Here is a 240,297-nt window from a genome sequence, read left to right on the forward strand (position 1 = left end):
TTGTGACCGCATAATGACATTATATTAATCTGAATGTTTATTTCGTGCTTATTATCACACCATATATGTTTTTTAAATCATGTTTTTCTTAATGTTCATTGTTTAACTTAATGTTCATTGTTTTCCTTTTTTGTTTAACTATCTAAGATAGTTCAAGGCGGGCGGTATGTTGGATTTTGTATTATGTTTATCTGTCACGCCACTGATCACATTTAATAATTTATTTGAGTACACCACTGTACACATTTTTTGACATAAGTCATTCTTGATAGGTTCTTGGTAGACGATAAAAGCACACGGTGACGAATTACCTTATATTTATAAAATCAGTGTAAATAGTGTTAGTTTGTAATACCCAAATAAATAATACAGTCCACTAGAAGAGAAGTTTAATTAGTACCATAACCAGCGCAAAAGATACAACAGCATATTTGGAATATGTACAGGGTGGGTCAAATTCGACGCTTTTAAATGGAAACACCCTTTTCTATAGGAGATAGACGAAAACTAATATCGGTGTCTGGAGCTCAATTTTCATCAAAAACATGATGGTGAAAACCGCACATCAATTCTGTTACCGTTTCGGAGTTACGGGGTGTTTTTCAAAAATATGCATTTTTAACAAATCGCTGTAACTTTTTTGCTATGGAAAATTATGTATTTTTATGAAAACATTTCCAAAGCACCTTTTTACGTAGAATTTAATGGTTTAAGTATAATTTTTTTAAAATTAATAATTTAAGAATTATCAACAGAAAATTTAATTTTTTATATGGGACACCCTGTATATTTTTAATCTATTGAAAATAATTTAAAATTACCTTTCCAAAAATATAGCATACTTGATATCTTGCTCGATTCCTCTTCCAGATATAGAGTATATAAAAATTCGCCCGCTTTAAATAAGTAGGCTTTGAAAGGCACCGGCTGTAATGCAAAAAAATTTTAGCTGTGAGCATCAATTAAAACGAATATTAAACGAAATAATATTTGCTATGAGAGATGCAGAATTTTATAACCATTTAAAATATATTTAACCAACATCAACACATTTAAACTATATCTAATAACAATAAAAATAAATAGCAAACCAAGACACGAGATTTTGCTACAGGTGTTCGACATATCGACCGTCTTCTGTTATGGACAGATGGGGCAGTTTTTGAGCATTTCTCGCGGAATTCTTTAACTCATTGGGGGTGAAAGATACCCTCTCATAACTGCTAAGTATTTCTAATTCTTGTCTAGATTATACGGAAGAATAAGGAACCTTTATTCTTCCGCAAATATATCCATAGGATTAGATCCATGGGCACTAAGTCAGGCGGCGTCGACGGCCAACGGCTGGGATCTTGGTTAGCTATTCAATTATTCTTGAAATTGGCTGCAAAAATTTGCTGATAACTGCAGCGTTCAGAGGCGGTGCGTCGTCTTGCTGGAAAAATATGTTTTCGAGTTCCATTAAGGGCATATCATCAATAAGAGGTCCAAAGCCTACTAGTTAACAGTGGCAAACTTTTAAAATTTCTGTATTTCGAAGGGGATTATAACAAAATATCAAGTGTGATATATTTTTGGAAAGGTAATTTTAAATTCTTTTCAGTTTATTAAAAATATAGAGGGTGTCCCAAATAAAATATCAATTTTTCTACTGATAACTCTTAAATTATTAATTTTAAAAAAATTATACTTACACCATTAAATTTTACGTAAAATGGTGCTTTGAAAATGTTTTCATAGATATACAAAATTTTCCATAGCAAAAAAGTTACAGCGATTTGTTAAAAATGCACATTTTGAAAAACACCCCGTAACACCGAAACGGTAACAGATATTGATGTGCGGTTTTTACCATCATGTTTTTGACGAAAATTGAGCTCCAGACACCGATATTAGTTTTCGTCTATCTCCTATAGAAAAGGGTGTTTCCATTTAAAAGCGTCGAATTTGACTCACCCCGTACCTTACCACAACGTCTTTCATGTTGAGTTCGTGTATGTTATCAAAAACAAAAAATGCACAGTATACTTCATTAAAGTATACCTTTGCTTAACATTTGGGACCGGTGGGCATCGGGTATTTTTTCAATTGCAGGTTTTTGCGCGCGTAGGCATTTTAAAACATACCCGATCGCAACATTCCACCACGTAGATGTAGAGGCTTTGGGTTGCAGATGGTTGCAGACCACAACGTTGACATTACGAACAGACAATCAATTATGATAAAATTCCGTAATATTTTGTTTGTAACTGATGCGGAAGAAGCGGTCAAATTGTATGACGAATTAACCAGTGACTAGTATGTTCAGAGAATATCAGCTCTCATGAATCATTTGAGTAATTTATGGAAACGACGGCATGAATGGTGCGTTTGTTATAGGTTGAATTTACTTACTCGAGGAAACAATACAAACAACATTACGGAAGCATCTATACGCATTCTTAAAGACTTGGTACTCCAGCGATGTAAAGCGTTTAATGCATGCGCGTTGGTAGATTTCATTACGTCCATTTTTGAAAATTATTTTCACAGGCTCTTATGCAAATACGCGAAAGACCAAAGACTCCAAATACACAATGTTCCTGAAGAGTTCTGTAAAAGTTAGGAATATTTCTAAAATTAAGGATTTTGAGTACAGTGTGGAATCAGTGACCAGTCCAAATACTTTTTACAGGGTCAGGATCGATGTAGCCATTTACGACTGTGAGGCTGGAAAATGTGAAAGATTTTGCAAACACCTATGTGGCATTGAACAAAAGTTCAGGGTAGTATTTCCCAATTCTCCTCGTCTATCTATATAGGATAGAATGTTACTAGCAAGAGTTGCAACGGGGGATGATATCAATGAAGCTTTTTTCATGAATATGAAATTAGATGAAACACAGGACAATGATTTGGGCACTCCACAGTGCTCTTTCATACAAGAACCATCGCTGCAGCAAATACAGCATGATACCAAGCCTTCGTCATGTTCACAAGAAATTACTATAAAATTTCCGGACCAATACAAAAATGTAGTTGCAGAGTTCAAAACTGAAATTCGACGCTTCACACACTTGTTTGAAATGAATCCCACTTTTCACAATCTAAGAGCTCTTACAATATTTACAAAAATAATTAAAAAAATAAATACATCAGAGCAAAGACAAAATGTTATTTTACAACAAATAAAAACAAGACATGGGCTAAGAAAAATTAAAGTTCAAAGCACAGCACTGAGCCGACGTAAAAACAGAGGGATAGTAAAAACCAAATCTAGGATTCAATGTGAGCGGCCATCTAACACAGAACGAAGAACTCTTGGAAAATCTACAAGTAAGAAACGGAAGCATAACCTAGGACAGAATATTGAAATGAATGTCCCTAATGCACGCTAAATTGAAATTAGGTTTTATTTAGGTTAAAACTTGTTTGTGTTCTTTTAGTTTTTATTTCATATTATAAAAATTTCTTTTGTAAAAACGCTTCTTTATTATCCTCATGTCAACTTTCTCTTTTTTCTCTTATCCTTATAATTTCTCGATCTACCTCTATAGCGTAATAGCAACTCTGAAGTCACAAGCGGGTGTATTATAGTAGTTCAGAATAATTGCACAATGCTCTGCTTGAAATTATACCCCACAAAAATGTTGCAATAAGGTATATTTTGAAAACCTATCCGCGGCATTGCATATTTTTATTGTATACACAAACTCAACACGAAGGGACGTTGTGGTAAGGTATATATTCCAAATATGCGACGATTATACTGACGCAAATTGATTAGTTAGTTATGGAGTCACTAAGAATCTTACGTCACTTTAGTTAGAAGATTAACCTTTTAATTTTTGCTAATCCAATCTTTTTTGAGCTCTGATCGGGACCGGCCCACCGGGAATTTTCCCGTTTTCCCATATGGCCCATCTACCCCTGCCGGAAGATTACAACAACTTTCTTATTTAAATGGTTACCCCTGTTTTTTAATACTCCAAAAAAAATCTTAAATTCTTCCTTAAATTCTCTGTAAAATTTTATGAATTTTGATATTAAACACTCTTGTAATGTATCAAACACCGTTTTTGAGAAAGAAATATTTAAAATTTTTGGACGAAAAAAACTGCCTGTGAAAGAAATTTATGTAGCCTAAACGTGAAATTTAATTTGTGTCACAGTCACCATAAAATAATAAATACAAGAAGAAGTGTCAAGTCAATGTTAAATTATGGAAACAGCGTGGCTGCCTGGGTAACTAATTTTCAGATATGGCGGCTGGGACATTTGACATGACATAGACATGACAATTTCAATTTTATGAAATTTATTTCCGTTTCCGGTTTTTAATGGCGGGCTGTTCAGGAGGTTTAAATGAGGGTTAATATACTTTTTACTCTTTCTAGTAGTAAATAATACAACAAAATTACTCAAAAATATTTATTTGGAATTTAGAACAATGTAAATATGCAAATCAACACAATTAAAGAGCTATAAACACATAAACAACTGTATCAATATCAAAATATTTAAATAACATCAGAGATGCTGTGTTAAAGTGAATTAGTAAAGTAACAGTGCACTGACTTACAGAAACTTGAAGATAAATAAATGTTTTCACAGCTTCACGGGCGTAAAACTAACTAACTGGAAGCAGGAAAAAGACAACAGGAACCCACGCAAAACCTGGAACCTAAAAAAATATGTAAAAAACATAAATATAGGTACATAAGACTTTTGTGAATTAAATCAAACAGGACTTGAATGAAAATAAAATGAATAAAAAATATGATACATAATACATCTAATACCTCATTTGTATTTTAAAAATAATCTACAAAAAAAAAATCTACATACATAGCATTATTGCTATGAAAATACATAATAGGTACCTATGTGATATGTAATTACGCATTTCTGTTCATCTTGTAGATAATTAATGTAGGCTAATAATATTTCAATAATCATAATTTACCTTGTGTAACTTGCTTTCAATTGGTCAAAATCTCCGATCAGTCTTTAAAGTAGAGATACGGCAAAATCCTTGGCAAAGAATATCCCAAGATCCTTGGATCTAAAGCTAAAAAAATATAAAAACAGTTAATATATTACCTATTTTTACATATAATATGGCCCATACCTACTACACGCAGAAACGTCGATTTCATCATTTTCTTCATGTAATTAATATCATATATACTTTATTAAAGCGTTAACAAGGAACTTTATATCAAAAAACATCTTTGTACTTATAAATTTCAGCCGAAATATCAGAAACAAACTTCCAATCAAATCTAAACGGCAAAAATTAAAATGGCGCCCGACCTTGCCAGAGGCCTCGGGAGCTGACGCTGACACACAGACAAAAGACAAAAGGAGAGGACGCCGACGTGCATAAAAATGTTCCGTAGCAAAAATTGACCGAAATCATATAGAAATATTCAGATTTTTGTCTAGGACAGTCTAGAAGGCCATGCTTTCTGCCTGGGTAGAACCGCGCCAGAACTGTTTTCCGGTTTACTGTCACCCCCCTGCCAAAACTTTTGAAAATTTCGGAGCGGTTCAGCTTTTTCCGGAATTATATCGCCAAATATTGTTTATTCAAATTTATTATTATTTGCTTTTAATTTTATAAATAAAATACAGTGTGTTGCATACAAGAAACTTTATTTTATATAAGGATATGTATGAAATACCTATGAAACATTGGAAACCGACGTTATGCCACGATCCACGATGGTTTTTGCAGTTCACAGTTCATAGCACAGCTTTTTAAGTTTTTAATGCCACTTTTTCACAATTATTACCGGTTGGAGTAAATAAAACTTGAATTAAACTCACAAGATAGCAATAACTACTTTGAAAATGGACGTTATAAACACTTTTCGGAATTTCTTTAATGAGAGCGGTTTAGATTTTGAAAGATTTTATGATTTTTGAAGATTCTGACTTTGACAAGAGAAAATTATTTCTGTTTTTGTTTGCCGTTGTTCTTAGCGACCGCTATAGCAGCGCCAGATCGCGCATAACGGTCGCGACCCAAAATAATTTCGCGACCCAAAATTTTTACGGGCTTTCCAATCTAAACTTGTTGCGTTTATCTATGGTTTTATCCAGAGAGAAACTAATAACTAACGTGAGAGGGCTTGTGGAATAGGGCATTTCGTAGACAAGTTTATTTTGTCACCGCGCATCCCAGACGCGCATAGCGTTTGGCGGTCACAAAAGGAAGTTTTCAACTTTGCAAGTTAAACATTTGACAGGATTAATTAGATTGTCAGTAGCTTTTTCTATTTCTTAGCTCTAGAAGGAGATAACTAAAATCTGTTGATAATCGGAGCAAATCGGAGTAATAAATTGTTTTTGACTGAATGTGCCTGTTCTTTTAGCTTGTCAGAAGAGATTATTGTCATTATTGATTATTTCAGATTCCACGATTATTCCGCATTTTGTAATTTTTGTTTTGTGGTTGAGAGCCAGACAAAACGTTTCCTTTAAAGGTAAGTTTTATCTCGGTAATTATTTTAACATACCTAATAGTAATAGTCAGTGCACATAATAATCGTACATTGCTAATTTAATTTTTTTAATTTAAAACATCACATTCTTTTCTGATATGTATGGAACGACTAGGTATTATACCTGGTATTATTTCCAGTAATACAAATTATTTTCTTCAACTGCTAGGTTCTTGTTATAGAATAAAGACCATCAAAAACATTGAATACCTACGGGATACCGACTGATACTCTGTGCGAGCTCCAAACCGTGCTTCCCTGTTCACTTCCAACCAAGTTAGATAAAAAAGATACTGAAGATTGCAGCCTTGAGTTGGAGTATGGCAAGGAGTCTGGAGTTAAATGAATTATTATGTTCCTACACAGTATTTTATTTATAGGTTTTAATGCTTTAAAGTCTAATAATAAATTTTCGTTGTCAAGAAAATAATCTAAAAAAACAACGAAGATTTCTTATTATAAACTTGAAAGATTAAGATTCGGTTCAAATATATAAATTTTAAATTTTTGGCGCCTGTATATAGGTATGAATGCAACCTACTATATCGATAATACGCTCATAGTTCGGGTTAGACGCCAAAGGCCGCGCCACTAACACAGTCTTCAAAAATTAACGTTGATCGGTCTCTCTCACTTTAGTTATTAGTGTTCTCTCTGGTTTTATCTATCCTTTGACATTAAGAGTCAAACAACAATGATATTATTAATAATATACTGTATGATCGAATAAGAAAACGGCGATTAGGTTAGGTTAGGTCAAAAAAGTGAGTTCTGTTTGAAAAAATTGGCACCGGGAGGCACGTATAGCCGCCCATACTAAAATATGTTAATAAAAAGTTGGTAGGCAGTTCGTTTAGTTTCAAAGTAAAGGAATTTTTCCAATTTTTTTATCTCAAAAACTGCGACATTGACTGATTTTGATGTTATTACAAACTTTGTTGCAAATATTATTCCTAATCTTAAATTGAAAACCGCGTTTCGCTAACTACTGTAATTTTGGAGTTATAATTTTTTTTAATTTTTAACCCCCTCCCATACCCCCTTACCGGCCCCCCACCCCCACCAAAAACTAATGGCCAGATTCTCGGGCAGGGGTGGATGGGCCATATGGGAAAACGGGAAAATTCCCGGTGGGCCCGTGGAAAGATGGGCCGGTGGGCCGGTCCCGATCAGAGCTCAAAAAAGATTGTATTAGCAATTGCTGTTAAATATAAACACCAATTTGTAAAATAACTATTGTAAAATGTCTTTCTCTGGGACACTTATAATTTTAATAATCATCCGTTGTTTGTTCGGTTTGAAAATTTTTATTATACAAGGTGAGTCTATAAGTGCAAATATTTTCAGGGCTGGTAGATCTTAATAAAATAAACATAATATATTCTCTTTATCGAGTTTCAAATAAGTCTAATCGAGTTATTAAAGTTTGGAAATTGAAAAAAATAGATTTATTTTTAAAAAAATTTGAGCCACCTCAGTTTTTCGGTATTTGCATCTCTTTTAGTGCCGTAATATCAGAGATTAAGAAACTACACCGTGGGGAAAATTTGCGGTGAACGGGAAGTTCTAAAAAGTTTTCTAAAATATACAGGAAAATTTAAAAAAAAATGCTCGATTTTTAACATCTTTTTTTGTAAAACGAGTTCCTGGGGCGCTATTCTGTAAAATCGTCGGTATCGGTAAGTTGCGACAGCTCTCGATACGTATTTGTATATAGTAAAAATGTGTTAATTGTTGTTATCATAGTTACCGATCGGTCCTATGGCAGATATCGCAAATTTGTACCGACGAAAATCGGTATCTCTACCGTGCCCTTGTTAACCTCACGGTAGAGATACCGAGAGTCGTCGGTACAAATTTACGATATCTGCCATAGGACCGATCGGTAACTATGACAACAACAATCAACACGACGCTCATTGGCCGTACGTACAGATAGCTGTCAGTAACTTACCGATACCGACGATTATACAGAATAGCGCCCCTGGGGTCGAAATATATACCACCCCTGAAAATATTTGCACTTACATATATGACTCACCCTGTATAGTTTTGCCAACTATTCTTTTATTAATATCTAGACTGGCAGCAAAAAAAAGAATGAATAGCATTAGTTAAATTTAAATAGTCTCGATCTAAATGTATACTAAGAATACGGTAACGTAGATTGACAACTGGGGGCCTCGGTGCAATATTTTTCGAGCTCCCCTTTGTAAAAATGTAGACGAATTTGACGCGAACTCTGCGGTTGACGGAGAAAACATATCTATACTTGGTTTGAATTGGGGATGGACTGGAAAGCCAAGTCTGAGAACTAAAAGCCAAGTCTAAATTGTTGTTTATAATGTTGCTAAAATTTTTAAAAAATTACTGAGACAGCAGAGAAGAGTTAAATAGGGTTTAAACTAGATTAGATAATAAAATATTAATATGTCTCGAAAATCCAAATATTCTTATTATGGACTGTAACATGGCATTACATGAGAACACATTTATATCCACTGGCTAGGTATTGCCTAGGTTTTTTTCGTTTGAGTCATGGCATTATCATACAAGATGCCAAATGTAGAAAAGTATAGAGGAAAAATTTCGTGATAATAACCTAAAAAATGCTGCAGTTTTAATGCCGACACCGCGGTTCATTCAGTTACAGTTCACAAGTGTACACGAGGAGGCTGCGGTTGTAGCAGAAAAGAGAGAATTTCTTTCTACAATGTGTAAGAAGTATATACCCGAAAAGCTAAATGTATTTCACAGAGGATTGGGTCAGCTGAACCGAATGAATCAGGAAGTCTTATAGTGTTTCAAAATCGTAGCTTATTCAAGAACCGTTATCGATAATGAATAATAAAATAAAGTAGTAGAATCCTGTAAAACTGAGCCATTTTGTAGTAAAAATTCAGATGTCCGACCCAATATTGGTCTTTACGAAAATTTTGATCAAGACAATTTAATTTTTTTTTTAAAAACCGGAGACGCCCTTACTTATATATTAATAAATAAAATATGTTTCTTCGTTATGGTCATTTTGTTTTTGTGGATTTGGGCCGGTTGCCTGTTTTACCCGAGCCGGTTTCCACTTCCCCATCCACCCCTGTTCTCGGGTGCCACAGTCAAACACACACCATGAAAATATTTTGTATTTAGGTCATTTATGACCCAAATAACTCATTTTGAGTGAAATTAAAAAAACTTTTTTGCCGATCTTAATAGCCTACCATACTTACCTATTGGTATGGTCGGCTAAAAATGATTTATGATAATCTCTCAATTCCATGACAGCTACGGCTAATATTATATGACATTCGAAGAATTTAATTTTTGAAATAGATAACCACATGTCTTCGCTGGCCTCACAGTGACTATGGTAATCACTAAATTTAACGTTTAGGCTATACCAAGGCTATACAAATTTTTTTGACAGGCAATTTTTTGCACATTTGATATTTTTCGTCCAAAAATTTTAAATATTTTTTTTCTCAAAAACGGTTAATGTTAGGGAGAGAGAGTTTAATATCAAAATTCATAAAACTTTACAGAGAATTTAAGTATGTAATAAAAAAAATCGGTAAAAAAACTTTTAAGTTAAACGGTTTTATCTTATGTGCACTGAAAACTAGAAAATAATAATAACAATTAGGTATTTTGAACTTTTAGTTCAGAAATATTTTAGTACTAGGCAGAATAGCTTTTAGGCATATTAGACTAAAATAAAAACGTGGGGCCCATTAACTATTGTTGTAATACTTTCTTCTATACTAAGTGTGGATTGCATCGACTTACTATAATCGTAACTGGAGATTTTGACAATCAATAACCAGCCGTGGCGGCTTCACCAGCGAACGCCGAGCTCATGATCTACCAAAGTATAAAGATATGCTTTGCCATAGGTTGGATTTCAGAGGGGCCCCACGTTTTTTTTTAGTCTAATATGCCTAAAAGCTATTCTGCCTAGTACTAAAATATTTCTGAACTAGAAGTTCAAAATACCTAATTGTTATTATTATTTTCTAGTTTTCAGTGCACATAAGATAAAACCGTTTAACTTAAAAGTTTTTTTACCGATTTTTTATTTTCTAGTTTTTAGTATTTAACGGAAATGCCTACCGAATATTCCTCATTCTATTTAATTCAGTTAGTGGTTATCATTATTACATGGTTTTTTACCTGATAATTTATTACAATCTAATTCCTCAATACATAGCCCTTCCAGAACAGACTTGACTTAGAGCCACGTATGCTTGCCCTTCCTCAAACAATTTTGAGCCCAAATACACTACTGCATGGTCGACTGTGCTGCCCTCCATTTTATGGACCCCCCCCAGAGGTTCAGTAGAGGGGCAAGGCTATAATATACAACAAGATGCGCCCAATCTTGAGGGGAAAACGCTTGCGACATTACATTTTTAGCCACCCTAATGCCATACAGTCCTCAGCACGTTTTAACCTATGACCTTAACTTGGGTGGTAAAGCTACCGCTAACTATGTAGGTACATCTAATCACCTATTTTTTTTTATCTGTCCTTCTAACGTCACACAATCTTGGACACAACTGTTCTGGACACGACTACTCATGCCCTCACCTAATACGCCATTTTGTAACGACGTCCATCTTGGATTTTGAATTTTGTCATAATCACAGTATTCTACTAGTGTAGCCCTTTCATTTGATACCCATATTGAGGGGGTTGTGGAAAAATATGAAATCCGCCATTTTGTACCGGCGGCTATCTTAGATTTACAATGTTATTGATATTACTATATTGTATTGTCATCGGAACTAAAGGTGTATACCAAATTTCAGATCAATCTGACAACAGGAAGGTACTTAAATTTCAATTTCTAATTTTGACCCAAACAAATAAATAAATACCGTACGGGTCGAGCTAAATAAAACCGTTTAAAAATGGGGATACATATTTCAAATACCTAATAGAGTTGCTGTCAACTTCCGGTATTTCTGGAAGTGCCCTCATATTAGAATATTTTTAATCGATAAATCTCAAATTTTTAATCGATAGATCACAAAAAAAAATGATGTACAAAAATTCTTCAATCTAGATATTGTCGTTTTTTATAACAAAAAAATTCATATGCGTAAAATAAAGAGCAATTAATTGAATTAATTAATTAATTAATTGAATTAGAAAATTAGAAATTGTAGTAAAGTATTTGTTTTTAGAGACGTATCTCTGATTTAGAAAAAAAATATTTAAAAGACATTATTTCCCACTAACTTTTTAATAAACAAAAATATTATTTATTGTAGTAATTACTATATGCTTATATTTGTTTATAAAATTTGATTTAATCTGTTCAAATCACAGTACCAAAGAATACAAAATCTTTGGGGCAATCAATCATTTTCAATGCTTATTTCATTTTTCTTTCAAACTTAAGAATATGATATTAATTAAACGCAAAAGATAAATTAATTTAAAATATAATTAAAAGAAAATACTATATTTTATTTTCTTTCTTATACGGACTTTCCATTTCAAATGATAAAAATGCCAGTGCAAACGCGAACATTTGATCTAGAATCCAGTGGACAAATAAACGACATAAAATAGAAAACACTCGTTGAACGTCGCAGATTTTAATACCCAGTAGAAAAGCTGGTTTGAAATAATTATAGCACTATTGTTGTTTTTTTCGATCAGCTACAAATAAAATTTGATTTACATTTCACTTTTGTAGGTCAACTAATATCTAGATAGTAGTGTGAAAGTAAAAAAAATCAAAAGAAGAGAAACACGAAGAAAATCGAATGGTTAGTGTTCTGCAAATTAGTTCTTCGCTTTAAAGAAATAACATGTTAGTAATACCCTTGTATATGGATTTTTAAAGTAGCTCAACCTAAGACGTTTATGGATGTAAAGCACCAGATGGTATTTCACGGTCTTTTACTACAGAAAAATATTTTTTGTTGCTCTGAATTTTGAAGCTACCAATAAAAACAGAGAAAATAAAAATCGATAATTTTCGGACTGTGCCAATTGGTTACTAATCGACCAGATACTTTTTGTCTATTAGATATGCTATAAAAGCTGGTAATTATACAATTCGACCATTGTAAATACCCGACAAATTCCGCAAGGCCGACGAGGCCGATGCTTTTCACTGATAAGAAAAAGAAATGTTTGTTTAGATAATTTTCGAGATATTTTTTCTTTCTGAATGCACATTTTTAAAGTATTTTATATTCTTTGTCCGCTTGATCTATTATACTGGTCGCACGTATCGAAGTTCTGTTTCTTCTAGTTTTAAAAAATGTTCTTATTTCTTTGTAGTGGTTGTAGTGTAAAATTAGATTAATTTTATTAAGTTTAATTATATTATTGTTTAGTGTAGAATACCACAAATAGTTTAGTAGTGTTTTTATAGTTTATTATTTTGTAGTTAAGTAGTAGGTGAAGGGATAATTTGGTTATTTTTTCTTTTTGTTTAATTAATTAGTAAGTTTGATAATTTTTTCAGTGTAGAATACAAGAAGTAGTTGTGTAGTGTTTTTATAAGAGATTATATTAGTTTATTTTGTAGATGAGTGGTAGGTGAAGGTATTTGGTATTATTTGGTATTATTTTTTTCTTTTTGTTTTTCTTCTAATTGTAGTAATTCTATTAAGTATTGTGATAGATACACTATATCTTCCTTCAATTTTGGTTTTCTGGTAGTAGAATATACGAAAAAAAAATCTGATCAAATTTATTTTAAATTAAATTAATCGAGTCTTATTAATCAAATTAATCTAGTCAAATAATAATAATAGTTAGTTTATAAATACTACACAGGGTGAGTTTCCTACGATGTTCTCTATGGGTATCTCGGAAACTACTGGAGACTGGAGATAGAGAGTCGGTTAAATGGGGAAAGAATTGCAGTTTTGTGGGGTCATAAATATGCGCCTTTCAGATTTTTCGGAGAAGTTCAAGGCTAACTAGATATTTCGAAAAAAACAAATTTTGGCTATTTTAAAACTTTTGTCTCTAATTCCATTATAATCTACCGTATGATCAAATAAAAACGGCGTCAACGATGTCTATGAAATGAAGATCGCTGTCATTTTATATGTAAAATTATATGGGAAATATCATCGATCATCATTTCATAGCTATCGCTGACGCCGTTTTTATTCGATCATACGGTATTTTAGACAAAAAGTTTTCACATAAAAGTTGTAGATAATTACATACCTAATGAGTTTGTGTTTTCTGTTTTTTTTCTTCTAAAGTCTGTCATTTTTGACATATATGACACAAACGTTATGTTTTTTTTTAATGGAAACCATAGTTGGCCATAACTTCATAAAAAGCGCCATTTTTAAGCTTTTCAGCGATATAGGTAGGTATAATATTTTTTTTTCGAAAAATTACAAGTTATAGCCAAGGCATTTCTTTCTTGGCTAATTTCCATACCAATAATACCATGCCAATTAGTTGGCATCAAGAATGTAAAAAGTTTTATGTTTTCAAAAAAATATCGTAAAATTCGTAAAGCACTCAATTTAGAATAAAATAATCTAAGAATGAAATGATTCTTTTATAAACCTGCATTAAATCAAATTAAAATAGGTATGTAACTTTTTTTAAATATTAATTAATAGCAATTAGCATTATCAGAAATTATTATAAATAATGTATCAACATATCGAAATAATAATTTCTTTGTTAATACGGTGTAGAATTCTTAAAATAACAGGCAAAAATAATCCACAATTTACAATAAAATAAAAGTTTTGTTTAAATTTCTTAATCAGCTGATCAGTATTAAAGTTCGCAGAAACCCGGGGCTATATTATTACATTACTTACTCTAAGGAAAATAACGAAAACAATCGATATTTTTGACTCCGCCCCGAAAGGTTCACGATTTGTCCTCCAGTTGGCAGCACATTTTGTCTAGTCGGTTGAACAACTTTAAGAATATATAAACAAGGGTAATACAAAAATCGTAAAGGGAAATATTTTAAACTAAGTATAATATTTAGTAATAGATAAAATAAAGCAAATTCAACCTTATTTTCGAGGATGTAAAAAATGTAGAAAACACTTTTCGTTAAAAACAAATTTTTAAATACACTACTCAAAACAATTATCGCATATTTTCTAAAAAAAATATTAATTTGAAAAACAAGACACTTTGAATTCCCTGACTTACGATTTTAAATAGCATGGATACTGTGAAGGGAAATTCGATACATTAATCCTACGCGCTAACCTGTAATTTTTAGTCGGCCGACTATTTAGTTGCAAAAGTACATACTTATGAAGTCGATCGGCCGACTATATGATTGCATGTGAGCCCAGCTTCATAAGGATATATTGAATTCAAATATGTAACTAAATAGTCGGCCTATTAAAAGTTGCCTGTCAGCGCATATCCTAAGTCCTACGCAATGTAATCAAATATTGTGCCGATCGGCTCCATAAGAATGTATTGTTTTCACTTTTGCAACTAAATAGTCGGACGACTAAAAGTTACATATCAGTGCGTACCCTAATTATCCTAAAAAACTCATAAGAGAAAGGCAGAAAAATGCATGCTTTATTTTAGCGATGGGAACTATCGAATGAATTAGACTATCGAATGGTTACTGAATGAATGATTTCAACTATCGAATGGTTTTATTCGAATAAAATCATTCATTCATTTGTATGCTAAAGCATATGTGACAACCTCGCCGTGCGACTAAATGGTTATCGTTGAGCCACGACTATCGAATGCTTTTGATAAATGAAATTTAGTATTCGTTTGATTTTTGTGTGCGTCAGTGCATTATTAGTTCTTCCAAATTTTTATAATTTCACCTTATAAATACTGTGCTATTTTTGCGTTTATTAAAATATTTAAAATACTAAAATAGTAGTTTTTTTAATTGACGATTGTGTGCGTGTGCAGGTGTCAAAATTTTTCCCAAAATTTGTGTGATTTTCCGTAGCCCGATCTTTCAATTATTTAATTTTATATGGTATATATGGTCTATTTTTTAATGGGAAATTTTGAGAAGTAGCAATTTTTAAGAGAGATGAGATGAACTTAGAATTAATTTTAAAAATAGATACATATTTGTATTTTAGATGTTTTAATAATATGAATTAGTTGAACTTAATAATCATATTTAAGTAATGTGGTTAAGTAAATGTGTGGTTATCGAACTCAAACTATGGGGTGTGAAAATTAAATTGAAAGTTTTACACGTGCCAATTTAAAAAAAAGTTAACGATGTTTGTATTTTGTTTATGCTAATTCTCTTACATGTAGTTTTTTGCGAAGAAATATTTCATTTATTTTTTAAAGTAAATGCCAGTAAAAGTAAATATTATTTTTAAATAGTAATATAAAGTACCTAATATAAATAATTTTGATTTCTAATTTTTTATTTATATTTTCCTTCCATTACACTGCATGCTTAGAAAATCAATAAATGTGTATATTTCATGATTTTAAAGTTTGTTGTTAGTATAACAAATTAGTTCTGTAATTATTATTATTTAATAAACCAACGTTGCCACAAAAAATTTAAAGACTATATTATTTTTAAATAGGATCTAATATAAATAATTTTGACATCTAATTTGTTGTTTATATTTTGCCACTACGTAAAAAAATGTTTATATTAAATTATTTTAAATTTTGTTGTTATAGGTATAACAAATTATTACGGTTATTATTATTTTTATTAAACCAGTCTTTGCTTAAAAAACATTAAAAATCATTTTCCTACATCCAAAATATTTTATTATCTAACCTAACCTAACCTAACAACAGAATATTAATAAAAAAAAATGCAAAATATTTATACATACTATCCCTAACTAACTAAAGCCAAACAATAATATTCTTTGATAATATCAACTAATACCAATATATGGCAACAGCGCCCTTCATAATGTATTTTCTGTCTAAATACTAGCACCTCAATAAAAAAAATAATGTGTTCTTATCTTTATATGACTCCGCAAAAAATCAAAGATGCCGGCTTCTTTCATAGCATTGCCACCGACCGCTGTCGGGTTTCTCGGAAAGAAACCTACGTCGCCGGGCGACAACTAAAATCCAGTTATATTTTATTATAATCGATCCTGACAAATAAATGAATTTCATAAATGAATGAATTTTATAAATGAATGGTTTTTGCTGCCGAATTACTAGAATACAATATTTCAAGGCAGATGACGCATCTATTCGATAATTTTTATTCGAATAGTTTTCAACGAATGTTTTTTTACTAGCTATCGAATTATTCGAATGAATTGCAACTATCGAATGTTTCGATAGTATTCATTCGATAGTTCCCACTACTACTTTATTTAGAAATATGGAATAATTATTTTTATTCAAATATGCGATAATTGTTTTGAGTAGTAGCTATATTTTACTTAGCATACATTTTATCTTTTTGATGGAAAATGTAAAATTATTTAATATTTAAAATATTTCAAAAATGTGTTGCCTAAAGGTGCATTCTATACAGAGCTCAAGAGCTCGAAAAAGCTCTACCGGGTGCGTCTCAAAAGTGTCTCACTCCTATTAGGCCAGTGCAAATAATTTTGAATTTGAAAAAATTTTTAGAAAGGTGCGACCATTGAAAATAGTTAGCATTAGTAACCCTTATTAACATACTAAAAGTCCCCATTTGTCGGGTGTAAAAAAAATCGGCCGCCATCTTGAATTTTGTTACTTTTTGGGAAAAAATGTTAATAACTCGAAATAGCGAAAAACTCCAAGAGATAAAAATTAAAGAGAATAAAAAACTCTACCAGAATCAATAAAAAATAGTTTATTATCCTAACGCAGTGACGTACAAAAAAAATTTGAAAATCGAGCAATTTTTAAAAGGAATCACCGAAATGCAGATTACTAAACTTTTAAGCTTATTAACAAATAACATGGATATTTAGCATCAATTCAACTAAAATACAATCCTTGTGACATTTTCAAGAAATATTTATTGGTGGTTTAATAATATTTCAAAATTAACAAAAATTGTAAAAGCTATTCTTTATTAAATACATGTGTACTAATAATGTACGAAAGCAGCCTCCACCTTGTCCCGGGCGGAGATTTGCACTTAAACCAAGGTCTCTTTGTTACCATTTTGTAAACAACTTGTTTTTAAAAATACATACAGTGAGAGTTTGCAAAGTTAGGCTACAGGTTGGAAGAAAAAATAAAATCTAAAGTACTTGCGAATGTCTTTTTGACATAAATATCATCTACGATCTTAACACTTTTTCATTATGATAAATACATTATAAATATACCCCTACATATCGAATAACAATAATTCAAATATGACCATTTTAATAACAATATGTTACCAACTTGTAACCTAACTTTTCAAACTGTCATCTCTAGAAAAAAAAAATGAAGTTTACAATTTTATTCGATTTGTTCTTCATCGACCGAGATTTCTTTGTTGTCGCAAGAAATACCACATTACAGTTACCACACAAGCTTGAACAGGGAATATTGGATTTTAAACATGTACATAGTTTATTACATCCAGATTTGCAATTACAGTAAATCATTTTCAATACAAATACTGATGCCACTGCGTTTGACGTTGTTTTTTTTTAGAACAAAGGTATCCGTTTTTTTAGTCCATCCCCATTCTGTTGCGTCTTTTCCGTTATTTAGCCAATACTGCATTTGTAAATGATATATAATAATGATTTTCAGCTGCGTTAGTTGTTGGAGGTAAGGTAGCTAAATCAAAATTTTTACTAAGTACCTGACGAGATGTAAGGGTTTTATATTTATAATACCTCAACTGATCTAAATCTTTTGCTAGCCTATGTCGACCATATAATGAAAATAAGAATGTATTTCCAGCTTCGACTAGCTCAGATTTTTGTGCTGCAGGATCTAAAAAAATGGATGTAATTTGTCGCAGATGAGGATCTTTTTGCAACGTTTCGAGAATCGCCAGTTTACCTTTTTTAAACAAGCACGAGGTTGTATCACACCCTCATATAGCATGTGCAAATAAGAGTGAATGCTTCATGTCACCAATCTTGTTCTGCATATTACCGATGTCAGTTACTCTGTGAGGTTTGGACGATTTTCCAGGCCGAAGCATAAAAATGAATTTTTTTGTCCGATAATGCAGTAATAAAACTAACAAATCATTCAGTCTAATCTGTAGTCTAATTTTTTCAAACTGTCACTGTATTTTTAAAAACAAGTTGTTTACAAAATGGTAACAAAAAGACCTTGGTTTATGCAAATAGCCCGATCGGGACCAGGTGGAGGCATCTTTCGCACATTATTAGTACACATGTATTTAGTAAAGGATACACTTTTACAATTTTTGTTAATTTTGAAATATTATTAAACCACCAATAAATATTTCTTGAAACATCACAAGGATTGTATTTTAGTTGAATTGATGCTAAATATCCATGTTATTTGTTAATAAGCTTAAAAAATTAGTAATTTGCATTGTGATTAGTTTTAAAATTGCTCGATTTTCAAAAAATTTTTGTACGTCACTGCGTTATGATAATAAACTATTTTTTATTGATTCTGGTAGAGTTTTTATTCTCTTTAATTTTGACCTCTTGAAGTTTTTCGCTATAATGCACGGTTTTCGATGCTAAATATCCATGTTATTTGTTAATAAGCTTAAAAAATTAGTAATTTGCATTGTGATTAGTTTTAAAAATTGCTCGATTTTCAAAAAATTTTTGTACGTCACTGCGTTATGATAATAAACTATTTTTTATTGATTCTGGTAGAGTTTTTTATTCTCTTTAATTTTTACCTCTTGATATTTTTCGCTATAACGCACGGTTTTCGAGTTATTTACATGTTTTTCCAAAAAGTATATAACTTATTTATTTTCTTAGATAAAGAAAAGAGATTTGATATGTTAGTATATGACATAAATTAGGATTGATTGAGGTATTCAATTGTTTTTGGTCACATCCTGTTTTACCGGAAATTACTACAACTATATATTTTTAAATGACACCCTCGATTTATTTCTACTTTATTCTATAGAAAATGAAACTCTAAATAAAACTAAAGGGTTGTCTGCTCACAAAAATTGCCCGACTGTGCAAACCCCTGGTTCAACTGGAGTGGGATCTTTTGGAGGAACCTAACAAACTCTGGAATGTCAAAAAGACATTCTTCTGTGGTTTCTCCACATCGAGTTATGATCGTCGCAAAGCCGTAGTAATTAACATACTCATGTTAGGACATTGTAGGTTTTCTCATCAATTTTTGCTTAAGGGCCAACCACACCGCCTCTATGTGATAAATGTAGTAATCCTTTAACTGTCAAACATATCCTTAAGGAATGTAGTCAGTTAATTAACCTAAGAGAGGCCTGCAATCTTTCGTCAGACATGTCAGTTATTTTTTCTACAAGTGAGTAACCAAAACTGTTTGATTTTCTGGAAAGATCGGTATATATATCTAAAATATAGGTATCTAAAAAGCTACATTTTACATAGTTTTACCTTTTGTACATAGTTTTACATTTTACCTATTGTACATAGTTTTACGTTTTATTGATTTATTCTATGTTGTCTGTACCATTTACTTTTTATTTTTAGAAAATCAATGTCTGTACTGTTAACATATACAATCTGTCTATATTATAAACGTGTTGTTTAGAAAAATTTCAAATATTGTACCGTACTAAAATAGCAGGTGATACGCCGCTAAATAGCCTTTGATGTTAATGCGGCTTGAAAGCTAAATTTCTTCTTCTTTCTTCTTCGGAATAAAATGACGTATCATATGTCAAGTTTTGACACTGGCTTAAAAAACCGTATTTTAAATTTCCATCTAGAGCGCCATGGCTGTGTTAAAAACACTAATTTTTAATCAAGAAACTTTGGAAAAATAGTTTTGACCGTTTAATGGTATCATATCTCAATTTCTTTGAATGGAACAAGGGTGGCTCATTAGCATATTTGGAAAAAATATTTATTACGAATAGTTTGGTACCACACACTTGGTATTTCGAGTCAAATTGTTATTATGAACCGCATCTTACAATTTCAAATAAACCATATGCGAAAATGTCAAAAGTTGACATATGATATACCTATGTTATTTTATTCAGAGAGTCATTTTCTATTAAATGCCTAGGGTGCCATTTAAAAATCAAAAGTTGTAGTCATTTCCGGTGAAACAGGAAGTATCCAAAAATTGAATTTCGGGTAACCACAATTGAATACGTCTATCAATCCCAGTTTATGGCGTATATTAAAATACCAAATCTCGTTATTGAGAAAAAATAGAAAAGTTAAGGGATGAGCCACTTTTGAGACGCACCCGGTGTATGCGGTTAAATGCTTGAAAGTTTCGCTGTAATATTTTAAAAATAAGCTGGTTTGGTTTGGTTTGGTTGGTTTGGAATGTTTACATGGTGATTCAAATATATTTTTTCACTACAGATAAAATTTTTAAAATGCAATTCTGTTTATTACCAGGTTTATTATTTCCTTCGGCAGATATGCCATTAAATCCTTATTCAAGAAAAATAACAATGTCATTTGATTTTAGACATAAAATTTCTGCATACTTAAATATACAGGCTGGTCCTAACTGCATTCCGGAAACTTCGGCAGCATATTTTGCACATAAAAATAAGTAAAAATGTTAATGTATAAATTTATATCCTAAAATGCTTCGTTTCGGAGATACAGGATGTCGAAGTTTTATTTTTATTTCAATTTTTTCCAAAGAATTTCTGAACTAAATTCGGTATTTGGATGAAAATTAGTATTTGTTTTTTTTTAACATGCGAAATGTTATTTCAATGTCAATATGAGTCCTACTTGTAGGGCGCACCACCTACATCTTTTTTAACTGTTTTGAAGAGTAATAACTTTTTGTCCGTCCCTGTATTACACTACCGAGTGAAAAAATATATATTTGTGCCCTTTTCCACGTACAAAATGTCTCTTGGTAAAAATCGCTGCGAGCAATCGTTTTCGAGATATTTGGATTTTTAATAATCAATAATAAATAATATAATAAATGCCTTTATTGTCAAAAAAATTTACAATTTGTAGGCAATGGTAAAGTAAACAAACAAACTAACAAAAGAGAATAAAAAACATTATACAAATAACATTATCAGTCTTATTGTTTAAAATCAACATTTATAAATATTTACAATGTCAAAGAACAAAAAAATAAAAATAAGATTCAAAAATATTTAGTAAGTTTATACTAAATATCAATGACCTCTAGATAAATTTACCTCGATGTCATTGGTAAATATAGTAATAGTAAACATTAGACCAGTGTTTACAAGATCAAATTCTATTATCAAAATATAAGTCATTTACGGCGTAGAAATCCTTGTCTAGTAAATAAGATATCAATGCTTTGCGAAATGAAGAAAATGATGTTATGGATTTGATTTCAAATGGCAGGTGATTGTGCATTTTTTTCGAGTTGTATAATATTGAACTTTTAACTAACTCTGAGCGTGGGGTAGGTAGATAAACATCATGCTCCGCGTTGAGTGGATAAGTGTGCGTTGGCCTTTCTTGAGAAGCTGATTTTTTACGTATTAGGCAAACGGATTCAAATATAAATAAGGAAGGAAGAGTCAATATTTTTAATTTTTTTAAAAAGTGAATATCGAACAGCTCTCTTCTGGAGCTTGAAAATGCGGTCAAATTGAGTCGCACAATACATGTCATCAATGACAAATAAAGATATAAAGATTTTTACTAGAAAGCTATTTGAAACGACTGAACCAAAACTGAATTAATAATTTTCGAGACTTTTTAGTATCATAACTGAAGTTGTTAAACCTATCTGTAAGTTTTCTAGAAATTTCGCGATTTTTGAAAAATTGTATTTAGGTTAAAACTAGCAATTTTTCTTGAATTGCGATTTCCAAATTAGGACGTTAAGGAATTTTCTATTAAGGAGGGTCCACATTTAGTAACATGTTATATAACATTGCTATTTAACAAGCTACATATCACATGTTAAAAAACCGGGAGCCGTCCACATTATAGTTTTCGTAATCATTAATCGTTTTGGTGAGAAAGAGGTTCAGCTCGCAGCAGCGGCGTGCGTAATTATTTTTGAACAAAGAGAAAGAAAGTCGAGAAAAACAGCAATTTTGAGTCCGCCATAACCTACCAGCAAGATTTAGATATAGTTGAACTCAATTAGCTTATCTTTTAAATACTTGCCTCGGCTGTTTCTCGTGGTGTTTCTGTCTTTTAAAAATATTAATAACTTTAAAGCAAACCATTTTGAATTATCCACTTCACCTAAACCAGTACCTGATTTCCATTTCTTTTGTTTCCTCTGGAACTGGCCTATTAGATAACGCATTTTTTTCTCAACTTTTTCTCTTTCCAAATACATACTATGAATATGAATGAAATGAAGATTGCTGCCATTTTATATGGAAAGTTATATGGGGAATGTCATCGATCGTCATGTCCATGCCAACTGGACGGGAGGCCGACTGGACGCATTTTTTTTCGATCATACGGTATTATTGACCAGTAAATAAACAACCCAATATCAGCTCACCACACTAAGATTATGTCGCGCACGTCCCTGAAAATATGAGCGGCTAAACTAGAAATTTAGCAAGTGTGGACGTGTTGTTTCATGTTACAATAGCAGTGTTGCACAACATCTTTTGATCTTTACCGACTACAAATGGATAACATCTAGCAAGTTATATAGCATCGAAATTTACTAAATATGACTAAAAAATATGTAACATATCATATAACTTTGCTATATAGCAGTGTTATATAGCAAGTGTAGACCGTCCTTTAGGGAATCTTCTCCCATACTCTTTTGAAGCTTCTTCAGTGTTTCTGTTGTAAAAACTCTAAATAAAATGAATATCGGCATACTCAAGTTTTGTGAAAATATTTGACATTTTTAAATAATAATTTAACAAATATAACATTTAACAATAAATAATTAATCAAATATCCAAATCAATAAAGACAAACAGTATTTATTAATACATTGACACAAACGTCAAATTTTCAAACGAAAAATATTTACACTAAATTTTCACCCGTATTCTTGATTTTTGTGAAATCAAAAAATGTTAAAAGACTTAGAAAACATCGACACCTAAAAACTTATTTAAATCGGAATAACGGTTCTTAAAATATCTAAAAAATGTGTTTATTTTTTTAAAGTTTGTTGCCCACTTGAATTTGAATGAACATATTTTGATTCCAAGAATACGTAGTAGTTCTATATCCACGGAATATTGGGGACCCTGTATATTACTTTAATAATTTTGTATTTTCTATATAGAAGAAAAAGACAGGAAATACATCTATTCCATCATTAATTTAATTATGTGTTGAATAATTATCTGGTATATTGTTAAGAATCGTTGAGGAATAAATTTAACATCTGAATTAACAACGAATTTAGTCGACCAGGCAGGCAGGGTGCGGTTATCATTAGCGATGGGAACTATCGAATGAATTAGACTATCGAATGGTTACTGAATGAATGATTTCAACTATCGAATGGTTTTATTCGAATAAAATCATTCATTCATTTGTATACTAAAGCATATGTGACAACCTCGCCGTGCAACTAAATGGTTATCGTTGAGCCACGACTATCGAATGCTTTTGATAAATAAAATTTAGTATTTGTTTGATTTTTATGTACGTCAGTGCATTCATGTACGTCAGTGCAGTTCCTCCAAATTTTTATAACTTCACCTTATAAATACTGTGCTATTTTTGCGTTTATTAAAATATTTAAAATACTAAGATAGTAGTTTTTTTTAATTGACGATTGTGTGCGTGTGCAGGTGTCATAATTTTTCCGAAAATTTGTGTGATTTTCCGTAGCCCGATCTTTCAATTATTTTATTTTATATGGTATATATGTTCTATTTTTTAATGGAAAATTTTGAGAAGTAGCAATTTTTAAGAGAGATGAGATGAACTTAGAATTAATTTTAAAAATACATATTTGTATTTTAGATGTTTTAATAATATGAATTAGTTGAAATTAATAATCATATTTAAGTAATGTGGTTAAGTAAATGGGGTTATCGAACTCAAACTATGGGGTGAGAAAATTAAATTAAAAGTTTTACACGTGCCAATTTAAAAAAAAAGTTAACGATGTTTGTATTTTGTTTATGCTAATTCTCTTACATGTAGTTTTTTGCGAAAAAATATTTCATTTATTTTTTAAAGTAAATGCCAGTAAAAGTAAATATTATTTTTAAATAGTAATATTATAAATATATAAATATATAAAATAGTATATATAAGTACCTAATATAAATAATTTTGATTTCTAATTTTTTATTTATATTTTCCTTCCATTACACTGCATGCTTAGAAAATTAATAAATGTTTATATTTCATGATTTTAAAGTTTGTTGTTAATATAACAAATTAGTTTTGTAATTATTATTAGTTAATAAACCAACGTTGCCAAAAAATTTAAAGACGTATATTATTTTTAAATAGGATCTAATATAAATAATTTTGACATCTAATTTGTTGTTTATATTTTGCTACTACGTAAAAAAATGTTTATATTAAATTATTTTAAATTTTGTTGTTAATAGGTATAACAAATTATTACTGTTATTATTATTTTCATTAAACCAGTCTTTGCTTAAAAACATTAAAAATCATTTTCCTACATCCAAAATAACAAGTATTATTGCAGTGTAACAACAGAACATTAATAAAAAAAATGTAAATATATAGACATACCATCTCTAACTAACTAAAGCCAAACAATAATATTCTTTGCTAATATCAACTAATACCAATATATGGCAACAGCGCCCTTCATAATGTATTTTTGTGTAAATACTAGCACATCAATAAAAAAAATAATGTGTCCTTATCTTTATATGACTCCGCAAAAAATCAAAGATGCCGGCTTCTTTCATAGCATTGCCACCGACCGCTGTCGGGTTTCTCGGAAAGAAACCTACGTCGCTGGGCGACAACTAAAATCCAGTTAATATTTTATTATAATCGATCCTGACGAATAAATGAATTTCATAAATGAATGAATTTAATAAATGAATGGTTTTTGCTGCCGAATTACTAGAATACAATATTTCAAGGCAGATGACGGATCTATTCGATAATTTTTATTCGAATAGTTTTCAACGAATGTTTTTTTACTAGCTATCGAATTATTCGAATGAATTGCAACTATCGAATGTTTCGATAGTATTCATTCGATAGTTCCCACTACTAGTTATCATTACAGTTAAAGGGTTAGGTATATCCTGTAGGGAACATTTACTGCTTTGATTGAGATTTTTCTTTGTATTTTTGAAATGCATATGTACGTATATTTGTATAATGCAGGGGCGGCTCGTAGCACTGGAAGATGGTGAGGCACATTAGAAGAGAATTTTTATTAGTATGTATATAGGGTGACCATGAGTACGAGGAAGTCCAATATCTTCGTAGTTGACAAATATATGAAAAAAAGTTCTATATAAAAAAAGTGCATATCCTAAAAAAATATTTTCTTTGAAATTGCAATCGCATTATCATTTTTCTGTACAGAATTGGGTTCAGCATAAAATTCAGCATACATCACACTATTGATTTATTTGAAGCATTATATATGCGGGATTTCCATGATAATTCATATTTGAAAAATTTCATTTTTTAAAAAGTGGTAAAGACCTGGAGTGAATTTAACTTATTGATATATTATTGCTTAAGTATGTATATAACGAGGTATGTAGGACAAAAGAAGAAATCCGAGAAAAATTAACATTATTTGCGATATTATAATGCTATGTCTCAATTTTTTTAAATGCAATACACACTGTATATTATTTTTAGTATTTTAGATACCTACAAACTTAAAAAGCGCACATTTTTGTATTTAAAATATTTCTAAATTTTTAGCAGTTGGGGAAATAGCCTTATGTACAGTTCGTCTGCTGGATCTGTGTCTATGAAAGGAATGCGGACAAAAAACATTTAAATAAACAGCAATATATTTTATACGTCGACTTGACGAGTACGTCACCGCAAATCGCTCCGCCCACTCATTTTATTGGCTACTTGCAAATTTGTCGAATTTTTATTGATGGGACGCGTCGTCTAATTTTTTACGAAAAACATCGAGAAAATATCGTTTCCCCTCTCACGGATACCCCGGAGCTACAGAACGGACAGACGTACTGTAATATAATTCGCAGTATTATACCGTATGATCGAATAAAAAGGACGTCAGCGATGGCTATGAAATGAAGATCGCTATCATTTTATATGTAAAATTATATGGGAAATGTCATCGAGATCGTCATTTTCAAGCCAACTGGACGCCGTTTTTTTCGATCATACGGTACCCATTACATAGGGCTATTGCAACAGTAAATTTTTATCAAAACAACCTCAGGATATTTTGTCTTATATTTTACTCTGTATGGTAAAATTTTGTTTTTCTACCCATCCTATAAAAATAAAACAAAATGAAATCTGTAACAGGTTGCTTTACTTTTTGACTATACGAGTACACAATTTATCTAGAAATGATTCGAATTCGAAAAACTTTACCTGGGGAGGTCCTCTGATGATGCATGTGGTCCCTCTAAATCATCATATCAATCAACAAGTCACTGCCCACTTTTTAGGTATTTACTTAATACGTTGTAATCAGTAAGACGAGTAATTAAACATGCAATTCACATTAAACACGTATATATTAATCAATTAGACACAAAACAGTGCAATAACCGGCAGAGTTAATTCAAACTCTGATTCAAACTATATATATATATATATATATATATATATAAATATATATATATTATATATTATATATATATATATAATATATATATATGATATATAAGTGATACATATATATAATATATATATATTTATAGGTATATATATATATATATATATATATTAATATATTCTTTTACCAAATAATACTTCTGCATTTTATCTCCTGTCAACTAAAAATTTCTCGGGCTTTGATCGGGAAGTCTGTAGATTTTTTAACGAACGGCTTTTAAGGTTTAAATTTACATTTGAGGCTCGCCTCAATACGGTCTTTTTACGCGCTACTACTCCATACATTTTATCTCTCTTCAACTAAAGATTTTGCCTATGCTTTTTCTTTTCATTCTGTAGATTTAAGGTTTCAGTGAACGCTGTCGCTCCGTCAATGCGATATACAACAATACGCTAGACAAGGAAAGGCGAGAGGCAAACCCAAATACGTTTAAAATAAAGTATACGGAGGGTACCGCTTAAATTCCTGTCCCGATATTGAAGGATGGCTATAGAATTTCAATGCATTTCCTACATAAGTCTATCCTTGGTTTGTAGGAGGTTTGACTAAACAAGGATGAACCTATGTCTTGAACATTCGACTCGATTTTCTGTCCTCCTTCAATACTGGGACGTAAATCCTCTCATTGCTCTTATGGGGAGGCCGTCGTATATTTTATTTAAACGTATTTGGGCAAACCTCTGCACATATACTTCTTAAAGAACAAATGAGATGGATATACATCGTCGAATTTTAAAGGAATACCATCGACGTAATTTATTGTAGAATGACGGATAAAAAATACAATTATTATTGATGCAAATAGGGAAAAAAATATAAAATTGTGATTAAAGATGTATCGATTAATACGTGTAATTCTTCAAATGTATTGGTGAGGCACTGCCTCATCTGCCTCATAGGACAAGCCGCCCCTGGTATAATGGCATTCTGAAAGTAAAATGTAGTTTTTAGAAGGCAATTTAAATAAACCATTTTGCTTTCCATCGTGTTATCTTAATAAAATGCACTGAAAATAAACTTATGCAGATTTTAAATAATACGCTGTCAATCAGACTTATTGATATTTTTAATGCACTTATGCAATAATTCTACACACAGAAACTAGCGTGGAATAGGCAATAACCAAAATTTGACGTTGAATAGATTATTCGATTGTTTTGATTATCTATTTAGAACCCACCACCAGAGGTGGATGGGCCATATGGGAAAACGGAAAAAATTCCCGGTGGGCCGGTTGAAAGATGGGCCGGTGGCCGGTCGCGATCAGAGCTCCAAAAAAGATTGGATTAGCAAAAATTAAATGGTTAATCATCTAACTAAAGTGACGTAAGATCCTATTAGTGACTCCATAACTAACTAATCAATTTGCATCAGTATAATCGTCAGTTGCTTTTAAACATAAACACCAATTTGTAAAATAACTTTTGTAAAAAATGTCTTTCCCTGGGACACTTATAATTTTAATAATTATCTGTTGTTTGTTCGGTTTGAAATTTTTTATTATACAAGGTGAATCTATAAGTGCAAATATTTTCAGGGCTGGTAGATCTCAATAAAATAAACATAATATATTCTCTTTATTATATAATCTAGTTAACTTTATAATCGAGTTATTAAAGTTTGGGAATTTAAAAAAATATATTTATTTAAAAAAAATGAGCCACCTCAGTTTTTCGGTATTTGCATCTCTTTTAGTGCCGTAATATCAGAGATTAAGAAACTATACCGTGGGAAAATCTGTGGTGAACAGAAAGTTCTAAAAAGTTTTCTGAAATATACAGAAAAATGTAAAAGAAAATGCTCGATTTTTAACATCTTTTTTTGCAAAAAAACATCATAGACGTGTTCTTGGGGTCGAAATATACCACCCCTGAAAATATTTGTACATATAAAACTCACCCTGTATAGTTTTACCCACTGTTCTTTTATTAATAACTAATTAATGGCTGACTGGCAGCAGAAAAAAGAATGAATAGCATTAAGTAAATTTAAATAGTCTCGATCTAAATGTATATACTAAGAACACGAATGCGTAGATTGACAACTGGGGGCCTCGGTGCAATATTTTTCGTGCTCCCCTTTGTAAAAAGGTAGACTAATTTGACGCGAACTCTGTTGTTGACGGAGAAAACATATTTATGATTGGTTTGAATTGGGGACGGACTAAAAGCCAAGTCTAAATTATTGTTTAAAATGTTGCTAAAATGAATTTGCTAAACACTACTGAGACAGCAGAAAAGAGTTAAATAAGGTTTAAACTAGATTGGCTAATAAAATATTAATAGGTATGTCTCGAAAATCCAAATATTCTTATTATGGACTGTAACATGGCATTAAATCAGAAAACATTTATATCCACTGCCTAGATATTGCCTAAGTTTTTTTCGTTTGAGTCATGGCCGCGGTCATGACATTATCATACAAGATGCCAAATGTAGAAAAGTATGGAGGAAAAGTTTCGTCATAAGAACTATATAATAACCTAAAAAATGCTGCAGTTTTAATGGCGACCGCTGTTCATTCGGTTAAAAACACGTATACACGACAATGCTGCTGTTGTAGCAGAAAAGATATAATTTCTTTCTACAATGTGTAAAAGTAATGTATTTCACAGAGGATTGGGTCAGCTGAACTGAATGAATCAGGAAGTCTCTCAAAATCGTTTCTCAAAATTGTGACTCAAAATCGTAGCTTATTCTTGAATAGGCTACGATTATCAAATTACCGTTATCGATTGGAAATAAAGCAGTAGAACCCTGTAAAACTGAGCCATTTTGTAGTAAAAATTCAGATGTCCGACCCAATATTGGTCTTTACGAAACTTTTGATCAAGACAATTTATTTTTTTTTTAAAAAACCGGAGGCAAAAGAGCTTTTTCGCACAAACGAAAAACGCCCTTACTTATATATTAATAAATAAAATATGTTTCTTCGTTATGGTCATTTTGTTTTTGTGGATTTGGGCCGGTTGTCTGTTTTTCCCGGCCCGGTTTCCACATTCACCCCTGCCCACCACCTACGTTAAAAAGTTAAATAATGCATTTTTTGCCTTGTTTATAAAAATTAGTGTACTCGTAATTATATTTTTCAAAAGCTCATAACAAAGCAAATAAAATAAAAATCTATACTAATATATAAAATCCTTAAGTGACTGACATATTGACTAATCACGATCCTGCTCAAACCACTCAACGTAAGAAGCTCAATTTTGGCATACATGATGGAAAATGTATACAGGGTGTTTCGAAAAATCTTGTCATTGATTAATCACGATCCTGCCTAAAGCGCTTGACGTAAAAAGCTGATTTTTGGAAAACAGATTGACTTTAGGGTGTAGAGGTTCGATAAGAAGGGATTTTTCGAAACTCGAATTCTAAGGGGGTGAAACTATCCTTCAAAAATTAAAATATTTTTTATTTATAAACCGGTGAGTTTTTCGGAAAAACTCTTAAACACGTATATTTTATTTTGTTGTTTTACATATTTTAAGATTTTTTATAAATTTATACAGGGTGTTTCATTAAATATGGCCATTGAGTAATCACGATTCTGCTTAAACTGCTTGACGTTTAAAGCTGATTTTTGGCAAACGGATTGACTGTGGGCTGTAGAGGTTCGATAAAGAGGGGTTTCTCGAATCTCAAATTCCAAGAGGGTGAAAACGCCCCTCAAATATTACAATATTTGTTATTTAAAAAACGGATAGTCTTTCGAGAAAACGCTTGGTTTTTTGGCATAATTTATTTGGTTTTTTACATATTTTGAATTCTATCAAAGATGGCTCTCAGACCGAACAGATACTAACTGGAGTCATTACAAGCAAAAAAATAGAGAGGTACGAGCCGCCATTAAGGTAGCAAAAACAGATATTTGGGAAAGAAGGTGCCAGCAAGTGGAAAGCCTAATAGGGGGCGCACGGAGTACTGGGATATGGAGAACAATCCGACAAATGAAAACCAATCAAACGGACAAGCTCTTGAATAGAATGGATATAGAAAAATGGCGCAACTACTATGCAGAATTACTGACAGAAAACCGACCAGAATTCCAAGCAGTAGAAGATGAGAACAACCTTGCAGGCACTTTAATGATAAGCAAAAGAGAAGTACATCAAAGTTTCAAAAGAATGAAAAATGGACGGTCACCAGGTCCTGGTAATATTGTAGCCGAATTGTTAAAGTGTGGAACCCAAAGACTACGCTGGCGTCTGGCAGAGCTATTTAACCAATGCTGCCTGCAAAGTAAACTACCCCGAGAATGGCGAGTGGCTCACATAGTGTCCATCTTTAAAAAGGGAAATCGTAACGACCCCACTTGTTATAGAGGCCTAAGCATTAACAGTTCGGTCAACAGACTTTTTGGAAAGGTGTTACAGGGTAGGCTCAGGGACAGTATTGGTGACAAAATCTCGGAAGGCCAAAGCGGATTCACACCGGGGAAATCTTGCACAGATAACCTTTTTGTCCTGCAGCAGGTGATGGAAAAAAAGATAGCAGTAGATCAAGAAGTCCATCTAGCATTTATTGATTTGGAGAAAGCGTACGACTCTATTCCCCGCAGCAAGATATGGGAAGTATTGAATATCTTAGAAATATCTTAGAAGTAGATTGGCTATCTAATCCAATTAACACCACAGAAGGGTTGCGACAAGGATGCAGCTTATCTCCTCTGATCTTCAACGCTTACGTCGAAGTAGCTTTTAGGGAATGGAAGACGAAATGTCAAGGTATGGGAATACCCATTGGGGACAACACACTATTTACCCTGAACTTTGCAGACGATCAGGTCGTGATTGCGCAGGACTCATACGATCTAGAGTTCATGACTAAGAGGCTTTATCAAGAATACAACAAATGGGGACTTCAGGTTAGTCTAAAGAGAAGACCGAATACTTAGCTGTCAATTCCAACGCTTGTTTTGAAGTCTTCGTTAATGATAACGTCCAGATTCAACAAGTAGACAAATTTAAATACCTGGGTGCTACTATCAACAACGAGGGTTTGGGGCAAAGAAGAAATACAAACCCGAATTCAGAAGAACAAAACAAGTATTGGATGTCTTAACAGCCTCTGGTGGGACCGAAACTTATCTGCAACAACTAAAAAGAGACTTGGAAGAACATTGGTGGAGTCAGTTCTTTGCTATGGTTCAGAGCTGTGGATTCTGAGTGCAGACGCGAAGCGCAAAATCCAAGTTGTTAAAATGGACTACCTTAGAAGAAGTGCAGGTATATCTAGGATGGAAAAAAAGACAAACATCGAGGTCAGGCGTATCATGAATGCATCGGAGGAGACAGTACTGGATCGAATCGAAAAATCCAGGAGTGTGAAACGCAGAACATGTCCAATGGTTTGGACATGTTCTGCGAATGCCGGAGAACAGGTGGCCAAAAAGAGTTTTTCAATGGGCTCCCCAGGGCAGAAGAAAGAGAGGTAGACCTAGAAAATCCTGGAACGGAACGGTTACGGAAGCAATGGAAGCTTGTAACCTAGAAGCTGATGACGCTCTAAATCGAGATGTGTGGCGTAGGGTAACGGGAAGGCAGCAATAGGCTGTAGTTGGAAATGAGTATTAAATACTTAAACCAAATCCCGTTTATATATATATATATATATATATATATATATATATATATATATATATATATATATATATATATATATATATATATATATATATATATATATATATATATATATATATATATATATATATATATATATATATATATATATATATATATATATATATATATATATATATATATATATATATATATATATATATATATATATATATATATATATATATATATATATCATACAGGGTGTTCCAAAAAGTTGGGTAATTTCTTAACCACGATTCTGCTTAAACTGCTTGATGTAAAAAGCTATTTTAGGCAAACGGATTTTTCGAAAGTCAAATTCCAACGAGATGAAACTACCCCTCTAATATTACCAAGTTATATAATAATATCGCCATATTGTTTTTTCTCATGCTGACATAAATGTGAGAAAATTTTATCCAATTTGTATGTTAATGGAAATTCTTGCTTTGCTTTATCATCACCATTACAAATGATTAATTCGACGCGAACGAAGTCGCTGGTACACGCTAGTATAATATATAATATAAGGTTATCCCATTAAAAAAAAAAGTTTGGATCACATTGCAAGAATGACAGCTCGCAGCAAAAATTCTAGTTACGTCACTGAATTCTACGTAAAAAAACTCTAAGAGGCTCAATTTTCCCCTTTTCGATAAGTTATAAGATAAGATTAGCGATATACGAAAGGGGTCGAAGACCGCAACATTTTCAATTTCGCCTTGTATTTCAGGAAGAAGGCTAGGACAAAAAATGTATGTGTAGCATCTTTAATTTCATAAAAAAGTAGCGAAATGATGAAGAAACCGCATCTTTGTACCTCTACTCATAAACAAGAAACCATGTAAAACACACGACAAGCATTTTAAAGGGAAATATCGTTTTCTATATGAGATAGACGAAAACTAATATCGGTGCCTGGAGCTCAATTTTTATCAAAAACATGATGGTGGAAACCGCCCATCGATATCTGTTACCGTTTCGGAGTTACAGGGTTACAGTTAAATCAAAAATGTGCATTTTTAACAAATCGCTGTAACTTTTTTGCTATGGATAATTTTGTACATTTCCAAAACACATTTCTACGTAGAATTTAATGGTTTAAGTATATATTTTTTTAAATTCATTATTTAAAAATTATTAACAGAAAATTTGATTTTTTATATGTGACGCTCTGTATATTTTTAGTTTATTGAAAAGAATTGAAAATAACCTTTCCAAAAATATAGCATATTTGATATTTTGCTCGATTCCTCTTCGAGATATAGGGTCTTTAAAAATTCGCCCGCTTTGAATAAGTATGCTTTGAACGGCGCCGGCGCCGGCGCGGCGCACAGTGGTGTGAAACTGATAATATAACGAAAAATCCCTATATTTCTTAAACCGTTAACCCAATCGCATTGGGACGGGTTTTATTCGATTCAGCTTAATAAAATACATCAAATAACATGGTTTAATAAATTTATTTAAAAGTAAACTGAACACGAATTGAAACGTAACGTGAAAATTTCTGCATCAAGTTGAACTTCTTGTATTTTCTGAACTATTGAAGGCGTTTTGAATTGCTAGCTAGATTCTGAAACACTTTTTTATCGAATTATTGGCCAATACCAACCAATACCCATAATACAGGGTATAACAAAAATGCGTGCATTTTTTACAAAATTTTAAGTGACCTCCATTTTGTGGGGGGGGGGGATGGAGGATTTCCATTATTTGTGGGTATTTTAAAAGAGCTGTTTTATACCTTGGGACGTTTTTGAGTTTTTTTGGGGTATCGCTCTCCATTGCGATGTTTTCCTTTTTTTATGATTTTCGGTAAGGTTTTAATTCTAATAAATTTATCTCATTATGAAATTAATATATTGTTTTTTTGAGTATTATGCGTATTAACTAATGATTATACTAAGTGATTATATTGTATCGTTAATGAAAAAGTGTTAAATGCTTCTTTTGTTATGCCAAGATATATTAATAAAACATGTTCATATAATTTAAATATACTAGCTAGATATTTTTTTAACGCCCTGTATAACTGTAACACTTTTTAGTTTTATTAAATTATTTGTTTGCTTTATTTAATTTTACATTAAAATGCATAATGCTTAAAAATACGATATCTTCATTTCACAATGAGATAAAATTATTAATATTAAAACTCTACCGACAATCATAAGAATATCGAAAACATCGTAACGGAGAGCGATAGCCAAAAAATCTCATAAACGTCCCGAGGTATAAAACACCTCCTTCAAACTATCCACAAAAAATGGATCTCCTCCATCCCTCCACAAAATGAGGCTCACTTAAAATTTGTTTTACCCTGTATTATGGTTCCTGACCAATAATTGAAAAAAACTGCAAAGAACGGTTCGATAGTCGATAAAACAATGTTTTAGAATCTGGCTGGCAAATTCAAAATTCCTGCAAAAGTTTAAAAAATACAAGAAGTTAAACTTAATGCAAAAATTTGCACTTTACGCTTCAATTGATGCTCAGTTTAGTTACACTGTGGTTCAAATTATTATAATTTATAACATTTAAATCTTATACAATATAATGATATTTATATAATTTTAAGTGGCAAAAAAAGTAAATTATATTAAATGAATTCATCGGCATCCGCAAAAATGAAGAATGTAGTTTTCATTTTTTTCCACACTGTTTATCTTTTATTTTAAATTTTTAACAAACGTGGTCGAATGTGGCGATAAAATTTATAGAATCACTACTTTAACAGTTGCTTTTTTTAGTCAAATTTATCCGAGACCAAAGCTCGCTAAAGCTTTTTTGTTCTAGTCTGATTAAAGTAAGAAGTAAAATAATTTTATTAGAAATAGATTCAAACTAAACTGCATCAAAGGCACGGTATATTTTGACAAAATGATTTTTACTTTTAATACCCATGGATAAACAAAATAGTTCCTGGGTAATACCGATTTTTAGGAATTAAAAGAAGGGCTGTAAAATATTACTTGCTTTCGCTTTATTTTTGCGCGTTTCGTATATTAAGAAAATTGTCAAAAAGGAGGTGTTGTAAATTCAAAACTAGTAATTAAATTAAAAAAGTAATATTATTATATTGTCTTTGAACTAACTCGATGTAAGATAGGATAATTTAAACCCGATTTAACACTTCCTTTTTTGTTTTTTTTCCATTGCCGAAACCACTGTGCGGCGCGGCGCCGGCAGTAATGCAAAAAAAATCTAGCTGTGAGCGATGCCGATGATAGAATGTGAGATGCAGAATTTTATAATAATTTAAACTATATTTAACAACATCAACACATCTAAACTATATCTAATAACAATAAAAATAAATAACAAACCAAGATATGAAATTTTGCTACAGGTGTTTGACAGTCTTCCGTTATGGACAGACGGGACCGTTTTTAAACATTTCTCGCAGAATTTATTAACTCAGTAGGGGTGAAAGATACTCTCGCATACCGCTAAGCACTTCTAATTCTTGTCTAGATTATACAGGCAATTTAAAAATAAGAATCTTTATTCTTCCGCAAAGATAAAAAACGGAAGGCGCTTCTGACGGCCTCGACGGGCAACGGCTGGAATCTTGGTTAGCTATTAAGTTTATTCTCGAAATTGGCTGCAAAAATTTGATGACAACTTCAGCGTTCTGAAACGGTTCCTTGTCTTGCTGGAAAAATATGTTTTCGAGTTCCATTACGGACCAGATCATCAATAAGGGGTCCGCAAAGATTACTAGTTAAAAGTGGCGAACTTTTAAAAATCGAAGGGAACTATAACAAAATATCAAGTATTTTTGAAAAGGCAATTTTAAGTTCTTTTCAATCAATTAAAAATATACAGGGTGTCTCTCCCAAATAAAAAATCAATTTTTCTGTTGATAACTCTTAAATTATTAATTCTTAAAAAATTATACTTAAACCATTATACATATTCTGCGTAAAAAGGTGCGTCGTTGGAAATGTTTTTATAGAAATAGAAAATTTTCCATAACAAAAAGTTAACAGCGATTTACTAAAAATGCACATTTTTGAAAAACACCCCATAACTCCGAAACGGTGTGCGGTTTTCAGTGTTTTCACCATCATGTGTTTGATAAAAACTGAGCTCCAGACACCGATATTAGTTTTCGTCTATACAGGGTTGTTCACCACATACGACACGGAGTATTCTAGCTAAACGATGAGATTTTTACAAATTGTAAGTTTTGGGTTCGATGAAGGACTATTAGAGGTACAATTTAAAAATAATTTTACAAGATACAGAGTGTCCCAAATACGTAAAAAATATCAAAGTTGTATTTTTTTAAATAGAACACCCTGTATATTATTACACTTTTATTTTCTACGATTAAAATAAAGGTAAATTTGATTATGGTTTATTTTCTTATACTTAAACCTTACCGTTTTTGAAATATTTTCAATTTTGTGAAATTGCAGTAAAAATTTTAAGGCTTCATTTCTCCAAGGGTATCATAGTTTTTAATACTAAATATTTACTGAAGTTTATTTACTGATCAGTTATTGTGTTGCAATAATAAAAATAATACTACCTTATACAGAGTGTCTAAAAATTTATTTTAAATAATTATTAGCTTCAAACGGCAATAACTTGTTTAATTTAAATGGAACACCCTCTATATTTTACGAGAATCAGATGCACAATTTAATTGTCTATCAAATTATATTATACCATTTTTTACCTATCTCTTTAAGTTTCCATAGAAAATGCATTTTCTTGTAATTTAGAACTTATTTATCAATATACCCATGGACTATTGACATTTTAGATTATTTTTAAAGATGTACCATGTGTTTCTGAGGGCTTATGATCAAGAAAAATCACAGATCTTCCTGGGTCTGAGTAAGAACAATCTTCGGATTGTCACGGGGTTTTTAACAGGACACTGTCTCCTCAATGAACACCTCAATAGATTGAAACTAAGAAGAAACGGCGAATGCAGATTCTGTGGGGAAGATGGGGAAACACCAGTACACCTCATCACTGAGTGCGCCGAGACGACAACCATTCGTGCCATGAATTTTGGTACGACTGATATTGGAGATGGAGAACTACCCTCTATAAATCCGTCCCAGATACTGGCTTTTGTCAAAGCCCTGGGACTGTATGATGAGTTATGATTCAAGAAAGGGGGACACAATGGATCTGTAAGGTCGAAGTGATTAACCCCCCTCCCACTCATTCTAAATTCTAAATTCTAAAAAATTCTAAAGATGTACCAAATTTTTAAAGAGTACAGATACTAATATTGTCGATATAATTCGTTTATTTCATTAAAAAATAAAAAAAAACTGTTTAAATATTTGTTAAAGGGGACCAATTAATATGATTCCAGTATTCAAACTAAATTAACTGACTGTTTGCGTTGATTAATAATAATTGCTCCAAATACTAAAAACTGAATTTTGTATGGGCATTAGACAGTGTGATAAAAAGTAACACCTTAAAAATGATATTTCATTTTTCATAAATACTTATTTATAACAACAGAGACTTTAATTTGATAACTTATTATTATATTGATTTCTGACTCAAATCCACATTTATTTATAATAATTTATTAACGAACACAATTAAGTATGTAATTAATTAGTATATGGGCGGAAATAATGGTGTTATATTTAATTAATGGTATACTCTTTGATAAAGATTTAAATAGTTTTCTTTTTGCATACAAATGGGCTAGTAATATTATCGTTTTGCTAAAAACGATAATATTACTAGTCTGTACATTTTGTACATTTGCTGCTTTAAAAACAATCTAAAATGTCAATATTCCATGGATATATTGATAAATGAAGTCTAAATTATAAGAAAATGCATTTTCTACGAAAACTTGAAGGGATAGATAAAAAATGGCATAATACAATTTGATAGACAATTTAATTGTGCATCTGATTCTCCTAAAATATACAGGGCATTCTATTTAAATTAAAGAAGTTGTTGCCGTTTGAAGTTAATAATTATTTAAAGTAAATTTTTAGACACTCTCTATAAAGTAGTATTATTTTTATTATTGCAACACAATAACTGATCAATAAATAAACTTCATTAAATATTTAGTATTAAAAACATTGATACCCTTGGAGAAATAAAGCTTTAAAATTTTTACTGCAATTTCACAAAATTGAAAATATTTCAAAAACGTAATGTTTAAGTATAATAAACCTTAATCAAATTTACCTTTATTTTAATCGTAGAAACTAAAAATGTAATAATATACAGGGTGTTCCATTTAAAAAAATACAACTTTGATATTTTTTATTTATTTGGGACACTCTGTATCTTGTAAAAATATTTTTAAATTGTACCTCTAATAGTCCTTCAACGAACCCCAAACTTACAATTTGTAAAAATATCATCGTTTAGCCACAATACTCCGTGTCGTATGTGGTGAACAACCCTGTATACAGGGTGGTCCGAACTGTATTCCGGAAACTTCGGCAGCATATTCTGCAGATAAAAATAATTAAAAAAGTTTATATAAATGTGTGTCCGAAAATGCTTAGTTTCGAAGTACCGTCAATATTTGGATGAAAATTAGCGCCTGGGAGTTTTTTGACATGAGAAATTTGATTTTAATGTCAATATGACTCCTATTTGTAGAGGGCGCCACCTACATGTGTTTTAACTGTTTTGGAGAGTAATAACTTTTCGTCTGTACCTGTATAAAACTACTGAGTGAAAAAATATACATTTCCGTGATTTTTTACGTACAAAATGCCTCTTGGCAAAATTCGCTACGAACAACCGTTCTCAAGATATTTAGAATGGAAATAGTCAATACATGCCATTATTGACAAAAAATAAGCATGTTGAGTAGACAGATATTTGACTGAAATGATAAATTTGGGAACTTTTTATTTTTTTTTAAATTAATCTTAAATTTTTCTGAGAAAAAATGATGATAAAGAACTTTTAGCACAAAAACATTTCAAATTTATGAGTTCAGCCCTTGTTCAGCCTAATAACTATTTAGTCAACATGCTTAATTTATTATGACAAAGATGTTAGGTTTTGATAATTTCAATTCCAAATAAAAGAGATATTTTTTACGTAAAAAACGTTGTAAATGCATATTTTTTTACTCAGTTCTCTTATACATGTAAGGACGAAAAGTTATTACTCTTCAAAACAGTTAAAAATATGTAGGTGGCGCCCTCTACAAGTAGAAGTCATATTGACATGAAAATCAAATTTGTCATGTCAAAAAACTCCCAGACACCAATTTTCATCCAAATATTTACGTTACTTCAGAAATTGTTTGGAAAAAATCGAAATAAAATTGTAACTTCTACCTACACCCTGTATCTCCAAAACTAAGTATTTTAGGACATACATTTATACGAACTTTCTTACTTATTTTGATCGGACCACCCCGTATATAGAAAAAGGAAAGCGTAAAATTTTAAAAGCGTCCAATTTGACTCACCCTGTACACCTTTTTTCTTCAATTATTGTTATTCGATTCCTTAATTTAAACTTTTAAATTTGTTTTATGTTACATCCTAAAATACCTATAATAACAAGGTTTGTAAAAAAATAGAATCGTATACGAACGTACAAGTTAGGTAGTTTTTTTAGGACAGATTATACAGGGTCCGGCAATAGTGCGTCGCACAGTGCTTCGAACATATGGCTCTAGAGGGCAAAAATGCAAAACTTCTCTTTTATAGTAGGCAATTTATTCAAACTAGGTTTATTTGACACAAATGATGAGTACTCTCATTGTACTAAATGATGATGTTCTTAGTCCCACGTTTATGAAAAAAATCTTATAAATAATATTGTGTTCCATCTATATAATATGTGTTCCATCTAAGCAAATAATAATTAATTTATAGTATGAAAACGGTGTAAGTATTAAATAAATCCCTGTGATAAAAAAGAATTGAAATAACATTAGAACATGATTCCTACAATATAAGTCTAATATAAAATAAAAATGTTTTTCTTTAATTAATTAAAGAAAAACATTTTTATTAAAGTAATATTTAATTAAAAAAAAACTTAAGATACTATAAATTTACTTTAGGACAACAAAATGCATAGATCGTAACTACTCTGATTCAGAAGAATCACTGCTGACAGAATCTTCCAAATTTATAGTATCCAAATCACAGGTAGACGATGTATCCTCACATATAAGATATTTCTGTACATCATTTTATAATATGTTACTTTTTCGCGTTGTTACTGTTCTTTTTGTTGGTATGAGGGGTTCAGATGTTAATAGTTACCTCTTTAATAGACCATATCCATATATTATTTTTTCCTTTTCTTGGGTATGTGGTTTTATAATAAACTGAAAGATGGAAACTTTTTTTATGCGACGTTTCGCTCCAACATAGTGGACTTTTTCAGGCACAAGTGGTGTCTCATTTGACTGGAGGGTTCATCAATATCTAATAAAGAACACATTTTTTGAAATACATATAATTTTGATTTCTTGTCCTTATGATCGAGCCAAGTATTAACCAGATCGGCATTGCTTATCAATTTTACTCCATCTGAAAAGTATTATAAAATAAAGTTCGTCGCAAGCAGACGTAGGTGAACTATACAAAAATTAAAAGTGTATGAATATGACAACAAAAATATTTAATAAATACGATATGTTTTGATGTTTTTTTTTAAATGCCTTTTTGAAGTTTGAAAACGTAAAATTTTTATACCCATTTAAGAATCATCTTAAAAAATAAATAAAAACTAAACAATCACGACCTTGTTTAGAAATAAATTTAAAGTACATACCTTGTTTAACAATATTCATAGTGGCTTTCAATTAAGTACGTACCGTTAACCCATAATATACAGAACTACTATGAATGTTATTCTTTTCACTGATAAGATAATGATCGCAAAATTTATTTTTAGTGAAAATATTTGCTAACAAAAAACGCTGTTTATGAAAAATAATATACAGGATGGTTGAACATTGCTATAAGTATATAATTACATATTCAGATATTAATAAATTTTAACTTTTTTTTTTCGATTTTTGTCCATGGGACGAAGCACTGTGCGTCGGGCATCTGTAGCTCCTAGAATAAAAAACTTGGAAATTTTGTTTAAGTGTAAACCTAAACTATGTACGAGGATGTATTTCAGAAAAATATTTTAACTTCTGTAGGGTGGCTCAAAAAAGTGTGAGTAGATCGCGATGATATTTTTTAAATGGAACACCCTGTATATTATTGTTTTTTTAGCTTCCTTTCAGGTCACTCTTCATAATTTTAAGATATGAGTAAATATTTTTCGATAGTTTCAGAGATATTAATAAATAAATAAAAAATATATATTTTTCAGCCTTTTTAAAAAAAAAATATTAAAAATACTAGAACTGTCCTGAAACCAAAACTATATTAGGTATTTCCTTTAGATAGTCTAAACTTACTTTGCTATAAATATCGCAATCTGAAATCATGCAGGATGTTCAAAATTCTACGCCAAACTTTCTAAAATGTAAAATAATTTTTCTTTGTTTTTTTAAATGGAACGCCCTGTATATTATTTTTTGAGTAGATGGAAAATTAAAAAATGAACATTTTTTGAATTTAAAGTATTTCAAAATTTTTAATGGTTTCGCATATACACGCAGTATCATTTTATATGGCTCTCTTAATGGTAAAATACGAGAGAAAAATTATTGGGTGGCTTTGATAAAAATTTACTACGGAAAATGCCATATGAAATATAAAACCGCAAATATCTGCGAAACCATTAAAAATTTTGAAATACTCTAAATACAAAAAATGTTCGTTTCTTAATTCTCCATCTATTGAAAAAATAATATACAGGGTGTTCCATTTAAAATAACGAAGAAAAATTATTTTATATTTTAGAAAGTTTGGCGTAGCATTTTGAACGTCTTGTATGATTTACGATTACTATATTTATAGCAAAGTAAGTACAGACCATCTAGACTAAATACCTAATGCAGTTTTGATTTCCGGATTGTTTTTGTATTTTTAATATTTTTTTTTTAAGAAAGGCAGGAAAATATATATTTTTTATTTATTTATTAATATCTCTGAAACTATCGAAATATATTTACTCATATCTTAGGATTATATAAAGTGATCTGAAAGGAAGCCAAAAATGGAGTATTATACAGGGTGTTCCATTTAAAAAAAATCATCCCAATCCATTCACACTTTTTTTTCCTGAAATACATCCTAGTACATACTTTAGGTTTGCACTTAAACAAAATTCTCATGTTTTTTATTCTAGGAGCTACAGATGCCCGACGCACTATTGCCGGACCCTGTATAATAGTATTTATAACCCTCTAACTTTTGTGCATCGAAATCATGATATTTCCGCGGTGGAGTTCTTCAAACGTAACGTTTTCTTTTCGAGTGATTCTAAAGCCGGGGGAAAACTTTTCAGTCACTGAACACAAACCAGCCAACTAAGAAAAGACAGGTGTGTCTAGGCCCGTAAAAGTTACAAACAGCGCTTATTCCGATTTTACGTTTGAACCGGATCGTCGAAAGTGCTTGCATTTAATTAAGATGTATTGAAAGAATACTACCAGTTTGCTATATAGGAATAATAGTTTGTGATTCATTACAAGTTATATTTCTGTTGTGTGCCCCAGAACAAAACGTCTAGTTTATTTGTGTTGTGTTAATTATAATGATATCTGATCGAGGGTAATGTCTATAAATTGTCGTATAGCGTTTTTTAAGTAAGTATATTATTTATATATTGTGTCACCGATATTGTTTAATTTATGATTCTTATATCGATACGTTGATTTTTTAATTTAGATATGCCGGGTGTTGTGACTCACCCCTATAACTATTTATTTATTCAGATAAAAAACTAAATTTGGTGTGTTAGTTTATGACATAAATCGGGATCGTGATTCACATTATTTTTAGTTTTAGTCACTTCCTGTTTCATCAGAACTAACTAAAATTTTTGATTTTTAAATGATACACTCGGTATTGTTTTACTTTATTTTATAAAAAAATGACATTCCGAATAGGTATATCATATGTCAACTTTTGACATTTTTAATGGCTGTCCTAAAAACATTAATTTTTAATCAAGGAGCTTTGGAAAAATAGATTTGATCAGGGGTGGATGGGCCATATGGGAAAACGGGAAAATTCCCGGTGGGCCGGTGGAAAAATGGGCCGGTGGGCCGGTCCCGATCAGAGCTCAAAAAAGATTGGATTAGCAAAAATTAAATGGTTAATCTTCTAACTAAAGTGACGTAAGATCCTTAGTGACTCCATAACTAACTAATCAATATTCATCGGTATAATCGTCAGTTGCTTTTAAACATAAACACCAATTTGTAAAATAACTATTGTAAAATATCTTTCTCTGGGACACTTATAATTTTAATAATCATCTTTTGTTTGTTCGGTTTGAAAATTTTTATTATACAAAGTGAGTCTATAAGGAACACATATTTTCAGGGCTGGTAGATCTCAATAAAATAAACATAATATATTTTCTTTATCGAGTTTCAAATAAGTCCAATCGAGTTATTAAAGTTTGTAAACTAAAAAAAAATAGATTTTTTTTTTAATTTGTGCCACCTCAATTTTTCGGTACTAACATCTTTTAGTGCCTTAATATCAGAGATTAAGAAACTATACCGTGGGGGGAAAATTTGCTGTGAACAGAAGTTCTAAAAAGTTTTCTAAAATATACAGAAACATTTAAAAGAAAATGCTCGATTTTTTAACATCTTTTTTTGCAAAAAAAAACTCATAGACGTGTTCCTGGGGTCGAAATATACGGCCCCTGAAAATATTTGCACTTATTTAACACTCACCCTGTATAGTTTTACCCAATATTCTTTTATTAATAACCAATAAATATGACTGGCTGGCAGCAAAAAAAAAGAATGAATAGCTTTAGGTAAATTTAAATAGTCTCGATCTAAAGGTATAGTAAGAATACGGTAGCGTAGATTGACAACTGGGGGCCTCGATGCAATACTTTTCGAGCTCCCCTTTGTAAGAAGGTAGACGAATTTGACGCGAATTCTGCGGTTGACGGAGAAAACATATCTATGCTTGGCTTGAATTGGGGACGGAAGACGTAACTAAAAGCCAAGTCTAAATTGTTGTTTAAAATGTTGCTAAAATGAATTTGCTAAAAATTACTGAGACAGCAGAGAAGAGTTAAGTAACGTGTAAACTAGATTAGATAATAAAATATTAATATGTCTCGAAAATCCAAATATTCTTATTATGGACTGTAACATAACATTACATCAGAACACATTTATATCCACTGCCTAGGTATTGCCTAGGTTCTTCTCGTTTGAGTCATGGCATTATCATACAAGATGCCAAATGTACAAAAGTATAGAGGAAAAGTTTCGTGATAAGAACTATATAATAACCTAAAAAATGCTGCAGTTTTAATGGCGACCGCGGTTCATTCAGTTAAAAACACGTGTACCCGAGGAAGCTGCTTCTGAAGCAGAAAAGAGAGAATTTCTTTCTATAATGTGTAAGAAAGTATATACCCGAAAAGCTAAAAGTAATGTATTTCACAGAGGATTGGGTCAGCTGAACTGAATGAATCAGGAAGTCTTAAAGTTTCTCAAAATCGTGACTCAGAATCATAGCCTATTCAAGATCAAATTACCGTTATCGATAATGGAAATAAAGCAGTAGAACCCTGCAAAACTGAGCCATTTTGTAGTAAAAATTCAGATGTCCGACCCAATATTGGTCTTTACGAAAATTTTGATCAAGACAATTTTTTTTTTAAACCGGAGGCAAAAGAGCTTTTTCGCACGAGCGAAAAACACCCTTACTTATATACAGGTTGTCCCAGAAATAAGTGCTAGTATTTTAAGGAGTGGTAGATCTCGATAAATGAAACATGTTTTCTCTTCATCGTTTTTCAAATAAGTCCAAAATAACGCTGTTATTTTACTTTGAAAATTTCCAAAAAAAAAATAATTTTTTGCTCAAATTTTGAGAATGGATCACTGGATCTTCTCTGGATTTTCTTTCTTGTAAATTTAATCTACTACCTATGTTGCCATATTATCAAGAAATTATTTTTTTTAACTAAAAACTAAAAAAAATCCAAAACAATTTTAAAATAATTCCGAATTTTCAAAAGTTTTTTTTTGCGAAAAAAACATCATAGGCGTGTTTCTGGGCTTCAACTATACTACCAGTTAAAATACTTGCACTTATTTCTGGGACACCTTGTATTAATAAATAAACTATATTTCTTCGATATGGTCATTTTGTTTTTGTGGATTTGGGCCGGTTGTCTGTTTTTCCCGGGCCGGTTTCCACTTCCCCATCCACCCCTGGATTTGATTGTCTAATGTTAATGTTTATATTAGTATGTCTTTTCATGACCGATTACTAGATGCCCATTTGGTATTATCATAAATCAGTTTTTTCAAATGGAACAAATGTGACTCATTAGCATTGTTTTTACGAATTTGGTACCACATACTTGGTATTTCGAGTTAAATGGTCTTTACATACAGGGTGGCGCACCTCATTCACCTCGGTTGTTTATACGAAAACAAAAAAATATAAAAACAAAATATTTTATGGGTATATGTAGGAAGACAATGTGCATAATTTAAAATTATTTTGAAATGTACAGGGTGTGTCAGAACTTTATTTCATTTTGGGATTCTTGGACATAAAATAAAGCAGTTATTATAAGGGTTTAATATGTTTAAAAGCTTTGGGTTTTGAGATATTAAAAGATATTTAAATATGCATGCTATATTAAAAAAGTTTATCAACACCTTGTACATTACTTTTCAGAATTAAATCTTGTGCTGACTTTCAAGCCAGAAAAATAAACTTTACTAAAAAATTTGATTGCTTCCATAAATGTATACAGGGATATCAAAACTTGCTGGTCTATTTTAAATATTTATTTTATATAAAAATTTCGTTATTTCAAATACAACACTATGTATTTTTTTAAATAAGTCGAAGCCGATTTAGATCCTCTTTCAAACTATATTAGGGTTTCCTATACCTATCTGGCTCAGATTTTGAATAAAAAGCGATTTTTCAATAAAATTGTAATCAAGATGGCTATATACAGGGTTGTTCACCACATACGACACGGAGTATTGTAGCTAAACGATTAGATTTTTACAAATTGTAAATTTTTGGGTTCGCTGAAGGACTATTAGAGTTACAATTTAAAAATATGTTTACAAGATACAGAGTGTCCCAAATAAATAAAAAATATCAAAGTTGTATTTTTTTAAATGGAACACCTTATATATTATTGCATTTTTAGTTTCTACGATTAAAATAAAGGTAAATTTGATTAAGGTTTATCATACTTAAACCTTACTGTTTTTGAAATATTTTCAATTTTGTGAAATTGCAGTAAAAATTTTAAGGCTTCATTTCTCCAAGGGTATCAAAGTTTTTAATATTAAATATTTACTGAAGTTTATTTATTGATCAGTTATTGTGTTGCAATAGTAAAAATAATACTACCTCATACAGAGTGTCTAAAACATTATTTTAAATTATTTCTAGCTTTAAACGCCAATAACTTCTTTAATTTAAATGGAACGCCCTGTATATTTCAGGAGAATCAGATGCACAATTTAATTGTCTATCAATTGTATTATACCATTTTTTACCTATCCCTTCAAGTTTTCGTAGAAAATGCATTTTCTTATAATTTAGATCGTAATTTATCAACATACCCATGGAATATTGACATTTTAGATTGTTTTTAAAGCAACAAATGAACAAAATGTACAGGCTATTAATAATCTCGTTTTTAGCAAAACGATAATATTACTAGCCCCATTTGTATACAAAAAGAAAACTATTTAAATCTTTGTAAAAGAGTATACCATTAATTAAATATAACACGAATATTTCCGCCCAAATACTAATTAATTACATACTTAATTGTGTTCGTTAAATAAATGTGGATTTGAATCAGAAATCAATATAATAATAAGTTATGAAAATGAACGTCTCTGTCAGGGCCTATTTTACCATAAGGCCCGGGCTTTGGACCCGGTGGTCTGGGGGGCCCGTTAAAGGTTGTAAAATATGCATAATTTCTTGAATTTTTGAGTTTTATTGGAAAAGAGGGCCCGAATTTTTGCTTGGGCCTTAGGGCCCGACCAGATGAAAAATAGGCCCTGGTCTCTGTTGTTATAAATAAGCATTTATTAAAAAATGAAATATCATTTTTAAGGTTTTACTTTTTACCACGCTGTCTAATACAAATACAAAACTCAGTTTTTTAGAATTTGGGGCAAACAGTCAGTTAATGTAGTTTGAATACTGGAATCATATTAATTCGTCCTCTTTAACAAATATTTAAACAGTTTTTTTTATTTTAATAAAATAAACGAATTATATCGGCAATATTATTATCTGTACTCTTTAAAAATTTTGTACATCATTAAAAATAATCTAAAAATGTCAGTATTCCATGGGTATATTGATAAATAAGTTCTAAATTACAAGAAAATGCATTTTCTACGGAAACTTAAAGATATAGGTAAAAATGGTATAATACAATTTGATAGACAATCAATTTCTGCATCTGGTTCTCATAAAATATACAGGGTGTTCCATTTAAATTAAACAAGTTATTGCCGTTTGAAGCTAATAATTATTTAAAATAAATTTTTAGAACACTCTCTGTATAAGGTAGTATTATTTTTATTATTGCAACGTAATAACTAATCAATAAATAAACTTCAGTAAATATTTAGTATTAAACACTTTGATACCCTTAGAGAAATGAAGGTAAGGTTTAAGTATGATAAACCTTAATCAAATTTACCTTTATTTCAATCGTAGAATCCAAAAATAGAATAATATACAGGGTGTTCCATTTAAAAAAATACAACTATAATATTTTTTACTTATTTGGGCCACTCTGTATCCTGTAAAATATTTTTAATTTGTAGCACTAATAGTCCTTCAACGAACCCAAAACTTACAATTTGTAAAAATCTCATCGTTTAGCTACAATACTCCGTGTCGTATGTGGTGAACAATCCTATATATCATTATCGCTCAACGAAGAATGTCCCCCAAAAAATGTCTCCTTTCAACGCAAGCTTTAGAGAACGAAAAACAGATGATCTCAATTACTGAAAGATCGTCAAGGTTTTATCTGTCACTCTTGTCAATAATTTATCGGTAGGGAAGATTCCTAGAAAATCGCATGTAGGCAAGTTTTGAACAATTGCCTGTTCTCACATAAGAAGTGTCATCCCCTGCTTTCCACTGTGCGCCTTCTCGTCAGAAAGCTTGAACTAATAGCACTTTCAGATGAAGCGGAGCGTCCGCGTGGACCGTCCGTCAGTTCCATGAATTTAAATGAACAATTTCACATGGGTCGCGTATGCTCCGTTCGGATGAACTATTTTGAAAAAACATCGACGCGGAGCGTCTGCGCGGACGGTCCGCTCCATCTGAAAGCGCTGTAAAAGGGAGGTGGACGTTGCAATGACGCGACGGCAACGTTACGGGTAGTGTGAATATGTTCATTGTTGGCTATTTACTGTTGTGGCGGCGACGGACGGCCCGACGTAACGATGGCGGTACGTTATAGTGAGAATCGCGCCTTATATAACCGGCATTAAAAAACTCATACAAGGAGGTGAAACAATTAAGTCAGCGTAAAGACCGTAATAGTTTGTAACATACTTATTTTATTTGACTTTTTTTAATAGCACAAATTACCTATAACAGATGCGAAAGAAAGCGACTGCATCGGAAACCGCTCGGCAAACCCGACACGCCTATTGAGTGGTGTAAATACACCAGTCGTTTAGTCCGGAAACCCATGCTGTGTCGTATTCGCTTGCTGAAATGACATAGTGCGTGGTTATATGTTTCTTTTTAAAAACGCGTGTAGGATTTTTGTTGAACTTTTGAACTGTTATTTCTAAGTTTTGGTAATTTGTATATCTTATTTAAAATGGGATGCAAATGTGTTTATTTATAAGGAAAAAAAAGATATTTATAGTATAAAAAATTAATTTATTTAACAAAATTTAATTAAAGATGTGACAAAATAGTTACCTTTCTATTGGTTCTATCGGACTCTTTTCGACTATATAAATCTTTATTTGTAAACTTTAATACATCAAATATTTTCAATCTAAAAAATCATTTAATGATGTAAATAAGAGGAAATTTCTCACATGGGTGGTCAAATTTTATAGTTTTCACTCGAGTTTTCATTATATCAAACAGCCTCTGAGAAATGTTTTCAACTCAAAATGCCTTTAATTATGTTTGACTACATCATTAAAAAGGGTCTTCAAATACATCAATGTGATATTTGTCTAAAATTTGCGAAAGAATCCGAATCTCTGGATAACTCGAAATTATTTACCCATTTAAAAGCCTTTGATCATGAAAATGGAAAAATTTGTTAATTTTATTTACAGGCTGGAAAAATTATTTATATTAAATTTTGATGAGTTTTGCACTGAAGAAAACATTCAGAGGCTGTTTGATATAATGAAAACTATAGAATTTGACCACCTATGTGAGAAATTTCCTCTTATTTATATCATTAAATTATTTATTAGATTGAAAATATTTTATGCATTAAAGTTTACAAAAAATAAAGATTTATATAGTCGAAAAAAGTCCGATAGAACTAATAGAAATGTAACTATTTTGTCACATCTTTAATTAAATTTTGTTAAATAAATTAATTTTTTATACTATAAATATCTTTTTTTTCCTAATCTCCGACGAGCTGATATAATATGACGAGCAATCTATTAAATTACTGTGAGATTATACAGAAAAGTCCACAGACTTCGAGGCATAGAAAAATCAAGTCCATTTAGCGTGTGTCCTAATTTTGACAAGTTTTCAAAAATGACAGTTTTGTTTAGACTGACGTTTAATTTCACCTGACTTCTCGGTGAATTATTTCTTTTTATGGGGGTACATAAAATCTAAAATTTACGGCCATGAAGAAATTCAAAACTTGGAGCAGTTAAGGCAGAAAATATTTAATGCCTTTGACACTGTCACCCCTGATATGTTATCCAATGTAAGGAGGGGATTTTATGATCGTTTGGGTTATTCTTTAATGTAAGAGGGAGGCACTTTTGAACAATTTTTGTAATTTTTTAAATTTCATTATCCTGTTTTTTTACCGTTTGCCCATTACCTACCTTGACGAACATGGGAAAACGAAGGTCCTTTTCAGGACCACAAATATTTTGATTGAGAAAATCTACCAATTTAAAAGTGTTTTAGTAGTTTTAATACACACTATGATATAAAATTTATTATTATTATAATGTACATTATTAATACTATTGTTCATTCGAAATGGCATTAAGGCCCAATTGCAACGATGATTTAAATTTTTCTTAAAGATAAGTAGAGCTTAGAATGAGCTGTATTTATATTTACTTTAATATTCACCTTAAATGCACTTAAAGGTGACTGATACAATTTTTGAATTTGAATTGTTTTTAATGATACTAACAATTTTAGTTCAATTTTTAATAAAATTTATTTAATATTAATAGAAATCCAAGAGATTTGAAACCTCTTTTAGCGATTTATAACATTCTCAAATGAATTACAGGTGCCCTTATTTTCTATGAAAATCACACAGCTTTTTTCATAGTCGCTGCAGTTGCTATAGCTATAAAAAACTAAAGTGTGAAAATTGCGACACACGCTAAATGGACTTGATTTTTCGTATGTCTCGAAGTCTGTGGACCTTTTTGTATGCCTCGATAACATATTGGTGCAGATTATTTTCACCCAAACAAATAATAACCCAAACTATACATTGATGCGGATTGTCTATGAACTCTTTCTGAAGGTCACAGAAACCTGAAGGCGTAATTCGGTGTCCTTTCGCATCTGTTATAGGTAATTTGTGGTTCTAGTGTGTAATATTTTTACACTAGCACTATGTTTTTTAACTTGTTAACATTAGGAAGCCATTTAAAATCCAGATCCGTCTTGATAATAACAAGAATAAGGTATTTCAACGTAACGTTCTTTTGTAAGGTTTGCGCTCCAGTTACTATATAAATTCAAGCGAATCGACCAGCTACAGTAGGCAGTACCGTGCTATACCGTAGTAAACTAATTTCCGGTATTGTATTAAGGGGATATACCAGTGATAATATCTAATTACTATAAGTTCTTACAAACTAATAAACATTTAATTATTAAGAAAATGTACGGCCGTGATGATCGCCAACCTCCGATGAGGAAAAGGCACAAGAAGAAAAGGAGATGTACACTATTTTAAACAAATAAAATTATTTCTAACAAACGATTAGAGTTACTGTGTGTTTAAGGTTGTTAACATCATTAAAATACTAAAAGGTCTCTTAAATTTGTTTGTAATATTTCGTAAGAATTGTTAAACAGTGAACGCTACAATTTTATAGTTTTCCGGATTTTAGAGATAATAAAGTACTTTAGAAGAGAAAATTGTAAGATGGTATCTACATGATTGTTATTACGAAACTGTTACTTTGTAGTTCTTTATCATATTTTCAGTTGGTATGATTAAAATAATAAATGAAAAATGACACAAATTTTAATTTCATCGTTATTAGAAAATATAGTGAAAGATTAAAAAAATACATATTGTGTTTCGAAATAGCACCATGTCAATATTATGTTTCCTTTTTGAGATTTTCACTACAATTCTTTTCACAAAACTTGCGGACAATGTACAGGGTGGGTCAAATTCGACGCTTTTAAAGGGAAACACCTTTTTCTATAGGAGATGGACGAAAACTAATATCGGTGTCTGGCTGGAGCTCAATTTTTATCAAAATCATGATGGTGAAAGCTGCACATCGATATCTGTTACCGTTCAGGAGTTACAGGGTGTTTTTCGAAAATATGCATTTTTAAAAAGTAGCGGTAACTTTTTTGCTATAGAAAATTTTGTATTTTTATGGAAACATTTCCAAAGCACCTTTTTACGTAGTTTAATGGTTTAAGTATATTTTTTTTAAATTAATAATTTAAGAGTTTCCAACAAAAAAATCAATTTTTTATATGGGACACTCTGTATATTTTTAATTTATTGAAAAGAACTTAAAATATAGCATACATGATATTTTGCTCGAGTTCTCTTCGAAATAGAGAATTTTTAAAAGTTCGCCCACTTGGAATAAGTAGGCTTTGGACGGTGCTACCATATAATGCAAAAAAACAAATGCTTACCGGTAGCTGTAAGCAGTAATTAAAAAAACAAATACTTACAAAAAAATATGGTCAATTTTATAACAAATTAAACTATATTTAACAACAAAAACACATTTAAACTAAGAACAATAATAAGAAATAACAAACCAGAATAAGAAATTTTCCTACAAGAGGTGTTCGAAATGACGACCGTCTTCTCTGATGCACAGACGGCATCGTTTCTGGATATTTCTGGCGGAATTCATTAACACAATAGGGTTGAGAGATGCAAACGCCCGCATAACCGCTAATTCTAATTCTTGTCGGGTGTATACTGGTGATTTAAAAATAATATCCTTTAATTTTCCCCAAAGATAAAAATCCATGTGTGTTAAGTCCGGCGATCTCGCTGGCCAGTGGTTGGGACCTTAGTTAGCTATCCAATTATTCCTAAAGTTGACTGTTAAAAAATTGCTCATCATTTCAGCTTTGTGAGGCGGTGCCCCGTCTTGTTGAATAAATATGTCTCTAAGGTCCATTAGGGGAAGATCATCAATAAAGGGTTCTATTTGTTGCCTTAAAAATTGCAAATATCTCTGAGAGGTCAGAGTGCTATCATAAATCAACGGGCCAACCCACACACTAAATCCAAATCTTCCTTGATTTCTCCGCTCCACTACTGCATTAGGATTTTGTTGTGCCCAGGTATAGGAGTTATACCGATTAAAAATACCGGCACTGTTATATATACAGTGCCGGTATTTTTGCTTCGTCTATCCAAATAGATTTTAATGGAAAATCGAGTACTTGGTTACATTTTTCTAGGAACCACTGGCAAAAATTTATGCGGCGTTCAAAATCTCCGGGTCTAAGATAATGCACTTTTCTGGTCCTGTAAGCTTTAAATCTGTGTTTTTTAAAAGTTGTTTAAAACATTACTTCTTGTCGGTCCTGTTAGTGTCTTTAACTTTCGTGCTGACGTTTTGTGATTATTTTCAAGGGCTCCTAAAACCACGATTTCTTTATTTTTTATTAAACTGACCATTATTAATTAGGTTATACCGCAATCTATAGAAAATGTTCTTAAAAGGTTGCATTCTCTCTGGATATCTACATCTGCATTCTCCCCGGCTTGTATAGAACAAACTACCATAATCCATTTTTCGTAATTTGCAAATTTCATTTTAAATTTATTTAATAGATTAAACTTAAACTCAGTGTATTTATGCTAAAATCACAATTTGACAACTGTCAATATACCATTTGTTTTCTGTATTAATGCCGCGCCGCGCCTTCCAAAACCTACTACAAAGTGGAAAACTTTTAAATCTCTGTATTTCACTGGGGATTTGAGAAATATATCAAGTGTGCTTAATTTTTGGAAAGGTAATTTTAAGTTGTTTTCCGTAAATAGAAAATATACAGAGAGTCCCATATAAAAAATCGAATTTTTTGTTGATAATTAATAAATTATTAATTTAGCAAAAAGTATACTTAAACCATTAAATTCTACGTAAAAAGGTGCTTTGGAAATGTTTTCATAAATATAAAAAAATTTCCATAGTAAAAAAGTTAAGCGATTAACTCCGAAACAGTAACAAATATCGATGTGCAGTTTTCACCATTATGATTTTTATATCCTACAGAAAAGGGTGTTTCCCTTTAAGAGCGTCCAATTTGACCCACCCTGTACGGAGATTTATAATTTTACTTATAAACCCACCTATTAACAGTAGGTAAAAAAAGCAGCTCGATATCAAAATCTACACGTAAGCGTTGTTTACAGATACCTACATGTAATTAAAACAACTGAAGTGTTTTATTGCACGGAAACAAGATAGAATCGTGATCGTAGCACTTATTTCAAAATAGTAAAAACACCGCACACACCAACACTAGTTATTGTAAATATATTAAAAAAATGATTTCCTTTTTTTTGTTAGTCTAATGCAGGTAAAAACATTACTTGTTTCCATAGATTTAGTAAGAACAGATATCACATTGTGCATTTTAACCCGATCAAACAACCGGTGGTTGACTACGTACTGTAAAAACCAACTGAGATAGAGAAGGCGACATTGCCACATTTCAAATTTGCGCCTATCTACTTAGTTTCATTTGCAGAAAAGGTGACTGTAAAACCTTCACCGGATATCAATAAATCTCAATTTCTTAATTAAATTAATAGTTTATCTTTAAAGAAGCATGCGTAATAATATGTTATTAATCAGAGGATCTATGCGTTACTATTAAAGGACATGTTTACTGTTTAATGTGCTGAAACGTCTAGAACTATTGGCAACGTCGCTGCTAGTCTTCCAGAATGAAATGAGCCGTCCGTCCCACCACCCCTCGCGACGGCCCATGGTCCGTTATAGCGTACTACGTTTAACTTACGGTGTGTTTGAAGTCGGAATCAAGGCCGAAGTGAATTTTTCAGTGGTTTTCACTAGTTTTTGTTTTTGTTTAACGTACTTTTGAATCTGCGAATTTTCGATATGGTAGGACAGTGTCAAATGTGTGGAAAAATAAGCTCAAATTACCCGAATTTGTCTTTTCACAGGTAGGTATTGTTTCCGCCGTAATCGTACATAGGCGTCCCACAAGGGAACCTCTCAAAATTAAAATAATTTCTAATTATATTTGTTGAATTTTGATCTATTAAAACAAGAACGTAGTAGCCGGTAATTGAATTATAATTCGTCTCAATTACTACCTAACTGTTCTAGATCATAACAAATTTGAATATAAACGTTGCATTTGAAACTTTATTATATGCCAGAAAGTGACATTTTTTTTTAAATTGCGTCATATTTTGGTCATTATATACGATATTCTAAATGAATTTTGTTCAACAAATAAACAAAGGTGTTTACCCGACCTTTTTTATATTTTATTGCTTAATTATATCTTGTATCTGCCCCTTCGGTCTTGTTTAGACAAGTTTTTACCACAGTACAATACAAATACCTTTTCCTAGAGTTATTTGTACGGCGTGTTTACCTTTTTTTAGAATGGGACGAACCACGGTACAAAGAAAACAAGGTATGATCAATAGCGGCTCCAATTTCGTTAAGTTTGCGCATACCACCTGTGACGTCGTACGCCATACAAAAAAATATCCATATTGTTCAATTGCCGCTAATAAAAGAAAGACCTAAAATAGGGAAGAATTAGGACATAACCCCAAAAGTTATGTCAAATTATCGAGCTTGACATTTGAAAAATTATTTTCGCATTTATTGTGTCATCTGTTTGACAATTTGAAATTGGCGCGCGAAGCTTGCCGACCAATGGTGCCGTTTATCACCTGTGACGTAGTGACCAACCTGCGCAATATCATACCTTGTATTCTTTGTATCATGGGGACGAACTATAAATAATTCTTAGGCTACTAGTTTTATACATACCTATATACAGAGTGACCCAGGCCTCCAAAAAAGCTTTTTACCTATTACGGTTTTTGGTTTGTGATTTTTATTTCAATCTTTACATAAGATCGGGGCCATTATAACGCACATTTTCAAAATATTTTTGTCAACATACAGGGTGATTCAAACCGCAATACATATGCTTAATACAGTTCATGAAGATTGGGACGTTTAACTAAAATTTGATTGTCTGATTAAGCTACCTAAGTAACGGATTTGTAAATAAACGTAATATTCATTATTATGCGACAGAAATCCCATACTGTAGCACACAGATTTGATGCTTTTAATGATAAATGCCCTCTATTCAGAGACTAAAAGGGTTAAAATAAATATTGATTTTAGGTATAGGAAGTCATTAATAATACAAGAATAATACAACTATTACACAGTACTTCACAGGAAGCTATCGATTGCGAACTAACTAAATCGTTACTAATTACTAATTTTGAAAAGTTCTTTTTAAGATCAAAAAAGGTAAAACTAAAACCTAAACTATCATTTGAGATTAAACGGGAAATTCTAAATAATGTTGCCTATTCTAAACAAGAAAAATTTATTTATAAGTTTTATAACATCTCTAATTAAATTTGGACGAAAAGCATATTTCTGTTTGCTGTAGGTAATTTTCTCATAGATTAAACGGGAAGTTCTAAGTTCTCTTCTTCTCTCAGGGAAAATACGTAAATAAAAATTACTTTTTAAGTCAAAAAAAGTCAAAAGGACAAGTTATTCCAAAAAAGGACTGTCCTTTTCAAAAAAGGACAGGTGGCAACCCTAGGTATTTCTGGAATGGAAATTTAATGGCAAATCTACAACTTTAGTTTGAAAATATGTCCCGGCCACCTATGATTACAAAAATGTCTAAAACGTGCTTTACCATTGCCTCCATATTCTAAAAAAAATTGAAAGAAAAGTCACTAACCACAAACCTAATATAGAATTGTTTCGGAAGCCTGAGTCACCCTGTAAGTATTCAAAAGTAACTGAGTGTTTATATAGAAGTAACTGAAAGTTTAAATTGAATATCGACGTTGGAGCGATTTTCGGAAACTACCTCCGTAACGTTTCAACATAAGTATATGTGGGATATTAATTATATTATTATATTAGACCTTATAACAAAACTCATCTAACGAAAAAGTGTTAATGTAGTATATTAGTATGGAGTAAAAATTTTACTAATTACTTTACTTTTACTTTATTAATTAAATTCGTTCCAAAAGACGATACGCCACTGGCCATTAGAACAATCCAAATGCGCCTAGTTGCCGGGGTTGGAAATTTTAGACTTCTCTGTCTCTTCTGTCCTTGTTTGACACATTGGAATGTTTGATACACTACCAACGAGTACTTATGAATGAGATGTTCGGTCTATCTTTATAATGTCTTTGCTTGTTTCAGATGCAGTTTAGACTATGGCAAAGTGGCTGAAAGCCTGGCGTCATCTATATATAATCCCAGTGTTGTTATATATAATTCCACATATTGCAGGTAAGCATTAAACTGTTTGGTGAACGTGTACAGGGTGTCCCATTTTTGTACGGTTTGCAGGGTTTCTTGTTTATGAGTGGAGATGCCGTTCTGAGAGCGGAGATGCTACAAAAATGCGGTTTTCACATCACTGCGCTACTTTTTTTTATGAAACTAAAGATGCCACACACGGATTGCCCTCTTACTTCCTGAAATACAGTGCGAGTTGAAAATGTTGCATTTTCAGACCCCCTTTGTATCTTGGTTACCTCATAACTTATCGAAAAGGTGAAAACTGAGTCCCATAGAGTATTTTATACAGAAACCAGTGGGTGGCTTAACTATTTTTTCTCTGGGAGCTGTCATTTTCGAAATATGACTTAAACTTAGGGTTTCCATGTGTCCGGATTTTTAAAGTGTCCGGGGCGGTCCGGCCCAGATTTGAAAAAGCGTCCTGGAAACCTGACCGCAAAAACAATTTAACTTAGTAAAATATTTTACCAGTTACAGTTTAATTATTTTTTCAGTTACTTTGTTGTATATTTTAGTCTCTACGATGCTAGAGCTCTACATAACCGACCCATGTTCCAAAGCACCCATTTCTATACTTTGGCGCTCAAATTTTTCGCTTTTGCTGCACTCCTGGAAAGTGAATGCTTTTTTGGTTTATATTTTGTTGATTCGGGGGCTATTATTTGCGTCCTATAAAAGTTCTTAAATAAATTTTATTTATAGTTTTTTATAAATTTTTTTACGACGTCAGGATTTTGTCCGGATTTCAGAATTCATTTGTCCGGATTTTGCCCGCATCTTTTCTTTTAGGGGCGAGCCACTTTTGAGACGCACCTTGTAAGTCGGATCAATGGCCATATGTCTAGAAAATATATACAGGGTGGAGCCTCTCATACGCCGCGGAGGCTCCAAGGCGGGCGACAGTTTGTATTGAAATGAAATTTTGTGAGCATATGTCGGTTAATTCAGAGCACTTTTTAAAAATATAGATAGTTCTACAGGGTGTCCCCAGAAAAAGTTACAGCTTTACTACTATTGTGTTTTTTGTAATGGAACACTCTATATATTAATTGATTTTCGGATTCTGGGAGAAAAATAAAGGTGAGTTTTATAAGAGAAGTGTATGACTAAAATGTAAGGTTTTTGACATATTTAACATTTTCTAGAAATAAAGAACAGTTTTTAAATTACAATAAAAGCTACCGAAATTGGAATTTACCCAGTATAGCCTAATACGTAGTTAAATTAACTATTGTACTTTAAATCAAATTAAAACTTCAACCAAAATACAGGGTGAGACAAAATTAATATTGAACATTGGTCACCTTTAAAAGCATGTTACTCTTTTATTTTAAATAGAACACCCAGTATATTATTCCGATATTCAATGGAGAATTCATGTCTGTTCAAACTACTATTAAAGTTGCCTACCCCTCAAACAAAGATTTTCGTTGATATTTTCATTTACATGATTTGATCTGAGTAGATCTTTATTATTTGATAAAATCTAGGTGGCTGTGATATGGGCCTGACGTTACTTCAACATAGCTGTTTAATTAGTCCAACTTTAACAACTAGTTATCACTTTGTGTCAATTAAAACAAAAAAAAATCTCGAGAGAATTGATATTCTTCTGTTAGTTGGAGAACTGTTGGAGAACTTCTGTTAGTTTTAAACGTGTATCTTTTTATTACCGTTGGGTATTTACTCTACAATATTTTTTTTAATTAACAAAAGGTATATCACAGCCACCCCTAGATTTTTTCAAATAATAAAGATCTACTGACACAAAATCATAAAAATTAAAATATCTAGGAAAATCTTTGTCTGGCAGCCTTAATAATATTTTGAAGATATATAAATTCACAATTAAACACCGGAATAATATACCGGGTGTTCCGTTTAAAATAAAGGAGTAACATGCTTTTAAAAGTGACTAATGTTCCATATTAATTTTGTCTCACCCTGTATAACTTTTCGGGTCAAATTTTAATTTGGTTTAACATACAATGGTTACTGTAATTAAATATCAGGCTATACAAGGTCAACTAAAATTTAGGTAGCTGTTATCGAAATTTATAATTTACTCCTCATTTTCACAAAATGTGAGGTACAAATCAAAATCCTTAGATTTTGGGTATATGCTTCTTTAATAAAACTCACCTTTATTTTTCTCCTAGAATCCGAAAATCAATTAATATATAGGGTGTTCTATTAAAAAAAACAACTTTGATATGTAACTTTTTTGGGGACACCCTGTAGAACTCTCTATATTTTTAAAAAGTGCTCTGAATTAACCTACATATGCCCACAAAATTTAATTTCAATACAAACTGTCGTTCTCCTTAAACCCTCCGCGGCGTATGAGAGGCGCCACCCTGTATATTATATTTTATAAAACTGTATCTCTATTTTAAGCTCTTAGTGGTTCCGGAATTTACTGTTTGGTAAATATTACTTTTTATGGCCAAGTAGAGCATACCCGACTGAAATTCAAATAAACCGCTATGGTACTATACAATCTCAAGAACCATTATGGAAATGATTGATTTTTCATTATCTACGAAAGCATGAACATCTGTAATATTTAATTAGTTGCAAATAGTAAATTAGGAACCGATTGGATTATTACGCTTTTCTAGTGAAAAAGAAATTGTCGAACCGAACGAATGGAAATGTATAACGGTGTAATATACGTGGGAATACTAAACTGAAATAATCTCACTGATCTATCTCTTAAATACATTTTACTTGTAAGTTAAATACTACTGCAAATTTCAAGTAGAAAAAACATTAATATTTTAAATAGAAAAATATTACCCTTGTTTATATACAGGGTGCTACAAATTCGAGATACGAGCTTTTGTATCTCGGTAACCGTAATAGATACGAACATGATTAAATTGGGGCAAAGTTACGCTTTAGGATGTTCACCAAGATGCAATCAAAAAAGTTTTAAAAATTTCTAGGATTGCTGAGTTTTTTGAAAAAAAAAAACGAATTTTTTTGAAAATCGATTTTATTTTTTCCTGTCGTTACTTTTTAGAAAATCAACAAACTAATTGCGCATTCTAATAGCCACTTTATTAGGGCTATCTGATAGTATTTTTAGCCGACCATACCCAAGGACTGTATATATTCTAAAGGACTGTTCGACCGCGTAAAATCGCTGCTGTCGTAGTCGCCGTGGATGCTTACTAGCGATGGGAACTATCGAATGAATTAGACTATCGAATGGTTACTGAATGAATGATTTCAACTATCGAATGGTTTTATTCGAATAAAATCATTCATTCATTTGTATACTAAAGCATATGTGACAACCTCGGCGTGCGACTAAATGGTTATCGTTGAGCCACGACTATCGAATGCTTTTGATAATTGAAATTTAGTATTCGTTTGATTTTTGTGTGCGTCAGTGCATTATTAGTTCTTCCAAATTTTTATAACTACACCGTATAAATGGTGTGCTATTTTTGCGTTTATTAAAATATTTAAAATACTAAAATAGTAGTTTTTTTAATTGACGATTGTGTGCCTGTGGAGGTGGTCAAAATTTTTCCGAAAATTTGTGTGATTTCCCGTAGTCTTTCAATGATTTAATTTTATATGGTATATGGTCTATTTTTTATTGGGAAATTTTGAGAAGTAGCAATTTTTAAGAGATGAGATGAACTTACAATTAATTTTAAAAATACATATTTGTATTTTAGATGTTTTAATTTTTAATAATATGATTAATTAGTTGAACTTAATAATCATATTTAAGTAATGTGGTTAAGTAAATGATTATATCGAACTCAAACTATGGGGTGAGAAAATTAAATTGAAAGTTTTATACGTGCCAATTAAAAAAAAAGTTAACGATGTTTGTATTTTGTTTATGCTAATTCTCTTACATGTAGTTTTTTGCGAAGAAATATTTCATTTATTTTTTCAAGTAAATGCCAGTAAAAATATTATTTTTAAATAGTAATATAAAGCACCTAATATAAATAATTTTGATTTCTAATTTTTTATTTATATTTTCCTTTCATTACACTGCATGCTTAGAAAATTAATAAATGTTGATATTTCATGATTTTAAAATTTGTTGTTAATATAACAAATTAGTTCTGTAATTATTATTATTTAATAAACCAACGTTGCCACACAAAAAATTTAGAGACTATATTATTTTTAAATAGGATCTAATATAAATAATTTTGACATCTAATTTGTTGTTTATATTTTGCTACTACTTAAAAAATGTTTATATTAAATGATTTTTTAAATTTTGTTGTTAATAGGTATAACAAATTATTACTGTTATTATTATTTATTAAACCAGTCTTTGCTTAAAAACATTAAAAATCATTTTCCTACATCCAAAATAACAAGTATTATTGCAGTGTAACAACAGAATATTAATAAAAAAATGCAAAATATATAGACATACTATCCCTAACTAACTAAAGCCAAACAATAATATTCTTTGCTAATATCAACTAATACCAATATATGGCAACAGCGCCCTTCATAATATGTTTTCTGTGTAAATACTAGCACCTCAAAAAAAATAATGTGTCCTTATCTTTATCTGACTCCACAAAAAATCAAAGATGTCGCCTTTTTTCATAGCATTGCCAACATTGGCACCGACCGCTGTCGGGTTTCTCGGAAAGAAACCTACGTCGCCGGGCGACACCTAAAATCCAGTTAATATTTTATTATAATCGATCCTGACCAATAAATGAATTTCATAAATGAATGAATTTTATAAATGAATGGTTTTTGCTGCCGAATTACTAGAATACAATATTTCAAGGCAGATGACGCATCTATTCGATAATTTTTATTCGAATGTTTTCAACGAATGTTTTCTTACTAGCTATCGAATTATTCGAATGAATTGCAACTATCGAATGTTTCGATAGTATTCATTCGATAGTTCCCACTACTAATGCTTACGTCAAGCAGGGACCAGCGTTCCACAGTGCGGCGGATGGTTATTCTAGCGGGACAAAATCTCAGGAGCGATGTTTGGAACTTAAAATCTAAGAACGTAGGAAATGGTCTAATACATAGCAACCATATGGTTAAATTTATTTATTTATTAACAACTTAATTTATTAATAAATAAATAAATACAAGATAATAAAACTATGATATTATTCGTACATGACACATAAAAACCGTACTGTAAACTATTGCCAAATATATAAAATTATACAACTCAAAACATATTAGCCAATATCGAAAATAGTATAAGCCATCTTCCAAATAACAAAAAAGACGAAATTAGAGCAAAATCAACCAATATAATATCTAATTTTAAGAACAAACTTAAAAATAGAAATAAATCAAAAAAATTATCCTTAAACCAAAAAAATCTAAACAAAACGAAAAGTTTCATAAAACACCATCCTGAAATTGTAATATTAAAAGCGGACAAAACAAATAAAACAGTAGTTATGAATGAATCGGATTATGACAACAAAATGAACCTGATCTATTACAAGATAAAAAGACGTACAAAATGGTAAAACTCGATCCTACAAAGCAAAACCAAAAAAAAGTTAATGAATTAATCGATCTCTGGGAAAAAAACAATATATATCACCTAACAACGCCAAACAACTCAAAATTAGGAACGCTCTTCCACCAAAAATATATGGGTTACCAAAATTACACAAGGATGGCATACCTTTACGACCCATTGTATCATGTGTACAATCCCCTTTTAGTTCGTTATCCAAATTTTTAAAAAATATTCTGAAGAATGTCATTTACAAAAATCAATATTACATAAAAGATTCTTTCCATTTTAAACAAAAAATTAAACATATTAAGGTTCCAGTAAATTATAATTTAATCTCTCTTGATGTCACGTCATTATATACAAGCATACCCATAAAATTAGCAACAGAAGTTATCAACAAAAAATGGAATGAAATACAAAAATTACCGATATACCAAGAGAAGAATTTATATATGCATGTGAACTAACATTAAACTCAACATATTTCCAATACAAAAACAATTTTTACAAACAAATCGAGGGTTGCGCAATGGGATCATCCATCTCTAGTGTAATAGCCCAACTCGTTATGGCAAATCTAGAGGAATCTGTATTAAAAAAATTTAAATTTGAAATACCGTTATACTATCATTATGTAGATAATTGTATTATGCTAATTCCTAAAGAAAAAAATGAATACGTTCTGAAGGAATTTAATGCATTCCACAAACGAATCCAGTTCACCATCGAAACACAAAAAGATAATTCAATCAGTTTTTTAGACACCATAATCTATAATACCCAGGGAACTCTAAAAACTATGTGGTACACTAAAAAAACATGGTCCTCAAGATATCTGAACTATAATTCAAACCACCCAAAAAAACAAAAAAAATCAGTTATCATAGGTCTCGCTGATAGAGCGATATCATTATCTGACCCGGAATACAGGGAAAATACAATAAAAAAAGCAAAAGATGCACTAATTTTAAATAATTACCCTACTCAGCTTATGAACAAAACATTTAAACAAAGAATTCACAAATATTATAATTCTGATACAAAAAATAAACAAAAAATTCTTACCAATACCATATATAGAAGGCTTATTCCATCAACTAAAAGGTCTATTTAAAACAGATAATATTGAAGTGTGTCACAAAGGCTTTAATTTATTATCGGAATGTTACACAAAATTAAAATCAAAGACTTCTAAAAACAAAAAGAGCAACATAGTGTACCAAATTCCTTGTAATAATTGTGACGCTGTATATATAGGTCAGACAGGCCAATATCTGGAAAATCGTCTAAAGAGTCATAAATATGACAAAAAAAACATTACAGCACTTGTTACTCACGAAAAAAATAATAATCACACCTTTGATTACAATAAAACAAGAATTTTAAACACCGAAATTAATTTGAAAAAACGAGAATTCCTTGAAATGATTCAGATACAAAAAAACAAAAATGCAATTAACGAAAAAAAAGATGTCGATAAGCTAAGTAGAATATACACACCAATCTTGTAAATAGAAACGCTTCAGTACAGAAAATACATTGAGCCGGCCATCACAATTTATTAAGATTTTAAACTGTATATTTTAATTATTGTGTCATGTGGGTGATATTGTATGAGTATAATTTTAAGTTAAATGTTATGTGTTATCACCTGTTATTTTATGCACCCATGTTTTAATACAAGTTTGACGAAGGAAATGTACGTTTTATTGGTAAGTTTAGTTATAATTTTTTTTTACACAGTTGTAAAACTGAACCGAAACGTTAGTTATATAATAAACACTTCCTAAACCCAGAAAAAGTTTAATATTGACCAAAAGCCAAGAACCCTATAAATAAAAAATATATTAGATTGGTCAAAGAAAAGTTAATTAAAAAAAAAAAATATATATATATATATATATATTTTATTTAATTTTTTCTTGGCTTTAGGTCAGGTAAAAATGAGAAAAACGGTTTTTTTTTATATTAAATATTTCATGACGTTTCGACCTGGTAGGGTCTTTATCAAAATTTATTACTTGAACGTAGATTGTTTACTTATTACAACTTATCATTTTCTTTCTGAAATCTTAGCGAAGAAAATATATCCAAATTGGTTTCCACACACATAACACAAACATATCAATAAAGTCGTCACAATTTTTGCACAGAGACATACACATTTAATGGATTTTACAACACTGTTGTGTGTTGTAACACACACTGTTCAGTTCATTTGGATGTTTTTGTCTTGAGGAAAATTGCCGAATTGACTATTGGTGTCATTCATTAGCTGCCTATACACGGAAAGGCCCAGCCTTCGGACTTGGCCTTGGGTTCGGGCCTTTAACCCAAAATACCATAGGTTTGCGTGAAAGGCAAAGTCCGCGGATATATTTCCGCTATACTTACTTGGTTGAAAGCCCCGGCCTCAAGGCCAAGTCCGGAGGCCGGGCCTTTCCGTGTATGGGCAGCTATTAATTTTTTAAACTCAGTGCCTTTCGATGGCGTTAAGGTTTCAACAATTACAGCAGCATCCTTAATCCCACTAGCCCTAAAGCACATAGTACTTGCAAAACCCAATTTTTCTTTTGAATGCTCTTCAATTAACCCTTGAACGAGTCTTTGTTTCGTTTTTATACTATCCGATTGAAATGAAACTTTTGGGCATTCATCTGTTAAGCTTGAACTCCTTGTGACTGTGACTACCTGTGTTGGTAACTATTGGTAACTCAAAAGATCTACACCATTCAATATATCAATATTGGAAAAAAGTGAAAGTTTGATATCTGCAGAACAAAGGCACGAAGGATTTTAACAAATAATATACCTACAGTAGAAAAGTACATACCTTTGGCAATCTTCAACATAATTTGGCTTTGGAATAAAATGTATAAGCACTTTTAAATATTTTGTTTTCGTATGACCTCTGCCTTACCGAGCAGAAAACAATCAAATTTGGTTGATAAAAATGTATCGAAATACAAAGACTATATACGACTAAAAATAATTCATGCATTTTTATATCAATTGGAATGTCTACTATTTATTCTTATCAGTACACATTTTTGGCTTATTTCTAACCCAACGGTTTTGTCCCGCTAGATTTATCTTCCGCCGCACTGTCAAACGCAAAAGTAACTGTCACTATCTAAAATCTTTAGCGCCAACTTCAACTCAGTCCCTAGATAACGTAAAAAAACTGACAGTACAGGAAGATAGGAATCGAACTCTCCTTATCTCTATAGTATCTTTGGACCATACCAATAGGTATGGTAAGCTATTAAGATCGGAAAAAAAAAAGTTTTTTTAATTTCACTCAAAATGAGTTATTTGGGTCATAAATGACCTTAATACAAAATATTTTCAAGGTCTGTCCGTCTGTCTGTCTGTCCGTCCGTCTGTAACACGATAACTCAAAAACCGCTAAACCGTTTTTACCAAATTTGGCACAAAAATACTGTGGCACCCGAGAATCTGGTCATTAGTTTTTGGTGGGGTTGGGGGGTTGGTAAGGGAGGGGGTTAAAAATTTTAAAAAATCGTAACTCCAAAATTACAGTAGCTAGCGAAACGCGGTTTTCAATTATTTAAGATTAGGAATAATATTTGCAACAAAATTAGTAATAACATCAAAATCAGTCAAAGTCGCAGTTTTTGAGATAAAAAAAATGGAAAAATTCCTTTACTTTGAAACTAAAAGAACTGCCTACCAACTTTTTATTAAAATATTTTAGTATGGACGGCTATGCGTGCCTCCCGGCGCCAATTTTTAGATTTCTAAATTATAGTGTGACCAACGGATCTGTAGCTACGGGGTATCGGCAGGGGAACGCAGTTGTAAACAAAACACACCCACTTTCATTCATAAAATAGGCATGGGCGTACGGTGTTTTATGAAAATAATGTGTATCATAAATATAATATTCAGATTAATAAATTTTCAAAAAACTTTATGCTGTTTGAATCGTTACTGTTGAGTTAGCAGATAAACACTAAAAGCTTTTATTAAAGCTCCCTTAAATATTTTGAATCATTTTATTATTATGTGTTGTTACTATAATAGAAAAAATAATTACAGCTGGGGGTTGGAACCTTTGGTCTTACACAGCAAAATAAATCACTAAATCAGTACAATACACCAAAACACTTTTAATTTTACACTGGACGCACGTTTCGCTAACCATATCTGCCATCAGCAGATGATCAAGACTGAGGCTTGAGGTATATTTATTTATATATCTATACTAACTATATTTTTTTCTATGATACATAATTTTAGATATAACTATGTCCAGCAAAAAAAAAATCTTGAAAATAGTTAACTTTGGAAGCGCAAACAAAACATAATTTTACTCACCAGTAGATCCAATATTGCCTATTACACCAGATATGGTATCGCTCCGCCAGCACTTTTTAAAGGTTAGGTCATTGTCTACCCATATGTTTCATCCAAATAGATAATACTTGGCTATATTTTCGAATTTCTCGTATATATCTCTTTTTTTTACATAAACATAACCTTTCGAATTTCTCGTATATATCTCTCTCTCTGCGGTGCCCGGTGGCGTAGAGGTACAGGCTCTCGTCTACCAATCTCAAGGTGTGGGTTCGATTCCCACACCCGGCATTTCATCAGCCGACTATTTTTATTAAAATAAAAATAGTTTGGGTACCTAGGTCGACTCAGCCTTAAATGAGTACTTGGGATTCACAATCCTGAGGTAATAATAGGCGGTTGAAGCGTAGTGCTAGCCACATTACCTTCCTTGTATACCGAACGGCTCTAGTATAGCAAGCTGTACCTTGCTACTCCCAAGGCGTTAAACGCTATATACGGGAGCTATTATATATCTCTCTCTGCAATTTAATGGGCCGCTCCATTAATATTTATCTCTTATTTTGACATTTACGCCAAAAAATTCATTTGATTTTAATAACCCCCTTAGCGTTTCCCTGCCAAAGGAAAATTCGATTCTTCCTGCAATTTTTGCAAAAGCTTTCTAATTGCGGGGACAAGTTTGAATTCGAGATAAAATCTATTTATCAAATTCCTGACCACTTGGAAAAAGTCGTCGAGCGTTTCAACAGCAGTCTCACGTGGTCGTTTCTTTCCAGGGCTGGATATCATTTTATCGGGGTTAGTTTCCAGCCTTTTTTTATCTTCTGTGTGAATTTTTTTTATAGCCGATACGCTAACTCCGGTATAAAGAAATATCCGCTCAAGTTTTCGTTTAAGCGGCAACTTAAGCGAACTCTCTGTAGCTTCTTCGTCGCAAACCCTATTATGAACACAAGGAAATAAACCAAATGAGATTTCATCCACGTTTATTTATATTTATTTTAGTTAGCTAAAATATTTAGGTAAAATGTGTGCTTTTTATTTTAGCCAATATTTAATTTTAATATTCTAATTATATTATTATTATTCTACTTACCTATATAAATTAGCTATTATTTCTCTTGTCTGACTATGTAGCGTCTTACCCTTAACAAATTTATTCATTTTAAAATACAAATATACGATCAAACTTGATATTAATAATTAAAAACTACGAACGAAAAACATTATAACAAGATAACAAAACAATAAAACACAACTATCAAATATACGAAAAATATAGGAATAAAGTTTAGGATAACCGGTATAAAATAATGAAATAAAGTAATAATGATCAAGAGAATGACACCGCCACTGGATATTTCAATAGTATTCAATATTCCTACTCTTTTCAGAAGAGACCGTGAAGTTGGGGATAAAGCAAGCGAATAGGAAAGGCGTAAAAGCCATTGCAACCGCGTGGTAACAAATCCTGTGACGTACTCTCGCCAATCATGTTCGATGAAAAGGCGGCCATGTGCGGCGATGCCGGTTTGCCAATGATATCGTTGAAAAATCTTCAACTTTCATAATAAGCAGATTATACAGAATGAAAGAAATAAATTATTAAATAAAACATATCGAACAATATGAACTACGTTAAAATTCCTTAGTAATATACGTCAGAATATATGCTAAACACATTATATATAATAAAAATATATTAAATTTATAGTTTATGTCTGGCAATTTTGCAATTTTATAGATAAACGTGGCAATGTCGATTTTTTTTTCTCGCATTCCTTCCGTAGCTTCAGATCCGCTGGTCAAACAGTAGCTGATAATTTGTGAGATACAGAGGTCAACTTATTTTTTAATGCGGACCTGCATTTTTTATTTCAAGTTTTGAAAGAACTCGGTCTCCTGAGTACAGGGTGTCCCATTTTGGTTGAAATCATATGGTATCTCCGTTATTAGCAAAGATAGGACGATGCGGTTTGCACAAACCTGTGCCACTTTTTTGTCAAACGCAAGTCTTTTCGAACATTTTGCAATTTAGGACGTATCTCCGTTATTATTAATGATATCGAGAAGGTGAAAACTGATTCTTGTATAATTTTTACGTAGAATACAGTGGCGTAGTCTGTTTCTCTACGAAAAAAATATTTTTGAAAATATGAACTAAAGTTATGTTTTTTCAAATGGAGTACTCTGTATATTTATAAATCATATGATCCGCCTTGCTATGAGCTTCTCAAAAATATATATCACTCTATACTTATTTTCATTATTTACTGCAATATTTAAAATATATCATTTTCTTATTAGTAGGCAGTGATAAATAACAAAAAATCAAAATGGTATTTACTAAAATAGTCATACACATATTAAAATTTTATTTAGAATTGATATATTTTACTTTTGAATCTCTCAATATATTTTTCTTTTTTTTTATAACGGGATGGGTTTGCAAATATTTAAAAGCTTGCATTATTAAAGCATTTTCCAGGTGTTGGACATTGTGTTAGTTGCCACGATATATTTCGTATTTTAAAAATCCCCAAAATCAGAAATCGAAAACGGACAAATGCGAGAATCAGGGAGGCCATCATATGGGTCCATTGGTTCCAATTCATTGATTTGAGAAATAATAATTTAACAAAATTATAATATTTTCGTTGTAAGTAAAGTTGTAAGGGGGAGTCCCATCTTGCTGAAAGTATATTTCGCGTAAATTAGTTAAAGGAATATTTAAAAATTCCGATACGATAACTTCCAATATTTACAAATAGCGGTAGAGAGTTAAGTTTCCCTAATATATAAAGAATACATTAGTGGCCCTCAAAATAATACAAGAGACAGATAACAGAATATTTTTAATAAATCTTTAGTCTCTTTTATTATCAATCATGGCCTACTAATAAAATCATATTTTAATAATTTTTAGTAAATAGTGAAAATAAATATAGAGTGATGTATATTTTTGAGAGGCTTATGGCAAGCCAGATCATATAATTTATAAACAAGATGTTCCATTTAAAAAAAAACATAACTATAGTTCATATCTTCAAAAATATTCTTTTCGTAGAATAACAGACTACGCCACTATATTCTACGTAAAAAGTTCTACAATAAACAGTTTTCACCTTCTCAATACCTTTAGCTATAACAGAGATACAAGGGGTGTCCCAAATTGCAAAATTTTCATAAATGCCCTGTAGCTCAGAAACGAAGAGGGCTATGAAAAAATTGTATTTCTCTGATTATAATTCCCTACGCCACTGGAGAAATCCATGCTGAGTAGCATTATTTATAGTTTCAAACATTAATTATAATAAAGGATATTGAAAATACTACTTGGAATTATTAAAAATAGTTTGGTTTGGATGTGGTACAAAACATATTAAAAGCATTTTACATATTTTTACTGCTATAATGAAAAAATGTACATTTTATTATGTGGTTAAAAACTAGTTTCTAGAAGTTGATTTATTTATAATAACTACGATTAACATTTTGCATATTATTAGATCGCACACTGTGGTTCCAAATTCACAATAGAAAAAGTTAAAAATACTGTTGCGGACCCGTGCCGTGTGAACTCAGCCTTAGGCCTGGCCATTCGCCTATGACTCATACGCCCAGCAATGCCGACGTTCTAAGAACGAATAAGAATTTACTAGACATGTCTGGATTGTCTGTTACTCTCCTATATAAGCAGACGCCGGGGCCTAAGAGAGACAGAGATAAATAACCGATCGACGCGTAGAGTTACAATCGCCGCGCTAATTCAAAATAAATTTCTGTTAGATAAATAATTAGATAAATTGTAAATAAGTTATAAATAGTTCTTTAAGTCTTTTAATCGTTATTGTTTTTGTTAATTAGTGTTAAATAAATTGTGTTTAAATAAATTGTGACTTTCTATCGACACGGAACCGACGAAAAACGTAACAATTGGTGTCAAGTGTGGCGTGTGTGATAGACTAGAAAAATAAAAAGACTGAAAATGGCTTCGAAAAAATTGTTGAAAGACTTGAAAGTGTCGGAATTAAAATGCATATTGGAAGAGAGGGAGTGCGAGACAGATGGAAAGAAAAGCATTTTGCAAGCCAGACTGAGAGAGGTTTTGATTGAGGAAGGTGAGGATCCTGACACATTTTGCTTTGAGCTGGAAGGTGACCTTGACTCGTCATTGAAAAATTTGCAAGACAATTTAAACGACAATTTGAATAGTAAGATAATTAATTTAGAAGATAAAATGACGAAAAATTCCCAAAAATTAGAAGATAAAATCATAGAAAATTCTAAAGATATAGGTACAGGCCAGCTTTAATAATAAAATACTTAATTTAGAAGAAAGTTTATATAACAAGATAATAGAAAATTCTAGGGAATTAGAAGAAAAGATTATAGAGAATTCCACGGAGCTACAAGACAAAATAGCACAGATTGAGGACGATGTAAATAGAAAAATCGAAATTTTGAAAGAACAAATAGCAAAGGCAAATTCACCAAAATGTCAAGAAACATCGGAGGGACCGAAACTGGTCGAAAATAAGTATGTCTCAAAGTCAGTTATTAAGCCTCCACAGTTTGACGGAAAAACCGCTTGGGCCAATTATTTTTGCCAGTTTGAGGCCGCTGCGAGAGCGAACGGATGGACAATCGCTGAAAAGGCTACCGCTTTGACTGTCGCACTGCGAGGAGATGCGACTGACATCCTGCAGACACTGTCACCATCGGAACAGGGAGATTATCAGCAATTGGTACGACATTTAGAAATGAGGTACGGCCAGGCTCATTTGGAACATGTCTATCATTCCCAGCTAAAAAATCGCATTCAAAAGTCGAATGAGTCTCTGCAGGAGTTTGAAGCCGACGTAGCCCGCCTCGTTCGCCTTGCGTACCCTGCTACGCCCGAGAATCTTATGGAGCGGTTGGCAGTACAGGCATTCTCCGATGGCTTACGTGACAACGAGACAAGACAAGCACTTCTCCTAACCCACCCAACGCACTTGGTGGATGCTTTAGCACGTGCCCTAGAATTCGAGGCCGCGAAACAAAGTTCTCGGTCTTTAGGAAAAGTACGGGCCATCGACGAATGTTCCGACAAATCCGTGGAAGGGATTGTTCGGAAAGTAATGGACCAGTACATGGACAAGAAGGGACCGATTCGTTGCTGGAACTGCGGACAGGTAGGACACGTGCGAAGCCGTTGTAAGGAGAAGAACGAAGAACCGGCTTCGTCGAAGTCGGAAAACTACTAAGGGTCGAAATGAAGAGGCACACGTCGACCTGTACCCAACATGCTCCAACGAAAACTGCTCAAGTCGCCTACAACACAAATTCAACAGCATTTTTGTGGATGGTTTTGTTGATGGAGAGTTCCGGACCATGCTGTTGGATACAGGTGCGACGAAAACTATCATCAGACCGGACATTCTCAAAATATCGAAGAAGGTTAAAACAACACAATGGCGACTACGTACTGCTACGGGGGGCTCCGCTGCTGTCCATGGAGAAGTAAACCTTAATTTTGTTATTGGGAGCACCAGTTTTGAACATCCAGTGTTAGTAGCAAATATCGAAGATGAACTAATTCTCGGAATGGACATTATGACCACTAGAGGTTTTGAACTAAACTTCAAACAGGGAATTTTGAAAATAAATGAAGAAGAAGTGGTTCTACATCGAAAATGTGAGGAGACTCTTCGCGTGGTGGTAGCAGAAGATGTTTCGATCCCTGAGGGCTGTGAGATATTTTTGGATGGTTGCCTGGAAGGTAAAATGAATAATGGGAGTATTATTCTATTGGAGCCAAGGAACCATAACAGCGAAATAGGACGAGGGGTCGCTGTTGGAAAAGCCCTGCTACGAGCGAAGAAGACTGCACCGGTGAGAGTAATGAACACGAATTATTATTCTGTATCCTTGAAGAAGGGAACCCTGTTAGGATACTGTTGTTCGGTCTCCTCAGTCATTCGTAGCGTGGAAGCCTCCAAAGTTTCGACTTCAAAAATTCCGGACAAAATGGTGAAGGAGTTTTTAAACGTTAAGGGATTATCTCCCGAAAATAGTAGAAAATTGAGAAACCTGATAATCAAGTATCAAAATGTGTTTGATAAAGGAGAAGCAGGAGATAGAGGTCGTACCAATTTATTACAACATAAAATTGACACCGGAGATGCACGACTAATCAAACAAAATCCGAGAAGACTTCCGCTCGCTAAACGTGAAGAAGCTGACAAAATCCTTCGAGAAATGAAAGAAGAGGGTGTCATCGAACCATCTAACAGCCCGTGGACATCGCCGGTAGTACTAGTAAAGAAGAAAGACGGTACCACCAGGTTCTGTGTTGATTATCGGCAGCTCAATAATGTTACCAAGAAGGATAGCTATCCCCTGCCGAGGATATCAGACCGGACATACTCTAGACACGCTGGCGGGGTCAACGATATTCTCTACGTTAGATCTGAAGAGTGGATATTGGCAAGTCGACATGGCGCCGAAAGACAGAGAGAAGACAGCGTTCTCGGTGGGCTCCGGACTGTGGCAATTTACCGTCATGCCTTTTGGATTGTGCAACGCGCCAGCTACCTTTGAGAGACTAATGGAGTCTGTGTTAAAGGGACTATCCTGGACTACCTGTTTAGTGTACCTGGATGACATCATAGTGGTTGGGAAATCATTTGACGATCATCTGGAGAATTTGGAAGAAGTTTTCAAGCGACTAGGGAGCTCTGGTTTGAAACTTAGCCCCAAGAAATGTCATCTGTGTCAAGAAAAGGTACACTACTTGGGACATGTAGTCTCCTCCCAAGGAGTTGCGATAGATCCACAGAAGACCAAGACAGTGGAAGAGTGGCCGATACCTAAAGATAAACATGAACTACGAAGCTTTTTGGGACTATGCACATACTATCGACGCTATGTACAGGGTTTCGCCACCATCGCAATACCATTGACCAGACTTACCGAAGGCGAGAGGCGTTTCTCTTGGGACTCAGATTCTGACGAGGCATTCCGAAAATTGAAGAAGGCCCTGACTAGTGCGCCCATACTTAGCTACCCTCTTGGCAATGGAAACTTTATATTGGATATCGACGCTAGCAATGTTGCGTTAGGCGTGTTCTGTCTCAGATCCAGGATGGTCAAGAAAAAGTAATTGGTTATTTTAGTAAGACCTTGTCGAAACCGGAAAGGAACTACTGTGTAACCAGACGAGAATTACTAGCAGTAGTTAAAGCAGTGGAACACTTCTACAAGTATCTCTATGGAAGAAAGTTCTTGTTAAGAACAGACCATGCTGCTTTGAAATGGCTGTTGCAGTTTAAGAATCCTGAAGGGCAGGTAGCTAGATAGATTGAATGATTACAGGAATTTGATTTCGACACAGAACATCGAGCTGGGGCGATCCATCAAAATGCCGACGCACTTTGCCGACGTCTGTGAAGTCCTTAACATCCGCAAGACCAGGACGACGGCTCTACATCCACAATCCGATGGGATGGTTGAACGCATGAACAGAACCATCATCCGTTATTTGGCCAAAGTAGTCTCTGACCACCAAAGAGACTAGGACAAATTCCTTCACCTGTTCCTGTTGACCTACCGCTCATCCGTCCAAGAATCCACGGGGCAAACTCCAGCCAGCATCATTATGGGACAGGAAGTGCGTCTACCTTGTGATCTGAAGTTTGGTTGCCGACCGGGAGAAGATGTCGCTGGAGAAGATTATGTCCACAGATTACGTCAAAGGATGGACGACATCCATCAGCGAGTCCGCCTAAATATTCAAAGTGCTAGTGACCGAATGAAGGAACACTACGACATTCAAGCTGAGCATGGAGGATACCAACCAGGGAAGTTGGTGTGGCTATATAACCCGCAGAGACGTCGTGGATTATCTCCGAAGCTACAATCCTCGTGGGAAGGCCCATACGAAGTCATGGATAGGATTAATGACGTCGTATACCGTATCAGAAAATTGCCAAAAGGAAAACCGAGGGTAGTGCATTTCAGCCGTTTAAGCCCCTACCAAGGCGAAATAGAAGATCGTACTGGGACCGTGAGAACCTGCAGCTTTGATCCCCCTGATTCGGAGATGTCCTTTGACGATTTCATGGTCCGATAGAACAACAGTGAGAAGGCTCGTTATGGTGTAACCAAAGAAGATCAACGAGACCTCTTTTCCGTGCCTCCTGATTATTCGCTCGCTCACTGTGTGGCCCGAGATTTGCGGATGTCCAGAGGACTCGCTACGACGTTCAATGAGAAGTTTGGGCGTGTCGGAGAACTACGCCGACAGAATCCAGAGGTTGGAAGCGTCTTGAGGCTAACCGACAATGCACATGGTCAAGCAAGATACATCTTCTACCTGGTCACCAAGGAATGGTCCCCGAGTAAACCGACTTACCTCAATCTATGGAAGACCCTGATTGAACTGGCGAAGCTGGCGTGTGGACTCGATGGTTTGAGTTGGCGTACAATCCGGAACATGATTGAAGTCTTGTTCAGATTTACGGGAATCGAGATCCTTGTTTGCTGCTACAACCCCAAGCTGAGATCGGGAGAGAAAACTGTAGACTGCTATTTCTACCAGACTTCGCAATGTACCAGGGGCCAGCTTTGCAAATACCTTCATTCACCGTGTACATCTCGTGACGAGCATGTACCTAAGAAGGGGGCAGTGTTGCGGACCCGTGCCGTGTGAACTCAGCCTTAGGCCTGGCCACTCGCCTATGACTCATACGCCCAGCAATGTCGACGTTCTAAGAACGAATAAGAATTTACTAGACAAGTCTGGATTGTCTGTTTCTCTCCAATATAAGCAGACGCCGGGGCCTAAGAGAGACAGAGATAAATAACCGATCGACGCGTAGAGTTACAATCGCCGCGCTAATTCAAAATAAATTTCTGTTAGATAAAGAATTAAATAAATTGTAAATAAGTTATAAATAGTTCTTTAAGTCTTTTAATCGTTATTGTTTTTGTTAATTAGTGTTAAATAAATTGTGACTTTCTATCAACACGGAACCGACGAAAAACGTAACAATACTATCTATAAATTCCTGACCTGGATATTATTTATTTAAATCTTCAAATTGGCTCGATTTTCCTTATTCCATGTAAATTAGCACTGATTAGTATTGTTGCGATGAATATAATCACATTAAATAATTTAAAATACCAGAGTCGGGCTTGAAATTATTATAAATAATAATTAAATAGTTTTGTCGTTTTTAAGGTACCCAAAACAAAAAAAAGTATAAAATGTGACATATCACTGTACTCAGGAAACCGAGTACTTTCAAAACCTGAAATAAAAATTGCAGGTCCGTATTTAAAAAAAATAAGTTGGCACAAATTATCAGCTAATTTGAAAATCTATCAGATAGCCCTAATAAAGTGGCAATGAGAATGTGCAATTTTGCAGTTTTTTGATTTTCTAAGAAGTAACGACAGGAAAAAGTAAAATAGATTTTCAAAAAAATCCGTTTTTCCAAAAAACTCAGCAATCCTTGAAATTTTTAAAACTTTTTGATGGCATCTTGGTGAACATCCCAAAGCGCAACTTTGCCCCAGTTTAACCATTATGTGCTATTACGGTTACCGAGATACCAGTGCTCGTACTTCGAATTTGTAGCATCCAGTGTTCCTGTATAAAGATATTAGTGAAGTCTCACCGCAAATTTTTAGTCAGCTGCTGTATCAATCGCCTCTGATCGTAATATACGTTTAAGATTTTTGTTTGCTATTATTGATTTGATAATAATTGAATGGTTACTTATTTATTTATTGATATTATGTTACTCGAAAGAAAATAGGATGACGTACAAAAAGAAATGGGTCACAAACCATAAAATGTAAAAGAAATTTCAAGTCTCACAACGCAATTCTTCCACTATAAAAAGTTGTGAGATCTCATGTAAAACCAAGTCAGTTATTTCAATTAGTGTCTATGGAAGCACCTATATATCAATATTTATAATGACAGTATACATAATACATAATGACAGGGTGGTCCGAATTGTATTCGCGAAACTAAACTTTGCGATAAGTAGTAAAAGAGAGTTCTTATACTGATTGTTAATTTGTTTATTACTCGCGGCAAGAGCTTTATGGTTGAAATACAGCAACCTCGGCCCGCTCGTCGACAGACGACGCGACGGGACGAGTCGGCAGAAAACCCTATAAGTGCATGCGTTCTCAATAGGCAGTGTTGTGATTCGAGTGTTGCCATTCTGTTCCCCTAAAGTAACTATCGAGTTAACAACCTGTATATTTATATCCTAAACTGCTTCGTTTTGGAGATACAACGTGTAGAAGTTTCATTTTTATTTCGATGTTTTCAGAATAATTTCTGGGTGTTTTTAATATGAAAAATTTGATTTTGATCAATATGACTCCTACAGTTAAAAAATATGTAGGGGGCACCACCTACATGTTTTTTAACTGTTTTGAAGAGTATTAACTTTTCGTCCATGTCTGTATAAAACTATAGAGTGAGAAATATACATTTCAATGAAACAAAAATGATATTTCTACACCCTGTATCTCTAAAATGAACTATTTTAGGACATGATTTTACACGAACCTTTTGAATAATTTTTATCTGCAGAATATGCTGCCAAAGTTTCCTGAATACAATTCAGACCACCCTGTAGATACGGTCATTATAAATGCTGATTATAGGTAATTGATTAAATAACAATTTATAACATATTTGTCGAAGTTTCTTGATTACAATTCAGACCACCCTATATATTAGATAGCATTACTTCCGATAATAACTATAATGATGCCGCTAAATGGCTTAGTAGCTCATGCGGCTTATACAAAATCCTTATTCTTCTAATTATAATGACAAGGCAATCGCAGGGCAATAGACTACTAATTAATAAATAACTACTTTTAGCTCTTCAAGATAATCGTTGCTTTTTGGAAAATGGAGCGTCATCGGAGACTTTTTTCGTGTCCGAAGATTTGCCGGTGGGAGAAATAATTGGACGCGTTAGAGTTGTTGGGGACCCTGGAGCACATTTGGGTACTATCGCTTTACGTCTTAAAGAGCCAGATAGTCCTGTAGCTATTGCACAAAATTCGAAAAACTTGACGCTCACTCGTCCTCTAGATAAAGAGGGAGTTAGTGGACCGTCGTCGGTTTTTGTAAACTTGATTTGTGAACGGCTAGGAACACTGGATCCTGGCTTTGTCATACCCATTAATATTAGGTAAGCATTTTTATCTTATTACACAAACAATTTAAAAAATCGTTCCTTTAATGCAGAATCAGTCAGTCCCTACTTCATAGATGAATAATACAGGGTGTCCCAGAAATAAGTGCAAGTATTTTAACTGGTAGTATAGTTTAACCCCAGAAACACGCCTATGAGGTTTTTTTCCCGAAAAAAAATTTTTCAAAATTCTAAATTTTTTGGAAATTTTTTAGTTTTTAGTTAAAAAACATAATTTCCTGATAATATGGCAACATAGGTATTATATTAAATTTACAAGAAAGAAAATCCAGAAAAGATCCACTGGTTCTCAAAGCAAAATCATTTTGGCAAAAAATCATTTTTTTGGAAATTTTCAAAGTAAAATAACTCCGTTAATTTGGACTTGGAAATTTTAATTGGAAAAACGATAAAGAGAAAATATGTTTCTTTTATCGAGATCTACCACCCTTAAAATATTTTCACCTATTTCTGGGACACCCTGTATAACAATATTATTAATAAATCGTAAGTTTCTAATGTAAAAATGGTCTTATGAAATTTTAAGGAACTAATAAATAAGAATAAAATTTACTAATATCACAAATATAATAGTTGCATTTAAATATGTTGGGTATATCTATATTTCGTGCCATAAATTATTAATTTGATTCTTTGAACGTTCCACTGGAAAGTGTGGTCGAATAAAGGGACGTCGGCGTCGCCGTCGCTTTGATTTGTCCTTTATTGATCAGAAGTTCATTAATATCAAAACAATCGGTTTCGATGTCTCCTTTTTCCTCTATGTTATTTGTTGTTTTACTTGTTTCGCCGTTTTTCTAACACTGATGAATAGTTCCAGGCATATAAATATTTTCGCACGTACTGCACATATTGCCGCTCATTATTTGAGACACTTGTGCTTGTTTTATATTTGTTTTAGTGCAAGAAATTTATGCACACTAGGTTTTTAAGTTTTTTTGTTTCGATTGTTGTAGTTTCAGTTTACGTATTTATTGTTTTTTTCTTTCTGTTGCACCTATGATTCAGTTTCTTTTCATATATTTATTAGTTATTGTTAGAGGGTTTAGTACACACAGCAATTTAATTTGCTAGGTACTATGAAACTATAAATATGAAACTATAAATGTTTGTATATGACTAAATAAAATAGTTTATAAATATAATAAAAAAAAATAAATAAATACATGGATATTAAAAATTTAAAATCATAATGTTAAACTCTATTTTATTCTGGAGCTTAAAGAGCTTGGAGCTTCAAGCTTCAAGAGCTTGGAGAGGTACTAATAATTTCTATCCGAACTCGACATTTTTAACAGCTTGCAGCAAAACACGCAATACAACGTTTTCAAACAACTTGAAAATTATGACATTCATGGGCAACTATAATTAACCAATTCGAAGCGCGAGGGTTCTATTCCTGGGCAAATTTATTTTAGTATTGAAAATACTTCTGGCCGCGTTTATATGGGACCCATCTTTGAAAAAACGACATGCTAGAAGCGACATGGGTTCAATAACCTGCCTGTCAACACGTACTTAAGTCGATAGAGCCAGCATTGATGAGCGAATAGGGCAAGGACGTCTGGACCGGCGGATAAAGAAAGCGATATTATTTTAAAAAAAAATATGTCAAGGCATGGGTTGTTGGGTACAGTTTGGCTATTTTAATCCGTATGGGAAGCAAGGGGCAAATTATACTGGAAAGAGCAGAATCACATAAATAATAAATTTAGACTATAATTACCATATTTTTTTATATGATTATTATTTTTTTAATTAACAACTTAGGATGCGTGATTTCCACCGCCAACAGGCGTTTTTACCGTTTGAATATTGTTGTAAATAATAATTATTATCATTTAATTAGTGCTAACTTATCAAAGTTCACAACACGGCGCAATTTCAACAAAATCGGCCAACGGATCTTTGAGATATTAATAAAAAAATGTCTATTAGGAAACGTCTTGACACCCTGTATCTTTAAAATTATGCATTTCCGGACACATGTCTATATTAACTTTTTACCTTAAAAACACTCAAAGAATCACCTCCTGAATTTGGCCAGATACTTAATTAACACCCTGTATTTAAAAATGGCTAGCTAGTGGTTTTGTAAGTAAAGCTATGTTTATTTTAATAGAAAAAAATACATTTCATAAAAAATACGCAAACCCATAATTCAATTACTATACACTAATTAATTAATTTTAAATGTATCTAAATAGGCACTACAATAATTGAAAAATGGACATGAGCACTTCATAGAGTATACCAAATATGTAAAAAAAATTCCAATAAAAAAACCACAAATGGCACATTAAAATCTGCATTATCTGAAATCAAACTATAGGTACCTAAACGGCCAATCAGCCAGACAACAGTGACAAGACGCCAACATCGATAACGCGATGAGCAGTTTTTAATAATTATTCCGAGTTAATACTTCAAGTAGCATTCCTTCAAATAAATTTTAATTTAAGTATTGTTAATATAGTCATATTGATGGTTATAGCCTGTATGATTTCTAAAATAAAAAATCAAGCGTGTTTTTATCAGAATAATTATTAAATAATTAAATAGAAATAGTTCATATTTATTAACTTCATAAGTGTTATATTTTAATATAATTATGGATTTAATAATTAAATAATTATCTTAAGTTTAAATTGTGGTAAACTTGTTGAGTTTCAATCATTTATATTTAAAATCTTAGGAAAGGCAATATAGATTTTAGGCAGAAGAACTCAAGGGAAGGGCTGTGTAATTAGTAATTAAAACTTTACATTTTTTTTACTTGCCATTTCTCTTGTCTTTCACGTTGCACGTTGACTCTTCGTTGTGTCACACACAATCTGAATTTCGGATATGATACAGAACTGATAAATTAGACCAAATATATTAATTGCAAGGTATGCAAAGAAATATTTTTGTTAACATTGCAAATACTTAAAGCATGCAATAATTTAAAAAAAAATTGACGTGAGATTACTTCATAATTCTTGAAAGTCTTGGATGATAAAGATTTGAATTATTATGGGTCTGTTTTAAGAAGCTAATAAATAATTTCAAAAACTATCAAAATATAATGGTAGAAAATATTTAAAAGCATGTATAGGTATAATATTCCATATTAATTGGACATACTGAATGTAAACTAGATATACATAGTTGCTGCAATCGATAATATATTTTGCTGCTTATTTTCCTCATAACAAAAAAACCGTCATTACCGCTACACACATTATGGGCACCTTTTTATACTTAAATCTCATAATGATGTTTAAAAATACATATGTCGATACATACTATAAGTAGGGGTTGTCACGGTTTTTTTTAATAGGTATGATGAAAAGAAGCTGGAAACTAAATTATCGTTGGAGCCAACTATATTTTAATTTATTTTTATCTACAGTAACTATGCACGGTAAGGGTTCAAAATATGCCTATACTGTGAGGCGACTGAATTCGAGTATCAATTAACGCTTACATTCCAAGTATCTTCTTGGTCTACCGGCACCCCGTTCACCCTTATTCCATCATTTCTATAAAAAATAGTATGATTTATAACTTTTAATTTTTATTGAGAAAATTGGTGAAATTTTGTTGTACGGCGAATTTAAATTAAGGGCCCTCCCCCCATTTATTTACACCGTAAGTTCGAATATTAGTTAAACCTAGGAATACCCAGGTAATCATGGGCGCCGGACAGGGGGGGCAAGAGGGGGCATTTGCCCCCCCCCCCCTGGATCACTGAAACAATAAAAATAAAAACTATCTTCTTACATCCATCTGTAAAAAAAATAATCATTATTATGAAATTGTTAGCTGTTACCTGTAAAATAATAAAAAATGTGGTAATTATTGGGAAAACTGGAAATCGTCCGATTTTCACCAAAATTGGTATACACACTATTTTGAGGTCGTAGATTACGAATCTATTTTTTTCTTGGTTTGGTTTGGTTTGGTTTGTCTTACCGTTTTTCAGAAAAACGGAAAATTATTTCAACATTGAATTTTTCTTTATTTCGGCCCTATAAAGTAATAATTTCACTATATTTTCATTATATTATAGTTTATCTAAAAGCCACACTTGATTGGGGATAGAAAAGTGTCCAACATTTTACTGAAAAACACTTTTCTTAACAAAATAGCAAAGAAAATTGAGACCAGATGGAAGTTTGACATTTGATATATCCTTCTTTCTCTCTCCTATGTAATAAGAGAGACAAATATATTCTAGACCTAATCTAGAAATTTGAAAATTTACAACGTTGCCATATCTTCTATTTTTTCGGGTGATTAGGGATTTTAAATAAATTACCTATTATGAGATCGACAATAATTAAATATACACCTATATCCACAAAATTACGCGGAAGAGTTTTGATTGCATTGGTTTTAACTTCTTTGCGGAGGGGGTTAATCTTTTTTTAGTTAATCTAATAATATAACAACAAAAGATTAACACCCTCTGCATGGAAGTTGTAACCAATGCAATCAAAACTCTTTCGTGCAACTTCGTGGGTATAAATAGTCAGATCTCGTTGGTAAAATAGCAGTTATGGGAAGGAGCCGTTCTTCTGGCGACCGCCTTTCGTAATTCCAGAATGAGCGAAAAAAACACGCTAAATTTAGGTTTAGCATTGGCAACGTTGCTTTAAATGCCAGAAACACATAAACTTACTTCGGGTTTCTCTTATTACCGATTCTGAACCGTTCTAGAACTGTGATGCGTATGCGCAGAAGGAAATATGAAGATATTATTTCATTTGCGCATGCGCTGCAGAGTTCTTGGACGGTTCAGAATCGGTAATAACAAGAACCCGAACAAAGCTATAATCTAACATTTTCAGGTTGTTTACAAATTTATTTATGCAAATTTTCCTCTATTATGCATAGAATTGGTTAAAAAAGTAACAGAAAATAGCAAAAACATTATTGATTATTGAATACCTAACAAAATATGTGCTAGAAAACCTTAAAAATATGAGAAATTAAGAAAAATTCGATATTGAAATTATTTTCCGTCTTTCTGAAAAACGGTAAGAGACCGCCAAGAAAAAAGTTCAGATTCGTAATCTACGACTTCAAAATAGGGTGTATACCAATTTTGGTGAAAATCGGATGATTTCCAGTTTTCCCAATAATTACCAAAAATGTCAATTTTTTATTCATTTTTACCTTGCCCCCCCCTAAATTTCATTCTTCCGGCGCCCATGCAGGTAATAGCCGGAAATATGCAAAAGAAGGGATGAGTTTAGGTTAGATTAGAATTAGGTTTTAGTAGGTTTTGAATTAATAAAAATATAGACCTAATCTAAACTTAACCGAAACTGACCCACTTCTTATATATTTCGGGCTCCTACGTGGGCAACTCTACGTTTAACCAATATTCGGGCTTTTACGGTAACATAATACTCATTCTGATTGGTTTAATCTGGGTCCATAACGAAACTGTGGGTTCGAGGTGCTATTGCAAATTAATGCAATTTGCTATGTATACACTTTCATAAAAAGCCATCACGATAAAAATTAAATATCAAAATTATTTAACGTTGCGAACGGTTCATTTGTTCACTATACGTATCTGGAATATATTTGCGAATGGCGATCAGCGATACGATGGTGCGTCCAGACCTGGGGAGACGAGCGCGAGACATTCCAAATTCGCAGTGTGGACGAGTCTCGCAAGAGGCTCGCGAGTCAACCCGCGGAGCATCGCATCGTTCCCTGTCGGTTTTTCAACGGCCGATCAAAGAAAGCTCGAAGGTCTGGACGTGTTTTTGGTAGGCTCGCCCGACTGCGAGATATTAGCTCTGATTTATAAATTTCGACTATTTAAAATTAAGTAATCTCAAATTTTTAAATCGTACACCGTATGTATTATCATTTTTTGATAGAATTTACAAATTTTGCGTCACTGATAATTTTTACCCTACCGAAATCCAACATTTCTTTAAACAAATTGAATTATTACATCTATTAATTTTAGATATATAATATCAAAAAATGCAAAAAAAAGTTACCGAATTGTAAGTATAACCCAATACTAAAATAAAAAATAGGGTATTCCCATTAGAAAATGTGTTATATCCGCAACACTATTTTGAAGTAGCCTGTATACTCTATAGTAATGTTAAAATGTGCTTCTTAACCTTACCAATAACTTTTCTATTTAACATTTTGTTCTAAAAACGTTAAAAAACGTATTATGTAAAAAACGTCGCCGTCGTGTAAGGGATAAAGGGGAAAACAGCCAAAAAGGAGAAAACCGATGATGAATACCATGTTAAAGACCGAATACCATATTAAAGGTACAAAATATTATTACTGTATGCGATATTATTTGGCCATCGTTTGTTATATTCAATTGCAATTTAATATGTGTTTGGCTTCCTTTCACTATGATCCCACTCGGCTTGTCTCGAGGCAGGTTTGCGTAAAAAATGGATAGAAAATGTCTCGTTCTCGTCTCGCTCTTGTCTCGCTCTTGTCTTGCTCTCGTCTCGCGCTCGGCTCGTCAGGTCTGGATACACCATAGACTGCCGGAGTGCTGACGTCACGAATGTCAAATTGATTTCCAAACAAGGTTTAGTTCTTTTATATTTCCATTGAGTTCTTCCAAATGACGTCACAAGTTAATATAAAATGTAAAAAAAAAACAGGTGATTGCCGACAACCGCCGACTTGTGTCTGGTATTTTCAATACGCCTATGACGGTTGCGCGTGTTGCAAAATTTGTGAATTTTTTAATCTATTAATTTACATAAGACTTTATGGCGACTAACAAAAATGTACTTGCATTAATAACAATAGGTATTTGGATTTACAAAATCAAGGTATTTTTTTTCTCTTTAAATAAACTCGTTATTAATAATGTAAGGGTGTTTTTGCAAAGAAAATGTAATGTAAACTTTACCTACTGATATATTTTAGTTATCGATATGCCGATAATCGTCGATATATCGACAACTATCGAATTAATTAAATAAATATCGATATATCGATATTATTGATACATCGATGATATTAAGATTCATCGACATTATTATCAATAATAAAGGTGCTTTTTGCTTTTAAAAGACCATCAATAGTCTGATGCTGAGTAGACTGTAGTGTTATCATATACTATAAAGGGTATTTAAAAAAACATGTGCTATCTCTCGTGGGGGGATTCCTCACGTAAAAATAAGATTTATTTTTCATATCAACATAGGTCCAATTCTGCTTTGTTTCGTAGCTACAAGGTGAAGTCTTAATAATCTTTCGCTTTATTATAATTTTCTTCCAAGTACTTTTAGTGATTCGAATGAAATTTTGAGGGTAAGAGTATACAATAAAGCTACATATTTTAATGCTAAAAAAATGTCGAAAGATTCTTCAGGGACGTGCATATGGGTTATCACTGGAATAATTTTCAAAAGAAACATAATAATAATAATATATTAAAAGTTGTCTGCTGATGTTTTGTCGAATTCGGCCTTCTTGATGAGATAAACGCGATTTTGTTAATCATAATTAATAAATTGAAAATAAAATTAATAAATAATATATTTTACCTAATTTATGATTAAATAGTATTACTATTAGTCCAACCTACAGCAATTGCAATAATTACAAAAAACCTAATTTTAAAAAGTTTTAACATCTTGTAGCTCTAAAACTATGCACTTCCATACCTATGTTTATAGGAACTTTTTTATATTTTTTGATGAGGAATTAATGAGTACTTATTTAAAACTTTGGCAAGTTATTGATATTAAATTTTTTTGAAGGTTGCTATTAGACTTGGATCAAGGCAAATTAATAAAATTGCGTTGATCTCATCAAGGAGATCGAAATCAGCAAAATATCAAGAGACAACTTTTAATCGGCATTAAACTGCTTACACTATTTCACTAACAAGAGAAAAAAGTCAGTGGCGTATATGTTTTTTTTAGAAAAATATTCCAGTGATAACCCATATGCACGTCCCTGATGAATATGTCGACACTTTTTAAGCTTTAAAATATGCCGCATTTATAGTAACTTTTACCCTTAAAATTTTATTCGAAACGCTAAAGTACTTGGAAGAATATTATAATAAATCGCAAAAATATTAAGATTTTAACACCCTAAAGCAGAATCGGACCTAGGTTGATATGAAAAATAAATATTATTTTTACGTGACGAATCTCCCCATGAGAGATGGCACATGTTTTTTGAATCACCCTATATAAATGTAAAACTAAGCGGAGTTTAAATATTAAAAAATAGAAATTCAAACTAAATAATGGTCTTTATTTCTTTTAGGGTCACTGATGCCAATGATAATTCTCCCGTTTTCATTAATGCTCCCTATATATTGAATATATCAGAAGTGACAGTGATCGGAACCAGAGTTCTACAAGGTGTTCATGCCGTTGATAACGATCAACAGGGTCCCTTCTCCAGTGTAAAGTAAGACTTACAAAATTTTCTTTGAATAAAAGGATTAAGGAAAGCAGGGGAGGATACAGAAATTTATTTTAGGGGGAGTCCTAATAAAAAGTAATGCAGAATATTTTTTTATTGGGGCCCCATGTGGTCCCCATGTGTCCTCTCTCTGTATCCGCTACAGGCTACAGAAACAAATTTTCTCTTTTTCGTTTTTCAAATAAGTCCAAAATAACCGATTTATTTTACTGTAAAATTTAAAAACAAAATTATTTTTTACTAAAATTTTGAGAACCACTGGATTTTTTTGGAAACTGGAAATTTAATCTACTACCTATGTTGCCATATTATCAAAAACTTATGGTTTTAACTAAAAACTAAAAAAAATCCTAATTTTCAAATTTCCTTTGTGAAAAAAAACTAATAATCGTGTTTCTGGGGTCGAAATATAGTACCCCTAAAATATTTGCACACTTACGACTCACCCTGTATATCGCGAGTTCATATCGGTAATTAATATATTATAACTATCCAACGCGTCGTAAAATATGTGGTATAAACAAAAATTTGTATACGTCATAGTTTGCTTTTACTATAATACATAATATACGGTTTATAACATTTTTGATCTAATCTTTACCTTTCTCTTTTTCATAGTTTTCTACCTTTTCTTTTCTAATTCCGTAGATATTCAGTTCTTAAAGGACCGTATTCCGATTATTTCGAATTTGAGAACGAATTAGAAGGAACGCTAGTTTTGAAGAAACCTTTGGATTATGAAACCTTAAAAATGTTTGATGTCCAGATCAGAGCACAAGATCATGGTGATCCACCAAAAACTGCAGATACAACTTTAACAGTTCATGTTATAGATGCTGATGACCAAAATCCAAGGTATGTGGATATATTTCTGCGTTTATATTAGTATTGAAAATACTTCTGGCCGCGTTTATATGGGACCCATCTTTGAAAAAACGACATGCTAGAGGCGACATGGAGTTCAATAACCTGCCTAATCAACTTGTCAACACGTAAGTCGTGAATAGAGCAAGGCCGTCCGAGGGCCGAAATGAGGTCTTATTAGTGTGGGCCAACTATTTTATGGATATCGATGTTTAGTCTTTGAAAGCCGATATTATCATAAAAAAGAATATGCGTCAAGGCATGGGTTGTTAAGTACAGTTGGGCTATTTTAATCTAACTCTTTCCATATGAGAGGCAGGGGGCAAATTATACGTGAAAGAGCGGAATAATATAAATAATAAATTTAGACTAATGGAACTTTTTTCTTGGCGCGTAGGATAATGCGCACAATCGATGCATTAAAGGGAATAATTAATTAAATCATTAAGTTTCAAAACATATAATAATTCGGGTCTCATCGGATCTGCTGATATATTTTGATAAAAATTAGGCTATTAGGACCTATATTTTTTATATGATAATATTTTTTTTAATTAACAATTTTTTAATACTAATTATTGTTAATAGCAGAGTTTACTGAATAAGCATTTGATTTGCTTGCACCACAACCCTGTATTTAAAAATGGCTAGCTAGTGATTTCGTAAGCTATGTTTATTTTAATAGGAAAAAAATCATTTCATAAAAAATAAACAAACCCATAATACAAATACTATACACCAATTAATTAATTTTAATTGTATCTAAAGGCACTTTAATAATTGAAAAATGGACAGGGGCACTTAAAAATAACTTCATAGAGTATACCAAATATGCTAAAAATAATAATTCCAATAAAAGAACACAAATGGCACATTAAAATCTGCATTATAAAATAATAGAGATAAGACGCCGACATCTATAACAAGATGAGCAGTTTTTAATAATTATTCCCAGTTATTATTACATACTTGTTTTACAATTATTGTAATACAGTAGCATTCCTTCAAATAATTTTGATTTAATTATTGTTAATAAAGTTATATTAATGATTATAGCCCGTATGATTTCTAAAATAAATAATCAAGCGTGTTTTTATCAGAATTATTAAATGATTAAGTAGAAATAGTTAATATTTAGTAACTTCGTAAGTGTTATATTTTAATATAATTATGGATTTAATAATTAAATAATTAAGTTTGAATTGTGGTAAACTTGTATGAGTTTCAATCATTTATATTTAAAATCTTAGGGAAGGCAATATAGATTTTAGGCAGGAGAACTCAAGAGAACGACTGTGTAATTAGTAATTAAGACTTTACAAATTTTTTTACTTGCCATTTTCTTGTCGTTCACGTTGCACGTTGACTCTTCGTTGTGTCACACACAATCTGAATTTCGGATATGATGCAGAACTGATAAATTGGACCAAATATCAGCAGGTAATCAAAGACATATTTTTGTTAACTTTGCAAACATTTAAGGCATGCAATAATTTAAAAAATTTTGACGTGAGATTACTTTATAATTCTTGGAAGTCTTGGATGATAAAGATTTTAATTATTATGGGTCTGTTTTGTTTAAGAAGCTAACAAATAATTTCAAAAACTCAACTATCAAAATATAATGGTAGCAAATTTTTAAAATCACGCATAGCTATAATGTTCTATATTAATTGGACATACTGAATGTAAACTAGGTATAGTTGCTGCAATCGATAATATATTTTGTTGCTTTTTCATATCACACAACATTTTCATCATTTTCACATGCATACCTCACATTTCTATAGTGTCGTGACCATGATCGTGACCATTCATGAATCCGTACACGTTCATCTCCATCATTAATATTTTTCTTACTAAATTCTTCACTTTTATAAAAAGCCATCACGATAAAAATCAAATATCAAAATACTAATACAATATCAAAATACATATCTGGAATATATTTGCGAATGGCAATTAGCAATACGTTAGCGATACGACTGCCGGAGTGCTGACGTCACGAATGTCAAATTGCTTTCCAAACAAGCTTTAGTTCTTTTATATTTCTATTGAGCTCTTCCAAATGACGTCACAAGTTAATATAAAATGTAAAAAACAGGTGATTGCTGACCACCACCGACTTTTGTGTCTGGTATTTTCAATACGCCTATGATGGTTGCGCATGTTGCAAAATCTGTGAATTTTTTTACATTGAACAGTGACATTAAATTTTCCTATGCAGTTTTTTTTTTCTTTATAACTTGATAAATATTACGAAGAAAAAACATAGTAAAAATTGAAAAATGGCTGCAGCCTACTGAAACTCTACTACTTGATTTTCCAACATAGTGGGAATTTCCTTAAAATACATGTTCTGGTGAATAATATCAGATCTAGCCGATTTAGGCATTGCAATTTTAACGAGTCTACTTCCTACTGGTTTTACACAATCTGGTTGATAGTGGTGGACAAAACCGTTATTTTTAAATAACAGTTGAAACTGTTCCTGTTATTTATACAGGGTGGTCCGAACTGTATTCCGGAAACTTCGGCAGCATATTCTGCAGATAAAAATAAGTAAAAAAGTTCGTATAAATGTATGTCCTAAACTGCTTAGTTTCGGAGATACAGAGTGTAGAAGTTTCATTTTTATTTCGATTTTTTCCAAATAATTTCTGAAGTAACGTCAATATTTGGATAAAAATTGGTGTCTTGGAGTTTTTTGACATGAGAAATTTGATTTTGATGTCAATATGACTCCCATTAGTAGATGGCGCCACCTACATATTTTTTAACTGGTTTGAAGAGTAATAACTTTTCGTCCGTATCTGTATAAAACTACTGAGTAAAAAAATATACATTCACGACGTTTTTTACGTGAAAAAGGTCTCTTGGTAAAAATCGCTACGAGTAATGGTTTTCGAGATATTTGAAATCGAAATTATCAATACCTGTCATCATTGACATAAATTAAACATGCTGGCTAAATAGTTATTAGACTGAAATCATAAATTTGAAATGTTTTTGTGCCAAAAGTTCAACAGAAACTATTTTACCATCATTTTTTGCAGAAAAATTTATGATTAATTTAAAAAAAATAAAAATTTTCCAAATTTGTTATTTCAGTGAAATAACTATCTGCTCAACGTGTTTATTTTTCGTCAATAATGACATGTATTGACTATTTCCATTCTAAATATCTTAAGAACGGTTGCTCGTGGCAATTTTTACAAAGAGAAATTTTTTACATAAAAAGTCAAAGAGATGTATATTCTTTCGCTCGGTAGTTTTATACAGGTACTTACAAAAAGTTATTACGCTTCAAAATAGTTAAAATACATGTTGGTGGCGCCCTCTACTAGTAGGAGTCATATTGACATCAAAATCAAATTTCTCATGTCAAAAAACTCCCAGACTCCAATTTTCATCCAAATATTGACGTTATTTCAGAAATTATTTAGAAAAACTCGAAATAAAAATGAAACTTCTACACCCTGTATCTCTGAAACTAAGCATCTTAGGACATACATTTATACGAACTTTTTTACTTATTTTTATCTTCAGAATATGCTGCTAAAGTTTCCGGAATACAGTTCGGACCACCCTGTATATAACAGCTTAAAATAACAGATTTCTGTTATTTTTTGACTTTAAATGACGTTGTCCAAATTGTAGTAAAATCAGGAAAATCTTCATATTTATTGCTTAATAATAAAAAATAATGTACATAAAATATAAAATTTATAAACAAATCGAACTCGAATTATTAAAAAAATCAGTATTATTAATATTAAAAAAAAAATAATTAGCTTATACCGTCTTTATTTATTTAAGTAGCTGAAAAGAATTTTAATATTTATAATCACTAAAATTCATTTAATCACTAAGTTTCTAATCACCATTCGCACTTTCTTGATATCGTTATTGCTTATAGGTAAGTAGAACTGTCTTTGAAGATTTTTAAAATGTAGCAAAAACAATGAAAGTACATATTTAATAATAATTATAAAAATAACTAAGTAAATGAAACTTAAAACAAAAACTTTAAAATGTAAATAAATATTCGGGGTTCCGTACCTCATTTGCCTCGATTGATTATACGAAAACGGAAAGATGTAGAAACATCAACAATATTTTATGGGTATATGTGGGGAAGCAATTTGCACAATTTAAAATTATTTTAAAATGTACAGGGTGTTTCAGAACTAAGATCCATTCCAAAGTTATATTTTTTCTTATTGAACACCCGGTATTTTATTTCATTTTTGGATTCTTGAGCCTAAAAAAATATTATAAGGGTTAAACATGTTTCAAATTTTTGGTTTTTGAGATATTTAAAGATAATTAAATATCCATGCTACAATAGAATATATTATCAACACCTTGTACAGTACTTTTCAGAATTAATGCTTGTATTGAGTTTAAAGGTAGAGAAATAAACTTTACTGAAAAACTTTATTGCTTCCTTAAATTTATACAGGAGTACCAAAAATTGCTGGTCTATTTTAAGTATTTATTTTACATAAAAACTTTATTATTTTAAATGCAAAACCCTGTATTTTTTAAAATAAATCGAAGCAGATTTAAATGATCTTATTATTTAACTATATTAGGGTTTCCTATACCTATTTAGCTCAGATTTTGAATAAAAAGCGATTTTTTAATAAAATACCAATCAAGATATATGGTGTCACCATGGCAACTTTCTAGTGACAGTAACTATTTTCAAAATCGACATTAGTTTATGGACATGATTATTTAGATTTATAACAGTTTACTTAAATTTACCCACAATAGTTTAATAAGTAAGTATTCATTATTTTATCAAGAAAAATAAAGCAGTATCTGCTGGCGAAACGACTGGATATGTTACTAGTGATTTTATTTTGTGAGGAACATTGCTTCTTGGCCTCAAGGGCTTATGCTCAAAGATATCCAAATTGGAGTCTTCCTGATAAGCTTTCCTTTAGAAAACTACTTGTCCTATTTCGCAGAGCTGGTAGTGTCGCTAATAAAACAACTATTAGGTAGAAACCTGTCGTTGGAAGTGTTGGGCTGTTCAACTGGCTCCTTTATAGAAAATACATATACAACAAGTGTTCGTAAAATAAAACAAAGAACTAATTTTTCGTTTTTCTTGATAGAATAATGAAATACACATTCAATAATAGTTTTTTATGATATAAGTGCTAAAAGTGGTATTTTATTTTGTGAGAAGGGAAGCTTGGGACACGACGCCGAAGGCGGAGTGTCCCATCCTTTCGTACGAAATAAAATCACTTTTAGCACACATATCATACACTATTTTTTCTATAAACAAGTTTATGCTCGTATACATATATAAAGGTATCATTACTGTTTACGTTAATGAATAATTCATAATATGTCATTCTGAAATCAAATTAATTATGAAGTTTATGGTTGCTAAGGTAATTGTTATCGCTTCAGCGTTAAAAGTAAATCACGTGACTTACTTTTAGCACCAGTGCTAAATGTAAATCATAGACTAATGTCATGTACTAGAGATAGATTGGACACTGATATAAAACAAATGGGTCCGTCATTTAGAGCCACCTGGTGATCCGGAAGAAACTAATGGAGAGTTTTGGCATAACATAATTTTAGCGTTCCGTTACTTATTAACGTTAACTAAAACGGTAACGTTATTCAAGCTCAAAATTACTTCTTGTAAAATATAAAATAATAAATATAGACTTTTTTGTTGCCCCCCCCCCATTTTATGTTTTATTAGATCATTACAAGTGTAACATAATTAAAACAAAATTAAAATATATACATACATTTTAAATACCAACAATAGAGCACATAGCGCCTATTTTTTTATTTAACAAATAAATTATATATAGCAAAAATATTATAGACTACTGATTAACTGTTACAAAAAATACTATAGGCTCTGGTGCACAATAGGTCCCCACGCATTTAACACTTTTTTGGGATTTTTTTGCAAGATTATCTTAAACTGAATATTTTTAAGCATAAAAATTGTTGGATGAATGTGTTTTATCTTTAAAAAGCGGCAAAAAAACGTATTTTAGGTACAGGCGACGGACAGTAAATATGTTAAATTTTCTACACGGATTCAGTAAAAACATCACATATTAGTACTTTATTACCTTATATAGACGTGGAATGATCTAATTTAAGCACAAAAATGTAACGAATCTTCTTTGTAAGCATAAAAATTAAGAAAATATATTTATTTACATCAGCTCAAGCTAGCAATTTTATGACTTTTTCGATTGACAGTTAATCGATCATCGGTATGTCATCTATGGCCTTCGCATAGAATTTGCGACGTTGTCAATAAAATTACTTTATATGATTTTCTTCTGAAATAAAGTTGTTGTGGAGGGACTTAAAACGGTAAGTTATCACTTTAGTGCAACAAAAATTGAACTGTCTAGTAGCTTATTCGTTAGTGTGGATTATTTTAAAGCAATTTCTGAAATAAAATTTGCGGATTTTTCAGGTTCTACGAAAATATAAGTTTTTTTAATATATACTGTTTTTCGACGCGTAATCAATGAAGTTTTGTCATTAGGCTCAATTAGGTTAGCCTGGTTATTTGGAAGGTGGTAATGCATTGGTTAGCCTGGTTATTTGGAGGGTGTTAATGCAATGGTTAGCCTGGTTATTTGGAGGGTGGTAATGCATTGGTTAGCCTGGTTATTTGGAGGGTGTTAATGCATTGGTTAGCCTGGTTATTTGGGGGTGTTAATGCATTGGTTAGCCTGGTTATTTGGAGGGTGGTAATGCATTGGTTAGCATGGTTATTTGGAGGGTGTTAATGCATTGGTTAGCCTGGTTATTTGGGGGTGTTAATGCATTGGTTAGGTTAGGTTAGATAGGCTGGTTATTTGGAGGGTGGTAATGCATTGGTTAGCCTGATTATTTGGAGGGTGTTAATGCATTGGTTAGCCTGGTGATTTGGAGGGTGTTAATGCATGGTTAGCCTGGTTATTTGGGGGTGTTAATGCATTGGTTAGGTTAGGTTAGGTTAGATATTCTGGTTATTTGGAGGGTGGTAATGCATTGGTTAGTCTGGTTATTTGGAGGGTGTTAATGCATTGGTTAGCCTGGTTATTTGGGGGTGTTAATGCATTGGTTAGGTTAGGTTGGTGGGGAGTGTTTGGAAGTACGCAGATCACATCCATTTCGGAATCTTACTGAACAAATCCGGGAAAAATATATTTTTAAACAATTGTGCTAAATACTGTGTAATGATTTTATTGTCAATTTATTTTTATAGTGTTTTTGTTTTGCCTCGTTTATTATATTTTTAATTTTTCGTGTTCTTAAAGTGCGTACTAAATGTAAAAAAAACGAATATAAAGTAGAACGTTTTCGTCGATTTTACACAGGGTGAGTATGGCAACACTGTGCATAACCTTGTATTTTACTGTCTTTATGAAGGTTATAATAGGGAGTTTTCGCATTGAAATGTAGTGAAAATTTGGAATTTTCAATTATTTTTTTTCGTAGAAAAAGTGGTTCATCCAACAATTTTTTTCTTTTAAACCATTCCATTAACTATGGGATCCACATTAAAAATTAAAAAAACCACGATTTCGTGGGGACCTGTTCTGCACAAGACCCCTATATATTACCAACTATGTACTTACTTATTTATGATTAAACTATTTTTTTTTATTTGGTTCATAAATTTATACTTTCTAAAATGTCAGAATGACTTTAATAAAAAAGTTTAGTATCTAACACGAAAATGATGATCGACTCTAAATATCAGAATGCACAAACTAATAAAAACACAAACTATAAACACAAATCACTGAAATCACCGAACTTTCCGATAAATCAGGAATATCTGAATTAATGATTATTTAAATAATGATCAAAATAATGATTTAAAAATAACTTGACGGATCACCAACATTGTCAAAATGTCAACATGATGTCAATTAGACAAAAACTAGACCACAGACAATAGTCAACATAGGGACTGTCATGTCATCTTCATATATAAATTAGAAACCTGTACTTTAATGTCTTTTGCGCCGTCTGGCCATGCGGAAGAAACTAAATTTGGAGTTCTATAAAATTACCATTGAGTGTCTAGGGCATGACGTAAATGCCTTTTACCATCAGTGACATAATGTCACATTTTATGCACTGACAGCATGTGTTAAAAATTACATTTTTACTGACGTTTGTAGAAAAATATTATTTATTAAACTATTGTAAGTAAATTAAATAAAAGTAAACTGCTATAAATTTAAATGAAGTCCATAAACTAATTTCGATTTTGAAAATAACTACTGTCACTAGAAACTTGCCATGACGACATTATTCATTTTTCATTTTTTACCGAAAATAAAATAATGCCAAAGTGCCAATCCGGTTTCTGAAAAAATTTTAGTACAACCACGTCTTGTAAAACTGGTGAATGACATTCGAGTAAGTATGGAAGACAAAAAAATCACCTGTCTTGCTTTGCTTGATTTTAGCAAGGCATTTGATACTATAAATTATGATATGTTACTAGCTAAACTCCATTACTTCGGATTATCAGATAACTCTATAACGTTTTTTAAAAATTATCTTTCTAATCGTCTGCGTTCAAGTAAGACAGACACAAAATCAATTAAAGTCAAATTACGTTTCTATGACATGTGGAATTCCTCAAGGATCCATATTAGGGCCATTGCTATTTTCATTATATGTTGCCGATATGAATAAAGAAATTGAGTTTTCTACATTACAACAGTGTGCAGATGATTCACAAATTTACTGTGCTTTTGCATCTGATAATTTAAAACAGATATTAATAACATATACAAATATTCAATGGAACATAATTTAAAATTAAATGCATCTAAATCGTGTATTATGCTGCTTGGAAGTAATCAGACTATTCTCAATTATCTATCAAACAATCTTGATATATGTGTTAATAATACTAAAATACCAATAGTTAAGGACGCTAGAAATCTCGGCATATATTTTGACTCTAATTTAAAATTTGATATACATGTAAAAAATAAATTGAAAATTACATATATGCGACTAAAAGGTTTGGTTTATTTTAAGAAACATCTTCCTCAGAATACAAAATATTATCTATGCAATTCGCTAATTTTGTCCTTGTTTGATTACGGAGATCTGGTATACGGCTCTTCATTGACTCAAATGGTTGCCAGATCCATTCAAAAACTTCAAAATTCCTGCATGAGATTTTCGTATATCTCATTTCGTACACATGTTACGCCATATTTAAATCAATTTAATATTCTGTCTATCGTAAATAGGCGAAAACTTCATATGTTACCATTTATCTACCGTATCTTACAAACTGGCCAACCGCCTTATTTAAAATCATTGTTTATACCTTTTGACCACACTCATGTAACAAGAAACTTACATCGTTTCAGAATACCTCAACATAGAACGGATGGCTTTCAGAAATCGTTTTCTTTTCTTGCGCCGCAATTATGGAATTCTCTTCCAATCAGTGTTAAATGCTATAAATCACATTATTTTAATAAATATGTTAAGAATAATTTGCTGGTTTTACAATCGAATATAATAGAGAACGTATTTCTAAATTTATCTTTTATCTTTTGTTATTTTGGCAAACTGTGGTGAACGGACCTTTAATTTGATATGGTTTTGACTGGCTCACTGCTCAGCTTTACAATTTTGGAAAATATTTGTGTATGTGTTGAAATTGTATTTATATACTTTTTAACATTGCTAAATTGTTTTGCAGACGCTTTGTTCTGTGCGCTCGGGGTTTCTTTTTGCTTTGCCGGTGGTCCTCTGTTTTTCTTACGGGTTTGTTTGTTGTTGGTATATTATTGTATTGAAAATGAAATTCTGTTTAGTTATTTTTTACAGGGAGTGTGCCACACTGATGCCTTTGGCAATCAGTGAATCGGTTTTATAATCGCGGTGCACTCCTTATTAGGCTATTAGGCTATTAGTCAGCCAAAGTATGGTTTATATTTTGTATATTTTTTATATTGGGGCCTAATAAAAAGATTTGATTTGATTTGATTAGCCCTCTTGGTTGCCATTTTATTGAAAAATTGCTAGATAGGTATAGGAAACCCTAATATAGTTTGAAAGATCATTTGAATCTGCTTCGATTTATTTAAAAAAATACAGAGTATTGTATTTGAAATATCAAACTTTTTATGGAAAATAAGTATTTAATATAAACCAGCAATTTTGATACCAAAGTTAGCACAATAATTAATTCTGAAAAGCAATGTACAGGGTGTTTTACTTTTCTAATTCTTTACAACTTTTTGTTATTATAGCATGGATATTTAAATATCCTTAAATATCTCAAAAACAATAGCTTGTAAACATTTTTACCCCTTATAATAAATGCCTTATTTTGTGTCCAAGGATCGAAATATGATATAAAATACCGGGTGTTCCATAACAAATATAACTTTGGTGTAGATCTTAGTTCGAACCAAAGACATTATAAAGATAGACCGAACATCTCATTCATAAATACTCGTTGGAAGTGTATCAAACATTCCAATGTGTCAAACAAGGACAGAAGAGGCAGAAAAGTCTAAAATTTCCGACCCCGGCAACTAGGCGCATTTGGATTGTTCTAATGGCCAGTGGCGTGTCGTTTTTTGGAAGGAATTTAATTAGTAAAGTAAAAGTAAAGTAATTAGTAAAATTTTTACTCCATATTAATATACTACATTAACATTTTTTCGTCAGATGAGTTTTGTTATAAGGTCTAATATAATAATATAATTAATATCCCATATATACTTATGTTGAAACGTTAGTTTGTAGTTTTCGAAAATCGCTCCAACGTCGGTTTTCAATTTAAACTTTCAGTTACTTCTATATAAACTTTCAGTTACTTCTATATAAACTTTCAGTTACTTCTGTATAAACTTTATAAAACTGTATAAACAATCAAATTACCTTACTTTTGAATATTTACAGGGTGACTCAAATTTCTGAAACAGTTCTATATTAGGTTTGTGGTTGGTGACTTTTCTTTCAATTTTTTTCAGAATATGGAGGCAATGGTAGAGCACATTTTTGTAAACATAGGTGGCCAGAACATATTTTCAAACTAAGGTTGTAGATTTGCCATTAAATTTCCATTCCAGAAATACCTAGGGTTGCCACCTGTCCTTTTTTGAAAGGACAGTCCTTTTTTGGAATAACTTGTCCTTTTGACTTTTTTTGACTTAAAAAGTCATTTTTATTTACGTATTCTCCCTGAGAAAATTACCTACAGCAAACAGAAATATTCTTTTCGTCCAAATTTAATTAGAGATGTTATAAAACTTATAAATAATTTTTTCTTGTTTAGAATAGGCAACATTATTTAGAACTTCCCGTTTAATCTCAAATGATAGTTTAGGTTTTAGTTTTACCTTTTTTGATCTTAAAAAGAACTTTTCAAAATTAGTAATTAGTAACGATTTAGTTAGTTCGCAATCGATAGCTTCCTGTGAAGTACTGTGTAATAGTTGTTTAATCTTGTATTATTAATAACTTCCTATACCTAAAATCAATATTTAATGAGAAAATTGTGTTTTTTTGAAAATATAAGACAAGATTTGACTTTCGGTCTTCTTCTTGTATTATGATGGCTCTGATACGAGGCAATTACCTTTTAGTCTCTCAATAGAAGGCATTTATCATTAAAAGTGTCAAATCTGTGTGCTACAGTATGGGATTTCTGTCGCATAATAATGAATATTACGTTTATTTACAAACCCATTACTTTTAAAGGTAGCTTCATCAGACAATCAAATTTTAGTTAAATGTCTCAATCTTCATGAACTGCATATGTATTGCGGTTTGAATCACCCTGTATGTTGACAAAAATATTTTGAAAATGTGCGCTACAATGGCCCCCATCTTATGTAAAAAATTGAAATAAAAATCACAAACCAAAAACGTAATAGGTAAAAAGCTTTTTTGGAGGCCTGGGTCACTCTGTTATATAGGTATGTATAAAACTAGTAGCCTAAAAATTATTTACAGTTCGTTTCATTCTAAAAAAAAGGTAAACACACCGTACAAATAACTCTAGGAAGAGGTATTTGTACGGTGGTAAAAAATTGTCTAAACAAGGCCGAAGGGGCAGATATAATAAAGCAGTGAAATGTAAAAAGAGGTCGGGTAAACACCTTTGTTTATTTGTTGAGCAAAATTCCTTTAGAATATCTATATAATGACAAAAATATTACGCAATTTTAAGAAAAAAAAATGTCACTTTCTGGCTTATAATAAAGTTTCAAATGCAACGTTTATATTCAAATTTGTTATGACCTACAACAGTTAGGTAGTAATTGAGACGAATTATAATTCAATTACCGGCTACTACGTTCTTGTTTTAATAGATCAAAATTCAACAAATATAATTAGAAATTATTTTAATTGTAAGAGGCTCCCTTGTGGGACGCCTATGTACAATTACGGCGGAAATCTACCTGTGAAAAGACAAATTCGGGTAATTTGAACTTATTTTTCCACACACTTGACACTGTCGTACCATATCGAAAATTCGCCGATTCAAAAGTACGTTAAACAAAAACAAAAACTACTGAAAAACACTGAAAAGTTCACTTCGGACTTGATTCCGACTTCAAACACACCGTAAAGGTTCTCACTTGTCAGTTTCGCTGACGCAGTCTGACTGATTCAGTGATACTGAACAAATAATGAACGTCAGAACACATTTTCATGTTAAATGATCAGTAAATTCGTACTTTCAGTTAAAGTGAAAACCAGTTCTACTTTTTTCATTTTTGACTGATCATTATCGAATAATGAATAGAAACTGAAGCATGAGAACTACATTTTCGTGATTTGTTCAGTTTACAAGTTAAAGTTAATTAATTATTTTAATGTATATCTCCAAAAAACTCCTTTATGGGTATTTCGCCACTGCACTGCAAGAAAATCTACAAAATAAAATAGTTATTTTTTGTAAACACTTCTGGCGTTAAACCTAAACGGACACTGCTTATAAGAAGTTATGTTTACAGTTATACAAATTGGCTTAACAAAGAAAAAAATGCTTAACGTTTCGGAAAATCTATCGTCGGAAGCAAAAAAATTCAAAGAATAAAGAAAAAAGAACTATTTAAAATATTTAAATTCAAACTATTATGAGAACACGCGTTTTTTAAAGCAGATACGTCTACAAGAAACCGTTGACGTTCTGTTAAAATAGAACGTCAACGGTTTCTTGTAGACGTATCTGCTTTAAAAAAACGTTTTTTTTTCTGATTCACCAGAATATTCTGTAATTCATTTGCTAATTGTAAACTTCGCGAATTAAAAACTTCGCGAACACCTGGTTTCAATTTTGTTTTAACCATTTTCATGTCTGCGAAATCACCACCAAAATGTTTGGACCAACTGAATACTGAATATAGCAAAACATGAAACGTGTGAATACAATCGTTGATTTTTATTTTTCATTGATAACGAATCAGTCAGACTGCGTCAGCGAAACTGACAAGTGGGAACCCGCCTTAAAGCTAAACGTAATACGCTATAACGGACCAAGGGCCGTCGCGAGGGGTGGTGGGACGGACAGCTCATTTTCATTCTGGAAGACTAGTAGCGACGTTGCCAATAGTTCTAGACGTTTCAGCACATTAAACAGTAAATATGTCCTTTAATAGTAACGCATAATATATCCTCTGGTTAATAACCATATTATTACGCATGCTTCCTTAAAAATAAACTATTAATTTAATCAAGAAATTGAGATTTATTGATATCCGGTGAAGGTTTTAAAGTCACCTTTTCTGCAAATCAAACTAGGTAGATAGGCGCAAATTTGAGATGTGGCAATGTCGCCTTCTCTATCTCAGTTGGTTTTTACAGTACGTGGTCAACCTCCGATTGTTTGATCGGGTTAAAATGCACAATGTGATATCTGTTCTTCCTAAATCTATGGTTCTAACATACCCTGTACATTTCAAAATAATTTTAAATTATGCACATTGCCTTCCCACATATACCCATAAAGTATTTTGTTTCTATATCTTTTCGTTTTCGTATAATCAACCGAGGCGAATGAGGTGCATCACCCTGTATAAAAATAAGTTTGCAGAGACTTACGGTCATTTACATGAACCTCTGCCTACTTACCTAGATATATTCGCTTATGTCATGTAATAAGTCGAATTTTGAGCTCCTTTCGAAGCTCCGCTTATAAAAACTATCGAGACTGGGTCATGTGTACGAGAACAGGCGCGGCACATAAAACGCAAGTACTTAAAAATTCGACTGGCTGTCTAATGAATAGGCTATAGCTATACCACTACGCTACTGGGCACATATTTTTTTTGTTTATATCGTCTCTTACATTATAATGAAAATTAATTGATCAATTGTGTCATTTTTTTTCAGGTTTTTAGACGACAGATACACAGCAGAAGTACCGGAACCCCCAATAAAAGGTTCATCATTAATTATTAAGCCAAGAGACATTCGAGCATTCGATCGAGACGAGGGTATTGGAGCACCGATATATTACACATGGAATAATGTTGAAAGAGAATATGCGTTTTTTCGCTTAGATCGACAAACTGGCAGAGTTTACTTGAACAAAAATTTAAATGAAGGTGATATTGAAAGTCCAGCAATCTTAGTCATCAGAGCTACCCAGGAAGACAATCCCGACAGGTTAGACTGATTGGTTTATGGTAAAATTCTGAATACTTAAAATATACGTTAATATACGGGGTGCCCAATATTCCATATAGACATAGAACAACTACGTATTTTTTGAATCATAATAAGATCAATATTAACTAGATTTAAGGAACATCGGGTTCAGATAAGATATGGTAGATCGGATAAATCTTGCGTTGCTCAACATATTGTTGCTCAAAAAACATTGTATAAATATTAATAATTTAAAATTAATTAAAGAAGTCTGAAATTACAGGCAATTAGATGCAATGAGAGCGTAAAAATTGATAAATGTAAAGATGGTATGAACAGAGAAAATGGTCCAATTCCTTACAGTTCTCTGTTCCTATTACTCTCGTTTCGGTAATTAATTGATATGCTCAGTTGGTTTTGACTCGCTTGACTAGCTTTGTCACGCCTACTTGATGCCAACTGAGCTCTATATAAACCCTCAATTGTAGATATTACTTTAGTTTTAATCATCTGCTGATATACAGGGTGGCTCGAACTGTATTCGGGAAACTTCGGCAGCATATTTTACTGATAAAAATAAGTAAAAAAGTTTATACAAATGTATGTCCTAAAATGCTTAGTTTCGGAGATACAGGGTGTAGAAGTTTCATTTTTATTTGGTTTTTTCCAAATAATTTCTAAAGTAACGTGAATATTTGGATGAAAATTGGTGTATGGAAGTTTTTTGACATGAGAAATTTGATTGTAGGGGGCGCCACCTATATGTGTTTTAACTGTTTTGAAGAGTAATAACTTTTTGTCCGTACCTGTATAAAACTACTGAGTGAAATATCCGCGATTTTCTACGTAAAAAATGTCTCTTTGTAAAAATCGCTACGAGCACCCGTTCTCAAGATATTCACAATGGAAATAGTTAATACATGTCATTATTGACTAAAAATAAACACGTTGAGTAGATAGTTATTTGACTGAAATGAGAAATTTGGGAACTTTTTATTTTTTTAAACTAATCATAAATTTTTATTCGCTTATGTAAATGATGATAAAACAGTTTTAGTTGAAATTTTAACACAAAATTATTTCAAATTTCTGATGTCAGTCTAATAACTATTTAGCCAACATGTTTAATTTATGCCAGTGATGACAGGTATTGGTAATTTCGATTCGGAATATCTCGAGAACCATTACTCGTAGCGATTTTTACCAAGATACTTTTTTTGCGTAAAAAACGTCGTAAATGTATATTTTATAACTAGGTAGTTTTATACAAGTACGGACGAAAAGTTATTACTCTTCAAACCAGTTAAAAAATACGTAGGTGGCGCCCTCTAAAAGTAGGAGCCATATTGACATCGAAATCGAATTTACAACTCCTAGACACCAATTTTCATTCAATTATTGACGTTACTTCAGAAATTGTTTTAAAAAAATTGAAATAAAAATGAAACTTCTACACCCTGTATCTCCAAAACAAAGCATTTTAGGACATACATTTATGCGGACTTTTTACTTATTTTTTTCTGCAGAATATGTTGCCGAAGTTTTCGGAATACAGTTCGGACCACCCTGTATATGTATATCATGGTTAGCGAAACGCGCGTCCAGTGCAAAACTAAAGTGTTTTGGTGTATTGTAGTGAATTAGTGTTTTATTTTGCTTTTTATTTCTAACCACAATTTCTCTTGACGGATGGTAATCAAAGGACAAAATGGCATTACTCGCATATTTTGTAGTATAACTATAAATAATAGATAAAGTTAAGTTTGTCAACTTTTTCTACTACCACTAATTATGAAGTTCATGTTGAGGTTTTTGGAAATGAAACCACTACGCAAATAAATAACAAAGTAGAAAATATATTGAATACGAAGATTTTAAATACAAGAAAATTGCGTTCATTACAATGACTAAAGAATCCAAGGACAAATAACACCCGAGAGCAAATTGTGACGATGCCACCAAACAGTGCCGTGGCACATATTTTTCTTAACCTAGCTGTTTGAAGCAATATTTATATTTATTGATAATTGTTTTGACTACGCCTATGGTGTATCATCCTAATTAATTACGAAAAAAACGTATTAAAATGTTAACAAAAGGTACAAAACTAGTATCGACGTATAGCACATATCAAGTACATATAGATATTAATTGAAATTGAAGAATAATTATCGAATTCAATAAGAAAACGCTAAAAGGTTGGAGTGGACTGTTTATTTACCTATGAAACGTAACTCCTGGCTCTTTCTTATCGCTGCTGCTTTTACACTTGAAAGCTGAACATCTAATCACCATTATAATAAAGTTTATACAAAGTTTACTACACACAAACTATTAAAAATCGCTAAAATTGTCGCTGGTGACCAAATGATGACTCATTGTTTGCCACCAAAACAACAAAAAAAAGGTCACAAATTCTGCTGCAGCCCGTATAGGGGCGTTACATGTCCTTATATTCTTTAGTCATTGGTTCATTAACTATCGTTATCTCTTACAAGTCTCTCAAGAAAAATCCAGATGATATTTATTACAGTTTTTTCGATTTTTACGTCATGGCGCCATCTAGTACATAACAGTAAGACTTTTGTTTTATTCATTTACTCAACATACTAAAAAAAGCTAAACATATTAAAGTCGAAATACTAAATATCTAACAATATCAAATATCCCAAATATTAAATAGCTAAACAATATTAAATAGTCTAAATACTAACTAGAACTAACAGTTCAGAATGCTGACATTGACTTGAAAGCTAATGAACCACTCTTGGGAAACACCCGGTATATTATGATCTTGGCCCTAGAGCAACCTTCTCTATTAATAAATAAAATCAGAGAAAATATCCAATCCCAGTTTACTATAAAATGCCTTAAACGGACCAGAAAATTACATTCCCAACAAAATCGCAACGCCTAAAGATTTAAACTCGCAGATAGAAGGTTATTACGATCCTAGTTTACAAAATCACAATCGCAGCAAAATCGCAACTAGCAACTATAGTAATATTAGTTGCCGAAATTGAAACTCGCAAAGAGAAGAAATCGCGGTCGCAGTTTTCCATGAGAGCCAATCGCAGGTTGCGATTGTGATCTTAAAATCGCTGCGATTGGATCGCAGTTTGCGATTTGTTGCTCATCTCTAATAGTCTAAGAGCTAGCAACAAGATTGAATATAGTAAAAAGTCTGTCACGCGCGCTGATGAAAATACTGTACACTGCAAATTAAGTTTTAAGGGTGTTCTTAAACATACAATATAGATTAGACTAAAATATTATAAATGTTATTACGCTATTACGAGTATTATAAACTTAATATAAAAACATCACAATCATATTGTATTCCGAAATTTATGTACCTAACTTGTAAAGTAAGCGTTTGCCCAATCTTTGATGTTTAGGACTGCCCCCAGAATTATCCTATTTGATATTCGATAAATGATCGGCTTTTTAAGATCACCGTAAAAAGTTAAGAAAACGCCTATTTTAAAAAATATAGATATATTAAAATGCAAGTATGCACATTGCCTGGAAACTTATATGGTAAAATTTTGATAAAATAATTTAGTACACACTAAAAACACGGTATATCGCTAGTGGTAGGAAAAATAATTTTTAGAGGTTACTAGTTTATTTGGTTGCCTGTGATATGCATATACAGGGTGTTTCCTAATTAATCTAAAAAATTTAAAATCGTTAGAAAACGAATTAAGGCGGGCTCTTAATAAGTATATTTATTTTTTTCTCGACAACCGTTTGATGAAGAAGAAAAACTCAAAAGATCAATTTTGTTGAAAAAGGATGGCCAGTCAAGAAAAAAATATATTTTCTTTAAAAAAGCAGTGGTGTACCATTTATGTTAAGCAAAAAAATTGATTTTTTTTAATTTTTAACACCCTGTAGATCAGAAAGGAAGTACTTTAGACCCAATGGTTATATAAAAATTGTTGTAAAACAGGAACAAGAGGAATCACCCCATAATTTTTTTAGACTAATTCGAAAACACCCTGTATATTGTCAACTTGACAATGACTGCTGATAAATCAAAAAATACCTTTTCAGTGAAAAAAAGCCTGATTTTTGCAGGAAAAATTTTGATTTTTATTGGATTTGGGCCTGCGTTTGCAAATACTCGTTTGTTTTTTAATTTTCTATCTATCTAAATTTTAAATATCATAGTCAGAAATAGTTTTATTATTTATTAACTGTAAAAATGGTGTTTTCTTGTTGTGTTGCATCTTGCAAAGAAACTAACAAAACTGCAAAAATGTACGTGTTTCCAAAAGACGATAAGGTATGTATCTTAGATAAAAGAAAAATATATGGTATGTATTCGTTGTTTGATTTTTTTTCGTTCGCTTTAAAATCTATAAATCTCGGTCTATTCATTAGACGGCCAGTCGACTTACGATCATTTACATGAAACTCTGTAAAATAAATAAAAAAATAAATTGTAAAATATATATATATATATATATTCTTATGTTTTATTAAAGTTACTCTGATATACTAATATATCAGTGTAACTTTAAAAATAAATCCTTTGAATTCAAATATAAACATAAAAAACATTTACAGCAGAAAAGGCGAAGGCGCTGGGTTATATAAACGTAGTCTCCACTAAAAACACGGAGGGGCGCTTTGACCCAAAATTTTACTATTAAGTTTCATATCTATCTTAATAGTTAGTTATTTTCTTTTATCTATGAGTATGCATGAGGTTCGAATACAAGCATCATTTAAACAACCCAGATAAACGTATCAATTAATGAGCAGCACCGTGTGGTTTGGCATTAGACACATTTTTCCTAACATTGGAAGCCAAATTTCGCTTTCTTTTTAAAGTGCTTCGCGTCTCACAAGATGGAGGTGATGGTCACTTTAGCTCCCCTTGGTCACACCGGCTTTTCTTCTTGCTAACGCTGCTGTTGGTTAAACGCGTATAGCTGCTCCAGATCGTTTTCTTATCCCAATATTGGTACCAAATGAACTGAAATAAGTATCCTATGCTCCTTTATGCTTCACATTTTGCAGTCGTTTAAAACATCGATTAATTATAGTAGGTGAAGACCCATAAGTTTGGTGTTTTGCTTTTATGGTTTCAATTAATTTTTCGAGAAGGGCATCAGCTTCAATTTTTCTATTTGCAACGACCATTAAAGGATTAATATTGCTTAAGACAGTTTCTGATGTAGTAACTGTTTGAATCTGAAAAACATCTGGAGCAGTGTCGCCTCCAATACTTTTACTATTATCAGTATTACATATTGCTATGGGAGCATAAAATTTCCGTTTTTGGGCTTTATCGCCAAATGCCAGAATTGCCATGTTATAACGGTCGTCGGTAGTAATGTCATCCATATCCAAAAAGAAGAAGGAAATACCAGCTTGATGCTTACATAAACTTCCTAGTCTTCCAATGTTACAAGAACAATAGCCCATTTTTATGTCTCCATCATAAACTTCGGTATTTTGCTCGCTTGATACTTTAAATGTAATGGCGGAGTGTTTTTGGCGAAGTTCTCATTGTTGAGGTATGTGGGATCTTTTGTGGAAAATAGACGCTATAGTTTAGGAAAAAACTTTATATTGATCAACTTGACAGAAAAACTTTTTACATTAATTAATGCGCATAATTTTCAAGACAAGACATCATTATTTTCATAACCTCTAAATTATACATCAGCTTATTAGCCACAGAATACATAGAGTATAGAGTAATAATAACATAGAGTATCATTCTTATCACACCCCCTCAATTTAAAGTTTTATATAAAAATTAAATTGCCCAAAACATTAATAAAAAAAATCTTAAACTTATTTTGCTAAAATGCCATTTCGAAAATTAACAAATTTTTCTTTTGAAAGAGATTTTGTAAACATATCGGCATAATTCTGAGATGAGCTAACATATTTGATTGTAAATACCTTTTTCAAACATAAATCTTTTATAAAGTGGTATTTTATTTCAATATGTTTGCCCCTCTTGGAATTTTCGAAATTTTCATAGTAGCTATATCGCACTAAGATTGTCACACTTCAAAAACACTTCTTGATAATTGCCAAACTCGATCAAAAGTCCTTTAAGATTCACAAGCTCTGCGCTGCTACAGCTGCTGCTACATTCGGCCTCCATTGAACTGATAGCCACACAAGTCTATTTTCGGGAAAACCATGCAATGGGGCATCATTATGGAAAGCTATGAAACCACTTACACTTTTTCTTGTTATTCGGTCTCCACCCCAGTCTGCATCACACATGCCTACAAGACCTGTATTTGACTTCTTGAAAGTAAGCCCATAGTTTTTGGTACTATTAAGATAGCGTAACACCCTCTTGCCTGCATTCCATGCACTTGTTGTCGGTTTGTCCAAGTATCTGCTCAATAGTAGTGATGGGTTGTTATTTAACTATCTGTTATTTTATAACAATTATTTATAGATAACATAACGCAACCGTTACTACTTCTAAAAAATAACAGATATAAAATAACGACACGTAGAGATCGGCCGCTCGTGAAACGAAAAACGAAGTCGGCGCTCTACATCACCACAGCGAAATTCTATGCTGCTCGAAGCAATTCAAAAAACAACTAGTATGGATGGAAAACATGTTATTTCGTCAACCATCGATACAGGCGGCGAGACAACGGACAACGGAGTGGGGAAAGCGCTGCGGCGAACGTAGCTGCTTCGGTCGATACCGTCGATGGTCGTATTTACAACAGCTTAAAAATAATAGGATAGTGTGCGAACACAGTGCAAGCAGGTTTGCCGCTTACTGGTAGTCAGCGCCAATCTGGGCACCTATTCTTGACATCGTTCGCAACTTTGCGTATACGCATCACTTGTATTGTTATAAACAGGGTATCCCAGAAATAAGTGCAAGTATTTTAAGGGGTGGTAGATCTCGATTAGAGGGGGGAATTTAGTTCCCTGGGAGGAACTACTTCCTTAGTTCTAGTTCCTCCAGAGAATAGTTCCTTGAACTAGGTCCTTAGTTCACAATAGTTCCCGACTAACATTGACATCCTCGTTGCTTGCTAATGGATTTCGTTTTCAGTCAGAACTATTCACCCCCAGTTTACTATTCAACATTATACAGATCATTATAATTTTTATAATGTACGAAATATAAGAAGACGTGTAATTGCATATGTTAAAAACATATAGGTAAGTTTTATAGCAGATAAAAAAATTAAAGAAACTCAAATCAGAATTTAAAATTAAAAACTATATCACAAATCAATTGGAGGAAATAATACGAAAAAATGTATTTTTCCTCATTTCAAGCTTTTTGTTTTTGTCTAACTTCGTTTTATAAGATATTTCTTAATTTTAGGGACATAAAGTGAAACATTCCCATAAAATATTTAAAAAAATGTGGTAATTACGCCGCGCCGGCTGTGGCAATAGACAAGGCCGAATCCATCGTCGTCGCCTTGTATTATATCGCGAATCTGCCGACTGAATAGATTCCCCGTGAACTAGTCTTTAATAGTTCCTCTATGTCCGGATCCGATAACATACGGATGGCACTCCCCATCGCTTCGCCTAGCATCAATCACGCTGGCTGATCCATACGTAAACTAGTCTTTATTTAGTTCCTCTTGTTCCCTTTAAGTCCGGATCCGATAACATACGGCATACGGCTGGCACTCTCCACTCACTGCCTAGCATCGATCGCGCTGGCCCTGATCCGTTCGTACGTAAACTAGTCTTGTATTTATTTAGTTCCTTCTAACAGGTGCCTAGCTCCTAGCAGTCAACTATTACGCTTGACCAATCAGGTTGGTTAGCGTGGTTATTTGAAGGGTGTTAATACATTTGTGTTTGTCAAAACTCTAACGTGATTGGTCGGGCTTAATAGTTGCCTGCTAGGGCTAGACAGAATGTTCCTCTCAGGTCCGATCCGATAACGCCGGCTGGCTCTCCCCACTCCTGCCTACACCATCGGCTACGCGCGCTAGCCGATTTGTCGCCGTCGCATATTATTCTATATCGGTCACAGTCTCGATCCCGGAACAGGTTCTTAGGTACTGGTTCTTTTGAGAAACCAGGAACTAGTTCCTTTCATTCCGGTGTCGGAATAGTTCATTGGAACTAGTTCGTTCACGAACTACACAACTCTAATCTCGATAAAGAAACATATTTTCTGTTTTTCAAATAAGTCCAAAATAACGGAGTTATTTTACTTTGGAAAATTTGCAAAAAAAATAATTTTTGCTAAAATTTTGAGAACCACTGTATCTTTTCTGGATTTTCTGTAACCTTTAATCTACTCACCTATGTTGACATATTATCAAGAAATAATTTTTTTAAACAAAAACTAAAAAATTCCAAAAATTTTCTTCAAAAATTCCGAATTTTCAAAAAAAAATATTTAGAAAAAAACCCATAGGCGTGTTTCTGGGGTTGAACTATACTACCAGTTAAGTTAAAATATTTGCATTCATTTTCTGGGATACCCTGTATATGGTTACATAGTAGCGCCACGCCGCGCCGTATAACCTTGAAAAAAATTAAAGCGTGTTATCAAATCGGCTAGTTCACAGTGAAAGCAGGCAGGCAACGTCAACCAGCGTTCATCGGCGTTCTCGCTTTTACCGAAACGCAAAATTTATTTATTTCTGCTTGTAATCGCGCCGACGGCGCACAGGGTAATAGGAACCAAAAAGTTGGCCAAAATTATGTTTTATGATTTTTTTGCTTTTTTGCTACTAATATTAATTATTAATTAGAGGTTGCTAATATGGAACCCCATTTTGTTTTCCTACACAATAATTTTTCCTCTACTCTGAAACCCTTCCACCGATCAAAATAGGGCCATTCTGTAAAATCAAGCAATTGGATGAGGATGCTAGAACAAGAAAGTAATTTGTATATTATAGACGATATTTGAGCGAGGATGGGTGTTAAATAGGGCTAAGATTATTTCCTTTAAGAATCTATTTAAATCAATGTTTTTTTTGGCAGTGGCAAATATTGGCAAGATTTCTTGTACATATAATACTGGAGACTTAAGCATTGAACGGATACTTAATTTCCATGCGGAATATTGCCGAATAGTCTTACACCTTATAAAAATGCCTCTGATTTTTAAATATAAAACATTATAAAGAAATAGAATAGAAGGAAACGTTTCAAAATAAAAATATGGTGATAAACAGAACAGAGCAAACAAACAAAGCTGGCTCTGTATCCATCATGACAGTTATTATGAACAATTTGCAAAAAGCACTACAAACAATTCCACTATTTTTATAATCTTTTGAAGTATTCAGAATACACTCAAGATAATTCATACTTTTAACTAAAATATATTATTTATTTGATAGTCAACTTACGACTTAAAAAAAAGCTAATAACTAATAAACGTGCTTACATTTAGAATTTATAGATTTGTATTCAGTTAAGATAAAAATGAAAATAAAAAATATCACTTTAGGCCAGGTTTATAGACCAATACACTATGCGCGGCCCCGGTGAGGCGGGCGCGGCGTTTGAATATGGTTTGGTTAGGTTAGGTTAGTTAATCAGGTAAATTTCCTTTAATTATCTACTTCCGAACCCTTCGCTGCATCTCCGAAATAGCCATATACAATACACGTGATGCATATACGCAAAGTTACGCATCTGTGTATTGTTATATGGCTTTTTAGGAGATGCGAGATGCGAGCGATATTTGAAGATGCGAGTGGTCAAGAATAGGTCCCCAGAGACGGCGCTGGTTGCCAGAAAGCAGAAACCTGCCTCCACTATGTTCGTACCCATATAAAAGAAGCAGGTTTTTTGAAACAGTTGCGGGCATAACGCCTGGCGGTGGAGATAACAGGAGTGGGAAAGGAGCGCTGCAGCATCGGTCGATTGTCGATGGAGGCTCGCAACGGGTTGGAGAAGCAGTCATTTTAGATATGTTGTTTTTCAACCTGTTACGAGCATAACAGGCGCGGCGATCGAGATAATCGGTGTGGGAAAGAACGCTGCTGCATCGGTCGATTGTCGATGGAGGTTCGAAAACAGGTTGGGGAATAACGCCCATCAGTTGTTGTTTTAGATACCTACATTCTGTTTCAACCTGTTACGAGCATAACGGAGGTCGAGATATTATGGCGCTGTATGGTTCAGTACCTTACTTATTAAGTTTCAATATTTAGGTATATTTATTTATTCTGAAAAATTTCAGAATAATATTTAAGATTTTAAAATGTATACAGGGTGTTTTGAAAAATCTGGTCATTGATTAATCACGATCCTGCTTAAAGTCCCTTGACGTAAAAAGCTGATTTTGGAAAACGGATTGACTTTTAGTGTGTAGAGGTTCGATAAAGAGGGATTTTCGAAACTCGAATTCTAAGGGGGGGTGAAACTACTCTGAAATATTAGAATATTTTTATTTAAAAACCGGTGAGTTTTTCGGAAAACTCTTAAAACACGTATATTTTATTATGTTGTTTACATATTTTAAGATTTTTAAAATATATACAGGGTGTTTCATAAAATATGACCATTGAGTAATCACTATTCTGCTTAAACTGCTGGACGTTTAAAGCTGATTTTTGCAAACGGACTGACTGTGGGGTTGAGGTTCGATAAGGAGGGGTTTCTCAGAATCTCAAATTCAACAAGGTGAAAACGCCCCTCAAATATTACAATATTTGTTATTTAAAAAACGGTTAGTCTTTCGGGAAACGCCTGACACGCATAATTTATTTTATTTTTTTTACATATTTTGAAAATTTTTAAAAAATCATACAGGATGTTCCAAAAGTTGAGTAATTGATTAACCACGATTCTGCTTTAAACTGCTCGACGTTAGAAAGCTTATTTTTGGCAAATGTGAGAAAATTTTATCCAGTTTTGTATGTCAATGGAAATTCTTTTGTTTTGCTTTATCATCACCTTACATTAGAAATTATTAATTTTGACGAACGAAGTTCGCGGGTATACGCTAGTTTAAGTGTAAAATTAATCTGAACTCTGAGTGTGTAGTTGGTTTACTTATGAAGAATATACTACACATTTTCTTATATTGCTATTTTTGACCGCAAATGGTAAAATCATAACTAAGAGCTTCTCGCCCGTCGAGTGAGATGCACGCTGTACACTGCTGCACGCAATTCAGATCTATGCGGACCGAGGGCAGGCGTAGGTAGATCGCAACGTGTAGGTATAGACGAGTGGCGGAATTTTGGCTTTTTTTATATCGCAATTTGTAAACAGCGCTTATTTGTAAATAACCACCGTTTTTAGAGAGGTATTTTAGATAACAATCGATATTTAGATTATGTTTTTGACACCCTGGAAATACTACCACCGAGCCCGTCATTGTTGCAACTTGCAACTGCGTTAATACGCCTGGCGGTGAGCATCTCATACTCTTTCAGATATTTAGCAGTAAAATAAAGAATCATGTTATTTTTAAGCTGTTATTTTAAGCTGTTTTTTATAAATAACTATAACAGTTTCAACTGTTATCTAAAAATAACAGTTTTGCCCATCACTACTCAATAGTGAGACACTTTGGCAAATGTCAGGTCTCGTTGTTATTGAAATGTACATTAAACTGCAAATAAGTCTTCGGTATGTTACATTTTGTAATATTTCTTCTTCTTCAGAGATATGGAAATTTACTTCCATGGGTGTCTCTATGGGTTTTGTTTGTTCCATTTCAAATTCTTTTAAAAGATATGGAAATTTACTTCCATGGGTGTCGCTTCCATGGGTTTTGTTTGTTCCATTTCAAATTCTTTTAAAAGTCTTTCGATCATTCTTGTCTGGTGGACCTTAATATAATTTTCTTTAAATTCAAATTGCATTCCTAAAAATGATTGGATTTTTGTCATTTTTTTTACCTGAAATACATTGTAAAGATTTTGAATTAGTGTATCAACTTATTCGTTTGTTCCCATTATGAGTGCATCGTCTACGTATAAAACTAGGTAAATAATTTCTTTTAGATACAAACAATAATCGTAGTTTGACCTTATAAACCCTAAATTCGTCATTATATCGTTAAATTTTATATTCCAGCATTTGGGTGAATTTCTTAAACCATATAGTGCCCTTTTTAATTTGAAAAATTTAAAATTGCTCACCAATCCTTCAGGCTTTTTGATGTAAACATCAGTATCAATTTCTCCATTGAGAAATGCTGTTGGCACATCTATTTGCTCAACTAAGTAGTTTCGTTCAACTGCAATGGATAGCATGAGCCTTATGGTAGAAATTCTACATACTGGAGCATAATCAAATTCTTCTCCATTATATGGAACTTGAAATCCCTTAGCCACTAATCTGGACTTCTTCGTGCCATCTTCCTTCTGCTTAAATATCCATCTTGTATCTATTGGTTTCACATTTTCTGGTAAAACATAAACTTCAGACCAAGTTTCTAGATTTATGTGTGAACTTAATTCTTTCTGTATAGATTCTTTCCATTCATCTTGTAGATTGGCTTCTTGAAACGTTCTTGGTTCTGTACTTGTTGCTGTAAGCAAACAGTAAGCAACATGCATGTCATAATCTGTCAAATAGCCTGGTCTTTTTGTTGTTCTTCCAGTTCTGGTAGTTGTTGTTTCTGGCACTTCTATTTCATTGTTAGGTTCATTTCCTGAATCTTGAAATTCATCTCCTGAACTGTTTGATAAAGTCTCATTTGGGTCAATGTTCTGGTCATTTTCTTGTAAATTTTCATTTTCTTTATCTTGTTCTGAAAAACTAATAGTTTTCTGGTTTGTTTCTTGCTTTTTATTATTATTTCTTTCTTTAAATTCCATTACTGATTCATCAAATCTAACATCTCTGGATTTTATTAGTCTCTGTTCATCTGGTGACCATAAATTGTATCCACCACCGCAATAGCCTACCATTACCACTGTCTTTGCTCTAGGATCCAGTTTGTTACCTTTTGGTAATTTGGTATACCAGGATCTGCACCCAAAAACTCTGAGTTTGCTTAGATCATTCCTATTATTCCAGATTTGAGAAGGTGTCATTCCTCTTTGTAATGCTTTTGTAGGGAGTCTGTTTAGCTCATAAACAGAGCATTTTAGAGCTTCACACCAGAGTGTTTTAGGTATTGCTGATTCTATGATTTTTGTTCTAATCTTGTCTAATAAAGTCCGATTCATTCGTTCAGCTGTTCCATTTTCTTGTGGTGTATGGGGCATAGTATATTCCAAAGCTATTCCTTTGTTCATGCAAAATACCTTAAAAGTATTCGATACAAATTCACCTCCATTATCTGCTCTTATAGCTTTAACTTTTACTTCTTTTTGTGTCTCAACTTCCTCAATAAAGTTTTTAATGTTCTGTTCAGCTTCATTCTTAGTCTTCAGTGTCTTTACTATGGTAAAATGTGAGTAATCATCAATGATTGTCTGAAAATATCTGGAACCATCATATGCAGTTGGATTAAAAGGACCACATATGTCTGTATGGATTAGTTCTCCTATTTTTGTTGTCCTTTTTACACTGTTTTTAAAAGAACACCTTACCCCTTTTGCTTCCATACATGTAGAGCATATTTTCTTTTCAGTTGGTAACCCAAGCTGTATTAACGCATCATTTCCTGGATGTCCAAGACGTCTATGCCACAATCCTTGCTCTTGTACTGTGACATTACACTGTTCTTGATCTTTTACCTCATCTAATTGTAGCAGGTACAACCCATTCTTCATTTCACATTTCAAAGAAAAACTTTCTCCTTTTATTGTTGTTTTATCTCTTTCTACTACTATAGTGTACCCTTTTGATGTCAATTTTGACGCTGATAATAAATTATGTTTTAAGTTTTTAACAATTAATGCTTCAATCGATATTTTCTGCCTTTGACATTGTGTCTTCAATGTTCCAATTTTGTTCGCTTGCAACTTTTCACCATTTGCAATATGTATTATTACTGGTCTATCTAGTTTTCTGATATTTACCATATATTTCTCGAGTTCTTCCTTTAAAAAGTGGTTACTAGCACCGGAATCAAGAACCATTGTTATTTTACCATCTGTTTCTAAACATAGGTTTGCTGCATAAAGTTGTACTTCACCTTCTGTTTCCTCTGTCATATGTGCTTGCCTGTCTTCTCTCTCATTTTGCCTGTAGTTGCGACCACCACCTCTATATGATCTTCCACTTCTCGCTCTTCTATTATATCCTCTAATATAAACACCTCTACCACGCCATGATTCACCTCTGTCTTTATTTTTAGGACATGATGATTGCCAATGTGATTGGCTTCCACATCTGAAGCAACCTGCTGAGGCTTTAAAACTACTTAAATCTTCAGATTTCGCTTTTATTTTCAGTTCTTCATCTAAAAGTCGTGACTTAACAAAATCAAACTTTACATTTTCTATAGTTTCTAAAGCTGTAACTACTGAGTTATACCTTTCAGGCAAAGATAATAGTAAATGGCATACCTTGTCGCTGTCATTCAATACTGTCTTGTGTTCTTTAAGGTCCCGTACAATGGTGTCAAATTTTAAAAATAAATCTTCCATGTTTTCACACTGTTCATTTTTCAGATTAATTAATCTGCGCCAAACTGCTAATTTAGTCAAAGAAGTTGTTCTTGTAAACACACTCTTCAAAGCTTCAATCTGTGTCTTTGCAGTCTCGCAATCTTTCACAATATCAAGGTGTTTATCTGATAACCCTGTGACAATAATTGCCTGTGCTTTGGCATCTTCCTTTTGAAAATTAGCCTTTACTGTAGCTGATTCTGTCGTTTCAGGTGGGTCATTCTCAAGTGCTTCTACACATCCTTCTTTTCTACATATCATCTTTATTCTAAACAACCAGTTGTTAAAATTATTGGCTTCTAAAATCGGTACAGCTAGTGAGCCCATTTTACTGTCAGTTGACCTTAACTTGAACTTCAATTTTCTTTAGCTGACTGCAGCGGAACTTTTTCTTACTTTTTCCAACTATTTATCTTAAACATCTGGGCCCATAACCTGTTGAGGTATGTGGGATCTTTTGTGGAAAATAGACGCTATAGTTTAGGAAAAACTTTATATTGATCAACTTGACAGAAAAACTTTTTACATTAATTAATGCGCATAATTTTCAAGACAAGACATCATTGTTTTCATAACCTCTAAATTATACATCAGCTTATTAGCCACAGAATACATAGAGTATAGAGTAATAATAACATAGAGTATCATTCTTATCACTCATCTCAATCCGCCAACTCCGATTGGCTTAGTATAATTTTGCCTTTAAATTATACTTATTCCTAAAAAAGCCAAAAGCAGCAAATTTTACAGCATATCAGCTATATTATTGTATAACGACAATTAATTTGTAAATAATATTTTTATCAGAGCAAATGAAAAGATTAATGCCGCTCGGCATCAGGCATAATGTACCACATTTTAGTAAAGTTTGGCAACATGTACCTGCGTTAGGAATGCGCCACCATGCTTCACGCTAACGTGGCAAAATGTACCGCATTTTAGTCACGTTCGGCAAAACGTACCAGCGTTTAGTCTGGGCCAATGAGGGCAGGGATAATCGCACAATGGACTATATAATGGTACATTTTGCTTAAATGCATCCGGGTCAGGTCAAAGACTTTTTTATTTTATTTTCGTTTATATTCTGATATTAAAGTATTAAATAATTCTGGTAATTGAATAAAAAAAAATATTTAATACTTTACTATCAGAATATAAACGAAAATAAAATAAAAAAGTTTTTGACCTGACCCGGATTCGAACTCTGAATCATCGGTTCGTGGTCGGAAACTCTACGCACTGCGCTATTGAAACATGTTCCATTTATATTCAATACTAGAATTTAAAGAACTAATAAAAATATAGGATCTTCTTTCAATGCTCAGTAGCACAGAATATCTAGCTACGCAACAGAAATATACTCGAAATGAAAGAGCTAAAATTGCACAAATAGAATACTAGATGGCGCGACAATATCATAATCAGAATATAATTAGAAATTTTGAACTTTCGGTTTTGGATCGACGGCCTTATAGCTCAAGCTAAATTGATGCAGAGTTGCCAGATTCAAAAGACTCGGAATTGGCATCCCATTCCTTGTATTGTGTATAATGCAGTATGTGTTTCTTTCTATTCTTCTTTTCTTTGTCAGATACACTTATATTAATTATTCCTTTAGCTATTAAAATAATTTTAAGTATATTATCACAAAACATATACATATTTTTAATATACACTACCTGGCAATGTTAACTAAGAAAATACCTTTAATTACCCTTTAAAATTAATAATAGACAGGGCGATTGATAGTGATATTTATTAATGCTGGAACGTTAGTAATGAAATATAAGTTTAATAATAATGAAATAATTTATTAAAATGCAGTACAAAAATGTTAACTGACTAAAATACTATAATAACAAATTTCTTCCGTTTGCCACGTTATTTATATAGACCTAGGTAGATTTTAAAAAGTGACAGGTACAATTAATAATATATTAGTTCGGCATAAAAGTTGCTGTCACGACATCGAACAATAAATTAAAATTCGTAAAATAAATTAAAATTATTAATTAAACAAATCTTTATAAAGAAACGCAAGTATACCAAATTTGGGCCCAATCGAACCCCAGGAAATGATATCATAATAGTGTACTATATTATGCTATATACCACTCGATATACTTTAAGGTACCATAATATTGCAATGTCACCGAAGATCCGTAGTATACCAAATCTAAGAACAATCGAACGCCATGAAATGGTATCGTAATATGGTACTATATTAAGGTACCACTTTATATACATCATAGTTCAATTATATTACAATGTAACCGAAGATACGTAGTATACCAAGTTTGAGCCCAATCGAACGCCAGGAAATGGTATCGTAATATGGTACTATATTAAGGTACCACTTTATATGCATCATAGTACCATCATATTACAATGTCACCGAAAATACGTAGTATCCCAAGTTTAAGCGCAATCAATATTATGGTACCAGTTGATATGCCATGAATTTGCCATAATAATGCAATGTCATCAAAATACGCAAGTATATATCAAATATGAGCTCAATCGAACGCCAGGAAATGGTATTGAAATATGTGGTACTATATTAAAGTACCACTTATATGCATCATAGTACCATCATATTACAATGTAACCGAAGATACGTAGTATAACAAATTTAAGTCCAATCGAACGCCAGGAAATGGTATCGTAATATAGTACTATATTATGGTACCTCTTATTATGCTCCTTGGTACCATAATATTACAATATCACCGAAGATACGTAGTATCCCAAATTTAAGCCCAATCGAACGCCATGTACATAATATGGTACTATATTATGGTACCAGATGATATGCATCATAGTATTGTATTGTATTGTATTTGACTAAGAGTGGGTCCCATAGGGGACCCTCCACTGAGGCCGCGAGGGCCTATTGTGGCTCAGTTTCTACAAGCTCTAATTTACAAGAGCGTCAAAGTTCATCCTCAAGACCCAGCCTCTTAATATAGGCCGTTATGTCTGAGGGCGATATGTCTCCTAGGTCTGATAGGTCTAGCATGGGTTTGCCAAACATCTCAAACCTGGTCCTGCTCCTGCGGGTCAGGGTACACATAACGTGCTTCATTGTTTCATCATCTTCCATACAGAGTCGGCATTCGGCGTCTTCCACCAGTCCCGTCCTCTGTAGGTGAGATCTCAGCCGGCAGTGGCCCGTGTACACGTGCAGTGAGCACACACGCGTTCCATTCCTACCGGCCTTTAGGAGTTCTCCTGTTCTATGTTTGGATGGCCCTGCTAGGGATTTTCTTGGCATGCTCCATCCGGGACTGTCATTCCAGTTTCGGAATGTCTCACCCCTAACCCATTCACAGAGCCTGTCTCTTGCGAGATTTTGGGAACGCTAAGTGTCGGTTCTGGGCCCACGAATGGCGAGTCTGCACCAATTTTGGCGAGGGAATCAGCACGTTCATTTCCCTCTAGGCCTATTATGTCCCGGTATCCCATATTAGTGACACTTTGTTCCTATCTCCCAGTATATTGAGTAGTTTCTTACAATGAAGAATCGTCATAGACGTGCTTTTCGTTGCCTCAAAGCGTACTTTCAGCGCAGCTTGACTATCCGAAAATATGCATATTGTTTTCCCGGTGTATTGCTGTTCTACCAGCAGTTGCACACAGGTTTCAATAGCATATAGCTCAGCTTGGAAGATCGTGGTGTGTTTTCCAAGACTGTGATAGATCTCAGTCTTTGGACTGCTGCAGTAGTTCAGTCTCTCAGTCTTTGGACTGCTACTCCGTTTCCCGACTTATCCCACTCGTCCCTGTTCGGAAACAGGACGTTGTAGGTGCGCGTCAAGAGTTGGACTGGTGGTGTAAGATCCGAGATCATTCCCATAATCTCATCCGACTGTAGTTCTTCTACTAGCCGGTTTTGTATGAACATAATTGTTCCTTGAGAAGCTTCCTCGTGCTATATTTAGAAACCTATATGTAGCTCCATCTCGCCTCTCTTTCCAAAAGCGAATTTGAAGAGGAGGTAGATCGAGTAGGGTTTCCATAGCTTTTGACGGCGTGGAATGGAGGCACCAGTCACCGCTAAGCATGCTTGTCGTTGTAGTTTCGACAATTTATTCTTTGTTGTTATTTGGTTGGCTTTCTGCCACTCAGGCAACCGTGTACCCATACGTGATAATAGGTCTGATGGCCGTCACGTATAGCCAGTACATATTTTGGGGTTTAATCCCCAGTTTCTACCATTAAATTCGGTGGCATGCCCATAGAGCATAGCAAGCCTTTTTGATGTTTTTTTTTCCAGATGAGAGGTCCAGCTAAGTTTTTGTCCAGGTTTAATCCCAGATACTTAACTTCCTCCGCAAACGGAATTGTCTCACCAAGAAGAATGGGCGGTTTCAGTTTGTCTGTTTTCCTTCTTCTGGTGAATGGTATGATCACGGTTTTCTGTGGGTTTACACTTAATTGTTCCAGTGTGCACCAGCCGTGAATTGCATCTAGGATTTCCTGTATTTTTGAGGAGATTGCATCATAGTACCATCATATTACAATGTCACCGAAAATACGTAGTATACCAAGTTTAAGCCCTATTGCCGCCATGTACCTAATATTGCTATGTCATCAAATATGGTACTATAGAAGGTACCACTTTATATGCTCCATGGTACCATGATATTACAATGTCACTGAAGATATAGTATACCAAGTTTAAGCCCAATCGAACGCCATGTATCGTAATAGAGTACTATATTAAGGTATCAATTGATATGCTTCTGAAAAAAACGGCGTCCAGTTGGCTGGAAAAGGACGATCGATGACATTTCCCATATAAATTTACATATAAAATGACAGTGATATTCATTTCATAGCTATCGCTAACGCCGTTTTTTCCCGATTATACAATATGAACTTGGTATGAACACAATCGAACGTCAGGAAGTGGTATCATACATATACGAACAGACGTCTTAAAATAGGTACTTGTTTTTCCGACGTTGCTAGCCCTCGTACTATAATCTGTAGCTCTTTGAAAAAAATATTGGGAATTTTGTTTAAGTGCAAACTTAAAGTATGTACTAGGATGAATTTCAGGAAAATATTCGTAGAATTTTGAACACCCTGTATGATTTAAGATTACGATATTTATAGCAAAGTACGTATAGACCATCTAAAGTAAATACCTAATATAGTTTTGATTTCAGAGCAGGTTCTTGTATTTGTAATAATTTTTGGTAAGGAAGGTTGAAAAATATATATTTTTATTTATTTATTAATATTCTCTGAAATAAATTTACTCATATCTTAGGATTATGTAAAGTGATCTGAAAGGAAGCCAAAAATGCAATAATATACAGGGTGTTCCATTTAAAAAAAATCATCCGTATCCACTCACACGTTAAAATATTTTCCTGAAATACATCCTAGTATATATTTCAGGTTTGCATTTAAACAAAGTTTTTTTTCTAGGACCTACAGATGCCCGACGCACTATTGCAAGACCCTGTATATGTTTCCTTACCTACATATGGGTACATACACGTATTAAAGCACATAAAACATTGTGAAATATCTCCTTAAGACATTAATTGATAACAATCAATATTTTATGCTTCTATGATAGTTTCCGTAATAAATTAACATTATGTTTTTAGGTATGCCTTGGCGACTTTAACAGTAAATCGCCATCATTCATCAAAAGGCATAAAATTTATACATCCAATATTTAATTTTCGTGTGTCCGAATCTGCGATGCCTGGAACATTGATCGCCACACTTTCCAACAATAAACCTGGACATCATTTGAAATATTTCGTGTCCGACCAAAATATTTTGAAGACTTTTGCTCTTAATACTTTGGGTGAATTGACGCTTAAGGAAAAGCTTGATTATGAGACCAAACAAGAATATTTATTCAAAGTTTTTGCAACTGATGGAAAAACGGTAATTAAATAGAACTTTAGTACTATTTTTGGGATAAAATGCTTATTAACTTTCAACATAAAATTTTGTAAATTTTGATACAACGGATGACAACGAACTTGCTACACAACACACTATTTTATTTATTTTTTATTGAATAAATTTGTAACTCCGTTTGATTAGTTCAGTTAAGATTAATTCTCTCAAATCTATTATACAGGATGATCCGAATTGTAATCCGGAAACTTCGGCAGCTTATTCTGCAGATAAAAATATGTAAAAAAGTTCGTATAAATGTATGTCCTAAAATGCTTAGTTTCGAAGATACAGGGTGTAGAAGTTTCATTTTTATTTCGATTTTTTCCAAATATTTTGTGAAGTAACATCAATATTTGGATGAAAATTGGTGTCTGGAAGTTTTTTGACATGAGAAATTTGATTTTGATGTCAATATGACTCCTATTCTTCTAGAGGGTGCCACCTACACGCATTTTAACTGTTTTGAAGAGTAATAACTTTTCGTCCGTACCTGTATAAAACTACTGAGTGAAAAAATATACATTTCCGTGATTTTTTACGTAAAAAATGTCTCTTGGTAAAAATCGCTATGAGCAACCGTTCTCAAGATATTTAGAACGGGAACAGTCAATACATCTCATTATTGACAAAAAATAAACATATTAAGTAGATAGTTACCTATTTGACTAAAATGATAAATTTGGGAACTTTTTATTTTCTTAAACTAATCAGCCAAATAAAACAGTTTCTGTTAAACTTTTGACACAAAAACATTTCAAATTCATGATTTCTCAGTCGAATAACTATTTAGTTAACATCTCGGTAACATGTTTAATTTATGTCAATGATGACAGGTATTGATAAATTCGATTCCAAATATCTCGAAAACCATTACTCGTAGCGATTTTTACCAAGAGACTTTTTTTACGTAAACAACGTTGTAAATGTATATTTTTTTACTCAGTAGTTTTATACAGGTACGGACGAAAAGTTATTACTCTTCAAACCAGTTAAAAAATATGTAGGTGGCGCCCTCAACAAGTAGGAGTCCTACTAACATCAAAATCAAATTTCTCATATCAAAAAACTCCTAGGCACCAATTTTTATCCAAATATTGACGTTGCTTCATAAATTATTGGGAAAAAAATATCGAAATGAAAATGAAACTTCTACACCCTGTATTTCCGAAACTAAGCATTTTAGGACGTACATTTATACGAACTTTTTTACTTATTTTTATCTGCAGAATATGCTGCCGAAGTTTCCGGAATACAATTCGGACCACCCTGTATATGTAGATATTTTTACCAAATCATATTAATTTTGTTTCAGAACGACTCTAGCGTAGTAAATGTTACAGTGGATAATGTAAACGAATGGGAACCCCGATTTCGATACAACCACTACGAATTTGTTGTGGACGCAAATGGAGGAGTTCACAATTTAGTTGGAAAAGTAGAAGCTGCTGATGGAGACCGAGGAGACCGTTTAACTTTATCTCTCAGTGGCCCGGATTCTCATCTATTTTTCATTACCCCTAACGGCGAAATTAGATCAAGGGATATTAAAGGTATGCAACTAATTGAAATAGGGGTAGTTTGTTAGTTTGCTTGTACCCTATATCAATAAGATCTTAGGCAAAACTCTCTTAAACAAAAGAAAACAAGATGTTTTCAATAATAATGTTTAAAATGGGTACCAAATTATTCGTAAAAAATGCTTTTTCCAAATATGATAATGAGATACCTTCGTTCCATTTGAAAAAATTAATTAATTATTAAAATTAATAATAAGATTTTGATTTAATTTGAGATATCATCGTAGAAAACGCACTCTGTATATGTATGTAGGTATACATTTTAATAATAATGTCGGTAATATGGATAATGCCGTCGCTGCATCATGAGAAAATCATAAAAATCAAAAGTCCCGCTAGTGATGACGTCACGTCTATACAAATAATAAAAACTTTGGCATTAATTTTATAGGAAGATTTGTTACCGTCGTATCTTGCGTCGTACCAACAAAAAAAATCATAAAAATCAAATGTCACATTAAGTATATTCCGAGTAAACATTTTCATTAAAGTATAGTGTAAAATTTGAATTACTTATAAAATAAATATTTTTATTAATATCTGTTAATTTTAAAAATAATTGATGAGCATTTTTTATAATTTTAAAATTGATAATTGATGACTCTTTCCAATTTATGTTTTTTTTTTATATTTACTTTTGGATTTTAGGCTTACAAGAGAAGACAGCATCCTTTACCGTTACAGCGACAGACAGTGGTACTCCACCAAAGAGAGCCAGTGTTCCTGTCACAGTTCATTTTTCTACAGATGGTGACTTATCTATAGAAATGGACGCAGCTAAATCATTCCCTAGTGCTCCGGTCCTATTAGCCAGTCTTGGTACTGTGCTATTACTATTGAGTTTTGTCGTAGCTCTCTTAGTAGCTTACATTTGCAAAGTGTAAGTAGTAATAAATACCCTCGTAAATACCCAAATAAAGTGTTATTTTTTGTTAATTTGATGAGTGTTCATGTTAAAATTTGTTTGTAAAAAAAATACAATAATAATCTCATAATATAATAATTTAAAAATGGTTATTTACTAATAACGCAATCTGTCCAAAAATTATTGGACTCATTTACAGATTACATTACACATATCTTTTACTACGTTAGTAAACATATCATTTATTTATTGAAATAATACGTTTTACTGTGTTAAAACGTATCATCTATTATTATGAATTGTTCTAATAGCATTAACCGATTATTATTCAAGTAAAGCTTAAATATTAAAGATAAATCTAAAACATAATGAAAAACGATACTAGGTATTGAAATAATATCTTAAGTTCAATGGAATAGTGAACTAGTGGGACAATAAAGCTGGGACCCCATTAGCAACACGCCACGTGTTGCGACGTGGGAGAGGGTGTAACGGGGGAGTTATTAGTAACAAGCCGCGCGATAACAGACTTATTTAATTCTATAAAATGTTTATTATAGTCAGAAAAGTGATTAGTATTGTCTCAAGAACGACGTACAAAGATCGTCTAGGTTAGGTTAGGTTGCTGGGATTTGGGATCATGTTTGATCCCTCAATTGGAGGCCGTGGGCCCATTGCGATACCCCAGTATTGTTGTACCAAACCTTCCTCTCATCCTTTATTTGCGTTAAAGCACTTCCTGCTCTTTGCAAAGTTCCCGATGTCGCTGATGTTGGCTTCTGCTGCTTCCTCTAGTCCCTCCAATAAACCTTCCCCTAAAATTTTAAAGCGTCGGTATTCCAGTGCCGGACAGTGGTACAACATGTGCTCTATGGTTTCTTCTTCCTTTCCCCCTTTTGGCGAGTCTGTCTGCTTTCTGATTGCCCACCACATTGCTGTGACCTGGCACTCAGCACAGAGTAGCCCCGCCTTGAGGCAGCCAGGACAGTGCTTCTCGGCATTCCATCACAGTTTTCGATCTCACTGATTGCATGATGATGCTTCTTAAAGCGTCCAAGCTGTCAGAGTATATCACGATATCCCCTATTGGTCTATCAGCAATTTTCTCTCGTATACAACTAGCCGCTTCCTTTATGGCGTAAACTTCTGCTTGTAGAACATTACAGCCATCCGATAGCCTTAAGGACCGTCGAATGTCGAATGTCTAGTTCCTGTGAGAAAATGCCTATACCTGTGCCTCCTGAAGTTGCTGCGGAAGCATCTGTGTAGACTGCTATCTCTTCAGTATTCATAATTCGGTTGCTTTCCATTCTTCTCTTGTCGAGGTGCGATTCCTTATCTTTTCTCCAAAATCATGTTATAGTCCGTGTTCTGGTCTAGCAGATGTGGACTCGTGTTTGCCATGATTTTCCCTATCACTGACAATATCCTCGAGTGACAGTAGTTGGTCTGGTTCCACAGATTCCCTTAATCTTATGGCACCCTTAGCGGCCAGATCCTTCACGAGCCAGTCGATTAATTGCATGTCCAGAATTGCTTCTAGCACAGCTTGCGCTGTGTTATTCCTTTCTCCAGTTGTTACATGCATAGAATGCATTTATTCCCTTTATCATTCTTTCCTCCGTATTCCTTTTCCAGAAAAGATTCGAGTCCAGAATGATTCCTAAATATTTTGTTTCCTTAGCAAGTACAAGTGTCCTTAGCAAGTACAAACAGATCGTCTAGCGACGAAGAATTTTTAGAAGAATTTACAGCTGCAGCTACGGTGTTACAAAGTGTAAGAAAAATATTTTAGGTGCACAGAATCACCAATCGTAATCAATCGTAATAAATATGGTGCCTTTCATAACTTAAAGAACTTGAGGCAGTTTGTACTTTATTTTGATTAGTGTGAATTAAAATCGATAATATCGTAATTTAATGTACAGTTCTTATGTTATTACTAATATTGAATTTTCTTGTTTACTACTCTAAATAAAAAAACTTGTAGAAAGCTCACGCCAGTGTCCCTTGGCAAAAATAAATAGTTTGAATGGGGTGGAATTAAATATTAATTTAGATTTTATAAAAGTAACAGTTTTAGTTATATAAACCCTTACCTGTAAGTTTTAAATTTCTCCCTATCAATTCTCATGCTATATGGCGTGTGTTCTGGTCTCTATACTGAGCAGAATGTATATGAACTCGTAATTCCGTACCTTTTTTTATTAATTGCACATCTTTTTTACACCGCAACCTTTACCGTAGCTAACTACAAAAGTAGATAGCTACGGGGATAGAGAGGCAAGCGGGGAACAACACGCCTTAACACGCGTCGGTAAGATCTAAGCCTTATGAATCGGCTATCACACGTGTGATAGCGTGGCGTGGCGTGGGTCTTAGTGTGTGCACAACACATGTAATTAAATGGAAAAATATACGCACAAATATTCGTAGCGTAGAATGGCGTGGCGTGACGTGGCGTGTTGCTAATGGGGTTCAGGCTTAATTAAGGTACCAATATTATTCAAATACTTCGCTTCCTTCGTTATCGTTTTCAAAACAATTCGTTTCGTTATCAAAACTATATAAAAGGTTTGATTTATAACTAAATTAATTAACATAATTTTTAGGAGACGGAACGAATATCAGAGCGCGCCTGATACAAAGTCACAGCAAAAGCGAGAAGTAAGCAATCCTGTATTTGGAGGAGAAAAAACTCGTGAGGATACAGTTGCTGCTTTGGAAGGCATTTCTAGCGAAACAAAACCCAGAATACCCAGCTCCAAAATACATCCAGCTCCCCAACCTCCACTTTGGCCGACAGCAACTTCGCGGGTTAAAAAATTAAGTTGGGACGATAATAAGGTAGGTTACTGACCTATATACAGTGTTCAAAAAAGTTCCGAACGACTCGGATTTTTTACTATTGACTAATAAAAAAATTAATTCAAGTATGTCCGGTAGTAAAAAAATGCATTTTTATGCAGCTGTCCATAGCGGTAATAAAAAAATGCAGAAAATACGGTTACGTGAAAATATATCGAAATGCCAAACATAAAAGTTGTTCGGAATTTAATTTGCCTATCTGTACAGGGTGCCTCATTCTACTGTTTTATGAAGTTTCTCGTCTTTAGAGTGACAGAGATGCGGATTTCATATCACTGTAGTACTTTTTTATGAAACTAGAGATGCTATAGTCTGTGAAACGAATAACTTTGAATTTGACAGTTCCCGCGGGCTTTTCTAGTGTTAATTTTATTAGGTTAGCAACTTGCGGTCATGCTGACGCAATGCCGTCTCTAATAGAACAGCCTCGAGCGAGATATATGACGTCACTCTAGTTAAATACTACGGATTAATAAATATGTTGTAGAATACATGGAAAACAATAATTCCTCCTATTTTTGGTTTGTATTTTAAAAATGATATAGTTTACATGAAATATACATAATATACAGTTAATAAATATAATATATATATACCTATTTATAGTAATAAATACTTCCGCAAATAAACTATGAACCATACAAATGCAGCAAATGTTTTACAATATACAAATAATGAATAGGTACATAAGATAATGGGTAAAATGTAAAATATATTTTAAATTTTGGAGTTTGAAAATCGATCTAATTTAACAAACAACATTCAATGTCTACTACTTACTATGACTGAAATCGTACTCCATAGTCAATGTAGATAGTTTTAGTGTTAAGAATAATAATTTAAAAAAATACGTGGTCATCTTTTTACAAGTTTATATTAGTTTATTAATTGCAGTAAACATTATGTGGTGTGCTGTGAATATTTTATATGTAATTTTTTGGAATACATTCGACACTATTTTTTTCATATGACAACACTGATAAAGGCTATGATGTTTTTTTTAAACCACGTTTTTTTTTAAACCAAAAAAAATAATGAAAAAATAAATGAAAACTTAATCAGCGTTTTTCCCGAACCTAAATCCCAAGAAAATCAAAAATTTTAGAATAATTTTACATATAAAATGACAGCGATCTTTATTTCATAGCCATCGCTGACGCCTTTTTTTCTATGATATTGTATTATTTGCAAACATAATATGTCGAACATTGATACTTGCAAAATATACATATACATTTTGTGAATGCAAATAATAATACATCACTATTAGTAGATATTGAATGTTTTTTTTTGTTAAATTAGATCGATTTTCAAACCCCAAAATTTAAAATATATTTTATTTTACCCATTATCTTATGTATCTATTTATTATTTGTATATTGTAAAACATTTGCTGCATTTGTATGGTTCATAGTTAATTTGCCAAAGTATTTATTACTATAAATAGGTATATATATATTGTATTAATTAACTGTATATTATGTATATTTCATGTAAACTGTATCATTTTTAAAATACAAACCAAAAATACGAGGAATTATTATCTTTTCCATGTATTCTACAACATATTTATTAATCCTTAGTATCTCACTAGCGTGACGTCATAAATCTCGCTACGAGGCTGTTCTATTAGAGACGGCATTGGTCTGATATTTAGAAATGTCAAAAGCTGATGACACTTTACTTTTGACAATTGTGTTGATTTTTACAAGAAGAGAAAGAACTGTCAATTGTTTTATTATTTTCCTTTTCTATTTCACGAAAGTAAAAAGAGTTACCTATCTGATTCGTTCAGACACTCAATTTAAAGAATATCAGTAAGTTTTTTGATAGGGGGATTTTATATTTGCCCTGTTGCTAAAAAATAACGGTCAAAATTCAAAGTTATTCATTTTATAGACTATACACACAGATTTTTCCTAGCTCCTCTTGGATTCTGAAATATACGGCGAATTTCGAATATGTTGCATTTTTCGACCCTCTTCAAGTCTCGGTTGTCTCATAGCTTTGTCGAAAAGGTGAAAAATGAGTCGTAACTAGTTTTTTGTTAGAAGCTGAATTTTTTTCAGCTTCAAACTTATAGTACGAGAGCTAGCAACGTCGGAAAAACAAGTATTTTAAGATGTCTGGCTCTTTGATATATCTTTTATTATGCCCTCTAGAACAGCATGCGGCCCGTCTGGCTGCCGGTAAACGTTGCGTTCCCTACTGCGCATTGAAAGAAGATCCTACATTTTTATTAGTCCTTTAAATTCTAGTATTGAATATAAATCGAACTCCATAGCGCAGTGCGTAGAGTTTCCGACCACGAACCGATGATTCAGAGTTCGAATCCGGGTCGGGGCAAAGACTTTTTTATTTTATTTAGTTTATATTCTGATAGTAAAGTATTAAATATTTGTTTTTATTTAATTACCAGAATTATTTAATACTTAACTATCAGAATATAAACGAAAATAAAAGAAAAAAGTCTTTGACCTGATCCGGATTCGAACTCTGAATCATCGGTTCGTGGTCGCAAACTCTACGCACTGCGCTATGGAAACATGTTCGATTTATATTCAATACTAGAATTTATAGGACTAAATTAATAAAAAAATATAGGATCTTCTTCTGATGCGCAGTAGTGAACGCAACGGGTATCGGCAGCCAGACGGGCCGCATGCTGTTCCAGAGAGCATAGTAAAATATATATCAAAGAGCCAGACGTCTTAAATACTTTCTCGAAAACGTTGCTAGCTCTTAGACTATTATGTTTTTATTTAAACGGGATACCCTTTTATTTTTTTTATTGTTATGATTTCTTTTATTTTTTTTATTGTTATGTTTTATTTTATTTGTCTTGTTATGAGCTTTCTATATACATATATAGTATACACTCTACTTATTTTCATAAATAAATAAGGTAAAAAATGCGTTATTTAATTTTTATAGTTATAATATTTTATTAAGCTGCATAAATTCATTTTCCGTGTAGTTTATTAAGAAAACATGACGGAAAGCAAAATTATCTGGTTAAATTAAATAAAAAAATGATATTCTTTTAAACTAGTTTGACTTATGTTAAAAAGTTAAATAATGCATTTCTTCCCTTATTTATGAATATACTATATTCAATATAGTATATTATACCGGATGCAGGGCCTATTTTTCACCTGGTCGGGCCCTAAGGCCCAAGCAAAAATTCGGGCCCTCTTTTCCAATAAAATTCAAAAAATTTTTTGTTAGTTTGGGTTAAAAAAATAAAACGTTATTTTTAGATTGGGGAATCGCCGGTGCCGGTATCTTTGATATAAATTTATAAATAATTTAGAAATTGCATTAATTATAACAATCTAAAGCCTATTTTATTTAATTCTATTTTCCTTATCAGAGGTAACTGTTTTTTTTCTCTGCTGTGTAAATTTTCATTTGAAATTATGAATATTTTACAACCTTTTACGGGCCCCCCAGACCACCGGGCCCAAAGCCCGGGCCTTATGGTAAAATAGGCCCTGACCGGGTGCGTCTCAAAAGTGGCTCACCCCCTATAACTTTTTTATTTTTTCAGATAACAAATCGAGTTTTGATATATTAATATATGACATAAATTAGGATTGATTGACGTATTCAATTGTTTTCTGTCACTTCCTTTTTCACCGGAAATGACTACAACTTTTGATTTTTAAATGGTATCGGTGTTTTGTTGCTTTATTCGATAGAAAATGACACTCTGAATAGAATAACATAGCATATGTCAACTTTTGACATTTTCGAATATGGTTTATATGAAATTGTAACATGCGCGCGATTCATAACAACAATTTGACTCGAAACACCAAGTGTGTGGTACCAAATTATTCGTAAAAAATGCTTTTTCGAAATATGCTAATGAGCCACTCTCATTTCAATTGAAAAAATTAAGATATGCTTAAAATTACGACGATTTGGGCATCTTTTAACCAGCCATGGCACTCTAGATTGAAATTTGAAATCCGATTTTCTTTCAAGCGAAAATGTCATTATTTGACATATGACATGTCATTCTATTCAGAGGGTCATTTTGTATCGAATAAATTTAAAATATACAGGAGGTGTCATTTAAAAATCAAAAGTTGTAGTCATTTCCGGTGAACCAGGAAGTAACCAAAAACAATTGAGTACATCAATTAATCCTAATTTATGTCATATACTAACATACCAAGTCTCTTATCTAAAAAAATAAAAAAGTTATAGGTGTGAGCCACTTTTGAGACGCACACGATATACAGAGTGTCCCATTTAAAAAAAAACATTAGTTTGAGTCATATTATAAGATGATATCTCTCAGCGAAAAACTTGTTACGTCGCTAGATTCTACGTGAAAAACTCTCCGGAACTCAATTTTCACCTTTTCGATAAGCTATAGGGTAACCGAGATATGATGGGAGTCGAAAAATGCATAATGTTCAAATTCACCCTGTATTTCGAGAACCAAGAGGGCTAGGACAAATATGTGCGTAGCATTTCTAGTTTCATAAAAAAAAGTATCACAGTAAAGCAAAAACCGCATCTTCGTTTCATAAACGAGAAACCCCATAAAACATAAGAAAATGGGACACACTGTACAAATTTTCAAAAATAAACGGGGACATCCAAAAAACACAGAGAAGTTAAATGCTTGAAGTGCGGTAAATAACCGTGCATTGGATTAATTGTATGCCTGTTAATGCAGATCCGCGGACTAATGTTTATTTTATGGAGAAACGGCGATAAACAATGATTACAGTTGAGGGTTGGAACCTTTGGTGTTACACAGCAAAATAAAAACACTAAATCACCACAATACACCAAAACACTTTTACTTTTACACTGGACGCGCGTTTCGCTAACCATGTTAGCATCTTCAGCAGATGATTACAAACTAAAGTACAATCTACAAGTTGAGCGTTTATATACTCGCTCAGTGGGCCCCGAGTGGGCGTGGAAAAATCTAGCCAACCGAGTCAGAGCCAACTGAGCGTAACAGTTAGATTTCCGCCACTAGAGTAGTAGGAACAAAGAACTTGAAGGAATTGGACCGTTGACTCTGTTCATACTATCTTTACATTTATTAATTCTGATGCTTTCATATGCATCTAATTGCCTGTAATTTGAGACTTGTTTAATTCATTTTAAATATTAAGATCTATACAATGTTCTTTATCAACAATATGTTCGGCAACGCAAGATTTATCCGGTCTACCATATCCTATCTGAGCTAAATGTTCTTTAAATCTAGTTAATATTGATCTTCTAATTTGCCCAACATATTTCTGATTACAATCTTTACAAGAAATATCATAAATACCCGACCTTTCCAGTGGAGGTGTTTTATCTTTTGGATTACCTAATAATTGTTGTAATTTATTATTAGCACTATACACAAGTATATAATTGACATTCCTAAAAATTCCTTTTAGACCACGGGATAACTCTCTATCAAACGGTATCGAAAAATATTTAGACGTATCTTTCTCCACTTGAAAAGTCGAATTTTCAGAAATCATTAACCTATACCTACGTTTTCTAATTAATTTATCAACTAGTGAAGGAGAATATCCATTACACTCAGCTACATTCCTAATGTAATCTCTTTCTATTTCATATCTTTCGTTGGAAAGTGGGAAACTAAGTAACCTATGAACTAAGAAATTTAAACTAGCCATTTTATGTTCAACACTATGATGTGATTCATTAGGAATATATCTGCGTGTGGTCGTATTTTTCCTATAGATATCAAATGCCAGGCAATTATTAGTATTTCTAATAACTAATACATCTAGAAATGGTAATCTGTCGTTGTTCTCAATTTCATGCGTAAATTTAATGGAAGGAAAACGATTATTTAACTTAGAAATAAAATTATCTATAGTGTCTGAATGTGTGTCAAAAACAGCAAAAATATCATCCACATACCTAAACCATACTCTTGGAAAATACCCAAACTGATTCTTAGCCTCCACTTCAAACCTGCTCATGAATAAATTAGCCAAAAATGGAGACAATGGATTACCCATTTCTGTACCTTCCCGCTGTTCAAAAAAGTTGTTATTAAATTGAAAACAATTTTGTTTCATACATAACGATGTAAGCTCAATATATTCACTCACAGTTTTGTTGTCGAGACCATTTGCGTTCAGTAATTCCTTTAAGTAGCCTAAAATATGTGGAATTGGAACACTTGGGAACAACGAAGATACATCAAAGTAGACCAAAATTTCACCTTCATGCAATGTTATATCTTTAATTTTGTTAATGAATTCAATATTATTTTTAACTGAGAAAGAAGGTTCATGATCAGGTAAATTTTCGAACTCCCTTGATAACCATTTTGCCAAATTATAAGTCGGAGAACCTACAGCCGAAACAATTGGGCGCATAGACTTGTCCGGTTTATGAATTTTTGGCAAAGCATACAATTTTGGTAATGAGGGATTGGATACTTGCAGCTTTGTATTAGTTATTAGAAATACTAATAATTGCCTGGAATTTGATATCTATAGGAAAAATACGACCACACGCAGATATATTCCTAATGAATCACATCATAGTGTTGAACATAAAATGGCTAGTTTAAATTTCTTAGTTCATAGATTACTTAGTTTCCCACTTTCCAACGAAAGATATGAAATAGAAAGAGATTACATTAGGAATGTAGCTGAGTGTAATGGATATTCTCCTTCACTAGTTGATAAATTAATTAGAAAACGTAGGTATAGGTTAATGATTTCTGAAAATTCGACTTTTCAAGTGGAGAAAGATACGTCTAAATATTTTTCGATACCGTTTGATAGAGAATTATCCCGTGGTCTAAAAGGAATTTTTAAGAATGTCAATTATAAACTTGTGTATAGTGCTAATAATAAATTACAACAATTATTAGGTAATCCAAAATATAAAACACCTCCACTGGAAAGGTCGGGTATTTATGAAATTTCTTGTAAAGATTGTAATCAGAAATATGTTTGGCAAACTAGAAGATCAATATTAACTAGATTTAAAGAACATTTAGCTCAGATAAGATATGGTGGACCGGATAAATCTTGCGTTGCCGAACATATTGTTGATAATGAACATTGTATAGATCTTAATAATTTAAAATTAATTAAACAAGTCTCAAATTACAGGCAATTAGATGCATATGAAAGCATCAGAATTAATAAATGTAAAGATAGTATGAACAGAGTCAACGATCCAATTCCTTCAAGTTCTTTGTTCCTACTACTCTAGTGGCGGAAATCTAACTGTTACGCTCAGTTGGCTCTGACTCGGTTGGCTAGATTTTGCCACGCCCACTCGGGGCCCACTGAGCGAGTATATAAACGCTCAATTTGTAGATTGTACTTTAGTTTATAATCATCTGCTGATGATGCTAACATGGTTAGCGAAACGCGCGTCCAGTGTAAAAGTAAAAGTGTTTTGGTGTATTGTGGTGATTTAGTGTTTTTATTTTGCGATAAACAATAGTTTGAATGGTGGCGACAGATGGTGGTTATTTGTTGATTTGTCAGTGATTTGTATTGTTTAAACCATTGAGTCTTGAACCAATCGTTGCTAATCTCTCTTTCCATTTATTAAATAAGAATTCCTTCATTTTTGGCAATGCCCGCATTCTCCTATTAGTGGAAGGACGAGCTGAGAGATACAATAAAATACCGAAAGATACTGCAAGAGCAAATTTACTGCACAAATGGCAAGAAGAGTGGATGCAAGGAAAATCTTGTAGGGGGACTTAACAAGATTATACCTAAACTTCAGCCATGGCTAGAGAGAAGCAATGCAGACGTACATTACTACCTCAGTCAAACACTATACAACCTTACATCACACAAACCTCGTACTTGAGTGTTTTATAGTTTCGATAACTGCATTATTAAAAACTAAAATAATTAAATATTATGAAAAAAAACCAAGATTTCAGTATTATTTCAATGCGCTCAACATCAGAATTGCTTGAAATAGAGAGCGAAAACTTCTGATTTCTGCTGTATCGAGCGCTGAGGTCGGAATTTTTAAAATGAACTGAAATTCGCCAAGAACACTGAATTGGAAATATGTTTTATTAAAGTTTTGTGATTTGATTTTGTATTTGAAACTTACAGTATATTAAATGTATTACATAACAGATTTTTTTGTTTCAGACTGAAACCGGCAGTACAGAAAATCTAAATGACTTAGATTCTATACCTAAGGTGTTAGAAAGTGGAAATTTAACAGTGTATTTCTGATATTTTTGTACAAAATAAAATAATATAATTAAAAATGGTATGTGCATTTATGTTGTTTGTATTTTTGTATAATGTTAATAAATATTTTATATAGTTTTACTAAAAATACATTATTAAATAAAAGAAAGTACAAGATGGGTTTAGTACCGAGTACCATAGTTTTGTACTGAAAGTACAATTTGTATTTTTCCTTACACAAAATACATAGTATTTTTCCTTACACCTTACACACACTTACATAGTAATTATAATATTTTCTATACTATTTTTCCGTACACAGAAAATATTATAATTACTATACATTACTACCTCTTTAGTTGCAGATAATTCTACAAATATTTCTATCAAGTTATCAGGAAAAAATATTGGTATGGTTACGTTGCACAGTTGCGTTTAGAATTTTTCGATCCTGAACATTGCACGAAACAGTAATATAAAACATAAAACTACAGTCATATACAGGGTGATCCGGACTGCATTCCGGAAATTTCGGCAGCATATTCTGCATATAAAAATAAGTAAAATAATAGTTCGTATAAATGCATGTCCTAAAACGCTTAGTTTCGGAGATTCATTTTTATTTCAATTTTTTTCCAAATAATTTCTGAAGTAACGTCAATATTTAGATGAATCTCCGAAACTAAGCGTTTGGGAGTTTTTTGACATGAGAAATTTGAGTTTGATGTCAATATAACTCCTACTTCTAGAGGACGCCACCTACATATTTTTCAACTCTTTTGAAGAGTTATAACTTTTCGTCCCTACCTGTATAAAACTAGTGTCTTGGTAAAAATCGGTACAAATAATGGTTCTCGAGATATTTGGCACACTGAAATCATAAATTTTAAATGTTTTTGTGCGAAAAGTGCAACAGAAAATGTTTTATCATCATTTTTTGAAGAAAAATTTATGATAATTAAAAAAATAAAAAGTTACCAAAAATAATTTCAATCAAATAAGTAACTATCTACATCTACTAAGAACTATCAACATGTTTATTTTTTGTCAGTAATGACATATATTGACTATTTCCATTCTAAATATCTTGAGAGTGGTTCCTCGTAGCGATTTTTCCCAGGAGACATTTTGTACGTAAATGTATATGTATGTATTTACGTACGTAAATAAAAAATTTATTTATTCAGCCTTTTTTAAAAAAATCATTAAAAATACAAGAACTGTCTTGAAATTAAAACTATATTATGCATTTACTTTAGATGATCTCTACTTACTTTGCTATAAGTATCGTAATCTTAAATAATACAGGGTGTTCAAAATTCTACGCCAAACTTTCTAAAATATAAAATAATTTTCTTCGTTTTTTTTAAATCGAACACCCTGTATATTATTTTTTAACAGATGGAAAATTAAAAAATGAACATTTTTTGTATTTACGGTATATCAAAGTTTTTAATGGTTTCGCATATACACGCAGTATTATTTCATATGGCGTTTTCAACGGTAATATACGAGAGAAAAATCATTGAGTGGCTTTGATTAAAGTTTACTGTGGAAATTGCCATATGAAATATAAAACCGCAAATATCTGCGAAACCGTTAAAAATTTTGATATACTCTAAATACAAAAAATGTTCATTTTTTAATTCTTCATCTATTAAAAAATAATATTCACGGTGTTCCAATTATAAAAACGAAGAAAAATTATTTTATATTTTAGAAAGTTTGGCGTAGAATTTTGAACTCCCTGTATGATTTAAGATTACGATATTTAGAGTAAAGTAAGTAGAGACCATCTAAAGTAAATGCCTAATATAGTTTTGATTTCAGGACAGTTCCTGTATTTTTCATAATTTTTTTAAAAAAAGGCTGAAATTTTTTTATATTTATTTATTATTATCTCTGGAACTATCAAAACATATTTTAAAATATCTTAAAATTATGTAAAGTGATCAGAAAGAAAGCCAAAAATGGAATAATGTACAGGCTATTCCATTTAAAAAAAAATCATCCCGATACACTCACACTTTTGTGGGATACCCTGTAGAGGTTAAAATATTTTCCCGAAATACATCCTAGTACATACTTTAAATTTGCACTTAAACAAAATTCCCAAGTATTTTATTCTAGGAGCTACAGATGCCCGACGCACTATTGTCGGACCCTGGGCGAGCTCAGCCAGGGGTGCAACTTTGTTCAAGTTAGCAACCGATCGTTTAGAAGCGATGTCGAAACCAGATCGATACTATGTTCATTGCAAAACTATTGTCGCTCAAATGCTGCGAAATATGATATCATTATCACACTCTTGCACACGTGTGCGACACGGTTTAGGCTATGTCTAGGCAGTCGCCTCGCCACAAAGCGAGAAATCAGAATATAGCTACGAATCGATGTTGCTACTGAACATAGTGCCTCAAGCTACAAATTACTTTACTATCGCTTTGAAACATGAACAAAGTTGCACCCCAGGTTGAGCATTATACAGGGTTTTCCTGGGGTGCAACTTTGTTCATGTTTCAAAGCGATAGTAAAGTAATTTGTAGCTTGAGGCACTATGTTCAGTAGCAACATCGATTCGTAGCGATATTATGATTTCTCGCTTTGTGGCGAGGCGACTGCCTAGACATAGCCTAAACCGTGTCGCACACGTGTGCAAGAGTGTGATAATGATATCATATTTCGCAGCATTTGAGCGACAATAGTTTTGCAATGAACATAGTATCGATCTGGTTTCGACATCGCTTCTAAATGATCGGTTGCTAACTTGAACAAAGTTGCACCCCTGATTTCAAACCATATTTCAAACTGAAAATTTAAATAGTATAACCACTATTAGAAAGTCAATACAATTTACCTAAAACTGTTTTGAATCCAAACAAACTTCCTGTGTTTTCAAATTTATAATGTTAATTTCTTTTTTGAAAATATATATTTCTTTTTATAATAATATAACATATATGTATAATAATTAATGACAAAGTTGGTATCGTTATACTAAAATAAAATCACATCACCACTGGTAAGAATGACTTTCTCCGGTTCAATATCATCGTCTTTAATGGAATTCCCGTATAGCAATGTGAAAGTAGGTCCCGGAACATCAACAAACATCTATGTGTCGTAAAAATTATTTCAGTTACAAGATTACTAAGAAAACGGTTTTATAATATTTTTAAGTCTTGTAGATGTAGTAGTAACGAAATAAAAAAAAGTAGCCAATATTTTAATAAAAGGTTATTAGAGGCAATTATTGGTAACGTAGCGGTATTTCAACCCCTGTGTAAATTGTTCGCGTTTCAAAAACTACAATGTCTGAACGGTCCATTTGGACTTTCACGATTATTTGTTTATATTTAAATAATGTTCGCGCGATTTACTTCACAAACAATAGTCATGTAACGAAAAGAAATAGCCCTACAGCGTGGAACGAACAAGAAGTATGGGGACCATTATTGGAAGACTGGACTATAGGAGCAAAAAACTACAGGTATTTTTAATCAAGTCAAATCTATTTATTAAAGTCTTGTCCGAAATTATTATAACTGACATAAGGCAAAATAAAATACAAATACATGTCCAATCAAAAACATAGCAACCCATTTCTTCTACAGGGTTGTCACAACCACATACGACACGGAGTATTGTAGCTAAACGATGAGATTTTTACAAATTATAAGTTTTGGGTTCGATGAAGGACTATTAGAGGTACAATTTAAAAATAATTTTACAAGATACAGAGTGTCCCAAATAAGTAAAAAATATCAAAGTTGTATTTTTTTAAATGGAACACCCTGTATATTATTACATTTTTAGTTTCTACGATTAAAATAAAGGTAAATTTGATTAAGGTTTATTATACTTAAACCTTACCGTTTTTGAAATATTTTCAATTTTGTGAAATTGCAGTAAAATTTTAAGGCTTCATTTTCTCCAAGGGTATCAAAGTTTTTAATACTAAATATTTACTGAAGTTTATTTACTGATCAGTTATTGTGTTGCAATAATAAAAATAATACTACCTTATACAGAGTGTCTAAAAATTTATTTTAAATAATTATTAGCTTCAAACGGCAATAACTTGTTTAATTTAAATGGAACACCCTGTATATTTTACGAGAATCAGATGCACAATTTAATTGTCTATCAAATTATATCATACCATTTTTTACCTATCTCTTTAAGTTTCCGTAGAAAATGTATTTTCTTGTAATTTAGAACTTATTTATCAATATACCCATGGACTATTGACATTTTAGATTATTTTTAAAGATGAACCAAATTTTTAAAGAGTACAGATACTAATATTGTCGATATAATTAGTTTATTTCATTAAAAAATAAGAAAAATTGTTTAAATATTTATTAAAGAGGATCAATTAATATGATTCCAGTATTCAAACTACATTAACAGACTATTTGCGTTGATTAATAATAATTGCTCCAAATACTAAAAAACTGAATTTTGTATGGGCATTAGACAGTGTGATAAAAAGTAACACCTTAAAAATGATATTCATTTTTTAATAAATGCTTATTTATAACTACAGAGACTTTAATTTGATAACTTATTATTATATTGATTTCTGACTCAAATCCACATTTATTTATAATAATTTAATAACGAACACAATTAAGTATGTAATTAATTAGTATATGGGCGCAAATAATGGTGTTATATTTAATTAATGGTATACTCTTTTATAAAGATTTAAATAGTTTTCTTTTTGCATACAAATGGGCTAGTAATATTATCGTTTTGCTAAAAACGATAATATTACTAGTCTGTACATTTTGTACATTTGTTGCTTTAAAAACAATCTAAAATGTCAATATTCCATTGATATATTGATAAATGAGGTCTAAATTATAAGAAAATGCATTTTATACGAAAACTTGAAGGGATAGGTAAAAAATGGTATAATACAATTTGATAGACAATTTAATTGTGCATCTGATTCTCCTAAAATATACAGGGCATTCTATTTAAATTAAAGAAGTTGTTGCCGTTTGAAGCTAATAATTATTTAAAATAAATTTGTAGACACTCTGTATAAGGTAGTATTACTTTTATTAATGCAACATAATAACTAATCAATAAATAAACTTCATTTAATATTTAGTATTAAAAACATTGATACCCTTGGAGAAATGAAGCTTTAAAATTTTTACTGCAATTTCACAAAATTGAAAATGTTTCAAAAACGGTAAGGTTTAAGTATAATAAATCTTAATCAAATTTACCTTTATTTTAATCGTAGAAACTAAAAATGTAATAATATACGGGTGTTCCATTTAAAAAAATACAACTTTGATATTTTTTATTTATTTGGGACACTCTGTATCTTGTAAAAATATTTTTAAATTGTAGCTCTAATAGTCCTTCAACGAACCCCAAACTTACAATTTGTAAAAATATCATCGTTTAGCCACAATACTCCGTGTCGTATGTGGTGAACAACCCTGTATATACCTACTAAAAAACTTGTGATATCTCATGTAAAACCAAGTCAGTTTATTTGATTTAATTTCTACTGAAGCACCTATTCAACAATTTTGTTATAAAAATTGTTAGTATCAATATTAGACATATCTTTATTTCTATAATAATTAATTGCACTGCATAATATTCTACTAATTAAGATACTTTATTCTTAGATTTACTTAGTAATCGAAATGATAGATTCTTTAATAATTATTATGGGGGGGAGGGCGTCGTGCCATTGCCAAAATATTGGTAATAATAATTTATAACAAAATTATTGAATAGGTGCTTCAGTAGAAATTAAATCAAATAAACTGACTTGGTTTTACATGAGATATCACAAGTTTGGCTCAACTTTCGTTTAGCTGAAATCTGTTATATAAAAAATGACTTTATATATGCGTTCTAGAAGGCGTTAGGAGTACAAATATACAAAAATTCTCCTGCGGAAATGCGTCATTTTTATTTTTCGGACTTTAGCCTTTACGTGCAAAGAAATACAAAAAAATTCCTGCGGAAATGTATCAATGTCATTTTGTACACTTCGTTTTTCATACATTTTTCGGTTTAGAAGCTTACGGGACCCGAGAGCGTAAAGGGGTGCTGGGTGGGGTAAAACAACTTTCGGAGGAATAACAATTCTTGTAGAATAAATAATATAGGTTCTTGTAAACGATAAGTACCTCGGAATGTTGAACTTATTCTTGTTTTTTTAAAGCTTTACGTAAATAGGGCTGATTCAAAACAAAAAATCATTGGATCATGCAGTTTTCTTTTATATTTTAATAATTAACTGTGATTTTGCAAAAATATTATTAGATTGGTTAGGATTTGGGTTGCTTTGGTTAGCTTTTCTTTGTAGAGGGTGTTAGGCTGTGGTTTTTATATTTTAATAATTAACTGTGATTTTGTAAAAATATTATTAGATTTATTATTAGATTGGTTAGCATTTTGGACACTTTTAAATGATTTTTTTTTTCGTTCAAAAGTGCTTCATCCAAGGATTTTTTTTCTTTTAAACTGTTCTATAAGCAAAGGACTTTCTGCCAAAAAGAAATTGCTAAATTCGTGGGTACTTATACTTTACAAGACCCGATAATATAATAAGGAACAAATGGAAAATGAAAATCAAGCATTTTCGCAGAAAATTTTTTATTTTCCTGAGTTTGTAAACGCTTTTAAATGGCAAAAATATATTAATGTTTTATATAACTGATTTCAGCTATTCTAAAGTCTATTAAATTTCCTCAGAAAATGGATACAGTTTATTTCCGCAGGTAAATTTTTATTTTCCTCAATTCGTGAATGCTTTTAAAGGGAAAAATATATTTATTTTTTATATAACTGATTTCAGCTATTCTAAAGTCTAATAAATTTCTTTAGAAAATGAAAACAGCTTATTTCCGCAGGAAAATTTTTGTGTTTATATGTTCAGAAAAATATTAAAAATAAAACGCAAAATTTTTAGTATTTTTTTATAGCAGATTTCAGTTATTCTAAAGTGCGAAATTTGCAAATTACGCATTTCCGCAGGAAAATTTATGTTTTCCGTGGTTCACAGTAGCTTTTTAAAGACAAAAATTTATTTTATTTTTTAAGTTATTAAAAGTTGAATAAAGAAGTTACAGGATTTTTAAATATATATTAGCTAGTAATAAATTTAAGTATACAGGGTCAGTCATAAAGTCGTGGCACATAAAAGTTTCATTTTTTAAATAAACCCCCCTGTATATTATTGCATATTTCAATTCTTCCTTCAGTTCTAAGCAAAAATCGGAATACACACAATGTACCTCAAACTAACCGTTTCCGAATTATTGACTTTTGAAAATATCACTTACACAATTTGATTTAATTAATTTCGATATATTCAGTTCCATTTAATGATGCCATTGTGCCGAAACTGTGATACTGTTACCAAGTGGTAATGAGTTTTTAAATGCCTATTACCTATTAGTAAATTTAAGTATACAGGATCGGTCATAAAATTGTGGCACAATTGTGGTACATTTTAGTAGTAACTTTATTTTTAGCGGACCATGCCAGGGTATGGTAGGCTATTAAGGTATGGTAGGCTATTAAGATCGGCAAAAAAAAGTTTTAAGTTTTTTAATTTCACTCAAAATGAGTTATTGAGCCTAAATACAAAATATTTTCATGGTGTCTGTGTCTGTCTGTCCGTCTGTAACACGATAACTCAAAAACCGCTAAACCGTATTTAACCAAATTTGGCACAAAAATACTGTGGCACCCGAGAATCTGGCTATTAGTTTTTGGTGGGGGTGGGGGTTGGTAAGAGAGGGTTACAGTTGAGGGTTGGAACCTTTGGTGTTACACAGCAAAATAAAAACACTAAATCACCACAATACACCAAAACACTTTTACTTTTACACTGGACGCGCGTTTCGCTAACCATGTTAGCATCATCAGCAGATGATTATAAACTAAAGTACAATCGACAAGTTGAGCGTTTATATACTCGCTCAGTGGGCCCCGAGTGGGCGTGGCAAAATCTAGCCAATCGAGTCAGAACCAACTGAGCGTAACAGTTAGATTTCCGCCACTAGAGTAGTAGGAACAAAGAACTTGAAGGGATTGGACCGTTGACTCTGTTCATACTATCTTTACATTTATTAATTCTGATGCTTTCATATGCATCTAATTGTCTGTAATTTGAGACTTGTTTAATTAATTTTAAATTATTAAGACCTATACAATGTTCTTTATCAACAATATGTTCGACAACGGAAGATTTATCCGGTCTACCATATCTTATCTGAGCTAAATGTTCTTTAAATCTAGTTAATATTGATCTTCTAGTTTCCTCAACATATTTCTGATTACAATCTTTACAAGAAATTTCATAAATACCCGACCTTTCCAGTGGAGGTGTTTTATTCTTTGGATTACCTAATAATTGTTGTAATTTATTATTAGCACTATACACAAGTTTATAATTGACATTCTTAAAAATTCCTTTTAGACCACGGGATAACTCTCTATCAAACGGTATCGAAAAATATTCAGACGTATCTTTCTCCACTTGAAAAGTCGAATTTTCAGAAATCATTAACCTATACCTACGTTTTCTAATTAATTGATCAACTCGTGAAGGAGAATATCCATTATACTCAGCTACATTCCTAATGTAATCTCTTTCTATTTCATATCTTTCGTTGGAAAGTGGGAAACTAAATAATCTATGAACTAAGAAATTTAAACTAGCCATTTTATGTTCAACACTATGATGTGATTCATTAGGAATATATCTGCGTGTGGTCGTATTTTTCCTATAGATATCAAATTCAGGCAATTATTAGTATTTCTAATAACTAATACATCTAGAAATGGTAATCTGTCGTTGTTCTCAATTTCATGCGTAAATTTAATGGAAGAAAAACGATTATTTAACTTAGAAATAAAATTATCTATGGTGTCTGATGTGTGTCAAAAACAGCAAAAATATCATCCACATACCTAAACCATACTCTTGGAAAATACTCAAACTGATTCTTAGCCTCCACTTCAAACCTGCTCATGAATAAATTAGCCAAAAATGGAGACAATGGATTACCCATTGCTGTACCTTCCCGCTGTTCAAAAAAGTTGTTATTAAATTGAAAACAATTTTGTTTCATACATAAGAGAGGGTTAAAAATTTTAAAAAATCGTAGCTCCAAAATTATAGTAGCTAGCGAAACGCGGTTTTCAATTTAAGATTAGGAATAATATTTGCAACAAAATTTGTAATAACATCAAAATCAGTCGCAGTTTTTGAGATAAAAAAAATATCAATTATTGGCGGCTATACGTGCCTCCCGGCGCCAATTTCTTTTAATTGATTTGATATAATCTCATTTTATACATCAATAAATGCTAACTTAAGAACTAATATCAAATATTATTAAGTATCACAGTTTCGACAGAATGGCAACGTTAAATGAACCTGAACATATCGAAATTAATTAAATCAAATTGTTTAAGTGGTATTTTCAAAAGTCAATAACTCGGAAACGGTTGGTTTGAGGTACATTGTGTGTATTTCGATTTTTGCTTAGAATCGATGGAAGAATTGAAATATGTAATAATATACAGGGGGTTCCACTTAAAAAAATGAAACTTTGATGTGCCACGACTTTATGACCGACCCTGTATACTTAAATTTATTACTCGCTAATAGATATTTAAAAATCCTATAACTTCTGTATTTAACTTTTTGCGGTACCTCCTATACTTTACGTAATAATCGACCGTTTCCATACACAACAGTGACCCTGTATATAATGTATGCGTGTAAGTTTGTAGCTACTTTCTAGAAGCTACCTTCTAGAAGTACCTAAGAATTTTGATGAATAATAATAATTGATAAATAATTATTCATAAACGTTGAATTATTGTTGTTATATTGCGTCTCAAAAGTGACTCACCCCTATAACTTTTTTTATTTTTTCAGTTAAAAAAACGAGATTTGGTGTGTTAGTATATGACATAAATTAGGATTGATTCTTCTTCTTTCAGTTCCTATCCTCTATGGATGTTGGCAATTATGTTGGTCTACATAATCCTGACAGCCGCACAGTGGGGTATTTGACACAGATAGTTGATCGAAATTTTTTTATGTAGACCTTATATAAATTATTGCTATTTTCAATTAAAGAGGAAATAATATGAACAAAATAAAGGATAATTCCTCGATTCTAGAAATAGAAAGAAAAATCACTGTTCCAGTGTTTCCACGGTCAATGCCACTAATGCCAGTAGTAATATCGCAACTAATACTACTAATGCTACGACTGATCCGCGAGCAATGCCCATACCACTAAAGTCGCTACTAATACCAAATTGTGCTATACTGCTAATGGCACCAATGCGATCGCTTTGTACACAACAATGCCACCGCGGTTTACACCTCGCATTAGTATATGACTGATTGGCAAATTAGAGAAAACCAAGAATGTTTTTCTCATTTTATCAGCAAAGTCGCAAAAAGTCGCAGTATTTTATTTTACTGTATGAAAGCCAAATGTTTACTAAGTAAAACGTATATAGACAATATGCTGGATTCTTCGAAATGCGCAACTAAATCTCTAAGTATAATAAAAATGTCACAAATTTAATCAAATTTTCTGAACGCCTAACTTTTAGTTGCAAAAAAATCGTTAGTATAGAGAATATCAAAATAAATAATACGTTTTTGTAGAATACATACCTGCAGCTTGCTGAGCCATTTTCAATCAAAACAATAATATAAACGTAAAAAGAGCACAAGAACAACAACAATTTATAATTTTAAACATAAAATTTTGCCATATACCTCTTATCCATGATACAAAGAATACAAGGTATGATATTGCGCAGGTTGGTCACTACGTCACAGGTGATAAACGGCACTATTGGTCGGCAAGCTCTACGCGCCAATTTCAAATTGTCAAATAGATTGTGTCATCTGTGAAATTTGATTGTGTCAAAATGTGAAAATAATTTTTTCAAATGTCAAGCTCGATGTCAAAACATAACTTTTGGGGTTATGTCCTAATTCTTCCCTATTTTAGGTCTTTTTTTATTAGTGGCAATGAGGTTATAAGGGGGGGAGGCGACATAAGCTATCGAGAAATGTACCCAGTTACGCCATATTGGTACTGGCAATTCTGACAGTTCAGTTTTTGAGGTTAAGTGCGTTGCTGCGAGTGTTTTTTTAATTTTCCAAGACTATCTTTGTGTTTTTATTTGAATATTTGGACTTTCCGAACATGTCTTCGTGTGCTGTAAGTAGTTGTTGCAGTCGACAACATGTAGAGAGGAAGAAATCCACTGAAATTGGTGTTGAATCACAGGTAAGTGTAAACATAATACAGGACCTGATTAAATTATTTTCGTATTTTCCATTTAACTAGTTATGCGTTTATTAATTAAATATTAAGTGTTTCTATATTGACAAAGTGTTTAGTTATTTAATACTTTGTTAGAGGCAATTAAGTAATTAAAACATGCCTCGACTTTTACTCTTGTAAAAAAAATTCTTAACAATATCTGTTATTTTTACTACATATACTTTTTTTGACAGGAAAGAGTAATTTGCTAGGCCAAATTTGAAAGTTTTGTTTTAACTACGGTTCATTTTTCTATTTTTACACTAAGATTTTGTACTTAAACATTTATTTACATTCCTTTTTAGCATCTGCTAGCATATACTATGTACAAACTTTATATATTATAGCTTTAATTTTTAGATAAATATTATAAAATCAACAAAGTAAATTTACTTTTTGCAGATAAAGTCTTAACAACTTATATTTATTGATAAACGTTTATTATTTTAATAAAATTTTATATCAGAACATTTTAAGTTTAGTACGTAGTATATAAATTTTGCTCTCTTTAGAAAATTTTTATCAAATAAATATTATATTAAATCTGATTTTTAGGTTTCAAAATTCCCATCCGTCGAGAAGCTTGGGTGAAGTTTGTGAACAGGAGAAATTGGCAAGCTACATCAGGTAGTGTTCTATGCTCGAAACATTTTTCTGATAGCTGTTTTGACAGAACATCTCAATAAAATATCTCAAATAAATAATCATTTCCTAAGATTTCTAAATTTTAATGATTATCAAAATGTTAATTATGGTAAATCAGTAATCATGTTTAATTATTTTCCGCTTTTTTTCTATTTTTTTTAAAAAATGTTAAGGTTATTATTGTTAGATACATCAATAAAAACAAGGCAATTAGTTTAAAACATACTAGCAACAAAACAGTGTTATTTAGTGAGCAATAAAATTTAATTTATTTAATGTGTATTATTTTTTTGTGTTTCCTCATAAATATACATAGTATATAGTCATTAAAATTAATCTTGTAATTTATATTTTTGAAAAAATTGTAGGTTTTGTAGTTATTTTGATTAATTAATTTTTTATTTAAAAATGTTGAGGTCGTTATATTGTGTAAAATAAAATTTTTCAAAGAAGTTTCTGTAATCCGGCCCTGCTAATGCCGCCATATTGGTGCTGGCTTAAGCCACGCCTAGTGTTACCATTTTTCGCAAGCACTTTAAATGCTCATAGCGTCTCCCTGTATATAACCTCATTGATTAGTGGCAATTGAACAATATGAATATATTTTTTGTACGGCGTATGACGTCACAGGTGGTATGCGCAAACTTAACGAAATTGGAGCCGCTATCGATCATACCTTGTTTTTTTTGTACCATGCCTCTTATCTGTGAGAAGTAACAACTTTGACGTTTCGTTGAAACAAATGAATGCAACTAAACACACCCATATCAACGCCATTCATGGCAGACATGATTTAACTTATCATTTATCTTTTTTTGGAAAATCTTAAACACATTTGGTTTTTCGAATTTCGATCACCTTTTTCATGCTAATACCACCGTACATAAAACTCGGTGAGTTTTATGTACCAACTGAGTTTTATGTACGATGCTAATACCCCACCGTGAGCCGCCCTGAATAAATGTACGGTCGTTATTCCCGTCCACTGTCTAATATTTTTCAGCCATGATGTTCGTCGGCGTCCCTGACCTCTTCTAATATCTATTTTGCCCTGCAGTATCAGTTGGATATCAGTTGGTTACTACAGATTTTATAGGATTGATTGACGTATTCAATTGTTTTCGGTCACTTCCTGTTCCACCGAAAATGACTACAACTTTTGATTTTTAAATGACACCCTCGATATTTTTTTACTTTATTCGATAGAAAATACACTCTGAATAGAATGACATATCGTATGTCAACTTTTGACATTTTCGTATATATGGTTATTTGAAATTATAACTTTATTCGTAATTTGGTTCGTAACCAAAATTTGGATCGAAATACCAAAAGTGTGTGGTATCAAATTATTCATAAAAATGGTTTTTCCAAATATGCTAATGTGCCACCCTCGTTCCATTTGAAAAAAATTGAATATTATTAAAAATACGATTTGGGCATCTTTTAACCGGCCAGGACAAGTCACTAAAAACATTAGACGATCAAATATATTTTTCCAAGGCTCCTTGATTAAAAATTAGTGTTTTTAACTCTAGATTGAAATTTAAAATACAATTTTGTTTTAAGCGAAAATGTCAAAAGTTGACATATTATGATATGTCATTCTATTCGGAGTGTCATTTTCTATAAAATAAAGTAACAAAATACCGAAGGTGTCATTTAAGAACAATTGAGTACCTACGTCAATCAATCCCTAATTTATGTCATATACTAACATACCAAATCTCGATTTTTTATCTGAAAAAATAAAAAAGTTATAGGGGTGACTTTTGAGACTCAACCGGTATATTGGCTTCAATTGCGCAACTAAGTAATCGGCCGACTAAAAATTGCCTAGCCTTATCACTCACCAATATTATCATTGAAATGGGGCAACGGCCCAGCTACGTCGAAACACCGGTTCCCATTAGAACACCGAAGTTAAGCAACGTAAGGCGATGCTAGTGGATGGACGGGTGACCGGTTCGAAACTTTGCATCGTGCTGTTGTCCAAAAGGGAAAAGTGTAAAATCTATTGATACACACTGCTCATTCACACCGGTTCAAGGTCGGATGAGATCGGATATCTCGTGAGTAAGAGTTAATTTAGACTCTTCCTAAGTCGGTAGGCCATTGACCATGATATGGCCGAGGACCGCGGTTCGGATTCCGCGTAAACAAGTAGGTCCCGTCCAGTTTAGCCATTGCAGCAGAAAGGAGACGTTAACTTGAACCTCACACATCATTGAAATGAAACAAAATAATCAGTTGAATAAATTACGGATGATAAAAAAAACGGCGTCCAGTTAAATCAGTTTACATATAAAATAACAGCAAGCTACTTTAAAATCAAAATCATAGTTATCGTCGTTTGTTTTGATCATATAACTTGTATAAAATAATAAAATTTACATTTAATTAATTTCAGGGAAAGTCGAGTAATGCAGATACCTATATCTGACTCAGCATATGTCGTCCAAGACAGAGCTGATCCGGATATAAAAGAAAGCAAAGTTACACCTGGCAAAATAATCTCAAATAATAGTTATAGGCCACCTATAACAAAACCAGCGCATCGACAGGTTTCAGAAACAGATTTGTACCTTTTAGGGGCTATAGAGAAACTTGTATATAAAGTAGACTTTATGGAGAAAAGATTGAGAAAAGTGGAAGAAATGTTGTACTTTGTTATGGCTGGTAACAGAATCGATACAGGTAGGCATAAAGTACCGTATGATCGAAAAAAACGGCTTAGGAATGACAATCGATGATAATTTTGGCGAGGTCGATCTCTAGGTCATTTATTAAAAATTGACCTAAAACTTATCAAAAAGTGACACTAATTACGGAAAGATTAAAAAAGAATAGACATTTTTCAGACACAAATCTATTTTAAAAAATATATTTTCTTGAATTTTAAACTACAGTATTTAAAAATCATTTTTAATAAATATAAAAATAAATTACAGCCTTGTTAAGGCCATAAAAGCAAAGAAAAGTACGGGTTAAAAATATGACGTCTTGGACTTGACCTCGCCAAAATTATCATCGATTGTCATTCTCCAGCCGTCTTGACGCCGTTTTTTTTTCAATTGTATGGTACTTGCGATATTTATTAGAAAATAACAAATCTCATAGCTACAAAAATATCTTTTTTACATATGTTATATCTTTATAGTCTTCATTTCGAACATTTAAGAGTCAGAATGTTTCGTCGATATAAAATCATACTCGTATGGTTTGGTTTGGTTCTTTGTTTGTATTTGAAAATATAATATTGTTTATGCTTAGGCACTAGGCACAATAAAGCACTTTTACGCTTTATTTTTATGCCTAGGCGTTAAAATGGCTTTTTTATATTGTCAATCACGTCGCAAAAATTAATACTTTTGTGACGTTTGAAAAAATAGTTTATTGTTTTGTTAGGAGTAAAAATGACACTTTATGCGGCGAGGCTGCCTACGCTTGACGAGCGTGAGAGAGTCCGACATACAGGCGAGGCAAAAAAAATAATTTTTACTCCGAATAGAACATGCTATTTTTTTTTTCAAACGCCACAAATAATTTTTAAACAATTTCAAATTTTCCAAATAATATAGAAAAAATTAAAAGTACATAATACCTTATACAGTACGTCTGTCCGTTCTGTAGCTACGGGGTATCTGTGAGAGGGGAAACGATATTCTCTCGATGTTTTTTGTAAAAAATGAGACGACGCGTCCCATCAATAAAAATTCGACAAATTTGCAAGTAGGCAATAAAATGAGTGGGCGGAGCAATTTGCGATGACGTACTCGTCAAGTCGACGTATAAAATATATGACGTTGTTTATTTAAACGTTTTTTGTCCGCATTCCTTTCATAGACACAGATCCAGCAGACGTACTGTAAGTCATTATACAGGGTTGTTCACCACATACGACACGGAGTATTGTAGCTAAACGATGAGATTTTTACAAATTGTAAGTTTGGGGTTCGTTGAAGGACTATTAGAGCTACAATTTAAAAATATTTTTACAAGATACAGAGTGTCCCAAATAAATAAAAAATATCAAAGTTGTATTTTTTTAAATGGAACACCCTGTATATTATTACATTTTAGTTTCTACGATTAAAATAAAAGGTAAATTTGATTAAGGTTTATTATACTTAAACCTTACCGTTTTTGAAATATTTTCAATTTTGTGAAATTGCAGTAAACATTTTAAGCTTCATTTCTCAAGGGTATCAATGTTTTAATACTAAATATTTAATGAAGTTTATTTATTGATCAGTTATTATGTTGCAATAATAAAAATAATACTACCTTATACAGAGTGTCTAAAAATTTATTTAAAATAATTATTAGCTTCAAACGGCAATAACTTCTTTAATTTAAATAGAATGCCCTGTATATTTTAGGAGAATCAGATGCACAATTAAATTGTCTATCAAATTGTATTATACCATTTTTACCTATCCCTTCAAGTTTTCGTAGAAAATGCATTTTCTTATAATTTAGACCTCATTTATCAATATATCCATGGAATATTGACATTTTAGATTGTTTTTAAAGCAACAAATGTACAAAATGTACAGACTAGTAATATTTTTCGTTTTAGCAAAACGATAATATTACTAGCCCATTTGTATGCAAAAAGAAAACTATTTAAATCTTTAGTATTTGGAGCATTATTATTAATCAACGCATAACAGTCAGTTATTGTAGCCCGAATACTGGAATCATATTAATTGATCCTCTTTAACAAATATTATAAACAAATGTTTATTTTTTAATGAAATAAACGAATTATAAGTCGACAATATTACTATCTGTACTCTTTATAAATAAGCATTTATTAAAAATGAAATATCATTTTTAAGGTGTTACTTTTATCACACTGTCTAATGCCCATACAAAATTCAGTTTTTAGTATTTGGAGCAATTATTATTAATCAACGCAAACAGTCAGTTAATATAGTTTGAATACTGGAATCATATTAAATTAGTATTGGTACTCTTTAAAAATTTGGTACATCTTTAAAAATAATCTAAAATGTCAATAGTCCATGGGTATATTGATAAATAAGTTCTAAATTACAAGAAAATGCATTTTCTACAGAAACTTAAAGAGATAGGTAAAAAATGGTATAATATAATTTGATAGACAATTAAATTGTGCATCTGATTCTCGTAAAATATACAGGGTGTTCCATTTAAATTAAACAAGTTATTGCCGTTTGAAGCTAATAATTATTTAAAATAAATTTTTAGACACTCTGTATAAGGTAGTATTATTTTTATTATTGCAACACAATAACTGATCAGTAAATAAACTTCAGTAAATATTTAGTATTAAAAACTTTGATACCCTTTGGAGAAATGAAGCCTTAAAATTTTTACTGCAATTTCACAAAATTGAAAATATTTCAAAAACGGTAAGGTTTAAGTATAACAAATCTTAATCAAATTTACCTTTATTTTAATCGTAGAAACTAAAATGTAATAATATACAGGGTGTTCCATTTAAAAAAATACAACTTTGATATTTTTTACTTATTTGGGACACTCTGTATCTTGTAAAATTATTTTTAAATTGTACCTCTAATAGTCCTTCATCGAACCCAAAACTTACAATTTGTAAAAATCTCATCGTTTAGCTACAATACTCCGTGTCGTATGTGGTGAACAACCCTGTATATCGAAAAACTATGGTTATGCTCGTTAAATTTGACACTTTATGCCAGTTTAATAATATATTTTCGTACTTTTATGCTTAGGCGTAAGTGCTTTACTTTTATGCCCAGGCGTTAAAATTATTTTTTTAGATTGTCAATCACGTCGCAAAAATTAACACTTTTGTGACGTTTGAAAGAAAACACATTTTCTGTTTGTTTTGGTATTTATGAATTTTCTGTGAATCGTCATTATCGGTGTATTTTCGATTTTAAATCTCATACCCACTTTAATGTAAAATACAGGTTGATCGAAATTGGTCTGTTTTAACAGAGAAAACCTATTTGTTTATATAATATAAATATTTGTATTATATAAAAATAAAAATATATTCCCTAAAACTTCAACTCCTTTTATTGGATTAATTCAACTTTATGTATTTTTTAACTGTACTATTTTTTGTATTTCAGATCCATGTGTTGAAAATTTTACTAGAGTTGGTAAAAATTGCTATATGTTTGCGAGTGCAGCCGGTAGAGAATATGACTGGAAAGCAGCTAGCAAACATTGTAAAAAAATTGGTGCTGTTTTAGCAGAAATGGAAACTATAGAAGAAAATCAAGATGTAGTTGCCCATATTCAAACCAACAATTATTTAAAAGGCAAGTAAAATTATGTAGTATAATAAGTTTACTTTAGCTAAATAATGCAGATATATAAAACTTAAAAATTGAATTACAATAGTATTGAAGATTTCTTCGTTTTAAATACATATACACGGGGTTACAAAAAAAGTCCAAACCCGGCGAAATATCTCAAAAACCGGTAGGTAATGCTATGTTTTTGAAATTTTAGACATGTGGTACAATGTACTATGATGTTGCCAGATTTATCGTTGATCCAATAACAATGCAAACTTTTGTTCTTTGAATACAATGCCCTCAATTTTATTACATTTTTAAAATCCACTTAACTAATATTTTAATCTAATTCTCCAAACCTCTTCTATACCTAACTTAAGCCGTTGCAGGGTAAAATAATAATATTAAAAACAAAAAAAAATGGTAAAGATTTCAGTTAACGTCTCCTTTTTGCTGCCAGGGCTCATGTGGACGGATATTAAAAATAAATTTCCTATATTATAGAAAAACTAGCTCTTATTTATTTTCTAATAAATGTTCAAATTATGTTTCACTTATTTCCTGACAGTATGGTAGTCGATTGCGGACTTCATTTAAACTATTCTAAAAATATTGTTCTAAGATATCTTTTATTGCATACCTTATGCCCAATTTTAATTCTTCCAAATCATTAATCCGCTTTACTCATAACGATTTTAGCAAATTAAAACACTATTTACCACAATAAACCAAAACACTTTTACTTTAGCACTGGACGCGCGTTTCGCTAACCATGTTAGCATCACCAGAAGATGATTAAAACTAAACTAATATCTATAAATTGAGCGTTTATATGCTTGCTCAGTTGGCACCGAGTAGGCGTGGCAAAAACTAGCCAAGGGAGTCAAAACCACCCGAGCGTCGAGCGTAACAATTAGTTATCGAAACTAAAGCAGTAGGAACAGAGAAATGGAAGGAATTAGACCGTTGTCTCTGTTCGTACTATCTGTACATTTTTTAATTTTGACACTCTCATATGCATATAATTATCTGTAATTTGAGACTTATTTAATTAATTTTAAGTTATTAATAATTATACAATGTTCTTTATCAACAATAGATTGAGCAATGCAAGATTTGTCCGGTCTATCGCATCTTATCTGAGCCATAATATGTTCTTTAAATCTAGTTAATATTGATCTTTTAGTCTGCGCAACATTTTTTCTGATGGTGAATAGTGTTTTATTTTTGCTGTTGTTTACCAAGAGGTTTCAACCCCCAACTGTAATAAAACCATTTAAAGTAAAATTTTGAAATAACTTTACATTAGTTTTATATCAAGTTTATACAGGGTATCCCAGGCTGAGCGTGCATTAGAAGTTTCTAGATATCTACAATATCTAAATCAGAAATTTTTTGCACATCATTGTTTCACAACGAGATCTATCGATTAAAAATATTTTCAATATGGCGGCACTTCCGGAAATACCGGAACTTGACAGCAACTTTCTTATTTTAAATGGGTGCCCCCATTTTTTATTACATAGTTAATTTTTTTTGTAAAATTTTTCGGATTTTGATATTAAACACTCTATATCTAACATTAACAGTTTTTGAGAAAAAAACAATTGATATTGACGACATGTGACTATCTATTTCAAAAATTAAATTATTCAAATGTCATATAATAATGGATGAATATGAATTGAGCTATTAGAAATGATAATAAATCATTTTTTCAAATGGAAACCCCCTTTTTTATTTCACTAGTGAAATGGTTTTTCAATTCAACTATACATGTTCACCTAAAATAAATCGTTTTTAAGTTATTTAAGATTTAGTTTTAAAACGTATATTTTTCTTGATTTTATCTAGCTTCCTTTGACATTAAGTGTCAAATAATCAGAAAATGTATTTCCATCTGTCAGAAAACTCATTTCTTCAATTTTCTAGATTTTAAATACTGCCTGCTTAAGAGTTTAATAGTGTATTTATAAATATAAGTTGATATTAATAATATTCCGTATGATCTAAAAAAACAGCGCAAAGTTAGCTCGGAAATTATGCTGCTTTTTGAACAAAGCCTCACAATAGGGCATGGCCAGATCTATTGTTTTACATCACTTGACGTTTAAAGTCATAGGCTACTGGTTAAAATCAAGAAAAATGTACGCTTTAAAACTAAATCTGAATTAACTTAAAAACGATTAATTTTCGGTATGTATAATAACATGTATAATCAAAAAGTAACGAATTGGAAAACCTTTTCACTAGTCACCCACTTTTTGGGTTTCCATTTGAAAAAAACTATTTGCGATAATTTCTTTATCGCTCAATTCCATGACAGCTGCGACCATTATTATATGACATTCGAACAATTTAATTTTTGAAATAGATAGCCACAAGTGTTCTCTTTCTGTCGCAGTGGTTGTGGTAATCACTAAATTTGACGTTTAGGAAATACACATTTTTTTTTGAAGGCAGTTTTTTCGTCAAAAAATTTTAAATATTTTTTTTTCTCAAAAACGGTTAAAGTTAGGTATAGAGTGTTTGGTTTGGCGCCATTTTTAACCCAAAAGCCTAATATTTAACCCAATTTATAGATTTTAGGCGCGCCTTGGCCCCATGGCTCTCCCTCTGTATCCGCCACTGCCCCACGTCCACAATTTAAAAACATAACAGTACCGGTGTTTGAGATATTTAGCCGGTTCCAGACTTTTGACTAACCCGGTATATATATATATATATATATATATATATATATATATATATATATATATATATATATATATATATATATATATATATATATATATATATATATATATATATATATATATATATATTTTATTTTCTTAAGAAAAACTGAGATTTCAAGCGGTTGAAAAAAATTATACAGGGTGTTCAAAAAACATGTGCCATCCCTAGTAAAGAGATTCCACCTCACGTAAAACTAAGATTTATTTTTCATATCAACATAGGTCCGATTTTTCTTTGTTTCGTAGCTACAGGGCATTAAAATCTATTTTTTCTTCGATTTATTATAATTTGCTTCGAAGCGCCTATAGCGATTAGAATGAGTTTGGTTGTGAAAGTTACTTTAAGTAAATAATGGGCTTGTTCCACATTTTTTTTTTTTATTTTGCCAATCGAAAGTACAACTAAAAAATAACAGATCTACCAAAAATTAGAATTTTATTCGTACGTTTAGTACCTCAAAAACACGTACAAACATCTATTGCGCGAGAAAGGGGCGTGGCCAGCCGCTACGTCATAGCACCACAGGTCGGCTGGCGACCGCGCTCGATACAAGGCACAGGTCTGCTTTGCCCGATTACAGAAAGTGTGTTTTAAATTTATAGTATAACGTAGTGTAGTACCCTTGTTTATAATACAAGGGTAGTACTAAAGTCTTTCTTTTATTCAATATTAGTGTAAAAAAGACGAGGAAACGTTGTGTAGTGCCAGAATGCACAAATACGAATAAAAATTCCCCAGAAAAACTATTTATTTCTTTACCGTCCGACATAAAGTTAAGACGAGCATGGCAGCATGCAATGCGAAGACATGATTTTGTCCCTGATAGAGGCACCATCAGATTTTGTTGTGAAGATCACTTTAATGTAAGTTAATACTTACAAGTAGTGTTTCCTATTTTTTTTAATATAGGTTGAAGAAGACAGAAAATTACATATATGTACTTAAAAACTATGAAATCGGGAAGAATAAAATTAAATCAGGTGTTATTCCTTACATTTTTTGAGTGCCAAAAAACGATCTTCTGCTTCAAATACTGTAAAGCCTCGAGGATTGGCGAAAAAAAGAGAACAAGCATTATTAAGGAAATATTAAAAGACGCGAGGCAGGAGGCAAATGAAAACTTTCATTTCGGGGCCAATACAGTAGACAAGGATCTTAAAATGCATGATCAAGAGCAATCAAGAGGAGCGCATTTCAAACCATCAAATTTATGCAGCCACATAAGAAATGCTACCGCGTGCTTGCACGTTCGGATGTGGCACAGTCATTACACTTTGCTTCTATTACACTTTTTTCACTAGTATTTATAATAATGCTTTAATTGTTTCTTACTTCTTAAACCTTTAGATAATATCCATATATTTTTTTTTTACTTTTTCTTGGGTAAAAAAACACAGTCATCACACTAGTTTATACAGACTGGTGCTAGAAAGGTGATTTCAAGAATAAAGTGCCTGATAAAGCCCACTATGTTGGAGCGAAACGTCGCATAAAAAAAATCTTTCAATTTATTAAAAAAACCTCATACCCCAGAAAAAGTAAAAAAAATATATGGATATAATAAGGCATTGTATATTATAATTTTTTGCATTAATTTTGTGCTCCAGTGTAATTTTTGCCACTACTTGTCATAGTGATTGCTGTTGTTTTAGCTGCACATATTATCCAATGGCATTATTACCATAATTTTGTCTGCCGGATCTGTAAGAAAAAAGTACATAGCTTACGTATCAGTTTTTACCTTAAAGTAGAAATATTTTTCTATAATATATATTTATTGTATTACGTCTTTTCGCGGACCAACCTCGAACTAGTCCTAGTCAATCACATATCTTAAAATCAATTCAGTATTTGTCAGCTGTATATGAAACCACTGATTTTTTCTGCTTCGTGAATTTTTCGAGAGAATATTTATTAATAATTGATATATTGATATGAATATTTATTAATAGTTTTCTACAAGCGTGTTAAAATGTTTTTCGCCACACTCCGATATATAATAATATTACTTTAAGCACTATCTTGCGTAGCTGGATATTCTGTGCTTTAAGGTACTACTTACGCTTTAAAATTTACTTTAGTCATTAAAGGAAACAAAAAAATATATATTTGGGGAAAGTCTCTTATTTACTTGTACAATTATTATGTATTAATTCAATATTAATTATATTCATATTCTAACTTAATTATATTATTAATATAAACAATAAACAATTGTTAATTCAATAATTAGCCGAGAAGCCTCAAAATGCTAATTAATTGTATTAATGTTACAAATAGAAGAAGATTGCATAGGTTGCTTTCTTTCATATAGGGTAAATAACCCTTTGTTTTTTTACCCTAGCGAGCCGCCACTGTTTTCTGATACAGATATAGGTATTTAAGCAATAGAAAATATTGTCAAGAAAAATGGCGTTTCCGCCAGAAATTAAAAATGTATTACTGGTTGCCTGCACAACCGCAACGTATCCGCCAGAAATTAAAAGACTTTTTCAGGCGCCATCTTTTAGTCAAGTCGAGAAGTAAGGGAATCAGACAATAGAATTGTCTGGTATGAAGAAGTACGCTTTCCGAGAATTGGGGAAATTTCGAGAAGCAGTCAATAGAGTATATAAGCCGGAGCCATCGACAACTGAGAAAGTTTTTGAAATTTGAATATACCGCGTGGAAATTGAAAATCGGACAATTTGGTGAAGGAATCTTATAAATAGTTAGTTTGTTGTGTGTTATAAGTTAGTAATTGTGTATAAAGTGAGAAAAATAAATTCGTTAAGTATTTTATTGTGAGTTTAAATTAGTGGACCCACGGAATCCGTAACAATTGGTGTCGGAAGTGCGATTCAAGAGGATTTTAAGAAGAAATTAAGTGGATTGGAAGATTTTTAGACCCAATTAGAGTATTTTTATGGTTGGTACAAGAGAACAAGCGAAGAAAATGGAAGAAGTAAGCAAATTATGGGCGATTTTATGGAGAAATTAGAAAGAGAAAAGGAAGAGGAAAATTACGACGTCAAGAAGAACAAGACCAACTACAGAAAATGCTTATGGAGAATCAAGAAATCAGACAAGAACGGTTGGAGAAAATTGTAGAAAATCTAGAAGTGCGTCGCCAGAAAGAAAAACAAGAAGAACAGGACCGGCTTGAGAAAATTCTGGAAGGCTTAGAGGCGCGTCATCAAAAAGAAAGACAAGAGGAACAGGACCGGATCGAGAAAATTTTACAAGGTTTTGAAGTGCGTCGACAAGAAGAAAAGCTTGAAGAGCAGGACCGTATCAAGAAAAGTTTCGAAAAAATGGAAAAAAAGCAACAATCAATGTTGGAAGTACGTTGCCAGGAACAACAGAACCACTTCCAAGAAGCTGTAGAAGATCTGGAGGAGCGCCTTCAGCAGAAGATAGAAAGATTGGAGATGGACCTACAGAAGACCAAGGTACAAGTAAAGACACCTGGCGTTCATGGAACTGCGAACCTCAAGGCCCCGACCTACGATGGACAAACCACCTGGACGATGTACCACCGCCAGTTTGAAGCAGCGGCTGCTGCCAATGGATGGACTGACCAGGAGAAAGCAGCGGCACTTGTCATCGCGCTGCGTGGCCCTGCCCTGGAACTCCTGCAACTATTCCTGCAGCCCAACAGCAGGAATATCAAACTTTGGTCGCTGCACTGGACAGAAGATATGGCGACCAACATCGACGCCAACTTTACCAGGCACAGATCAAGACACGCCTGCAGAGGTCCGGAGAGAGTCTGCAGGAATTTGAAGCAGACTTACGTCGGCTGGTACACCTGGCATATCCAGAAGCACCGGAAGGATTTAGGGAGGAACTCGCTGCTCAGTGCTTTATCAGCGGACTGAGGGACAACGAATTACAGAGGGCGCTGCAAATATCCCGATTTTCCACCAGCAGCGAAGCACTGGTCAGGGCGCTGGAAATCGAAGCTGCCTTTAGCGCCATCCCTAGGCCGAAGATAAGATCGGTAACGGTCGAGGAACAGCCCGAAAGCACTCACAGAGGTTTGGAGGAGATGTGTAAGAAAGTCGACAAACTATGTGAGCTACTAATAAACAAGGGAGTCAACAACACCCAGACAGAGAACCAGAGAAGATTCCAGGACATAAGGTGCTTTAGATGTGGCAGGAATGGCCACATTAACGGTATTGCCGCGTTCAAATGCGATCCCGTTCACCATCCAGAGAACGTAGGCACCAGGAAAACTAAAATCAGTCAATACTAAGGGGCGAGTATTGACTGGGGAGAACAGAGCCCCCAGGATTTTTTCCATTAGAAGTCTAGGAAGAACCGCTGACAGTTTGGTGATCGACGGGAAAGTCAATGGAAAGGGAATCCGAATGACAGTGGACACTGGCGCTATGGTATCGTTGGTGCGAGCTAACTCAGTGCAAGGGTTGAATCTGATGCCTCTGGGAAGAAGAGTGTGTTTACGTACAGTTACGGGGGAAATGGCCGTTGTACGGGGAGAGGCTATCGTCGAACTGAAGTTAGGAAATTTGAAGTTTCAGCATAGCGTCTTAGTGGCAGATATTGAAGATGACTTCATCTTGGGCATGGATGTGATTCGTCAACATGGATTTTCGTTCGATCACCAAAGAAATATCCTAAATATCGGAAACGAAGAGTTCATGTTATCTCCAGACGAGGGACCAGGAAGAATGGATGTAAGATCAGCGGAAACTGTGGTGATACCTGGTAATACCGAGAAGATCGTATTCGGTAAAGTGGAGAAAATCGCTGGGTGCTGTGTTGGACTGGTACAAAGTGTCGACAAGAAACAAGATAGGTACTTGGTGGGAAAATCATTGGTGAACACCGACAAGAATATACCGATCAGAATTGCGAATGTTTTTGTGTCAAGATCATCAATGAATTGTGTCAAGATCCAAAAAGGTGACAAGATAGCCATCTGCGAACCTGTAAGAAGTGTCACCCGATGTGATGAAGTGTCGTCAGCTGTTACACAAAGGCATCCCAAGAAACGCTAAAACACCTAGAACAGCCATGGGATCACCTAACACCTGAGGAGAAACAGAAGGCCAAGCAGTTCCTGCTAAAGCATGGCAGTATTTTTGAGAAGAACAACAGTGGAAGAACGGATTTTGTGAAGCACCGGATTAATACTGGTCATGCTCAGCCGATTCGACAACGTCCTAGAAGGGTGCCCCTTTCCAAACAACAAGAAATGGAGACAATGGTAGATAAGATGCTAGAAGATGGAGTTATCGAAGAATCATCGAGTCCATGGTCATCTCCTGTTGTTTTGGTAACGAAGAAAGATGGTAGTACACGATTCTGCGTGGATTATAGGAAGCTCAATGACGTCACTAAGAAAGATAGCTACCCACTGCCACGTATAGATGACACATTAACAACTCTCGCAGGTTCGTGCTGGTTCTCCACTCGACTTAAAGAGTGGATACTGGCAAGTTGGTCTGGACGAGGGAAGACCAAGAAAAAGACGGCTTTTTCTACAAGAAACGGACTATACCAATTCAAGGTCATGCCGTTTGATTATGCAATGCTCCAGCCACTTTCGAACGTCTCATGGAGGTGGTGTTAAGAGGATTAACTTGGAAAACGTGCTTGGTTTACCTCGACGATGTATTGGTTATGGGAAGAACTTTTGAGGAGCATTTGCGAAATTTAGAAGAAGTCTTCGGCCGCATAAGGAATGCGCACCTGTACTTGAACCCGAAGAAGTGTAGCTTATTCCAGCGACAAGTGGAATTCTTGGGTCATGTAGTTTCGGCAGACGGAATTTACACCGACCAGAAGAAAATCGCTGCAATTAAGGATTGGCCTAAACCTCGCGACAAACATGAACTTAGAAGTTTTCTGGGTTTATGCACCTATTACAGAAGATTTGTCAAGGGATTTGCCAATATAGCTGCACCCTTACATAGACTTACAGGTGATGAAGTCGGCTACGAATGGAACACCGATTGTGATGTAGCCTTTGGAAGACTTAAGGCGGCTTTATGTTCAAGTCCTATTCTAGCCTACCCGCAACAACAAGGGAGGTATATCCTGGATACCGACGCCAGCAATATCGGCATAGGTGCAGTGCTATCACAAGTGCAAGATGGCGAAGAACGAGTGATAGAATATTACAGTCGAGTTCTATCCAAACCAGAAAGGAATTACTGCGTTACCCGGAAGGAGCTGCTAGCAATTGTGAAGGCAGTTGATCATTTTCATAAATACCTGTATGGCCAAGAATTTTTAATTAGGACAGATCATGCGGCTCTCAAATGGCTTATGGAGATGAAACAACCTGAAGGCCAAATAGCACGATGGCTCGAGAAGCTCCAGCAGTATCACTTTACCATCCAACATCGTGCTGGGAAGATGCATGGTAACGCAGACGGTTTATCCAGAAGACCCTGTCAAACCGATTGTAAGCACTGCTGTAAAACGGAACAACGTGAAGGCACTGTCATGATAAGGAGTTTTAAGCTTGGAGCTGATGAACAGTGGACGACGGCACAGTTGAGGAAAGACCAAATGGAAGATCCAGACATCGGAGCAATACTAGGGCTCAAGGAAGGTAACGGCGAGAGACCACCGTGGCAGGATATTGCGGACAGAGGGCTAGTTTTCAAAGCTCTCTGGGCTCAGTGGAATTCACTGGTTATTGAGAATGGATTGTTAAAGCGCATGTGGGAAAGTGCGGATGGCAGGACAGTAACAACTCAGTTACTGGTACCAAGGAAGAAAGTTACCCAGGTATTGGAAGAAATTCACGGTGGTAAAACTGGAGCCCATCTTGGGGTAAACAAGACCTTGAGCAAGCTGAGAGATCGTTTTTACTGGGTGGATTATTGCGAAGATGTCAAGAAATGGTGTCGACAATGAAAACTTGTGCAGCCAGCCAAGGACCAAGCACTCGCTCTAGGGGAAAAATGAAACAATATAACGTTGGACTGCCATTCGAAAGAATCGCTGTTGACATTGCAGGCCCATTCCCTGAAACGCACAAGGGCAACAAGTACGTTTTAGTAGCGATGGATTATTTCAGTAAATGGCCAGAAGTTTTTGCCATTCCAAACCAAGAAGCATCGACTGTAGCTGAAGTATTGGTCAATAATGTCTTCAGTAGATTTGGAATTCCCTTAGAGCTTCACACTGACCAAGGAAGGAACTTCGAGTCAAGACTGTTCCAGAAGATGTGTGATCTGCTTGGTATTCACAAGACTAGGACAACAGCTTTACATCCGCAGTCTGATGGGATGGTCGAAAGATTCAATAAGACCATTGAAGAACACCTCTCGAAAATGGTGGCCGAACATCAAAGAGATTGGGATCAACACATACCGCTGTTCCTAATGGCGTATAGAAGTGCAGTTCACAACACCACCGGACTTTCACCATCGAAGATTTTATTTGGTCGAGAATTACGGTTGCCTTGTGACTTGGTGTTCGGATCACCAGACGACGGCACCACAAATGTAGAGGACTACGCGGATGAACTGAAGGAAAGGTTAATGGAAATTCATAAGGCCGTAAGAAGTAAGATTACGCTAGCCAGTGACCGGATGAAAGCTCGTTACGACCTCAGAGCCAATTCTACGGGATTTCAACAGGACGATATGGTATGGTTATATAACCCACAGCGCAAGAAAGGGAGGTCCCCAAAGTTAACTCCAGCATGGGAAGGTCCTTATACAGTCATCAAGAGGATAAATGATGTTGTGTACCGGATTCAACGCAGCCCTAGAAGTAAGATGAAAGTAGTTCATCTGGATCGATTGAAGGAGATACCAGACAGGAAACCTTGATCGGGACGATCAAATTTGAGAAGGGGGCAATGTCAAGAAAAATGGCGTTTCCGCCAGAAATTAAAAATGTATTACTGGTTGCCTGCACAACCGCAACGTATCCGCCAGAAATTAAAAGACTTTTTCAGGCGCCATCTTTTAGTCAAGTCGAGAAGTAAGGGAATCAGACAATAGAATTGTCTGGTATGAAGAAGTACGCTTTCCGAGAATTGGGGAAATTTCGAGAAGCAGTCAATAGAGTATATAAGCCGGAGCCATCGACAACTGAGACAGTTTTTGAAATTTGAATATACCGCGTGGAAATTGAAAATCGGACAATTTGGTGAAGGAATCTTATAAATAGTTAGTTTGTTGTGTGTTATAAGTTAGTAATTGTGTATAAAGTGAGAAAATAAATTCGTTAAGTATTTTATCGTGAGTTTAAATTAGTGGACCCACGGAATCCGTAACAATATCTTAGAAGTAAAATATAATAGGAATTAAAAGGTTTACTTAGGTACCTTTGTAACTGTATTTCCTTCATTTCTGAACTAATAAACTCCTTATTTTTATTAAAATAATTTAGCGGACATTATCATAAAAATGTCCGCTTCTGGGAGATTGCCCGAATCAGCTTTATTGAACCCTTCTCCTACCGAATGCATCTTGTGAAAATAAACCAACGAAATAGTCTAAATAACGATAAAATGACAAATCACATTAATTCAAATGGGTGTTTCCGTTACGAACTGATTGACGGCCGAAGTCGGGCGTAGTCACAGGGCGTAGTGGAACTACGTCACGAGGGGGCGTGGCCTCGTCTAGCCGTTACAAACTTTAAGCTCTCATATCTCGAAAACGGCAAAAGATTTCGTTTTGAAATTTTAATGGTGCACTTATTATAATAAGTAGTATCCAAAAACGTTTAAAAAACATACAAATAGGATATGATGGAACAAGCCTATTGTCGACAGATTCACCAGGGACATGCATATGGGATATCACTAGAATGTTTTATAAAGAACATGTGCGCCAAGGAATCAAGAATAGTAGTAACGAAAAGGTTCTCCTGGCATATTTTGAACATCTTTCAAAACATAGGAAGGCTTCATCACTTTGGATATATTATTCCATGCTACGTTCAGTTATATCAGTGAAAAAAAATACAGATATTAGTAAGTACGTCCATTTAATTGTATTTCTAAAAAGAAAATCGGAAGGATTTCGGTCAAAAAAATCGAGAATTTTAAGAAAAGAAGACATAACTCGTTTTTTGTTGGAAGCCGATGATAAAACTTATTTCCTGACAAAAGTTTCATTGATAGTGGGAATTACGGGAGCCCGCTGGCGTATCGAGTTGACAAATCTGCAGCTGCAAAATGTTAAAGATGAAGGACAATGCATTCATGTCATTATTCCGTTTACGAAAACAAAGATATCACGAGATTTTTTTTATAACGAAAGGGAATGTTGAAGGAATAAATATGGTGGAAATGGTTCGAAGATATATAGCTCTGCGGCCAAGCAACAAAGAGCATACTCGATTTTTTGTGGGGTACAGAAATGGAAAATGTATGAAGCAACCCGTTGGCTATAATATAATACTTTAGGGAAAATGCCGTATAAAATAGCATTGTTCCTAAGCCTTCCAAATCCACAACAATACACTGGACATTGTTTCCGTAGATCGTCTGCGTCGTTGCTTGTAGATTCAGGAGTGGATTTATTAACTGTTAAAAGACATGGTGGTTGGCACTCTAACAAAGTGGCAGAGAGCTATATAGAAAATTCCAAAGAAAATAAGAAAAAAGTGTTATGTATTATTTTGGGTAACATTTCTGGCAATGATGGGTCTTCAACAAGCTCAAACACTCAGGAAATAAATTTACTTTCTAAAAATTCAACTCACCTGTCATCGTCTTGAATTAATTTTACCAATTGTACTGAGATTATAATTAATGTTTACAATACGAGTAAATAAACGTATTTAGGTACACCTTTTTTTGCTTATTTCTTGTTTTAAAATTTGCGTGTTATTATGAATTCATAATAGCACTAGTGCTATCTGGTGCTATTATGAAAGCCATAATGACATCCAAATGACAATGTTAAATGTGTCATAGTCATAATGACATTGTCGTAGATTATATACAGGGTGTCCCAGAAATGAGTGCAGATATTTTAAGGGGTGGTAGATCTGGTCAAAATAAACATATTTTCTCTTTACCATTTTTAAATTAAATTGAAAATAACCGAGTTATTTAACTTTGAAAATGTAAAAAAATAATCGCAACATTTTGAGAACCGCCGGCAGATATCGCCAACTACATCCAATTACCCGGATCAAGCCCGGATTTCAGTTAATTCGACGCACTGTGTTGCCATAGGGACAAGAAAGTATATGTTAAAAGTAAGTCATAAAATCACAACACACCTGAGGAGTTTGCAGAGATGCATTACATTGTTAAGATTGTGATATTATTACATAAAATAAATTAAAAGTTAAATGTTTAATAATGTATTAAAAAATGTGTTAAAAAAGTTAAATTAAAAAACTTACCCAACATTGACGACATGACGAATTGACATTTTTAAGATTGTGATATTATTACATAAAATAAATTAAAAGTTAAATGTTTAAAAGTTAAAAAAGTTAAATTAAAAAACTTACCCAACATTAAAAAAGATACTTATGACAGATCGATGTAACTGTGACAGTTAATCGAAAATAACAGTCCCCATTTTTAACACATTATTTTCATATAGGCCTCATCACAATTTGAACCACTGATTTACAAAACACCTTGAAAAGCACACATTACTTTGAATACCTTTCTGAATGAATAAATGTTGAGAATTATTGTCTCTTACCGCCACTTTCCGAACTACTTTCAATCTAAGAAAATACATGTTCACTCAACAATTTTAAATACGTATTTTGTTTTTTCGCTATTTTTTCTATGTATTTCAACAATTCCATCGACAGCGCAACCGTCGCGTCGGCCGTCGGCCAAGAGAGCGGCGCATCACTGGTAACTGCTCCTTTGTCGCGCCGCCGTATCGAGCTTGTGTCATGCGAGGTTGTCGTAGTTTCAACAATTTGAAATTCAAGACACTCGAAGCAATCAAATTCTTATTAAATTTTAAAAATAAAACAGAAAAACATGAAAGAAAACAAACAAAACACAAATGAATTGGTTATTGATAAGGTCACAAAAAAGAAATTTCTAAAATGTTTATCGTAATTCAGAATTCAATACATCGAAAACAGCCCGACGAATAATCAACTCATTTTTGTTTTGTGTATTTCCTTTCATGTTTCTCTGTTTTATTTTTAAAATTTAATACGAATTTGATTGCTTCGAATGTCTTGAATTTGAAATTGTTGTAACTACGGCAACGTTGCTTAACATCGTCGTCTGACGCAAGCCCGCCACGACGTACACTGGTTCGCTCTTATGGACGTACGTGGCCAAAACCTGTATATTATTATATCGGGGAAAATTAATGTATCGTTAATATTTTTTAGTAAATCTATAAATATTTAGGCGTTTGGAGTTGCCAAACATATAAAAAAAGTTCTTTATCGTTAGACGTTTTCAATTATACAGGTAAAGTAACGATGATGATTCATTAGAATTTAAAAAAGCGCAATTTATTTACCAATATTAATAAAGGTATTTATAAAAAATTAGGAAAAAAAAACAACAAACAGAATGAACAATGGTTAGAAGATATGCGGTAAATCGTTGATAAGCTAATAAAGATACAGGGTGGCCCATAAGTGTGAGAAAGTTCAATATCGTCGTTGCGTAGACGAAAATATGAAAAAAGTATTATATAAATATTTGCATGTTTTATTAAGGTGCATATACTAAAAATATTTTGTTGTATAAAGGGTGTCCCAAAGTAATGATAAAATCCTGGGCTTTTTTAAATCATAACTCTCTTTTTTCTGTACATAATTTGATTCAGCATAAAATTGTGCATATAGGACACTATTTTTATTTGAAAAACTATGCGGTGTTACCATGCTATTTCTTATTTATTAAAATTTTCATTAATAATAGTAGGTATATCCGAAAATTGGTTAAAATCTGAGGTTAATTTATATTTGTTAATATCTAATGCTATACTATGTTAATACCCTGTACTTTACCAATATTTTCTTAACGCCAAAGAAAATAGAATAAATTTGTGAAGAAAAACTCACATTATCTTATACCGGTCATTTTTTATGGCGTGGCTAATAATGAAATATTTAAAATGCTCTATTTCAATTTTTTAAATGCACATTTATAAACCATGCAACATTTATATAAGACGTTTGTTTACAAGACAATTTATGCTGAATAGCAGATATTAGCAGCTAATTTGACATGGTTCTCAAAAAAGACATTATAAAGTTTCATTTAAGTTAAAAACAATCACTTAGTTCAGCTGCGATATCCTTGATTTAGTTATGTATATAAAATATATTTCACAGGTACAATATAATTTTGATATTTTCAAATGGTTAGTACTATTTTTTTTTCATTTTATCTGTCAAAAACTGATATTATATGAGGAAAGTATACGTGCAGTATGGTCTAATTATAAAATGCACTGTTTAATATTATTTTGAAAACACTAAGTGAGTAATTTATTCATTGTCGATACAAAAACAGTTATATATGCCTTTTTAGACTATTGCATATAAAATGTTATCACATAAGTGCTCTAAAGTGCATGAATTTCCAAAATATATTTTTATAACAAACCTTTCATGTTCTTAAATATATATTATAAAATATTTGATCATATATGATCAAAATAATTTTTTTCGATATATTGAGTTTTGGCCAAATTTTTATAAGGGAGGGAACTACTGTGCGACGGCGCGGCGACCGGCGACTCAATGGACCGGTTCACACGCGGCAGTTCTTGGTTGACGGTTAGGCTGTCGATGGAATTGTCGAAATACATCGAAAAAATAGCGAAAAAACAAAATACGTTGTCAATAATTGTTGAGTGAAACATGTATTTTCTTAGATTGAAAGTAATGTGCGCTTTTCAAGGTGTTTTGTAAAACAGCGGTTCAAATAAAACAGAGAAACATGAAAGAAAACAAACAAAACAAAAATGAACTGATTATTCGTTAGGCTGTTTTCTAAATTTCTTGAATTGAATTCTAAATTACGATAAACATTTTAGGAATTTCTTTTTGTGACCTGATTGTGAATAATATGAATCATTTTATTAAATTTATTCCAAAATAAAGTTATTTTGCAGCATAACAAAGATTTTCGTAAACGTCATAAACGTAATGTTTTAGTTAATTTTCGGTGGTTTTTGTTAAGTTTTCATAAGGGTAAGTACTAAAAATAATTAATGTGTTATATTTTTCTATAATTATTAATAATGAGCACTGATAAAAGATTAAATTTAACATTCCTAATTTTTTGAGTAGAAATTTGTCTATGAATTTAAATGTAGAACTATGCTCCGCCGAACTATGTAGAATGTGGATAACATAGGAGGTTGCAACACTGCAAAGTTTAGATATACCGTAGGGAAATCTCAGGTTAATAAACAAGTGGCACTAAAAAGTTTTTTCAAATTTCCCGGAAAATGTCAAGAAAAATTTTAAATTTTCAACATTTTTTTTCGCAAAAAAAACCTCGTAGGCGTGTTTCTGAGGTTGAACTATGCTACCAGTTAAAATATTTGCACTTATTTCTGGGACACCCTGTATATAAAATTTATATAACACTGATATTCAGTGCTACCTGCAGCAAATTTCAAAACAAAAATAATGGTATTTAAGATAATTACAAAAGACATATTTTTTTAAGTTTTAACGTCCTGCATTTTTAAAACTATGCATATTTCCGCACTCATGTTTAGGAACTTATTTTCATATTTTTTGATAATCAATCAATGAGTACTTATTTAACACTTTGGCCAGTTAATAACATTAAACATTTTTAAAGATTGATAGACTTGGATTAATGCATATTAATATAATCGTGTTTATCTCATAGGAGATCGAAATAGATAAAATATCAAGAGACAATCGGCATTAAACGGCCTACGCAACTGTGCTAATTAGAAAAAAAGTCATTGGTGTACACTTTTTTTAGAAAAATATTCAGTACCCCATACACGTCCCTCGTGAATCTGTCCACACTTTTTTAGCATTAAATTATGTAATATTTAAAGTAATTTTTACCCTAAAAATGTCATTCAAATCGCTAAAGGCACTAGGAAGGAAATTATAATAGATCGAAAGAAAAGTAGACTTTAACCCCCTGTAGCTACGAAACAAAGGAAAATCGGACCTATATGTTAATGTAAAAAATAAATCTTATTTTAACGTGTGGAATCTTTCCATGAGAAATGGCATACATTTTTTTGAAACACCCTGTTAATACTTTTGCTTTTAGGTAAAGATTTTTGGGTTGGAGGATTAAATCCAGGTCTTCTATGGATTTGGAGTAATAGTGCTCGTCCAGTCCTACCTTCAAACACACACGATAATAAAGAAAACCCATCTTCGACGATTCAAGGAGACGGTCGATGTTTAACACTTGCCTATAATCCAGCTTTACGTTCGTATGCGTATAAAGGGACTGACTGTTCTACTAGGTACAGTTATATCTGCGAAGCGCCGGAAAATACATCCAGTAATGAAATACAACGAATTGGTAGAAGTAAAAATATATTTGATTAAATACTATAAGACATAATATAAATCATATAACTTATTATTTAAATATAATATTTATTATTATTTATCCTTTTATTTAAACAAAATATGCTACCTAATAATATGAGAACGTTTAAAGTTAGCGGTTTATCAATTCAAAAGTAGTTTTTGTAGTTACTATCAATGTAAGAATCGTGAGTTAATATTAATGTAATAATTTCCATTATTTCATTAATTCCATTAAGCCCTTAGGGTTCTTTTTCACTTAATTTTTACTACCTGAAAAACAGCGTCACATTACACAAGCTTCGTACCTGAGAAGTTTATAGAAGGTTATAGTTTGAATAACGGCACTAGCAAAAATCAAAAAAGCCAACCAAACAACGGCAAAGATTAAGGAAGTTATGGCAACGGCAAATGTCGGAATTATAACAGCAAGCATGCTTAACGGTGGCTATTGCCTTTCATTTTAAACCGTCAAAATCTATATAAACCCTTCGCGACATATCTTCTCTTCAAATAATTCTAATCATCTCCAAGAATATTCTTTAGAAAAGAGCAGCGAGATAGTCAAACCGTCAGTCGTCAAGTCAAACGGCGCTGACAGCGTGAAAGAAAATATGCGCGTCCATAACAATTCTGCACTGTAGAAAATATTTAGTTTACTGGGAGATACGACGCCGACGTGTCGTTACCGGGGGTATCGGCCCGTGAATGGATTAGGGAAATGATATTTCACGAATGCAATATGCCAAAGAAATCTGCCAAACGCATAGCCATCCAGACGCAGAAATGGCGAATGTATGCACACTGCAGCATACACGGACCACTGCAAGCTGAGATCAAGTATTGTATTTTAAAGATGGGACTCGGCCTAACCTAACCCAGAACGCCGACTCTACATGGAAATTTATGACAGTACGAATCACGTTCTGTGTACCTACTTCTGGACCACTGCTGGCTTAACAAGATCTTGGAGACATATCGCCCTCGGATATAACCACCTACATTAAAAGGTTAGGTCTTAAAAGAGTGAAATTTAACTATTATTGTAGTGTTGAGTCAAAATAGACCCTTGCGGCCAGAGTGGAATGTCCACCAGGACCCACTCTTAATAAAATACAATACAAAAAAAACGACTCAGGGATAGTAAAAAAAAAATAATTTACAAAATATAAATATATCGCAAAAAGAACAACGATATTTTCATTGTATAAAATATAATTAAATTTAAACTGCACTAGCAAAAAAACTAAAATACTTAAATATTATGACAAAGCCATGATTTCAATATTATTTTAATGCGATCAACATGAACTGTAACCGGGACGGCGCACAATGGATCGAATCATAAGAAAATATGGACATTGGCTTATTTCGAAATTAATACTTTTATTTTATTGCTTTTTATGTACGACTTCAATAAATACAACAAAAATCTAAATTAATATGGCATTTTGTACCATATAGTTTACAAAATATACAGGGTGTCTAAAAAAAAGAACTAATATCTAAACAAAAAAGAAATAAATAATATTATAACAAAAGAGAAATTACTTTCTCTGTTAAATCTAAATTAACATGGGCTTTTGTACCAGATATTTTAAAAATTATACAGGGTGTCTTACAAAAAGAGCTCATCTATAAACAAAAAAGAAAACAAAACATTATAAATGAGAAATTACTTTCTCTGTTAAATCTAAATTAATATGGCCTTTTGTACCAAATAGTTAACAAAATATACAGGGTGACTCACAAAAGAACTAATCTCTAAATAAAAAAGAAAACAAAAACATTATAACAAAAGAGAAATTGCTTTTCACAATGTGCTTGATTGTTATTCCATGGCAAACTTGATATCTGAGTGAAGAAATTGCTAAGCTTAGCGCACTGGATTACAAATGTATAAATATTATACCATTTCTGTATTGATAAAAAGACAAAACCTGAACTTCGACTCATTCATGTTCGGTGTCTCTTGTTTATCTTAACTACATAAAAATGAATGGTATTAACGAAAACATTTCTGGGCCTTTCAACCATATGCCTTATGTATTTTAGTGTAATTTAGTCCCACTCCAATATTCTTCGACGAATATACTTAGCTATGTATATCGGCAAATTACAAATTGTTTGATGGTGCACTGTGCGTGCATTGCATACATTCAAGAATTTTGATATTAAAAACATTATATTTTTTGCAGTGGCACTTTGGGGCAGCCAATTTTTTTATGATATGTGCTAGTAAAGGTGGGCTCTTTACATTGCATGTAATATCTCCACTTACATCCGCTTACATTTTTTTGTAATTCAAGAAAACTTTATATTTTTAAGTCTTAATGACATAAATAAAAACAAATGAGTTTTTCACTTCTGATGTGACTTTTTTTTTAATTTAACAATCCAATACTATAGCCCAAGAACGCTTCTAATAAGTCGTTATATATAACAAACGAATATCTTTTACATCCATTTTAAAATTACAATAAAATGTAAGACTCTTTATCTACCAATTTGAATGATTTTTCAATTTACTTCAAATGATGCTCATATGCTCAATAAGTAAATAACAAACAGATATACTGTATATGTTTTACAAGACTAGAATATCTCTTTAACACAAATATGTAAAAAAATATTTAAATTTGGAACTCTTCAAAAACAGCCAATGTCTCCATTTTCTTATGCTTCGATCCATTGTGCGGCGGCAGCGGCGGCGCCGGCGCACAGTAGATACAAGATTTCTAAATTAAGATATTTGTTGGAATAAATGTGCTCTAAAGTCTTCAAATTTGTTAAAAATAGTCATAACTTTATTATAGATAACTTACTAAATAGTGCAAGGGTGTTTTTCCAGAATATATATTTTATTTAAATTTCCGTATTAAATTGACTATTACAAATTAAACTGCATGATTTCATACTTATTCCAAAACTTAATGAACTTTTTATCATATTTTTATTCTATATGAAATATGACCTTGCGATTTATCCAGGTCTTTAATACCAACATGTATTCAATAACAATAATTTTCAAAGTCTTAATACCAATTAGGGTATCACAAAAAATTAAATTTTAATCTTGAGTTTTAAAAAAATGCTTAAATATGCATAAACTATTTTTATATCTGTTATTGAGGTTAAAGGTCCCTTAAAAGAAATATAAAAAGATTTACTGCCACTAGGCGCCCCACGGTGGGGTATTAGCATGAAAAAGGTGATCGAAATTCGAAAAAGCAAATGTGTTTAAGATTTCTCAAAAAAAGATAAATGATAAGTTAAATCATCTCTGCCATGAATGACGTTGCTATGGGTGTGTTTAGTTGTTTCAACGAAACGTCAAAGTTGTTACTTCTCACAGATAAGAGGTAAATGGCTAAATTTTATGTTTAAAATTATAAATTGTTGTTGTTCTTGTGCTCTTTTTACGTTTATATTATTGTTTTGATTGAAAATGGCTCAGCAAGCTGCAGGTATGTATTCTACAAAAACGTTTTATTTATTTTGATATTCTCTATACTAACGATTTTTTTGCAACTAAAAGTTAGGCGTTCAGAAAATTTGATTAAATTTGTGACATTTTTATTATACCTAGAGATTTAGTTGCGCATTTCGAAGAATTCAGCATATTGTCTATATACGTTTTACTTAGTAAACATTGGGCTTTCGTACAGTAAAATAAAATACTGCGACTTTTTGCGACTTTGCTGATAAAATGAGAAAAACATTCTTGGTTTCCTCTAATTTGCCAATCAGTGATATACTAATGCGAGGTGTAAACCGCGATGGCATTGTTGTGAAGAAAGCGATCGCATTAATACCATTAGCAGTATAGCACAATTTGGCATTAGTAGCGACTTTAGTGGTATGGGCATTGCTCGCGGATCAGTCGTAGCATTAGTAATATTAGTTGCGATATTACTACTGGAATTAGTGGCATTGACCGTGGAAACACTGGAACAGCGATTTTTCTTTCTTTTTTTAGAATCGACGAATTATCCTTTATTTTGTTCCTTTTATTTCCTCTTTAATTGAAAATAACAATAATTTATATAAGGTCCACATAAACAAATTTCGATCAACTATCTGTGTCAAATACCCCACTGTGCGCCCCTTTGGAAAATATACAGGGTGGCGCATTAGTACGAGAAAGTCCGATATCGTCGTTGTTGACAAAGATATGAAAAAAAGGTTCTATACAGATGCTGTATGGTTTAAAATGGTGCATATCCTAAAAAATATTTTGTTGTATACAGGGTGTCCCAAAAAAGTTATGATAAAGCTTTAGTTTTTTTTAATTGCACCGCCAATGTTTTTGCACATAATTGGATATAGCATAAAATTTTGCATATAGTACCTCATCTTCATCTGATTCACGTAAAATATACAGGGTATATTTTAGGGCCCGGGCCCCCCATAAAATCTGTAAGTTTGGTTAAATATTAGCCTTTTGGGTTAAAAATGACGCCCTAAAAGGCATATTTTACATTATTTTTGATTTGGGCCCCCCCTAAAATAAATTCCTGTATCCGCCCCTGCGTATGTATGTTATATAGTCACTTACTAGCGAAAGGTTGTTCCATTATTTCACTCGATTTTTGACCGAGATCTACCGCACGCTACACAACCAACTATTTTACAGTCTTTTTCGATAAATCGCAATAGTGTTACTGTTAATTTTAAGTTCTGCCACAATTTCCATCTAGATTTACTACCTTTAAACTATCAATAGTAGAATAAATAATAAATAACATAAAATAAGCTCCGTAAAGACATACAAATCCACAAAATTTCAAATCAGATTCAAATGTGTCAAATGAATCGTCAAACAGAACTGTCAAGGATCCCCACCCTAGGGTCCTTTTTCCGCCGACCATACATGGATAGCCATTATGCTCCTTCCTTAATCTTTTTTATTCAAAGTGTTTGATAAACTTGTTTTATTCAAATACTGAAATATCAAATATTACAATACAAAAAAGCACCATTAAATAATGGTTCAATAAAAATATTGAACGCGACATTATCTCTTTAGAAAAAAAAATAAAAAAAGTAGACTCATATGAAACGATTTATTAACTCCAACTAAAATGTTACAATAACATCACAAAATTAAATTAAAACTACAGCTAAATCCGAGGCTAAATCATTGGCAACTCACTGAACTTTTTTAAAGTATTCAGATCTCTTATTAACAATTGCAAAGTCTGCCTTGTTTTTGGATAGTCAGCTTCCAACTCTAAACTCACTCCCTCTTCTAATTCCGAAAATTGTTTCTCAAATTCGTCCAATCTCTCTTCTATCAAAGTTTCTGCATGGGAGATATGATCTAACAAATTTAATCTGCAATCATCCGAATCTATCGCGGCTTCGGAACGAGGAATAATCGTTGCCATGTTATGGTTGACATTAAGCATTGGAATATCTTCTTTATCTTCCTTGATCATCATCATAAGCATGGAATCGTTCGACGGTGGTTTTTCGGTATCCATTTCATTTTTGATATACTGATGATCACTATTTTCTACTTTAAGTGTTGCGTCAGTGCATTTCTCTTCTTTTATTTCAGATTTTTCTGGTAGTTTAGATTTTTCCCAGGGCTTAGACCATAGGTACAGCTTGGGGTGATTTTTAGCTCTGTAAATGTAAAAATATATTAACGGTAAATACAAGTTTTTTACACGATCTATTCATTAAAGGCCCTGGGACGATAAGAATACCGAATCGGCTCCAGAAAGGAATCGGGCTCATAATTTCAGGAAATATTTGTACCCATAAAATACTGTCAAGGTGTATTACTGGTTGCATAACTGCATACTGCTAAAAAGTCGCGGCGTGCCTAGAGGAACCTGGCGCATTCGCCAGAAAATAAAGAAAATTATAGAATTCTTTAGAAAAATCTAGAAACAACCGCCAGGGGGTATATAAGGCCCGCGCTTTGACAGTTGGACAAGTTTAAAGTTTAAAGTTTGAAGTTTGAAGTCAAGTCTGAGGATAGTCTGAAGTTTGATAATACCGCGAAATACCGTTAGAGTAATAGTAGTTGCATAAGTTGTGTTGTAAATAGTATAAGTTGTGTGTACAGAGTGAAACAAATAAATTCGTTAAGTATTTTATCGTGAGTTTAAATAGTGGACCCACGGAATCCGTAACAATACATTGATACAGCAAGTTTCAGATTTTTATCTACAACCCTGTCTGAATAAATAGAAAAATACTAAAAATCAGTAAAAATTGTTATTCTCAGCGCCTTGTGAATCGAATGATCTAGCGACCGGATATGCTTTGGGGCATGATGGTAGCTTTTTGAAAAAAAAAAGAGCTATATCCGTTTGCAAGAACCTAAAAAAACGAGGTTTTATTCTTAATTTTAATTGCTAACCATGTTACGATAACCGTAAAAATATAAAACTTATTTTTTTTTGAATTCCTCATTCAATTTTCGATGAAATTTTGAGCTTGCGAATTTTTTTTAAAACGGTACCACACATCGAAAAAAATTAAAAATCGCTTTTTTTCATGATCAATGATGAGCGTCCCGAATTTATTTTGTTGTTTTTACTAGTACAATAGTCGGAAAAGTGTTGTATTTTATCATTTCAAGAGTTAATCATCTCAATCAAAATCGATTTTTAATTTTTATCGATGTGCGGTTTAAAAAAATCATAAGCTCATAATTTCATCGAAAATTGAATGAGGAATTCAAAAAAAAATAGTTTCATATTTTTACGTTTATCGTAACATGGTTAAAAAATAAAATTAAGAATAAAACCTTGTTTTTTAGGTTCTTGCAGACGAATATAGCCCTCATTTTTTTTCAAAAAAGCTACCATCATGCCCCAAAACATATCCGGTCACTAGATCATTCGAATCACAAGACGCTGAGAATAGCAATTTTTACTGATTTTTATATATATTTTTCGATTTATTCAGACACGGTTATAGATAAAAATCTGAAACTTGCTGTATCGAAGTATTTTATGGGTACAAATATTTCCTGAAATTATGAGCCCGGTTCCTTTCTACGGGCCTTTATACTGGAGATCACTAGAGAAGAAAAGCCCTTTTAAACGAGCCCTAGTTTCTTTAAATCGGCTAGCCCAAACCAGAGTTATTCTTATTTTAATAAAAGCAAGTTTAACCTTCCCCCACCACTTTATTTTATGAGATAGAGCAAAATACGCTATATCAAAATAAAATACAAATTTCCCATTGATTACAATAGCAATATTTGAGATACATCTTCACCTGCATATTTTTGAGAAAAATCCTGTTTTCTGATTAGCCATCACAGAGGCGCTCCCTAGCGGACATTTTTCGATCTTGAAAATAATTTCCTGCAATTTTTCGTGGCCGATTTACTTATTACAATTTTTTTCCCAAAGTTATATGATAAGTTTAGTAGTTTCTGAGATACAGCCGGCGCGGCGTACATTCTTAGTTGGGCATCCGGTACATATATAGTCTATAAAATGAATAACTTTCAATTTTGACCGTTATTTTTTACCAACATGGCAAATATAAAATCCCTCTGTCAAAAAAGTTACTGATATTCTTTAAATTGAGTGCCTGAACGAATCAGATAGGTAACTCTCGTGAAATAGAAAAAGAAAATAGTAAAACAAGTGACAGTTCTTCCTCTTCTTGCAAGAACCAACACGAAATGCCATAATTGTCAAAAGTAAAATGTCATCAGCTTTTGACATTTCTAAATATCAGACCAATGCCGTCTCTAATGAAACAGCCTCGGAGCGAGATTTATGACGTCCCGCTAGTTAGATACTATATAATGACAGCGATTTTCATTTCATAGCCATCGCTGACGCCTTTTTGTCGATAATATTGTATTATTTGCAAATATAATTTTTCGAACATTGATACTTGCAAAATATACACCTATACATTTTATGAATGCAAATAATAATACATCACTATTAGTAGATATTGAATGTTTTTTGTTAAATTAGGTCGATTTTCAAACCCCAAAATTTAAAATATATTTTACAGTTTACCTATTATCTTATGTACCTATTCATTATTTGTATATTGTAAAACATTTGCTGCATTTGTATGGTTCATAGTTTATTTGTCAAAGTATTTATTACAATAAATAGGTATATACAGGGTGTCCCAGAAATAAGTGCAAGTATTTTAAAGGGTGGTAGATCTCAATAAAAGAAACATATTTTCTCTTTATCGTTTTCAAATAAGTCCAAAATAACGGAGTTATTTTACTTTGAAAATATAAAAAATACGTAAATAAATAATACGTATAAAATTTTTCAAAAAATTTCTAATTTTCAATTTTTTTTTTCGCGAAAGAAACCTCATAGGAGTGTTTCCGGGGTTGAACTATACTACCAGTTAAAATACCTTCACCTTTTTTCTGGGACACCCTGTATATTGTGATATTAGCTGTATATTATGTATATTTCATGTAAACTATACCATTTTGAAAATACAAACCAAAAATACGAGGAATAATTATGTTTTCCATGTATTCTACAACATATTTATTAATCCGTAGTATCTAACTAGCGTGACGTCATAAATCTCGCTCCGAGGCAGTTCTATTAGAGACGGCACACAGTGGAACGAGCTTATGGGAGCGGTTGGACATGAGGTTTTCTTCTCTGCACTTTTAATCCAAAAGACGAAAAAATGATTTTTATATACCGTAATAATGTATAAACAGAACAATTTTAAATTTTAATGAAAGAAAGTGGTTGGCTCATTACAAACCATCCACAGGGTGACCTAAAAATATAGTATGTTTTAGAAAAATCTTAGAATTTTTAAATGCTTATAAATGTTTTAGTTTTAATCTTTTTTAAAAGAAATAGCGTTAGATTTTACCACTGAGATCTAGGACTACTGATACCATGTTATAAAAATATGGTAATTAAGGGCTTATATTTTCCTATTTAATATAATTTTGCTAATATCTTCGGTTTGAAAAAAGATATCAAGATGCGGTTTTCACTCTTTAAGCTTTCATTACTCTTTACTATTAGCTAAAATTATATATATTATCGCATTTTTTTGAAAAAACGCGCAATGTTTGTTAATTGTAAGACAGCGCCCCGTAGCGTCTACGTTCAAAAGCTTAGTATTATTTTTTATATGGTATAATATAGAGTAAGAAACGCTCTTTTAAGTGAGCCCCCGCTAGTTGGATTCCGTCCATCCAGTCCGGAGTTATTAATATTTAAATAAAAGTAGATCTAACTTTCCCCCACCACTTTATTTTGGCATAGAGTGACATGGCTAACAGAAAATATTCAGAATTTACTGAAGATTATGAAGCTATTATTTATACTACCCTTTATCTAGGCAAAATTGTGTAAAAACTCCATTTTCTTATTTTTTATAGCAGTTGTGCCCTCTAGTGGCCATTCTACAAACTTGAAAATAATTTCCAGCAATTTCTCATGGCCTCTTTAGTTACGAATATTTTTTTCCGCCGGCCTCACGGCTAATACTTTCCGAGATATAGCCGAAAGCTATTCTTAGTCGGACACCCTGTACAATTTATTATAAGCAAAGAATATAACAGTAAATCAACGCACTAGAATATTTTTATTACAAATAAAAAAGCTCAACACTGCACTTTAACCCGCTTTCTTTTTCCATAAGTTTTCTATATATTTGTAGCACCCTGTATCTGTTTTTGATTTAAGCGTCATTTTGTATTTATCCAATTAATAATTAAATATTAATAAATTTATAAAAAAATAAAGATAATTTGACTCTAAAAATTTTAAATTAATTTATTGGAATTGAAAACTTTTTTGATTTTGGTATAGCATGTATTAGTAATATATAAAATGAAAATGTTTAGAGGGGGGCAACCTGGGGCAAGATGTTAAATTAGTTTCGTTATTAGAAAGGCTTAATCTACCTTGTGACATATATAAAGTCTTGGCCAACTCTGGCCATTTTTTTATTTTTCTACATACACATTTTTTTGCTACTAAATATAGTATTTAGTAACAAAAAAATGTTTATGTGTCTCTTATATACAATTATTGTTCTCCCAAACTTTTGTGACTATATATATCTTTTATTTTAAAGTGAAAACAATCGTTTGCACTAATATGTATGGTTAAAAAAAGTATTAATGTCTTTGCCACTTTTTATAAAACTAGGTTGTTTCACAAGAAATGAACACCATAATTAAGTCAGTGTAATATCTTCATTTGAAACTTTTCAAACAGACATATAATTAAAAATATTTTTTTGAGTTGGATAAAATATAACGGTCTGGACTTTAAGTAATTAAAATCTTCTACCAAAATTATTTAATTTAAAATTTTATTTTTAAGTCAATGTCCAACATTTTATATTGGGTCTTTCCACCGTGCGGCATTGCGTCAGCATGGCCGCAAGTTGCTAACCTAATAAAATTAACACTAGTAAAGTCCGCGGGAACTGTCAAATTCAAAGTTATTCGTTTCACAGACTATACATATTAATCCGTCAACGAAAATATCTTGTCAGTGGTTCTAATTAAGATATACCGTATGATAAAAAAAGGCGTCCAGTTGGCTTGGAAATAAACATCGATGACATTCCCCATATAATTTTACATATAAAATGGCAGCGATCTTCTTTTCATAGCCATTTTCGATCATGTTGTATTTTACACCTGAGAGAACTAAGAATAATTTTCAATTATAGTCATTACTTTTGGCAAAAATATTTGTTGGGTGACACAGAGTTGTTTAGTTCCGTAAGCGACGGCGCGATTTTTAAATTCATTGTTAGTAACCATAGATTAAAAATTTATTTGTGAGGTTTGAAAAAAATAGCATATTCTATTCGGAGAAAAAATTACTTTTTATACCAACCTCGCTACCAAAAGTGTTTAGTTAAACTTTTTACCCCTAATAAAACCATATACACCTATACATAGAAACCATATACATACATATCACATTATTATTAGCACTTACTCTGCAATTTTTAGTTTATACGCCAAGGTATGTAAATACTCTTGAAGTTCTAATAATCCTCCTGATAGATCATAACATTTCTTTAACTTATCAAACTTCTTCCTTAACTCCTGATCGTCCCTTGCATGATACGAGGCTACCGGTAGAATTCCCTAAAATACAATTAACAGTTAATGAATAAATAGAAGAAAAATTATTAATTTTAATCTCTTATAAATAGAACTAAATTTTGTGGATTCTACGACATTCAATTATGGTTAATAAAAAACTAGACAAAAAAGTTCAATGGGCAAAAATAAAAATACTGCACATGATAACCAGATATTGTGTGAAAACATGTATCATCAAAAAAATAATTTATATTGTCCCAAACGGTCACAATAAAGAGTTAAAAATTCAAATTACTTTAAGTGGTCAAAAACGAGTTGGTAATATGATTCCACCTGTTGTTATTACATAGATAATTATAAAATAAATATAAATAAAACATGTACTTCAATATGCTTTTCACAAATTAAAGTTTTTCTACACATTAGGGTGTGGCATAAAATAAACATGTATATCTTAAAAATCTTAATTGTTGAGATACAGGGTGTTAAATTTTTAATTTTTTTTTATTATAACTCTGATGTTATTATAGATGGTTTTATGAAATTAGATGCACGTCTTCTATGCACAAAAGTGCTCAGCGTCGAAAAATACTATAGGATATGATGGTCTCGTAAAAAGCGTACACTAGCGATGAGAACTATCGAATGAATTAGACTATCCAATGGTTACTGAATGAATGATTCCAACTATCAAATGGTTTTATTCGAATAAATCATTCATTCATTTATATACTAAAGCTTGTTTCATGTAGACGCGAATCGCGAATTGCGGAAAGCGATTCGCCAAAAAATATTCGTAAAATTTGGACATATTTCATACAGTCGCGAATTTTTAGGGACATTTCATTTTTGCTCCACTGAAAGTTACCAAAAAAAAATCATAACCTGAGATAACTTAATTTGTTTTTTATTCGTGTTTACGATCTTTATTTTATATTTTATAGCATACAATATGAGTTTAAATTTGTTTAATGATTATGAATATCGATTACGATTGTGGGATTAGGACAGAAGGCGCAAAATTACCATTTACTTATTGTTAAAACGTAGAAGAGAACGGGTTTGGAGAAATGCTTTAGTTAGTTACTTTGTGGCAGCGTCGTCAAAATAATCGATAACATCGACATTTTTTTTGACATACACATTGAGATACTTACAACATCTTCCATCGCTGACTGGCTGACTGGCTGACTACTGACTTCTCAACTTACTAACTATCTGATTAACTGGCTGACTGGTTACTGATTAACTGACTGTCAATTAACTAACAACTTACTATGAACTAACCCCGCTCTCTTCAGCATACTCTTTTTATATTTTTCTATTCCTCGTAGTCATCGCCGGTTACGTCGTCAAAATAGTTTACAATCTAATTACACTAACGCGGCTATGACCATGAGGAAATCGAACTTCGTCGACCTGCTTTTGATTATCGACCCGAGATGGTTATATTTTAATTATTTAATTACACAGCCAAACAAAAAAAGTGGTCTATGCTAGTAGTGGGAACTAACGAATAAATACTATTGAAACATTCGATACTTGCAATTCATTCGAATAATTAGATAGCTAGAAAACATTCGTCGAAAACTATTCGAATAAAAACTATCGAATATATGCGTCATTTGCCTTGAAATATGCTATTCTAGTAATTCGGCAGCAAAAAACACTCATTTATAAAATTCTATTCGAAGAACTCGACGCGTCCCCAGGTGGCGGATAGGGGAAATAACCGCGGACCAAAATTGGAAAAAATCCTTTACTTTGAAACTAAAAGAACTGCCTACCAACTTTTTATTAACATATTTTAGAATGGGCGGCTATACGTGCCTCCCGGCGCCAATTTTTTTTAAATAGGATCTAATATGAATAATTTTGACTTCTAATTTGTTGTTTATATTTTGCTACTACTTAAAAAATAAATAAATGTTTATATTTCATGATTTTAAATTTTGATGTTAATAGGTATAACAAATTATTACTGTTATTATTATTTGTTAAACCAGTCTTTGCTTAAAAACATTAAAAATCATTTTCCTACATCCAAAATAAAAAGTACTATTGCAGTGTAACAACAGAATATTAATAAAAAAATGCAAAATATATAGACATACTATCCTTAACTAACTAATACCAAAGAATAATATTCTTTGCTAATACCAACTAATACCAATATATGGCAACGGCGCCCTTCATAATGTATTTTCTGTGTAAATAGTAGCACCTCAAAAAAAAATAATGCGACCTTGTCAGACTCCGCAAAAAATCAAAGATGCCGGCTTCTTCCATACTATTGCCACCGACCGCTGTCGGGTTTCTAGGAAGGAAACCTACGTCACAACTAAAATCCAGATTATATTAGAATTATTATAGTCGATCCTGACGAATAAATGAATTTTATAAATAAATGTTTTTTGCTGTCGAATTACTAGAATAGAATATTTCAAGGCAAATGACGCATCTATTCGATAATTTTTATTCGAATAGTTTTCGACGAACGTTTTCTAGCTATCGAATTATTCGAATGAATTGCAACTATCGAATGTTTCGATAGTTCCCACTACTAGCATAGACCACTTTTTTGTATAACTTTGTAATTAAACAATTAAAATATAAATAAATAAATAAATAAATGCCTTTATTGTCAAAAAATTTTTCAATTTGTAGACAAAGGTAAACTAACAAACAAAGTAGAAAAAAACAAGGTACACAAACAAACAATATATATATAATACAAAACATTATATAAATAATATTGTCAGTCTTATTGTTAAAATAAACATTTATAAATGTTTACAATGTCAAAGAACAAAAAATTTAAAATAATATTCAAAAATATTTAGCCAGTTTATAGCAAAATATCAATGACCACTAAATAAATTAATTTCGATGTCATTAGTAAATATAGCAATAGCAAACATTAGACCAGTGTTTTCAAGATCAAATTCGATTTTCAATTCAAATATAATTCATTTACGGCGTAGAAAGCCTTGTCTAGTAAATAAGAGTTCAATGCTTTGCGAAATGAAAAAAATGATGTTATGGATTTGATTTCAAATGGCAGGTGATTGTGCATTTTTTTCGAGTTGTATAATATTGAACTTTTAACTAACTCTGAGCGTGGGGTAGGTAGATAAAGATCTTGCTCCGCGTTCCTGAGTGGATAAGTGTGAGATGGCCTTTCTTGAGAAGCTGATACATGTTTACGTATTAGGCAAACGGATTCAAATATAAATAAGGAAGGAAGAGTCAATATTCTTAATTCCTTAAAAAGTCCCGGCAATGAGTTCTGCTGTTTAGTCCTAGTGAATATCGAACAGCTCTCTTCTGGAGCTTGAAAATGCGGTCAAATTGAGTCGCACAACACGTACCCCAGAATGGAAGGGCATACCTGAGGTGCGACTCAAAAAGTGCATAATAAACAGTTCTAGCCACTGACAAGTTAAGCTCCTTAGAAACAGACCTTAATGCAAAACAGGCAGAGCTCAATTTTTTCGACAAAGCTTCGATATGTATGTCCCATTTCAGAGAATTGTCCACAACAAGCCCTAAAAATTTTACAGATTTTACGACGTCAATGGTGGTGTTGTTAAGTACAAAAGGCTGCAACGAGTTTTTATACGACAAAGCTTTAGTTTTAGAAATGTTGAGACTCAGGAGGTTCGAATGGCACCAAGATTTAATGGTGATTAAGTCATTTGATATAATCCAATGAAGTGCCGTGATGTCCTTGTTGCTCCAAGTGAAGCTAGTGTCGTCCGCAAAAAGACATATTTTGCCACTGATGTTTATGTTAGCAATGTCGTTAATAAAAAGAAGAAACAAAATAGGGCCTAGTACTGAGCCTTGTGGTACTCCACATTCTATTGGCTTGCTAGAAGACAACGTGGTATCCACCCTCACAAGTTGACTTCTGTTGCTCAGATACGACTTAAACCATTCGAGAGATGATCCCCTGAACCCATAGTGCTGCAGTTTATTAATTAGGATTTTATGACTTACACAATCGAACGCCTTAGAAAAATCACAGAAAATTGTTGCTGTAGAATGATGGTTGTTTAGGCTGGAGTAAACTTTATTAAGGAGGGAAAACATAGCGTCATTTGTGGACTTGTTGCTTAGAAATCCAAATTGATATTCAGTAAGTATTTTGTACTTAAACAGAAAAGATACCAGCCTTCTTTTAACCAACCTTTCTATGATCTTAGATAGCGTTGGAAGGAGTGCAATTGGGCGATAGTTAGAAGCTTCATCTTTGTCTCCTCCTTTGTGCAGAGGAATGATTATTGCCGTCTTAAGACATTTTGGAAAAATACCATTTTGGAACGACATGTTTATTAAAGTTGTTAGGTGATTCAGAGTGCTTTCTGGCAGATTCGAAAACATTTTTTAAGTTAGCCCGTCGGTCCCAGAAGAGGATTTATTTTTGATGGTATTAATTGTACTGCGAAGCTCTTCAAGAACTACGGGCGAAAAAAAGAAACTGTGTAAGTTTACATTATCATTAGAGAGATAAGAAAGTGGATCATGAGGAGGACATATGGTATTAGTTAAGTTTTTCGCTACATTTACAAAGTAATCGTTAAGGTTCTCAGGCGAGGTAGAGATATTGCTAGACGAAGAAGCTTTGTTTCTCAACTCATTCACAATAGACCATGTTTCCTTAGCAACATTACCAGAATTGACTAATTATATATAACATAAACATAACAATCTCGTGTCGATAATCAAACGCAGGTCAGCGAAGTTCGATTTTCTCATGGTCATAGCCGGGTTAGTGTAATTAGATTGTAAACTATTTTGACGACGTAACCGGCGACGACTACGAGGAATAGAAAAATATAAAAAGAGTATGCTGAAGAGAGCGGGGTTAGTTCATGGTAAGTTGTTAGTCAAATGGTTAGTTAATTGACAGTCAGTTAATCAGTAGCCAGTCAGCCAGTTAATCAGATAGTGAGTTAGTTGAGAAGTCAGTAGTCAGCCAGTCAGCCAGTCAGCCAGGGAAGATGTAAGTATCTCAATGAACGAATTATCTCAGCATACTCTGTAAGGCTTGGCATTTCCAAGAATAATTGCTCTTCCTACTTATTTAAACTATTGTATATTTTTGCACAATAAATGTATATTTTTCTAATTGTTGTTTTAACCTAAGGTGACCATACGTACAGCATTTGCAAAGCCTGTACAGCATTGATTTCTGTACAGCAAACGTACAGCAAAACAGTGTAATTGTACAGCATGTCCAGCAAACATTAAAAAATAAAAAATTTAAAATTATTAAGTAATTCTTATCCTTATCGAATATCGAAGCACAAGTTGATTGATAGTTTAAAAAAATTAATTCAGTTTTCTTTGTGTTTGTCCAGAACCAATGCACCCACCGAAAGACAGTTTTCAATAATTAATTAACAATTATTGGACTGATGAAAAGTCGCAAATGAGTGTAGAGACGCTTAAAGCTACGTGTATTGTTCGCTGCAATATTGCAAGCACTTGTGGATAGTTCGCAGATAAAATAAAAGACAATTAGGAACTTTAAAAAAACTCACTCTGTCGAGAAGTATTTATAAGTTACTATAAGTTATTATAAAGAATTTTGTTTGTTTTTGTGTTGAAAAAAAAGTTGTATTTCTTCATACTATACCCCCCCCCTCCTAATTTTGCCCGTCCAGCATTTGGTCAACAAAAATATGGTCACCCTATTTTAACCGAAAGAGAGATCCTGGTCTAAGCGATCCTAGCAAACAACCCCAAGCTAGGTCGCGACAATATCTTAACATGATACTGATAAGCTGGAATTCAAGTGAGTCGTATTGAAACCCCTTCACAGTCTTGCCATTTTTTTATATACACGATCCTTACTCTTTTTATTCAATGTCAAAATGTTTTTTTTGCTATTACATATGCTGAATTGTACTATTACTCCTGTAATATTACACATTACAAGAGTAATAGTGCAATTCAAATGTGTTTACAAATTTGTTAAAAACAATATTTAAATAGCTATGCTAAAACAGAATTTTCATGGAGATTAATATTGCATATTGCATTAGAAACTAAATTATTAAGTGAATAAAATTAATATTTACCTGTTTCAGCCAATCTTGGTCATGTAAGTATTTCATAGACTGTCTCTCCGCTTGTGGATGTTGACAAATGTAACATATATATTTTTCGGGTACCTCGCTCTCCTTCTGTATATTATTGCAGTATGCATGTTGCCAACAAAGACATAACTCGCACTGTATCATTAAACCATCCTCTTCCGTAAATCCACAGGTACAATTGATAATCTCTTCTTGTTTCATTCGCTCTAATTTGATAATTTTACCACCTTCGATGATAACGCCATCGAACTGGGCAATCGATGGAAAAGACTGCATTGTATTAAGCCCGACAGGTGGCGCTAAATCGAAGGCGGAAGGAATTGAAGAAAAAGGCCCAGACACGTCGGAGAGTGGTGATTGTGGATTTGATTGTGAAACTGAAGTAACCTGACTTTGAGAATGTGATGTTTGTGGTAATGGTAGGTGAGTAGATTGGTTGTTATCGGATTTTGTCGAACTTGCAGCCTGCTGAGATCTACCTTAAAATATAGTTACAACATATAATTTAAATTACATGTTAAAAATGATAATTATATAATCCTAACTGTTCAATCTATCAACGTTCAAAGAAATGTATAATAAGAAATAAATAAAAATATACCAACATCACCCGGTAAGAACCCTACATGAAAACTGACAAACATATTTTGTAAGATATTCAAGTTATAGTAACATATTTAATTTAGAAGAAAAATGTAAAAGCTCTACAAAACCAAAAAGTCAGTGCTTTAATTAATCTCAAATATTTTTTGTCAATCCGACATTTTGTCAATGAAAAATTACCAAATGAATCCGTTGAATTTGACCAACTTGTGGTATACCGTTGAAAACAATTTTAAACCACATGTAGAGAAAATTTCGTTTAAATCGGGAAGCGATATAACTGAAATGAAGTTTCAAATTTATTCTAAAAAACAATCAAATTACGATTTCTCCAAAATAAGAATATGGATGCTACCCGGTATACATAAACTCAATAATTACAAGAAATACTGCAAACTAGTGGATATTAGAATTCCAAAAAACAATCTTAAAGAAAGCTAATTAATTAGTATAATCTGTCAAGCAAGATATTACGATTTCGACATACAAAAAATAGCAGTAAAGAAAATATATTTTTGAATAAAAGTGACAGACACCCACTGCCATTGTGATATATTCTTTCATTGGACAGAATACATGTAATTAGTCAGAGCGTCTAAAAATGATTATAAAGGAAAATAAAACAGGAAAATATTACTCATAGAATTAATATGTAATAGAGTATAGGCTTGGTGCATTCTCCGACGATACTGCCACCGCCAGAGAATATCGTAAATAACGAATACATAAAAATACACGGGTTTAAATGGCGAGTAAATGAAAAAATTAGTATATAATTATTCTAAAAGTGTTATAAAGTATAATTTGTGGAAAATCTAAACAAAAAAATAGAAAAGTAAATATTTTGATATTTTCACAAGGTCTAACCACAAGGTCTTCTAAGGTCTAACTTGCATTATAATTTATTATTCCAGTTAAAAAAAATTAGATGAGTTCAACTACGGTAGCTAGCATAGTTTTATCACCGGTTTTGCTAGTGGGGTATAATTGGAGCTATTTCGGCTATAACGAAATTGTTTAAAGGTACATAACATAATCATAATTTTAGAAGATGTTCATAAAACATTTAATCACTAGTTGATTAAAAAAGTATACCATTAATATTGCACAAATTATATTTCATCCTGTCATAGTATATACCTATTTAATTTTTTGATTATGTAACGAGCATTTTGTTTACTCACTTGTTTGGTCGAACTGCTTGAATCCATTTTTGCTATTTTTCAATTCGGTGTAAGAAATTATGAAGCTATAAAATGTTGTTTCGGGAGAGTTGAATATCCGGGAAAGTGAGTTATTGAATGTTATTGCACCCAACAACGCCCTAATTATGCTCTCCTTTATGCGTTAACATTTTTTTGGGCAACTTTATTAACATTTGAAATTGTCACAACACAACAAGACGCCTATTTCAAGTTCTTTTTCACTTATTTTTTACTACCCGAAACAGCGTTACATCACACAAACCTCGTACCTGAGTGTTTTATAGTCTCAATAACTGCCCTAGCGAAAAACTAAAATACTTAAATATTATGACAAAACCCCGATTTCAATATTATTTTAATGCGAACGATATGACGGCGCGGCGCGGCGGAGTGAACTATATTGATAATTTCTGATTTCTGCCGTAGAGTGCGCTGCGGTCGGAATTTGTTGAAATCAACTGAAATGCACCAAGCCTATAGTAATAAAAAACAATTCACTGCGGTATCTGATTAAAACATTTTTTTAACTAAATATAATTATCTTTAAACATATTTCATATTTCTTGTAAACAGTCTGTGCAATTCGCCACTAAAAGAGAAACCCAAAATAATAAGTTATTTTTGAAACGTAAGATATAGTATGTACAATGGGAGAACCCATTACAGTGACAGTTGACTCTGTCAATTTATTTCACAAGTAAATTGTATTGTCATTTTTTGAATGTCATCTGTCTAAATCCTCCCTGACTTCTTGGACAGACTTTATCTAGTCCGGAGCATTTTACTTGTCAAACAAAAATGTAAATGTTCTTCTCAGGTGTCTGTAGAGGTTACTAATGTATGACTTCGTTGATTTTTTGTCTACAACAACTACATATATGGTTTCAAGTTCATATTTTATTACAAATGGTGATAAACACTATTTAATTACAACACCACATTACAATATTAGCAAAAAAATAAAAAAATATATACAGGGTTGTTCACAAAGACATTATAAAGATAGACCGAACATCTCATTCATAAATACTCGTTGGTAGTGTATCAAACATTCCAATGTGTCAAACAAGGACAGAAGAGACAGAGAAGTCTAAAATTTCCGACCCCGGCAACTAGGCGCATTTGGATTGTTCTAATGGCCAGTGGCGTATCGTTTTTTGGAACGAATTTATTTAGTAAAGTAAAAGTAAAGTAATTAGTAAAATTTTTACTCCATATTAATATACTACATTAACACTTTTTCGTTAGATGAGTTTTGTTATAAGGTCTAATATAATAATATAATTAATATCCCATTATGTTGAAACGTTAGTAGGTAGTTTTCGAAAATCACTCCAACGTCGATATTCAATTTAAACTTTCAGTTACTTCTATATAAACACTCAGTTACTTTTGAATACTTACAGAGTGACTCAGGCTTCCGAAACAGTTCTATATTAGATTTGTGGTTAGTAAGTTTTATTTCAATTTTTTTTTAGAATATGGAGGCAATGGTAAAGCACGTTTTAGACATTTTTGTAATCATAGGTGGCCGGAACATATTTTCAAACTAAAGTTGTAAATTTGTCATTAAATTTCCATTCCAGAAATACATAGGGTTGCCACCTGTCCATTTTTGAAAAGGACAGTCTTTTTTTGGAATAACTTGTCCTTTTGACTTTTTTTGACTTAAAAAGTCATTTTTATTTACGTATTTTCCCTGAGAGAAGAAGAGAACTTAGAACTTCCCGTTTAATCTCTGAGAAAATTACCTACAGCAAACAGAAATATTCTTTTGAATGAATATTACGTTTATTTACAAATCCATTACTTAGGTAGCTTAATCAGACAATCAAATTTTAGTTATACGCCCCAATCTTCATGAACTGTATTAAGCATATGAATTGCGGTTTGAATCACCCTGTATGTTGACAAAAATATTTTGAAAATGTGCGTTACAATGGCCCCACCTAACCAAATGCAACGTTTATATTCAAATTTGTTATGATCTACAACAGTTAGGTAGTAATTGAGACAAATTATAATTCAATTACCGGCTACTACGTTCTTGTTTTAATAGATCAAAATTCAACAAATATAATTAGAAATTATTTTAATTTTGCTAGGCTCCCTTGTGGGACGCCTATGTACTATTACGGCGGAAACAATACCTACCTGTGAAAAGACAAATTCGGGTAATTTGAGCTTATTTTTTCACACATTTGACACTGTCCTACCATATTGAACATTCGCAGATTCAAAAGTACGTTAAACAAAAACTACTGAAAACCACTGAAAAGTTCACTTCGGCCTTGATTCCGACTTCAAACACACCGTAAGCTAAACGTAGTACGCTATAACGGACCAAGAGCCGTCGCGAGGGGTGGTGGGACGGACGGCTCATTTCATTCTGGAAGACTAGCAGCGACGTCGCCAATAGTTCTAGACGTTTCAGCACATTAAACAGTAATCATGTCCTTTAATAGTAATGCATATATCCTCTGGTTAATAACATATTATTACGCATGTTTCTTTAAAAATAAACTATTAATTTAATTAAGAAATTGAGATTTATTGATATCCGGTGAAGGTTTTAAAGTCACCTTTTCTGCAAATCAAACTTAAGTAGATAGGCGCAAATTTGAGATGTGGCAATGTCGCCTTCTCTATTTCAGTTGGTTTTTACAGTACGTAGTCAACCTCCGATTGTTTGATCGGGTTAAAATGCACAATGTGATATCTGTTCTTACTAAATCTATGGTTGTTCACCAAATACGACACGGAGTATTGTAGCTAAACGATGAGATTTTTACAAATTGTAAGTTTTGGGTTCGATGAAGGACTATTAGAGGTACAATTTAAAAATAATTTTACAAGATACAGAGTGTCCCAAATAAGTAAAAAATATCAAAGTTGTATTTTTTAAATGGAACACCCTGTATATTATTACATTTTTAGTTTCTACGATTAAAATAAAGGTAAATTTGATTAAGATTTATTATACTTAAACCTTACCGTTTTTGAAATATTTTCAATTTTGTGAAATTGCAGTAAAATTTTAAGGCTTCATTTCTCCAAGGGTATCAAAGTTTTTAATACTAAATATTTACTGAAGTTTATTTACTGATCAGTTATTGTCTTGCAATAATAAAATAATACTACCTTATACAGAGTGTCTAAAAATTTATTTTAAATAATTATTAGCTTCAAACGGCAATAACTTGTTTAATTTAAATGGAACACCCTGTATATTTTACGAGAATCAGATGCACAATTTAATTGTCTATCAAATTATATTATACCATTTTTTACCTATCTCTTTAAGTTTCCGTAGAAAATGCATTTTCTTGTAATTTAGAACTTATTTATCAATATACCCATGGACTATTGTCATTTTAGATTATTTTTAAAGATGTACCAAATTTTTAAAGAGTACAGATACTAATATTGTCGATATAATTCGTTTATTTCATTAAAAAATAAAAAAAAACTGTTTAAATTTTTGTTAAAGAGGACCAATTAATATGATTCCAGTATTCAAACTACATTAACTGACTGTTTGCGTTGATTAATAATAATTGCTCCAAATTCTAAAAAACTGAATTTTGTATGGGCATTAGACAGTGTGATAAAAAGTAACACCTTAAAAATGATATTTCATTTTTTAATAAATGCTTATTTATAACAACAGAGACTTTAATTCGATAACTTATTATTATATTGATTTATGACTCAAATCCACATTTATTTATAATAATTTATTAACAAACACAATTAAGTATGTAATTAATTAGTATATTGGCGGAAATAATGGTGTTATATTTAATTAATGGTATACTCTTTTATAAAGATTTAAATAGTTTTCTTTTTGCATACAAATGGGCTAGTAATTAAATTTTTTATTTATTTGGGACACTCTGTATCTTGTAAAAATATTTTTAAATTGTAGCTCTAATAGTCCTTCAAGGAACCCCAAACTTACAATTTGTAAAAATCTAATCGTTTAGCTACAATACCCCGTGTCGTATGTGGTTAACAACCCTGTATATTTCATAAACAGAAATTTTAAGTTGTTTTCTTTTAACTCATTAGATAATTGGGATGGAGTTGTAATTGTTAATTTAACTTTAATTTCATGTAATGCCATTATAACAGAACATCAACGGTTTTAAACAGACGTCTTCCCTAAAAAACTAAAATGTTCTCTTATTAGTTATTTTTAGATGTTTTAAATATGTTTTCTTTTTATTTGGTACTTCTGACGACGGGAGAAGATATCCCTCCTGAAAGAAACGTTAAACAATTTTGTCAGCCAGACCCTATTGTTTTACATGTAAAAATCCACTGTCAAGTTTCCATTTGGATAATAGGCAATGGGCCAACGTCAATATTTACAAAAAATAACATTTTATCTTTTAGATTTCTATTTCGGTGGCGAAATATGCAGGCTTATTTCAAGAAATAAACCCTCCACAAAGGTGTGGATATTATTTATATTTGTTCGATTTCAGTCAAATTCCGACTGCAGCGCACTCTACGGCAGAAATCAGAAATTATCAATGTACAGTTGACGCCGCCGCGCCGTCATGTCGGTTTTGTCATAATATTTAAGTATTTTAGTTTTTTGCTAGTGTAGTTATTGAGACTATAAAACACTCAGGTACGAGGTAGGTTTGTGTGATGTAACGCTGTTTCGGGTAGTAAAAAATAAGTGAAAAAGAATACGAACTAGGCGTTTTGTTGTGTTGTGACAATTTCAAATGTTAATAAAATTGCCCAAAAAAATGTTAACGCGTAAAGAAGAGCGTAATTAGGGTGTTGTTGTGTGCAATAACATTCAATACACAACTTTCCTGGATATTCAACTCTCCCGAAACAACATTTTATAGCTTCATACATTCTTACACCGATTTGATCAATAGCAAAAATGGATTCAAGCAGTTCGACGAAACAAGTGAGTAAACAAATTGCTCGTTACATAATCAAAAAATTAAATAGAAATATACTATGAGAGGATGAAATATAATCTGCAATATTAATGGCATAATTTTTTAATTAACTAGTGATTAACCGTTTTATGAACATCTTTTAAAATTATAATTATGTACCTTTAAAAATTTTCATTATAGCCTAAATAGCTCCAATTATGCCCCAGTAGCAAAACCGGTGATAAAATTATGCTCGCTAACGTAGTTGAACTCATCTAAAAAAAATTTTAACTGGAATAATATATTATAATGCAAGTTAGACCTTCTGAAGATATCAAAATATTTACCTTTTTATTTTTTTTCTTTAGAATTTCCACAAATTATACTTTCTAACACTTTTAGAATAATTATATACTAATTTTTTCATTTACTCGCCATTTAAACCCGTGTATTTTTATGTATTCATTATTTGCGATATTCTCCGGTGGTGGCAGCACCGGCGGAGAATGCACCAAGCCTATAGTAACATATGGTTTCAAATTCATATTTTATTAAAAGTGTATTATTAAAAATGTATTATCAAAAATGTATTATTAAAAATGTATTAAAACACTTTTAAATCTCTTGATATTTTTTTAGCTAAATTGCAATACCTTTTGATTTACCTACCACCACTATATTACTCTAGTACAGGGCCAAATTGGACACTTTTAAAGGGAAACACCCTTTTCTATAGGAGATAGACGAAAACTAACATCGGTGTCTGGAGCTCAATTTTTATCAAAAACATGATGGTGAAAACCGCACATCGATATCTGTTACCGTTTCGAAGTTACGGGGTGTTTTTCAAAAATGTGAATTTTTAACAAATCGCTGTAACTTTTTTCCTATGAAAAATTTTGTATTTATATGAAAACATTTCCAAAGCAACTTTTTACGTAGAATTTAATAGTTTAAGTATAATTTTTTTAAATTAATAATTTAAGAATTATTAACAGAAAAATTGATTTTTTATATAGGACACCCAATATATTTTTAATTAGTTGAAGAGAATTTAAAATCACCTTCGATTCCTCTTCGAGATATAGAATTTTTAAAAATTCGCCAACTTTGAATAAGTGGGTTTTGAACGGCGCCGGCGTCGGCTGTAATGCAAAAAAATTCTAGCTGTGAGCAGCAATTAAAACGAAGATAATATTTGCAATGAGAGGTGCAGAATTTCATAATAATGGGGTCCCTTATAATTTCATAATAATGGTGTTGGCTAATGGGGTCCCGGCATGAATGTTAAAAAGAGATAAAAAATAGATTAATACGTTTCTTCTATATGCAATGTTGTCGGATATTCAATGAACAATTTCAATCTTCCCAAGCAGATGTTTTGAATAGGTTGTTACAGGTAGTTCTTACAGCAAGGGTCTGATTATATTAGTATTCCAACAGTTAGTTCATAATTATACTACAGTTATAATACCTTACGTAATATTTCAAATCCTATTGGCGTAGTGGCTATTAATTTTTTTACATCACTCAAATTTAACCATGCCTAACGCAAAGAACCGGCAATCCTGCATTTCTACGTGTCTCTGACTAGATCTGTAGATTTTAGATTGTATGGGAGGGGGGAAGTAAATCACCGCGGCTTGAAAGATCTGTTGATGTCTCTGACTATCAGCTAGTTATGATATTCGTCCCTTATTTTTGTTTTACACGTTTAAATACAAACCGCAGATTTTGAATGACTAGGCCGATATGTGGTCGTAGGTAAAGTATACAGTAATTTCTTGAATTGTCTTTACAAGAGGAAAAACTTTTTTATTATTGTCATTTTGAGAAAAATGCATTTTTAATAAAAAAAAATCCTTGTTCTAGAATGGTTAATCCCGTTTTATATTTTTCCAAATTTCCTCACCATTTTAGGGAAAATTAAAAAAACTTGAAAATATAGTGGGATACCTAAAAATAAATTTCTAAAAGTATAATATAATTGCGTTTTAATTCTTTGATAGATTGTTATTGATATTGGCCATTTTTGATAGATTGTTATTGATGTAGGCCAAATTTTTTGCTTTTTTAAAATGTTAAATAAGCACAAAATTTATTTACAGTACATCTGCTGGATCTGTGTCTGTGAAAGGAATGCGGACAAAAAAACATTTAAATAAACAGCAATATATTTTATACGTCGACTTGACGAGTACGTCACCGCAAATCGCTCCGCCCACTCATTTTATTGGCCACTTGCAAATTTGTCGAATTTTATTGATGGGACGCGTCGTCTAATTTTTTACGAAGAACATCGAGAGAATATCGTTTCCCCTCTCACGGATACCCCGTAGCTATAGAACGGACAGACGTACTGTAGTTCAATGCTACAGAAAGAGTAATAATAGTTAACTACTTATCAAAGAACAAAATCGTAATTATATTAGCCATATTTTCATGTTTTTTTTATTTTCTCTAAAACGGTATGGAGATTTGGAAAAATATAAACGGAATTAACCATTTTAAAATAAGCAAATTTTTTTTATGAAGATAACAAAAAGTTCTTTCTCTTGTAAAAACAATCCGTATTGTAGTACGATATTCCTACTGCAAATGCATATTGCTACTAAACGACACAAAAATAAATTTATGAACTGTAAACCTTGAAATAAATAACTGTAAAACTGTTAAGAAAATTACAATTAATTTTTAATTACTTACCTTTAAATCCTTCTGAACTATTAAGAATGACTTTTTTGCGTTTGGCATTAATTTTTTCTTCGCCATTTTCGGAAGAAGCTGGTCTGACGGGTAAAAGTGTTTTTATTCCGTGGACTGGTCTTGAAGTTACTAATTGTTTTAGATTGGTATCATCTTTCATTGGAGTATCCGAACTTTTAGTTAATAATGAAAGCAACTTTCCATCTGGATATACTTTGGAATCCAAATCTATACACAGACAATTTTATTAAAATGCATATTATCTAGTTATTCAGGACATTTCTAAATTACGACTCAGGTATTTATTTACCCGAATTTTCCTTCGGAATGACATTACTCGCATGGCCTTCTACAGTATGTCCCCGGATTGTCTTTACAAGAGGAAAAACTTTTTTATTATAGACATTTTGAGAAAAATGCATTCTTCATAAAAAAAATTGCTTGTTCTAAAATAGTTAATCTCGTTTATACTGTTCCAAATTTCTGTACCGTTTTAGAGAAAATTAGAAAAAAATATGAAAATATCAGAAAATATAGTTGAATTTTAGTCCTATAAATCAAAACGCGTTTCTATGATAATAGAATTTCTATTTTATTCTTTGATAGATCGTTATTGATAGAATTTTTTATTAGCGTCATATTCTTTACTGTTTTAAAATCTTAAAGAAGCACAAAACTTATTTTGTTTAATGCTACGGAAACGGTGATAATAGTTATCGGAAAAGGACTACTTTAACAACAGCAAAAATATGACGTTAATGAAAATTAATAATAACCATCTATCAAAGAATGAAATCGAAATTATATTACCATAGAAACGCGTTTTGATATTTAGGACTTCGTGTTTTTTTCTAATTTTCTCTAAAATGGTATAGAGATTTGGAACAGTATAAACGGGATTAACCATTTTAGGGCAAGTAAATTTTTTTATGAATGCATTTTTCTCAAAATGTCAATAATAAAAAAGTTTTTTTCTCCGGGAAACACAAGCCGGGGACATACTGTAGAAGAAAGGCTGAGAATTTCGCCACAGACATAATCATATGCACAATGAAGTAAATACTTAGCAGGGGCGGACAAGTAAAATAACAAAAGCGGTTCTACCGTTTCCACGGAAATTTCAAATAAAATAGTTCCAGACCCTGTCGCTAGGTGGCAGTGCAATTCATTTTTAGGTTAGATAATTGCTACTAGTTATTGCCAGATGGCGTTAATTATAATTTTTTTTATAGTTTACAAAGGCCATTGTCATACTATTATCAAATTCTCAAAAAATATTGTTGTTAGAACGCCAATCATATTATAAAATGATTATCAAAACGATTTTCAAAGTATAATTTGTATTATATGTGTTTTAATTAGACAATTCTTTTTGTTTGTGGCCCTAAACTATAATGTAAGTCTTTTACTTAACATCATTTAAGTATTTAAGTATTTAAATCACTTAAGTACCTATTTATATTTACTCCATTTACAAATCTTTGGGCGTATTACGTTGGTTTTGTTTTATTATAATAAACGATGTTTATATATTTGACTTCTATTTTTGGTATATATAAATTTTACTATTAAATGTTATTTTTTACACTACACATAGTAAAGCTTTCCATTAGATCTGTTAATTTTGTGTAAAAAATAACTTTTAAGATAACTTGTCTAGATTAAAAAATTCCGAAAAAAACAAATACTCCGAACCAATGAGCACCTACCCCAGTATCCTTCAGGCAGAAATCTACGCTATCGAAAGATGTGTACAATTTATCTTAGGAACTATCGAAACCAGAAAATTGCCATCCTATCCGATAGTCATGCAGCACTAAATGCGATCAACTCAGTAACCATCAATTCGAAGTCGGTCAAAGAATGTCTAGAGAAGCTCAACAAGTTGGGCAAAGAAAATAAAGTCCTCCTACTCTGGGTGCCTGCTCACCAAGGGATAAAAGGCAATAAAATAGCAAATGATCTAGCTAGGAAAGGAGCGAACACTACACTAACTGGACCAGAACCGTTCTGTTTTCCAAGCGGAAACCAACTGAAAGCGGGACTGAAGAATCTGGAAGACTCCAAACGCAACTTGGAATGGATGTCCTCCAACGGTCTAAGACACTCGAAAAAGTTCCTCAGAACCTACGACCGAGAAAAATCAAAGGCTTTCCTTGATTTAAGTAAAAACAATCTTCGGATTGTCACGGGGTTTCTAACAGGACACTGTCTCCTCAACGAACACCTTAGTAGGCTGAAGCTGAGAAACAACGGCGAATGCAGATTATGTGGGGAATATGGGGAAACACCAGAACACCTCATCACTGAGTGCGCCGAGACGACGACCATTCGTGCCATGAACTTTGGTACGGCTGATGTCAAGGATGGAGAGCTGGTCTCTGTGAAGCCGTCTCAGATACTGGCTTTTGTTAAAGCTTTGAGACTGTATGATGAGTTATAACTCGTTATAACTCAAGAAAGGGAAACACACAATAGATCTGTAAGGTCGCGGTGACTAACTCCCCTCCTAAACATTCTACATTCTACTTTTAAGATGGTTTTCATATTTAAAATGATAGTTTCAAGTGAAATTATATAAATGAGCATATTTAAATTCAGACCCTCGCAATAGATGGCGCCAGTAACATGGAACCATTTTTTAGTAAGGCACTTTCTTTTTCTTGGTATATTCATTGATACCTAGGTTTTAAGTTTACCTAGGTTTATTGACAGTAGTAAGTGTCCAATTACACGTATAGAGAATTATTATGGTAACAATCTGAAATTTTGGTTCATAATATAAATGAATTTCACCTATCTATACCACGCTGGCAACTCTGACTTTTGGGTCGGTATTTACATATGTGGAAGTGAATCGCTTAGGGATCTTATTAAGTCGGAGTGAGAGAAATGCGACAGTGTGTTGTTATGGCGTTGCCACATAGAATACTGTCAATAGGCGCTTATTCTTAAGTCTATTTTTTTCGGAAAGATAACAACATAAAATCATTAGATATGTTTCTGGGCATCTGAAATCGAGTTATAAGAATATCGTTAAGGTGACCAGTTTTTAAAAATGAATAAACGTCAGTAACCGCGGTAATTTGAACTCAACTTTTTAACACATAATATGCGATAACTCAAAAACTACTATAGATATTGAAACTTTTTTTATTTTAAAGTTCGGATCTTTGACAAGATGTTTAAATGAGAAAAATTCGACAGGTTTGTTTCTTTTCCATTACTGGGCTAACCCCAAATCATTTAGGCCTATTAGTCTCACATCGTTCATATTAAAAACGATGGAGAAAGTAGTGGACAACCATATTAGAGTAAATCATCTACAGGTTAAACAACTGCACGATAGTCAGCATGCATATTGAGCGGGCAGATCCACAGAAACTGCTCTGTACCAGTTAACTGAGCTAATACAGGCAAGCCTGTATAGCAAAGAAACAGCACTTTGTGCCTTCTTGGACATTGCAGGGGCGTTTGACAATATCCCTCACAAGGTGGTCAAGCGATCTCTTGAAACAAGAGGGGTGAACAGTACGATAATTCGCTGGTTTTGGGAAATGCTCTCAACACGAACAGCAGAGGCTGAGATAGGTACCAAAACTGTAGTTGTTAAAACAACGCAAGGAACTCCACAAGGTGGAGTGACCTCCCCCCTACTGTGGAGCTTGGTAATGGATGAACTACTGGAAGAATTAACTCTAGCGGGAATACACTGCAGAGGGTACGCAGATGACATAGTCATCTTTGCACGGGGGGGGGCAATTGATAGGGGCCCTGTGTGATATTATCCAAAGAGGACTCCGCATCGCTGAGAGATGGTGCAGGACTGTCGGGCTGAATATTAACTCAGATAAAACCGCAGTAGTGCCATTCACCAGAAAGCGAAGTTTGAAAAATTTGAAAAGAATCCCAGCAATGGAGGTCATTCTAGACCTAACACCACTGCACATTGTCGTCGGTAGTTATGCCAATGCGACAATGATTAGAATGGTTACTGACGGAAACAGTACTGAGAGAATTTTCAGGTCAGGGGCTTGGAACACCCTCAAAAAGAAAATTCCACTTCTCCAACTCCCAGTGGATGACATACCAAGAATTTACAACTTTGAGAAACACCTCACTGTAGTATTGAGTAATAAAAAGGATTGGAAGAAAGAAACGCTTACTCAGCATATAAAAGACCATACCATCACGTGGTATACTGATGCTTCCAAAACCAAAGCAGGGACAGGGATAGGAGTATTTGGGCCGAAAACTGAATACTCCGAACCAATGGGCACCTACCCCAGTATCCTTCAGGCAGAAATTTGCGCTATCGAAAGATGCATAAAATTTATCTTAGATAGGAACTATCGAAAACAGGAAATTGCTATCCTATCCGATAGTCAAGCAGCACTTAACGCGATCAACTCAGTAACCATCAATTCGAAGTTGGTCAAAGAATGCCTAGAGAAGCTCAACAAATTAGGCAAAGAAAATAAAGTCCTCCTACTCTGGGTGCCTGCTCACCAAAGGGATAGAAGGCAATGAAAAACAAATGATCTAGCTAGGAAAGGAGCGAACACTCCACTAACTGGACCAGAACCGTTCTGTTTTCCAAACGGGAACCAACTGAAAGCGGAACTGAAGAATCTGGAAGACTCCATCCGTAACTTGGAATGGGTGTCCTCCAACGGTCTAAGACACTCGAAAAAGTTCCTTAGAACTTATGACCGAGAAAAATCAAAGGTTTTCATTGATTTAAGTAAAAACAATCTTCGGATTGTCACGGGGTTTCTAACAGGACACTGTCTCCTCTACGAACACCTCAGTAGGCTGAAACTGAGAAACAACAGCGAATGCAGATTTTGTAGGGAAAATGGGGAAACACCAGAACACCTTATCACTGAGTGCGCCGAGACGACGACCATTCGTGCCATGAACCTTGGTACGTCTGATGTCGAGGATGGAGAGCTAGCCTCTGTGAAACCGTCTCAGATACTGGCTTTTCTTAAAGCCCTGAGACTGTATGATGAGTTATAACTCGTTATAACTCAAGAAAGGGGAACACACAATAGATCTATAAGGTCACGGTGATTAACTGCCCTCCTAAACATTCTACATTCTACATTCTTTTCCATTTAAGAAGTTTAAAAAACGCGTCCACTTACTTTTAGTACATAGCAATTGTCAGAAATCATGTTAACTTTTTAATTTGTAAAGATTTTCACATACTGTCTCTGAAGAAAATATAGCAGAAACGTTAAGAAAGATTTCGAGATATTGATTTTTGAATTGAGAGTTCTAATAGCGCGACCACTGTCTAGCACCAAATCGGTTCATCTTATTTTTACCAAAATTGGTAAAATTTTGAGCATATTACAGTCGTTGTTTAATTTCCAACTTGTATTTAAACATTTAATTGCAAGCTATAAGGAAAATACAACAACGATTCCTTAATAAATAAACAAATAAAAAATGTCTATACCTATATATTTTTAAACAAATAAAGTATAATGAGACGTAATTAAATTGTGAAACTGAACGCATGATGTACACCCTTTCCTAGAAATCTTAAGTATTGGATTTTAACTTGATTTCAATTTTCAGTTTCAAGGCAACGAAGGCTAAGACGCTACCTTATCCCTTTCCACGCCTCTTAGAAATGTGCACAGTTACTCAGTTTATTTCATACGTTTGGCAACGGTTTCACTGTTCTCTCTCTCTCTCTGTTCAGTACATTATAAATGCATTGTACTCTTCTTACATACGGAAATCTCGACCCAAACATATCGCTGGCCGATATTTATGGCCATGCGGTGTTGCCAGATCTACTAATAACTATATCAACTTTCTTTTTTTAATAAAATTTAAAAATAAACAAAAATAAAAAAATTAAGAAAATAAATCAGTTTAAATATCTCAGTTTGTGAAGAACAATTATTAAACTAACAGAAATTAATAAAATTTCAGTCTGACATATAATATACAAATAAATAAATAAAATAATTACCTGAAGATAAAGGCTGAATATCTTTTTCGACTTCAGTAGACTTTTGATTCAACAGCTTGATAATTTCAGAATCTTTATACCTCGCTTCAGTACTAGGAGAAGTACCACATATACCTTTCGTTTCCGTCACTGGCGTTTTTGGTAACTTAACTAAAAGGAATATTAATTCACAACTTAAAACTATCTATGTTAAAATTTTACAGATTATGAAAACTAATCATATTACCAAAAATTAAAGTAATTCATTTAGCATAAGTAACAATCAAAGGGTATAATCTGTGAAACGAATAACTTTGAATTTGACAGTTCTCGCGGGCTTTTCTAGTGTTAATTTTATTAGGTTAGCAACTTGCGGCCATGCTGACGCAATGCCGTCTCTAATAGAACAGCCTCGGAGCGAGATTTATGACGTCACGCTACATAATATTCCTTATATTTGACTATGGCTAAAATCGTACTCCGTAGTCAATGTAGATAGTTTTTGTGTTAAGAATAATAATTTTAAAAAATATGTGGTCATCTTTTGACAAGTTTATAAATATTAGTTTATTAACCTAACCTAACACTGATGAAGGCTATAATGTTAACCGAAACGTTTTTTAATCAAAAAAAAAATGAAAACCCAAATGAAAACTTAATCAGCGTTTTTCCCGAACCTAAATTCCAAGAAAATCAAAAATTTTAGAATAATTTTACATATAAAATGACAGCGATCTTTATTTCATAGCCATCGCTGACGCCTTTTTTTCTATGATATTGTATTATCTGCAAATATAATTTTTCGAACATTGATACTTGCAAAATATACATATAAATTTTATGAATGAAATAATAATACATCACTATTAGTAGATATTGAATGTTTTTTTGTTAAATTAGATCGATTTTCAAACCCCAAAATTTAAAATATATTTTATATTTTACCCATTATCTTATGTACTGTACTGTATATTTGCTGCATTTGTATGGTTCATAGTTTATTTGACAAAGTATTTATTACTATAAATAGGTATATATATTGTATTTATTAACTCTATATTATGTATATTTCATGTAAACTATATCATTTTTAAAATACAAGCCAAAAATACGAAGAATAATTATTATGTTTTCGATGTATTCTACAACATATTTATTAATCCGTAGTATCTAACTAGGGTGACGTCATAAATCTCGCTCCGAGGCTATTCTATTAGAGACGGCATTGGTCTGATATTTAGAAATGTCAAAAGCTGATGACATTTTACTTTTGACAATTATGACATTTCGTGTTGATTTTTGGAAGAAGAGGAAGAACTGTCACTTGTTTTATTATTTTCCTTTTCTATTTCACAAAAGTAAAAAAGAGTTACCTATCTGACTCGTTCAGGCACTCAATTTAAAGAATATCAGTAACTTTTTTGACAGAGGGATTTTATATTTGCCATGTTGGTAAAAAATAACGGTCAAAATTCAAAGTTACTCATTTTATAGACTATATTTTAAATATGAGTAATTTTAACGTAAGTATGGTGTAAGTTACTTATTGATAAGAACTTGAATACAAATATCAACCCGCTTACAAGCCATGTTTAGTTAAATAAGTTTTAAATCAAATATGTTACTTGTTTTATAAATCTATTACTTCTGATAGTCATATCAGATCTATTATCGATCTATTATACCGCGTGTTTCTCAAAAGTGGCTCACCTCTATATCTTTTTATTTTTTTTTAAACAAAAATACGAGAGTTGGTATGTTAGTATATGACATAAATCAGGATTGACTGACGTATTCAATTATTTTCGGTCACTTCCTGTTTCACCGGAAATTACTGCAACTTTTGACTTTTAAATGATACTCTGGGATTTTTTTTTACTTTATTCAATAGAAAATAAGATTCTGAATAGCATGGAATAGAGACAGTTTTAGATGCGGTTTTCACATCACTGCTCTAATAATTTATTATAGCATCTAGGGGTAATATTTGAAAGTACCTATTACATGTGTCTAGCTTTAATTGATAGTCTATGAATAAAGATAGTGGTTTGTTATATTATTGCTCTCCTGGTATTTATCATTTTATTTTTTATAATATCTTTATAAATTATAGTTTATGTCTTAAGCTTGATTTTCAAGCATCCGTTGTCCGACAATACGTTGATACGATATTAATTTTATTGGTAGAATTTAAAGACTTTGATTAGTTAGAAAATAACGCAGTTTTTAAATTTATTGCATTTGCATGCCTCCGTTTATCGGATATACGTTGGTGTTATATTATATTTTCGTTTCCATAACAATTTTGCTATTTTACCTTTGAATAAGAAGACTAAGGAAGGCGCATAATGCTATCCATGTATTCGTGTATGGTGGGGGGAAAAAGGACTCTAGGGTGGGGATCCTTGACAGTTCTGTTTGACGATTCATTTGACACATTTGAATTTGATTTAAAATTTTGTGGATTTGTCAGTCTTTACGGAGCTTATTTTATGTATTTATATTATGTACTTATTTATTATTTATTCTACTACTGATAGTTGTATAAAAATAGTAAATTTAGATGGAAATTGTGGCAGAACTTAAATTAACAGTGACACTATCGCGATTTATCGAAAAAGACTCTAAAATAGTTGGTTGTGTAGCGTGCGGTAGATCTCCGCAAAAATCGAGTGAAATAATGGAACAACTTTTCGCTAGTAAGTGACTATATAATATACATACATGTAGTAAACCGATCATTTAAGAAATTCACTTAAATTAACTAATTATATATTTTTTCTTGCATTTTTGCTTTTATTTACTACTTGTCAAAGAATAGATGTAAAAGAATTTAGATACGTCAATAGGCTCTTTCACAAAAAATAAAATACCCAATTCAAGGACAAAACCTGAAATAGAAGACTATTTTAAGTATATTTATCCAAAAAAAAAATTTTTATAGGCACTCAAAATTGCTTTAATTTGAAATAATTTTAAAGTGCCAATTGGTGACGTATGAAAAATACGCCCAATCGCATTGCAGAACCGTGCTCGTGCGCCAGCCAACAACTGGCAACATTGCGATTTGATTTGACCAGCACCACCTCAACTCAAGGCCAATCAACTTGATATGGGAATGGCAAATATGGCGGCGAAGGCAGTGCATTATTAAATTGTTTACCTTTAACCTGAAAAGCCGATAGTGGTTTCTCGTTCCGATTGCATACCAGAAATAATTAATTATCTCTAGTTGGTTGTGCTTCTGCAACACGTTTGTTTAGTTCTGAGTGTTCAGTGCATGGTGTGATCAGAAAATTGTGATAAAATAACAGTGTAATAAAAATCCAAACCAAACAAAATTCCACATAGGGAACTTCAAACTTTTGTGCTTGTCGTACTCCTCTATTATTAATTATTTTAAAATGAGAACTAGAAGTATTTATCAAGATATTACACCTAAATGAGTAAAAAGCCTTCACCGCCAGTCTGAATAGTACTTTATAATGGTTACTTACAATAATCAAAAGATAGGTATATATAATTAAAGGTTAGGTATTAACATTTTATTGTAGCACGCCTTTTACATGCTCTGTTCCAAATTGTCACGAGAATTATAGAGGGGGTCCCAAGGTTTCTGCTTTTATATTCCCCAAAAATGACGAGCTTCGTAAAAAATGGTTGACAGCTATTAAAAGAGATAATTTCACCCCTACTAGTAGTTCTCGGGTAAGAAGTGCATTAAATATGCCTCAAAAAGGCCACACACACAAAGGCCTCTGTTACCCTAGTGAGGATGTAGTTATGGCTACTGCTTACGCTTACCTCACTATAAGTAAAATATTGGAAGAAGAATCAGGCTTTTTACTTCAAAAAGATCACAGAAAGATATTGACAACATTGACATTTGCAAATATAAATGGCCTGGATGTAAGTCTTTTTTTAGGTCACAATTGCCCCTCACATACGTCAGAATTTATTATTAAATCTATCTTGTTCAGAAGTTCCATACTTATGTGGAGAACTTTAGACTCCCTGTATATTAAAAAATTAGTGAAATATTACGTAAGCTAACCCGACATTTGTGTGAAAAATGTATATTTGGAAATAAAACAGGTTTTAAAATACGCGCCAAATAAAGGCCTTGTGTGGAGGTGGTAGTGGGTCAGCATTGTAGCCCGGCCGCGGCCGTGTTGCCGCTTTTCAACATGCCAGGTGTGACGTATTAAAAATAAAGTGCGGATTTTTATTCTGAGCTTTTTTGTTTTTATTTATTTCCTAAGAAAGTAGAACGACTTCAAATTTTTCGAAAGTGAGATAGCAGAAAATTCTAGAATTAATTGCTTTATTCAATTATGCTAATTCCAAAATATAGTGAAAGAGCACATTTGACTTACCTGCTTCAGTAGCGTATCGGATGTTTGTGTTAATAAATAATTATTAAAACCTATCTATTTTTATTATATGTTTTATAACAATTTTAATAACTACCAACATTTATTCACAACGTAAAATAAAAAAAAATTATTGAGTCTACCCCACGTGTACCCTACATCATAGTTTTACATTTTTTAAATAAAATTAGAACGGCACTGATAAACCGGAATTTAAGTCGGCCATATTTGAGTCCCATCGCGGTGGACCTAAGATTTTGGATATGCTCCTTCCTTAGTCTTCTTATTCAAAGTATTTTACTTATATTTTTATTAAGGTTAGATTAAATTTGTCAAAAAAGTGTCAAAACGTCCGTTATCGTATGAACGGGTCCGTTGGCGGGCTGAAGTAAAATATTTACGGATGAAAAGTGGCGCGAAAACGCTATGACTAATCAGAGCATCGTCTCACCATCGTATCAACGTATAACGGATGCATGAAAATCAAGCTTTATTCTGATGTATAAGCTATATTAATCTCAAGTTTCATTAAAATCCATTCCAGAAGTTTTTGCGTGAAAGACTAACAATCCGTACATAGAAAAACATCCATACATACAAACTAAACAACCTTTCGCGTTTATAATATTAGTAAGGATAAATACACATGATTTAAAATAATAGAAGATAAACTTACCTGGTAATTTTTCTATAGGTTGCTTTGGTGTGCTTGGTTTACCTGAACCCGGTGATTTATCAAGATTCTCTCCAACTGTACGAGCATAAGCCAAATCAGCCACATTTGGTGTTGAATCTAAATATTTCGTATATTCCGAATGGTAGTGTTTGACATGCATTAAAGCCAAGTTTTCTCTTCTGAAATTCTTCCCACAACCCTCAATAGGACACTCATAACTATCATTATTGAAAATTATTTTAAGAGTAATTGGAGGATCTGTATCTAAAAACAATAATTTATGGTGAAACGCTTCAAAATTAAGGAATATTCATGTTACTTTCTTCTTCTTCAGTATTTGGTTCTTCCTTTACTTCCTCTTCTACAGAATCAACTTGAGTTTCAGGTAATATATTTAATTTTGGTTTATTAGGCTTTTTTAGTCTTTTGTAACTGTTTCGATAAATGGTAAAATCAAACATTTCCATATTAACTTCCAATGAAGGATTTTGTTCCAAATAAGTTTTTATTTCAGTCTTAGTTCTCAATTTTTTGCCATCGGGGCTAAAAAATAGTAAAATAAAATTAAGTTATATCTTACATATATTAACAATTAATTAGTATAGTCCGTCTAACGAAAGAATGTACGACAGTTCTCTCACATTTTAATTTACTAAAAAGCAATAAAATTTTAGTAATAATAAAAGGTATTTCATGTATTTTAATATACAAGTTGTCCCAATATTCCATGAACATAGAACTACTACGTACTTTTGTATAGAGATATATTGTGTGCAATTAACTTATTTTGATTCAAAAAATACGTAGTTGTTTTAGGTCCACGAAATATTTTGACGCCCTGTATATTTTGTAGGTCTGCTTTGGAAAAAAATTAAATATATGCAATGTGGCATTTTTTACGAGAGACAAAAAATGTAGTAAACACTAGAAAGACCACTTTACAACAAAATAAAAAAACAGTGTGTGCACTATGTGCACACTGTGTATATTTGAAGTGAAACTTCTTATTAACAGCTATTAAATTGAAGGTTTTGAAGGATATATATTTCTTATTAATGCTTTTTATAAACTTTTAAAAAAATTAGAGTTAATATAAAGCCGTATACTATTCTAGCTTTATAATTTTATTTTTTTTTAATTTTTGTTAAAAATTTCATAGAAATTAAGATAGCGACACAACTTTATAGGCAAATGTTAGCGTTATTCGAGGCACTATCAAAGAAAGCAATATACGCTTAGTTCCAGATTATTACAGCTTAGTTATTTTGCCTTACAAGGGAAAAACGAGAGTAGCCCACGCGTAATTGCATTTTTCTCTGTTAGAAAAATATAGTATATAATATATATCGATATATTAAAAGAAAGCCCCTTACTAGTTCGGTGACAGAATAGCCCGTGGTTAACGTCATGTTGGTAATAGTTGGTAATCTTTGAATAAGAATACTAAAGAAGGAGCATATCAAAAATCTTAGGGCCACCGCGATGGGCCTCAAATATGGCCGACTTAAATTCCGGTTTATCAGTACCGTTCTAATTTTATTTAAAAAATGTAAAATTATGATGTAGGGTAGACGTGGGGTAGACTCAATAATCTTTTTTTTATTTTACGTTGTGAATAAATGTTGGTAGTTATTAAAATTGTTATAAAAATATAAAATTCTAATAAAAATAGATAAGTTATAATAATTATTTAAAACCACAAACATCCGATACGCTACTGAAGCAGGTAAATCAAATTGACGTATCTAAATTCTTTGACATCTAATCTTTGACAAGTAGTAAATAAAAACAAAAATGCAAGAAAAAATATATAATTAGTTAATTTAAGTGAATTTCATAAATGATCGGTATACTACACGTATGTATATTATATAGTCACTTACTAGCGAAAAGTTGTTCCATTATTTCACTCGATTTTTGCCGAGATCTACCGCACGCTACACAACCAACTATTTTAGAGTCTTTTTCGATAAATCGCGATAGTGTCACTGTTAATTTAAGTGCTGCCACAATTTCCATCTAAATCGATTTACTACCTTTATACAACTATCAGTAGTAGAATAAATAATAAATAACATAAAATAAGCTCCGTAAAGACTGACAAATCCACAAAATTTCAAATCAAATTCAAATGTGTCAAATGAATCGTTAAACAGAACTGTCAAGGATCCCCACCCTAGAGTGCTTTTATGGTGCTTTTTCCGCCCACCATGCATGAATACATGGATAGCATTATGCTCCTTCCTTAGTCTTCTTATTCAAAGTTGGTAATGAATGACCTAACCTCAAACAAAGAATCGTGTTTTTTTTTTAATCCTGGATACTAAAGATTTATTGAAATCCTTGGAAACTGGGTATACCCATTACTATTCTTGATATAAAAAGTGAATTTTTGATTATTTACTTGGGCTAGGATATTAAAATATTGGTTAAAATATGGTTGGATTGTAGGATATAAATATTAAATAGATGTAAGTATGGTTATTTGTATAACAAAATCTAGGGACGGTAATTATTGGGAAAACTGGAAATCGTCAGATTTTCACCAAAATTGGTATACACCCGAGGGGTGTCTCACTATTAGAATTACATGTAAATTTTCTTGGTAGTCGCTTGCAGTCATTGGCAGTCTTATGGCAGTCGCCTATAATAATTACATGGCAGTCATAGGCAGTCTTCTTCATAGTCATTGGCAGTCGCTTAGCAGTGGAAGGATATTTTGGCAGTACGTGTACATTTTTTACCCAAGTGAGACACCCCTCGTATACACCCTATTTTGAGGTCGTAGATTTCGAATCTGAATTTTTTCTTGGCGGTCTCTTACCATTTTTCAGAAAAACGGAAAATTGTTTCAACATCGAATTTTTCTTAATTTCTCATATTTTTAAGGTTTTCTAGCACATATTTTGTTAGGTATTCAATAAACAATGATGTTATTGCTATTTTCTGTTGCTTTTTTAACCAATTCTATGCATAATAGAGGAAAATTTGCTAAAATAAATGTGTAAACAATCTGAAACTGTTGGGTTATGTGCTTCTGGCATTTAAAGCAACGTTGCCAATGCTAAACCTAAATTTAGCGTGTTGTTTTCGCTCATTCTGGGATTACGAAAGGCGGTCGCCAGAAGAACGGCTCCTTCCCATAATTGCTATTTTACCAGCGAGACCTGACTATTTATAACCACGAAGTTGCACGAAAGAGTTTTGATTGCATTGAAAGAAGTTAAAACCAATGCAATCAAAACTCTTTCGTGCAACTTCGTGGTTATAAATAGTCTTTATACAACTTCTTTCCGGAGGGGGCTAATCTTTTTTTGATATAATATAACAAAAGATTCACACCCTCCGCATGGAAGTTGTAACCAATGCAATCAAAACTCTTTCGTGTAACTTCGTGGTTATAACAAAAAGAAAGATTAATCCCTTCCGCATAGATGTTGAAACCAATGCAATCAAAACTCTTCCGCGTAACTTTGTGGATATAAGTAGGTATATTTAATTATTGTCGATCTCATAATAGGTAATTTATTTAAAATCCCTAATCACCCCTAAAAATAGAAGATATGGCAACGGTGTAAATTTTCAAATTTCTAGATTAGGTCTAGAATATATTTCTCTTTCTCATTACATAGGAGAGAGAAAGAAGGATATATGAAATGTCATATTTCCATCTGGTCCATAGACAAAGAAATATCTGGTCTCAATTTTCATTGTTATTTTGTTAAGAAGAAAAGTGTTTTTCAGTAAAATTTTGGACATTTTTCTATCCTCAATCAAGTGTGGCTTTTAGATAAACTATAATATAATGAAAATATAATGAAATTTTTACTTTATAAGGGCCGAAATAAAGAAAAATTCAATGTTGAAATTATTTTCCATTTTTCTGAAAAACGGTAAGAGAACACCAAGAAAAAAGTAAGATTCGTAAGAGAACACCAAGAAGTAAGTAAGAGTCGTAATCTACGACCTCAAAATAGGGTGTATACCAATTTTGGTGAAAATCGAATGATTTCCAGTTTTCCCAATAATTACCATAGGAAGGGAACCCTTCCGACTGCAACCCCACTAGTTCCTAGATTTTCTTTCTGACTAGTCAGTCGATACTACTGTCTGATTATTTGTATATATATTTATAAAGCTACTAGGTACCTGTTTTGCATTTTCAGTTTTTGGTGAGACGATTTTATTTGTGAAATGCCTACAAAAGACCAACCAATGATTCAACAATAGTGTCTTTACTGCATAATGGATCATTCCTCCTGATTTTTAGACTATTTAAAGACTACATAGGAAAAACGAGATGTCACATTTGCATAGAAATTAAGACAGCGACACTACTTTATAGGCAAATGTTAGCGTTATTCGAATCAATTTAGTGTTCTTCCCTATTATCGTTAAAATCAATGTAAATAGATAATAAATATTTTGGATTTTTATCTTTTATTTTTAAATATATTTTTGGAACTGCTGGTTTTGGTAATTGTTAAATTAAACGAACTAAAAAACAATTCTACACCATTAACCTGTGCCATACCACTATAAAATAATCAAAATAAGACATATCTCCTGCCAACGATTACTTCTTTGATTTGATATTTGATGCTTCGCATATGACCTTCACGTCATATGACAAGGTCATCCCGTCCCGCAGCCGTCAATCAAGGCCGACTCGCGGCCTTCAATTTTTACTCCCATCGCGCGTAAAGAAGTTTCACTTCAAAAATCAGTTATTCTCATTTCATCAATATTTCCTTTTTTTTGTGAAAGTCAAATGTTAAAGCAGTACGTTACAATAGGGTATTCAATTTAAAAATATATTAATGCCACTGAAATCCGCGTAAAAAGTCATATAAGAATAATTATTTTTGTGAGATAACTGAGATACGACAAGTGTTTGCAATTGCATTTTCAAAATCAACCGTGTGTCTTAATAAAGCGGCCATGACAGTATAACAATTTTTCTTTCTGGAATTTTTTGTTCCACAAAAAGGTAGCTCAGATTCGCAAAATCCGCCAAGTTTTGTCTATTCTAATAAGCGAGATAATCCTCTTTTCCAACCAAAACGGGACAGTCTGTACATATATTTACCCAACAAAGAAAGTATCCCATTTTCCAGCAGAGTTTCCATAGGTTCGTTGTGCCAAATGTTTCTGCCAACCTTCAGGTACCCTTGGGTCTGGTACAATATATGATTTTCGAACGTTATCATTACATTCTAACGATGATTCAATTCCAACGGGTTTTCCATTTTCAAAACTAAAATCAAATATATGTTTTAAAACAAACTTGCTTGGAGCAAAAAAAGCTTGGAAATAAAAGTCGTTGTCATTTTGTATGTAACGCCTTGGGGTGATAAACTAGACACCATTTTTTTCCTATCATATGGTACATTTAAGCACACCCAAAAAAATAATGCAACGACGCGCTTTTAATAGTCCGACACGCTATTACTAATTACTATTTAAGTCGATCCGCCTTTTGCAAGTATTTAAACTGGTAGTATAGTTCGACCCTAAAAACACACCCGTGAGTTATTTTTACGATAATGGTGAAAATTTTATATGTTTCTTGACATTTTCCAGAAAATATTGATATTGAGTGCCGCTTGTTCAGTTTCCGAAAATTTGTTTATAGTGTTTTGACAGAATGCAATGTTGCCGCCACCTCCTACGTTATCCATATTCTATAATATTGTAATGTATAATTTTATTCGCTGTAGATTTTTTAATCATTGTAAATTACTATTAAGTATAGTGTAACGTCTACTATTTTAAAAACCTTTTTTACAGTTCAGTAAACTGCAGGCGGATTACGAATACACAATACGAAGTTAAAGATGAACCGTATCAAAATGAAAAACACAAGATGTAAAAAGGTATTGAAAGAAATAGATGTAATATGATTCAAAGGGAGCTAAATACAATCCCTGCTATCGAGCATTTCGGTACGGATTTCCTTCGATTACACTTTTTTTCGCAACTCGTAGCGATTTCTATTCGAGGGTTCGTAACACCCCTGCTGTAAAAAGAGAAAAAAAAACTTTATATGGTTTCATTATTTGAAACTCTATATAAAAAACAATTTTATTATTATACACATCAAACAATACTACAATTTTTTACACATCAAACAATTCTACATAAATACATTAAAAAGTTCCATCGGAGCGGCGCGCGGCGCCGGCGCGGCGGCGTATTAACTCGTGCTTTAAATATTTTAAAATCGACATTACAACAAGACGCATAATCTTCTGCCATCGATGAGTCCAATAATACCATAATAATACATATACTGAATAAATCAAATGTTTTTGCACCTTATTTTCGATTTTTTTGAATCGGCGCCCTCTATTAGATATGTAAATAGTCAACGTTTGACATACATTTAAACCATATATTTATTAACTAAAGAATATCGACTCCAAACTGCACTCTGTGAAGCCGAGCCGGAGAAATGGGTATATAAATCTTCTGAGGGTGCATCCACACTATCCTAGGAACGGCGTAACGACCTTGAATAGATTTCAAGTAATTCTATTGGCTAAAAAACTCATCTGTCAGAAATTTTATCTGTCAAATTCATCTATCAAATTCATCTGTCAAAAATTTCAGCCAATAGTATGCCGTTACGCCGATACGCTGTTTTTAGGATTGTGGATGCACCCTGAAGTAATTTGGCATAAGTTGCAGTTAGGCGTGCTCAAGCGTAGTGCGCAAGCGTGGATTTTCGATCGGATAACTAGACCAAGAGACTAGACACTAACATCAGCGGTTCATTCGTACGGCTTCGTACGGTTTTCGTTTGCGCTCCCGTTCAACAATTGGCTAATCCGGCTAATCGATATTCGGAATTTTGGAGTTGCGCTATTGCGCCAATGTCTGCCTAAAGCTTGTTTCATATAGACGCGAATTGCGATTTTGCGAAACTGCTCTCATTGGTCCAATTTTACTGATCATGGCGGCGCTGTCAGAAATTTTAGGATTTTGGCGATTCGCAAGATTTAAAATTTGGAGGGCGGGAAAGTTAAAGTGTTTTCAACTTTTTGCGAATATTCACGCGATTTTAAGGTACGCGTTTGCGCAGAATGGTGTTGTGATCCGGTTATCGATTATTTTGACGACGCTGCCGCAAAGTAACTGAAAGCATTTCTCTAGCTGAAATGGGTTCTCGTACATAATATGTTTTTAATATATGTGGTGACATTTTTTCAACTTCAACCAAGTAATCAAACTCCTATACAGACAATCTGTGAAAATTCCTAAATTTTTTCTCATTTTTTTTCCTTATTTCTTGAATTAAATTGTGACAAGCACCTTGTTGCTTACGAAATTTGAATATTTCACATGTCCCAAATGGCCCATAAATGACCTATAAACCCGTGCTATAAACCCGTTCTCTTCTACGTTTTAACAATAAGTAAATGGCAATTTTGCACCTTATTCTATTCCAATCCCACAATCGTAATCGATATTCATAATTATTAAACAAATTTAAACTCATATTGTATGCTATAAAATATAAAATAAAGATCGTATTGTATGCTATAAAATATAAAATCGTATCGAACACGAATAAATATGTATAAAACAAATTAAGTTATCTCAGGTTATGATTTCTTTTGGTAACTTTCAGTTGAGCAAAAATAAAATGTCCCTAAAAATTCGCGACTGTATGAAATACGTCCAAATTTTGCGAATATTTTTTGGTGAATCGCTTTTCGCAATTCGCGTCTATATGAAACAAGCTTAACAGAAGGACTTATGTGAAATAAAGTAAACGAGTACTCGTACAATACTACACCCATCACCACACGCCTTGTGTACAACTTTTCTATTCGCCCGTAATATATTTTTTACAGTACTCATTACGTAATATAGTATTTCATCCATTTTCTATTTTTATACCATATATCCAGAAGAAAATAGCAGAGAAATGTCAATACATGCCGAAGAAAACGTAGCGAGAATAAATTTAGCGATAATTTATGATCAATTTTTCGACTATTCATAGGTTCATTAAACTTAAAATAATTTTCAATGGGGCAAGAACGGGCAAAAATTTTCGTTATAATATTAAATTGTTTGAATGGAGGAAAAATAATATATGTCAAAATCAGGCGGATGTACGAAGATTCATAACTAAACTACTTTGCGATTTTCAAATTTAATTAAGTGGATGCAAATTTTTGACTTACATTATTTCAACTTTCTTGTGTCTTCGAATAATCGCGTAATATAGATCAAAACCAGAGGAATATTAATTTACTTACCCGATGCGAGCGAATAACAATGTCGCTATTAAAATAAATATAAACGTATTATTAGAAAATCAAATATAAAATAGGAGTAAATTGAAAGGCCGGCTCAAGAAAATCGAAACAATTTTAATTGATACGCAAAAACAAAGACTATTTCTAAGCAACCATTGTCGATTCAGCGCCTATATTATTATATAATATTCAGCGGCATATAGCCTACAACAATACATTAATTTCACCTGAATTAGGAAGATTTAGTTTTTAATACTTATTGTATATAAATTGCCAATTCTGCCCCAGTGTGCGGCGTTGCCAATATGTCGTGGTATTGTTTTTAGTGATTTTATTGAGAAACAGTAAGACGATGGTGCAAACTTGCTTAATTTGCAAAAATAGAGACGATTTAAACGTAGAAGTTTGTTTTCGAATATGAGTAAGGTTATGGACCATCGAGCACAACAATATATTGTATCCAAAAATCATATATTTATGCGGATATAATAAGAAATTATATATTAAAATAAAAGTAACTACGCCACTGACTCACATTCTCAAGATCTCTGAACAGCGTTGCCATTCTCTCAGGAATCCTTCATGTAGCGATTAGCCCGTCCTTTTCCCGCTCGCATAAAACAAGAAACGAATGTCTGATTCTGATTTTTTCCTTTTTATGAATGAAATGCCGGGTCTACTTTATTTAGGTGTTATTGGTGTTTATTCGAAAAAACAACAGTGTGAGTCACAAGGTTGCCACATTTTGTTTTTAAAAAATCGGGACAGCACTGGTGCAACCTTTTTTCTTAAATGTAAAATTTTATGGGCCCATCGGATTTTGAAACAATATTTTATGCCTTTTTGCGTTAACTTAAAAAACTATTCAAAATTTCTAAATCATTATGTAAAAATAAAAAATGAAAAGTTATAAACAATTAGTAAACAAACAATTAAATCTAAAACAACTAGAACAAAACCTAAACAAAATCAAGAGTTTCAGCTGTATAATCTGTAAAATTGGCTTTATTAGTTTATTTAATTATTTTTAAATGGACATTTTTGGCAAAATAAAACACTAATTCTCCACAATACACCAAAACACTTTAAAATATAACATACCGGGTGTCCCACTCAGAATAGCTCTGGGCTGTTATCTCGGAAAGTATTAGGCGTAGGGCTTAGGGAAAAAATATTTATAACTAAAGAGGTTATGAGAAATTGCTGGAAATTATTTTCAAGTTTGTAAAATGGCCGCTAGGAGGCGCAACTGCTATGAAAAATAAGAAAATAGAATTTTTACAGAATTTTGTCTAGATAATGGGTACTATAAATAATAGCTTCATAATCTTCAGTAAATTTTGAATTTTTTTTGTTAGAACCATTTTCCCCTATCTGCTAAAATAAAGTGGTGGGGGAAGGTTAGATCTATCTTTATTTAAATGTTAATAACTCCGGACTGGATGAAATCCAATAAACGAGGGCTCGTTTAAAAGAGCGTTTCTTACTCTATATTATACCATAAAAATCATAATAATAAGGTTTTGAACGTAGATGCTAGGGGGCGCTTCATACAATTTAACAAACATAGCGCGATTTTTCAAAAAAATTAAATACGATAGTATATGTAATTTTAGCTGATAGTAAAGATTAGTAAAAGCTTAAAAAGTCAGCAAAAACCGCATCTTGATATCTTCTTTCAAACCGAAGATATTAGCAAAATTATAATAAATACCAAAAAATATGCCCTTAATTACCTTATTTTTCCAAGACAGTATCAGTAGCCCTCTTGATTATGCCCATTCTAACAAAAAATAATATAGAAATAGTTAGTTCATTTTAAAATCGACGAAATACCAGAATACCATAATACCAGATGTATTATTATCTAATAATTAAGATATTAATGTTATTGAACAAAAAACGATGATTCAGTGAAGTCATGGTAGGCTTCGGAAAAAAGTTGCTTTTGACGTAATAGTATAAACGTCAAATTGTTATTAGATCAACATTTTGATAGTCTTAGCAGCGTTTTTTATCTTTTAATTGCTTTTTCAAAATGCCTTTATTATTTGAAGTAGTTGAAGTTGTTGGGGCATTTTGAAAAAGCAATCAAAAGATAAAAGACTTTCAAAATGTTGATCGAATAACAATTTGACGTTTATACTATTACGTCAAAAGCAACTTTTTTCGAAAGCCTACCATGGACTTCACTGAATCATCGTTTCTTGTTCACTGTTATTAATACTTTAATTATTAGATATTAATACATCTGGTATTATGGTATTCTGATATTTCGTCGATTTCAAAATAAACTAACTGTTTATATCTTATTTTTTTCATAGAATAGGCATAATCAAGAGGGCTACTGGTACCGTGTTATAAAAATAAGGTAAATAAGGGCTTATTTTTTGGTATTTATTATAATTTTGCTAATATCTTCGGTTTGAAAGATGATATCAAGATGCGGTTTTCGCTGAATTGTTAAACTTTTACTACTCTTTATTATCAGCTAAAATTACATATATTATCTTATTTAATTTTTTCGAAAAAACGCGTAATGTTTGTTAAATTGTAAGAAAGCGCCCCCTAGCGTCTACGTTCAAAACCTTATTATTATTATTTTAATGGTATAATATACAGTAAGAAACGCTCTTTTAAACGAGCCCTCGTTTGTTGGATTCTGATCATCCAGTCCGGAGTTATTAACAATTAAATAAAGATAGATCTAACCTTCCCCCATCACTTTATTTCAGCAGATAGGGGAAAATGGTTCTAACAAAAAAAAATCCAAAATTTACTGAAGATTATGAAGCTATTATTTATAGTACCCATTATCTAGGCAAAATTCTGTAAAAATTCTATTTTCTTATTTTCCATAGCAGTTGCGCCCCCTAGCGGCCGTTTTACAAACTTGAAAATAATTTCCAGCAATTTCTCATAGCCCTATTAGTTGTAAATATTTTTTTCCCGTAGGCCCTACGGCTAATACTTTCCGAGATACAGCAGAGAGCTATTCTTAGTGGGACACCCTGTACTTAGTATACACCAGCATAAAAAGGTCTAATTTCCATTAAACACTTTACTTTTGACACTGGACCCGTTTCGTTAACCAGCTTGGCAATCAGCAGATGATGAACTGATGATTAGCTTCAAATTTATGCTTAGCGAAAAGAAGGTCCAGTGTTAAAAGCAAAGTGTTTTGGTGTACTGCGGTGAATTAGTGTTTTATTTTGCTGTTGTAACACCAATAGTTCCAACCCCCCAACTGTAATGAATATTTTTTGGTTTGTTGCTGTAATAATAAGAGCCTTGTCATCTTTAATAAGATCCAAAAATTCATATATACGATATAGTAAAATTAAATGATATTTGAAGTTCCGTTCTAAAGAGCTTATCTGAACATCTATTTCTAGCAGCTATAAAAACGGCGTCAGCGATGGCTATGAAATGAAGATCGCTGTCATTTTATATGTAAATTTATATGGGAAATGTCATCGATCGTCATTTCCAAGCCAACTGGACGCCGTTTTTATTCGATCATACGGTATAAATAACAACCTTAAACAATGAAGGCATATAATTTACTCTAAAACTTTATTTTTTATCTATAGTTTTTATATCCTTTTTGGCAAATTTCCTTTATGCAAGATTATATTATCGAATATTCATTAAACAGGGTATCAATATCTACTTCTTTTAATTCTAAAATTTCTAAGAGTTTAATTATTTCGTGTAAAAGAACTGTTTTGAAATTCAAGAAATTAATAAACATGTATTTTTAATAATAAATTTTACAATTTTATTGTTTAATTCGTGTGGCCGGCCGTAGCTCCAGCGTTAGTGTGTCGATCTGCGGAGCGGAAGGTACTGGGTTCGATCCCCAGCCAGTACGGTCGCTTTGTTTATTTAAATAAAAATATTTATTTATCTAAATAGAGCGACCAACGAGCCGCCACCTCAAGGAAGGCAATGGCAAACCACCTTGAGTATATTTGCCTTGTACAGCCTCTCAAATAGTGCCGTTCGGATTCGGCAATAAACTGTAGGTCCCGTGTACTTGTGAAACACTGATGACACACATCACAAGTACATGCGAGAGGTAGCCAACGCTCTATATAGAGTATGACACTGTAAGAAGAATTAAAATCGTGGCTATTATACAAATAAAAATCATTAAGGCTTTGCGTAGGGACGCGGGTTTCTTGAATCAAAATCGGGACTGTCCCGACAAAACCGGGACGGGTAGCAACACTGGTGAGTCACTTCCATCAATATCAAAAATGCGAAATAAAATTAAACCATATAATTTAGTACAACAGGTTATGGATACATATTGCAAAAATACATACGTAGGGCGCCAACGGTATAATTCATCAGAAGATGTTAAAGTTGAATTTGCATTGGGGGACATTGAAGGAGAATCAGTTAATTCTTCAGCCTTTGGTATAAGTGTGGCTGCAAGTGACTTAGTCTTCTCCTCAGTATGCTGTATGCGACTTCTTTTACCAAAAAGAGCGGCGACATTGAGTTTCCTTTTCTTGTCACGGCGTTCCTGTTTTGTACTTTTAACAGGCTCAAACAAAGGTGAAGCTTGAGCTGGTTTAGTCTTGCCAATTTTTAACATTTCTTGAGTTTTTACAGTTTTTACTAGCCCGTCATCAAATAATACTTCATAGGTATCTAAAGAAAAACACAAGCAAAACTTAGTATATATTTGCATAACCTTAAATACCTAAATAATAATAACATACAAATAATTTAATGATAAATAATCTTGACAAATTGATAAGATTTTAACAGTCTAATAATCAGTTTTGGGTTTTGAAAAACACAGTAATACGAAACATACAGGATGTTCGCTGAGCGTGCATTAGAAGTGTCTGGAGAATTACAATATATATTATCTAGACCGGAGATTTTTTGCACATTGTATTACAACGTGATCTATCGATTAAAAATATTTTCAATATGGCGGCACTTCCGGAAATACCGGAAGTTGACAACAACTGTCTTATTTTAAATGGGTGCTCCCATTTTTAATTACATACATAATTAAATTCTCTGTAAAATTCTACGAATATTAATGTTAAACATTCTATATCAAACATTAACCATTTTTGAGGGAAAAAAATATTTAAAATTTTTGGTCGAAAAAAACTGCCTGTCAAAAATATGTGTATAGCCCAAACGTCAAATTTAGTGATTACCACAATCACTGTACCATAAAAAGAAGACATGTGGAATATCATATAATAATGGCGGTAAATGTCATGGATTTGAGTGATTAAAAAATAATCATAAATCATTTTTTTCAAATAGAAACCCCCTTTTTTTATTTCATTAGTGAAAAGGTTTGTCAACTGGTGACTTTTTGACTAGACATGTTCCTATACTACCTAAAACAAATCGTTTTTAAGTTATTTTAGATTTAGATTTAAAACATTTAATTTTCTTGATTTTATCTAGCTTCCTTTGACATTAAGTGTCAAACAATGAGACAATTTTTTCCATCTGTCAGAAAACTAATTATTTGAATTTCCTATATTATAAATACTGCTACTTAAGAGTTTAAAAAGTGTATTAAGTGCTGTATAAGCAACTTTGAAAGAAAGGCCAGCGACACGTCAAAACAACCAATGAAATCTGTACAAAATTCAAACAGCTGTCAATTTTAAATGTAAACAACTCTCATTGGTCCTTTTAGTGCCAACCAGTGTCGCCAGAGTACGTAATTCTGAAAACAATGCCCCGTTCTCAGAACAGCGACTGTCGCCAGCTACACATCAAAAGAACCAATGAGATTTGTACAAAATTCAAACACCTGTCAATTTTAAATTTTGTACAGCTCCCATTGGTTGTTTGAAATGTCAAACTGTGTCACCAGCGACACGACGTCGGTAGACTCAGAACAACGACTGTCGCCAACTACACGTCAAAAGAACCAATGAGATTTGTACAAAATTCACAGCTGTCAATTTTAAATTTAGTACAGCTCCCATTGGTTGTTTGAAATGTCAAACTGTGTAGCCAGCGACACGACGTCGTTCTCAGAACTTCATACTGTCGTCAGCGACACATCAAAACAACCAATGAAATTTGTACAAGATTCAATCAGTACAACTATCAATCTTAAATTTACTTCAGCAATCATTGGCTGTTTGAAGTGTCAAGCATTGTCGCCAGCAATGACTAAAGAATTCAAGGACAAATAACACCCGAGAGCAAATTGTTACCATGACACCAAACAGTGCCGTGGCCATATTTTTTTCTTAACTTAGCTAGTTGAAGGGATATTTATATTTTTGATAAATGTTTTGACTACGCCTATGGTGTAAGCGATGGCATCATACTAATTAATTACGAAAAAAACGTATTAAAATGTTAACAAAAGGTACAAAACTAGTAGCGACGTATAGCACACATCAAGTACATATAATATCAGAAAAATAATTATCGAATTCAATAACAAAACTTAAGAAAACGCTAAAAAGGTGGGGCGGACTGTTTATTTACCTGTGAAATGTAACTCCTGGCTCTTTCTTGTCATTGCTGCTTTTACATTTGAAAGCTGAACAACTAATCAGCATTGTAATAAAGTTTATACAAAGTTCCCTACACACGAACTATTAAAAATTGCTAAAATTGTCGCTGGTGACCAAGTGATGACTCATTGTTTGACACCAAAAGAAAAGGCGTCTAAGGTCACAAATTCTGCTGCAACCCGTATATGGGCGTTACATGTCCTTATATTCTTTAGTCATTGGTCGCCAGCGACAAAAAGTAGTTCTAAGAACGGGCCTTTACACCCTTTATACCAAAATACTAAAATAACACTATAGCTAGGGTTGCCAGACGTCCGGCTAAAGCCGGACATGTCCTCCTTTTTTGGCAATTTGTTAATGTCCGGCCAGCTTTTCTTTAGGTCCGGCTTTTTTTCAATTTACGAAAAATTGTTAATTAATTTCGATTTTTATAATACTAAAAAGTGCTAAGTGCAACCGGCGAACCGGCAACCGGTCAACCTAAAAATCAAACCAATACCACGCCAAAACGCCTGGCGATGTAGGTAACCAGTTAGGCGCCACGTATAATAACGTTTTACGACCGGTTCATTAGTGTATAAGACCCAGTTCAAGGCTTACTATAAGCTCGGACGGGTCTTCTTCCGGGCACTGACGGGCCCTGAGTCTCGAAATGAGGGTCGTCCAGGCGAACCTGCACCACAGTAGGGCAGCTTCGGCTGTCCTCTGTAAGGTAATGGAGACCTGTGACATTGCCTTGATACAAGAACCCTGGATAAATCAGGGTCAAATAAAAGGCCTAAAGGGAGTCGGGGTGGAACTTATATACAGTAGAACCTCTGACAGACCTAGGACCTGCATATTAATTAAAACACACTTAAAAGTACTGCCCTTACTAAAATTCTGCAACAGGGATCTGACAGCGGTACACATAAAAACGAACGGAGAAGGGCCGAAGGACATTATAATCGGATCGGCTTATCTTCCTTTCGATGACCCTGATCCACCACCACCAGAGACTGTGGAAGAGCTAGTGAGGTACTGCAGAGGAAATGGATCTCAGTTGATCATTGGCTCGGACGCAAATGCGCACCACACTTTCTGGGGAAGCACAGACACAAACCCTAGAGGCGAAGCTCTGCTGCAATTCTTTATGGCAAATAATTTAGACGTAATGAATAAAGGTAACAGGCCTACTTTTGTGACCACACAAAGGCAGGAAGTTATAGATCTAACATTAGCCACCACTTTTGTTAGCAATTTCATAAAAAACTGGAGTGTGTCAGAGGAGGAGAGTTGCTCGGACCACAAACACATAAGGTTTGAAATCTCGGGAATACAAAGGACCGTAGAAACCTACCGTGATCCTCGGAATGCAAATTGGGAAGCCTTTGGGGCAGACCTAACTAGCAAACTGACGAGTATCAAATCAATGGTAAGGAATGCGACTGAGGTGGAACTGGTCGCGGAGCAATTGACTGACGCGATCAGATCTTCTTTTGAGGAAAACTGCCCCCAGACTGTCAGAAGCCACAAACGGGCAACACCCTGGTGGACCGTCCAGCTAGAGGCAAGGAGAAGGCAGGTAAGGAAAAACTGGAATAGGGCAAAAAGATCCGGCGATTGGGGGGAATATAAGACCTCTTTGACCGAATATAACAAGGAACTGAAGAGAGCAAAGAGATTATCTTGGAGGAGGTACTGCGAGGGCATTGATAGTACCTCAGAATGTGCCAGACTTCAAAAAATACTCTCTAAGGACTCTCAGACCTCAATTAACTCTCTTGTAACTAGTGCAGGAGAATACACATCCACTGGGAAAGAGACGCTGACCGAACTCTTTCGGGTACACTTTCCCAGATCAATAGCCTTGGAGCAATCCCCAGAAACCTGGAAGAGTAGTGGACTTGAGAACTTCACGAGAAGAGCCTCAAGGGAAGACTGGCAGGTTTCAAAAAGGGTGATTGACCAATCAAAGATAAAATGGGCTATAAGCTCATTTGAGCCATACAAATCACCGGGACCGGACGGTATTTGTCCAATAATGCTCCAGAAAGGACCAGACCTACTGACGAGCAAACTTTGTACACTAGTAAGAGCTAGTCTGGCCTTAGGATATATACCGAGAATTTGGAGGCTGACCAGGGTAGCTTTTATACCCAAGAATGGGCGTCTGGACTATTCTACGGCAAAGGCTTTTAGGCCCATCAGTCTTATGTCGTTCGTACTAAAGGCTCTTGAGAAACTAATGGACAGGTATGTTAGGGATGAAATAATGGGAAAAAGACCATTTCACCAAGACCAGCATGCCTATACAGCAGGACGATCAACCGAATCGGCACTCTATCAGCTAGTAAGCAAAGTGGAGTCGACGTTCGAAACAAGAGAAGTGCTTTTAGGGGCATTCCTCGACATAGAAGGGGCGTTTGATAACACCTCATTTCAGTCACTGACGAGAGCTACAAGGGAACCTCGGATTAGAGGAGACCTGCTGCAGGTGGATAGACTGCATGCTCAAAAGTCGAGTGGCATATACCACCCTCCTAAATGAGACTGTTGCAGTCCGGGTGGCGGGAGGATGCCCGCAGGGGGGAGTTCTCTCCTCTCTCCTGTGGAATCTCGTTATGGACGGACTGCTTAATAGTCTCAACAGGGCTGGTTTCAACACTCTGGGATATGCAAACGATTTGGTCGTGTTAGTCAGAGGTAAGTTTAACACAACAGTAAGGGAGCGAATGCAAAGGGCCTTGAAGATTGTGGAATTATGGGTGACACGGGAGGGACTAAATATTAGTCCTACAAAGACCGTAATAATCCCCTTCACCAAGCGCAGAATACTTGAGGGACTAGGCCCTCTAAGACTCTGCGGTGATGAGATTCCTCTCTCGGGAGAGGTCAAGTATCTAGGAATCACGCTTGATACCAAACTGACCTGGAACCGACATTTGGAAAATGTCACAAGGAGGGCGGTGACTACACTAGCGGTAGTCAGACGCCTTCATGGAAAAATCTGGGGCCTTAGACCACAGATGGTGCACTGGCTGTACACTGGAGTGGTGAGGCCTTCAGTAACATATGCATCCTTGGTATGGTGGCCTAAGGTAATGCAACAAACAACAATGCTCAGCCTCAGTAAGGTGCAAAGACTTGCTTGTCTGAGCATCTTGAAATCAACGCCCACTGCATCAATGGAGGCGCTTCTGGACCTTCCGCCTCTTCACATAGTGATCCAGGCGGAGGCAAGAATGGGACTCTATCGACAACAAAGTGTCTTGTCTCTGGGAAATAGGACAGAAACAGGACACTAGGACCTCTACTCCAAATGAGATCGGACCAAATGACCCCTCTTTATCACTACCACAAACCATTCGAGGTGAACAAAATGGATCGAGGAATGTGGACAGATATAACATTCCTTCAGGATGGACTAACCTGGTATACAGACGGGTCAAAGACCGCTGAAGGAACAGGAGCTGGAGTATTTCGGGAAAGACCAAGGGTAAGTTTATCGTTTTCCTTGGGTAAAGACTCAACCGTATTCCAGACAGAAATCTTCGCCATTCTACGATGTGCGAAAGAAAACAATAGAAGAGCTTATTCAGATAAGCTCATCAATATATGCTCAAACAGACAGGCGGCACTTGGGGCGCTTATGAGCCCAAAGGTATCGTCGAGACTCGTCTGGGAATGCCTAGGTGAACTGGAAGCTATGGCTCGACGGAACAGAATTAAATTATTCTAGGTGCCGGGCCACAGCGGCATCCAAGGCAACGAAAAAGCCGATGAGCTAGCTAGGCAAGGATCATCGGCATCTTATCTTGGTCCAGAGCCAGTACTGGGAATACCCAAATGTATGGCCCGTAGTGCACTAAAACTCTGGATCAGGAAAAAGCAGAATGTCCACTGGAGAAACCGACACGGGCACAGGCACAGCAAGGCTTTTATCCAAGGACCTAGCTCCAAAACCGCAAAAGAACTGCTAATGCTTAGCAGGAATAAATTGCGGATTACAACAGTCCTCTTGACAGGACATATGGCTGTCAAGTGTTACCTGAACAAGCTCAATCTGTATCAAGGAAGTCTTTGCTGCAGACTTTGCGCTAAAGATCCTGAAACAGCGGAGCACATAATATGTCACTGCGAGGCTCTGGATCGCAAGCGACACTTTTTATTTGGGAAAGCTAGGCTAGAACCGGAGGAACTATGCTCCCATCCTATCAAGGACCTGCATAAGTTAGTGCAGGGCACAGGGATAGGAGAATGGGTGCAGATATAGAAAGGGGACAAACACAATAGGCCTCACAGGTCGCAGTGTTTCCGGCAGAGGACGGCCCCTTATTGTGGAAAAAAAAATTAGTGTATAAGATAAAAAAGAAAATAATTTTATTGAAATTTTAGCTTTGTTCGGGTTCTTGTTATTACCGATTCTGAACCGTCCTAGAACTCTGCAGCGCATGCGCAAATGAAATAATGTCTTCATATTTCCTTCTGCGCATACGCATCATAGTTCTAGGACGGTTCAGAATCGGTAATAACAAGAACCCGAACAAAGCTTTTATAAGCTTGTGTAAATGCTTAATAAGTAAAGAAATGTCCGGCTTTTTTTTTATCAAAAATCAGGCTTTATTGTACAATTGTCCTACTTTTATACACTGTCCATCTGGCAACCCTAACTATAGCCCCATTCTCAGAACTATGTTGTCGCAGGCAACACTGGTTGACACTTCAAAGAACTGAACTAAATTTTAAATTGACAGCAATTTGAATATTGTATAAATCTCATTGGTTCTTTGACATGTCTATGGCAACACTACAAAGTTCTAAAGGCCCCCACAGAGGTCGTTCTTTTTTAGCAATTTTACCCGTACGGGTAAAACAGTACGGCTAAACACAAACAACGACTTCGTCCACACATAGGCGTTGTTTCATTCAGTTTGTTTGAAATTGCGGCCAAAATCATTGGTGATGGATTTTACGACGTTAGCTGCTGCCAGTTACTATTAAAATAAAATATTCTAAAAAACAATGTTCTAAATGGGCTAAAGAATGGTTACTGGCACGAATGGCTTCTATACAGTTCTATGGACTCAATTATAAATTGCTTTTTTTGTTATAATTTCTTAAATCAGTCATTGTAAAAACTACAGCAATATACTTTTATTTAACATAAAAATAAAAATACAAAATTTTAAAATCACTCACCACTCAAAACTAACAATAATTATTGTTTGTGTAAGATTGAAGTGAGTAGACACTGATAAAAACCGTCCTTCTTAATTGCATTCCCACCACACAACCACACACTGACAGACTGGAACGAAAGCGTTTAAAACCGACAGTTAAAATCAGGCAGTGGTAGATATTTTTGAAAGCCGGCAAAAAGGACAGTTTTTGGCCACACACTGACCATCTTATCCGTACCGTTTTAAACAACAATATCTGTGGGGGCCTTAAAGTATGGGTCATACAAAAGCACATTTTGTATGATCAGAAAGCAGCTGATTAGAACTGTCAGGTTTAATAATTTGCTTTTTTTAATATCATAATTAGCATATTGTACCAAGTATATCATTAGCAGATAATTGTTATTTTTATTTGTCTTTTTAAGAAATATGAAAACAATTATTAATTTGTACTTACTATTATCAATTTTCTTTGTTATAACAGCTGAACTCTTTTGTGAATCATTCCATATGGCCATACAAGCTTCACCAACTTGATAGGAATCAATTAAGTTGCATTGTAATGGTCTTAATCTTGGACTACTCATTGATATCCATTCATCATATTTATTAGAAAATTTCTCAAAATGAATTAGAATTTCATTCTCCTCATAATCCACTTCATTTATCTTAGCAGTATACCAAATATTATTGGTATCTAATACCTCAATTTTAGAACTAATAGCAAAATTAATAGGATTATTTGCTGTAGAAGATACTTGTGCACGTTGATGTTGATCAAATGCATCAGTTTCTTCATTAATTCTTATTTCAGAGTGATCTTTTTCCTCTATTTTAATATCTGCGTTTTCAGGATCACTTTGATCATTTTTTTGTTCATTTTTAATTCCAGTGTTAACCTTTGCTTCTGTAATATTAATTTTCTGAAGGCTTTGCTCTGCATCAATTTGCTGATTCTTTGGTTTTATTTTTTTCTTACAGACATCTGTATCTTTTTTTGTAGTTACCTCAGCTATTATAGCCTCAAGTTTTGACTTATCCCATGGAAAAACACTTGGTAAAACACCTTGTCTTAACATATATTTTTTTCCTTTGAAACTACAAAAATCAGCTCTTAAAAAATGTCTAGAACATACATACAAAACTTTAGCATTTGCTTTATCGTCTGGTATTCGACAAAGGGAAATCCACTTAGGTCGGACATCTGGGTGATGAGGAACCTTGTGAAACGTTACTCCAATATGTTCAGGACGAGTTGAATCGGATGTACAATTCTCAACACTACATTTTCGTCCCATATTCTGAATATGCTCGATTCAAATAATTAAATGAAGAGTTAGAACTGGTTAGAACATACAGTTTCAAATCTAATATCCAATAATTTCAAATTGTTTATATCTTCATAGTTTATTAAATTAAAATCGCAAATAAGACAAGAGACAAATGACAAATGACATGAGAATGAGCATGGGGGATTAAGAAAGAAGAGGCACTACTATCGTTTCTCTGTAAATTAGAATTGGGACCTGGAGGCGGGGCAAAATAAACTACTTCAACAGGACCGGGTTACGTAAATTTCAAATAATAAAAGCAAACATATTATACCGGGTGCGTCTTAAAAGTGGCTGACCCCTATAACTTTTTTATTTTTTTCAGATAAAAACACGAGATTTGGTATGTAAGTATATGACCCAACTAGCATTTATAGTGGCAGATACGTAACTGCTACTATCAAAGCGACTACAAAGTGGGCGGTGACCATCGGCGCGGCGGCTACGTCGTATATTCGTAGCTGCTAAGTATCTGCGACCAAAATGGGGAAAGATTTTGAGTAGCCGGGTAGGGTATACCGCCGGGTAGTGTCTTGGGTAGTTTTTGCCACTAAAAGAGTTACTATGATGTATTACTATAAAGTAGCCTACTGGTAACTGGTGAATGCGACTTATTATCTGTTACGAAGCATTTCGTTTGCCTAGTCGGATTCGTGGCAGCCAAATACGTTTAAATAAAATATACGACGGCCTCCCCATAAGAGCAATGAGAGGATTTACGTCCCAGTATTGAAGGAGGGCAGAAAATCGAGTCGAATGGTTTGAAGACATAGGCTCATCCTTGTTTAGTCAAACCTCCTACAACACAAGGATAGACTTATGTAGGAAATGCATTGAAATTCTATAGCCATCCTTCAACATCGGGACAGGAATTTAAGCGGTACCCTCCGTATACTTTATTTTAAACGTATTTGCTGGCAGCCAAGTGTCAAGTGTTATCCACCGACATGTGGAAGATGTGGAACTTTCGTTAAACGTTAAACTTTAGCTGTGTTAGGGTGCATCCATACTATCCTAAAAACGGCGTATCGGCGTAACGGCGTAACGACCTTGAATCGATTTCCAGTAATTCTATTGGCTGAAAAATTCATCTGTCAGAAATTTTATCTGTCAAATTTATCTGTCAAAAATTTCAGCTAATAGAATTACTGGAAATCGATTCAAGGTCGTTACGCCGTTACGCCGATACGCCGTTTTTAGGATAGTGTGGATGCACCCTTAGGGAGGATGCACCCTTAGGGTGCAGCCACACTATCCTAAAAACGGCGTATCGGCGTAACGGCTAATCGATTTCCAGTAATTCTAATGGCTGAAATTTTTGACACATGAATTTGACAGATAAAATTTCTGACAGATGAATGTTTCAGCCAATAGAATTACTGGAAATCTATTCAAGGTCATTACGCCGTTACGCCGATACGCCGTTTTTAGGATAGTGTGGCTGCACCCTTAGGGTGCATTAGCTGAAATTTTTGACAGATGAATTTGTTATTTATTAGCTGAAATTTTTGACAGATGAATTTGACAGATAAAATTTCTGACAGATGAATGTTTCAGCCAATAGAATTACTGGAAATCTATTCAAGGTCATTACGCCGTTACGCCCGTACGCCGTTTTTAGGATAATGTGGCTGCACCCTAAGAGTTTGGCGTAGGGATGCACGATACTTTACTTAGTATCGATACTGCGTATCGATCCGGATCGTAGCGAAACGTATCGATACAGTAAAAAATCGTTCCAAAAGAATCGATACAGAAAAAAATCGTTCCAAAAGTATCGATATTTAATTCGATACGGGATACAACAAGTAAAAATCGATTTAATTTAAATGAAAGTGAGGCCATGCGGAAAACACACATCACATTTATTAATAAAATAAATAAATAAATGAGAACGAAAAACAAAACTTCAACGAACTGTAACATAACATAAAACATATTGCGAGTCACAAAACGCTGACTTCTTAAAACTATACACACCTCTGCTACACACGTATATTCTCCTTCTTCGTTCCTTTATATTGGTCGCGGTAATCTTTATATTCATTGGTCGCGGTCGCCCCGTCGCGTCGCGCGTCGGTCGCGTCGCAAAAGCCGTAAAACTTAAAAAGGAAGAAAGAGAGAGCCATTAAATCAGAGCATTAAATAGAAAAGCGATTAAATAATATTTCAGTTAAATACTAGATGCCGCCACTATTCTGGATCGTATGGTATCGATACACCTTGATCGATAAACAGGGTAAAGTATCGAATGTAGAAAATATCGCCACGATATTGCGTTAAGAAAAGGTTAAGAATATCGAGTATCGAACAATAAAGTATCGATACTCGTAAAAATCGTATCGGATCATGCATCCCTATGTTGGCGACTCTCTGATTACAGTGTTAGCAACTCCGGGATTTTATCCCTAAATTTGGGGAGAAAAAATCTATATGGGGATTTTTTTAGGGAGTAAAATTTTTTGGGGATATTTTTAGGGATATAATTTCATTGGAATTTTACCGCTACCAAAGAGGAGATAAGACCGCTACTGCTATTTTTCAAAATTAATAGGAAAGTATAAATAAAACAAAATAATTTATTTATTTTAATCACCGAATCTTGGATAACAGTTGTGGGGAGTTTAGTTGTTTGGATTTAAGAAGGTTTGATAGCTTTAAGCAAATACGATTTGGCTTTAAGGAAAAGTTTCGAACAGTTGGCTACACTGCTGTGATTAGACGTTTCAAGGTCAACCACTTAAAACACAACAAATTGTTTATTTATTACTTTGAATAAGAAGACTAAGGAAGGAGCATAATGCTATCCATGTATTCATGCATGGTGGGCGGAAAAGCCACCATAAAAGCTCTCTAGGGTGGGGATCCTTGACAGTTTTGTTTGACGATTCATTTGACACATTTAAATTTGATTTGAAATTTTGTGGATTTGTCAGTCTTTACGGAGATTATTTTATGTTATTTATTATTTATTCTACTACTGATAGTTGTATAAAGGTAGTAAATTTAGATGGAAATTGTGGCAGAACTTAAATTAACAGTGACACTATCGCGATTTATCGAAAAAGACTCTAAAATAGTTGGTTGTGTAGCGTGCGGTAGATCTCGGCAAAAATTGAGTGAAATAATGGAACAACTTTTCGCTAGTAAGTGACTATATAATATACATACGTGTAGTAAACCGATCATTTATGAAATTCACTTAAATTAACTAAATTATATATTTTTCTTGCATTTTAGCTTTTATTTATTACTTGTCAAAGATTAGATGTCAAAGAATTTAGATACGTTAATTTGACTTACCTGCTTCAGTAGCGTATCGGATGTTTGTGTTAATAAATACTTATTATAATTTATCTATTTTTATTAGAATTATATATTTTTATAACAATTTTAATAACTACCAACATTTATTCACAACGTAAAATAAAACAACAAATTATTGAGTCTACCCCACGTCTACCCTACATCATAGTTTTACATTTTTTAAATAAAATTAGAACGACACTGATAAACCGGAATTTAAGTCGGCCATATTTGAGGCCCATCGCGGTGTACCTAAGATTTTTGATATGCTCCTTCCTTAGTCTTCTTATTCAAAGATTTATTACTATTTATATTTTTAGGGTTTTTTCGGGATATTTTTTTAGGTTTTTAGGGATATTTTGGGGTTTTTTATGCGAGCGTTTTAGATTTTTAGGGAGATAAATTTTTGAGAGTTGGGAACACTGTCTGATTACAAGATTATTAGATTAGTCTTTGGCACAGTCAGATGGTTTATTATTTAATTTTATATATATTTATGTAGAGTAAATAATAAAATTCAACAGTCTAATTTAAAAAAAAAGTAATTGTAGGGACAACACATTTAACTGAAAATATTACAAAATGGTTAAAAGTTTGGTTTGTATCACATTATATGTTAATTATTAAGAAATAATTGGATATATTTTGTAGTTGGTTTTTATAGCAGGTGTTTATACAGGTATTTACGTTACTCAAAATTATGAGGTAAATATATTCTTTTATGAAAGCAAATCAGTTTTTAAGTTTTTTTTTGTAGATTCCTAGAGTTGATGAACCTCAAGCAATATATGATAAAATGAAAGAATTTCTCAATAAGTACCGGAAAGAATAAAACTAATTAGATAAGATTTAGGAAAAATTATATTAGGCTTTATTTTGTAAGCTATAAATACAATAGCACAATTAATGATGTATTATTCCTCCCCCTAAATACTCAATTCTCACGGGAGGTTCTACAAATGCTAGCCAGTCACTTGCATGTGTAGGTAATAAGCCCATACTATGGCATTTATATAATGCTACCCCAATATTCACCAAGTTACCAAAAATATATACTATCATTTGTAGAATGGCATTTGATGTTTCCATCATCTTAAAAGTGCTCTTTGTAGCCCATATTGCTTGTACTGGACGCATTAATAACATTCCAACCATCATAATGGGAAAAATTGAAATTGAATTTCCAGCCATATAAGATATAAAAAGATTCATTGGTACTTGTTTTAGAGGAGCCAAAGCCAAATCCCACGACTTCTTGGTTATTAACCTAGAAACATCTGTTTTCTTGGAAACTTCATTACTGCTTGTAACAAACGAATTAGAATATGCAGGGGGAGAAGCTAGTGCTTCAGTAACTACTCGATTACTTCTAAAACAAAACGACATTTATATGTGATGGAAAGCGTAGATCTACAATATCTACTTCACATTCTCCAAACTCCATTTTTGACGCTTATTTGAAAATTTTCCAGACATTTTAATAAAATCAAATCAAATTATCACTTTTTAGACTAGAATGTCAAACTTTATTATTTTATGTGTCAAACGAGCGAACACGGAACACAACAACACACAACCTCAAACCACTCAATGCCGTCTCTAATAGAACAGCCTTGGGGCGAGATTTATGACGTCACGCTAGTTAGATACTACGGATTAATAAATATGTTGTAGAATACATGGATAACTACAACATATATACTTATTTATAGTAATAAATACTTTGGCAAATAAACTATGAACCATACAAATGCAGCAAATGTTTTACAATATACAAATAATGTATTACATAATATATTGGGTAAAATGTAAATATATTTTAAATTTTGGGGTTTGAAAATCGATCTAATTTAAGAAAAAACATTCAATATCTACTAATAGTGATGTATTATTATTTGCATTCACAAAATTTATATGTATATTTTGCAAGTATCAATGTTCGAAAAATTATATTTACAACTAATACAATATCATCTAAAAAAAGGCGTTAGCGATGGCTATGAAATGAAGATCGCTTGCATTTTATATGTAAAATTATTCTAAAATTTTGATTTTCTTGGGATTTTAGGTTCGGGAAAAACGCTGATTTAAGTTTTCATTTGGGTTTTCATTATTTTTATTTGTTTAAAAAAAACGCTTTGGCTAACTATAGCCTTCATCAGTGTTGTGTCATATGAAAAAAATAGTATCGAATATAATCCAAAAAATTACATATAAAATATTCACACCACATAATGTTTACTGCAATTAATAAACTAATATAAACTTATCAAAAGATGACCACATATTTTTTAGAATTATTATTCTTAACAGTAAAACTATCTACATTGACTATGGAGTACGCAGTAAACATTATGTGGTGCGTGGTGTGAATATTTTATATGTAATTTTTGGATTATATTCGACATTATTTTTTTCATATGACACAACACTGATGAAGGCTATAATGTTAGCCGAAAGGTTTTTTTTTAAACCAAATAAAATTATGAAAAACCAAATGAAAACTTAATCAGCGTTTTTCCCGAACCTAAATCCCAAGAAAATCAAAAAATTTAGAAGCAAGGTTCAAGAATATCAAATTTTCCAAGATTGTAAAATTCTAGTTAATTATTTTATGTGTACAATTATTTAGGGAATGTCATCGATGTTCATTTCAAGCCAAGTAGACGCCGATTTTTTCGATGATACGGTATAATTCTTACATAAAATGTAAATAACATTCGACCAATTAAAACAAAGAAATATGAATTTCTTAGTATATTTTTAGTAACACCTTTATTCTTAAAACTTAATTTTGTATTGCAAATATACCAATTTTATTGTTATTTTATTCATATTTATTCAGCCATCACTTAAATATTTGATATTAATTTGGTATTATAAATAATCAACACTATTCAGTAAAAATTACTGAACAAATATATGTTATGCTTTACATACATTATATTATCAAACAAAAACACATTCTTCTTTTAAACTTCATCATTCTTGTCTTTACAAAAATCTTTTTTAATTTTGAACTCAAAATAATAATCTTTTTCATGATCTTTAATACACATATTCTTTATTTTTCCCTAGATCATAATACCTACTTACTTGTTTATCTTACGTGTTTGAATCTATCGAAGCTGAACCAACAACACTTGGAGTGGAGATTCCACAATATGAATAAAATAAACATAATTGTCCAGTTTTCTTTAATACCATCCTGGGAGATTATTATTTTTAAATTTATTAAAGATATTTTCAATAGAATTGTCTTACATACATTATATTATCAAACAAAAACACATTCTTCTTTTAAACTTTATCATTCCTGTCTTTACAAAAATCTTTTTTAATTTTGAACTCAAAATAATAATATTTTTCATGATCTTTAATACACATATTTTTTATTTTTCCCTAGATCATAATACCTACTTACTTGTTTATCTTACGTGTTTGAATCTATCGAAGCTGAACCAACAACACTTGGAGTGGAGATTCCACAATATGAATAAAATAAACATAATTGTCCAGTTTTCTTTAATACCATCCTGGGAGAATATTATTTTTAAATTTATTAAAGATATTTTCAATAGAATTGTCTTGATTTATAACTCGTACCCACTTTTCTTGCTCTTCCGGATACTTTAAGCTGCCTAGTATAACTATCCTTTCCACCAGGAACAAAAACACACTCCACTTAAGCTTTATTGATGAATTGTTAGAGTCTTAAAAAACACAGACAAAAATCACGATAAATAAAAAATTTATGGGCACTTTTAGGTTAAAGCATGGTTAAAGCACTTAACAAAACGTGTAATATTTCGTGTTTTTTTATGAGAAACAGAGTGACCATCATAGTAACCATATATCTGGTAGTACTTTATGTCACTTAAACACCAAAATAATTAGTTTTTTGCACTACAATAACAAATAATACCAAAAATCAACCGACAAAATATGAATACAGAATCTAACCCAATATCTAAGTATGTACAGCTGATGAAGTAAACAAAAGTCCGCCCGGAGGCTGATCTTTTATAGAGGCCATTGAACCACTCAAACTCAAACCTTAAAACAATGCCCTGAAAAGCCCCCTGAAAAATATTATTATTTTGAGTTCAAAATTAAAAAAGATTTTTGTAAAGACAGGAATGATAAAGTTTAAAAGAAGAATGTGTTTTTGTTTGATAATATAATGTATGTAAGACAATTCTATTGAAAATATCTTTAATAAATTTAAAAATAATAATCTCCCAGGATGGTATTAAAGAAAACTGGACAATTATGTTTATTTTATTCATATTGTGGAATCTCCACTCCAAGTGTTGTTGGTTCAGCTTCGATAGATTCAAACACGTAAGATAAACACGTAAGTAGGTATTATGACCTAGGGAAAAATAAAGAATATGTGTATTAAAGATCATGAAAAAGATTATTATTTTGAGTTCAAAATTAAAAAAGATTTTTCTAAAGACAAGAATGATAAAGTTTAAAAGAAGAATGTGTTTTTGTTTGATAATATAATGTATGTAAAGCATAACATATATTTGTTCAGTAATTTTTACTGAATAGTATTGATTATTTATAATATCAAATTAATATCAAATATTTAAGTGATGGCTGAATACAATATGAATAAAATAACAATAAAATTGGTATATTTGCAATACAAAATTAAGTTTTAAGAATAAAGGTGTTACTAAAAATACTAAGAAATTCATATCTTTGTTTTAATTGGTCGAATGTTATTTACATTTTATGTAAGAATTATACCGTATCATCGAAAAAAATCGGCGTCTAGTTGATTTGGAAATGAACATCGATGACATTCCCTAAATAATTGTACACATAAAATAATTAACTAGAATTTTACAATCTTGGAAAATTTTATATTCTTGAATCTTGTTTCTAAATATTCTAAATTTTTTGATTTTCTTGGGATTTAGGTTCGGAAAAAAACGCTGATTAAGTTTTCATTTGGTTTTTCATTATTTTTATTTGGTTTAAAAAAAACGTTATGGTTAACATTATAGCCTTCATCAGTGTTGTGTCGTATGAAAAAAATAGTGTCCAATATAATCCAAAAAATTACATATAAAATATTCACACCACGCACCACATAATGTTTACTGCGTAATCCATAGTCAATGTAGATAGTTTTAGTGTTAAGAATAATAATTCTTAAAAATATGTGGTCATCTTTTGATAAGTTTATATTAGTTTATTAATTGCAGTAAACATTATGTGGTGTGAATTTATATGTAATTTTTTGGATTATATTCGACACTATTTTTTTCATATGACACAACACTGATGAAGGCTATAGTTAGCCGAAACGTTTTTTTTAAACCAAATAAAAATAATGAAAACCCAAATGAAAACTTAAATCAGCGTTTTTCCCGAACCTAAAAATCCCAAGAAAATCAAAAATGTTAGAATAATTTTACATATAAAATGCCAGCGATCTTCATTTCATAACCATCGCTGACGCCTTTTTTTAGATGATATTGTATTATCTGTAAATATAATTTTTCGAACATTGATACCTGCAAAATATACATATAAATTTTGTGAATGCAAATAATAATACATCACTATTAGTAGATATTAAATGTTTTTTGTTAAATTAGATCGATTTTCAAACCCCAAAATTTAAAATATATTTACATTTTACCCAATATCTT

The 240,297-nt window shown here is 32.6% G+C and overlaps 5 protein-coding genes and 1 long non-coding RNA gene across 7 annotated transcripts; 3 read left to right on the forward strand and 3 right to left on the reverse strand.

Moving 5' to 3' along the window:
* Positions 1 to 43,305: 43,305 nt before the first annotated feature.
* On the forward strand, positions 43,306 to 137,017 carry LOC115879540 (cadherin-89D). The gene is made up of 11 exons (XM_030896433.1): positions 43,306 to 43,585; positions 57,881 to 57,970; positions 78,706 to 79,021; positions 87,320 to 87,466; positions 88,130 to 88,336; positions 102,734 to 103,009; positions 123,135 to 123,423; positions 124,754 to 124,991; positions 125,667 to 125,898; positions 128,496 to 128,730; positions 136,893 to 137,017. Exons 2-11 carry the CDS (start codon positions 57,895 to 57,897, stop codon positions 136,977 to 136,979), a joined length of 2,103 nt encoding a protein of 700 aa, XP_030752293.1. The 5' UTR covers positions 43,306 to 43,585; positions 57,881 to 57,894; the 3' UTR covers positions 136,980 to 137,017.
* LOC115879541 lies at positions 117,169 to 118,065 on the reverse strand. Its single transcript, XM_030896434.1, has 2 exons — positions 117,409 to 118,065; positions 117,169 to 117,302 (listed from the first exon to the last, which is right to left on the reverse strand). The coding sequence occupies exons 1-2, from the start codon at positions 117,835 to 117,837 to the stop codon at positions 117,291 to 117,293; spliced, it is 441 nt and encodes a 146-aa protein (XP_030752294.1). The 5' UTR covers positions 117,838 to 118,065; the 3' UTR covers positions 117,169 to 117,290.
* A 3,009-nt stretch (positions 137,018 to 140,026) lies between the features above and the next one.
* Positions 140,027 to 172,459, forward strand: LOC115879630. Its single transcript, XM_030896525.1, has 4 exons — positions 140,027 to 140,427; positions 151,347 to 151,633; positions 155,044 to 155,235; positions 172,157 to 172,459. The coding sequence occupies exons 1-4, from the start codon at positions 140,249 to 140,251 to the stop codon at positions 172,441 to 172,443; spliced, it is 945 nt and encodes a 314-aa protein (XP_030752385.1). The 5' UTR covers positions 140,027 to 140,248; the 3' UTR covers positions 172,444 to 172,459.
* Positions 172,460 to 177,476: 5,017 nt separating this feature from the next.
* Positions 177,477 to 231,444, reverse strand: LOC115879534 (PHD finger protein 20). 2 transcript variants are annotated; one of them, XM_030896419.1, is made up of 10 exons: positions 230,446 to 231,444; positions 222,634 to 222,964; positions 215,122 to 215,289; positions 210,352 to 210,575; positions 210,033 to 210,296; positions 205,005 to 205,154; positions 199,013 to 199,240; positions 189,574 to 189,797; positions 183,375 to 183,526; positions 177,477 to 178,056 (listed from the first exon to the last, which is right to left on the reverse strand). In XM_030896419.1, exons 1-10 carry the CDS (start codon positions 231,284 to 231,286, stop codon positions 177,561 to 177,563), a joined length of 3,078 nt encoding a protein of 1,025 aa, XP_030752279.1. In that variant the 5' UTR covers positions 231,287 to 231,444; the 3' UTR covers positions 177,477 to 177,560. The 2 variants fall into 2 exon arrangements, with proteins under 2 accessions (XP_030752279.1, XP_030752278.1); XM_030896418.1 differs by having other exon boundaries at positions 189,574 to 190,070.
* A 3,615-nt stretch (positions 231,445 to 235,059) lies between these two features.
* LOC115879602 lies at positions 235,060 to 235,532 on the forward strand. The gene is made up of 3 exons (XR_004049735.1): positions 235,060 to 235,222; positions 235,277 to 235,330; positions 235,383 to 235,532. It is a non-coding gene; the product is annotated as an uncharacterized LOC115879602 (long non-coding RNA).
* LOC115879601 (ER membrane protein complex subunit 4) lies at positions 235,469 to 236,208 on the reverse strand. Its single transcript, XM_030896496.1, has 2 exons — positions 236,049 to 236,208; positions 235,469 to 235,994 (listed from the first exon to the last, which is right to left on the reverse strand). The coding sequence occupies exons 1-2, from the start codon at positions 236,099 to 236,101 to the stop codon at positions 235,529 to 235,531; spliced, it is 519 nt and encodes a 172-aa protein (XP_030752356.1). The 5' UTR covers positions 236,102 to 236,208; the 3' UTR covers positions 235,469 to 235,528.
* Between the last annotated feature and the right edge of the window lie 4,089 nt (positions 236,209 to 240,297).

This window comes from Sitophilus oryzae, unplaced genomic scaffold (genome assembly GCF_002938485.1).
Source record: "Sitophilus oryzae breed Bouriz unplaced genomic scaffold, Soryzae_2.0 scaffold_1582_pilon_pilon, whole genome shotgun sequence".
NCBI lineage: Eukaryota > Metazoa > Arthropoda > Insecta > Coleoptera > Curculionidae > Sitophilus > Sitophilus oryzae.

What these genes read in the sequence shown, in the direction of transcription:
- LOC115879630 (XM_030896525.1), top strand. Translation starts at nt 140,249, where the DNA reads ATGTCTGAACGGTCCATTTGGACTTTCACGATTATTTGTTTATATTTA. An exon ending in TGGTAACAGAATCGATACAG is followed by an intron (nt 151,634 to 155,043) that starts GTAGGCATAAAG and finishes TTTGTATTTCAG; the next exon opens with ATCCATGTGTTGAAAATTTT. An exon ending in AACCAACAATTATTTAAAAG is followed by an intron (nt 155,236 to 172,156) that starts GCAAGTAAAATT and finishes TTTTGCTTTTAG; the next exon opens with GTAAAGATTTTTGGGTTGGA.
- LOC115879540 (XM_030896433.1), top strand. Translation starts at nt 57,895, where the DNA reads ATGGCAAAGTGGCTGAAAGCCTGGCGTCATCTATATATAATCCCAGTG. An exon ending in CAGGAAGACAATCCCGACAG is followed by an intron (nt 103,010 to 123,134) that starts GTTAGACTGATT and finishes TTATGTTTTTAG; the next exon opens with GTATGCCTTGGCGACTTTAA. An exon ending in TAAGTTGGGACGATAATAAG is followed by an intron (nt 128,731 to 136,892) that starts GTAGGTTACTGA and finishes TTTTTGTTTCAG; the next exon opens with ACTGAAACCGGCAGTACAGA.
- LOC115879541 (XM_030896434.1), bottom strand. Translation starts at nt 117,837, where the DNA reads ATGGGCTCACTAGCTGTACCGATTTTAGAAGCCAATAATTTTAACAAC.
- LOC115879534 (XM_030896418.1), bottom strand. Translation starts at nt 231,286, where the DNA reads ATGGGACGAAAATGTAGTGTTGAGAATTGTACATCCGATTCAACTCGT. An exon ending in TGGGATACTTTCTTTGTTGG is followed by an intron (nt 210,576 to 215,121) that starts GTAAATATATGT and finishes ACTATTTTTTAG; the next exon opens with CCCCGATGGCAAAAAATTGA. An exon ending in TAGTTCAGAAGGATTTAAAG is followed by an intron (nt 190,071 to 199,012) that starts GTAAGTAATTAA and finishes CTATATTTTAAG; the next exon opens with GTAGATCTCAGCAGGCTGCA.
- LOC115879601 (XM_030896496.1), bottom strand. Translation starts at nt 236,101, where the DNA reads ATGTCTGGAAAATTTTCAAATAAGCGTCAAAAATGGAGTTTGGAGAAT. An exon ending in TGGAGTTTGGAGAATGTGAA is followed by an intron (nt 235,995 to 236,048) that starts GTAGATATTGTA and finishes GTTTTGTTTTAG; the next exon opens with AAGTAATCGAGTAGTTACTG.